Source organism: Cynocephalus volans, chromosome 16 (assembly GCF_027409185.1).
Source record: "Cynocephalus volans isolate mCynVol1 chromosome 16, mCynVol1.pri, whole genome shotgun sequence".
NCBI classification, from domain to species: Eukaryota; Metazoa; Chordata; class Mammalia; order Dermoptera; family Cynocephalidae; genus Cynocephalus; species Cynocephalus volans.
The window spans coordinates 3,052,333-3,331,321 of NC_084475.1; the positions used below are offsets into that span (position 1 = coordinate 3,052,333).

At 39.4% G+C, this 278,989-nt stretch overlaps 6 protein-coding genes, 1 non-coding gene and 2 pseudogenes across 13 annotated transcripts; 3 read left to right on the forward strand and 6 right to left on the reverse strand.

Annotated features, from left to right (window-relative positions):
• The first annotated feature begins 9,587 nt into the window (after positions 1-9,587).
• MILR1 (mast cell immunoglobulin like receptor 1) lies at positions 9,588-22,533 on the forward strand. The gene is made up of 8 exons (XM_063081277.1): positions 9,588-9,612; positions 12,530-12,799; positions 16,665-16,949; positions 18,797-18,907; positions 20,905-20,994; positions 21,816-21,872; positions 21,961-22,029; positions 22,475-22,533. Exons 1-8 carry the CDS (start codon positions 9,588-9,590, stop codon positions 22,531-22,533), a joined length of 966 nt encoding a protein of 321 aa, XP_062937347.1.
• Positions 11,418-11,579, reverse strand: LOC134365327 (small nucleolar RNA SNORA15). The gene has a single exon (XR_010022031.1). It is a non-coding gene; the product is annotated as a small nucleolar RNA SNORA15 (small nucleolar RNA).
• Positions 22,534-38,813: 16,280 nt separating the features above from the next.
• POLG2 (DNA polymerase gamma 2, accessory subunit) lies at positions 38,814-54,063 on the reverse strand. The gene is made up of 8 exons (XM_063081226.1): positions 53,438-54,063; positions 49,853-49,979; positions 49,624-49,729; positions 48,296-48,469; positions 44,316-44,456; positions 42,224-42,304; positions 40,594-40,694; positions 38,814-38,979 (listed from the first exon to the last, which is right to left on the reverse strand). Exons 1-8 carry the CDS (start codon positions 53,997-53,999, stop codon positions 38,814-38,816), a joined length of 1,458 nt encoding a protein of 485 aa, XP_062937296.1. The 5' UTR covers positions 54,000-54,063.
• A 2,641-nt stretch (positions 54,064-56,704) lies between these two features.
• Positions 56,705-64,007, reverse strand: DDX5 (DEAD-box helicase 5). The gene is made up of 14 exons (XM_063080299.1): positions 63,931-64,007; positions 63,443-63,621; positions 62,092-62,257; positions 61,652-61,748; positions 61,300-61,433; positions 60,922-60,987; positions 60,532-60,673; positions 60,291-60,451; positions 60,029-60,201; positions 59,562-59,672; positions 59,258-59,319; positions 59,119-59,178; positions 57,641-57,865; positions 56,705-57,411 (listed from the first exon to the last, which is right to left on the reverse strand). The coding sequence occupies exons 2-14, from the start codon at positions 63,484-63,486 to the stop codon at positions 57,008-57,010; spliced, it is 1,845 nt and encodes a 614-aa protein (XP_062936369.1). The 5' UTR covers positions 63,487-63,621; positions 63,931-64,007; the 3' UTR covers positions 56,705-57,007.
• A 242-nt stretch (positions 64,008-64,249) lies between these two features.
• On the forward strand, positions 64,250-96,195 carry CEP95 (centrosomal protein 95). 5 transcript variants are annotated; one of them, XM_063080293.1, is made up of 20 exons: positions 64,250-64,529; positions 66,077-66,205; positions 67,653-67,760; positions 70,808-70,918; positions 73,689-73,797; positions 75,219-75,334; positions 76,939-77,070; positions 77,920-78,113; positions 79,664-79,776; positions 79,887-80,016; positions 87,583-87,733; positions 88,707-88,846; positions 89,647-89,739; positions 90,559-90,688; positions 91,514-91,683; positions 91,798-91,872; positions 93,202-93,354; positions 95,050-95,196; positions 95,502-95,573; positions 95,857-96,195. In XM_063080293.1, the coding sequence occupies exons 1-20, from the start codon at positions 64,511-64,513 to the stop codon at positions 96,031-96,033; spliced, it is 2,469 nt and encodes an 822-aa protein (XP_062936363.1). In that variant the 5' UTR covers positions 64,250-64,510; the 3' UTR covers positions 96,034-96,195. The 5 variants fall into 5 exon arrangements, with proteins under 5 accessions (XP_062936363.1, XP_062936364.1, XP_062936368.1 ...); XM_063080294.1 differs by having other exon boundaries at positions 73,692-73,797; XM_063080298.1 differs by lacking the exon at positions 90,559-90,688 and having other exon boundaries at positions 89,647-89,743.
• Positions 96,196-102,899: 6,704 nt separating this feature from the next.
• On the reverse strand, positions 102,900-202,701 carry SMURF2 (SMAD specific E3 ubiquitin protein ligase 2). 3 transcript variants are annotated; one of them, XM_063080701.1, is made up of 19 exons: positions 202,159-202,701; positions 152,144-152,182; positions 146,631-146,739; positions 142,663-142,796; positions 139,843-139,908; positions 135,641-135,725; positions 133,725-133,808; positions 131,367-131,569; positions 128,986-129,070; positions 125,680-125,838; positions 117,833-118,028; positions 116,378-116,481; positions 113,911-114,025; positions 111,751-111,929; positions 110,767-110,904; positions 108,096-108,216; positions 105,291-105,492; positions 103,969-104,044; positions 102,900-103,477 (listed from the first exon to the last, which is right to left on the reverse strand). In XM_063080701.1, exons 1-19 carry the CDS (start codon positions 202,208-202,210, stop codon positions 103,378-103,380), a joined length of 2,247 nt encoding a protein of 748 aa, XP_062936771.1. In that variant the 5' UTR covers positions 202,211-202,701; the 3' UTR covers positions 102,900-103,377. The 3 variants fall into 3 exon arrangements, with proteins under 3 accessions (XP_062936771.1, XP_062936773.1, XP_062936774.1); XM_063080703.1 differs by lacking the exon at positions 152,144-152,182; XM_063080704.1 differs by lacking the exons at positions 102,900-103,477; positions 103,969-104,044 and adding an exon at positions 104,653-104,764.
• LOC134365170 (large ribosomal subunit protein eL21-like) lies at positions 136,197-136,678 on the reverse strand (annotated as a pseudogene).
• Positions 202,702-232,966: 30,265 nt separating the features above from the next.
• Positions 232,967-233,405, forward strand: LOC134365092 (small ribosomal subunit protein eS24-like; annotated as a pseudogene).
• A 32,893-nt stretch (positions 233,406-266,298) lies between these two features.
• Positions 266,299-275,103, reverse strand: KPNA2 (karyopherin subunit alpha 2). The gene is made up of 11 exons (XM_063080783.1): positions 274,990-275,103; positions 273,557-273,654; positions 273,222-273,359; positions 271,708-271,796; positions 270,428-270,696; positions 270,084-270,178; positions 269,722-269,985; positions 269,296-269,529; positions 268,865-269,047; positions 267,281-267,430; positions 266,299-266,643 (listed from the first exon to the last, which is right to left on the reverse strand). Exons 2-11 carry the CDS (start codon positions 273,629-273,631, stop codon positions 266,554-266,556), a joined length of 1,587 nt encoding a protein of 528 aa, XP_062936853.1. The 5' UTR covers positions 273,632-273,654; positions 274,990-275,103; the 3' UTR covers positions 266,299-266,553.
• Between the last annotated feature and the right edge of the window lie 3,886 nt (positions 275,104-278,989).

The following is a 278,989-nucleotide window of genomic DNA, read 5'->3' on the forward strand; positions in this document are numbered from 1 at the left end:
ACCGGCCAGCCCGTCTCCTTGCTGCTGCTGGTTACTGGCAATCCTTGGTGTTCCTTGTAGCATCACTCCAGTCTCTGCCTCTGTCATCACATGGCTTTCCTCCTGGGTGTTTATGGTCTCACAGGGCCTTTTTATAAGGACACCAGTCATTGGCTTTAGGGCCCACATTAAGCCGGTATAACTTCATCTTAACTAATTACATCTGCAAAGACCCTATTTCCAAACACGGTCACATTCTGAGGTTCTGGGTGAATATGCAGTTGAGAGGGAGGGGTGCACTATTCAATCAAGTACAGAATCCATGGGAAGGAGTATGAAAGGAAATGAATATGAATTGCAACCCAGAGCACCTGCTATAGTGCACCAATCAGAGCAGCCTGGAACGTCTTTTTATACTGTACAAGAAACAGTACAAAATAAAGTGAATGATTTCTCTTTCCAGAATGAGAAACAATTTGATTATTTCAACAAAAAATATGAATGGCACTCAGAAGTTGTATTGTGAAAAGTTGAAAATGCTAAATATACTTAATCAGAATTGCAATCATGTTCTAGCAAAGCTCATTATTCTAATAAAGAAATTCTATAATCTCAGTGAGAAAAATTATGGAAAGAATACCTTAAATCTGTTTCACACGGGTATTTGAAATAATAAAAATTCTGAAAATTTTAAAATCAAAATCAGATCCATAAAACAAATGAAAATATTCAGAAAATGCTATTAACACAATCTAATATAGGGTTTCAAGTAATTAGAGTTTTTTTAGACATGAAATTAATAGAATTTCAAAAAGGAATTAAAAGGCATGGGTGTATCATTGTGACCTAAATTAATGGTCCTCTTGTTGTAATACATAACTATTGAAATAAGAAAACAATTTTTGGAGGGCTGACTGGTTGGCTCAGTTGGTCAGAGTGCAGTGTTATAACACCAAGGTCAAGGGTTCACGATCCCCGTACTGGCCAGCCGGCAAAAAAATAAAAAGAAAACAAACTTTGGAAAATACATAAATACAGGCAGCAAAATTTTCATCATTATTGCCAAAGCTTCAACTACTTCTGTGACGTGTGTTTAACAATTACTTAGAATGCAAATTCTGAGACTTTGGAAATAGTTTATTGGCTTTTGTTGATCTCTTAAAGGGGAAGAAATGTCTAAACTACTGTATCCAAATTTTATTGTCAGTGCTTGAGAAATATGGTTTTGGTAATCAATGTTTCATGAAAACCTTATTGGATTTTGTGCAGAGAGGAATAGTGAAACAGAATAAAGAGAAAATCTGGAGTTTCAGGCAAAATTTTAGATAGTGTCTGTGCACCCTTTAATTTAGGGATGGGGCAGATGTCCCCCTCCAGGGCAGGTAGAGTGGCTCATCCTCTCTGGAGGACTGCCTTGCCCTGTGCACCCTGCACACCCCTGCACAGGCCCATGATCAGTAGCTAAACGATGAGGATGGGTGTAAAATCCCAGCTGCCCTGCTGCAAGACGAATCAAACTCCGGGCTGCAATTCACACCCCAGCTCTCCCCCTGGCAGAGGGTCAAGTTCAGCTGAAACCCATATCTTTGCTTAGTTCCTTCCCCTGGTCCTGTCCTACTTTCCAGTCCCCTCCCTTCTTAAATCACTCTCTCAATGCATCACATACTCAAGAGCCCCCAAACCCTTGCTCAGGAAACTGGCCTCAGATAGGTGGTGTCTAACTCTCCATAGTCATCTCTGGGTGCTGCAGTTAAAAGATGTGAATCACATCGATCACTTAAGTATTTTCCTGATAAACTTTTTATTTACTGTCTTTCCTCAAATAAACAGATAGAACTAAATAATATATCTTAAGACTTGGGCGTTGGGATAATGAAACTGGAAGGCTACTGGACATTATGGAGAGCTTGTGGGACCGGAGCCGCACAGTTTTGGAAACTATTGTCTTACATGATCACTATAATGAGAATGGTAGAGTCTTTGGAAAATTAAACATTTTAGGGAGCTTTACCCTTAATTAGCGATATTCTAACAGGGATATTAATACTATTAGATTTATGAGATTAGTTTTATGAATGAAGGAGAAGTGGACGATACTATGAAAATGAATATATATACAGCATACCGCTTGTAACGAAACAAAGTATCAATTCCAAGAGAAAAACCATTAAATTTTTAAATAAATTATGATATGAAAATGCATTTGTTGTTTAAGGGCAAAAGTGAAAATAAATGAATTCTAAAGTCATTTAAATTTATTGATTCTTGACACTACACCGAATGGTATTTGTTAAAGTTCTGTGGAAGGATAAATAATATTGAAAGAGTGAATTAAATGAGTTTTGATATTTAGAAATATTCGGTAATAGGGGCTGGCTGGTTAGCTCAGTCGGTTAGAGTGCAGTGTTATAACACCAAGACCAAGAGTTTGGATCCCTGTACTGGCCAGCTGCCAAAAATAAATAAATAAATAAAAGACAAAGAAATATTAGATAATAGAAACATTGGGTATATAAAATTTTCAAACAGCATTATAAGGGCTAGAACATTTTTGAATTTTGTAATTGTTATTGCTCATCAAGGATTGAGGATTTAACACCATGAACACTATTGTTTGTATAAAGAAAAATTCTCTATTTATTGAGACCACACATTACCTAATGGCCACCAATTTCAAGGAATTCACTGGAAAAGTTCAAGACGGTTTCCCCTGTCAGATTATCGCAGACAGAGTGCTGACTCAAAAGACCACGCCAATCATTTGTAAATATTAACAAAACATTGGAAATTATAAGAATAACTCAATTAACAACTTGCACAAAAACTATCATTTGATAAGTGGTTTTGTAACATAGGTTAGTTTATTTAGAGACAAAGTGGGGGTGGGGGTGGAATATATTTTTAAAATTTTGACCCATGTATTGAGTTATATATTACTCTACTGGTTGTTAAATATTTTTTATACTTCTGCACCTCTTGTTAGAAGTTTTGTAAGGATTAAATGAGACAATCAATATAAAAGCTCTTAGCACAACAGAGAGGAATGGACCAACTTTACTGTTTGTATCACTATATTTATTGTTATCTTATCAATATGGTGAATTACTGTGGGCTATGATAATGTAAATTTGGCATGTTTTGGACCCAAGGAATGTGCCAGGTCCTGGATGAACTTTTTCGATTTGAGACTTCACTTCTGATTTATTGTGCCACTTTGACAAATTACTTCCCTTTTCCGGGGCCTCGCTAAAGCGCTCCCAGCAACGGATACAAACAGCTGTCAGCAGTATCTGCTGTGTCGGTTCTGCGGCCAGCAAACTTCGTGCTTACAGCTGTGGGTTCCACACTTGGAAATGCCCCAGACACGTCAGCTTTTCTGAAAGGCCCCTAGTCCTCCCAGGCACAATGGTTCTCAGGGACCTGGCAAAGATGGGGACATGTTGGTGGGAAAAGTGCCAAAGCTGTAGTGCCTGCAAAAACTCCAATTCCCTTTAGCTGAAATTCTAGCATTGGAGGTCATCCCACCAGAGATTAAATGTGTGGGGCTCTTTCCACCCTTCTTCTTAAAAATTTTTTTTTAATTGAAACGTATCGATTGTATATAATTATGGGGTACAGTTATATTTCAATACATGTATGCAACGTGTGCTGATCTGTTTAGGGTCATTAATTAGCACATTCATCATCGAAAACCTTAATCATTTCCTTGTGATGTGCCCATTTGATCTCTTTTCTAGTTGTTTGGTAACATGCAGTAAATCATTGTTGATTACAGATTCCTGGGTCTACGGTACACCCATAGGACTTATTTTTCCTACGTGGCTGTAATTTTGTGTCCATTAACCAGCCTCTCACCATCCCCTTTCCTGCCTCTAGTAATGACAGTTCTCTCCCCTTCTGAAAGTTCAACTTACTGTTGTTATTATTTACTTGGGATTTTTTTTGTTCTTTTTTTTAGCTCCCACATATAAGTGAAAACATGCAGTATTTCTCTTTGAAATAAGCCTGGCTTATTTCACTGAACATAATTTTCTCCAAGGGAGCTAAAAATTAATATATAAATTCACACACACACACACACACACACACACACACACACACAAACCGGGGGGGGGGGGAAGAAGATATAACAACCACAATTATTTGAAGTTGATACAACAAACAAACAGAAAGGACATGGTTGGGGGGGAGGGGGGGAGGGAGAAGGGAGGGAGGTTTTGGTGATGGGGAGCATTAATCAGCTACAATGTATATCGACAAAATAAAATTTAAAAAAAAATAAAAAAATAAAAAAAATAATTTTCTCCAAGCTCATCCGTATTGCTGCGAATGGCAGTATTTCATTCTTTTTTATGGCTGGGTAGTATTCCATTATGTGGATGTACACATTTTCTTTATCCAATCATCTGTTGATGGACATTTAGGTTGGTTCCATATCTTGGCTATTGTGAATGGAGCTGCGATAAACATGGGAACACCCCCCGCCCCTTCTTTAGTGAGAGAAGTTGTCACCAATACAACAGTCTGAAAAGCACTGTGAGTCCTGTGAATCACTGTCAACTTCTTTGGAACAGTAGGTATCCGGGAAGGAACGTTCACTGTCACAGGGAATAAAGGTTTATTGTGATTGAGGGTTAAAGATGATTTGCTTCCAGACAGTGGTGGCCAGGCAGGGAGGAAGAGTAGGGTAAGGGCAGCTGGCCCTGGCTCTGCTCAGACCCTGGGGGTGGCTGGGTGTGGGCGCTGGGATGACTGACCACCACAGGCTGGACCTGGGGAGCCTGACTGAGCAAGGAGAATCTTTCACTGGAGGGGAATGATGTCCTGGAAGAACCTGTCCCTAGACAGGGACCTGGCTTCCCCACAGGAGGACACCTGTCCACAGAAATATGAGGGACCTACAAGGCCAACCCTGCATGGCCCCAAGAATCAGCAACCCAGATGGCCCTGCCCAATCACAGCCCCCTCCACTTGAGAAGCCCCCTGCTGCTTCCCACCCCCCCACTTCAGAATGGTGAGACCGGAATTCATAGCTTTGCTTCTGCAGACACTTCACAGAGCCAGGAGAATTCTGCATCCAGTAGAGTTAAACCACAGTAGTGAACCACAGCCCCTCCAGGTTGTAATTTAGAGACTCTAAGACCTGACTTCAAGAAGGTTCTGATCATGGATGCTGGTCAAACAGAGGCAATGGAGAAGGGTACGGAGCACAGGCTTTGGCTTCAGACAGATCAGGGTTTGAGTCCCAGCTGGGCTGAGTTTCCCCAGATGTAAAATGGGAACAATAAACCTCCAGAGGATTAAAGGAGATCACATGGGAAACGCATTTGGCACAAGGCCTGGTCTAGTCCATAAACAACGGCTGCAACTATTGCTAGTAACAACAATTTATGATACGCCGCCTCTAAGCATGCGTGCTGCTTACGACAAAGGACTCTGTGGAAACTACAGGGGATGGAGAGCTGAAGACATTCCTGGGATCAAGGACAATACGTGGAAATGAGTTATCTTCATGCTTATTGGATATTTTCTTAGTTTAGTGTGTATTTTCAATTTTCGTATCTTACTGGACTCAAAACATATTTTCTCTTAAGGAAGTAGAAACTTATGTGCAATCCTGTGGGTTGCACAAGAGCAGGTCTCAGCCACCCATGGGTCCTCAGAGGAAGGGATTTTGCTTTTACCCTCCACGTAAAATTGACTTTACCCTTCTCAGTAACTCAGTGGTTTTGAGCCCAGGCCTCTGGAGATTGTCTAAGCTCCCACCCTGGCTTAGTCATAAGCAATTTTACCACCAGGCTTAGAGAAAGCTCTTCCTCTCCTACTGAGAACCAAGGAAAAGTGTCAAGGTCTGGAATTATCCCTATTTTTCCCCTTCTGCATAATAAGGAGAATATTAATGCAGAAAAACATAATTCAAAGCAAAGCTAGAATAAGAAAATAAAAATCCCCCATAATTCTACCATCCAGATAGAGCTATTATTATTAACATTTTGAGAAAATATTCTTTCAGACAATTGTTTTCTATGTATATACATTATACCCGCTCTTATTTTAAAAAATGATCATGTTATCACAACTATTTATAACCAGCTTTTCTCTTTCATTGACTATATTTTGATCCTCTTACTGCATCGTGAGATCTTTCCACAACACCATTTAAAAAATCTTTATTAAAAATGTTGAAAAGTCGGCCGACCGTGTGGCGCACTCGGGAGAGTGCAGCGCTGGGAGCGCAGCGGCGCTCCTGCCGCGCAGGTTCGGATCCTACATAGGGATGGCCCGTGCGCTCACTGGCTGAGCCCGGTGCGGGCGACACCAAGCCAAGGGTTGCGATCCCCTTACTGGTCACAAAAAGGACAAAAAAAAAATGTTGAAAAGTATAAAACCATAATTATAAATAAGCAAACACCCAATTTTTAAAAAGCAGTTATTTTCTTTTTCCTTATACAAGTACTAGAAATTCGGATACTGTCACTCACTTTCAGCCACGATACTTCCCTTGATGTCCTTCTCTTAATTTATATGGATACTAAGAAACAACTCTAACAGTGTAACTCAGGTATCACTTGATGGCTCATATTACAGCAGTCTTTCCGAAGTAAAATTAAGACACTTTTTTATGAGTCAATGTTGTAAGTCAATGTTGCACAAACAGACATTTAAAATTAAATGTCATTTAAGATTAAATATCTTCCTTCTCTGGAGTAGTGCTTCTGTGGAACCAGCATCTATACAAAGCCTTCCTTAAAAAAATATACACACACTCACACACACAGACACACACACACGAGGGTGCTTCAAAGAGTTCGTTGAAAGATTCATATTATCTTTTTTTTTTTTTAAAGATGACTGGTAAGGGGATTTTAACCCTTGGCTTGGTGTTGTCAGCCCCGCGCTCTCCCAAGTGAGCTAACCGGCCATCCCTATATGGGATCCCAACCCTTGGCCTTGGTGTTGTCAGCACCACGCTCTCCCAGTGAGTGAACCGGCCATCCCTATATGGGATCCGAACCCACGGCCTTGGTGTTCTCAGCACCACACTCTCCCGAGTGAGCCACGGGCCGGCCGCTAAAAGATTGATATTATCTTAGTTCTATTTTTCTGGGAACTTTTTGGAGTCCCCTTGTATGTGTGTATGCTCTGTTATACTTTATTTCATTTCACTGATCATTTTCTTCCAAATAGAACTAAAAATATCAGTCCACAATGTGTTTTGATAAACCTTGCACTTATACAGATGGTTAGTTATGAGCGAGGGGTACTCAATTTTCTGTTGCCACGGTAGCATTTGTCCCTGATCTGACAATTCCTCCTTCAGATCCATTCTCTATTCAAGTGATCCCAAGTCAATGAGGAGTGATTTGGTTATACCTTCGGGGCCTAAGCCACAGAGGTGAGTGTCCCAGCCTAATGCAGCCCTGCGCATTCAACCTCCAACTTCCTCTCTTGGTGGACCAGTTGACTCTTGCACAGGTTGACCAGCGGTCCCACCCACCTAGTCCCACAGTCTGCTTCTTCCTTATCCCTCTGGTGGTCTCCTCTCTAGCAGGAAGTAGCTCTACACATTATATTTCAAAAGCTGATCGAGGTTCACTCATCCTTCAGTCCTCCTAGCCCTATTTCTTACACACATTCCTCCGCAACACATTCTCCTGGTGCTGGTGGGCTCAGCCTAATAACAGCCCTCAAGGCTCCCCAGATTCAGAAATCACTGAGGCAGCAGGATCATTTAGGGGTCTTTCTCGAACTTGAGTGTGCAAAAGAATCACTGGAGGCCCTTGTTAAAAATCAGAGTTCTAGGGCTGTCCAGTTAGCTCAGGTGGTTAGAGCATGGTGTTATAACACCAAGCTCAAAGGTTTGGATCCCCACACCAGCGAGCCCCCCCCCCCCAAAAAAATTAGAGGAGTCCCAAGTTTCAACCCCCAATAAGTCTGGAGTGGGGCCTGGGCATCAGCATTTAAGAAAAGCAGGTATTTCTGATGCCATATTTGTGTCTGATCGAGACAGTCACCATTCGTTTCCAAAGACTAAACCCAATTTCCATGAAACTCCTTTTGATGCAGAGTCAGTCCAGAGAGAGGTGATCAGGTGGGCTTACCCAGAGACAACACCACAGTCAGGGTGTTCTCTTTTTCTTTCTCCCACTGTCCAAAGTCCCAGCCAGCCCGAGTTAGAGGCAACCTACCAAATCTCTCTTCTTATAAAAACTCATGGAGGAACACAGGACGGTCAAAACCACCAGTCCTATTGGGCAAAGCTCACTCGGTCCTTCTGATCTCCTTAACTGGCTATAGAAAAGGAGGAAGTTCTGTGACTTGTCACGACCCTGCCACTTCCCCTCCTCTGCCCGCCTGTCTCCCTTCATTTGGGAGAATGTGCAGCCCTTTGAAAAAACTGTCCTTTTGGTGCATTTTTCCTTCTGTCCCATGTAAGGCCCCATCGCTCTGAGGCTGGACTCTCCAAACCAAAACGTCATGTGGAACATGGGCTTTCTCGTGTTCTTTTTCCCTCTTTCAGCTCAAAAAGCTGTATCGGATTGTCAGACAATGAGAAAAAATGGTAAGTTTCATTTCCTTCTCTCCTACTAAAACCATTTTTAGTGAAATGATGAGATGGTCAGCTTTAAACATGAGCATTCATTAATAAGTTTTCTATGCTTTTAGATGAACGACCGAAGAACAAAGTCTTTTTAGTTACCTACTGCTTAAAATAGAATGATTTAGGGAGAAAGTGGAAGCATTTTTTTCTGAGACTCGGTGACAAAATACTGTTTTTGCAATGAAATTTTTCTAACATTTTTTGTTGTTATTTTTTAACTAGAAAACCTACACATAATTGTTGTAAAATAATTCAAGCAACACTAGAAATATATAGTGGGAGGCAGTCTGTCAGAGAGTTAGACCGCGTTGCTCCTAACCCTGGTCCTGAGGTTTACCAGCTGGCAGCCTGGGCACATGATGTGACCACCGTAAGCTTTCTTTTGCTTTCTTTCCTTCATCTGTGAAATGGGGATAATAAAAGTGCCTACCTGAGAGGGTGGTCGTGATGATTGAATGAGGCAATCCTCGTTCCTCAGCACAGTGCCTGGCATTTGGTAAACCACCAGTAAATGCCAGCCACGGTTGTTGTTGTCACTACGTGAAATGTGAAAGTTCCGTGACACCTCCTCCAAGCCCCCTCCCCTCTCTTTTTCCAGAAGCAACCATTATCAACAGCCATTTTCTATTCAGTATGATGGTTAAAAAAACAAACAAGCAAAAAAATGCTTCTGTGACTTATCTTTTTTCTTAAAATATCATAGACATTTCTAAGTCGTGGATATAGGTTTATCTCATTTTTTCAACAGCTGCATGGTATTTTATAATACGACTCAGCCATAATTTATTTTACCATCCCTTTATTGTTTCACTTTTTTTTTTTTTTTGGTCATATAAACAATGCTGCAATAGACATCCTTGTACAAAACATTTTTTGTGAACGGGAGAGTTTGAGAACATCTCTGCAGGATGAAATCCTAGGAGTGAAATTGTCAGGTCAAAGGGCATATCCATTTAAATTGTCTCAGGTCCTGTCAAGTTGTCCTCCTGACAGGCTGAACCTATACATGGTCACCAGTAGTGTGGGCGAGCGTGAGTTTCCCACGTCCTCCCTGATGGTCGATACAATCATTTTTTAGAATTTGTGGCAATCTGATGAGTGAAAAATATCTCAGTGTTGTTTTAATTGGAAGTTGTCTTGTCACTTATGAAGTTGAACATCTATTTCATGTTTATTGCTTCATAAATTCCCATATACTGGAAATTTAGAGATGACCATCTTGTTGGAAAGGGAGGTGAGGTCTTGAAGTTGAGCTTACGTAAGTCTGAAAAAGTGATAATTGTACAGATCAAAGAGTGGGAGGGGAGTTGAAGGCATTTTTGAGGGGTCTAAATCTGTCCTCCACCCAAGCCATCCACTGGCCCCAACACTGTTTAGTGGCCACCTGCATTTCCTCTTTTGGGCATTACCTACTCATATTATTTGTCCATTTATTTAATTGTTTGTTTTTTTCTTATTGATTTGCAGGATATAGGTGGGAAGTGTCCCGGCTAGGAACTGACCTGTCACTGTTAGGTCATGGTGTTCTGCTCTTGAACATAATTCAATATCAATTTCTGTAGATAAAAAGAATTCTTTGCTCTTATTTACGTTTTGAGTATTTTATTCTAGACTGTCACTTGACTCTTAATTTTTTCATAGAGAAGTTTTGAGTTTGGGGGTAGTCAATTTTTTCATCCTTTTCTTCATGGCTCCTAATTTTTGTGTCTTACTTGGAAGACCTAATCTTACATCAGATTTTCTGTTAAGGGTTATTTTTTTCCCTTAGCTTTTCTAAATAATAAACAAACAAATAAAAAAGCTGTGAAAGACTATTGGGATGATGTCAAAAGGACTCAAGAGGCAATTTGAAAAGGTTTCCAGTGGTCAAAAAAAATGGGACAATAAAAATAATAACTGCAGTGAATTGAAACACATCAATATATTCAAATCTATGAGTTCATAGTGATTCTTAAAAGAAAAACATCTCATTGTTATAAGATGTTAGGGAACCAGCTCATTTTCTTTTTTTTTTTTTTTTTTCAAAATTGGTCAATAAAGGGAGAGAAGCATTTATCTTGCCTTTTCTATGCAAACTGTACCTCAGTGTCACCAAATGTTGATCAGGGCAAGATTGTCTTTGTAGAATTATTTCAGATAATAAATCAAGGAGGAACAAAAGAATTAGTATGTACAACTTTGCAACCTCTAGTAAATTAATGCTTCTAGGTGATTATTGTCAAAGGCTACTAACAAATGAAAAGAGAAATAATCAGATGTTATGTGCTTCCTAATGAAAGTTCACACTACCTTCTGTGATGCATTCTTGTTAGATAAAAGCTAACCTGAATTTCATCAAATCTGTGACTCTAATTACTGATTTACCAGAAATACAGGAGACAGAGGAACTTGGTAAATTATACCATGGGGATATAAGATCAACAAGAATCCAAACCATGGAAAACATTACAGAACAAACGACTTGCAATCTCAATGAATAAATTCCAAGGGGGAAAAAAAGAGGTGGAAAGGCATATAGAATAAAAAACAAAAACAAACAAAAAAAACCCTTAAGAAAAGGTATCAACCAATTGCAATAGACCATATCTGGATCCCAATTCAAACAAAAAACTGTAAAAAAAAAATCAGATGATTAGAGAAATTTAAACAATAACTAAATATTTGATGATTTTTAAAAAATATTTTCAATTTTTAGATGTGATAATGGTGTCGTTATATTTATAGAAAAAGCTCTTGTCTTCTTAGAGATACAAGCTATTGAGTTCCTCCAGCCAGAGACCACCAGGCACACACACGTAATTGAACAAAGTTGGATTTTTGGTGGGTTTTTTAATGTATTTGTGTTCACCTTTAATAATGACATGCTATGAAAAAAACTTAGCACACCATTGTAGTCATTTTAAAGGGAAGACTATTGCATGGTGTCTGGCTGTGTAAGCTACTGCAAAGTTGGGTTTATTGATGACTTGTTGTGACGAGGGAAAACACACATCACTGCGAACCCTGGGACATCTCAGCAACAGGATATGAACTTGTATTAGGTGATCTGGAAAAGCAATGCTCTAGATTGGATTCTTTCAAGAGGTGGGAGTAATTCTACAATTGGGTAACTTAGCAATTCTTATCTAAGAGGCAAGAAGAGCAGAGTCAGGGTAAAGTGGTGATTAGTGAGGAAGCAGCAGTCTCTTACACTAGCCAGTTTAGGGGGATGCTTGGCCATTTTTGTGGTTTGGACAATGTTCATGTCTTTACGGAGTGGTCTTGTTTTCGTCTCAACCCATCATGGCCATAGAGTGTCCTTGTCTGGTGTCAGTGGTCTATGAAATTATTTTTGTTCAACAGCAGAACACCGAGCCCCAGCCGTGACAGGTCACGTCCTAGCCAGGCCATTTCCCAGCTATCATGCTATCTCCTTCTCATACTGAAATTTACGGATGAAACATGTGGTCTGGGGTTTGTTTTGGGGCAGATGAAATGGAACTGAGATGATAATTGTTGAAGTTGGGTGGATACACGGGGGTATGTTATACTGTCTTCTCTACTATTGTGTTTGAAATTTTCCAAACTAAAAAAATTTAAAGTAAATAATGGACAAAACAAGTCACCAGTTGTAATGTTTGGTCATAGAACTTGGAACTCTTTTCATATTCATAACTGAGCATAGCCAGTCTTAAGAGTCTACTTCAGGTTCTCACTGGCAAGACAGGTGGCAAGCGCAAAAGACTCTGCCTGGTCAAGTCCACCCATCAGTCACTGCGAGGAGCCTCTGTGGGCACTGAGCTTCCCCATGCACTGATCCATCTGTGCAGGCAAGAAATGCCTCCCTTAGGAAAGCTCACCAGGAACAGAGTGTCCCACCCACTCGACCCATCAAAATATGGCTAGGCAACCACTGAGTTATTACCAAGAGATTTTAACAAGGACTTTTTGTGTCATCTTGTTTTCTAGCATTCCTTTCTCCGAGTTTGTACCCAGAAACTAATGTAGTCATGAAGGGTCAAAATGTATCTCTGTTTTGTTCCAACAAGAACAAATCACTGCAGATCACCTATTTGTTGTTTCGGCATGGGATATTCCTGCAATCCCAAGAAGGAAAAGGTGCCCTCACGGTTTTTAACCTAAGCATCTCAGAAGTCCGTGATTTGGGCCCCTACAAATGCAAAGCCCAAATTTCCAACTGTTCAGGATATAGTGGCGAGTTCAACTTCACAGCTGTGGGTAAGTAGAGCTCTTGCTACTTGGAGGCCTGCGATTTGTGAGATTCTTTCCTGTTCTATGAAGGGCTCTCCTTTCCCCTTGTGAACTCTTACTCGAGAGTTTGGAAAGTATGTCACTGATGTCTTTATTCTTAATAATTCCATTTCATTTTCTCTTTCAAAGACTTTTGACTATTTCAGATAATAGCCATATCTTTAGGTAAAATTCTTATGTCTCAACAACAAAATTGCTGAGATCTTTCTGATGCTTTCTTTATTCCATGATTCCCACATACAGGCAAATACTATTTTTTTTCTTAAGACTCAGGTGAGACGTCTTGGACTCAGTGTTGGGCCCTGTGCCTTTCCCACTTTCTTCCCCCTGCACCAGGCGCCCCTTCGGCCAGCACTCTTCCTGCCCAGCCACATCTTATTACATCTAGATTTTTCTCTCCCATCTTCCTACCCCAGGCCTATTGCAGCCTAGCATTAGTGGCCTCATCTGTGAAGGTGAATTGATAATGGGCTCCTGGGAAAGGGAGAGAGGGCTTTCAGGTGATACATGTACGTTGTACCTGGAGTTTTCTAAACATAGGGACCTTGACTTCCTGATCAATTCTGAGTGATACTTTAGGTCTGCACTATCCAGTACAGTAGCCAATAGCAACATGTGGCTATTTAAATTCAAGTTCAAATTAATTAAAATTAGATTAAATAAAAAATTCAGTCCCACGGTCTCGGTTACATTTCAAGTACTCGATAACCACAGGTGGCTGGTTACTGCCATATTGGACAACACAGAGATAGAGCATTTCCATCATTACAGAAAGTTCTACTGGACAACGCTTCTCTAGGTCAATGATTCTTAGCTTTTTAGGTTATGACTGTCATAATAATCTAATGATAGTGACGAATCCTTTCCCCAGAGACATGCTCATAAGACTGCAGATGGAAATTTTTGCATAAGGTTTTAGAGTATCCTATGGGCTCCAGGTTAGAACCAATGATCTTTAGCCATAAATTGAGTACAAGTCACAATTGTAAAAGAAATATGAAGACGAAGGGGGAAAACCTGCAAGCATAGTACTTAACTGATAATATTCTCTAGTGGTCAGACTCGTGCTGGACTGAGCAGTAAATCCATCCATGCATATATTTTCTGTGCACAACTTTCCTGCAATTTGTGAGAATAATTACACTGTCCTGATAGACTGTAAAACTGTGTCAACTTCAATTAAGTTAGATCAACAGTTATCTATCGAGTGCCTATTCTGTGCAAGCAGTTGTGCTAGTAAGATCTCAGTGATGCCCAAGACATCATCTTGTCCCCTGCCCAATAAGGGTTGAAGGTAAGAGCCATAAACACAAATTCTTTAATCATTGATTCACTCATCAAATATGTAATGAGAACCCAGATGCGCCAACCTCTGGATATACATTGGTTCCTTCCCTTGTGGAGCATACAGATTAGTGGGGGAGACACAAAACCCAAGTACCCAAACGAATAAATCACAAACTGTGTTGATTGCTGCAAAGAAACAGAAACAGGCAAAGTGATGGAGAAAAGCAGAGGATAGGGGGACCTACTTAGGTAGGGTAGTTGGGGAAGGCTTTTCAAAGAAAATGGTATTTAGGTAGAGCCCTGAAGGATGAGAAAAAGCTATGTAAAGAGACAGGGGGAACGAGGGCTGTAGTCCAGGGACTGTAGAGTGTGCAGGGGCTCCAGCCTGGGAAAGAACTAGGCTGGTTCGAGGAGGCCAGTAGGACTGAAGGTTCTGATGAGGGGAGTGTGACCCTGATGAGACTGGAGGTGGGAGGGCCAGGTCAGGCAGGGCCTGGAGTCATGGGAGGGATTCAGACTCTATTCCACGTGCAGCGGGCAGGTGGCGGAGGATCAGGACCCAATGCATCAACCTTGACGTTAATTCATTCAGTGCAAGAGCACAGTCGAGGATTGGTTGGGTGGCTCTTGCGGTTATCCAGGAGAGAAACAATGGCGGGGATGGACAGACAGGGATGGATTCAAGAAATATTTTAGAGGACAAACCAAAAGGACTTGCTGACTGATTCAGTTTGGAGTCACAGGTAGCAAAGGTGAGGAAAGCATCAAGAATGGCTTCCAGATGTCTAACTTGATCCGCCGATGCAAGAAGGACAGATTTGTAAATGTGATCCTCTATCTACCTATCGATTGATTCACTGACTAGCAGATGAGCTGGAGGTCGGCTTCAAACGGGTCACATTTGAGGGGGCTGTGAGTCATCCAAGTGGATTGTGTAATAAGGGGTAGTGTAAGTAGCATGCAGATAGGACCAAGTGCCAGAGGGGACAGAGAAGGGGGCACCTCTGCCTGGAGAGTTTAGAAAAGGTCTTCTGGGGAAGGTGTCAGCTGGAGGCGCTTAAAGGACTCCTTGAAATTTAAAAAGTTTAACGGGTTTACTGAAGAGTCGCAACTCACGGCAGCCCCCATTCCCGGATTAGCATGACTCTGCGATGCCCGTGACCAATCCTTCCACCACCTCTGAGGGAAGGCTACCTCTTCGTAGCCACTTTAGATATCAATCCCTGGTGCAGGTCACCTCATCCCATCTCAGAGAGGAGTCCATGCTCTCTGCTTCCTCATGAGTGTTTCACCTCCTTTTTCTTGAAAATTATAGGAGGCAGATTTCCGTTCCATAGGAAGAACATCCTATTAGTGCTATTCTTTTTTTTTTTTAAAGATGACCGGTAAGGGGATCTTAACCCTTGGCTTGGTGTTGTCAGCACCACGCTCTCCCAAGTGAGCCAACCAGCCATCCCCATATGGGATCTGAACCTGTGGCCTTGGTGTTATCAGCACCGCACTCTCCTGAGTGAACCACGGGCCGGCCCTATTAGTGCTATTCTTAAGTGACGTTGCCCTCTGCAGTCACCACCACTGGGTGCCATTCTGTTGAGGATACTGCAAGGGGAGGGATGGGGCAAGGAGATCCTAAATTATTTTCTTTGAATTTACTTATCCTTTGGTACCCATATTTTACTGTTTCTGTGTCAAATTGATATTATTTTTTTTAAAAAAGTGTGACTCTGGAGTTGGTCCTGACTCTGTCATTTACTAGCTATGTGACCTGGGGCCAGTTTCCCAACCAAAGCCCAGTTGGTTCGTCCTTGGAAAGGGCGTGATCCTCGTAGGTCTGTTGAGAAGGTCAAATGTGGTCACGTGGCTTGCCTGCCTGGCACACGCTAGATACTCAGCAACTCTCCGTCCATCCCATAACGCTGTTTTATTAATGAATTATATAATGAATTACATAGCTGGATTCTCGCACAAAGTAGGGTACCTGACAGAGAGAACCAGACCCACCCATTTCCTGTTGAGAGTTTCCTTTGAATCTAGTTAGCAGAGTTACTTCCTTCTTTTGGGAGGAAGTGGAAGATAATTATGCAGCTGAGTTCTATAAATGAAAATACAGTTAGAGAAAATAATATTTTTAGATTTCTTCTTTTTTAAAAAAATAAACCACTATGATCTTTTAAGGATTGAGAATAAAAGCACCTCTCAATTTCATACTTGGAACTGGATCATCAACAAAATTATACTCATTATCAGCAATAAACAGATGGCGAATTCTGTAAAAGGCAAGTTTGCACCCCAGTCCCTCCGAGCAGAGAGGCGTCCCCCATCCTTGGCTTGCTCAGCACACAGCTCATGTCACACTGCGTGGGGCTAGCCACATGTGCACTGTGACCTTTCCTGCTGGGCTGTGAGCTTCTGGACTTCTCAGGAAGGGGGTCATTCACTTTTGATCCACAGCCTGGATTAGATAGAGTAGGGGTTCAATCCATATTTGTGGACTGAGTGAACCCAATATGCTTGTCCCTTTAACATACACTGTCATCCTTCCCAGAGCCGGTGACTGCCCCATTGCTGAACATTACGGTCATTCGAACAGAAACAGGCAGACACATAACACTACGCTGCATCTCCTTCAATGGCTCACTGCCCATCAATTATACTTTCTTTGAAAAAAATGTCATCATATCACCAGCTATTTCTAAGAATGAAAGAGAGCCTGCTGAATTTAACTTAACCAAGAAGAACGCTGAAGAAGAGAAAGAGTATAGGTGTGAAGCTAAAAACAGATTGCCTAACCATGCACTATACAGTCAGCCTGTCACCGTGACCTCACCAGGTAAGACCTCCCTGAGTTCTTCCAGCAGGGTTTGGATGTGCTTCCAGAAACTCAGCTGCTCCTGTGCCCACCTGCTTCCCACTTTGGCCACCTGCTTCCAAATGCAGAGTCCCACTGGTAGGGGCCACACAACCTCTGCTGGGGTTGCTTTCTGCCAAAAGGACCCATAGACAAGCCTAGAAGTGGGGGCAGCAGGGGATTTTCCCAGGATCTAAGCAGCTGTATTAGAATTTGCATCTCTCGTGGAGCTGCCAGGTCACTTGGTTTTCTTTGTTTTTTCATGGTTTTTTTTTTTTTTTTTTGACATCTAATGCCCATGCCCACGTGCTTGGCTGTTTATTGCCCCATTACTAACGTCTGGTGAGTCTAGACTCCCAGCACTGCCCTTGGCTTGGAGCAGGAGAGGCCTCTGTCCCAGCCTTGTGTTTGCAGGGCTCTGCTCTGGTACCTCTGGGCTGTGCACCTTCCCATAGGTTGAGTCATCCAGGGGGCCATGGGGATGTGCCTGCCTGGACCCTATCACCCACTTTTTTATACCACACTCTGGGTTTCTGGACCCAAATTTCCTACCCAATCAGATCAGAACCCCCTTTCAGGGCCTGCATGCATCTCTTCCCAAGCCAGTCTCCCCAAGGGTGGGCCACAGCGAGGGTGTGGGCATCACCGAACCCCAGCCACGGGAGCTGTGTGTGTGTGTGTGTCTGTGTGTGTGTGTGTCTGTGTGTGTGTGTCTGTGTGTGTGTGTGTGTGTGTGTGTGGGTGTGTGGGTGGGTGTGTGTGGGGTGTGTGTGTGTGTGTGTGTGTGGGTGTGTGGGTGTGTGTGTGTGTGGGGGGTGTGTGTGTGTGTGTGTGTGTGTGTGTGTGGGTGTGTGTGTGTGTGGTGTGTGTGTGTGTGTGTGTGTGTGTGTGTGTGTGTGGTGTGTGGGTGTGTGGGTGTGTGTGTGTGTGTGTGTGTGTGTGTGTGTGTGTGTGTGTGTGTGTGTGGGCAGCATTTGGACATGCAGGGTGTGGTTCCATGTGCAGGTAAGGCCCTTCAGGGTGCAGGTGGGGAGGGAGGCAGACCAGGACTGGGGCTGGCTCCCCCTCTGCTGCCAGGTTCTGGTCTAGAACTCTGAAGAGTCTGAGAACCTGAGATTCAAACCCAGCCTTCCAGGTCCCTATGAAGGTAGATTTGTCAAGGTAAGAGCAGTATAGAACAAAACTAGTTTAGCAAAAGCAGAAGCCACACCTTGGACATTGCACACGTCATCCAGCCACATCCCTGGAAGAACAGAGCTCACACCCTGGTTTCAGTAAGTTCTAACAAGTGAGGCAGCCTGCTGGAGCCAGGCATTTGGTTACGAATCACAGCCCTTCCATTTACTAGCTGTGTGACCTTAGGAAAGTCACTTAACCTCTCTGAGCCTTACTTTCCTCATCCATAAGATTGGAGAGGTACCAATGAGGTAAATGAGGCAACACATTCTAATACTCAATAAATGTAGTTGTTTGGGTGACACGAGTCATGTCTGTGTGGTTGAGAGCTTTATGCAATGAACAGCTAGGCCTTTCCGATGCTCACAACCCTAGCAATGTTGTCCTAATTGGTCTGTTCAATGTTGTGTTGCTCTTCTCTGCCTTGTACAACCCCTTCTGGAAGATGTACTTGGTCATGACTTTAAGAACTTCATTGATTAACAAGTTACTCTCAAGAGTTGCGGATGTCTACAGCAGTTTGGGGACCCGGGTACATAACAGGTTGGTCAACTTGGGCAACAGCTGTGGTTGTCCTTTCTAGAACCCTTATCAACTCAATGTCATTGGAAAAGAAAGCTCTGTGGTGACCAGTGAATGCTGTCTCCTTCCAGGCAGAGACAGCTGTCCTTTCTGCCTGCAGCTACTGCTTCCGGTGTTACTAGTGGCGCTAATGATAATAATACTAATTCTGGCTTTTTGGATACCATCAAAGTACAAAGGAAGTAAGTTCTTTAAGTGTTTTACTATTGTCTTCTCGTGGGTTTTGGATAGAGACAGCAGGGCAGAGGGCGAGGAGGAAGGGAAGGGGGGATCAGAAATGGAACGGGAAAGAAATAACTTCCAAACGGTTCACACACAGTATAGTTCTCACATTTTCTGCAAAAGCCTTTTCTGATAGAGATTGCAAGTGGGGCCGCTTCACAGGTGTGCAAGTGACCCACCAAGTGGCCCGTGCTGAAAAGAGCCCCCCGCCCCCGTGCTTGGTTTAATGCTCTGCTGCCAATGCCTTGAAATTCTTCATAATTTTTGTTATCTTTAAAAAAAAATTTTTTTAAGGCAGTAAAATATACAAAACATAAAATTTGCCACTTTAGCCATGTTTAAGTGTACAGGTCAGTGGCGTCAAGCACATTCACGCTGTTGTGCTGCTGTCACCACGGTCCATCTCCGGAACTTTTTACATCTTCCAAACTGAATCTCTGTAGCCATGAAAAGAAAGATAATCAACCACATTGTATATCGACAAAATAAAATTAAAAAAAAAAAAAAATAGCTCCCCATTTCCTCCTCCCCCAGCCCCTGGCAGCCACTGTCCCGTTTTCTGACTCTATGAATTTAACCATCTAAGTACCTCATGTAAGTAGAGTCATGCAGTATTTGTCCTTTTGTGACTGGCTTATTTCACTTCGATTAATGTTCTCAAGTTCATCCATGTTGTGGCGTGGGTCGGAATTTCCTTCGTTTGTAAGGCTGAATAATATTCCATGGTATGTATATATATACCCACACTTTATCCATCCCCTGCATGTCCCTTGGGCTGCTTCCCCCTCTTGGCGACTGTGAGTAGTGCTGCTGTGAACATGGCTGTACCAATCTTCTGTTTTGGGGATGGCTGGTCCAGGGCTGGAACCCTGGCCCTTGGTGTGAACAGAACCACGCTCTAACCAGCTGGGCTAACCAGCCAGCCCCTGCCCTGTTTTTTTATCAAGAGGCCTCACCCCTTCGTTTTGCCCTGGGCCCTGCACATGACATAGCTGGTCCTGGCTGCGAGCTCCTCAAAGGCAAGAGCTTGGCTTTGTGCCACGCGGCGTCCTTACTGGATCCGCCACTCAGACGAAGCTCAGTGAACGAAGACAGACCATTCCTCTCTTCCCCTCCTTAAGTGCTGCATGTGGCAGAGAACTCAGGCACACCCTGAGAAGCCTTAGCTGCTGCTTTTCACCACTCACGTCGCGTGATCACCTCTGGCTAGGATTTCACAGTGGCCTTTTCCTCTGGCACACAAGTGTGGAGGAATATCAAGATTCGCACAGAAGACTGTGTCTCAGTTACTGGCACCCACCAGCAAGCGGAGGAGTGTTGGACAGGCTCCCTCGCCTCCCTGGGCCTCAGTGTTCTAATCTGTAGAATGGGGCCGAGATACTGTCAGAACTGGCAGGAGAGCTAAACGATCAGTGCTAGGCCCCTGTGCCTCTCTCCATCTCTAGAGTCACAGCTCAGAGAAGTCAAGGACTCAGTTGACACAAAACTTGAAAACCGATGTCACAACCTATACATCTCAGACATCTTAGAAACATGTCTCTCCTTCCTACAAAAAGCCCAGGTTGTTGAAAAAGTGTCATTAATAGTCTGGATTACTGGCTAGAGCTAAAAGTAGAACTAACTCAACTGGGTCGTGTACTATCTCTTGAAGATATTACAAAGATCTTACAGACTGTTCTCTTCAGTGAAGGAAAGAAAATGTGCCTGGCCATTTCAAGCACAATCGGATAGGCAAAGCCTGGTCCTCACAGAGCAAGGAAAATGAATCAGAATAGCCCCTGGCTCGGAGACTGGGTGCCTTAGACTTTGCTGAGTTCACGGTTTTCCTTTGACAACAGTTTAGGCCGTTAGAGCAGGTCATCTTTCTTTCAGAACTTTGGGGAATTCTGCTCCTTGGCAGAGGAGAAAAATGTGGCTGAATTGGTTTAACTTAATGATTCTGTATCAATTCATGTAGGAAAAGCTATGAGAGGTGATGTGTCCAAGGACTGCAGAGATATACCCATGGAAGCTGGGATTTATGAAAATGTCTCGAAAAACGCAGCAGGTGAGACAACTTTGTTGGGTATTTTGGTTGGTTTTAGTTTTTTTTTTTTTTTTTCTTTTCTATTTTTTTTTTTTTTTAAAGATGACCGGTAAGGGGATCTTAACCCTTGGCTTGGTGTTGTCAGCACCACGCTCTCCCAAGTGAGCTAACCAGCCATCCCTATATGGGATCCGAACCCGTGGCCTTGGTGTTATCAGCACCACACTCTCCCGAGTGAGCCACGGGCCGGCCCAATTTTTTTTTTTAAGGTTGTACAGACACATGGGTAAAAAAATTGAACAAAAGTAATAGAGTTCAATGTCTCCCTTTCACCCCGATGCCTGGTCCCACCTTCTGGGGCTAACGAACAGTTTTTCAAATCCTTCCACATATATCCTACGTGTGTGCTAAACAGTTGGTAGCAAAGGTGGTATATGCGTTTCTACACCTTGATCTTTTCACTTAACAACACATCTTGGAAAGTTTTTTATATCAGTTTGGAATGATCCACACCGTGTTCCAAAATCTTTCATGGTCACCTCTTTTTTGTTATTGTTTTTTGTGGCTGGCTGGTACAGCAATCCAAACCCTTGACCTTGATGTTATAACACTGTGCTCTAACCAACTGAGCTAACCAGCCAGATCTATGGTCACCTCTTAGAGCAGGCGTTGCACACCGCTTTATGGTAGAGCAGACCTGGGGCTGTGGCTAGCAATGAGAGCAACCTCAGCCAACTCTAACGGAGCCCTGGACATGTTCCATGCACGGTGTTGAATAATTCACCTGCCCTGCGTGACACAAACAGCACTAACTCCCGATTTATGTCATTCCCATTTTACAGATGAAGAATCTGTGCCAGACTTGGAATCAGGGCAAGGTGTTTCCACAGCCCAAGATGGTAAGTGTGCTCTGCAGTGTCCCACTGCCCTCTTATGGTCAGAGACTCAGCTCATTTGCCCAATAACTCCCCCTTGTCTTTTGCACAGGGACCAGGCAGTCCCAGGAGAGCCATTACGCCACCCCCATATTCCAGGAGGGGGCACCAGGAGAGCAAAGTGAGTCACAGCTTGTGGTAAGATGTATTGAAATGAGACAAGTGGTCCCTGTGATGTCACCGTCCTCAGGTGGCGGGGGGGGGGGGGCAGCAGGCACACCCCAGGAAACCAGTAGTAACCAACAGCACAGCTCCTAACCAACCTCCTTAGGAGGTGGAGGGGTGGGGAGCAGGATGTGGTGAGGAACGTCATATAAAAAATCCAGAGAGGAGGATGCAGAATCACTACTCAAACATTTTCTTTATTTAATTTAATTTTATTTTACATATTCAGTTTATCTGGATCAAACATTTTCAAGAATCAATTATCTGACACAGTCCAGGAAGAAGCAGTTAATACTTGGTTCTGTTCGGCCACTCAGCTACTAGAAATAGGTTATTTTTTTTAGAGCCTCCTTGAACACATATCCTAAGTTTACTAAATTATTTTTCCTCTTATATTTCAGAAGTCTGTAATGACAATAAAATTGGATATGTCTACTCTGAACTTGTCTTCAGAAGTTAAAGAAACAAACTACATCTCAGGGTAAGACACTCTTTATGAAGCTGATTTACATGAAGAAAAAGCAAACTTGTTTGACACCTAAAAATGTCTGACTTAGTTACCTAAAATGCATCCCTGTTTTTTCATATTTAAACACTCTTCCTTTGGCTCACTTAGGTGCATCCAGTCCTGTCATCTGACAACAGTTTGGTCAGGTTGGACCCTGCTGGTAATTGATTTGAAATGCTTTTGCTACTTGTAGGCTTGGACCATTCTCCCCAGTCCCACATCATTTCAAAACTAATGATTATTGGGCCACTGTGCTCTTCGTAAGTGCATCCTGGAGGCATTACGACAACTGGCTTTCAGATTTCCCCGTCCCCAACCAAGGGTTCAAAAGCAAAAGCACAAAGCAAAATTCAAGTCTAAGTTCTAAAACAAAAGTGGGAGACCTTAAAAATGTATCTGATGACAACAGTGCCAGTTCTCTCAGTCAGCGTGAGAGAACAGCAAGATCACTCAAGCATGCCTTTAGTACTCATTCGCTTTCAAATTCTGCAAGGCTGCAAAAATATTGATGTGGATTTTCACTCTTTCTCAGTCCTCCGATTTAGCTGACCTCAAAGGTGAGACTTTATACGCTGCGTTTCCCAGCAGCATTCTGTGCAGAGAACTGCCCAGAATTGAGTTGGGGGATGGTGGATTGCATTAGTTTCCTGGGGCCATGGTAACAAATTACCACAAATTGTGGCTTAACACAACAGAGATAGGGCTGGCTGGTTAGCTCAGTTGGTTAGAGTGCGATGTTGATAATATCAGGGTTCAATCCCTGTACAAGCCACCAAAACCAACCAAAAACCCGGAAATATATTTTCTCATAGTTCTAGAGGGCACAAGTCCCGAATCAAGGTGTCAGCAGAGCCACACTCCCTCTGAAAGCTCTAGGGGAGGATCTTTCCTTGACTCTTTCCAGCTTCTGGTGGTTCCAGGCCTTCCTGGCTTGTGGCTTCTTCACTCCAAACCTCTGCCTCTATCTTCACATGGCCTTTTCCTCTTCTCCGTCTCTCTGTCTTTTATAGAGACACTTGTCATTTGATTCATGGGCCAACCGAATATTCCAGGATGACCTCATCTCGAGATCCTTCATTTAATTAAATCTGCAGAGACCCTTTTCCCAAATAAGGTCACGTTCACACGTTCCAGGAGTTGGGACATGGACTTATCTTTTTAGGGCACAACCATTCAACCCATTACATGGACGAAATACTTTCTGGTTTGAATCTCTTGTTCCAAATAAATCTCTCATTCTAAATAAAGTCCAATAAAAGTCAAGAGGCATTTCTAGGATTCCAGACAAACAAAACTACTTGACCAAAATATTTCTGCTCTGTGCTTCTTTTGGGGTTTGCCTGAACCTCAGTCTTAATAGTCCCTAACAGTGAACCTCCAACTAGAAAATTCATAGTTATTGTTAATTAAACACTAATTCTGTGGTTACATTCTACAGGACCAATATTAATTTGCTTTTACAATTAAGGAAACTTAGACTCAGGTGGATTAAGTTGTCTGACAAAGTCACTCGCAGTTTGGTAAATGGTTGAACTGGGAGTTAAATCCTAGCAAAGAACAGCAGAAGCCCTCGTCATGGGAAAACCTCTTCAGGGCAGGAAGGGATACCCAGAAGTCCAGATGCATTTGAGGACTATGTTGCCATAAAGCAGCGTTCAGGAGCATAATTTCCCCCTTTCTCTGTTGATATTTTTATTTGAGGAAATTGGTGTATCACAGAGACTAAGAGTGTGGGGGCTCTGGAGTCAGACAGGTCCAGAATGCAGGCTCAGGGGTGTGCTGTGTGACTCTGGATAAGTTACCTAACCTCTCTGGTCTTCAGTGTCCTCATTTCTGAGAGAGGAAAATAACACGTCATGGAGCTGCCATGTGCATGAACTTCAGGTAAGGAAGGTGACAGGCTTAAACAGAATCAGGTACCTAATAAGAACTCAAAAAAGGCTAGTCCTCAAAGTGTGATGATGCTTACTCTGAGACATACCAGTTGGCTGTACTCTTACAAACCCTTAAGCCTTTGATTTCCCACACTTGGTGACTGCTGCCGTTGGCTTCTTCATCTGTCTTCACCTGAGCTCTCCCCTAAAGCAGAGCCTGAGACAAGGATCTGGCTGCAGGAAGTTTATATGGGAGGTGATCCCAGGGAGCAGGAATGAGGGACAGGAAGAGCGACACCGGGAAGAAGAAAGAGCCAGCACAGGGAATTATCCACTTCATGGCCGTAGGGGTAACTGGGTTTGATTCTGTTAAGACCATCTGAGGTCTTAACATTTATCCATCAGGTGCCACCCTAAGAAGACATATGTGCCAAGATGGCTGGTCCACCAACCACAGTGTCAGAGCAGGGCAGCGAGCTAAAGATGTGCGTTCCACACTCGGGCACGATTCTGCCAAGGTGGCGGGAGTCAAAGCCCCCACAGATCGGTTTCCACAGCGGCGGCTGGAATTAGAGGAGAGACCAAGAGGTGGCACACGAGAGAAGGCTGACGCAACCCCCTACCCACCTGCGCCACTCACACCTCCCATGCCCTCCAGGAAATTGAATCTGCTGGTCGCAATCTCCAGAAGGCCTAACGAGGGAGGGTTAATGGAATCAGCTGCAGTCCCTACTGCTGCAGCTGGTCCTCGGGTCCTCATCTCCCTCTTGCCACCATTCATTCTAGATTTTCTTCACCCTCCGCCCAGCATTTCAGCTGGTCTAGATGGCTGGGGCGACCTAGATCTTCAACCCTGCAGGGTCTGAGCCCCTAGCTGCTGTGCCCTTTTTGGGCCATGGTTGCTGCATCTCCCATTTCCTATTGTCCCCAGACATGGAAGTGTGCAGAGATCCCCCTCCCCAGCGAAGCCCTAGACATATGGCCACTCCATGGCTCCACTGCACAGGCACTGGGATGGCCAAGTAGCTGGTAGTCACCAGACAAGCCATTTTATCCACGGGGTTGGTACGTGCCTCTCCTTCTGTGGATGCTCCCTGGTGAGCACTGACAAGGGACATGAAGATCCTCATGCTTTGTGCCCACTCCCATAGGTTCACCCACATCTTCTTCCCCAGATCTCCTTGTCTCTGGTCTTCTAATCTTGCTCCTTCCAGATTCCCCATCAACTCCACAAGTCATTTGCTACTGTCCAGGAGTCTGAGTATATTCTCACCTCAGATCATCTCTCCCTCCATACAAAACAGATGACCACACGTATCGCTTGAAGTTCTGCCCACTGGGTGGATTCTTCTTTCTCCTCTGCCTTGTAGGGCTGCCCTGATGGGAGCACAGGGTGGCAGCAGTCTGTCTCTGATTCTTACCAAAATACCAAGCCCACTGGCCTGTAAGCCAGGTCTCAGTTTTCCTTCAGCCGGTCGTAGGTATGAGCTAACAGAGAGACATCAGAGCAACAGAGGCAGGTGACAGGAGAGTCTGTGCCATCTGCTCATGGGTCTTATGCTGTGCCCGCTGGACCTGCTCAGGCCCAATGCTGAACATCTCACTTCCACTATGCAATGGATTGTTGGTGTTCCCACCCAACGTTTTGACTTGGTGGAGATGACCATACCTGTCTTAGTCCATTTTGTGTTGCTATAACAGAAATACCTGAGACTGGGTAATTTATAAAGAACAGAGGTTTATTTGGCTTATGATTCTGGGACAGCTGCATCTGGCGCGGGCCTCAGGCTGCTTCTACTCATGGTGGAAAGTGGCAGGCAGCTGGTGGGTACAAGCAGATCACATGGCGAGAGGAAGCAAGAGAGAGAGAGGAGGTGCCAGGGTCTTTTTAAACAACCAGTTCTCGCGGGAACTAATCAAGCGAGATCTCACTCATTAATTCCCCCCTCTCCCAGGGAGAGCATGAATCCATTCATGAGGGATCCGCCCCCGTAACTCAATCAGTTTCCAACACTGCCACACTGGGGATCAAATTTCGACATGAGTTTTGGAGGGGACAATACCCCACTCCTGGTGGGCATCTCTGGTCACATGACCACTTGATGTCCTGTGCTCAGGCACTTGGTGTCTTCTAGGGCTCAGTCATGTGCCAGGAGCTGTTTTCAGATGGTGGGTTATTCTTTGCTGCAGAAGACCCAAGCTTGCTGCAAAACCCAGGACTCTTGCTACATGTCTCCACATTTACTCCTATTTATCACAAATCCCTCCGGCAACACTAGATCTGCCAGATCACATGGGTTGAGTAGCATGGACACAGCCTGCATGTGGGGGCAATTCAAAACTGGCAGCCTCTCAAGTCACCTGCTTCAATGGAACAATACACCGAAGTGTGGTCCCTGCTGCCTGCAAAGTTCAAAGAGTCCCACCAAGTACTGTGCTCCTCAGAGGGCATGTTCTAGAATGCTTCAGATCACTGGACCCCTAAAGAGTTCATTAATGTGGCAGGCACCTGAATTTATATAGAGTTCATCTCCCACCCTGTAGTATGTATATATCTTACCAGGGCATCTTGAGTTCTTGCCACAGGTCTGTACTCTTCCTGTTCACCAGTCCTTTTAGCATGATGCTGTCAGTATAACAGACCAGTGTGATCTTTTGCAGAATTTTAAGACAATCAAGGTCCCTATAGATAATTTCATGACTGAGCAGGAGAGAGAGCTGGGGCTAAACTGTAAATGTGCACTGATGTCCCTTCCATGTGACTTCAAACTACTTTTAGTCTTTTCTTCTGACTGGAATTGAGAAGAACACATTTGCCAGACCAATACCTGTGCACCCTGCGCTAGAGGTTGTGTTGCTATATCTGGCACAGCACCTGCAATTGGACCTACATGTGGTTGTTTATGGCCATTCTCTGTCACCTACCATGATCCATCTGGTGTTTGCTGTGGCCACAGCAGTGGACGGAGAAGAGATGTGATGGAGATCACAACCATCCCCGCATTCTCCAAGGCTTTGGAGATGGTCCTGATCTCTAGAGTTCTACCCAGAATGTAGCATTCCTCCTAATTCACCATCTTGGCTGGGGGCGGGATGAGCAGTTTAAAGAGGTTGGCCCTTGCTATAAAAATGGCCCTCAGTCCACATGCCAGGGAACCAAGGTGAGGATTCTTCCAACTGTATATCCAGCCTAATTGTGCATTCAGGAGTCAGGGAAATGACTGTGAGGTGCCTCTGTGAATTATTGGACCCAACATGAGAAAGGTTTGGACCAGCACTTCATTAATCAATGGGCTTCCATGCACCCCAACTATAAGAGAGCATTTTGGGCCCGCTGGTATCAGTGTCAGCTCAGGCCCTCTGTCGTTGCAACAGCCTCTGAAGGTCCCTCAATGCACTGGTAGTCTCCCTTCTCCAGTGTACAGTCTCTCTGCTGAAGACCTGTAGGAACCTTTAGGAAAGGATTAAGAGAATGTTTATTGTACATATTGCTGTTTTACAGGGTCCTTTCTCAAAGGAACCTGGTATCACCTTCACTTGATGGGTTCTAAGTCTGAAAAGTGGTTCAGATCTGGAAACTGGGCAAGAATTTATGATTTTTCCTGATGCCAGTCTTCCATTCATCAAAAAGGTTTTTGACCTTTTTTGGTTACGTAAACAATATTGTCACTGGCTACCTATCTATCTTACTAGGAACACCTAGGTCTCTTATCCCAGGTCTCATCATAGATCCCAGTCACTCTGGCCTTGCCACCCACCATAGTGATTACATTAACCTTGCCTCCCATAGTTAAGTGTCACCACCTAGCCTCTGCTGTTTTGGAATCCTGTCATTCCCATTGACCCCAGGGCCTAGGTCCAGGTAACATCTTCCACGACCAACTCTGGCGATAGAGGAAAGCCATCACTTAGGTCTTCACCAGTGCCAGTGTCTCCACACCCAGACATTTTAATTGCTTTAGGAAGGGAAGTGTCCTTTAGGCCTCCTGAAGAACACGGTCAGTTAGTAGGTGTTCTGGTCTCCCATAATAAATTCATCTTCACACGCCTCCTTCTCTGAGCCTTATGATTCTTGATATTTTGCTCAGGCCCTTGTGGCATCTCCATCTTTTCCACAGGCCAGCATTGTCCAATAGAAACATAATGTGAGCCCCATAGGCACTTAAACATTTTTCCACAATAGCCACAGTAAAAAACGAAGGTGAAATGAATTGGAATATAGTATTTTATTTAACCCAGTCTATCCACAATCTTACCATGTGGTTGCTGCATTGGACCTCTCAGCTGCAGGCCCCAGTTGGGTCCCGGCTTTAAGGAGGCATTCTGGCAGCATGTTTAGGACCAGCTTCTGGTGTCCTTGACGTGACACTAAACCCTGATTCCTGATCCAGCCTTATATGCTGTACCCTCCAGCTCAGTACCCTCAGGCCCACTCCCCTGTGTGCTCCCCGGCTCCTGGCAGGATGCGTTGGCAGACCCTGCAGTCCTCGGGTAGATGAGCGATTGCTTCCCATGGCAGGGACTGTACGCCCCCAAAACTCAGGCTCTGCTGAGACCTGACCCTAGTTATTGATCTGCAGGAGAGACACGAACGGATCTTAAAGAAGACAAGGGAGATACTGTGAAGCAAACAGAGTGGGGGTTGCCAGGGGCTGGGGGCTGGGGGACTGCAGACTGACTGTCTAACCAGCACAGAGTTTCTGTTTAGAAGGTGAAAAGAATCCTGGAGCTGGATGGGAGTGATGGTTGCACAACATGAATGCCACTGAATTACATACCTAAAATTACTTAAACGGTAAATTGTATGTTATGTATATTTTACCACAATAATAAAAAAACATCGTGAAGCGTCTTCTTCCCATGAGGCCCTCTAATCAGGGGGAAAGGTGCTTCTTTCTGTCCATCCAGAGGGCTCAAGGGAATGAGGATTTTCAAGGTCTCAAACATCCAGGCCCCCCGCCACTCCTCCCTGTCCCCGCCGAGGTCAGCTGAGGATTTGCCAGCTGTCTTGTTCTGTCACCTTCATGCTGGCACCGCCCTTCTGATCATGTCTGGACTTGATTCTCGGCACAGCCTGCCCTTTGGCCAGGGAGAGGAGGGAGGCTTTGAATGCGACCATGGAGGCCCTGGGTTCCACGGCTTGCCCTGAATCCATAGCCCCTCATTTTCTCCTTGCAAAACTTCTCACGCAGGTCATAAAAGCCAACCAACTCCACAACCTGCGTAACTTCCACTGCCCCAAACCTGTCAAGTGCTAGAGCTCTTGCACACCGAGCACCGCACTTTCCCCGCGCCGCCTCCCCCACCGCAGGGGCACAGAGCCTTGGTAACCTCGGGGCTCTGGCGTGCTGGGGGCTCGCGCCACGCCAACCTACCACCGCGATGGAGTCCTTGTCGCCATCCAGGGCGTCACTCCATTCCCCAAGGCTGCTTTCGAGGGCCTTCTGATCCCCCGTCTTATCCCGGGCTAACCCTGAAAGCGAAGCCTGAGATAAGGCCTCTGTGCAAATAATTTACTTGGGAGGTGACCCCAGAGAACAAGCGTGAGGGATGGCAGGAAAAGTCAATACAAGGGTGTTTGTTGAGTTGGGGTCTGCAGTGGGCAACTGGGGCTCGATCCCACTGGAACCTTCTCAAGAGCAAAAGAGCCTCTCTCAGAAGTGAAGTGTCCACTTGAGGATCGATCCATTAGCTTTCCACGCCCGTTGATTGAGGGTCGCCCCAGGAGGTGATCCCTCCCCAACTTCTAGGCTGAGCACGGGCATTCCAAGCAGACTTCCATCCACATCTCTCCCCATGGCACTGGAGAGGCCCCAGGGCAGAGCATGAGTGAGACGTGTGGCACTCCTGAAGCAGGAAGCTGTCAGTACCAAGTGAGTGGAGCCTCAGATGCAGCTGGAATCAGGCCAGGCCCAGAGGATGTGACGCCGGACGCAGAGGTGGCTGATACATCATCTCTCAGCATCTCCTTGTCAACTATAATAACAATAATATCTGATATGGAGCTCATAGCATGTTCTAGGTTCTGTTAAGTGCTTTGTGAACCTGTCCTCGTGTTGTCCCCACAACTCTTTGGGGAAGGTACTCTTATTTTCCCCTTTTCATACAACAAGAAACTGAGGCACAAGGTCACTTGGGTAATGCCTGGTGGAGAAAGGAAAGGAACTCAGGTAGATACCAGAGCCAACACCTCTGACCACCATGACAGCCTTCACTTTCCAAGATGTACACCTGGACATTCAGAGCAGGGCTTCTGGGACCCGGTCACCAGGGGGCTGGTCATAGTCAGAAAGGGTGCAGAGACCTGGAGACCACATGCATGCTCATGGAAGATGGTCGAGGGGAAAAATCAGTGGGAGAAAAGTGGGAGAGAGAGCATCCCAGCAGCCAGAGCCAAGCGTCTGAAAACGTCTCCATCATTTGGGCAGATGGTATGGACAAGGTGGTGGATTGAGTGGACGTTCAGGCAGGCAGGCAGCGTTCATCAGCATGTGAGACCAGTGGAAATCCAGGCGGGCACGCGAACACATACTAGCACACAGCAGATCCTGGTTAGGTGGCAGAATGTTAACTGCTAGGGAGTTCTGACCAAAGACATAAAATATTATAGCCTTGAAAAAATATTTTCCACTTTAAAGGAAAACTTTCTTTATTCACACTTCTGATACCATATGTGTGGGTTTTTTCCACACCAACAACCAATTCTCCAACTCTTTGGACACCCATTGGGTGTCCAGTGATTCAGTTCAATTCAGACCCGGAGTTAGCATCAGACCCCACAGGTTAAAGGCTCATTCCCACAAGACCACCCCCACTTCAGATGCCAACCTCAAGTCCCAGCTCTATGTACTTCTTTTTTTTTTTTTTAACACTTACCCATTTAAAAAAATATTTATTTATTTTTATTGAATCAAAATTGATTATATGTATTTTTGGGGTTCAGCATTGAGATATGTTGATCAAATCGATATTACTAGCAGATGTATTGTTACAAATCATAATTATTCTTTATGCGCCTTGTCCAATCTCTCCCTCTCCCCCCACAACTGATAACCCTAGATTTCTTCTTTCCTTCTGAAAGAGTAACGGCTACTCTGTTGATTTGTTGCCTAGATGATCTGTCCAATGCTGAGAGGTGTGATCAGGTCCCCCAATATTATCATAGATGTGATCAGGTCCCCCAATATTATCATAGAGCAGATGCTTCTTCTGCCACTCTGGAATGGGCTTTGTGGAGAGAGACATCCTCTTCTTTTTCTTTGGTCTCTGCTGGTGACTCTCCTTGGGTCAATACACTCCAGTGGCTGGTGGACCATCTGCACGATGGTTGTGGTGTCTAGCTGCTTTCACGGCAGCCATGGTTATTGTGGTGGCTGTGGTGGGCCACCCACATGGAGGTGATGTTTTTGGAATTCCCCTTGGTGCCTGCAGTGTGCCTGATATGGGGTGAGTCTGGTCCCCAGCTCCATACCTCAGGTCCCTGGGTGGGCCCCGAGGTGCTGGCGCAGTGTTCCTGGTTGGGGGGTGTCTGCTCCCCGGCTCCATATCTCAGTTCCCTGGGTGGGCCCTGAGGCACTGGCATGGTGTGCCTCATTGTGGGTGGGGAGTCCAGTCCCCTTCTCTATGCCTCCCGTCCCTGGGTGGGCCCCGAGGCACTCACACGTTGTGCCTGGTTGTGGGAGGGGAGTCCGGTCCCCTTTTCCATGCCTCAGGTCCCCAGGCAGACCCCAAGGTGCTGGCATGGTATGCTTGGTTGTGGGAAGGAGATGCAGTCCCTGGCTCCATACCCTGGACCCCCGGGCAGGGCCCCAAGGTACTGGCATGGTGTACCTGGATGTGGGAGGGGGATCTGGTCCCTGGCTCCAAGCCTCCAGTTCCCAGGCAGGCCCCAAGATGCTGGTGGTGTGCCTGTCCTTTGCTTACTTCTAAAATGGGGGAACTTCCTGTGGGAACCAGTACTTGAGCTGTGTGGTTGGGGTAAATTGCTGCTTTGCTGCTGGTTCCCTAGGGAAGGCTTTTTGTGCAGCTCAGGGTTTAATGATTGATCTTATAGGTACTTCTGGCTCTCCAGAGACCCAGTGGATCTGGGTAGTGTAGAAACTCTGATCTGGGCCTGAGTTTTTTCATCAAACTGCACCCCATGCAATTCTGCATTCCCAAACAGTCTCCTCTGAGTGGTCCTGCGCTGATTGGGGGGCAGATCGGCTGTCCTTTCTGTGTTCCAGTGTTCTCCCACTGGGCCTGTCTCCCCCACTGCTTGTGTTCCAAACACTTCCCATGGGATGGGCCCTGTGCTGGTCCCTTGTGATGTCTCACCGGCCTCAGAGTGGCTCCCTTTTTTTGGTTGTTCTGTCTCGCTCCTGCGTGGGTCCATGGGAATCCTATTAGTGGTCTTGCTGTCCTGGGGACTGCCAAGGCCCTTTTCTACCCTGCCGCCTCCAAGCAACTCCATCTGAAGGGCACAGCTGCAGCTTCTGCCGGCTCCTGCTCCATGAGCTCAGCAGCTCCAGCCTTAAATCAGCTGCAGCATGAAACCCTCAGAGCAGTTTTTTCTTTCTTTCATCGTGGTTTCTCCCACCTTCATGAACTCTGCAAGTCTCTCCTCCTCTTCCTCTGAGCTCCAGTGGCCCCAGCTTAGCTGATGTTACGTTTTTATAGTTGTAAATTGGTTGATTTTTGAGAGAGTGACACTGGGGGCCAGCTATTCCACCACCTTGACTGGAACTCCCAGCTCTATGTACTTCTAATCAACCAGCTATAAATTGGGGGTTCCTACCATCCCCTTCTTGGGCCCAATAATTTTCTAGAATGGCTCACAGAACTCAGGAAAACAATTTAGTTACTATTACTGGTTTATTGTAACGGATATTATAAAAGATACAGATGAGCAGCCAGGTGGAGAGGTACATAGAACAAGGTCCAGAAGGGTTCCCAGTGCAGGAGCTTCTGTGCCTGTGGAGTTGGGGTGCACCAGTGGCCCTCCTGGCATGTGGATGCAGTCACAGCCTGAGGCTCTCTGAACCCTACAGGGGTTTTTATGGAGGCTTCATTATCTAGGCATGTTGTGTTATTAACGCCATCTCCAGCCCCTCTCTCCTCCCTGGAGGATGGGGGACGAGGCAAAAAGTTTCAAGCTTCTGCTCATGGCTTGGTCTTTCTGGTAATCGGCCATCAGGCATCATGCTCTTTCCCAGCCTCAGGGACATACTGGGTGGCTCTAGCACTGTTTACTGAAAAGACTGTCCTTTCCCCACTAAACTGCAATGTCATCTTTGTCATAAATCAGATGTCCCTTTGCATGCGGGTTCCTTTCTGGGTTTACGCTCTACTTCATCATTCTGCTTCCCTCCCCTGTGTCAATACCAGCATTTAAGTAAATCTTGATAACTGGAAGAGCAAATTTTCCCACTCTGTTCTTCTTAAGAATGTCTTAGCTATTCTTGACCCTTTGTATTTCCATATGAATTTTAGTTAGCTTGTCATTTTCTTTTAAAAACAAACAAACAAAAAAAGCCCTGAACGTAATAGGGATTTTTGACTCATAATGCACTGAATTTATGGATTGATTCGGGGGGAATTAACATTTTTGTTCAATATTGAGTCTTCCAAATGACAAATATGGCATATCTCACCATTTGTTTACGTCTTCTTCACTTCTCTCAATAGTCCTTTACCATTTTCTGCATAAACACCTTGCACATCTTTTGTTAGATTTATTCCTAGGTACTTGATATTTTGATGCTATTGTAAATTGTATTTTTATTTCATGTTGTTGATATATAGAAACACAATTATTTTGGTCGACTTTGTATCTGATGTACTTGCTAAACTCTCTTTTAAATTTTAATATGTTATTTATAGATTTTCTTACAATGTGGAGACTGTCACCCTTCCTCTGCCACACCACCTCACTCACAGACACTGGAGCTCAGAAAGCAGCAGCAGAGCTTTCACACTCGCTTCTCAGCTCTAACCACCTCCATCCACGTCCCAAATGCCGCGCATGCGTATCTGATTAGTGGAAGACAATCACATTCATGATCCTGGCAGCAAGGGAATTGTACATTTTTAGGTATATACATAGAAACACAATTTCTAACACCACCAGATTATCTGGCCCCACCAGATAAGAGGAGGGTTATGATGTGGCTTAAAAGAGCCCATTACAATATGGACCACATTAACCAAAATATCAATCAAGAGTGAGGGTGGAATAAAGACATTTTAAGACAAAAACTGAGTCTTCTCCAGTCACATGTTCTCACTGAAAGAACTACTAATAACTAAAGGATGTACTTGATGAAGAAGGAAATTGAATACAGAGAAAGTGTGTAGGATTCAAGAAGCACATGGTAAACAAAGATGAGAGTTGTTTTGGAAACATTATGAAGTTACCATGACTTAAAAAGTGTGGTATCGGTGTGACTGGGCCGGTAGAACAATGCAACAGGACAGAAGATCCAGGGGCTCCTCTTGCCTGGTCTAAGAAGGGCATTGCTACCTCCCCTGTCCTGGCCATCATTGCATGGGCTATTGTCAGTGTCCCTTAACAGGTCTCTCACTTCCCTTCTGCTCCTCTACATTCCATCTTCCACAGCCATCTTTTCAAGGTAACAGTATATCCCTTAGCTGCTTAAACTGTCCCCTCCTGCCCCAGTGGCCTCCAGACTCCTTACTGTGGCCTCATGGTTCCCAGTGATGTGGGCCCTGACTACCTCTCTGACCCCACCTTCTGTCTCCCACCTGCTCACCCTACTCGGCCCTTCTGGCCTGCGTTCTGTTCCTTGGCCACTCCAAGCCTTTTCCCTCCTAAGGGACTTGGCGCCTGCTTGTCCCTCTGCCCCAGAATGCACCGCCCCAGATCTTCGCATCACTTGGTCTCAGTTTGAACGTCACGTCCTCAGAGGCCTTCCCCAACCACCTGTGTAAAGCGTACTATCCTCTCAGCCGTTTTCCAACACATCATCCTGTTCCATCTCGTTTACATTATCCCCATCTGAAATGATCTTGTTCACGCGCTAACCTGCTTATGGTCTGTTTCCTTCTGCCCTTGCCTGTTTTGTTCACTGCTATATCCCTGGCACCTAGACTTAGGTGCTCAAAAAATCTTTGTGAATGAAAAAATACATAATATGTATAGTAACTGGCCAGTCATTCAGGAGAAGTACAATTATCCCTGGTACTGAAATCTAAGAGACATCTCTCCCATGCTTCCTTACATGAGGACATGGTATAACACAGCAAACAAATATCTTCTGGAGCATTCTTATAGCTAAACCAACAATGAGTTTCATAGGACTGTTCCTAATAATATCTGTCAATATATATTGGTGTGGCATAACTACTATGTCAATAAGAGAAATAAAAATAAATTAATGAAATTTCTTTGTAAATAAATTTTATAAATATTTTTTACAAAATAAAAAAATTATCATAAAAATGTATTTATTAAAAGCAATTGAGTTGGAGAAATGTTCTGTCAAAACAATACAGTCCAGGTACGCAGCTCTCTGGTAATTTTAATAGTGGTTACTACTGATGCAGTCCTAAAAAGGCATGAAAGAACTTTTTGGGGTGATGGAAATTTTCTACATTGTCATTTTGGTGGTGGTTATACATTTTTCAAAACTCATTAATTTGTACATTTACAAAATATTGTATGTATATTATATCTTAATAAAGCTAATTAAAATGCACATACACACCCGAGCCCTCTTAAGTCCTGAATTTGAATTGAAAGTAGTAGCGTGATATTACGATTTTTTTTTTTTTATCTAGGGGAAATATACACCCACCCACACCTATCTGCTGGCTCCGAACACTGAAAAGGTCTAGAAACAAAGACCACCTTCTAACAACGAGCGTCCCTAGTATGAGTATGGCTTCCAAACACTTTTTTCCATTAAAAGGAACGGTGGCTTCTTGGAGAAACATGGAAACATACAGTCTCTATAGTAGATATTAGATAGCCAGGAAACTATCAAAGATTACGAAAGGTGTGTGAAAAAGACCTGAGGACAACTTGAAGAGGCTCCCATTGGCTAAAGATGGGACAATTTGAGCATAAAAAGGAATGGCTACTTTAATGAGGAAGAATCCAGCATTTATCCCACCTTTCCCATATCTCTAGGTAAGTAAATAGCAGGTGAGAAGTTTTTCTTTATAGAAGTACTCTAGCTAACAAATAAAGAAGATAAAATCAGAGTATCACCATTTTGCAACCTTCAATGAACTGACCAATCTAGGCATTCATCCATGGTTGTTAGCAGCCCCAAAAGAGAAACAGACATCATCACCTTCTGATGAAAGAATACAACACATGAAATAATCCTGCCCCCAAATTGAACTTGAAGTTGATCAATTGTCTGGATTCAGCTACCGATCTACAGGAAGTACAGAGGAGAGAGGAAGAGGTCAAACTACAACATGAAGATACACTAAGCAAAATCCAGACAGTGGAAAACCTCATAATAAATAACCAAGCTTCTTGAGAGAGAGAACCTATAGGATAAGAGACTAAAAGATCTAGTAACCAATCCCAATGTATAGAACTTATTTGGGTCCCAATGAAAACAAACAGAACACAATTTTATGAATTTAGGACACAGGTGGAAACTAAGTAGATATTTGATATTTACTTTTTATTATAAAAATTTCAAACATACACAAAAATAGTTCTATGAACCCCCACATGCCCATCACCCAGTTCAACAACTTAGCACTGTCCTTGTTTTATATATCTCCCGCCACTTAAAAATTTTTTTAAAAAACAGAATCTTAAAGCAAGTCTCAAATATCATATAATCTCACCCCAAAATACTTAAGTATGTCTCTAGCAGACAAGGACATTTTATTTTATTTATTTATTTATTTATTTTTTAAAGATTACCGGTAAGGGGATCTCAACCCTTGGCTTGGTGTTGTCAGCACCACGCTCAGCCAGTGAGCGAATCAGCCATCCCTATGTAGGATCCGAACCCGTGGCCTTGGTGTTATCAGCACCACACTCTACCGAGTGAGCCACGGCCGGCCTAGACAAGGACATTTTAAAAAGAAAAATATAACCACTATACCATTATCACATCCAAGAATATTGTCAATAATTCCTTTATATCATCTAGTATTACTTTTTTTTAGGTGTGATAATGGTGTGATGGTTAACAAAAGATCCTTAACTAAAATGTTTACAGATGAAATGATGTCTGTGATCTGCTTTGAAATAATATGGAATGGTGGTATTGGTGGAGGAGGCAGGATTGGCCATAGGTTGATAGTTGTTGATGCTGGGTGATAGGTACATGGGATTAATCATACTATTCTGTATATGTTTGTGTTTGAAATTCTCCATAATAAAAATAAACAAGCAAAAAAAAAAAAATGACAACTGAAAGAGAAAAGAGAAAAACTAACCAAGTAAAGTCAACCAAGTTAGACAAACTTTCAAGATATTTTATGGGAATTATCAGTTGGAATCTTTGCCAAGTTGGTAATAATGGGTTATTTAATGCAAACATAATAAACACATAAACATTCAAAGATTTCTTATAAACATATCAGTTAGAATCAGACATGAAATAAAAACAATAGTTAGATTACATCTAACATTAATTTTAGCTTGGCTTTCAAAAATCAATGTTCTTTTTTTTTCCTTGATGGCTGGCAGGTACAGGAATTGAACCCCGGACTTTGGTGTTACCAGCACCACGTTCTAACCTACTGAAAAAACGCTTTTACTCTCCTAATTTTTTTTTTTTTTTTTGGTCTTTTTCGTGACCGGTACTCAGCCAGTGAGTGCACTGGCCAGTCCTATATAGGATCCGAACCCGCGGCGGGAGCATCGCTGCGCTCCCAGCGCCGCACTCTCCCGAGTGCACCACGGGCTCAGCCCTACTTTCCTAATTTTTAAAGAAGAGTCTTGGCTGCCTAGCCCTTGTCTCTTTTGACTTTTACCTAACAGCAGCCACCTGGGATGATGAGGCAATAAGCATAAAGATAAAAGCCAGCGTGGAAAAGAAAGATGGTGGAACAGAAAGACAGAAAGTGCCTGGGTCCCTAACTGCAGAGTAAACAGCTATACCAGCTTGGAACAGTCTATCTACCTCCTAGATTTCTTGTTATATGAGAAAAACGAACCCCAATTTACTGAATCCAGTGTAGGAGGATTTTATTTCTTGTAGCTGAGCATATTCCTGATAAAATGGAATACATCATAAACATAATAAAAACAACCAAAGAAAGCACCAAAAATACCTTCTTTGTAAGTACAGAGGGGCTAAAAAAAAAAAAAAAAAAAAAAAAAATCTAAATTATCTTAAGACAACCAAATTAGGAGAATATTTATTATAGAAATATGAAAGTCTACACATTCTTAGCTGATGATATATACTTGATTAAAAAGTCTTTTAACTTGGATATATGCATCATTTCCTTCATCGTGGTATCTCTACTTCTCAGATGTATTAAGCCATTCTCCAAAGTAGTTTCGGTTATCAAAACTGTGAAGAGGATACTCATTTCATCATACCTAAGAAACAAGAAGTTAAACAAAATACATGAGCACAATAAAAATTGTAAATTCCCCACATTACCAGCTTTGGTTACTTTAGAGTCCATGCCCCTTTCAAGAGTGACAAAGTCAAAGTCAGGGCTTGAGAGCTGGACCAAAATAAACATAAACACTGGTACCTCAACACAACATTTGGGGTGATATTTTGCATGAACCTCATAATAACCTCAGCCTTTTGTTACTTGGATACAATCCAAGAACAATTACTTTAGACTAAAGTCTCTTATAATAAACAATATTATAATAAAGATCCAATGTATGCAAATTATACCAAAACCATGCTTCATTTATAACTTAGTGTGCTAACTAACAGTTTCTGGTTCAGCGATAACTGAATATGTCCGCACTGGCCTTCTTTCTGATAAGTCACACTATCTCATTACTATTTATTTTCTTTGAAGGACTCCATCAGAAACTATTTTATCTATTTATCTATTTACTATTTTGTCCCATTAGAATATAAGCTTCATAAGACCAGGAAATTTCTGTCTTGTTCACTACTGTATCAAAGTATATAAAACATAGTAGGCATTTAGTAAATATTTGAATAAAAATACCCTTGGACAATAAAACCTTTACCCTATAAAGAACAACTGTAACTTAATGTCCACATGACTCAAAGGATAAGATTTTAGAAACTGAGAGGATGGAAAGTTCAAGTAATGTACCACCCCTTCATTTTACATATGATAAAACCAATAGTTGTTCTATTTCTACATATAGGAAACTATTTTCTGTGGATATCATCTGGAAAGTGTATTTTAACAGAGAACAAAACACACAACTTCACAACTTTTCATCCAAAAGATATGTATTCAACACAAAAAGCTAAAAAAAATAACAAAATAAACCCAAAGGAAGAATGGATTACTTTATTACAAAATGCAAAGTAATGACATACCAAGGGGTAAGACTAGAGACAGGGAGATCCATTAGGAGATTATTTCAAAAATCCAGGCAAGAGATATTGGTGACCTTAACTTGGGTAGTGGCAGCAAAGACAGAGATAAGGATTTGAGATACATTTAAGAGGCAGGCCGACAACATTTGGTGACAAACTGGATGTGGAAAGTAAGGAAGAGAGAGGAATTAAGGATGATGGCCAGTTTCAATCTTCAGCAGTCAGGTGAAGAGAAGTGCCAATCACCATAAGACCAGTTCTCTGTCCTCCAGGATAGAATTCTCTTCCACTGAGTCTCAGAATGAACCACAATGCCAGCAAGGAAAGGCACTACACTCACGTTCCTTCAGTCCTGATTCAACAAGTGCATCCTATATACAGAATTTCATTCCTGATAAACTGACAAACTGAGGTATACATATTTCACGACATTAAGTCTTGAAATTGCACATTGCATGTGCTTAATTAAATATGCCTGCCGAATACTGTTCCCTGCTGTAGCGATTAACGAAGGGCACGTAGTTCTGTAACAGGGAAAGTGAGGAATAATTTAAAATTATATTTTATATATATTCAGAAGAGATTTGTTTCTGTTATCATAAGGTAAAGAAACATATAATTAAATACTCTGAATAAACACATTTTTTAATGACAAGGAAGACAATTCTTACTTTGAATAAAGTTGTTCCAATGAGGATGGTGCAGTTTCCACATAACCTGGCCACACAGAAACTCCATTTTCTAGCAATTCGTTAAACAGCCCTTGACAAACCTGGAGAAAAATACAAGAACTTCAAATATGATAGAAATAAAAGTAGCTAGGGTGATCCTATGCTTGTGAAAGCACAAATCACCTTCTTTGATCTCCAAAATGGGTATAGTTCCTCTAATTATGTGATATTAGTATTTATAATTTACATATTATATACTTTTAAAATTGTACAATTCCTCTGAAAATGAAGAAATTAAGCACTGCAAAGCTGAATACTAAATGCAAAACTTCTGAGACATTTTTATACCGAACAAGAAGTTTTAATCATTATTATTATTCAAAACACAAAGAAAACCAAAATAGATTTAAAAAAACAAAAAAAACAAAAAAAAAGCAGATCCAGTGGGCTATGTCGACTGTACACTCATCTGGGAGGTGAGATCTGAGACCTCGGGTTATACTGCCCTGTCAGGAAGGAAAGGAAGAGCCAGAAAGAAAAACGTATGAGGAAAACGAGGAGAGTGGTGTTCCAGAAGCCAGCAAGAGAAATGTTTCTCGAAGAGGATGGCTAATGTCAGCGGAATGCTGGACAGAAAAGCCCAACTAGAAATATAGAATAATGAGTAAATGACACAGTAAACTTTACTGTTTTCTTACTTAGCAAAGACAGCGAAGCAAAACAAAGACAAATTTAAAGCCCCCTTAACAACCTAGAACACTCTGGAGCAGGATTTCTCAGCCTCGGCACTGCTGACACAGGATGTTTAGCAGCGTCCCGGGCCTCCATTTAGATGCCTGTAGCACCCCCTTTCCCCCGCCAGCTTGTGATAACCAAAACTGGCTCCAGCCATTACCATTGCTCCCGTCAGGGGAAGAGGGTGGTGACAATGGGGGTGACTCAATTACAGCACTGTTTCTCAAACCTAGGAACCTGCTAGGTGCAAGGGTGCTGGGGAAACTGCCACAGCCCTGGGGGAAAAGCAGGAGAGAGCCATGATCTTCCCTTTCCTTGTGTACACAGGGGCCAGGGTCAGAAAGCTGGGTGACTCTGAGAGTCTTTAAATCTTTTCAGTGTCCTCCTTCAGGTCCTGGACGGGTCTGAGTCACCAGACAGAAATGATGACTGCTGAAGGAGTCTCTGGAAAGAAACAAAAATCACCCCTCTGGCTTTTCTCAAGAGCATTTAATAATTAAATCAGATAGATTAGAAAAATCAAAACAAAATTATAGATCTAGAACCTTTGCTTACATTGACAAGTATGGAAAGTTTTAAGTGAAAAGAGAATGAAATAACTATTAGACATCTTTATAAATATTTTAATTACTAAAACTGTATAATCATTTAAAAATGAAATTACCAGTGGGCATGACATTAATAGCAAAGCCCACTGAATTGTATTCAGCATCTTTAATATACTGTATTTCAAATTATCGCTAATTAACCATGGTATTTATCCATAGTTCATTATTTAATTAAAATATTTTAAAAAACAAATGATCAAAGTAAGAGTTTAAAATGGCAAGCTACCAAGTTTACTTGGAGTAATAGTTATGATTAAAATCAGGACACGTAAACTCATTTAACCCACCTGTCTTAGTTCCACGGTTGGGCCTCTTCCCACATCCAAAGCAACCTTAATAGGGGCTAAACAAGGGTGAAGTTTAAGTACCTAAGGTAATTAAAGGGGGTAGGGGGTGGGGGGAAAGGAAAAGAGAACAAAAAGCACATCTTGTTTAAATATAAAACAAGTACTAACATGGAGTTTCTTAAACAGTTAAAATTTTCTGAGTGAAAATGGAAGTTAGCTGAGGTCCTAAAAACACCATGTCATGATGTATTCAGCTGTCTATATCCAGCTGTCCATGGATTTTTCCACTTAGATGTTCTGCAGAAATAAATTAACTTGATAGCCTCCCATTTTCTAACAACTCCCATTGCCCTCTGTCAGAATGCCTCTCCCTGACATCTCTTTTTCCTACCCTGCCCCGCCTGGGCCATGTGGCTTATCATGTGGACTTTTTCTCTCCTGCCAAAACCCACCACTCTTATTCATTCAGCCATTCAACAAACACTTGAATGGCTATGTGATGCCAGAAACAGTTCTAGGTACTGGGGGCAAAAATCTCCATCCGTCGTGGTGGCAAAAAACAGATAATAAACAAAATAAACAAGTAAATAATATATTTGAAGGTAGTTAAGTGCTGGCAAGGGGTAGGTTACAGGAGAGCTGTTTGCGATGTTAAGGTAGTCAGAGAAAGTCCTCTCCCCGAGGTGACATTTGAGCGAAGACTTGAGATGGGGGAATGAGACACGTGGATGACAGAGGAATATTCTAGCAAAGGAGAGAACAAATGACAAGCTGGGAGCCAGGAGCATACCTGGCATGTTCTAGAAATAGTAGCAAGGTCAGTGCTGCTGGAGCAGACTAAGTGAGATGGAGAGTAGGTCAAAAAGGAAAGGGCTTTGGTTTTTCCTCTGAATGAAATGAGGAGCTTACTGGAGCATTTTGAGCAGAGCAGCAACATAACATGTACCTTTTCATAGGGCTGCTCTGCGGGGCAGGGGGCGATGATGGCTTCGATCAGGGTGGAAGCAGTGCAGGGTAAGAGGTGGTCAGATTAAGGATCTATTTTAAAGTTAGAGCCAAACAGGATTTGCTGATGGTTTTAGTTAAGAAAAAAAGCCCTTGTTTATTACTACACACATCCCATAAACCCCAACACCTGGAACTGTACTCTAATCAGACTTCCCTATGGCCATATCAGGCGAAATGAACAATGCATAATAAATCACTTAACTAAGCCGAGTGGTGCTACCAACTCATGATTTCTAATCCCAGGTGACACTCACAACAACACTGCTTGTTAAAACTTTTGATTTGAGGCAGCTTCCTTTTATATTCAAGGGGAATATGATTATTTCACACTCTTGCCACTTAAACCCCTACTCCTCCACATTTAAAACTAATAATCTTGCCTCCTCATTCCCTGAGAAAATAGAGGGTATGAGTAAAACGTCCTTCAAAGGCTAATCAGCCCCAGTAGCCTACCAATATCTACACCATCCTTTCTTTCCTCCCTGTTGTTTCAAATAACTCCTTTTCAAGAGAAATCCCTCCACTTGTGCTCGTGATCCCTGCTACCTCCTCCAGCGTCTTGCTCCATTAGTCATTTCTTTTCTTTCCTGTAACTTCAACCTCTCCTCTCTTTCTTCGAGCCCATAAACATACTCAAATTGTGTGTCCTAAAATAAGCCTTTCCCTGGACCCAGGCTCCTAACTAGCTCCTGTGATCGAGTGACTGGCCACTTGGAGGAAGACCAGAAGTCAGCTCCACAGGTCTCGCTGGTCCTGTCTTTCTCCTGTTTACCAGCACCCTGCACTCTGGTACAAACGGAAGCCATCAATGGAAAGGCTCAGGGGCCAAGAACCACAGCGACAGCTGTCTGCCCATGACCAAACAAAAACGCCTCTGGGATTAACCAATAGGGAGGTCTTGTTCTATTCCATAGGAACCTTATTATTATTCCTGCGGCCAGATTCTAATAAACTGAAAAATACTTAAACTACACACACTAAAAAAAAATTTATTATTCAAAGTTTGTTAGAAACCAAGGATATCAACATAAAAAAAGAAAATATTTTTAGTTTCCCACGTCTATCTCTGAAATATCAAAAGTACCTTTCTATGAAGATTTTTCTTTCTCATAAAGGAGTTCTCTGTGAGCTGGAGAGAATCGTAGAGGTAAGCCAGCATGCCTCGGTCTAGATCCCCATTTACAGACAGTACACAAGGAACCACATTTTTACGTCCATCTCGGCCCTTCACGGAAAAGCAGAACAAAAATAAAATATTTAGCAGAGTTCTTTCTTAAAATTCTGTATTTTAGACTTACACAATCAGAGTACATAATTAAAAATTCATTTTACAAAGCATCCAGTCCGTGCCAGGCCTGTGCTAGGCATTGAGCCCACAAAAATGATGAAGACTTTCTCTACTCTCAGGGAGGTTCAGGGTTTAAATAAGTGGGTCTCAACTGGCTCCCCATTAGTATCAATCACCTGTGAATGAGAAAACATAGTGGTGCTTGGGCTCCACTCCCAGAGATTCTGGATTAACTCAACTGCAGGGGGACCTTGATGTATTTTTTTCAATGCTTCCTAGGTAAGAATTGGTATTTGGAAAAGTAATGCTTAAGTAAAAATTGTTTGAAGATTATTAATAAAGTTCAGAAGAGCCCTGGGGGGAAAAAATAGATGGGTGTGTTTAAGGAAAGGTGTTTAGGGTACAATCTTCTGAAACATAGTTATTTTCATAATAAACATCGTTTTAAAACTTGCTTTTTGGGTTATTTAATGCTATAATTATGAATATAAAATACAACATAATACATGATATAAATCAAGTACTGATAAACAGACTTATTTCCTCTCTTTTAAACTGATGAAGAAAGAATCCTCTCAAATTAAAAAAAAATTTCAATTACAAAAATTTTTAGCTTTTTTTTTTTTTTTTTTGTCTTTTTTGTGACCGGCACTCAGCCAGTGAGTGCACCGGCCATTCCTATATAGGATCCGAACCCGCGGCGGGAGCGTCGCTGCGCTCCCAGCGCCGTACTCTCCCGAGTGCGCCACAGGCTCGGCCCCAAAAATTTTTAGCTTTGCATGTAAACAGTTCCACTTTGATTCTTCTTTTCCTTCTATTATCATTGTTCACCTGGACATTCATGTAGTTTTTTTTAATACTTAACAACTTAAATTCTCAACTTCTATTAATTATCCATGATCAAGCAGTCTTCATTAATACGCATTTGTAGTGACATTTTAAACCTATTTAAATTGCATGATAATTTAAAGATTAATAAGAATTTGCCCTCAAAAGGCAGTAAACTTTCTGATATCTGGGATTCTAACTCTATTAGTCGATGTCTATCACAGTTACAGAACTGATACTTAATAATTCTGAGGCACTGCAAGATTGTGTGGTGCCATCTGAAGTGCCATTTGAATCAAAGAAACACTAAATCATATTTGTCTTAAAAATGCCTTAATGTTTCCTAATTCTTTAAAAATTGGATATTCGTGGATGTCAAGATATCCAAGGGCAACTCTTCTTAGCTAGAGTACCTGATTTCTCACTCCATCCAGAATGAATTTTTTTCTACCCTTGTTTTTCATACTTCACTGATCTGCTTCACTGAAAATAATCCCTCCAAAAATATATTTAGACTACTGTAAAAGCAACTAAAAACAAATATGAAATAGCCTAAGAAACTTTAAAAGAATGCTAAATGGCAGAAATTGTTTTTAATATTTTATAACATGTTTAACTACTGATGAATAATTTTGTGAACTGCAGAAACAGGAGACCAACAATTTCACAGAACGGTAAAAATTCTGTAATAGAAAACTTTTCATTAGTGAAAATTACCCCAATAAAGAAGAAAATGAGACTAATAGCCACAATAGAAAAACCATCTTTAAATCCCTAGTCACAGGCGGAGTTGGTCTTTAACTATGATAATTAACCAAGTTTCATTTGGGAGCTGAATACCCCCCAAAAAGTGTAATGGTGGAGGAGTTACGGGAAAATGTTCACAAATAAGCCTCTTAATTTTTCATTAGTTATCTTATCCATATCTAAAAACTAATCTACTTTCTATTCATAATATATGAACTACTAAGTTTTCATTGTTACATTTTCAAGTTTCAGATACTTTTTCTCATGTAAGACTATATAAGCCACCAAATAGCACACAAAAATTCTACCTGTGCCAGCCAGAAAATCTAAACATTCAAATGTGGAACCACTCAAGAGTGGTTTAGTACAATTCTACCCATCCACATGCATTCTAAAACTTCTAAAGTTCTAGAAGGTACGGTCCCTACTCTAAAGGGATTATAACATCTGCTTGAATTTTCAAAAATTTTCTTTTACTCTATGAAGTAAGTGAAGAACCTTGCTTTTCCTTCTTGCCAGGCTGAGCTTTGGGTCAGCTGACTGCTGCATCCAGCCTCGGAGGTCCAGGGCCAAACTGTTGGCCAGTGTGACTGGTAGGGAACAGGGAGGGACTGTAGGGGAGGGAATGACATCACCGGGATCAAGTACTCAAATGAACCTTTCCTCCTTCTTCTTCGCCTGGGCCAAATATTCAACTACACCACCTGGTGGGGGTTGGGAGACTTGTGTTTCTGGGGCTGATCTTTGCATAAGCGTGGCAGAGAGTTTAATTACATACAGGAAGTGAAAAATAAGTAAATACACTGAAGATACTCAGAGCCAGGTTTCTCATTGTCAAAGAAGAGAATTATAAATTTGGAAAGAGGGAAAGCTAGAATAAATCCTGTGGCCTTAGACTGGAATTTGAAGAATTGGTCTAAACTCCTAGATTTTAGTAGACATAGACAGATATAGAGGTAGATGAATGTGCTATTTATGTATGTAATCATCTACAAATATTTCCTAGTTGTATCCACTGAAAGGACCCAGAAGCAATGATACCCAGTTGTAAGGAGTATACCTCAAGGCAAGATATCAGTTTTTAAATACATTCTCCTCTTATAAGAACCAAGATTCCTTGGAAAAATGGCTGACTTCATAGCTAGGGCAAGAAAATACAAAATGATCCTGGAAAAATTGGTTGCTACATAAAGAAAGGAAGTGCTTGTAAAGAGAATGATAGAGATATGTCAAAAGGACACTGGCCAAGTCTAGGACAATTTGAGCATCAAAATAAATAATGATAGTAATAGATCGTAACCCTCTGAGAATAACAGGAATCTGTGAGTCCATACTAATATAAAAAAAAAAAAAATGAGGGAGAAGGGAAAGCTCTACCCTACAGTATACTGTTGACCAATAAATCTAGGAATAATAAAACAAGTAAACAAAATAATCACCATTTGGCAAACCTCATAGTAATAATTGATTTGGGCAAGGATCATCAAGTGATGCTGCAACTGGTAAATCAAAATTTGGTGACAATAAGGTTATTTAGATTGTCTTTAAGTATCTGCTCACAAAAAGACTTATTAATTACTCATTAATTAATAAGGACAAAGTAAATATTAGCTTTACATTGGAGAAACCTGGTAATAAAAGCTACCCAAGTGATAAAAGTTAACATCACTGGTCACACATTGATACCATATGCCTTCTCATACGATGCACCGAGAAGAGGACAGCACCACTTCTGTGGTATTCTTGGCAAAAATACATAAATCATGAAAAAACATCAGACAATTCCAAACCAAGGGATATTCTGCAAAGTAACTAGTCTGTACTCTTCAAAAATATCAAGGTCACAAAAGACAAGAAAAGATGAAAGGAATAGATCATTTGAAGGGGACTGAAGAGACATGACAGCCACATGAAATACATTATCCTCAATTGGATCCTGAAACTATAAAGGGTTTATGGGGATAACTGGTTAAATTTGAAGGGTTCTGTGGAATGGATGGTAACAGTGGACTACTGTTAATTTCCTCATTTTGATGCTTGTATTGTGGTTACGTAGGTGAGAGGAGTGTCTTTGCACCTGAAAAATACACGATGAAGTTATAAGGGCTCATTGGACACTACATGTGCAACTTGCTCAAATAGTTCAGAAATGATCAAAGAGAATCAGGTAAAGAATCCCTAGGAGCTCAAGGTAAACATACATGTAATTTAGAGACATGTCCAGGATACGCGTGTAAAAGTTCTTGGTCTCCTAGATTCCACAAGGTTTCTATCGGCTCCTTTCCCCAGGGAAAATTGTAGAAAAGTTTGTTTCCTTTTCGGCCCTCTTCATCTTCACAATCACTACTGCTGAAGTTAGATGGACTCACAGCAAACTGAAAAAAAAGTTAAGTTTGTCTTGTTAACTTATTAAAATAAGTGTTAATTTATTACCTCTAATCCCATAACTCAAAGAATTAAAGTTGCCTGAGACTTATCATGCAACAACTGACTGAAACTGGTCAAGTCCCATATAAAAATTATGAAGTAAGAATGACTACAGTGAGCCTTCCATATCCATGGATTCTGCATCCTCAGATTCAACCAAAAGTATCGACTAAATGTATAAGGATTACGTCTGTATTGAACATGTACAGATCTTTTTTTCCTCGTCATTATTCCCTAAACAATACAGTATAACAACTATTTAAAGCATATGGGGAGGATGTGCCCAGGTTATATGCAAATACTACACCATTTTATATCAGCAGCTTGAGCATCCATGGATTTTGGCATTCACAAGGGGTAGGGGTAGGGGTGAAGGGGCATCCTGGAACCAATCCTTCACAGATAGCAAGGGGTGACTGTATACTACTAAAAATACAGTTTTTTAGTTTGAAAGAACTACAGAGAAAAACTATTGATGCTATCTAACCTTTTTGTGGCCAGTTAATGAGAGGAAGTTAACCATGAATTAAATGGAATAAAGAAGAAAGTATCATGTAGTCACCCTTCTTTTCCTTCTGTGAAGTGCTTGATTATTTGATTATTCCATTGGTTTAGGTGAGTGTTTGGGGATTTTTAAGAGCTGGGAAAAGGTAAGGCAATGTGAAGACAAAAATGTTTATTTCATCTTTTTTCTCTTCAGTATATACTAAAACTTGATCATAAATTACAGAACCATTTTGACTAGTATCGAGAGTTCATGGAGGTAGGCAGCAAAAGCTGAAGCCGTAAGAGTAGGCAAAGGTCAAACTCTACACTGGCCAGGAATGTTAGGTAAAGGGTTTGAACTTTGCCTTTATGTTGAAGGTAACAAAAGCATCTGAGCTCAACAAATGCCCTTACCAAAGCAACTTTGTTATCTGGAACAATGAAAATCATTACAAAGAGTTTATTATCTGTATTTGTTGATTTATTATAGCTATCTCTTATAAACATAACATAGCTACATCAAATAAAATTTCATTTATAACACGGAAGCATTACCTTTGATACATTAAGGCAATTTTATATATTAACTATAAATAAAAGGTAATTATGGTAGTACCTTTCTCCACCACAGGAGTCGATGACGTAACCAGAAATCAAGCCACTGGCTTGAGGTTCTTGCAGAGGCAAACCATACCAGTGATGCTTCAGTCCTCTCACCAATTCTTTAGATATCAAAAATATCAGAAAATCAGCTTACTTGAAAATTATATAATCTATCCCAAAGTGGAAATGACTGGTTCTTGACTATTTAAATACAGGGCCAAGTTATTTACCACATTTTGTACCTTTTAACACCATTGGGTATCTGCTTAGCGTCAGAAACAGGATGAAAACATACTCCAATCTGAGCAAGGCCATAAGGTAGCCTCTTGTTTACCAAATCCAGGCAATTAACATAGTGCTCCAAGGCACCTGTCAAAAGATAAATCAATGATTGCATACATCTATTCCATTAACCCCAATCATTTTTGTCAATGTATAGACAAATTAATGGTATAATAATGTTAATGCAGCAGAACAAGTAACATGGTACTTTAAAGACAGATCTTAACTGATTACCACTTAATTTTAAGTAGTTTTCCCCAACTTTTTAGTTTGAAGATTTTCAAACCTACAAGGTAATTGAAAGAATAGTGCAATAAACACCTATAGCCCCTTCCCCTAGATTCATCACTTATCAACATTTTGCCACATTTTTTTTTTTGTTCACTCCCAAACTCTCTGGCATGCATCTCCTAAAAATAAAAATATCCTCTGTATACATTATATCATAAAAAGCTAACCATAATACCATAATAACATTTAATATATGGTTGTTTTTATTTGTCCTAATTGTCACCAAAATATCATTTTTTGCTGTTCTCTTTCTCTCCAACTAGGTTCCTGCACTGCATTTTGATTAGGTCTCTAGAATCTTTCAACCTAGAACATTTCCTCTGACCCCTTCCCCCTTAACTTTGCTTTTAATGACACTGACTTTTGAGTTCAGGCAAGTCACAGATTATCTCGCATTTGGGATTTGTATGATTTTTTTTTTTTAATGATTTAATTTGAGTTCATCATTTTTAGCAGGAATACATAGTTGATGTGTATGTCTTATTGCTTCATAACAAGAGGAACATAATACTAAATTATCCCACTCTTGATAAAACCAAATTTGATTACTTGGTTAAGGCAGTAAATATCTGCTCCTCAATAATATCCTGCTCCCCAACAATCTTCACGTAGTATTTTAAAATCCATTGGTGACTTTTACTTGAATCAATTATACTGGGGATTGCAAAATCATAAAATGGTGATTTTTCTAATCTATCTTTCCTTCAACATTTGCTTTTATACAAACATAAGCGATCTCTACCCCTTCCCCTCAAACCCTGGCCTCAATTTTTTGTTATTAACACTGGACTTTTAGATTTTTTATTTTAGTCAATGGGTTATGATCCACTACCATCAGTATTCATTTTAATGCTCAATTTCCCCCAAATTTAGCCAGTTTTAACCCTCTTCTAGCCTGCGTCTGTGACATGACCCACTAGTCTTCGACATGACCCACTAGTCTTCAAGCAATTCTTTGCTTTCTAGCACCATAAAGTATTGCAAACTCACCTTGTACTTTTCCCCACCCCAGACCTGGAATCAGCCATTTATCCACATAATGGTTCATTTTAGAAACCAAGTTCTAGGCACTAGGTGAGTTCACTGCTACTGAGTGTCATTGCTTCTAAGCCCTTTCAACGAAGTTAGGAAATACGTATTTTTAAAAATCATGAGTTTATGTTGATATTACCAATTCAAATTTAGCATTACAGTTTATCCTTGCTTTCATCTTTTTTCTTTTACAGCAAAAACCCTTGGTTCCTAATAACATTAAACTATTTGCTTTATCCTATAATACACATGAAACAGCTTCAGAATTATGATTCCAACATTTCTACTTAAATCTAAGAAATGTTCAAAATGTCTTTTAGTTCTTTATGCACTTAGACTACATCCCACTAAATGACAATAATGTTCAAAAGTTACTTGATTTTGAGTAGACTAGCTTGTCAATGAGAAAAGTTGGTCAAAAAAAAATTTTTTTTAAATTTGTTTAAAGACATAGGAAAGCTACTAAGGCAGCAAGGAACTTGAGGGTCCAAGATTTGAACAGCAGGGAAGAGAAGAGACGTGAATTCAACATTTAGTTCTAACTTTCCAAATCTCAAGTAGCAGAGCTTCCTGCTATATTATGGGCCTGGGATGTACAAAAATTATAGTTCCTGGCCCACCAAAGAAGAGAGGCCCTAGTAACCACACCAGGTTTTCTTTGAGACACTTATAGGGCTACACTGTAGGAGAATAGAGAGGAAATGAAAACACTGAATTGCAGCCTCTAATTACCTTATTCTCTAATTGTATTAAGATATGTACCCACTCTGGCTGCCTGTAAATCCTCCCAGGAAGAAAAAACCACCACCGAAAGCCTCAATTTATCTCTACAATTTTTTACTCACAAATTACCTAGACTTATCAGGAGAAAATCCAAATGACCAAAAGGCCAGAGAGAAAGATACTAGAAATAAATATATTTGAGTTATTAGACATGGACTTGAAAATATGATTAATGAGTTCAAGAAAGTTGGTGACAAGATGAGGAAAAGGTCTAACGTATATGTAGAAGAGAACAGGGTAGTAACAATATTTGGAGACACAATGGCTGAGAATTTTTAAAAAGCTATTCATAGAGGCTACCACAACAGGTCAGACATGGAATAAAGAGAGCAAGGGCATTAGGAATAGAAAGAGGAGGCAAACTGGGTAACTCTAAGCTAAGAACAGTAGACAAAGGATTTGGCAATTAAGTGGAAATGTCTGGCACATCAATAGATGCTTGAATAAATGGATGATACCTACGAGAGCTAAGTCACATTTTCTAAGTCTCTAGTCTGTGCAACTGGAAGGATGGTGATTTCATTTATCAGAGATAGAGAAGAAAAGATTGATTAGGTTTGGGACATGGTAAATGAACAGTGATTTTACTCCCCCAAAGTAAAGCCATCGTAAAATAATTAAAGTACTACAAATCAAAATGGTCACACTTATCACCAGCTTGTTTTAGTTTGCTTTATTAAGGAAATCTTTAGAAGGCTTCAATATGGGTACTAATTTTCGGAACCACGGACATTTAGGATATTTTAAGTTACTTTATAGTACCAAAATGGCAAAAACAATTTGCAAGACGAGATGCTGTTGGCAGCAAGTCTATCCTGTAAAGAAACTGAATTTTTTTCCCTCAGAATCTATGCAATGGTGTTGTAACTTAGTTTAAAGGCAAACGATGCCCTACAAATTAGTTGAGAATCACTTATAATGCTTGATTATTCTTACTATATGGCAGACTCAAAAATTACCTAAAGGAATATTCAAACAACCGGTTGCAGATGAGCTTTCGTAAGAAAAATTGGGGGAGGGCATTTCCTTCTTCCTCTAGAAAAAAGAGCTCTTGATTAGTCAACTATAAGCAAAACAGAAGAGTAACCGGGGAAGCATTTGTAAACATTTCGGTAGCAATGAACAAATGGCTCAAACGCATGATGAAATTGAAGTCCTAATTTTAGGGCTGCTTAACTGAACTCTAAAATTCTATGGGTTGCCCCGTGAAAATGAGAACATTAGCAGGTCCTTCGGATAGGACAGGTTCTTTGAAGAACAATAATGATTTCACGGACCAATCGTCTTCAGGGCAGAGCACTATTAACATACCCGACTTCTTCAGAAAGATGAGAACCAGTTAGGTTCCTCTGCTTGGGAATCAAGGGCCAGTTACAATCACCCCAATCGAGCCTTTCCACCCCGACACCTGTTCTGAAGCATGAAATCGTGAAGCATACCGTAAAGAAGGTTCTCCCGTAGTTTCCCAGAAGTTTTTAATAAGTTCTCAAGAAACGTTACTAGCTGTTCCTTACTCAGATCTTTGTCTTGCAAGGTTTCGCGTAGACTTTCTGCAGAAACTAACCTGAAGGCACTGTCCGCGGGCAGCGAAGGGCCTGCTTGATGGTGGAGGGAGTGCACCGGGAAGACCTGCTCCCTGAACACCACCACCGAGGACCACCATTCCGCAGCCAGGTTCTTCCGCAACTCTATGCCCAAGGGTCCAAAGCCGGGGTGGCACCCGCTCAGAAGAGAATCTCGGCTAAGCTGCCCCTTGGTTCCACTGAGGAAATGCCTTCGGTGGCAGATCTCTAACAGCTCCTCGCTTCCCTCTCCAGGCTCGGGGGCTTCTGCCCGCTCGCTGCCCCAGGGGAGCCCCGCGTGCGACCTCAGGTGCTCTCCAAGGGAGCTACCGCCTTCCGTCAACCGCTCCGGCTGCGCCCCATCTACTCGACCCCCAAACCCAGACAACAGGCACCTGCAGGCTTTATGGCAGGCCCTGACGACTGCACTAGAGCGCATCTCCCCCAACAGTTAAAGAGCACAACCTCCCATCAGTCGGTTGACCCCCATAAACCGCCACAACCCTACCAGGGCCGGGGAGCCGATGGCGCAGGCGCGACGGAAGTGAGCGTGCACGCTGACGGCGGGCCCCGCCCCGGAACTGCGTCACTGCGTTCCGGCGGCGGCCGACGCGGGCTCGTACTGCCGGCCGGCCAAGAAGAACCTGTCTCTTAATGGCCCTTATTTTCTAACCCGCCGTTCTCCGCGTTAGGCACCTCCAGCCTCGCCTTCCTTCTCCCGTTGCTGAGTTTTGCCCTTCCACGTCAGCACCGATGGTTATTTCTCCCTTTTCACTACCCTACTGTAGCCACTGGTGTGTCAGCTTTACGTTCCCCAATCTGGCAACTCGGGAAGCTATCAAAATATTTGTGTTCACCAAGTCACCATTTAAATACTCCTAGTCAAGTTTCTACGAAGATAAATTTCTTAAAAATGGGATCTAATTTTTTAGTTTTTTACGGTGGTTTGGAGACCCAAGCCTTCCTAACAACTCTGGGCAAATGCAGACGCCAGCGGGCCTACTCTGAGCAGCTGTCCTGAATCAGCCTCTCCTAGGGGTACCGCGGCGCTCTGTGCGGGGGCAGGGGTACAGTGGCTTTGTGTTGTAGCTCCCAAACGGCAGTCCGCTCGGCCAGCACCACTTGGGGACACCTTATAAACAAACTGCTGAGAAAAGGGCCCAGCAACGTTTTAGACAAGCCCTTACGGTGACAGGGAAACCTCTAAAATGTAAATTTATTTCTCCAAAATGTGGTTAACCTCTAAAATAATTTTTTAAATTGTACAGGAACCTTCTACAGGCTCAACCAAGAATGCAGTGAGACCTGACATTTTAATAAAACAGACCCACAATTACCTGGCAGGCTTGTGCTTTTACAAGCTCCGTTTGTTTTAACAGAAAAAGACCTCAAGAAAATTGCCCAATGGAAAAGAGGTATAGTTAGACTGCGAAAAATGGTCGATTCCAAGGTCCACGACTCCTAATAAGCTTCCTTTGAAACGGTTATGGAAACCTTGAAAGACTAATCCAGGAGAAAAGAACAAGCTACACTTCACCGGACAATCAAAAAAGGGCAGTTAATGAAAGGGGTAATAGTTTAGTGAATGAGTTAACATAATACAAAGGATTAAGTTCTTACCACGGGTAAATTGTAGGACAGGTTCAGGAAATAATTCCTTTACCATTTTGTTTAATGATTAAAAAGACAAGCCAGAAAGGGAGAGTGCTACTGGAAAGCAATTAACTTCCAAGCTGGGTACTGTTACCAGGTGTGTTTTCCACGCACAGGAACTCACACCAGGAAAGAGGCCTATAAGCAAATAAATGAGAGAGAGAAAGGGGAGAAAAATCACATTTATTAGATGAGACGACCACAGGCTGGACACAATATACATGCTAAAAAGTGGACTGTCTTTTAAAATTTCGAAGGTAAATAGGTAAATGTTTTCCACAGCCCCACAACCATTTCAATAAGTGCTTACAAAGTAAAAGGTCCACATTAAAGACATTAAACAGTAAAATATGTAAGTGCTCCAACCTACCCAAGAGCTTCTAAAGTTAAAAATTATGAATTTGACTAACCATGCCATTGAAAACCATTCAGATTACTGAAAGCTGAATGTTTTCGACGTATTAGTCCTACAAAGTACCACTCCCCAGCTCAGCCCCCCACCCCAACAAACTAATGTTTTACATTTTAGACATAAGGCATTAATTACAGCCTGTTTAATCATCATAATTTAAATGAAGTCTCAAGATCTCTCTTCCGGCAAAAGCACACGTATCAGACTGAGAAGACATTCAGACCTGCTTCTAGCCATTACTGAAATATTAGAAGTTAGGTTGTCACCAACAGTTAAACCTAAGCTATCCCCTGGATCTTTCTAGCAATAAACCCATTGAGCCTAACATGAAGACTTGGACTGTATTCACTGTGCTTTTGGTTATGTTGCCTCCTGGATTAACCATTAATTCTGATGAAGTTTTTCCCTTGTGTCATTTTAAGTATAGATAGACCTTACAGTTTGAAGACCTCTAAAATTCCCTGAATTTTTGGAAAGACATTCATGACTCCCAGGAAGCCTGTGAAGACTAGAATCTACAAGTACCTACACTAAGGACATTGTGCAAACTCAATCAGACTCAAACTTAAGCTCTTGGCCAACCACTTCAAAGGGCTAAATCAAGTCTTTCAGCTTTGTTCAGCATTTCAGCTAATTCATAATATAGCCAAGAGCAAATATAATCTGTCAAAAGAGCTATTTGGAGCTTTTCAAATCATAAATTTTGCAAAAAGAACAAAGTCATCCATGTTGTTCTCACTATAGTTATTCACCTATTTCACTATTTATCTTGCCATTCTAATGAATAAGAACAGGCTATAATAAATGACTCCCATGATGTTGGGATCTACTGACAAAGCTTTTATGCAATTAGCCTGAATTAGAAGTTTACCTCAATCAATCCCATTTTAACTCTTATAATATGAATAATCATTGTAAGGGCCTTCTGATTCCCCCCCTGCCCTCAACCTCCCAAGTTAAAGAATAAGAAGGAGCAGTCACTTCAGTTTTTACAAACCCTCCCCCAAACCAACCCAGACCTTCTAAGCCAATTTTTACATCACATTATATATGTAAAATAAAGTACAATTTCCACTTAATTCAGTCTTCAAATATTTTTTATTGGAAGGCCATGCATTGCCTTCATTTATTGTATTTCAAATCACTGTACATTTACTTTTGTGAAAACACTGCCTGCATTTTCTAGTACAAAAAAAACCTAAAAATTGTTTCAGGAATGTAGAGAAATATCCAACTTAAATAGCGAAAAAGTGCACCATAATTACTGCTGCACTGCAGTTATTTCTGCATTTTCCATGTTTCTTAAATAACTATCTTGTCTGATAACACACAATATAAAGAGCAATTATGAAAAACAGACATTTACATATACTTCTAAAGTCTTATTGAGAATATCCTGTTGGCATTGGATAACCAATCATAGGTGCAGCTGCGGTAGCAGGATATGCATATGCCTGCTGGTTCATACCATTGTGCATATTTGGAACATTACTTCCATATTGCTGAGTGCTATCATAACCATTCTGGTAAGTCCCTGTTGGATTACCAGTCCTGAAACTGGTCTGTATACCAGCAGACACAAAATTACTTCCAAAGCTCCCATTGGTGTAATTTGCAGCACTGTAAACACCATTCTGAGTTTTTGCCCCAAAATCTCTCTTAAGCAGACTAGAGTAACCTCGGTCATAATTTTCCCTGTCCCTAAAGGTATTAAATCCACCCCTTTTGCCCGCAGAATATCTGTCCCGACGGTCATCCTTCATGCCTCCTCTACCTCTGGAACGACCTGTCAGAAAAAAAAAAAAATTGTAAGTTGACCAATTATGTCTATGGCACAAATCGTTGCTAAACACACAATGAGGTAGCTCTCTTCAATGGTAGCATGACGTGCTTTTACAATTTCTCAGCTTAAGTTTCATAGAGAAGATTTTACTCACCCTCTAATCCCATTTAAGTGGATTTGTAGACAATGATTGGACCCCAAACTACCAACATTTCTTACAGGTTAGTCTTACCTGAACCTCTGTCTTCGACCAACTGAAGCAACTTGGGATTAATTGCTTGATTAGCTTCACGAAGCACAGAGATAAGGTCGCTCACTTGCTTTATGTTATTAGGTGTAAAGAAAGTGTATGCTGTGCCTGTTTTGGTACTGCGAGCAGTTCTTCCAATTCGATGAATATAATCCTCTGAGGAGTTAGGGTAGTCATAATTGATGACAAATTTCACATCTTCCACATCTGTAAGGTGTTGCAGTGTGGCAAAATAGCAACATATGGAGTTTTGCACACCACAACAGCCAGACCAAAAATAAAAAGTTAGACAATTGTATTCCCAAGAAGGTACGGGCTGCAAAAAATACAGTTAAAATGGTTATCCATTCCCTGTAGGAATACCATTGAGGTAGAAAGAGAGGAGAGGAAAAAAAAAAAAAAAAAAAAAAACACAAGTCATCTGTATAGGTCTTCACCCACCCAAGTGATAGAACCTATCAAAAGGAATGTGTGTTTTCTAGCACATTCCCAAATCAGCAAGTCCCCTTACAGATCATCAAGTGACATCTGAATGCTTCTGCGCAGTAGGGCCACTTAAAAGTTTCACAGCAACTTCTTCATGTGCTCATTTTGAGGACCTTTAAACAAAAATGTACAAGGTCCTTTGCATTACACATTCATCAGTTCAAAATTCTGGCCACACTGCTTGTCTTGCCAAGACCTTACAACTGCAGCTGCAAGAAAAACATACCTGTCCCCCAAAAGTTGTTTTTATGCACTGTCTCGTCTAGGCAAGCACTTCCAAGAAGCCAGGATTCACTTGAGAATGTGTCTCTCTCTGGCAGGTCTCGACATGACGACTACTGTGTAGGTGAGGGAGGAACTTTCAAAGCACTTTTTCCCCACTGACTAAGTGTGAGAAGTTGCTCCTGCTCTAAGATCTCATGTGCCAGTACTCACCAATTTGTAAAAGGCTTTAGTACCTTTTAAAGCTGCTCTCTCCATTTCAAACGTGAACAGTAATTTCATTGAACATTGAAGTTTGGAAATATTTCTTCGACATTTCAGCAAACTCACTGAAACTCAAAGACCCACAGATCACAGTAAACAGTCTGAAACAATGCTGTACCATGGCAGTCATGCAAAGCATGGGACGGAAGAAATACCACGGCAGTGAACTGTGAGGTTAACTTCCACTTTTCCCACCAGAGAGAACAGTTTACGGGGCAGAGGTGTTATGTTCTGCCTTTTGAAGATTACTGGCACACTTTCAACTTTTCACCTCTCTAATCGACTGGAAGCAGCCAGCCGATCACTAGTCCTCCATCCCCCTCGAGTCCTCCGATTGTCATGCCTAGGCCTTGCCACAAAGACTGCACCTTTAATATGAAAAAAACTTAGAAAAACGCAGAGGTTAAAGAAAGCAGTAAACTTTCTTTAAAAAAATTTTAAGGAGAATCTTCTGGGAAACGAAGCCACGAATGCGAGTTTGTACTAACCTAGCCCTCTGGAGGCCACATCTGTAGCAATCAGAATAGGGGCTTTTCCATGTTTGAATTCTGCAAAGACAAATGTATGATCACTAACTGAGCAGAATTCTGGGTTAATGAAAAAAAAATCTTCACCTGAAACACTTACCATTTAGAACCCAGTCACGTTCCTGTTGACTCTTGTCACCATGGATACCCATGGCAGGCCACCTAATTTGAAGAAAGATACATGGTAGACTCATTTAAAATGTGACAGACTCTACTGCTGTTTTCAGTCTAGTGACATTTTTGGTCACGGATCTCTTTAACTTCACCCGAAATAATCCATATAGTTTTACCTACACTATCAGATTATTCCCATCCCTGAAACTCAAATCCATTGCTCCTAAGTTTGCCCTTTCCTAAACTCAGCTCCAATGTATCTGCTGTTTCAGTGGAAGAAGCCCACATACCCATCTCTCCTCATTTTTCTGGTAAGCTCATCACACCTTCTTTTGGTTTCAACAAAAACAATGGTTTTATTCTCCTTCTCACTCATGATCTCTTCCATTAGACGAATCAGTCTGGAAAAAAAAAAGTTGTTAATTTAAAAAATAGCTCTACTACAATTATGGCCACACATCCATAATCAGTGAAACATCAAGTTCAATTTACATGGTTACAAGTTAAAGAGTTAACACCTACTTAAACCACTTATCAAGCAACTCTACCCTTGGTCCGTGAGAGAACATGAGTCCTTATTCCTGCAAACATGCTAACCCAAAAGATGCAAGAGACTTTCACAGAAGAACTGGTAGGCTAATCCTAAATGAATATATTCAGATTGCACCAAATGAAAGTCACTTTTAAGATGACCGATAAAACAACCATTCCTCAATTTGCATACCAAAATTGTTCTTAAGAGTGTAGTAAAACTTACTTTTCATCCTTTTCAACATCATGACACACATCCACAATCTGAAGAATGTTATGGTTTGCACTCAGTTCTAACGCACCAATGTTTATATGAATATAGTCTTTCAGGAAATCTTCAGCAAGCTGTCTTACTTCTTTTGGCCAAGTTGCACTCCACATTAAGGTTTGCCTGTCAGGCTAAAGGATTTGGGGAGGAGAAAAAATTAGCACCATATCATAAAAGTGAATTTAGAATTTGAAAAGATAACATGTTTAAGGGCACTTACTCTTATCTGATCCACAATCTTCCTTATTTGGGGTTCGAAGCCCATATCAAGCATTCTATCTGCTTCATCAAGGACAAGGTAGGTTGTTCTTCTCAGATTGGTTTTCCCACACTCTAAAAAGTCAATCAGTCTTCCAGGTGTTGCAATACAGATTTCCACACCTTCAATTAAATACATAAACGTAACTGAAACACCTAGAACTTTTAACAACATCAGTGACAACAAAAGCTTTATTATATACCTCTCTCCAAATCACGTATTTGTGGTCCCTTGGGAGCACCACCATAGATGCAAGTAGACTTCAAGCGACAAGCTCTACAGTATTCAGCAGCTACCTGCTGCACCTGTTGGGCCAGTTCCCGAGTTGGTGCCAGCACCAAGCACTAAGGAAAGAGGAACAGCTTTTAGCACAGGCCTAAATACTAGTTTTAAATTACTAACTTATTAGTTATACTAACAGATCCTTTCTTCAATTGTGCTAACACCCAAAACAACTTCAGCTAGATAGGGTGAGATTACTAATTTGTCAATATAACACCACCACAAATTATTACATCTTTCGCCATCTATTCCACAAATCTCCACATTATACTTCTAGTCAAAAACTAATGAAAAATATGTATGTACTTACAATAGGCCCATCACCTCTCTCTAGGAATGGCTGATGATTGATGTGGACAATGGCAGGCAGCAAATACTATTGGGAAGGGGGAGCAAACAAAAAAAGTTACATTAAAATACTCTAGTTTCAGGCCGGCCAGTGGCCCGTGGCTCACTCGGGAGAGTGTGGTACTGATAACACCAAGGCCACGGGTTCGGATCCCTATATAGGGATGGCTGGTTTGCTCACTGGCTGAGCGTGGTGCTGACAACACCAAGTCAAGGGATCAAGTGTTAAGATCCCCTTACCGGTCATCTTTAAAAAAAACCCCAAAAAACAAAAGAACTCTAGTTTCTTACTATTCCCATTACATATATAGTAGATTAACCCAAGAGCTTCCCCACTTACAGATAATGTTTTCCCAGATCCAGTCTGTGCTACTCCAACCATATCCAACCCACTTAGAGCAACTGGCCATCCCTGAGCTTGAATAGCAGTGGGTTCAGTAAAGTTCTGTCTTGCAATCACATCCATGACATTTGCTGTAATGAGTGAAAACAATTTAGTAAAAATTAGTGATCCCCAAAGAAAAGGAAGAACATAAAAAAAGTGCCTGGCCGGTTAGCTCAGATGGTTTAAGAGTGCAGCCTTATAACACCAACGTCATGAATTTGGATCCCCATACCCGCCTGCTGCCTCCAGCCCCAAAAAGAATATGAAGAAAGTGGGGAGTGAAGCAAAACTCAAAGTTAGCACCTACCTGGAAAGTTTGCTTCATAAAAATTCAGAACTGGCTTTGGACAGTTGTGACCCCTAACTGTAACTTCTTTGCTTCTTCTGTACGTCTCCACCTCTTGCTGCAAATCAAATTATAATGATCTCATAACCTCCCTTAACTAATAAACATACAACTGGCATATCCCTACGTTTATAGTTTATTAACTATTTTAGAGGATCCTTCATTTTTTCAGACCCACATGTGAAAACTCTACATAGCTTAAGAACCAGCTTTTCCATTATACCCAACCGTTTTAAGTAGAATTCAAAGCCACCTGTTTCCAAAAGTGAGTGACACCCTCCTCCTTCCCCAAGTGAGAAAAAGTAAGTCTCTCCAAACAGAATCATTTGAAAGCACTTGTCAGATTTTGACTTAATAAAAGCTATTACTAACTTAAAGCTGACGAAACCACAATTACTCACTGCTGTGCGTCTAGCCAAATCAGGGTGTTCTTGATAAAAATTCTTCTCAAATTTGGGCAGCTCATCAAGATTCCACTTCTTCTTCACTAACTTCTCCCCGGGGTTTCCAAACTTCTTCCCAGATAAGGGCCCTGTCCTACTTCCTCCAAATCGAGGTGCACCAAACCTGAAATTAGAAAGTTATTTACATTTTCAAATTGTTTTATGTGAGTTTCTATACTAATTTATCTACCACCCCTTGGCACACTAAATATCACTGAAAGGCTTCTAGAGGTACCACAAGTAGCGTCATGTGTCTCACTTCGCTTAGGACCAAGTACACACTATTAAGGCCAAGCAAACACAGCCTGGAATTTATCAGGTCGGAAACTCGCTGCCGAAACGCCAGAAGTTCAAATTATGGCAGACAACAGCTCGTGGCTACCGTAGTCTCTGCCACGAGTTTAGGAATTAAGTCTGGAAGAGAGACGATATACGAAGGGAGGAGCTTAACAGCGATGTTATTTATATGGCTGTTTTTAAGCAAAGAAACTTTAGCATTAAGAATAGATAACGGGACAGCACAACAGGCAATGAGAACAGAACCAGGGTGTTCTCGGGGACACTGACGCAAGCGAATTTAGTTGGGGGCATCCCGCGGAAGAGCTCTCGATCAACGTAACGAAATTATATAACGCAAAAAAAAGAAAAGGAGGAGCCGGCGACTACCGGGGGAGGAGTTCCGACTCGGGCGGAGTCGGCCGGGCGGCGTTCCCGCTGGGGCGGCGCTTCCCCCTTTGTCTCGCATTTCTCTCTGCGCCACATTTTCTCGACGCTGCCATTTTGAGCTCCTCCGCCGGGCGGGGTAACAAAGGCGCCGCCGCCATGTCCGAGGCCGGCATTTTGTACCCGCGGCTCAGCCGCATGGCCGATTCCCCTGGCGCCGGCCACCCTCCTACCCCCACCGCAACCATGGCTTCGGAACGGCCTCCTCGCTCCCACACAATTCCCGGCAACCTCTAAAATGCCTCCCGTAAGATTCCATCTGATAGCGACTTCCCCCTGCCTCAAAGCGTCGCACTTTCCTCCCCGGGCAATACGCTCCTCCGAATTCCCCAACAGCTGCCGATCCCCGAGGCCTCGGCGGCGGCTCCCCGCCCCCAACAAAAAGTGAGCTTGAGGACAGTTAACAAGCTACTATGCCCTAACCGCTTTAACGTGAATACCAAAATGGCGTAAACCCTCGATTGCGGAGGCCCAAGAATACGCTGGAAAAGCCAAGCGCCCACCGCGAGCCGCCCGCCCGCCGCCACGCTCACCCGCCCTCCCTTCCCCCACTCGCCGGGCCTGACAGGCCATTTCACACACTCACCCTCGATCCCGGCCGCGGTCTCGGTCACTCGAATAACCCGACATGGCGTCAATGGTTGCGGTTGGCGGGGGCCGAAGCGGAGAGAATCGGGTGCGACGAGTCGCTGGAAATGGCTTCAGCGACAGTGAAGCCTTGCGGGGGCGACAGCGGCGGAGGTACGGCGATGACAAGACCCGGAGCTGCACAACCAGAGACCGGTGGAAATGAATGAGGTGCCGGCCGCGTCCCGGCAGCCGGTTTTATAGTCTGGACCGCCTCCTCCGCCGCAAAGAATGCTGGGAGCTGCTCTACGACCTAATCGCCCCACCCCATGCGCAGAGGCCGCGACACACTCCGGCGTTCCGGAATCCGCCATGTTCTCGCCCCTCCCCCACCGCCCCTCCCTGAGATTCGCCCGTTTCTCGCCCCTTTCATGTCTTGGCCTTCCCGACATTGTGATGCCTCATCCTGCACTCTCTTGACTTCCCCTTTTTCTCGTCTTTCCACACCTCAAGCAAGCCACCTCGCCCTTTTCCAGGTCCAGCCAGGCGACACAATGGCGAGCACTGGCCACCCACTCTCCCACTTGGAGATGTTTACGTCTCCAAAGCGGGCTCACGCCCTTAACAAATGAGACGGGAAGGCGGAGCCTGAACCTGTCACATGACTGCCCCCCGCCGCCCGCCGAGTGAGGGGGTCGAACTACTTCTCCAGTAGGCGTCGGCGGAGGAATACTCATGAAACAGTTCGCCGGAAGTACAGTTCTAGTTCGGGAGCACGGCCTACGCTGCTCGTGACCTGCGCTGTCCCACCCACCGACCTGGGAATTCCTTACGGGGTTGTCGTCCGCCGAGAATGGTTTCTAGTGTCCTCAAACCGCCGCCTAGGCGCGTGCTGTGAAAGGAAGTGCCCCTCTGATGACCAATCAGCGGCGAGAAGTCGTTTTAACGTCCCCTCCTTTCATCCCTCCTTCCCCAGGCTTTGGTTCGTACTCCCGCCTCCCAGCGACGTGTCTGCGCGGTGCGGCCCTTCCAGGACACCGTCGCCGCACACTCGACTCGGGAACCGGCGGCGATCTGCCTCCGCGACATGGCCGGCTCAGAGACTGGTGAGTCTCGGCCTGGATCCCTGGTGTGTGTGGACTAAAGCTTCGGGCCGGCCTCAGCTGGGTCTGGGCTGCCGGCGGGGCTCTTGACTGTCACACACCTTGTCGCAGTCGTGGGTTCTCTGGATAGGGGATCTCATCTTCACTTTCTCTTTGCTTCGAAGCCGTCGAGCGGCGATAGGGGGTGGGAGAGAGAGGGGCCCTGTGGCTGGGCGGGTAGGACACCCGCGTCCTGGCTGCAAAAAGAGCAGTCAGGAGGAGCTTGGTCAGACTTGTATCGCTCTGGGATGTCTAGCACTGTCGACGTGCCCTCCGCCCGTGCACTGGAGAGCGAGGCCGTACCCACGTTTGTGTTGATCTCTTGTAAGACCTGTCAGTGCCGCTGCCGCAGAATAGAGGTGCTTTTTTGTCTCTTCGGTGCCCTCTAGAGTTACCGGTTTTGTGTAGCACCGCTTTTGAAAGTGAACTGATTTGGTCGTTGAGGACGCTTTCATCCTTTCTCCAGGACAGCGTACAAACCAGTTGTCATGGTTTGGTCAGCTGTGAGAGAAACGGGCACGGGGAGAGTGGGATAATGCGCATTGGAGATACACACACGCACACTCATTTGTTTCCAGAACATACTCGTATGTGTCCAGGGTATACAGGAGATGTATCTGATACTGAATAAAAGTGCTTTCCCTTAAATCGCCAGACATTTCAGGAAACGAGTGTTTTCAAGCTTTCTAAATTGTCTTTGATCGAGAAACCCTTAAACTTTGTTAATCCCGGCAATATCTGGGGGAGAGTAGGGGAGGAGGCGGTACACAGGAAACTTCAACAGTATTGCTAATGTGGTGGTTCTGAGCTTAGGAATGTTTTTATGTACTTCCTATGTTTTCTTTCATATTCATCAAATATAATAAAAAAGAAAAACTAACAAATGCGTTAGTGTTGGTGTTGTCATTATTTCAGTTCTTTACAGCCTAAATTATTCTATTTGGACACTAGAGAAATCCTGACTTGCAAAACATAAGATGAAAACATGACCGGTGCTATTGGGAATTTGAAGCAACAATCATTAATTAGTTTCAAATTATTATTAACAAAGTGTCTTGTTTATGACATAATATTTCCACTTACTTGTAAATATGTTTTAACTAAAAACACCTATGTAAGGCTTGTAAAATAAAAACTTCTGGTAAATAACTTGATTTTAGGTTGCAACAGTAAAAATTTGGTTTTGCATTATAATTTTTCTACTATACATTGAAATTACAGCACTCTGAAAATCATCCCAAGAAATTAAATATGAGGGTACTTCAAAAAAATTCGTGGAAAAATATAATTGAAAGATAATACAACTCTTTCCATGAATTTTTTGAAGTACTTTCATACATCTTTTCAAAATTCAGGCCTAGGAGGATGTCTGAAATTCTCTAACAATCAAATTTATCTTCTATAGAGCTCAATATCTGTTTTTGTAGGGGTTGTTTTTTTAAAATATGTGTATGACTTTTTTTAGTGCCAAATATTTAAAAGACTGATCTTTCCCCCTTCTGTCCCAACAGAGTGGGTAACCATTGCCAATAACCTTCTTTTTAAATGTCAAATACACCTGAGGATACACGAACTTGAAGACTGTGATGCTGATGTTTTCATTGCTCTTTATCAATCCATTTTGGGAGAAAAGGTACCAGGTAAGGGTACTAAAAAGTAGGAGTAATTTATCTTAGGCCAGAAGTTTCTAGTACCTTAAGTTAGATCCTTTGGTATTTATAAAATTTTATGTTTTGTATTTGTTTATATCTTATTTTTATCTAAATGTTGTATGCATTATCTTAATAAATACCTTATGGGACACACCCATGATATGAGGGTACTTCAGAAAGTTCATGGGAAGGTTCATATTATCTTCAAATTCTATCTTACCAGGAACTTTTTGAAGTACTCTCATGATAGCCGTAACATATCAGTTTTACAGTTCTTGATTATCATAGTTTAATTTAATCATGCCTAATGTCTTGTGACAATCACATCCTTTCTATAAATGTACCTTCAGAGGTTCTAAAATTGAGTAGAATTTGGAAATTTGTTGATGAGTCCTTTTATTTAATCTGTTTTAGACAGGAGTTGATATTTTTACTTTAAAAACCTAATTTACCAAGAAGACAGTTAATTCATATGTCCTGTCATCTTGTAAGTTCTGACTTGCTTGTTTTTTTCAGAGGTGCCACACCATTTTGCTGTATCTCTGGTTAAATATCTCAGAGTCCTTATCCATAGATTCCTCTACTGCTTCCATTTCTTTATATAGTTTATAACCACTAAGTACTGTAAGATCTGTATAGTCTTTCTTCCTTTCCCATCGTTAGCATGAGTCACTTGCTGGAATAATGGGATGGCCTCTACTGGTATCTTTGATGCTAGTCTCAACCCTCCCTAGGGTTCATCTTCCTCAATACCAGAGTAGAAAAGTACATACTTGACTTGATATTAAAATATTTCCATACCCTGGTCTGTACTGACCTTTCAAACTTTTATAACAATAATTCCCAATAGGCTGTTTTAACCGGACGTATAAGAACCCTCCTGGAACACCTGTTTTTTTCCCCTCGTGAAAAGCAGCCACAGTTATGGTTAAAAGTCTCATCTCATGCCTTGCCTCTCTTATTAGACTATTAGCATCTCCAAGAATTTTGGAACACTTTATCTTCCTTTATGTGGTGTTTGTAGAGCATATTCATATATATGTTAGGTGTAATGAACATTCAATAAGCATTCAATATTGAAAAATAAGATTGACCAATAAATATTCCACATATATTCTACTGCATAGAATTAAGCTCTATTAACTTTACTCTGTAGCCTGTTCTGTTTGGGTGGAGCTTACCCTTTTAGCAGTTGAGCTTGCTCAGAAACCTGGTCAGAGACGGACAAAAACTTGGACCCTCATAGATGCAAAATTACATGAGTTTTGGGCCGAGCCCGTGGCGCACTCGGGAGAGTGCGGCGCTGGGAGCGCGGCAACGCTCCCGCCGCGGGTTTGGATCCTATATAGGAATGGTCGGTGCACTCACTGGCTGAGTGCCGGTCACAAAACAGACTAAAAAAAAAAAAAAAAATTACATGAGTTTTTTCCCACAGACCTCATAGTTATTCCAAGGAGTCAAGAGGATGATGCACACAATGTACAAGCAGTGATTGATTCACTGGCCTTGGATTACCTGCAGGTCAGCTTGTCTCATATAACAGGTTGGTACATACTTAACCATCAGATAATTACGCATTTTAGTAAAATGATTTGTTGGATAGAATCTTAGACGTTCAGTCACTAAATGAGTGAGCTTATGGAATAGAGCAAACTGGAAAGCTGAGCCAAGACAATCAGCTGATGTAATTAAGGCGACCATACATGAGAGCTCTTCATGAGAGTCAAACAGAGTTTGTGATGGATCTCAGTCTGAAATGTAAGTATCCTAGCTGGTAATTTTAAAGCTTGTTTGTAGTAGGTAGAAATTAGGAACACCTAAATGTCCATTAATAGGAACTGGTTAGGGCCCACCCCGTGGCTCACTCGGGAGAGTGCAGCGCTGGGTGCGCAGCAGCGCTCCCGCTGCGGGTTCGGAACCTATATAGGGATGGCCGGTTTGCTCACTGGCTGAGCTCGGTCACAAAAAAGGACAAAAAAAAAAAAAAAATAGGAACTGGTTAAATAAATTATGATAGCTCCATACAGTGAACTACTCTGCAGCTGTAAAAGATGATGGAGGATCGTCTTTGTGTACAGTGTTCCATAGCAGGGGAACAGTCTCCAATGTGAGGAAAATGTAGTGCAGTTAAAATGATAATGTGCAGAGTATGCTATTGTTTGTAAAAACAAAGGTAGGGAGAATATATGCAGTTGATCTCACTTGGAAGGTCTGTCTAGAAGAATATACAAGAAACTTGTGATACTGATTGCTTCCAACAAGGGGAATTTCCCCTTCAAGACAAGGGGACAAGAATTTTCACTATACACCTTTTCACACTTTTTGAATTTTTAGCCATATTATCTATTTAAAACATTTTTTTTTAATGTAAACTGCTTTTTGAAACTTTTTCCAAAATAAAGTGTAATTTGCTGTATTCTAAAACTAAATATACCAGATATATTTATAAATACCAATATTTGTAGATACAGGTTGGGCATCACTAATCTGAAATCCAAAATGCTCCAAAATCCAAAACTTTTTGAATGCCGACATGATGCTCAAAGGAATGCTCATTGGAGCATTTCAAATTTCAGATTTTCAGATTAGAGATGCTCAACTGGTATATATTCTGCAGATATTCCAAAATTGGAAAAAATCTAAAATCTGAAACACTTCTGGTCCCAAGCATTTCAGATAAGGGATATTCTAGTAAATTATTTCAAACTAATGAACAGAGGGAATGTTAGGGACTTGAAACTGTATATCAGTCACAGAAAGAAGTTTTGTACTGTTCATTTATTCTTTGAAAGTAGTTAAAGGAGATAAATGTTAATCAGAATAGGTCCTTATTTACATCTCTTAATTTGATATTGACAAAAAAAATTCTTACAAAGTGAAAATACTCTGTCTCAACTTTTTGAGTGAAGTTCTAGGTGAATAAATGTGGTAGATCAGTTTGGAGATTATTCTTTTTAAATTTTGAATCGCTTTATCTCCGAGTAGGGCAATTTCTGGTATCTGGGCTTTTTAAATATACTGTAGCAAGGTTACAAACATACATATGTTTGTAGAACTTTTCAATGCAGAGCTGCACCCAACAAATCACACCCACCCCATGAAAAATTTCATAACTGCTTACCTCCTCCAGTAAACTGCAAAGCAGCTTTTTACACCTTGTGTTCTGTTTAAAGCAGTTTTTCCTACACCAAGAAGCACTGCATTGTGGCTGGCAATCTTTGTTGCTAGGTTGGCAGAGTATGCTCTGCATCTTGGAAACTGAGAAGTCTTGAGTATACCCTTGGGGTATACCTGTGTATATTAAGCCAGAAAAACACAGGGCTGAAAAGGAAGATTTCTGGTCAGTTGTTTTAAACAGAAAAAAAAAAACAACAACAAAAAACCCGAAACTGTCAAACACTATCTTTATTATTAGTAGTGTAAGACATCACATTTCTAGTTTAGATTTGTTTTGCATCAGAGCTGAAGTTATGAATGGCTAGATTCTCCCAAATATCCCATTTCTGCTCTGCCTCTCCCACACTGGTTTGAACTCATGAGTGTGCCAGGTATGGTCTCTCAAAGTACAACCAGAGTGTTGCAAGAATTAAGTTCCGTTTATACCTGGTGTTGGTTGGAGTCCATTTTAGGTTACATTAAACATGTCGAGTTTCCATGCTTTTGCCAACCCACTTCTATTCAACATTTTTATTTAACATTTATTAAAAATCTATTATGGGCCAGGTACCATGCTAAGGACTGTTTAAAGATTAGCTTCTCAGTATAAAGTGGATGTGGTGGAAAATGAGGCCAGTGAGGTTGAGAATGAGATGAGATTAAAAAGGGATTTATATGCAGGGCTTAGATTTTAGAAAGGGAACCAGGGATGGAGTTTCAATCAGAAAAATGGTATGATCTACACAAAGTGAATAGAAGTTAACAAATGTGGTGGGAAAACTCAGGAATTCCTTCTGAAAGTATTTCAACAAGTTTTTCGTTTTTGTTTTTTTTTTAAATATTACTACTGCCGTTTTATTTTTTTTTTCATTTATTTAGTTTTTTCCCAGTGAGTGCACCGGACAGTCTTATATAGGATCCGAACCCGCGGCGGGAGCGTCGCCGCGCTCCCAGCGCAGCACTCTACCAAGTGCGCCACGGGCTCGGCCCTCGTTTTGTTTTGATATTACTCTGCTGTTACTGTCTTTTGAACAAACCACCATCTAGAATTAGAATCCTACAATCTGAAAGAGTTCTCTCTTGCCATTTTTTTCATCAGCATAATAAAGTTCTACTTAGCTGCTTTATATTTCAGTGTAAATCTTACTAGAGGATATTTTCTTAAGTCCAGTTATTTTGCTTCTTGAAAAAAGTAAGGAATATGCCAGTGAATTATTAAATACAATGTTCAAGGGTACCTCCTTTATTTGTTCGGATATAATCAGGCAGCATGAAATAGATGTTTTTAATGTTTATAGTATTACTGTTTCTCCTGGGTTGATTTATAATCCCTGTATTCTTGAACAGCATTTTCAGTGTTATATCCATTTCAAGGTTATGAGGCTTTCAGATTTCTTGGTCGAATTTTTTAATAGCTCTGTATTCTGTATTTAGGAGAAAATATAGTGAAAGGAGATAAAGAATCTATTAAGAATCTCCTAGAAATATTTGATGGGTTGCTGGAGTATCTTACAGAACACATCAGTGAAACATCTCATGAGAAAAGTAAGTTTCATAATGAAAATTTGGTTTGGTCTACGTTCTTTGTTATGTCCCTTTTGCCTTTTATCTTTTTGCCTGTTTTTTTCATAGGGAGCAAAATCACTACTAATACAGTATACCTGATAAATTTAATTGTAAATTTCCAGTTCTTAACTGTTCCAAGTGGTTGGAAACTCTATCCTAGACTGTCATCATGTCTTTTGTTAACTTGGACGTTGCTTTTAAATTTCTTTAAAGCTAATCTATTTCTATTGAAAGCTAAATTTCTGTCTAAATTATTTATTTTCCTATTATTTTATGAAACTCCTTTCTCCAAAATTTTGACATAAGAACTTTCATTTATATTACAGATTTGGATTTTACTGAGGCATCAGCCAGAAATATTGGTACATTTCTGTCTTCACTCTACACTTATATGTTGTGTTAGCCTGAATATTTTTCATTTTACTCTTTGAGTAACCCAGTTCTCCAAATTGTAACAATTTAATGTGTGAAATTTTGTTTTTCAATTATAATTGTAAAGATCAGTGTTGCCGTATTATTATACAAAATGGTTATTTAGACTCAATCAGAGGTGTGTAAGATCTATTTTTATTTTTATTTTTGTCAGCTGGCTGGTATGGGGGTAAGAGCTATTTATAATCTTTGGTTCAGTAAATCCCATTTCTAGGAATTCATCCTAAGGAAATAATAGAAGAAAGGTAGGTGCTTAAAGGTCTTTATTACATTGTTATTTGTCATTGCAAAAAAAAAATGTGTGTGTGTGTGTGTGTGTGTGTGTGTGCGTGTGTCTCAATTTAAGATTAAGTAAATAATGCTGTTGGTCATAGATGGAATAATATATGACGTGTTCTTACATTGCAGATTTACTTCAAAATAGTTCAGTAGCAACAGCAATTAACATAAATTCTAATACAAATTATGACAAAAAATTTGGATGGGCAATTCTCACATTGTTGATGGTGAGACCTATGCTGTGATTATAACATTTGAAATTAAAGTCTTCAGTTAGAGATACACGTGTACTTCAAAAAGTTCATGGAAAAATAGAATTGAGAGATGATGTGAATCTTTCCATGCACTTTGCAAAGTGCCCTCATAGCTTCATAACTTTAATGCTGCTACAAAGATTTAAAAGCTGGAAGTGAAGATTGAAAAGTACACCACACTGGAAATTTCTTTTGTCTCAAAAATATTTGAGTATTTAATATGTGTTAAATGCCAGTCCCGGTACTCTGGGAGGATTCAAAGCTGCATGTCATGTTTATTGTTTTCAAAGAAACCTGTACTCAAGTGAGGAAGAAAGCCATAAATACGTACAACAAAAACATGAAAGGGGAATTAGGGAGCATATTGAAAGTGAATGACATGTGGAACTCACCTCATTCAAGACTACCAGCAGGTGTTTGGATGTCCTGTGGGCTTTTAGTTTTCTTAGCAGCAAGGTTAAGAGGAGACTACCTCTAAATAAAGATACAGACAAGTTGACATGTTGTAAAGACAGAAGCAGTTTTTGTAGCTCAGCAGTTGATTGCAGGGAGGGGAAGGATGATGGTGCCTGGCCAATGATAGGACGGTGGGATGGCGAGAGGAGGACAGAACTGAGAGATACTTTTATGTGAGTCTGGTGGTAGTGAAAGGCTGAGGGACATTCCCAGAGGCGGTTGGTAGTGTGTGGTGAGCTTAGTGGTGGAACTAGGAGAGAGCTATGCAGATAGGCCTTCCTATATGACAAACCTTAGTCGGACAGCCTTTTCCAAGCTCTGGTTCTCATCTGTGCAGGTCCAAAATATACTTATTTGGGAGTATTACCTAGAGCTGATCAGATTCTTCAAAATGCCACTTAACAATGGTGGGAAATAAGTCTTTGCTATCACCGGTCACGTCAGGTGTGCAGGGCAGTTTCTGCCTGGACCTGAGCTAGCATTATCATTTACCACTGAAGAATGAGGGATTTGAAGGCAGACCATGGGTTCACTGCTAAGTTCTGCCCCTTACTGTATTACTGAAGCTCTCCAAGGCTGTTTTTCTCATGTGAAATTCTTTCATGGTTGTTGTGATTTTAAGTAAGTAACTAGTTCAGCACAGAGTCTAGCTTAGAGGAAATGCACAGTAAATGTTAACTAATGTTATTAAAATGTTGCTTAGTGAATAGAGAAATAGAAAAAAAAATGCAAGTGGATGTTTGAACAGCGAATCTCTAGAAATGGGCAGAAAGGTAAATCTAAATCATAGGAGATTTCAGCCACCTATCTCCTGAAATCACTACCTTAGTGAGTTTCTGCATCTCATGAAAGTGTGTATTCCTTAAGTATACTGGGGTAGAAAAAGGTTGAGGTCTTAAGGACAATATTATTCAAGCCTTGATGTGATCTGACTCTTAGCCTAAGGCATCATTGTCTTGGAGCTTGAAGTAGGTGACACAATCATGTTTTGCTGTCATCATGGCTGATCGCCTCAGACAGCCCTTACAGATGGAGAGTCATAAAGAATAATAAATGAACCTATTACCTAGCTTAAACAATAAAACATTGCTAATACAACTGTAGGCTCTGCTGTTAAAGCAGTGTTCTTGTTTCTTTGTTACTCAAGTAATACATGCTCATTACAGGTGATGATTTATTTCTCTCTAATTTCACTTTGACAAGAGCCCAGTTTACCAAGACAAGTTGGGGTGTCTAACTGTCCTTACCTGTCCCTGCCTCTTGTATAGAAAGAGTATTATTAACTTGGGCTGTTTTTTTGGTATTAATCGTTTTTAATCTGTTCTAAGCAGGTGAAACTGAACAGTGTTTTAAAGAATCCTGTCGAGAAGAACCTTTGGAAGAGCCAGAAAGTACTAAAGAATCTAAGTCATCATGGAAAAGAGTTTCTTTTGAGAGGTAACACTCAATGTCTGTGAATTTAATCAAAATAAGTTATGCTTTTCCTTCTACTAATAATTAAAATGGCACACAATATACCAGAATGGCACCCAAAAAAGCTGATATGAAAATTTTACTAACTACTCATTTTAAACCTTTTTGAGAGTTTTAAGAACCTTGAGCTATGTAAATACTTAATTCTCAGTGTCAACTCCCTACTCATTTTTTCATTTTTCCCTTGATCATCAAAAGTAATTCATCTTCCTTGCAGAAAACTTGTAAAATACAAAGAAACTTTTAAAAAGAAAAAAAAAAGAACATGAAATCTGCCATTCAGAAATAAATAACTGCTGTTAAGTTTTTGTTATATTTTTATCCTTTTTACTGTGTGTTTTCTTTTTGGATTTAGTTATATTATCTATATAATTTTGTTTCCTGCATTTTAAAAATTTAACATGTAGTCTTTTCCCAAGTTGTTAAACTCTTTATAATAGTTTTTAATCACTGTATAACATACCATTCATATGAGTTACTAAACCATTCCTCTAATGTGAAGCCTTGGGGGGTTTTTTTGTTTTTTTTTAATTATAAAAAAAAACATACCTTTGTTTATTCCTCCCCTCTCTCCCCCAATATCTTTAGGCTAGATTCAGAGTAAAAGAGGAGTTATCAATGTTTTAAGGCTATTAATAAAAGTTTCCAAATTGTTTTTCAAAAAGGCCATGAATATTGACACATCCACCAGCAGTATAAAAGTGCTGGGTTCCTGCACCCTCATGAATCAATATAATTGACCAATATCAGAGTTTTAAAATTCATGCTTCTTTCATAGACAACATGTATTGTCGTTACAGCTTTGACTGCACTTCTTGTTGTCTAGAGGTTGAACATGATGCTGTGACTTTTTTTCAAATATACAATTTTCAATTTTTTTTTTTTTTTGATGGTTTTTGTCATGGTTTGAAAAGCACAGGCAATGCCTTCTTTTTTGGCTATAGAAAGTACATTATGAAAAATATGCCTCAAAGGAGACCATTGTAAGGTGAAATTCTTGACTTTATTTTTCATTATTAGATTTTTAAAAAACAGTAGAAAAAGTGCAAAAGTGAAATAATTCAAGGATATTTAGTACACAATTAATGCCTTTCCCAGACTACCCTCTACTTCTTCCCCTAGAATCACCAGTGTTTGCTAGTCTGTGTTCTTCTACACATTTAATCCTTGACATTTCATACCCAGCTGTCTCCACCATCTATATATCAGTCAGAACAAATCAGGTAAGCAACAGGAAGTGATGTACAGCAAAAGGCAGCGTCTTTCCCTTTTTCTGCACCCAGCAGTGAGCAGTCTGAACACCTGCAGGCTGTCTGCTTCAAGCCTTCACAGGAAGGGCCCTCTGTGGTCAGGCCAGGCCCTGAGTGAGGGGGCATCTCTTTCAGGTCCTCCTTGTCATCTGACGTCTTGGGTGCCTCTTGGGATGAAGATGAAGGACAATACACCAGTGAAATAATTAGACTTGGAGACACAGCACACACCTTTTCTCTAAGAAGTAATGGTGAGTGGGTAGTTTAGTGTCAGTTATTGTTATTTAGTATGCAACTATAAAATATAAATAATTATCCTTAGGAGTGTTTAAAATTGAGAAGAATAAGAAGAGCTCTAACTGGACATCAGAATAGAAATTCCAGAATATCACCATTACCCACTAAATATGAACGATTATCTGAAACGACTGCCAAGTGGGAGTCACAGGCACGTGGGCAGATAAGTCCAAGGCAAATAAGTGGATGCAAATCTGTCATGTGATTTGTGGGACCTGACACCCTGGGAATAGAATTCTAGATGCAGCTTTAGAGTCTAGTCACACTTTCAGAATTTTGTTTAATTGCAGTTTACTGAACTGGTTGAATCACTTTTTTCGTCATTTCAACTAACAAGTTCATACGCTCAGTGGCCGTTTTTCTCCCAGGCTTCAGGCCACTTTTCCCACAGTCTACTGCTGATTCACAGTAGACCGAGTATCCTTCAGGCCCCCGTTATGAGCCTCCTACCTTGCCCTACTCCAGCCATCCTGCTCCTGTCCTGCCTGCCTTGCTGCCATGCTCTTCTTTGGCAACATACTGTTCCCATTCCCTCTGCTGGGATGCTCTTCCTTCCTTTTTTTTTTTTTTTTTTTTTTTTTGGTGACTGGCCAATACAGGGATCTTCTAATTTCAAGTGTGAAATTAGAGAATCTGACTAAACTATCTCTGAAGTCCCTTTTAGAATTAATAGTCTGATTCCCAGGAATAGACACTGTGTTCCAAGGAATTATGTTCAAAGAACCTAAGTCTGGAAAGTCAGAAGACCAAAGACATATGCTTGCCATTGGAATAGGCAAAGTGATAGAATGATTAGAGTCAAGTGTAGGTAATACAAGAATGTTTCTTGAAGGAAGAGTATCAGGTGGATTTACAGGAGATGGAGGGGATGGTGATTTTAGAAATGGGTTCTGTGATGTCAAGTACCATGTAAAAAGGTGTGACTAAAAAATGAATTACTTGTTTTCAGAGAATAGGTAGGGAGAGGAATTGTGCTTAAGAGCAATACAATTAACACAAAAGAGAAAAGGTTGAGAGAGAGGCCTGGCAAAGGTGTTTGGGTTTGATGTGATAAAAGGGCTTATGGCATCTTCCTTTTATATTTACAGTTAAAACATCTGATAACTGTCATACACATTCATGGGCTTGTAATTTAGATTTCAATTTCTGGACTGTAGATCTTTGATTGTGATACTAGCAAAGACCCGTAAGTCATATCTCTTCATACCTAGAGATATACCCTCCCCCATGCCAGCCAGCTGCCAAGAGAGAGAGGCCCACATGATAGTCAGCATTTCTACAACTCCAGTACCTATTTTTTCTAAAGCAAAATAATGAAACATTGCATAAAACTTTGCTTTTAAGTTGTGTAAATGATTTTGGGCTACAGAACTGTATCTTGCTATCTGATAGTTATTAAAAATAATTGATATTTTAAGCAATTATACCAACATAGTTCTTTCAACATGTTATTCCTGAAATTTTTATTCCCTGATTATGAAACTCTTGGCTTTTAGTATAATATTTAGCAAACTATTTTGATAGTTTAAAAGTTTACCTTTAATATGTTCTTTCCTAGGTATCCAAAGTCCTAATGAAATGAAGTCTAAAAAAGCCTCAGCCTCACCAAGTTCTAAACCATGTGAAGATGTGTTAAATCCTCCCTCATCCAGTTTTTTGTCCAACAATAGGACATCCTTTGTTGAAGACAGTGAGTTGTAATGGGTTATTAGTTCTTTAGACCACTGCTTAGTTGGGGAACATAGTTCGTGGGATAATTGCTTTCCTATTAGCCTTTTTACTTTTGTTGCTCTAAACTTTATAAAATTCTGTTTGGTTTTACATGATCTTATTTGTTAATGTTTGCTATTAATTATGAGCTCTGATTTCTTCTCAAGGTGGTCTTTGGTTACATATTTTTGCATCCACTATTTTATTATCAAAATCCTCTCAAAGACTTTTTTGTTTTTGTTTTTTTAAGCACAGTAAGAGTCTCTTATACATTCGTGTGCCAGTTGGTCATCTTCAAATTATTAGTGAATGACAAAATATAGTAATTTGAAAAATATTATTGTTCTCTATTGTTATCTCTGGAATTTCCATATGGTAATATTACATAAAATCATTTTTAATGGCTAGTTTTCTAATATGTGGATGAACCATAACTTACATAGCCACTCTTCAAGCCATTTCGGTTACTTCCAATTTTTTATTACTGTTTTTAAATAACTTCTAGGGAACATTTTTATGATAATAACATTAAAATGACATTTATTCTGATTTAAGCAGATCCCCACTTGTTTGCTGAGGATGTGTTTCTGGTTTAATTTTTATTTTCTGTGCTTTATTTTAATCAAGTTTAAAAAGTATTTCTATCTTTTTTTTTGTGGCCGGCCAGTACATGGATCGAACCCTGGACGTTGATGTTATCAGCACCATGCTCTAACTAAAACATATTTCTAATTAATGTGTGTGAACGTGTTTATATAGGCATGTGTGTACATAAAATGATTTACTTCTTAGAATTTTGTCGTCATATCCACTTTATTTGTCTTACTAGTGGAAACCCCTTCTGCGAGTATGATCCCAAGCGCTAGGAAGCTAGGGGAGCCTATCCGAGCAGCTATTCCTTTACATCCACCCTACCACCCTTCAGAGCCTCGAGCACCCTGCCCCATAGGAAAAGAATACTTGCGTACAAGTCATCGCTGTCCTGCTGTGACTTCTACTGGCGAACACACAGCATTTTCTGTGGTAAGTGCAAAAGCTTGCTTTCCATTGGATAGAAGCCCATATTTTTAAAGAGGTCTCTACTAGAATAGTAGTCAAGTATATTGCATTAATCAAAGCATCGTACTTCTTAAAATTTACCTCTGTATACACCTGCATGTTTCTGTTCTAGGAAGATGGGGCAAGATGAATGTATAAAAAGGGAATATATTGAATGTTTATTTTGTGCCAGGCACAGTTCTGGGTGCTTTACAGGTATTGAATAATTTACTCCTCAGAACAACTCCAGAGTGGGTACTATATTTATTTTCTATGGGGAAGCTGATGTAGAGAGGTTAAATATCTTGTCTGAGATTTCACAGCAATTGTAGAGTCAGGATTTGAACTTAATTTAAGCATTCTGGCTTCAGAACCCATGTTGTGTGTCCTTAATTAAATGACTAAAGATTTTAAAAATATCAGAATGTGTGAAAAACAAAATTATTCATCCATATTCCTGTTATCCAGAGTGAACCACTGTTAGTATCTTGGCTTATTTGCCTCTACTCTTTTCTTTGAAAAAAAAAAAATCCCTTTTGTAGAGTCATCCTGTTCCTATCCTCCTAGAAAGATCAGGAAGGTATGTGTAAGGGTGAATTTATAAACAATGATGCATTCTCATTATTAAAAAACTTAAACAATGAGAAAGTACAAAGATGGTAATAAGCATCATTAGCATTAGGTGACCATCTAAACATTCTGTGCATCTATTCAGATAGGAGAGTAGAGAGGTAAAAAGAGAGATAAAAGTGGGGTCATAGGATAATGGTTACCTTTGGGAGAGGCATAGGAGGGGTAATGGGAGGGCTTGTTATTTGTTGGTAACATTCTATTTCTTGACTTGGTGGCAGTTAAATGAAAGTGTTCATTTTGAGATAATTCACTGAGTTGGATTTTATTTACACTTTATTTAAAAAGTTTTTTAAATGTGATTATAGTATAGTTGCTATTTACTAAGAAGAATTAAATTTTACTTTAATAGAAAAAAAGATACTGGAGTGAAGTTGAAGATATCATTAAACATCAAATAAATGTTTCTTCACCACAAGAAGTATTTTCTAAAATATTCCATCTAAGGTTAAAAAATAAATTATTGAAAACATTTAGAGTTTATATTCATATTTTGGGAGTTTTTGTCTTTTTTTTAATTGTTTCAGTTTTGGACAGTCTCTGTTGACCCCTTAATACAAAAGATAGCGACTTAAATACTTTCCACTTGTGATTTGATCATTTTTTCATTGTCTAGGTGTAGCCATAACCCCTGAAATTTTATGTTTGACAGTCCCTCACATGCCTTTATATTTAAATGGCACCGTGAGCCACATTTGTTCTCCGAGCACAAGTTCATGGACATTGCTCCAGTCCTTTGGCATTGGGTGTCAGTAGGGTATTTGACAAATGCATTTAAAGACAAACATGGAGATTGAAGGGACCTAGCTTTGTACCACAGGTCCTTCCTTCCTGACCCCCCAAAAAGTTTTTATGTGTCTTCTTTATAGCTTTTTAAAATCAACTTTTTTTCCTGTTTTTCATAGGAACCAGATGATAGAGTTTTCTTAACTTCCAAGTTGCCTAAAGATAGCAAACAAGAAATGTGTTCAGCTCAGGTCCAAGGCCCTAGGACAAGGAAGCTTCCCAAAGGAAAAAGGTGACATTACTGTAGCCTTCAGTATTTACAATCTGTAAAGCATGTATTACAGTTATTTTGAACTCTGTGTACCTGGCTACTTAAATGTCACAAAGTCACTTTTATTTCAGAAGTGAAAATAGAGCTGCAGCCTCGTCCTGGGATTCAACTTTCTCCCAGAAGCCAAGAAAGAGGTTAACAGAACAAGAATTACATGCAGTATCAGAGAAACTCTCTCAGCGGCTCTCTGAACTAGATCGGGCAAGTCTTGTTTTGTTTTGTTTTTTCTTCATCTATATTGAGATTGCCAGAGGTTAGTGAGCACTTAAGTGATCTCCCAATTGAAGGTGAAAACTAAGCTTAGGTGTTGGAAAATGAGTTGTGTCTTAGTTACTGTGAAAATGTTCCATAAGTCAAGCAGGTAGGACATGAACAGTGATCTTTTAGCCTTCCATGATATCACTAGATTTGGTACAGATTTATTCAAATTTTATTGAATTCTGATGAAAACTGAATCATTTAACGTAAATGATTACATTAAGCCGTTTATTTTTAGATATATCTGTGCAGTTTTTCCTTTGTCACTAAAGACAGATTTGGTATAAAATTTGATGGATCATTGATTCTCACACAAAACAATATTATAGTTTTTGGTATTGAATCCCTATGTGACTTTCTCTAAAAAATTTATTGAAACTAGATAGTCCATAGCACCAATATATACCCTTTAGAAACTAAAATGCATAAGCATCTGAAAACTTGTTATTAGTGACTGTCACAGGAAACTTTTTTTTTTTAAATTTTATTTTGTCAATATACATTGTGGTTGATTATTGTTGCCCCTTACCAAAACCTCTCTTCCTCCTCCCTCCCCCCCAACAATGTCCGTTCTGTTTGCTTGTCGTATCAACTTCAAGATCAACTTCAAGTAATTGTGGTTGTTATATCTTCTCTCCCCCCCCCCCCCGGTTTTGTGTGTGTGTGTGTGTGTGCGTGTGCGTGTGAATTTATATATTAATTTTTAGCTCCCACCAATAAGTGAGAACATGTGGTATTTCTCTTTCTGTGCTTGACTCGTTTCACTTAATATAATTCTCTCAAGGTCCATCCATGTTGTTGCAACTGGCAGTATTTCATTCATTTTTATAGCTGAGTAGTATTCCATTGTGTAGATGTACCACATTTTCCGTATCCACTCATCTGATGATGGGCATTTGGGCTGGTTCCAACTCTTGGCTATTGTAAAGAGTGCTGCGATGAACATTGGGGAACAGGTATACCTTCGACTTGATGATTTCCATTCCTCTGGGTATATTCCCAGCAGTGGGATAGCTGGGTCATATGGTAGATCTATCTGCAATTGTTTGAGGAACCTCCATACCATTTTCCATAGAGGCTGCACCATTTTGCAGTCCCACCAACAATGTATTAGAGTTCCTTTTTCTCCGCAACCTTGCCAGCATTTATCGTTCAGAGTCTTTTGGATTTTAGCCATCCTAACTGGGGTTAGATGGTATCTCTGTGTGGTTTTGATTTGCATTTCCCGGATGCTGAGTGATGTTGAGCATTTTTTCATATGTCTGTTGGCCATTTGTATATCTTCCTTAGAGAAATGCCTACTTAGCTCTTTTGCCCATTTTTTAATTGGGTTGCTTGTTTTCTTCTTGTAAAGTTGTTTGAGTTCCTTATATATTCTGGATATTAATCCTTTGTCAGATGTATATTTTGCAAATATTTTCTCCCACTCTGTTGGTTGTCTTTTAACTCTGTTGTTTCTTTTGCTGTGCAGAAGCTTTTTAGTTTGATATAATCCCATTTGTTTATTTTTCCTTTGGTTGCCCGTGCTTTTTGGTTCAGATTCATGAAGTCTGTGCCCAGTCCTATTTCCTGAAGTGTTTCTCCTACGTTTTCTTTAAGAAGTTTTATTGTTTCAGGGTGTATATTTAAATCCTTAATCCATTTTGAGTTGATTTTAGTATATGGTGAGAGGGATGGGTCTAGTTTCATTCTCCTGCATATGGATATCCAGTTATCCCAGCACCACTTGCTGAAGAGGCAGTCCCTTCCCCAGTGAATAGGCTTGGTGCCTTTGTCAAAGATCAGATGGCAGTAAGTGTGTGGGTTGATTTCTGGATTCTCTATTCTATTCCATTGATCAGTGTGTCTGTTTTTATGCCAGTATCATACTGTTTTGGTTATTATAGCTTTGTAGTATAGCTTAAAGTCAGGTAGTGTTATGCCTCCAGCTTTATTTTTTTTTGCTCAGCATTGCTTTGGCTATGTGTGGTCTTTTATTATTCCATATAAATGTCTGGATTTCCATTTCTGAGAAAAATGTCTTTGGAATTTTGATGGGGATTGCATTGAATTTGTATATCACTTTGGGTAGTATGGACATTTTCACTGTGTTGATTCTTCCAATCCAAGAGCATGGGATATCTTTCCATCTTCTTGTATCCTCTCTAATTTCTCTCAGCAGTGGTTTGTAGTTCTCATTATAGAGATTTTTCACATCCTTGGTTAACTCAGTTCCTAAGTATTTTATTTTTGGGGGGGCTGTTGTAAATGGGCAGGCTTTCTTGATTTCTCATTCTGCATGTTCACTGTTGGAGAAAAGAAATGCTACTGATTTTTGTGTGTTGATTTTGTATCCTGCTACTGTACTGAAATCATTTATCAGTTCCAAGAGGTTTTTGTAGAGATTTTAGGCTGTTCGATATATAGGATCATGTCATCTGCAAACAGGGACAGTTTGACTTCATCTTTTCCAATCTGGATGCCCTTTATTTCCTTCTCTTCTCTGATTGCTCTGGCTAGTACTTCCAACACTATGTTGAATAGGAGTGGTGAGAGTGGGCATCCTTGTCTAGTTCCTGTTCTTAAAGGAAAAGCTTTCAGCTTTTCCCCATTCAGGATGATATTGGCTGTGGGTTTGTCATATATGGCTTTAATTATGTTGAGATACTTTCCCTCTATACCTAACTTATAGAGGGTCTTTGTCATGAATGAGTGCTGAATTTTATCAAATGCTTTTTCAGCATCTATAGAGATGATCATATGGTCCTTGTGTTTGACTTTATTAATATGGTGTATCACATTTATTGATTTGCGTATGTTGAACCAACCTTGCATCCCTGGGATGAATCCCACTTGATTGTGGTGAATAATTTTACGGATGTGTTGCTGTATTCTTTTTGCTAGTACTTTAGTGAGGATTTTTGCATCTATATTCATCAAGGATATCGGCCTGGAGTTTTCTTTTTTGGTTATATCTTTACCTGGTTTTGGTATCAGGATGATGTTTGCTTCATAGAATGAGTTTGGGAGATTTGCGTCTGTTTCAATCTTTTGGAATAGTTTGTAAAGAATCGGTGTCAATTCCTCTTTGAATGTTTGGTAAAATTCTGCTGTGAATCCATCTGGTCCTGGGCTTTTCTTTGTTGGGAGCCTTCTGATAACAGCTTCAATCTCCTTTATGGTTATTGGTCTGTTCAAATTTTCTACGTCTTCATGGTTCAGTTTTGGGAGCTTGTGTGTGTCCAGAAATTTATCCATTTCCTCCAGATTTTCAAATTTGTTGGCGTATAGTTGTTTATAGCAGTCTTGAATGATTCCTTGTATTTCAGATGAATCAGTTGTAATATTGCCTTTTTCATTTCTAATTTTTGTTATTTGAATCTTCTCTCTCCTTTTTTTTGTTAGCCATGCTAATGGTTTGTCAATTTTATTTATCTTTTCAAAAAACCAACTTTTTGATTCATTGATCTTTTGTATTGTTTTTCGGGTTTCAATTTCATTAAGTTCTGCTCTGATCTTAATGATTTCTTTCCGTCTGCTAACTTTAGGTTTGGATTGTTCTTGTTTTTCTAGTTCTTTAAGGTGAAGTGTTAGGTTGTTCACTTGCCATCTTTCCATTCTTCTGAGGTGAGCATTTAATGGAATAAATTTCCCCCTTAATACTGCTTTTGCAGTATCCCATAGGTTTTGGTATGATGTATCATTATTTTCATTAGTTTCAATAAATTTTTTGATTTCCTGCTTGATTTCTTCTTGGACCCATATGTCATTAAGTAGAATGCTGTTTAATTTCCATGTGTTTGTTTAGTTTCCAGAGTTTCGTTTGTTATTAATTTCTAGTTTTAATCCATTGTGGTCTGAGAATATACATGGGATAATTCCAATTTTTTTTAATTTATTGAGACTTGATTTGTGACCTAATATGTGATCTATCCTGGAGAATGATCCATGTGCTGTTGAGAAGAATGAATATTCTGAGGTTGTTGGATGGAATGTTCTGTAGATATCTGCCAATTCCAATTGGTCTAGAGTATTGTTTAGATCTTGTGTTTCTCTACTGATTCTTTGCCTAGATTATCTGTCTAATATTGACAGTGGGGTGTTCAGGTCCCCTGCTATTATGGTATTAGTGTCTTTTTCCTTCTTTAGGTCTAATAGAGTTTGTTTAATAAATCTGGCTGCTCCGGCATTGGGTGCGTACATATTTATGATTGTTATGTCTTCTTGATGCATCAGTCCTTTTATCATTAAGTAGTGTCCCTCATTGTCTCTGTTTATGGTTTTTAGTTTAAAGTCTATTTTGTCCAATATAAGAATAGCTACTCCAGCTCGTTTTTCTTTTCTGTTTGCATGGTAAATCTTTTTCCATCCTTTCATTCTTAGTCTATGTGAATCTTTATGGGTGAGGTGGGTCTCTTGTAGGCAGCATATAGTTGGGTCCTCCTTTTTAATCCAGTCAGCCAGTCTGTGTCTTTTGATTGGGGAATTTAAGCCTTTTACATTAAGAGTTGTTATTGAAAGGTGTTGATTTATTCCTAGCATTTTATTGGTTGTTTGGTTGTCTTAGGTGTCTTTTGTTCCTTGTTTTCTGATTTACTGTTTGTTTTCTGTGTTTGTTGGTTCCTTAGGTTGTAGATAGCATTTTTGTTTGTTTGTTTTCTCTTCATGAATGCCATTTTTATTATACTAGTGGGTTTTGATTTTTCTTGGGTTTTTATGGCAGTGGTAGTTATTTTTCAGGAACCAAACCCAGGACTCCCTTGAGGATTTCTTGTAAGGGTGGTTGTGTGGTAGTGAACTCCCACAGTTTTTGTTTGTCTGAGAAATATACTATTTGCCCTTCATTTCGGAAGTATAGCCTTGCAGGGTAGAGTATTCTTGGCTGGCAATCTTTGTCTTTTAGTATTTTGAATATATCATCCCATTCCTTTCTAGCTTTTAGGGTTTGTGATGAAAAGTCTGATGTTAGCCTGATTGGGGCTCCCTTATAGGTGATTTGATGCTTCTCTCTTGCAGCCTTTAAGATTCTCTCTTTGTCTCTGAGTTTTGCCAATTTGACTATAACATGTCTTGGAGAAGGCCTTTTTGGGTTGAATACGTTTGGAGATCGTTGAGCTTCCTGGATCTGAAGATCTGTGATTTTTCCTATACCTGGGAAGTTTTCTGCCACTATTTTGTTGAATATATTTTCAGTGCAATCTCCTTTTTCCTCCCCTTCTGGAATACCCATGACTCGGATATTGGAGCGCTCAAGGTTGTCTGATATCTCTGTCAGATTTTCTTCAATGCCTTTGATTCTTTTTTCTTTTTTTTTTTTGTCTGCTTGTGTTATTTCAAACAGCCCATCTTCAAGTTCAGAGGTTCTCTCTTCAACTTCGACAAGCCTGCTGGTTAAACTCTCCGTTGTGTTTTTTATTTCGCTGAATAACTTCTTCAGTTTGGCAAGTTCTGCTACATTTTTTTTCAGGACATTGATTTCCTTGTACATTTCCTCTTTCAGGTCCTGTATACTTTTCCTCATTTCATCATGATGTCTAGCTGTGTTTTCTTGTATCTCATTCAGTTTCCTTAGAATTATCACTCGAAATTCCTTGTCAGTCATTTCAAGGGCTTCTTGTTCTATAGGATCTAGAGATTGAGATTTATTAACTTTTGGTGGTGTACTTTCTTGATTTTTTGTATTTCTGGTATCTTTTTTTTGATGTTTATTCATTGTGGCAGGGGGTTTCACACTCCACCGGTTTGAGACTATTGACTAAGATGTTGCTGTGATCGCCAATTTGGTATGGCTACCTCCGTGACTGCTCAGTTGGCCTCTAGTGCCTTGTGTGTGTGGTTGCCTCGGGTCTTGGGCCTCTCCGGGGAGCCACCTCTCTGGTCAGCTTGGACTCTGCTGGGCTGCTGGATCATGGGGCGGTGCTGCAGGGTGTGTGGTCTCTGCTGAGCTTCCACTTCCCGTGCAGGACTTCTCCCTGTTCTGTGTGCTCTGGCCCGGGCTGCTGGATCACGCAGTGGCAGCCCCACAGGCTGTGTGGTTTCTGTTGAGTCTCTGCCTCCCTAGCCGGACATCTCCCCACTCTGTGCGCACTAGGCTGGGCTGGGACGTGTCTTCTGCAACCCTCATCTGTCAGCCGGGCCTTCGAGACCCTGCTCGGCACCGCCTCGCCCAGGAAGTCTACCAGGTTTCTGCTAGGTGCAGACGACCGGTCGCTCTGGGTGCCTTTGTAGCACTGTGTAGATCTTTCTCGGGACTTATCACCTTCCTCCTGGTATCGCGGTTATTTGTGTACTTGTCTTATCTCCCACACCAGAGCGTGAGCTCCTCGGGGGAGGAGCCCGCAGCACATGGTTCACCTTTGAATCCCCCTGGCGCGGACCGAGTCCGGTGCCTGCCCGCAGTCAGCTCTCCGGCAGGTTCAAGCGAACTCAGGAACACTCCGACCACACTATTCCTAACCAGAAATCAGTTAGGTGTTTTTCCAAACTGGTGGCCGCAGAGATGGTATCTGCCCCCCAGTAACAGGAAGTTTACCGGGGGCCGGAGCCCAGGGTGCGGTGGAGTGACAGTCGGCCCAGCCCGTACTTCCTTGCCCTCCTGACACTGGACGGGGACGCCCCATGCCACCAGCCCCGCTAGAGAACCGCAGAGGGAGTGGGAGGGGAGGCCAGCCTGCAGGCCCCAGGAAGCCCTGCACCGGGGCAAGCAAGTGGGAAGGCTCAGTGAGGAGCCGAGCCGGGCGAGGAGGGTAGGCCTGGCCGAGCCGGGCCGGAGCCGCCACCACCTGAGAAAATGGAAGCAGCCCCGGGGCCGGTGAGTGGCCCGGTGGGGCAGGCGGAAGCCGGGTAGGTGTCCGCCCCCTGAGCACAGCTAGGCCGGGGGTCACTCACAGGGCTGTGCCGGGTCGGGTGGCTCCCTCTCTGCCTCCACGTCGTCGCCGTCCCCGTCCTCGGCCGCTGCCACCTCAGGCTGCTCACTTGGTCCCGCGGCAGGGCTCGGGCGCTCCCAGGAATCTTCTTTTATGCCGGCCTGAAACCTCGAATCCTGAATAGGGCAGCTGGCCGCTGCAGCTAAGAAACAGTTCTTTTCCTGCTCCACACTTCAAAGCTGTTGCCTGTAAACGAGGCAACCTCTCCCTGGCAATAGCTTTTCAAGGTGCTCTAGGTCCAAAGAAAAAGGATGCAACTCTGCTTTCCCATAAATAAACTGCCCTCTATCTTGGCAGGGGGAGATGGGTGAGAGGTGAAAATGGTCTCAGCCTGCCTCAGTCTCAGGTATTCCCAGATGGTCCTAGAAATAAATTTCTGGGCAGGCACCAGAATGGAAGGAATGGACTTTTCCCTAGAGCTCCTGGAGGAAGTGTATCTTGCCAACACTTTGATTTCAGACTCTTGTCTTCAGAACAAGAAAGTTGTATGTAGGTTCTTTTGAAGTAGCCACAGGAAACTTTTTAAAGGTTCTATCTATCTACTCCTACCAATTTATATTCTGCTGAAATCAGTGAAAGATGTTGAAAATATTTTTCTCAATAGATGTTAAAAAGTGCCCTGGGTGATCGAATTAAAGAAAAGACTGACCATAAAGAAGATATTGGAAATGAAGAGGCGGAGAATGGAAATGCAGAGACATTGTCTCAACACAGTGACAGCATCGTGGAGTGTGGGCCAAAGAAGCCAAGGCCAGGTACTTATCCCAGAGACACCCACGTAAACTACTTTGGCAGTTCCATCTGCTCTTTTGGGGTTTTTTTTGTTTTTTGTTTTTGGTAGCTGGCCTATCTGGGGATCCGAATCTTTGACTTTGGTGTTATAACAAACACCACACTGTAACCAACTGAACTAACTGCCAGTCCTCTTCTTAGAATTTAAAATGAATTTGAAATATTTGAATTAACAGAGCATGAAAAGAAAAAAAGAAAAGTTGAGGGGAATTTGAATTCTCTGGGAAAATTTATTTATAAATGTATCAAACTACCTTGGCTTTATAGCTATATTGAACTAATTGCTTTTCCCGAAAGGCATGAAGTCCCCCTCTTCACAACTAGCAGATACCCAAGCACATCTATAACCAATGGCACATAAAAAGATTTGTGGAGAGAAGTGATTTGTTGATCTCTTAGGCAGTGTGGAATTAGGAGGGCTAGATTGCTAAGTGTGGAAGGATCAGGATTGCTTAGACGATACTTAACTACCTTAACTTTTGCTTACAAGCATGCTGTTTTATAAGTTATTTATAAAATATGTATTTATAAAATATGTACATATACTTACATCCCACCTCCTCAGACCTAGATGGGAAAAGGATAACACACACACTGCTCAGATAATTTACCTTTGCCCTCTGCCCTTTCTCCCCCCACCACCAAGAGCACTTTCCATAGGCCTTTGTGTGCTGGAGGCATTCCACATGTGGAATTCAATTCAAAGTTGAATTGAATATAGAATCTAAGTACTTCTTTGAGACAGTACCTATTTATGTGCATTTGTCTGTTTACTTGGTGCGACTAAGCATACAAATCACAAATTAATTGTAGGCGAAAGTACACTTAGCACATTCACTCATCACTCTGTTTGGATTTCAGAACCAACTATTTGGTTTACAGCTTGATGTTTCTGGCTGTCAGGAACTAATGGTACATGTCTTTTCTGTGTTGCAGGACTTTCCATGCATAGAAAGTCACTCTACAGATCCCATTCTCTCTCTCCATCTCCAGTCAACAAACACAAACAGCCTCACATGGAGAGAAAATGGCAGCACAAGCCAAAAGAAACAGACGTCTGCCAGTTCCAAGCAAAGGTACTTCCCCGTCCTTTGTCTGCCATCGAATAGCAGGCAGGGCCATCTCCCTCAGCCAAATGCTACAATGAACATGTTATTGATTAAAGGCTTAAAATGTATTTAATATTCTTGAGTCGAGTAGATGGGAGAGATTATGTGACATAGTTTATGTCCCCCTTGGGGAGCATAAAATTACACTCATGAAACTCTCAAGAAAATAACCTGGTCACATGTAGCTTAGTGTTCAGTGGATTAAGAAAGAGGAGATCAGTGTGGGTTGGTGTTTTCAGAGAAAGCTTCAGAGATGAAGGGAATTTGAGGTGGATTAAATGTGATAGGTCACTTGAGTTACAGCGAGGATGAGAAAGTGCCCAACACAGGAGTGAGAGGAGGAGGTTGGGGTTCAGCGAGGAGACCAGTGTGATCGCCAAGGGAGGTGTCCTGCTGGGGGACAGGGGCTTCGAAATGGATTTATAATGGTGAAAAACTGAAACTAACTTAGATGTTTTACAACAGTTACATTCAGTATGTAACTCGGCAGGTAACTTCTACTCAGGGGAATATCAAAATAGTTATAAAAACTGTGAGAATAAGAAAAATGCACTGTCAAATTTCTCTTATGTCCCAATTACATATCTATTAAAATAATGCGTATTTATGATACAGAGCCTGAAAGAAATTTAAAAAAAACAAAAAAACAAAAAACAAGTGAACTTGATATTTCAGGGGTGGCAAGATTGTAGGTGAATTTTTTTCCTTCATTTTCACTTCTATATGTTTTTAGTAGCTATAATATCATATGACCTTTTTCTCTCTAGGCACTAACTGAAGCATTTGAAAGGGAACTAAGAAGAAATAAAGTTCAAGAGAATATTGGACCTCTAGGGATAAATGACGAGGAGGAGGAAACAGTGGGTAAAAGTCTTCAATATAATAAATACCATTTGATCAGATCAGGGGAAAGTACAGAGTTGACCTTTTTAAAAGAAAAAAGGACCAACAGGGCCTTAATCATTAGCTCGTTAGGAAAAGGCAGGATTTCATTTCATGATGTAGAATTTTCTCATTAAGTTGCTAAAATATGGCAAGACATGGTACCAAAGGAAACTAGCATTTTTTTCTTCCTGCCTAAAAGTTCCATCAGTTTTTAAGGGTTTCTATTGCTTAGCAGTTCACCAGGGGTTTAAAAAATAATCTAGGGTGACAAAGTTAAAGGGGATTAAGAGAAGACAGAAAATCCCAGTTGCTCTATACCTGGTTCTAAGAAACCTAAAGCATACATTTTCCTTGCCTTTAAAAATGATGGTTACAGAAACTAAGTGAAAGCATGGGGAAAACGATTATGCTAAAATGTTAATGATCCAAAGATATAAAGTACAATATGGTTACAACTAAGCATACTGCATAGTTGCTTGAGAATTTTTTTTTAATCCACATGGAAAAAGTTCATAAAGAAACAGTACATCAAAACATTAATAGTGGTTGTATTTAGGGTGTGGGACAATGGTGACTGAAACTTGAAAAAGATTCAGTGCTTTTTCAAATTCAAAGGGATGCCAGAGGCCAAATAATGCCTTTTGCCTTGATAATACTAACCAGATTTTGGAAACTTAAAGAGGTTTGGCTGGGGATTAGTTAGCTATTTTTGTCAATATGTAATATTTAAGATGATGTATGAAAGAGTTGTTAGAGCTCTCTCATTTCTATTTTGTTTTATATCTGCTTCTAAGGAAAAAATATACAGAAACGCTGTTTATAAAGGAACTCCAAAACGTAGACAGCCCTGGAAGATTTACTCTAGAAAAACCACAACTCATAGTCCAAGAGGTGGCTTTCCAAAGCCAAATAAAGCAGTTCCAAGTAAGAACCACAAAATTATACTTTATGGAAAACTGGCAGCCTTTGAAAGTGTGTACTACATTCCAAGGACACAGCACTGAAAACTAACATCCACCAGTTAGCTGGAGAAAGTTCTTCCTTTTATCACTGCCATATGGTTGGTTTTCTGTAAAGAGCTAAAACTCTTAAATAAGGAAGCACCTTAGGGAGGCCTATATATTGGCACTAAAGGAATGCAGGGCTACTAACCTACTGCTCCAGCTTTAGCCTCCCTCTGTGTTCCCTCACTCTCATTGCTTTGTTTTGTTTTGTTTTGTTTCTGGGAAGTTGGCAGAACGAAAGGGATGTTTCACGGCAAACAGACAACTTGTTCAGCTTCTGTGTATTGACAGGTGTTGCCAGTGAGTGTTAGAGTTTACTACAAGGAGACAAGGGCATGTGAAGTGCCAGGCTTCCAGCTACACCCTGGAGACTGCTGGCCTTCCAACCACCTCCCATTAGGCAGAGAACGTTTTTTTTCTAAGCACAGGCCTCCCAGGAGGGCTGAGTGTTCAGTCTTGACACACACAGAGCGTCCACGCGCAGGTGCTGAGGCTTCTGAGCAGTTGGGATGGGCTTCTAGGACCAGCACATCGTGAGTCAGAACAACTGAGCTCACGTCCATCTTTACTAGTAGTTGGCTTACTCCAGTGAGGGAAGGGATGCAAAAATAATATGTACATTTAGAATTGTTCTTTTCAGGATCAGAACCACATTACCTAGATAAGCTCTGATCTACCAGGAAGGCGGGATGAGAGTTCTTGCTGGCAAGTCTCTCAGATTAAGAGCATCTTATTTACCTTGCAGTGCAAGTTAACAAACACAGTCTCCTGCCCCATATGCTGGAGCAGTTTCCATTTCTCTCTGTTTCTGGCCCAACACTAAGCAAAATGTGGAAACAGCAAATTGCACAGGTTGAACAGCTCAAAAAAGATGCATACAGAGAAGATCGGTCAAAGAAGAAACTCCAGGATGAAGTAAGTTAACTGTCAGTTTTAAGCATAGAAATATAAACCAGAAAGGGAGGAGCTTATTCTTGAGAACCAGTGAACGGCACATCTAACCTACTTGCCTTTGTGTCCCCCTTAAAGATAGAAGAAGCCCTAAGGAGGCACGACCTCCTTACTGCCCTTGTCAAGAAAGAGTATGAACATAACAAGAGACTGGTATGTCAAGAACAAGTTGGTCTTATAATTTTGAATTTATAAGTTATATTCATTTTTTTTTATTTGTAGCAGCTGGGCAACGGTCCCACAGACTTTTACCTCTAACACTCCTGTGGAAGATCTAAGGCTTTAACCAAAATTGAGGAGTGGGGAGAGAGTTAGCAAGAAATTGGTAAAGGGCCACAAAAAATGATTACATTGTATAATGTTAAATATACTAATTATCCTGATTTGAGCATCACATATTGCACACAGGTATGGATATTCAACGCAGTACCCCACAGTGTTTCAGTTCTGTTTCAATAAATAAATTTTAAAAATCGATGAGGGGGGAGGCGCTGGGTACTTTGTATACACAGTTTCATTTAGATTTTATAGCAAGGCGTTAGAGAAGATGTTTTCTATGAAATGGAAAAGCCGAGGCTCTGAGATGTAAGTAATTACCCTGCAGCTCACCATTATAAGCAAGGGGCAAAGTTGAGATTTTAATCCAATTCTGTCTCTGTGCCTCCACAGCCCCTTCTAGCTGCCAGGTAGTTGTAACTTAGTGCTTTTTGCCCTCTCCTGTCTTTTGCAGGTCCCAAGTAGAGAGCTGAGGTAGTTGACAAGCCTCCATTATAACTTGGACTGGGAATTGCACTTAGAATGACAGTATCCCCTATTGAATATAATGAGGGGAGAAGACAGAGGTCAGGGACAGTCTGCCAATGGAAGAGATTTTAAAACCTTTGGTTGAGTGTGGAGTAAAGATAAGCCATGGGAACTGTACTCCTAAACAATTCCAAAAAGCCACCTCAAGGACAACATATGGTACTTTGGTGTGGGGAGAAACACAAGTATCTGAACACCTAAGTTGAAGGCTTTATGTACATGACCTCATTTCATCCTTACTTCTTTGTTAGTTATTGTCTAATTTCCTTAGTTTTAGCCTAATAGTCTAGGCAACTCAAGCTTTGCTTGCAAGTCCGAGAGTGCCATTTTCCCACTCCTTTTAAGCTAGCATCTGGGGGCGGCTTAGTGAAAACAGGGTGGAAACAGGGAGATGAGATCCCCAAGACCACCAGGAGTGCTCAAAATCATTGCCGCTGCCTGCAGCAGCAAGGGCTCGTCAGGGCTGCGCTTCACATGGAGGTGGTGAAGCTGCCAAGGCTGAAGGGCTTTTTGGAGGGGCTGACGGCCTTTCCCACTTGATGCACAGGCAGTGGGCCACTGGCCCTCCGTACCTGGCTCACTGCCTGAAGACATGATGGTGAAGAATGGCGGGTGAGGACATCGAGTCTGCCTCTACTGGTCCTTATCCCTTTTTCCCTTCACCTTTCCCTTTCTCAGCAAGACTTTAAGGACCGCATTCATAGACAGAGGTTAACCCAGTCAAAGATAAAAGAAAATCGGCAGCAAACTGTTCGTGCCAGAAAATATTATGATGATTATAGAGTTCAGTTGCGTGCCAAAATGATGAGAATGAGGACCCGGGAAGAAATGGTAAATATGGCTTTTCTATCCAGCTCTGTTAAGAAAGTGAATTTTGTCTATTACCTTTCACGGCCACCTTCTTTGTGATCTTGTCCTAATTTGAATCCAAAATCCAAATGTCCTAAAATGCTTGCCACCAGAGTTCATACTTGTCTGTGCTTCATTTTTTCACTCCACTGTGTATTCCTTGTCTATTCTCAGTCTCCAGGACTCCCATCCAAATGTGGAGTCTTAATTCTCTCTGACCTCCTGTACACAGGTACTTCTCTGGTACAACTGCCTTAGGGGTGTAGGAGCGTGTTATAAAAGACAGCAATTTACAGTGTGATTACATGACTTAGAACTCCACATAAAATCAGGAGTAGTGTAAGACAGCTGTGTTGTGTGGTGTTTTCACAAGGTATTTGCTATCTCATCCTAATCAAGCTAAAATGAAATTTATCTAGTTTGGGATCCCAAAAGATTAATCATCTCTAGAGCAGAACGTTATTGTAATTAGAGTTAACTGGACTAAATACTCTGAAATACTTCTAGAGTAAGCTACTACTAAGGCTTTGAGAGGTTAGATAACTGGCCTGAGGTAGTAATAGCTAATGAGTGCATGGCTGCCAGAACCACTTCTATCGAGAATTCTTACTAATAAGGGAAGACAAGTGGGCATATCCAAACCCTTTGGACAGTTTGTTTTGCAGTGGCCTCCCCAAATGGTAACCTCCTATCCTCAGCTGTGCACGTGTAGGAGCAGCACTTGTGTCTGCTCTGGGCTTCTTGCTCTGTCATACGTGGCTGCTCGAGAATTCTTTTCTGAAAGCAGTAAAGAATCTTTGTGATACATGAAAAGATGCTGAACACCATTAGTCATTAGGGAAATATAATCAAAGCCGCAGTGAAATGCCACTCACACCCACTAGGATGGTTAAAATAAAGACAAGTGCAGATGAGGATGTGAGGTTGGAGCCCTCATGCAGGGCTGGGGGGGTTAGTAAAATGGTGCATCTGCTTTGGAGAACAATCTGGCAGTTCCTCAAAAGGTTACCAAAAGGTCATGGAGTTACCATATGACCCCCCCATTTCACTCCTAGATATGAATCCACACAAAAACCTGTACACAGATGTTCATAGCAGCAGCGTTATTTATAATAGCCGAAAAGGGGAAACAGCCCAAATGTTGATAAGCTGATGAGTGGATAAACAATGTATATTCATACAGAATATTATTTGGCAATGAAAAGGAACGAAGTACTGATACTTGCTATGATATAGATGAACCTTAAAAACATTTTTCTAAGTGATTGATAGAAGCCAGGTGTACAAGGCCGCACATATTATATGATTCCATTTATACGAAATGTCCAGATTAGGCAAATCCATTGAGACAGAGAGTAGATTAGTGGTTTTCAGGGGCTAGGGCGAAGGCAGAATGGGGAATGACTGCTAATGGGTATGGGGTTTCTTGCTGGGGTGATGGAAATGTTCTGAAATTAATGGTGATGGTTGCACGACTCTCCATATACTAAAACATACTGAATTTTTATATTTTACAAGGGTGAATTTTATGATATGTGAATAATATCTGAATAAAGCTGTTATTTTAAAAAACTTTGTAAAATTCAATCAGTATATATTTCTAGTTGGGAAAAATGATTGCATTCCTCAATGAAAGTTTAGCATAACTTTATATTTTTATGATTAAATAACTGACAGATATTTAAGAAACTGTTTGAAGAAGGTTTACAAATTCAGAAGCAAAGACTACGAGACCTGAGACACTATGCCAAAGAAAAGCGAGACGAACAAAAGAGACAGCACCAGAATGAATTGGACTCAATGGAGAACTACTATAAGGACAAGGTGGGTTCACTGTCCCTTGCTCACATTATAATGTGCTTAATCCCAACCACCTGTGTCAAAAGTCAGCTGAGTCTGTTGACAGTAAACGTTGAGGTGTTGATTCAGAACTTTACACTATACAGGTTAGACTGACAGATTTTCAAGATTAAAATTTAAGATAAAATAAGCTGTGGCTTGACCACAGTACAGAATACCTATTACCCTATTTCCACTAAAATGAAGACTTTAACCCTATGGACATTAAGTATAAAAATTGTTGCATTTGAACTACAGAGAAGATTTGTTTTTTTCTTCCCTATAAACAGTTTTCATTGCTGGCAGAAGCCATATCACAAGAACGCCAAGAACTCAAAGCCAGAGAGAAATCTCAGGCCCAGGTAATAATTAACAGGATAGAAATAATTTATTTACATTTTTAGGAAATAAAAAACTGTATTATACCTTTTAAGGGAATGGAGAGGATACTGATAAGAAAACTTGTCTATGATCCAAGACATTTATCCTGTGATTTTAAGTTTACCTGTTCAGTTTCTGTAAGAGCTGTTGCTAAGTTTTTAAAAATTACTGGAGGAGTTTGAAGAGCTGGAAGGTAGAGAAGGAATAAAAGTGAGGGCCTGGATAAATGTTGTGAATAGCAGGATGACATGGATTCTTTTTTAGACATTACATAAGGTGAAGAGGGAGCTGAGATCCAAGATGGAGAAGGAAATCCAGCACCTGCAGTACATGATTACACAGAATGACGACGACGTTTTCTTCCGGGAACTGGAAGCCGAGCGCTTCAGACCTCGGCTTCAGCTGGCTTCCTTTCAGTACAGGAAAAGTCCCTTCCCATGACCTCCTAGGTGGTTTCTGAAGGCCTTTGTGAGGACAGAGCTAGAATTGGGCCAGTAAACAGTCGAAACCAGAAAAATCATTTTTAAATGTCTCATCTATGTATTTATTCCAATACTTTTTATGAGGTAATTTTTTAAATAAAAATTGTTTTCTTAAAGCTTACTGCTTTTGACTTTATGCCCTAAAAACCTGAAAAGAGGGAATAAAGGTATACATTCTTCATTGGTTGTACTCAGGCTAAAGCAATTAGCAAAACTTATTTGAGCAGCCATTTCCTGAAATCTATTACTTTAAATCCACAAAAATAGTAAAAATAAAGTAGTTGAAGACACACAAAAAAATCTCTAATTCAGAGAAGAGCCAGAAATATGGTCTAGTCATCAGAGGCGGGCCTTAGGGTTGAACCCAGACAAAGCAGTGTGTGTGTGTGTTTTTCACAACGTAACTGAAAGATGAGAGAATTTGTGCATTATGGCTTCCGTCAGTTGATGCAAGACGGCAGTGAGGCGAGGCCGAGGGCGTAAAGCCAGACCGCACGCGCGTCAAAGCGGCACCAGTGGGTGCGGGTGGGAAGGAGCACACCAACCCCACCTCTGGTATGGGGCAATGTGAGGAAAAAACCCACTTGGGGGTGGTGTCTTCCATGGCAGGAGGGCTTCAGCGAAGGACAGGAACTAGAGGGAAGCGTCAGAGCAGGTGTGGACGTGGGGACTTGGCTGAACAAAGCCAGGGAGTCGCAGAGGATGCCAAGACAGGATTGGGAAAAAGGCTCCCAAAGGGCCTGTAGAGAGTAGCGTGGGGATGAGCGTAGTAAGGATGGGAGAGGCCCAAGGAGGCTGAAGGCCCGACTGGGTGAGAGCTGATTGTCCTAGAGACAAGTGTAGGGAACTAGACTGACTGCCGCGGTCCCAAGTGCTGCCCTTGGAGTGGCAGCTGAAAGAAGGTCGAGCCACCAGGCGGGCAGGGGCTTCCTGGGGAAAAAGGTTGGTGGACTGGCCAGTTTTGGAGCATGATGAGAAGAAACATGGAGACAAGTAATTTGCTACGACAAATTAACAAGGGCAGGTGAATAGAAAGGACGGGGGAATGCACAAGATGAGGCTAGCAGACGGCAGCTAGCACATCAGTTCCAGACAGTGTCATAAAGAGGAAAAATGAAGTAGGTACAGGTATCCACAATACACTCAAGCAAAAGGAGCAAATCGTAGACTAATAAGCGTGATGCTGTTTTATTGAAAGAACTATGATATGAGTTGGTATTATACATAATAATAGCAATAGAATATAGAAAAGGCATAGGAGAATATTCCCCAAACATAACTGTGTGTGACTGAGGGACAGATTAGATACTTTAACGCTTTGCTTACTATATTTGAATACTATTCGAATGAGTTAAAACAAGCCTAACAACGCCCTTACAATTTTTTTTAAATGTAAAAGATTTTAGAAAGACTCTTAGGTTGCTCGTTCTGGTGACTGGGAGGGAGCTGGTGCTCTTTACCATACTAAGGGGTAACTAGGAATAACCAAAAAAGAAGAATCGGGGAGAGAACAGGCCAGCGAAGGGATAGAATTGCTTAGCAAAGGTCAGAAAACAGAAGAGACAAAATAAAAGATGCCAACATATTTTTGAGAAACAGAAAGCAGCTGAAGTGGTGACTCAGCAAGTGGAGGATGTTGGGATTCAAGCGCTGTGGAGGAATCAGTGAAACAAGCCAGTTTGCTCCAAAGAATCCCGGGAAGCCTCGTCATAAGGCACACGTGTGAAGTTATTTAGAACCGTATCGGTGGGGGTGTTAGAGCGAGGGGCTTGGTATGAGAACGACGTCCTCTACCATAGATAGGGAACTAACCAGACTATGTCTAGAATTAATAGAGAGTAGAATTAGCATATTATTTAGGAGTGTGGAGGTAAATACTGATAGAGCTGACAAATCTGAAAGTAGTGGCCTCTGAAAAGCAGGACGGGATGGGGGGAATGGGTGATGACAGTTTTTTAAGCCTCGAGTGTATATGACTTTTTTTAAAAAATTATTTAACTGTGTATAACTATGTTGGGTGAGGCCCTGGAGAATTAGCTGCCTCCCCTCATAAGGATGGGAAGGAAAAGAAAGAGCCAGTGTTGAGGTGAGGCAGCAGAATAAGACCTCTGTGAAGGGGTTAAAGCTGTGAGGGAAGTTTATTTGCAAAGGAAAGAGGCATCACAGTAAACAACAACAATAACGACACGGGGGTGGCTCTACAGGAGCATGAGAAGGCAGGCGGAGGCTGGTGTCAGTCAGAGAAATGAGCAGGACTGGTCTGAGCCAAAGGAAGAATCCAAAATTGGGGCTTCAGTTGCGGTTTATAGAGGGATCTGTTAGATCCCACATTTAGGCATACTGAAAACCTGTTGTGGGAGAAACATTTTAGAAGGGCCCCTCGCCAACCCCACCGACTGCTACAGGTGCCGCTCTACTTCCTCCACTTATGCAATACCATAAGGGAGACGGAAGTGGGGTTTCAGACCCACATTAGAGACTAACTGATACCCTATGTAAGCTCCAGCTCAAATATCCACAAAAGGTATAGTCATCAACAGTGGAGCACATCACCTTGGAAGCTTCCTCTCGCCAAAGAAGGAGTAAGAGGCTGGCAACTGTATGATGAACGCAAACACGCGAGGAAGGAACTACCTGTCCAGAGACTGTGACTGGATCTTACGTGTCACAGGGGTAGGAGTCAGAGACCCCACTGCTCCCAGAGCCAAACCAACTATTTTAAAAACCAAGTCTGGGATTCAGGGCCTTGATGAGGTACTTGATTACGAGCTCCCATCATGACTGATTTCTCTGCTGGACACAGATTAGTTTCTGGGCACCTAGGTTTGAATTTGACCTTCACCGAGACAGGCTAGACGCACTAGTTTGGAAGTTCAGTTTTCTAACAGCCATGCAAAGCTATATGCCTAGTACAGAGCCTGGCACACAGGAGCACAGTAAATATTTGCTGAATGAACACAGGTCACATTTAGGGTAAATATTTTTTAATTAAAATTTAACTTTAAAATCTGGTTTGTCTAGTTTGCTGAGTGTTAACAAAGGAATGTAATGCTTTTTCTGTGTAATTACCTCTGTACTGTTGCTAGGCTCTTGTTCTGTTGTATATATCCTACTGCAAGCATTTGAGATACAAAGTACAAATAAATGCAGTGGGTGACATGACTAAACCTTCATTATAACAAAGGGACAAACTTTTCAGGTTACCACACAGCAGAAAAACTTCCAATCACACATTAGTCAAATCAAACTTTTGGGTAATTTATACACTATTATAATACTAAAAATTACAAATGTATTAAAACTTTACAAATTTTAGATAAAACCTGTAAATGTGGCAATGTGAGACAAAGCCAAAAAATAAATTTCAAAAGAATATAAAAAAGGACAACATGCCTACTCTGAACTTTAACATACTGCATACCGCTACTACTTAACACTGTATTTCCCAGACGCTCCATTCTGTGGTAGCCTGTGCTGTGTAGAGACTTACACAGGTCATATTCTGGATGAAAAAACATGCCATATTCATCCCTTCTCCCACCCATGTGTTTAGCTGGACTTTCATCAATTTATAGATTTGTGAATCATAAATCTTAAAGTCCATCCATGGCTTCTAGAAAAAATATAATTGATTTCTCCTTTTCATTTTTGAGGATTTTACTGCTCAGTACCAAAGTAGGGCTGGCAAATATGATGCCCCTACCATATCTCTGTCCTCCAGATCCTTGACAGACGTGGTTGATTGCAGGACCAAATCTCTTCCCCACTAAGCCTAGAAAGGTCTCAGAAATCCATCCCCACATAGCCCTGTCAGCCACGGCCAACCAGTCAAGTTCCCGTGGCAAGAGAAAACGCACCCCTTCTCTGCTCTGTTTGGAGACAGAAAGAGGGTCCTGAGCTCTCAGAAGCTCTGCAGTGTGACAAAGGGATTAACTAAGGCAGGCATGCATTTTCCTTGAACTCATTTTATGACTAACATGCTGTCACCCTTCATAGAGCCAGTCATAAATTATTTCAAAACAATTCATTACAAACTCAATATTCTTTAAAAACTTTGATGCTGTGACAGTGCAAACAGCATTCATTTTATTGCTCAACTTCGGCATGGGCATATACATAGTTAATTTTTAAAAAACCATTTATACAGATGTTATTGATAAAGCTCATGTAACAACTGAGTGAAAATACAAAGAATATCAAAGCTAAAACACTCTGTAATAAATACAAATACAATGAAAATGATAAAACTTTGTTTTTAAAGTCAGTTTGAGAGAAGGAAGAATATTACATAAAGTGAACTAATTACATCTAGAAATAAAACAACTCAGCATTTGGTACAATCATCATCCTAACATAAGAATGTTAAATACCACAAATGGCATCCGTTGACTGTGTGCTGCAGCTTAAAAACAGAAGCAGAAGGAGCTGCTCTCCCGAACTGTAAAGACGGCTGGAACAATCTCTAACTCCCACCAATGCAATCAGTCCAATGCACTGGAAGTTCAAAGCAGATTTAGTGTTGTAAAATAAAGCAAATTACTTTGTATTTAAAAGAAGAGAAACTTGTGCTCTGGACTGTAAATACAAGAAAGAACAGAAAAAAGACTTGGTAAAAATAAACCCATTCAGGGCAACAAACTATGTGCAAAAGAAAATGTACACTATACACAGCACTATTTAAAAACTCTTTACACCAAGAAATAAGGCCCTGTGAAACAACACTCACCTCTTGTACTGTCTATGAGCTCTACAAAGTAATCACTGTTCATAATTAAGCATTCATGATGGAAAGGCATTAGTATGGGAAGTTGACATCATATATCTGAAATAACACAACTAGGAGAAGGATTAAACAAAACCCAGTTAAGAGGGACATGTGGAAATAAATATTCACATTAAACATGAGGTGCAAGTCCCAGGTTCAATGACACATTGGGGGTTTTTGTTTGTATAGCACCTATTTGGAAGTGATCAGGTAATGTAATTTTGAAACAAATCTAAATCATGTTTTCATATGTCATGTTGGTGACACCACAGACTTATGGGGGGTAATTTCTTTCTTTTAAAGCTCTATTAAGTGATTATTATAAAGTTAAAAAGGCACTCAAAAAGCGATGGCATTTGTCTGCTTTATATTGTACATTAAAACTGATAACAGTATTTCATTATTACTGCATCCCTGGTCAGTTATGATTTCTACGAAGTGTTCATCATGTCTTTACTAAAAGATTTTAAGAGTAGGCACAATTATAAACTGCACTAGTGCTTTAATATAAAAAAGAGCTGGGCCTACAACCAATAAAGTACTATCATGAAAGCTGAAAATTACTGAGAATCAAATACCAAAGAAACCATTTCTGTACATCTGAAGACGTTCCTCAGTACTAAGAATGCAGTAGGAAAAAGAAAGTGTTTGGAAGAAAAAGGTCAGCGTAAGCACAATATCACTGCACAGTTATAACTATGACTAGCTTATCTGCAGCAAATTTGGCCAAATGAAATACATTAAAATACTTAGAAACTACACAAGTAGTTCTCAACCTTTTTTAAGCAGCAAAGTCTCCACTTCTTTTCTCCCACCGTGCCCCCCTCCCCTGCACACCTCGTGAAAGCTTACTTGGAATCCGATATATAAAAGAGAAAACTTAGAGCTGCTCCGGGTAAAGAGGGAGGGGACGGGGAGTCAGAGGCCTCTCTCCTCAGTCACCAGTAAGGCCTCTCCCCTCCCTCTCTCGCGAAACTTCTCCTAAATCATTATTCCTGAGGCACCTCCGAGGAGCCCTTGGCTCCAAGAACATAGACTGAAACTCACTCCATCACAAGAAACAGAACACAAAGGACCTATTCACTGGATAATTAAACTGCAAAATTTAAAAGTTATCTCATCAAAATATGCTATTCTTATTTCACATCAATGTAAAAAAAAAAAAAAATAGTGCATATTTTGAATGGTTACATCAGATTTTTCCAGTCCCTTACCCCGAGTTTTGGTTGCCTCCTGGATCATGCAACATGCCACACACCTTGAAAGCTCAATGCGAACATTTCAAAATCAGATGCGGATCTTTAACGCTGAGGGAACTGAAATTCCCTTACTTCCAAAATTAACTCTTCAGTTTTGAAGTAATTTATACTATAAGAGTTAGAATCACCATTTCTTTAGTAATCACATCCCTATGCACCAACGCCAGTACTACCCCCACTTCATCCTGTTCAGTAAAAGCAGGGTTTTTCTAAGCTTGCTAAATAATCTTTAGAGCAAAACTGTTCCTTTTTCATAATTTGAGCTGATTAAAATTATGAGCAGCTAAACAAAGCTTCAGGATGGTTTACTTGATAGAAACTTATAGTTATTAAAATATAATATAAATTAGGTGCACTTGTCAGAGACTTTGGTTTACAGGAATAGTATATATATTAAAGATAAACTGACCCAGCAAAAGAATGAAAAATACCATCCCATCCACGTGCTCGGAGAAGGTATAAAAATGCAGTATTTTGATTCACAATAAAAAGTAAATCCAAAATACTTGATCATATTGATTCAAGATAAAAAGATCAGGTTTTTAAAAAAATCTCTTAAAAACAGGGAGCCCCTGAACACATCTTATTGTAGCAAATAAACTACCAAGTTTAGAGTAAATGGCTGCATTAGGACTTTGACAACCAAAATTATATAGCTGTATTCCAGGAAATTCATGCTTGAGAAATATAAAATAGACCCACTTAGATTGAAATATATAATGCAAAATATAATGCTCTGTTACAGAAAAACATAATATGCAAATGGCTTAATTTCTTAAAGACAATGATTCTTTTAGCCAATTGTTTACAAAGCTTGAATAATTCAAAATAATTTTATTTTTTTTACAAAGAGCAAGTACAGGAGTTGTTCAAAATCATGTATTCAATCAAAATGAAATGTGACTTGTACCGACTGCTGAAGTTGCTTGATGTTTGAGAGACTTGAAATCTGTGAAGCAATTTGAATAGATTACCGTTTATAAAAATAGTAGTAGTCTTTAAGTGTAGAATACTGCCTAACTCTGGAAATGTAGGAAAAGTCAGCATTCTTTAGGTTCAAGATATTAATTTTAAATAGCAGCTGAATGTGGCCTCATGGCAAAGCATAAAGACCTTTTTTCCTTGAAAAGGAATTTTGAAATTGTCCTTTCCCCTCACAGTGTCCTAAAATTTTTTTTTTTAAGGGGGCGGGGTTTCCTGTATTTCAGCATTCTTTGGAACTGCTGAAAGGAGGCTGTTGGTCAGGGGTATAAATAGAGTCCTGGGTAAATCCTTGAAGTCATTCCACAGCAAACCCACATGTTTCTTCGATGGCTGTTAGCAGCTTTTCATATAGCTTTTCATAGCTTTCATAGGGCGGAATGTCTATTCGATTGAAGCTGTGAATAAGCAAATCAGATTTTACATAGTTATTCAAAATAAGTAAACTGGCCTAGCAAATGTATATTAACATAGCCACATCACTCTCTGTCACGTAGAATATAAAAAGGTTGCATTTCTCTAAAGTAGAGATTACCACTGTGGGGTTTTCAAACCAATCTCTGAATAATCTTAACTTTTTTTTTTTAAAAGATGACCGGTAAGGGGATCTTAACCCTTGACTTGGTGTTGTCAGCACCAAGCTCACTGAGTGAGCTAACCGGCCATCCCTATATTGGATCCGAACCCGTGGCCTTGGTGTTATCAGCACCACAGTCTCCCGAGTGAGCCACAGGCCAGCCCTAATCTTAACTTTTAAATCACTTAAAAGAGCTGTTTAACATTCCTTTTAAAGATCCTCAGTAGTATGAACAATAAATGAAAAGTCAAATCTGTTTGGAACTAGCACCTACGTACACAGATTGAGGAGAAAGCTACAAAAATAACTTACCAAGTGTGGGCTTTTGGCAGGTTGTTAGTGCAGGCATCGATCTGGTGTATGGTGAAGAGTCGAGGGCCCGCAGCACCTGCAGATGAGGGAAATGTGGGTCAGATCACTGCAGGCGCATCTATTAGTCTCCAACATAAACCACAGGGTCTGGGGATAGAGAAATGCTGGCAAATCCACACATACCACCAAAGGGCAGCAGGAAGATAATCTGAGTTTTGAACGCTGGAATTGACCTTGGATAAGGCTGGATTAATAAGCTAGCATTTCAATTTGAGAAAAAACTCAGGATTGAAATCCCTCTGCCAACTCCTATCTTTTAGAGACCATCAATATCCCAAAAGAATAAGAAGAAAAGCAATTGGGCAAGTCCAAGATAAAATACATGCACATTCAAAAAGATGACAACCTAATGAAAATTTAGATTTCATGACTCAAACTTGGCTGACAGCAAAAGATCAGCAGTGTACAGAATAAATTTCAGTTAACACAGACACCCCCTACAAGCAGATGCAGGAGCAATACAACTTCACTTTATGCATCGGGCAGTCTCTCAATAGGGAAGGTGAGCACAGCTCAAAGGAGGCTTTCCTCGTGGACTTGCAGCGTAAGCACTGTGGGCAGCACTCTTGAATTACGGACCGGTCCTGCCTGGTACATCCTCACTCACCACCAGCAGCTTTGAAAATGACGGGCTTAAGAGGTGAAGAGCAACCGCCCCCCAGTGAAGCACCGCAATCATCAGCAATGTTACCAACTCATGCCCAAATTAGACAGCTTATTCCACAGAAAACAACTCCTGAAAATGGAAAATGGTTGTAAATAAATGGTCCAATGCCATGCAATAATTACAGTGCTCTGACCAAACAGATGGGCTCTGTGACTCATGCTGCCTCTATCAAAAGAAAAAATAAAAAGTAGGGGAGGGAGGCACCCCAGGTAGGGAAATGGCTTGCCAGGCTGAGATGTGAATATGGAAGTGGACTTCTCCTGTGGGAATGTGGAACAGAAATAAAAGCAAGATGACCAGAAAATGAAAGGCAGAGCCATTACTACATAGGGTCTCCACCATGCGGCACTCACTCACTGCAATAACAGAGAACCCCCGCAGAAAAGGCTCTTGGGAGGGGAGCAAGAGAAAGGAAGGAGGAGGAGGAATCACTAGGTGAAAAATTACAGATATAAAAAATAGAGTGAAATGAGCATCTGTTTATAAGCACATGGTTTGTGAAATATCTATATAAACCCAACACTGACTTCCCCATCCCTATCCCCGCCCCAGGACAGTTTGATGCCAAGTTGCCACCTGCCACTCAAGCTTTTACCTTGTAATGCTTTGAAGCCCTGCAGAGGCACTCTAGAAGATCCCGTCACAAACTGAAGTAATCGTGCACGGCGCTCTTCATCAAAAAACTCCACAGCTTTCCAGAACCACTTGACAACATTGCTGTCTGGTGTACAGTGTTTTAACCGGGTATTTACCTTCCAGTCATTAACATCTATCTTGCCAAGTCCACAAATAATGAGCTGTCAAAATATTGCACAAGTTATGCGCCAGTGGAAATTAAAGCCATGCCCCAAATTCCTCAAAATAGAACCTTAGATTTTCAGTGTTGGTTCTCCTTTGGTAGTTCTTAATCAAAGGTGCACATCAGATTCATTTGGAAAGCTTTTCAAAATATACACACCAGGTCCTATGCTGAGATTTTAATTCTGCACATCTGGGATGACAGTCAAGATCTGTATTTTTAAAATCTAGAAGTATCTACTCACTGCATGTTCGCTTCCCAGGGTCTGAGAACGACTGTGATGGACTTGACAAGATAAAAGAATTTTGAAAGTTCCACAATTTCATAAGAGAATTCTAAAAAAATTTTTTTAATGGACAGAAACTGAGACCCAAAGAGTAAATACAGTTTATATGTGCCTTCCTTAGACCTGCATCATATTTTACTGGCTACAACACTTATTAGCTTTGTGGTTTGGGGCAATTCAGATCACTTCCCTTGGCCAGCAGTGTCCTCTGCCAAAATATGACAGTAGCATCTATTTCACTACATCCTATGAAAAAAAACCAGTAGTGCACAGCAACTCAAGAGATGTGTTAAAAAGGGATTAATACAATATGCTTAAAAATGTTAAAATTATATTAAAGCACAAAATACACGCATACACTGATATAGAGCTCTGCTTGACATCCTGATGCAGTGTCAGTATAGATGAACTATATCAAAATCATTTTGATACTTCTCCTTGGGGTCCAAGACTAACTCTTTTTTTTTTTTTTTTTCATTTTTTATGATTTTATTTATGTCAAATGTTCAGAATAGGCAAATATAGAGAGACAAAAGTAGGTTAGTGATTGCCTGGGGCTGGAGGGAGGGGCAATGGGAATTGATTGCTAATGGGTAAGCAGTAATAAAATGTTTTAAAATGAAGTAGTGGTGATGGCTGCACAACCCTGGATTATACTAAAAGCCACTGAATTGAGTACTTTATTTATTTATTTATTTATTTATTTATTTATTTTAAATTTTATTTTGTCGATATACATTGTGGCTGATTATTGCTCCCCATCACCGAAACCTCCCTCCCTTCTCCCTCCCCCCTCCCCCCAACAATGTCCTTTCTGTTTGCTTGTCGTATCAACTTCAAGTAATTGTGATTGTTATATCTTCTTCCCCCCCCCCCAGTTTGTGTGTGTGTGTGTGTGTGTGTGTGTGTGTGTGTGTGAATTTATATATTAATGTTTAGCTCCCACCAATAAGTGAGAACATGTGGTATTTCTCTTTCTGTGCCTGACTTGTTTCGAGACTAACTCATTTTGCTAATCTAACACATTTATAACAGTGAAGTATGACAGTGTGTAGTATAAAACAAAATGTAACTTGCAAATCCTAGATAATTCTGTTAATCCAGTTAAACACTAAAATAAATGATATACTTTTTTTTCTAAAAAGTTTAATGATTTCCTTAGCAGTAGAAACTATATAATAAATCCTGACCCTACTGAATAAAATCTCCAACAAAGCTTCTACAGGGTTCTGAAAAGACCCTCAGTCAAAGACGCACTGGACAGGGAAGAGGTGACCCGACAGGATTATGGATGTATTTACAACACAGAAGATACCTCCTAAAGTCTTTTCTTCAGAGAACTGGCAATTCCAAGGCCAAATGCCTCATTCATTGAATAAGCAAATGAAAATGCTTATCTGTCAACTGTGCTGCCATCCCTGCTGCTTCCCTCTGCCTCCTGACTACTTCCCTCTGGCCATTTCACTATGAATAACTCAATCCAAAAGGAATGCGGATAGTAATGAGTCAAGTCAGTCTTTTGAGACTTGTTTGCTAATAGGTCTGTTACAGATTTAGTTGGAAGGACATTGAAGTTAATGAATAAAATCATGTTTTAAATTATTTTTTAGACTTCAAATATTTATGCTATCCCTATCCAGTAAATAATTTTGGAAACTGGTAGAATAAAATGTTATTATTTTTTCAAAGTAGTTCAGTAGAAAATTCAGATGTATTTTGTTAAATGTCTTAATTATAAAAACCAGACCTGAGGTGCCTTGAGCTTTAAAAGGAAACAAAAAACTGCTTCTTGTTTAATAGCGCTATTGTTAGGATACGAATGTTTCCAAAGAGTCTAAGGATGTTTAGATACAGCTTATCCTAAGTATTTTAATTATTTCCTCTATGATCTTGTCTACCAAATGATTTCTTGCAAAATTTAGTATAAACCCAGGCCTTTATCCAAATAAATTTCAATATGGTAGACACCAATAATTAGTGAGGTTTTATTTAACTAAATCAATAACCGCTTAATGAGGGAATAGAAAAAAAAAACACTACAAGAATGTATACATAAGACATAAACCTTTCTGGTTTAAAACCAGAAAGGACAACATGGAAAAAAATTTTTTTAAATGTTCATAAATAGGAGAGATTGCTTACTTGAGAAATTCCAAAGCATGAAAGGCTTTTCCTGTGAATGAGAATTCTCAGGGCACTGAACCGTAAAACTTAGAAAGCACCAGAAACATAACTTTTCTCTAAAACTAAGCAACAAAATAATTCTCAATCTTTCCTTGTTACATTAGATGATGTCATAACATTAATGCACTGACCTCTAACTCCTTTTCATCAAATGTCTTCAGCAGATGCTGTGGAATTACTTCATTAAATCCTTTCTGCAGAGCCAGGAACTGAGCCTCAATACCTCGTAAAAATCTCCAGTTCACATAGAGTCTGTAAACATTGGACAGAGGTTTCATATGATTGTATATTCAGATTTGGTAATTATTATGAATCCCTACTTTAGCAACATTGCACTTTATGAGCTTCTAGCATTAAGAATTGAGTCTAAAAAACCTCACACTGAGGGCCGAGCCAGTGGCGCACTCGGGAGAGTGCGGCGCTGGGAGCGCGGCGACGCTCCCGCCGCGGGTTCGGATCCTATATGGGAATGGCCGGTGCGCTCACTGGTTGAGTGCCGGTCACGAAAAAGACAAAAAAAAAAACAAAAACAAAAAAAAAACCTCACACTGATGATGAATGGATTCTGAACTGTGAGGCAGTTCTATGTAGATAAAAAGTGGTAACTTTCTACTAACAAAAGCAGCATCAATAAAGCAAATCTTCAAATCAGAGAAACTCCTAGTAAACTGGAAGTCTACGGGACCTCAGATGGGTCTGAAGCTAAAAATCCATTATAACGTAATGCCAATAACCAGAATAAAGAGCACACTTATTCAAAAATTACTATTTTTCTAGTTTTACTTGAAAATATAATCTGAATGTTCTGGGTGTTTTGATTATACTTGGAGAAGGTCTATGAGAGAAGAGGAGGCAGAGAATCCTCATATTCAAAATGAGAAGAAATAGTAAAAGCAACAATAATAAGCACTTTTTGATTAAATACCCATCGTTCCCTGAAGGCTATAAAAACTCTGGAAGACATAATTTTACCAAAAAAAAAAAAAATTACACTATATTATATCTACTGCGTAACTTTACTTATGTTTTTTATCAGAACTTATTTATAATTGGATTGTTTTTATTTCTCTCTCTACCCAGGAAAACCTCTCCATCTCACTCATCTCAGAATTACTCATCTGTCAAATTTATCAACATTTCCTTTTCCAAATCCGGTGAAATAGTTTTCTATCTTAAGAAATAAGTTACTTAATGCTATATCCTTTGGAGGACCTCACTTTTGTTTGTCGGCTTATGGGTACAGCAAAACTGCACAACTGTAAAAGTCTTTTTTATCTCACACCTACAGTTGGCAAGGGATTATTACTGTACTCTATAAACATAGACTGAGCCCTGGAGACTGGGATCCAGGAACTGAGTAGAACACACTAGATCCTGGAAGTGACACATTGCTAAGACTCAGAAAATTCCCACTCGTTTATTTATTTATTTTTTAATTAAAAATGTAATATGTGGTGGTTACATATATAAAGAAAAATCAAACATTAACTGTGAAGACAGAGTAAAACCTGAAAGTCCATTCTTTTACCCTCTTTCCCTCCCTATCCCCAGGCTACCACCTCTGCTCCCTCACCTTAGGCATGTACTTTATTTGGTATGTAGCCTTCTAGACCGTCTTCTGTATAATTACAAAACATCACCATAGAATTTGTTCCCTTATAATTCTTCTAAGACTTACTTTTTAAATTTGACAGTTTAAGCAGTCTTTTAAAAAAAAATCCACATAATATTCTGTTGAATGTATGTATTTAATCGTTTTCCTCTAAAAACATTTCAGTACTTTAAATTTTTTACAAGTAATATTTAATTGAACATCCTTATTTATATTTCTTTAATTACGCATGTGTTTCTGTAGAAAATTCCTAAAAATGGAGCTGCTATGGGGATCTGAACCCTTGATCTTGGTGTTACACCACCACACGCTGACCACCTGAGCTAACCAGCCCACCCTCATAGTTTTATGTTTAGAAGACTTTAGTTACCACAGGCCAAACTAACCCAATACTTCAAAAATTCCTCAATTTTTATTTTATAAAACTTGAAGAACATCTTATATTTATCCCTTACACTCACAATGTGCTCTTTTATAAACAAGCTAAGTGGTAGTAATACAGCACAAAAGCACTTCTCAATTGCTACATGTGGTAGCTACTACACATGGCCCCAAAGCCCCGTGTCTCCTGGCATTCACATCTTTGTATAGCCTCTCCTCCACACTGAACCTGTGCTGGCCGACGCGCTTTAACAAACAGAATACAGCACAAGTCATGCTGGGCAGCACCAGGCTTAGGCCTTACAAAGAACTGGCAGCTTCTGCTTTTGTGCTCTGAAAAGTCAGCCAACCCATAAAAAGTGTGGCTATCTTGCTGGGAAGAAGAGAAAGGCCGCAGGGAAAGGAAAAGACCTTTGATACCACATGGGGAGAACCAAAGAACCCAGCCAACAGTGAGAAGTAAGCACCATGCAGTGACCTCAGTCAAGAGCCATTCCAACCAGCCCTCACCACTTGAGCCATCTTTGCCGAGGCATCACATACATGAGTGAAGAGGCTATCCTGGCATTTTGTTCCTAGCTGACACCTTCTGGAATAGTAGTGTGCCATCCCAGCTGTTCATTGCCCAAATTACTGACGCTTGGAATAGTGAGAAATAATAAAATGGTGGTTGTTTTTAAGCTGCTAAATTCTGCAAAAGCCTATTTTGTAGCAATAAAGAATTCTACCTAAATACTTAAATGGTTTTCCATATTGTCATTCTAGAACATTAAAAAAATTCTCATCCTTGAGGACACAGAAATGTTTACCTGACATATTCTTTTTTATTTTCTTCAGTAACAGGGATACTTTTGCCATTTGGTTTAAGTTCATGCTGAATAATTTCACCATATGCATTATGTTCAACACAGAAGGTATGGTCCAAAACACCTGTAATATCGTTCTCACTAGATAGGAAAGAGAGGGAAAGATATGGAACCTGGAAATCTAAAGTACATATCCTATTAATTGGTGAGACAAAACTAAGATAGTTTTATAATATGACACATGTAAGGTCAGATTCTTACTAGTTCTTATGCTAACATATCACCTAGTTCTTGGGTAGCAAAGCCAAAGAGCTTTATAACCTTTATAAACACAGGAAACATTTCACTTCTTGAGTAATGAGAAAGAGCCCTGGTCAAAGCTGGGCTTAGCTAGAACCACCAATAGAGGGAAATGTCAGTTATGTTTGGCATTCAGGTAAGAGGCCCTGCAGAATCTGGGTACTCTCTAGAAACGAAATGTCTGAGTATCCCAGTGAGAAAGCTACTTACTTGCATATTTTGTAAAAATAAATATTGCCAGTGTCTCTTCATAAACTAACAGCCTCTTACAAAACAGAATTAGTTCTTACCTTAAAAAGAATTAGTCTTACTTTAAAAGTATGATTTGAACAATCACCACTTCATTAAAAGCAATGGCAGCTGGAATTTGCTATTCTAACACATTCAAGATTGAAAAAAAACTTGCATCATGTTGAGGAAATCATTATATACAGTACTTTTAAAAATAGAATACACCAGGTTTTTTCGTTTTTAAAGTAATAACACTCGCTAATTTTACATTTGTAATGTACAGAGAAGCAGTAAAAAGGGAAAAAGTCTTATGTGGTCCTGTCACTCAGATAACCACTCAATATTTTCTGTGCATAGCTTTTTAAATTTTAAAAAAAGCACATCAGTTTTGAAACGTATTTTTTTTTGAAGCTCAGATTCTAACTATAATGAATAGATATAAGACTCAATACATACAGTATCCACACTAAACTGTTATGAAGGTCAGGATCAACTAACTCCATATCATCCAAAGTAATTGATTTTCCGAGCAACTGTTTATAAAAAGGCAGCGTGAATCCACCGTCAATATAATGTCCATGAAACACCGCCATTCCCATTATTCGTCCAACAAAGTGGAAATATGATAAATGTTCCTGAAATTGAAAAGAATGTACATAAAAACTCAAGTTAGAAAATATCCAGAGAATTTTTAATAAAAATTAAATATTTAAGCAACATTATTATTTTGATAAGCATAAATTTGTACTCTACAACTATTTAAATGGAATAGATCATATCAAAGCTCAATAATCATTAGGGAGTATTTCTTTAGGGCGTGCTCAAGATTCTCTACCTCACATATTACAGAGTCAATGTCTCTCTCAAAGGATATAATCATTTTGTAAAATTTATCTTTCAGAAATTAAGTCCAAACTACAGTCCCACCACAGTTTCATTAAACCACTTGCAGATCCAGTTATTTTCCTCTCCTCTCACCTCCTGCACTTTTGTCATGGAAAAAAAGCTTTCAACCCTAAATCTCCCTACTTTCTTGACCTAACCAAAAATTAAACTTCAAAATAGATTTGGGGCTGGCCAGTTAGTTATTCACTTGGTTAGTGCACAGTGTTATAACACCAAGGTCAAGGGTTTGGATCTCCGTACTGGCCAGCTGCCAAAAAAGACAAAACAAAAAACAACATAGATTTGGTGTCAGACTTGTATTGTGGGGGTGATTATGCCAGTTACTGGCCATGCATACCTGAGTAAATTAATTAACCCCTGTAGGACTAATTGTCCACATCTGGAAATAAGAGGTTAATAATAGTACATAAAAGGAGTCTCTCTGTGAGGAGTAAATGAGGTGATGAAACCCATGGCACCAGGCCTGGCATATGGTAAGCACTCAACAAATGTGAGCTGTTATTACTAACAGTGGTGGTAGTAGGCTCCCCAAGAAAAGCTTTCACCTAAAAATCTTCCCTTAATAAAGAATTCCCTGCAATGAATCTAACATTTCTATCATCTTTGGATATGTGTGGTCTTTCATCATAGATTGTTTTGTTACTTGGATATTTGTATTTTAAAATTCTTTTACTTCTCTATTTAATAAGTAATATTTAAGCTCATCTTTTAGCCTCCCTTTAATCTTAATCTTAAAAATTTTTTCTTTTTTAAAATACATGTTTACTACAAAATATTTAGATAAAATACAGATAAGCAAAAAAGATAGAAATCACCCATTATATAATACCCAGAAATAACCATCATCATTAGAGTGTAGAACCTTTCAATGTTTAAATATATTCATATTTACCAAAGTTGTATCACTCTATTTTGTAACCTTCTTTTCACTTAACATATCACGAAGACCATCTTTACATGTCATTAAATATTATCCTACATTATCATTTTAGTGGCTGTATAGTATGCCCTTGTATGGAAAGATAATAAAATAGAAAAACAATAAGTTAACAATAACTGCTAACTTACATTGAGTGCTTAACAATGTATAATAGGGTTAATAATGTATAGCACCCTGTTAAATGCATAACGTGCAGGTCCATTTCATTCACACAACTCCTTTCTGAGATTACAAAATATATTTATTATTAATACCAATGATAATGGCCGGCCCGTGGCTCACTTGGGAGAGTGTGGTGCTGATAGCACCAAGGCCACGGGTTCAGATCCCTATATAGGGATGGCCGGTTGGCTCACTTGAGAGAGTGTGGTGCTGACAACGCCAAGTCAAGGGTTAAGATCCCCTTACGAGTCATCTTTATTTAAAAAAAAAAAAAAAAAATAGCAATGATAAAATTGAGGCTTATGTCAGTGAACTTGCCCAAGGTCACAAAACTACTAAGTGATGAGACCAGGCTATGATTCCATGTCTTTCTAATTCCAGAATCTAAGATCTTAACCATTTAACAATGAATATCTCTGTGCCCAAATTACTGCACATATCCATAATCATTTGATTGAGAAAATTTTCTGGAAGAGGAATTGCTGACTCAGAGGCTATGACTAAGACAAGGGCAAGTAATTCCTATGTAATGAACCACATGGACATTTAAAGACAAACAGCATTATACATCACAATTTAATTCATATCATCGTAATTACAAATCATACCGGATTAACTGCAGAATCAGGATTGATCTGCAATGTATAGATATCATCTCTTGAATACTGGAAGAGGCCATAGTATGGATTCAACATTTCATGTGACAAAAGATACAACCATTCCCTAGAAAACAAGGTATGACAAAGGAATTTTTTGTTAATGAACACATTTTTATTAAGATATGCTATCATTTATCACTTTAGCAAAGAATGTTTTAATTAATAAAAGGAAATGAAGCATGAACTGTAGTATATAAGATCACACTGGAAAAAATCTACCATGCCCAAACAGCAAATAAAAACTTTTTGAAAGAAAAAAAAAAATTTTTTTTTTTAATGGTTAGAGCACGGTGTTACAATCCCAAGATCAAAAGTTCAGATCCCCATAGCACCAAAAAAGAAAAAAAAGAAAGAAAGAAAGAAAATATTTTTTTAAAAAACCAACTTTTTTTTATTACATTGAATTCACTTATCACTCAATTTTGGGCAATTTTATTACATTTTAGCATCAGAGAGTATAAAAGTATTATACCACTCATGAGATGCTGCAGCCCAGTGGTCTGTTACTTTTAATTGCCAAATAAATTAGTAATCCATTCTAAATACAAAATGAAGGGAAGACTATGGGTTTTTTTAATTTGTTTTTTGGTTTTTTTGGCGGCTGACTGGTGCAGGGATCCAAACCCTTGACCTTGGAGAGAATACAGTTTTACGCAAGCCTGTGCTCTTCAAGTATGCTCCATATCACTTCTTGATTTCAATGGTCAAATCAATGTTTTAAAGACCTCATAATAAAAGTACTATTACCTCAAACTTATTAAATCCTTTATATTTTTCAAAGATAAAAGATAACTTGTTACTTAACCTGGTGAAACTGAAATAAAATCATTAGTCTAGGACTTAAAAGATGCAGTTTTAGTCTCAATTTTTGTCATTCCTCAGCTAAGGTATGTTATTTAAATGATGTGTTTTCATATTACAAATTAGACTGAATAATATATTTTCAGCAAATGCAATGGAATTAACAACTAGTTAAATAAAAGTTTCAAAATTCTATAATGTGATGGATTCTAAATCAAATTACTACCATTATGTAACACTGAAAAAAACTACTCTAGAGATTAAAAAAGGAAGTGAGTTCTCCATAAGCAGCCTTCCCAACACACATAACATTCATCTCCCATGTCTTACATGTTTTTCATGTGTGGTTTTCGTTTGTTTGGGTTTTTTTGGCAGTTGACCATTACAGGGATTGAATCCTATACCTTGGTGATATCAGCACCACACTCTAACCAACTGAGCTAACTGGCCAGCCCATTGTATGTGTGATTTTTAAAAAGAAAATCCAAATTTTTGTTTTGTTTCACCAAGTATTTAAGAACACACATAAGCGTAGAACTCAACTATTTGGGGGTTCTACTATGGAATAAAGTTCAGAAAAAGCAGTTCACTGCCATATTCTACTTATTTTGTCCAAACCCTGATAGCAGTAGGGTTAAAAAATAAAAAAAACTAACTACTTATTTGATCTATACATATAATTAGAGTACTTATATGCCATCAGCAGATAAGTTTCCCAACAAACATTCAAAATCTAGTGATGAGTAAATAATAAGAATTCCACAGAAACCATCCAGCCCTAAGTATGATGTGCAAGAGACCATTTTTAAAAATTCAAACTAAAGAAACACCCTTTTGCATAAAAAGGTAACAATGAAAACAAGTCTACAGGTGAACACAAGTTGATGCCAAACAACAATTATGGGACTTAGTGGAAACACAATTTAATTTAGGTCAGATTAACATTAGGGGAAGAATAATTATCATGGTGATCCTTAGAATATTTCAATACAAAGCTGTAATGTTTCTCCTACGTTTACATAAGGTGAACTTTCACACCTGGAAAAAAAAATTCTGACAGTGTGTATACTATCAGAAATAAATCAATTTAACGATGTGGCAATGTACGACTGTACTAAAACATTCTGAGGACGATTATGATACACACATGTGTATACACACATGTGCATGCACACGCACACATATACTCATTTAACAAGGTAAAAAGCATGGCAATGAATGCAAAGGGAAACAGTATTTAGTTTAGATAACGTCATTAAAGTCTAAAGATTTTTCCTAATGGCATAAAGCAGAGGAAATAATGTGCTGAAGGAGAGAGATGGAGAAAACACAGGGCCTGCAAGTCCTAGCAACAGTCCATGAAATGTTAGGGCCAGTTTTCAGAGAAAGTCTCATTGGGCTATATGATCCACTGCAGAGTTCTAAAATACTCTTCTGGTGGCAGTACTATCCTAACCTCATTATGAATTAATCTATTAAGATACCCTCTGTATTTCAGACATCAGGGAATATTATACTAGAAAATAAATGTCAATGAGAAAGTTATGTCACAGGAAGTATATTGAATTTGTTAGTATAAAAATCCATTGCTATTAACTGATAAGCAAGTCTTTACCTGGCAACCCCTCCGTAATCAAGGCCTTCTTCTCCACGAAATTTTATCATTAATCGCTTCCAGAGATCTTTTGGTCTCATTTTCATGACCTGTCGATATGATTCCTGAAAGAAATTTTAAGTATATTATTATTATTAGGTACTTTTAAGCTATTATTTAAACTCTCCCTCCCATTAAACATAAGTTTATTTAAATAAGGTGAAATTTTTTCAACAATCACGTCAATGGATGAATTCCAAACGTTTTAAACTTCATGGAATTTTAGGAACAAAATGGATATAGCTTATTCCTATTGAAACTAATTCATTTGATAAACATTATATTGGGCTGGCCCCGGGGCGCACTCGGGAGAGTGCAGCGCTCCCGCCGCGGGTTCGGATCCTATATAGGAATGGCCGGTGTGCTCACTGGCTGAGCGCGGTGTGGGCGACACCAAGCCAAGGGTTGCGATCCCCTTGCCGGTCACAAAAAGACAAAAAAAAACCATTATATTAAATGCCTACCAGGTGCAATATTAAATATTTTAGTTCTATGAACCATAGCAATGGTTCCACTCACATTGAAAACAGAACTTGGTAGAAGAGGGCTTGCCAGTTAGCTCACTTGTTTAAAACGTGGTATTATAACACCAAGGTCAAGGATTTGGGTCCCTGTACTGGCCAACCCTCTCCTTCCCCCCTCCACTCCCCCAAAAAAGAATTTGGTAGAACAACTAAATTTTTAAAAATTGCTTAACATAATTCCAGGTCACAGGCACCACTAGAAAGTAAATGCAAGGAAAACAAAGTTTCAAAAGAACAAAATTACTAATGTGATCTTCATTACACAATTTCATGTCACCTTAAAATACAAATGACTGACCACAAAAAAGGTCAGAATTATTTTGTGAGAAGAAAGTTCATCCTTTCACAAAAGGATTACCAGGCCCCACGTGTCCTGTCCAGGAATCTTCTAATGAGTGGGAACCCCATGCCTCTGACTTCTGCCACCTATTATGCAAGAACTTTGAAACTGGTATTAGGGTTATAATGAAAAGATAAAAGTATGTATCACAAAGGAAGATTTTCAATAAATTAAGGAAATAGTCCAAGAGTAATTAGAAATCTTTTTTTTTTTTTTTAATTTAAGAGTCCCATACCTTTCAGAAGAAGTGGAAAGTAAGGGATGGATAATATTTGTGGTGTTTTAAAATTCATTAACAAATACGTATTTGCAATGCAGAGACCAAACTGATCCAATTGGAACACCTGACACTTTTCGTTCCATTTAAATGCTTATCTTACCTATTAAATCTCTCCAATATTATTGCCTTTATACCCCACAATTAAAAAAAAATTAATGAGAACACTCCCATTCTAAAGAGATATGAGTCCCAAAAAAGAATTCTTGGAAAAGAGAAAGTAAAATGCTAAACTTTAGTATTTCTGTAATTTAAAATAAGACTTCTAAGATTACCTCAAAAATCTCTTCTCTGGAAACCTCAATGCGGCAGTGGCCAGCCTGAGGCTGCTGCTGGGAAAGTTCTTGCCGCAAAATTTTTAGTTTCTGAACCAGGTCTCGCTTGTACCTTGGGACTGTCAGACACTCTGTGTCATCGGGGCATAATGACACCATTTGCTGTTGCTGTTGGTCTTTCAATTGGTTCTGGCGACTAGAAGTAAACAGAAATTTTATGATTGAAGTATTTTAAATTAAAAAGATTACAATTATATATTTAAAATAGCATCACACTGTAAAACAAGTCTAGCTATGTCATTTTCCAAGCCTTAATAGGACATGCTTGGCTTGACATTTTTGGCAACAATAAAGCAACTCCAAAGTTTATTTTTCATAATCCATATGAATTGACAGAAACGGATAATGGAATTTTATCCATAAAGCTTTATACAGCTGCTGAAAGAGAGCAAATTTTTCAAATACAGTTTCTATTTTCCTCCACATAGTTTACCATCACCATTTTAAAATTTGGCATATGCCAAACACTGCTTGTTAACTAGAGTCTGTCTTTCTTCAAGAGCCACAGAGGAGTTTGAAATGGCAGCTTGGAAGGGACCCTTTCTCCTATACCTGCTATAGTCTAGACCACAAGAATGTGGGAGATCACATGTAAGTTACTGGCACAGAGATACAAGCACTTTCCGAATTTAACATTTTAACCATTTTTAAGTGTACACTTCAGTGGTATTAAGTATATTCACATTGTTGTGCTAAGGTAACTTCAAACTGCACATATATAGTCTACCACAAACACATGAAAATAATCTCCCAAGTACATCACAAACATAATAACGATTTTTAAAAGACAAGTTGCCCAGATACATTTTAATTCTCCTAGCATAAAATATTATCTATGAATTTTTTTTACAGAACCCTATGACAGTTAATTCCAATAAGCTGTCAGGAAATAAAGTTAGATAATTCACTATTGATGTCTATGCAGTCGCTGAGTGATAACAGTTGGAGTTTAAAATTTCACGCACAACAGACAAGAGGACAATCTTTTAACCTAAAGGTAAAGGGCAATGGTAACTATGATAAAATATACAAAAATGACTTTCAGTTCTCCAACAGATCACTCAAATTCACTTTACATATAGTGATTCTTATGTAACAGGCCAAATTTTATACCTAAAACATACGACCATACAGAGAAAATATAGCTTTGTTGAAAATGTCAAGTCAATATTAACTACTCTTATAAACATTATAAAGGTGTTTTACACACACACACACAACAGAATATTATACAAATAAAAGTATTCCATAAACAATTGTATACTCCTATTTTTAAAAAATAAATTGGGGTATATATCAGACCAGATACAAAAACTAACTCAAGATGGATTGCAGACCTCAGTGTAAAACCTAAAGCCATAAAACTTCTAAACACAGGAGAAAATTTTTATGACCTGCCTTAGGCAATGATTCCTTAGATAAAACACCAAAAACATAACCTATAAAAGGACAAATGAATAAATCAAATGTCACCAAAATTTTAAAGAATTTCTGCTCTTCAAGAGACACTTAAGAAAATGAAAAGACAAGTCACGGAGGAGGAGAAAATCTTTGGAAAGCATTTATCTGATATCTAAATATCTAAAGAATTGTCAAAACTAGACAACAGAAAAACTAAACAGCTCAATTTGAAAGGGGGAGGACTGGTCGGTTAGCTCACTCAGTAGAGTGTGGGGCTGATAACAAACACCAAGGTCAAGAGTTAGGATCCCCATACCAGCCAGCTACCAAAAAATAAAGACATAATAAAAACGGGGAAGAGGTACAAAAAATTTCACCAGGGAAGACATATCGATGACAAATAACCACATGAAAGACATTCAACATCATTAGTCATTTGAGAAATGCAAATTAAAACCAGAATGAAATACTACTATATTCATATTAGTATGTCTAAAATTAGTAAGATTAACCATACTAAGTGTTAGCAAGCATGTGGAACAACTGGAACTCTCATACATTACTGAAATGGTACAACCACTTTGGAAAACCATCTGGCAATTTCTTTAAAAGTTCAACATAAATCTATCATATGATTCAGCCATTCTACTCCTAGGTATTTAATCACATTTACCCAAGAGAAATGAAAGCCTATGTCCACGCAAAGACTTGTATAAAAATGTGCATAATAGTTTTACGTCACAGCCAAACACTAGAAACAGACCAAATGTCCTCAATAGGTAAATGGATAAATAAATTGCAGTATAGGGAATACTACCGGCAATTTAAAAAAAAAAAAAAAAAAAAAAAGAACTATGCGTGCAACAGGACAAGTCTCAAAATTAGGTTGGGTAAAACAAACCAGACAAAAAAGAGCACATACTGTATGATTCCATTTATCTAAAACTCTAGAACATGCAAACTAATACAGAGTGACAGAAAGCAGATCAGTGGTTGGCTGAGGACTGGACGTGCTGTGAGTTGGATTGTGTCCCTCAGAAAGATATGCTGACGTTCCAACTCCCAGTATCTGTGAATGTGACCTTACATGAAAATAGGGTCTTTGAGATGTAATCAACTTAAGATGAGGTCATACTGTATTAGGGTGGCCCTAAGTCCAATAACTGATGTCCTTATAAGAAGAGAGAAATTTGGATACTGACGTACAAGAAAGAAGGCTGTGGGAAGACTGAAGCCAAAGACTGGAGTGAAATGCCTACAAAGCCAAGGAATGCCAAGGTTTCCAGAAACCACCAGAAGCTAAGAGAGAGGCGTGGAACAGATTCTCCTTCAGAGTCTTCAAAAGGAATCAATTCTGCCTATCCCTTTACTCTGGACTTTTAGCCTCCAGAACTGTGAGAGAATGAATTTCTGTTGTTTTATGCCACCCAGTTCGTGGTGATTTGTTACAGCAGCCCTGGGAAATGAATACTGGATGGAAGCCCCATGGGGAGGGACAGGAGGACAAATTACAAAGGGGCAGGAGGAAACTTTTGGGGGTGATGGGCATGTTCATTATCTTCATTGTGGTGATGGTTTCACAGGTGCATAATATGTCAAAACAAACTGTACACTTTAAATATTCACAATTTATTATATATGAATTATTTCAATAAAATTGATTTTTTTTTTTTAAAGTCCAGAGGAGAAAGCCTTGTGTGAAAACTGTCTAAGACCTGCAAATGGAAAAGAAGGCTTAAAGTTGAAGGACAAAACTGACGCAGCAAAAAATCCTTCTAGGATGAATTCTGCCATCCTGGAACTATTATTTCTGATGCACTCAGGGAAAAAAATCCAACTACCCATTTAAGCAGCCTATCTCTAGGTGCAAGGGACAGTTACATAAGGGCAGATGTCAGCTCTAGCCAGGAAATAGTGGAGGTGCTGGTCTGCTATCCTTTAAGGCCTCTCCAATGTCCAGAAACTTTATCAAGCAATGAAATTATTTTCTTGAAATCAAGTGAAACTGATAAGCAGAGAAAACAGTCAGATTGTAAACCCCTTACCAATATTCTTCATTTTTTAGAAAAGCTTCCTTTAAGGATATAAGGTAGAATATCTCCCTGCAACACCAAAGTAAGGCATTCAAGGGATCAAAACAGGGAGGGGGAAAACCTCCATATGCAGACTGGCTGGGTTCAAACCCCAGCTCCCAGCACTTTTCATCTACCTCTAAGCAAGTCACATAACTGTTTGAGGCTCCATTTTTTTCCACAGATGGCAGGGAGGTATTCCAGGATTGCAATGCAGGTGTCATGAGACAGTACTTAATTAACCAGCACTCAGAGCATGATACACACACAGTAAATGTCAGTCATTATAATTACTACTAACACAGGTATTGGGTTAAAATACATCTGTAAGACACGCTTTTCAAGCAAGGAAAATGAAAAAACTGACTAAAAATAATTTCTTAGAAGAATATATTCCTTGGCAAAGTTATTGAGCCCTATTGACAATATTTTTGCATAGTTTAACAGCATTGTACACTATCATTGTTGAGGCCTCACAGGAACTGCACGATCCTCAGAAAATCAAAAGCGTTGTTCTGTAGTGAATACTGTGAATAATACTGCAGGAGGGATGCACATAAGAGGTAAAGGCTGAGGGAGATCCATGCATCTGCATAAGAAAGGATTTTCTGAAGGCAAGAGGATGTCCTAAAATGGACATTTTATATATAATAGGCCTAGTACATATTTTGAAGAGGTAAGTTCTCTTATTGCTTCCTCCCCCAAATTAATTCCCAATTCTCCTTAGTTTGAATATTGCGTTCCTCTCTAAAACATAATTCACTCCACTTTATTTTTATCTGGCTCAGACAAGCACTCTCTATATGATTATATTGCAATCAGAATTTTTTCATTTCCTAAGTGCTGAAACAGGAAAAAACTAGATAAAAACCAAAGTAACCTAAAATTATCTGTGGTTGTGTAATGATATAATCCATACATTATAGTACCCTAAAATTCAGACCAATTTCATCAATTCAGAATTAGCCTAATGATAACAATAACCTATATACTATTAACAGTTTTTGCCCCCCCCAAAAAAATTCCACAGAGAGCAAACCAATAAAAACCATATTAGCTCTCCCAAAAGGTAACAATATATTTGACAGCTCACAGATTCAAAACTCCTTTAATCCACCTAAAAAAATCCCAAAATTTAAAAATCTTTTAAAATAAAAATAAACATTAATGGAATAAAAAGATTTTTATTCAACATATCCTGATAAATATGGATTAATAAATCAACAGCTAAATTTTAAAATTACTGCCTGAGTATCTTTTTAAAAACAGCAATTCAAGGTTACAATTGTTTCTTATCCCTCAATGTAATGAATTCAGTTTCACATATGAATTAGTTTTTATTCAGATATATAATGTAAAACCTAACTCCCTTATCTCTTTAAATTTATGATAGAAATTTTAATGCTGCAAATAATTTTTATATATTTGTCTAATATAATATGAATATAAACCCCAGGGAAAATTTATCAGGTTAGAGATTTTACTGATGACACTAGCGCTGGAGTTTTGAAATCCCATCCATTTAAAAAAATAACAAAATAAAAATAAAAAATAAATATATATACACACACACACACACACAAATGCTTAAACTTTTTCACAGCACAAGTTGCAAGTCAAAGATATTGAAGAAAGGAACAAAATAATATTTCAATACAAAATTAAATTTTCAAATGAAACCTTTCTACTTTAAATATCCATAAAACTTCCAGATAAGGCAAATATTGACCATGTTAGTGCAAACTGGTAACAGAATTGGAAAACTAATAATCATAATAAAACTAGTCAAGTGTTTTTCAAATTACTTCCTGTCATTTGCTGCAACAGAAATGGCAATGAACATTTCTAATCATCCCACCAGTAGTCCCTCCTTTGGAAAATTAATTTTTATTCAATTATTTAATGCAACTAACTATTCAGTCAACAGACAAAAGGCCTATAATTGTTCTGCTGAAATGTTCCACGGGCAACATCAAAGCAAACTCCTATTACCTAAAGAGATGATCCTGAGAGCAGGAGGTAAATAAAGTACAACCACCTCTTGCAGCTTTCCTGGGCCTTCGAAAGAGCCACTCTGACTCTTGATTATCATGATACATTTGCCAAGTACTTGGGTATATTACATACTAAAGAAGCAAAAATAAATGGGGTATGGGTCCTCTTCTTAAGTAATTCAAAGTCTAGTGGGGGAAGCAGAAAAGTAACAAACAATTATGATACAAAAATAAAACAAAAGCCCTCCTGTAGAGAGCTTCAACATCTCATTTCCCCAAATCCCAATGAAATGCCCCTATAAACCACTTAAAAAATCCATATACAAAAGTAGAGTCCAGATGGTTAAAGATGTTACTGTAAAAAATAAAACTATAAATGGATTAAAAATATTCATCTATAGTTCAAATTTTAAAATATAAGGAATACATTAGAAAAATGGGCAAAGTACATAAACAATTTACATAAGTTGATACAACTGGTCAATAGAGAATGAAAAGCCATTCAATCTCAGTAGATAATCGTCAAGAGACGGGAAGAAGACCTTCACAAAAATCGGAAATCCAAATGGTTAATAAACCTATAAAAAGATGGGCAACCTCACTAGTAACTAGGGAAATTCAAATTAAAGTCACAATGAGGTACCATTAAACATCATCAGACTGGCAAAAAATTTTAAAATCCAACAATACCAAGTACTGGCAAGGTTCTGGAGTAACAGGAACTTACATACTGCTAGTAAAAGACAAACTGGTATAGCTACTCTAGAAAAGCTGCCCTCATATATTAAAGTTGAAGACAAAAATATTCTATGACATAGCAATTCCACCACCAGGCAAGTGCCCTAGAGCAGTGTTACTCAAAGGGTAGATTGTGGACTATACTTCTTTTGCTATGTAGGCTATAGATCCTAATGCACAGACATAATCTAAACTTCTCTGTATGTCTTCAACTGCCTACACATTGTAAGGTTTTCAAGTACTTGTGAACTTCATTTGTAACTAAGATTTTAGAATCTTCTATCCACAGTAAACTAAGCTCTATTGACATAATGAGACTGCCAGGATAATTATATGTATTTCAAAGAAGAAACCAAGGATGTACATTTTAAATGTATTCTCCTGTTATCCTAAACAGATGGTAACCAGTTTTTTTTTTTTTTTTTGCTTTATTTAATCTAGTTCCAAAAAGATGAATGAAACAAGGATTTTTTTTTTTTTTTTTTTTAAAGATGAACAGTAAGGGGATCTAACCCTTGACTTGGCATTGTCAGCACCACGCTCTCCCAAGTGAGCTAACCAGCCATCCCTACACAGGGATCTGAGCCCGTGGCCTTGGTGTTATCAGCACCGCTCTCTCCCAAGTGAGCCACGGGCCGGCCCTGAAACAAGGATATTTTCAAAAGTCATCTTGAATTATACTATTTTTTGTTTTTAAACATTAACATACTTAATAAGAACTTCACAATAAATGAATGAAGAAGGCAGAATAGGTAATATCATTCATTTAGGGAAGCTAAAATGAATTATTTGGGGGTCACAGAGAACTTTGTTCTCCAGATTTTTAGCCCAGAAACCTTATTGCTATACTATTGCCAAAGTGTTTTTGCCAGAATTGTTGAAAAAGACACTTTGCTACTTTGCTTAGTGATGAAGTTTCCTTCTTTCTTCCACAGAAGGCAATGCCAGGAAATAATGGAGTTAGAAAAATCTAGGCAGCTAGAGACAAAAGAAAAGTGAAGGATGGAAATAATACACAAACAATGCTAGGTATAGTAGTTAACAGCAGACTGAAGCCAGAGTGTCTGTCTGGGTTTTAATCCAGACTTGGCCACATACTGCCTGGTGACCTGTGGAAAGTAACCTAACCTCTATGACTCAGTTTCCTCATTTGTAAAAATGGCAGTAACTACCTCAGTTTTTCTGAGGATGGAACTGCTAATCTATGTAAAGAACAACTTGGCACACAAAAAGTGCTACTGAAATATTAGCCATTAATATTAGCTATGTTGCAATGGCAACACAAAATTAGCCTGATCAGCCTCTACTTTTCCCATCAAGCTACTTCCTCTGTAAAAGGCCCTCTTGCATGAGAGCCTTTGAAGCATAATCTTTTCCTAACATTTCAGGAGAGGTTCCTACTTAAGCATAATGGGATTAAAATACTCATATATCAGAGTAAAACTTGTCACACGCTTACATAAAATTTTGCTCAACAGAAGTAAATTATAAGAGAGCATTCTTTCACATTATTATAAAAAGCATGTATCAGTTTCCTCTTGTTCAGACTTGCATTTTAACACGTTTTGTTTCAAAAACTTACTTTAAAACTAAATGCAAGTTAGCAGACAGCCGAGGATCTGTAAATTGTGTTGTTCTGTTGTTATGGTCAACGAAATAAACTCTGCCTGTTGCCGTATTACGAATCTCCCATCCAGGAGGCAATGGACCAAGCTCTTCACAATTGATGTTGCTAAGATCCCTGCAAAAACAAATATAAAATAAAAAATACCTCATTGCTGGTCCTACTGAGCCAAGCAAGTGTAAATGACACAGAACAATTCCATGAAGTCTGACAAAATGTATTGTTTCAGAAACTTGAGATGTTCAGCTGGAATCTTTAATTCCCAATGGTTTAACAATCTCACATATTCAAAACCCAATCCATAAATGGCTCAGAAAAACGTATCACATAGCTTACATTTTTAGTAAGTTCTTGGAATTTAATGCAATACAGATTTTAAATTAATATAAAAGCAATCACAACATTTGCCAATATAAACTGTACTTCAATACTTGTTTGACAGAAAATATTGTCTTACAAGTCAGTGATATAAGGAATTAAATGTTTTCTAAAATTTCCCTTCAATTATTTCTTTCTTTACTAAACCATAAAATTTGTGTAAATAAATGTCCATTCTCTGATTAATTTTAAGCTCTCCAGCAAAGCAAAACTGGAAATGGTGTGAAATTATAATCCCCAAAATAATCACAGCATTTTTTTAAAATAAGAAATGTGTCAGAAGTGACTGCTCTATTTTGAATTTTGAAATCTGTGAAGTTAGTGAATGAAGAACCTGTTCAAGACACCTAAGGGAGAATGCTTTGATGCTTACTGCAACAATAAAAAAGCTAAAAGACTTTTCATGGTCTTCATTGTTATTATATCACATTCTTTAAATACTATTACATACAGACAAGGATTTATAGGACCTTAAAGAATGAGATAAGGAGCTTCCAGGCTGGTAAACACATTGAGGTGCTGGAGGGAGGGATGCCCAGAGAGGGCATGGAAGCCCCCCCCATATCTTGCCCTAGGCATTTCTTCCTTTTGGCCATTCCTGAGTTGTATCCTTTATAACAAATTGGCAATAGAATTGCAAATTTTTATCCTCTGCACTCTTAGAACAATAACTCCCAGAGTGAAGCATCCAAAGTATTGAAGTTGCTGTCATTATCCATGCTGGGAGACTGAAGTCATTGCCATCAGTGACCCCACGGTGGACGCGTGTAAGGATGTACATATGCTAAGGTCATTTCCAGCCCTAAATAAATATTTAGGCTACTGGAGCCATCTGTAAATCTAAAGAAATAACATTGTGAAAGTGACTAAGCAAACTCAAGCATCTACACATTATAACCGTTAGCTTTTGTGGTCCTGTTTTTATTTTTTTTAAAAAGTGAAATAAAAGCAACATGTCTAATGTAAATTTAAACTGCAACAGATAATCATAAATAATGACAAATTTCATTAAAATCACATTTTAAAAGTTAATACTAGAAAAAGATTTTTTCCAAAATAATCTCTTCTTGGTCATAGTGAAACACAATGAAGGGCGCATATGGGCACCCACAGATGTGTTGAAGCAATGATTTTGACTTCTGCTTACAGGTACGCCAAGACACTCTCCTGCTATGGAAATAAAGCTTTAAAAAAAAAACATACTATTTGAGACACTGCTAGTTTCAAAAGAGGCAAGGGAAAGTTTTAAGAATCCTCCTCAAATTATTAAAAAAAAAAAAATGAACTGAACTGGAAGCTGTTACATGCACAGTAGTTAGAGGTCAGGCCAGATGCAATGTTGGGAAAGGAAACCTGGAACTTCCTCAGTAAGCTAAGAACTCAAGGGGAGGGAAGTGTCTAAGAAAACTTCCTAAATTACCACTTTAGGTCCACAGAACTCCCCAACTAATTAAGATCAAAAGTAAACTCACAATCGAACATCACCAAACACTTTAGAAAGAAATGCCACTATGATAGAGTTAGAACAAACAATAAACAACAGAATTAGAGCCTCAAGTACTGTCAGAGACCAAAAAGAGAACATCTATGATATATAATGTTTAAAAAAATAAAAAGGTACGATCACAAGGATGAACTTTGAATGAGAGATTGAATGAGATAACTATGACGAGAGAATGGAACTTTTAGAAATGAAAAACAATTACTGAAATCAAAGAATAAATGATTCTATTGATAAAATGCAGAATTTGATTTTTCTATAATTTTATTTGGAATTTTATAAATCTATAATCATACATGCGAGAGCTCTAAAGCACTGACTTAAAAAGCAGAAAACTGGAAACAATTTTTATGTCCAACTGGGAACTGATTTTAAAGAAATAGAATGTTATACAGACATAAAAAGAAATATAGATCTGTATTTCAGGACTACAGTCTATGCAATATAATTAATCACTGTTTTAAAGAGAAACGCAAAATATGATGAAATGGGGCTTCTCAGATAAATCTAAATTTACTAAATTTAGTACTTTGCATATGTTCATTAGAAAATAACTCAAAATAGCTAAGTAATGTTTGAAAAATGCATTATTTGAAACTAAAGTGTATCAAAAATTATGTTAAATTACTAAATTGATTTGTCATTCCATCTGCTTGAATTTAAAAGATAACTGACATTTTGGTTAGTAAATGCAATGCCTAAAGTTCAAATGTACAAGTTCTGGTATTTAAAAGAAATTGAATTAGGTTGTTTTCTATTCTACATTAAAATGAAACTTTAAGGGCCAGCCCGTGGCTCACTTGGGAGGAGAGTGTGGTGCTGATAACACCAACGCCACGGGTTCGGATCCCTGTATAGGGATGGCCGGTTAGCTCTCTTGGGAGAGCGTGGTGCTGACAACACCAAGTCAAGTGTTAAGATCCCCTCACCAGTCATCTTTAAAAAACAAACAGACAAAAAAAAAAAAATTTTATTACAGAACACATAAAATAACATTAAATATATTTATGTAAGCTTAAAAAATTTTTAAAACTTCTTTTAAAAAGTCTAACCAGAAATAAAAATATCAATCTACTACCCTTTTTTAAAGGGTCTGTTTTGTATGTTTTTCCCTGGTCAATTTTTGAACTCCTAAAAGACCCATGTTTTGCCCCACTTTTTTAAAGGGGTAGCAGGGGAAAGGGGCTGGTGACTGGGAGGCTGGGGTGGGATTGCAGAGAAGTAGATAAGACTTTCTACTAAATGTCAAAATGAAATGACTATTAGAAAGAACCAAACTTTTACATAAGGTATTTTTAGAGGTTAAAAATTTTTTTTTTAATCAAAGAAATCCTAGGTAAAATGGATATTCTGTGGTATGAAGAGTACTTAAAATATGTTCTTACCTAGGCACTCTTGGATCATGCCAAGTGCTCACACCAGTCTGAGTATGTAAGAAATACACCTGGCCTTGTTGCGTTGTCCTCTGCTCTGTAAAATTAAGAAACACTAATAATAAAAACATATTCAGAAGGTCCAAATCAAAAACAGTTATATACACTAGGATGATACAATAATAGGAAAAAAATCTCCAAATTTCCTATCTGTTTTATTAACAAAAAATAGCTTTAGAAATCATTTGTTCTGCCCCCTGGAAACAATCTTATAAATGGTAACGTGGGTCACAGGCTAGCTATATAAAAGCTACCTAAACGTACAATGTGGCTCAAACACTGAACATGTTGCAATGGAAAACAGAAAACAAGATGACCCCAATACCAATAATTAAACAAAACAGAAGATGAAGAAATGATCTTTTATTTGTCTTAAATGTGGAGCCTGAGGAAAACAAAAGAAGGCTCAGAGGAAGAGGCTAACTTTGGGGAAATTTGGAGGGAACTTCCAGAAACTTTTGAAGAGTCTGGAGGTTGATGATGCTTTTTTATTATGCCTAATTTTATACCAAAACCCATATTTTCTCTTTTCTTGAAAGAGGTGTATTCTCACAACAATATCTGGGCTCAAAGAGAAGCAAAACAGATAGGATACAGGAAAGACATCTACAGTCATACACACAGGTAAAGATGGAAAAATAACCAAGTTAGAAAGAAGAGGAGTAAAGAGCAAGTCTGCACACTGGGGAGAATAATGTCTAAGGTGAAATGAACTCACAGCCCATGAGAAGACAGTGGGGAAGTCAGGGCCAAGAGAAAGAATCTGAAAAAGGGTTTCTGCAGTGGTATTTTTTAGTGTTTTGTTTTGCTTTTTTTTTTAAGCAACATAACCTCTTTTCTTTAAACAAAATCTAATGAGAAATTTCAACATATAAAACTATTGCTAATATTTATTAACAAAAACTTAATTTTATAAACCTATAACAAAGTCAATAAATTTAAGCAAAATTTTTAAAAATTATAAACATAAAAATGTTTGAAATAAACTATAGATGCAGCCACAATAATTTCAGCCTTAGTATCCACTTTATTCCTATATGTTTGGTTGTACAAAAATTTTTTTAATCCAAATCACACAAATATTGTAAAAGTGTAACCACCCACACTCCAAACACTTGCCTTATAATTATAATTAGAAAGAAATGGCAGGAGATACTTTATTCTAAGGTCCGAATATTGATAATAACAGCCAACATTTACTACGTGCTTTCTATTCCAGACACTGTGTAAGGCACTTCACATGAGATTTTGTCATTTATTTCTTGCAACAAACCTGCACAGTTGGTACTATTTTTTCCTCCATTTATAGAAGATAAAATTTAGATTCAGAGATTAAATAATGTGCTCAATTTAATGCAGCAAAGCCAGGATATGAACCTAGGTGTGTCTGTCTCCCAAGCTCATATTCTGATCACTATGCTGTAAGTCACTTTGTGAGGCATAGCACAGTTAATATATAAATTTTTTCTGAGCTAAAATGTTTAAAAATAAAATTAGAATCCCATGCACTTGCAGAACAGTTTTAAAAAATATTCTAGAGTAAAAATAAAATACAATTTAGACCAGGCAATTCCCAATGTTGATCATTAGGTGTCACCACTAGCCCAAAATAGTTTATCTACAGTTGGTAACAGGGTAAGAGTGTAAGTAACCTTGGTTTTAGCAAGCAAGGAGAGGACAGTCGAGTTCATACCGTATCCAAGTGTTCACAAGTTGTGATTGAGTAAGTTCTATATTCAACTAGAAGATTCATATGATCTTCCTCACTAAATTTTACAATTCTAGGAAATTATATAAGATTATAATCACTTTATACACAGAAGTGATTAAATCAGTTACAACAATCCAATCACTCAGATAATCCAAAATTATGACAATATGTGTACAAATATGAGTAAAATACATAAATACCATCAGAAATATACCTTTGAAATTATTCCTAAATATGTATGTCTACAAAATGACATTGCAGATCTGACTTCGAATTACCATTATATACCACCTTTCTCTTATATAGTGCCTATTTACAATGTGGTCTCACATCGTTTCACATGCTCCTCACAATACCTTTGTAATAAGTTATGCATCTTGTTTCATTATAAAAGAGCACACAAGCTGAGGGTGAATGACTAGCACAAGGTCAAACTGCTGATTAGATAGTCTTCTACCACTTCACAGACTTTTCAAAGCTAGGAGGGTTTACATTTACTTTTATCTTCATGCAGAACCTCTAACACCAGATTAATAACTTTTTTAAAAATTGATTTTATGATTTTCTTAGCAAACTGAAATTGGTAAACTGCTCTTTATTTTTCCTCTGCTAGTTGTCATACCATAGCCTTCTGGTAGGTCTGGAGGAGTATGTAAATGTGTCCTGCTCATGTAATTTCTATGTCGTTGTGACCTGACTCTCCTCTCTGCCAGTCTGGGATCTGAAGACTGTCCACATGTTGCACCATTTGTTCCACTAATTGGAGTGTTCTCATCAACAAAGCAGCTAAGAGGTCTGCCAGGACTAGAATATTCGGACGCCGGTCTATTGAAAAGTAACAAGGAAAAAAGTTATCAATTTAGATATCAAAAGTAGAATTCTCTAGACAATGTATATACTGCAGTAACAATCACTAATCATATGAGAAAATGGAATGACTAATACAAATATAATGATTTCAAGAACTCTGAGTAAAAGAAGTAAGCCTGAAGTCTCCAAGCACCAAAGAAACTCAAGTTACAAGGTCAAGGGTTCAAATCCCCTTACCAGCCAGCTGCCAAAAAAAAAAAAAAAAAAGAAACTCAAGTGATAAACACATCACCAATTATGTATTTAAATGACTTTATGATTTTATTTTATATAAAATCCACATATATTAGTGGATGTGAGTACTGGCTTACAAAGCACTACTTGATCTAGCTACAGCCTGCCTCTCAAGACTTAATTTCCCAACATTCTCCCTCCAGCTCTGCTTCTCCACACAGATACTCTTCCTGTTCCTTGAACTTGCCAAGGTCATGCTACCTTTAGTCCTTGAGAGCAGTACCTGTTCCTTCCATATGGAATACTCTTTTCTCCTATTTTCCATAGGCCTGGCTCTTTTTTGTCATTTGAATCATAGTTTACACTTAAACACTGCCTCCTAAGAGGTTCTTCTGATCTCCTAATCATCCAATCCTAGTCACCCAGTCATTTGACAGTAAATAAACTTAGTTCCTCAGCACAGCAATTATCTCTCATATTTTTCCTATTCACTTCCACCCCTGTTTTTGTCAATATTCCCCCACTAGAATATTTGACAGAAAGGAGTGTGCCTAGTTTATTACCCACTATAAATATTCCCAGCACCTAGTGCCTGACATATATATATGAGTAGCTCAATAAATGTTTATTGAATGAATAAAGAAAAAGAAGATAGTTTGCGCTTTCAAGGAGCTTATAGTCGAGTTCATTTTTAAACTAACATTTACAATAAGCTTTTTATACATGTGGAAATTAAAGTTAATTTGATCCCTTAAATGAGTTAGAAGGAAATAGGTTTTACTTAAACACTAAAACAGTATACACATTCATTTTATGTTCAAGTATAGTAAAAATTGGTCCTTCAACTTCAATAAAATCCTTCACAGTTTAATACTAGAAATGCAATTCTCAAGTCAGCACTTTAAAAAATGGCAACAAAAAAAAATAAAGAAAGAAAGAAAGAACTTATTTGGCGTCTGTTATAAAAAAAAAAAAAATGGCAACATGAGCTCAGCTTTTACCTGAGAATCATAATGTAACAGAGAAAACTTCGTCATTCAACAATTTAAGCAATTAATTCCCAATAAATAAAAGTAGGTATAGCTAATGAGAAGCATCTGATATTCTACGTCTGGTGCTAGTCCTTCTAAAGAAGGGAAGAAAAGGAAAAACAAAACACTGAACAGAGACGGTAAATAAAATTTGTTCTTACTTAAAAAAAAATGGGGAGGATTCAGCCACTTAGCCTATTTGTTTTCAGTTACTTAAAAAGTATCTCTTGGTAGTTTCCAAAAATTATCTTGGATCCCAATGTCTTTATACATTAACCTCCTTAAGAAAGGGACTATATCGGCTATTTTTCAAGATTTAGTTCAGAGATTCCTCTACTTCAGAGTTTTCCTTTCCACGTTCTACCTTCTCCATCTCCTCACCCTCCACTCTAAGTTCAGCACTCCTCGTATGGTCCCAGAACATGTGGTGATCTTGATCACAGAACTTACTTCGACACAATATAATATAATCATCCCCTTATATAACTGAAAGAACAAAAACCATGTATATATACTTCCACCTAATAACAGACGCAAACACACAAAAAAAGAAAGTTCCCAGAAATAAGATGACTGCTCCCAGGCCCTGTAGCTACGTAACAGGATGAACCTTCAAGCAATCTTTGTTGAAGATTTTTTTTCTTTTAATTTAACTGTACATATTTGTACAGTACAGTGTGTTGCTCCAATACGTGCATATATTATTCAGTGATTCATTTATGGTAGATAGCATATCCATCCCCTGAAGATTACTTTTTAAAAATAATAATGGCACCTGCTATAAGATCTACTGATCTATAGCAGTAAAACCAAGAAAAAAATCTACTAAAGCTGACAAATAAATAGAAAAGGACTTTGGGAGGGTAACCAGCATAGACCATGAGAAAATATTTGTATGTTCTTACCGTGTTGGCCGTTCCCATTGTGTAGTTCTTGTTATATGGTTTAGATACTGGATTCTTCCAGAGGCGGTTCGCCTTTCTTCCCAGCTTAAATAAAAATATTGAGGTATAAGACACTAATAGGTACTAATAGGAAGCTGGGACACAAAATGTTTTCAGTGCAATAACCAAGCCAGGAAGGCATCTGCTGTTACAAATCAGGAATGCCAAATTGAAAGACAACTCAAAGAATATAGAATTTTTTCAACTTATTCTATATTTTATATATTTTATGGAACTCTGAAGCTTCCAAAATATTTATACTGAGATGTGACAAATATTTTCTGTCAGTCAAATTGAGAATTTTTCAATAATGTCAACAACACTCAAATTATACTTTTTCCAAAATTTCTTGAAAAATAGCTATACTATAAATATATGTAGCCAAAATTAAAGGCATAAAACTAATAAGCAGAAGAGTAAGGATTAGAACTCAGGTAATCTGAAAGTAAAAATCACATAATTTTAAAAAAAACTTAAATGTCACTAGAAAAGGATATAAAAGCTTTTTAAAGCATTTAGCCTACCCAAACTAATTTTTTAAAAATCAAGAATGCCACTTTTCCTTTAACTCTTAATTATAATTCATATAATGAAAAATAGACAAATGACTACAGAAACATGGTAATGTTAATATTTCCACTAAAATATTGGCAGAGCTTTGGGGGCATTAAAAAAAACAAAACAAAACAGAATATAAAGAGACACTAGGGTTTTTTTCCCCCTTGTGATTACAATAAGCTTTACATTGCTTATAAAAATGCCACAATCTACCTCACATCCATAAAAGTTAACAGACGTATCAAGAAGCTAAAGTGACCTGTAAACAGAGGTAATTATAGCAATTTGTAACAGTTTAAACAAAACAAGCAAATACCATAGCTTCTATGTAAAATTTCATGTGCTGAGTCAAAACTCAACTAATTATACACTTTAAATGGATACAATTTATTATACGTAAAACATACCTCATTGAAGTTAATTAAAAATACTTTGAAAGTCAAAAATGAAATCAGAAAAATGTCAGAACTAGTATCAAACAAAGATACAGAGCACTGATAAAGATCATGAGCTTTAGAATCAAGATCTGGGGTTATGTTCCAGCTCTGCCATTTACTATGTGGCCTTAAGCCAATAACTTCTCTGAGTCTCAGTTTTTTTAATCTGTAAAATGAATGATGGTAGCAATAGTAGTAGCGATAGAAATCACAGTAGCTAATTCTGTATTAAGCACCTGCTATGTGCTAAAGTGCTATAGATGAATTATTTCATTTAATCTTCTCAATTATTATCAATCATCCTCTTTTGTTAATAAATATAAATTGAAGCTTATTAATTAAGGTCATTAAGCTAGTAAGCATTGGAACCCAGGTGATTTAACTCCAGAATCAAATGCTACATACTACCTTCCAATATGCTATAAGAATTAAATGATATAATGTACATAAAGTGCTTATAACAGTATTTGACACATACAGTCAATAAATGTTATCCTGTTGTTATAATTATCACTACCACAAATCTCTATCCTACCCCTCTAAATAGAACAATATTTCAAATTCCACACTTGTATGCCCTGTTTTGAATAATTGAATCAAGTAAAATTTTTCTTCTAAAATATATTTACAGGACAGTTATATTTGTCAAGAAATGTCATTTGTCTCCTAACTCTTAATAACCAAATTTAACACATCTAATTCATGGCTTATTTTATAAATTTGTTGTGACAAGATCCTTCACTAATTTTCTAAGTTAAAGGAAAACCAACATTCTGTAGCAAATTTCTAAAGTTGAATATACAATAAACACCAACTTATTTCTCATTCTTTTAAGGATATTATCTATATATTTCTCTAATGATTTTAGTGAAGTTTGCTTACCCGTCTGGTAAATCATTATCAAACAAACGACTGCAGTCCACAACTTGTCCTCCTGTGCCTATTCGGTCTCTGGACTGAAGACTTACTATTAAGCAACAGAAACATTACTAAGATTCATAGAACTAGAAAGAACTATGAGAATCTAAAATATCTATCTTTAGAAGACATCTGGCTTAGCTTATTTTAATACTTTAGAATTAACTCTTTGTTTTCTACTAAAATCATAGACTTTCTCCTTTGGAAGTGATATTAGATTTTTCAGGTTTTCTATACGCTTTCATATTCACAGAAGAGAGTCTAATTCTTTTTTTACCACTGTAATGGGGCAATGCAAGGTCATTACTGCACTTGAGAAGAGGCATAACACATTAGGGGTATATTGATGTTAAGAGGAGTTTGAAAAGCTCACATTAATCTGGGTTTAATTCTTTTTTTTTGGACACAATGTTTGCTTTCAATGTTTTTGGAGGGTAGGGGGTACCACACATCTTCTCAATTAAGAGAAAGAGTTTTACTATACAGTGGTCTTGGTCTTTTACTTTTTTTTTTTCACCCATTATGCCATGAATTCATAGGGAATAGATTCCAGCAGCTCAGGCTCCTTGCCATTGGTTCGCACAAAGTGTGCTTCGCTGGGTAGAGCAGGCTGGCACTTCAGTGGAACCCAGGTTCCTTTCTCTTCGGCTTCCTTCTTTTTCCAATCATTTTCCTTCACACATTTCAGGAAACTATCTCAGCTCTTAGAGTGTATTTGCTTAATACATACATTAATTCTCTTGGCAAGAATCTTGCCCGTAACTTGTTTGTTTGCAACAATGCCAACAGCATGCTGGTAACACTGTAGACTCAAACAGTTTTGCCATGGTAACATTAGTGAGGCGTTCCTTTTTGAATAGTACCCATTTCCTTGATGTCCACAATATCACCTTTCTTGTAGACTCGCATGTATGTGGCCAAAGGAACAACTCCATGTTTTCTAAAAGGCCTAGAGAACATGTATTGGGTGCCTCTCCTCCTTCCCTTTGCGTTTGTCATTTTGGCAAATTACTGGAAGATGGCGGTTCCAGCTGAAAGGACTGGGTTTAATTCCTGATAATTTGGACTTCTTTAAAAATATATACTGGATTCTGGCAATAGGGTGAGTTTTAACAGTACATCCTCCTCCAGTGTAGTATAAAACCATCACTACAAACTTGGAAGCAAGAGATGGGAACTCTAGAGCAGGCTCCACCAACTAGTTTAGCACTGTAACCTTCAACAAAAAACACTTAACATACTTAAAAATTTAGATAATCCCAATCTGAATAATGAGGAAGTTAGGTTAACAATACAAGTGAAGTCCTTCCTTGCTGCTCTAATATTCTTTAATTCTATTTTTGGCAACTCTCCCCCAAAATAGAACAGATACAGCCAAACTTGACTGTAACTCAACTTCTTAAAGAATTAATAGGTTAACCACATAAAATATGACATCTAAGAACTCTTCATTCAAGGAAGGGCCTCAAAATTCTGATATCTTATAGGTTTGTAAAAATTCTGAAAAATTGGGCCGAGCCTGTGGCGCACTCGGGAGAGTGCGGCGAATGGCCGGTGCACTCACTGGCTGAGTGCCGGTCACGAAAAAGACAAAAAAAAAAAAAAAAAAATTCTGAAAAATTAAAAGTTCAACATGGAGCCATTTATAGAAGAGAATGAACATTGTAATACACCTCCTCAGTGAATGTAAACAAAACATTATATGAAAAACTATACTACATATCTATATTAATCAGTTTTTATACAGAAAAAAATAAGTAATATGCATACTGAAATACAATCGCAGTAGAAACAGTATATTTTCTCATTGGCATTGTTTAGAATAACATTACGGTGCAAAGCTAAAGAATTTCATGGGCTTCAATTTACATCTCCAGATTGCTGTATTACAAAATACCCAAGCAATTTTTAGGCGTTTTTAAATGGCCTAATTCAAGCAATATATAAAATGAATCTTAGAAACACTATGTTTATCAGAGCACTGTTCATAAAATTAAAATGTCAAAAACAACCTAAATATCCAACAATAAAGAACTGGTTAAATCAATTATACACCCATCACAGACGACCATACATTAAAAATGCTGTAGAAATGTATCCATGGACCAAAAAAAAATGTTCATGACAGATTAAAACATATTATAAAAAAACTTGCATGATATAATCTCATTTTTAAAAAATATATAGGAAAGGTATACAGCAAGATGATAACAATGATATACTACGAATGTTCCTTAGGTATTTTGCCTATATTTGGATTTTATTTTATAACAAAAAACAAAAGAAAAAATTCATAAGGGATGGAAGAAGTAGAATAACAGTTTTAAATGCAAAGGAAAAGGTTTATACTGCTTAAATCAATTGTCTCAATTTGGGAGATTTTTTTCTGAAGGTAACAATTCTAAAAAAAGAATAAAGTATATAAAAATGATTGCAAGTTTCACTGTTGCAGCTAAAAATAACATAAAAATTCAATGATTAAGTTATGACATATCTATATAACTTGTTCTTTAAAAACCATTAATTACAAAGATTACACACAAATACTAAAAGTGATTGTGGTAAGTGAAAGAAAGCAAAATAAAAAGGTTTTCACTATAATTAAAATCAGAAAAATATACACATATATATGTATATACAAATATTAGAAGGGGATTTTTTTTTTTAAGTTAGCATTCTAATGTACTTTTTCTCCATTTTCCAAAGAGATGTTATGTGTATCTATTTACAATTATTTGTATAGGCCTAATTCTGTAAGAACTGGAACTCATTCTGTCTGTAATTGACAGAAGTGCAGGATCATAATGTTTGAGTTCTGCCTGCCTCTCTCTTATTAATGGTCCCATTATGAACAGCAGATTCACACAAGCGCTTTAAGTTAAATACAAGGGGACTTCAAAAAGTTTGTGGAAAAACAGAATTAAAAGATAATACGAATCTATCCCCGAACTTTTAAAAATACCCTTGTATATATTACACACATGCGTATTTAAAAGTAAAATATTTTTTTATATAGTATACTCCAGTAAGTATATTTCCCTACAGATATGTACAATCAACTATGTTCCAATAAAAAAAAAACTTTTTATAAATGTCAATTTCCATCTCATAAAACTTTTGCTACTGCAAAACTTTAGGTGGCGAATACTACATAACAAATCAAATACAGTAAGAACAATAATATGTAAAAGTCTAGTATGCCAGAATTTTTTTCTCCTTCCTTCTCATTCAGATCTATCCAGGGTTTATTTTTGAGGGTTTTTTAAATCCCCTTCTCAATCTAAGAATGACAAGAATTATAAATCGTGCTGTGATACAGATACTCTCTGGGATAACCTCAGTAAGGCTTTGTAATGTTGCTACTCTTGCAGCCCCCTATAAATCTAAAACATTGCCCTGTAAAATGAACTCCTTTAAGTACCTTCGGCAACTAAAACCTCTCTGATAGGTGCATAACTAAACCATATTCTAAATTTTGCTCCATCACGAAGTGGTAAGATTCCAATTGCATTTTTCTTCTTTAAGGACCCTCACAGGTGTCCTCCTCAGTGTCCTACCACACTCTGCATCTTCAACAAATCTCAATCCATTAATTCTTAAGGAATGTCTAAGGAAATTTCACATTAAGCACTTCCCTCTAGGTCAATTCAAGATAGTCTATTAGCCTACAAAGTGCCCAATGAGTAAGACAATTTCTCCCTTTTTCATCAGTGTTACACTACTATTGCTCATTCTATTTTTTTTCAATTAGCACAGATTTTAAAACCGTGAAACTGTTTAAACATTAAAGCATTAAACAAAGAGTTCAACAGAATATTCTTCTCTTACTCAAAAACTAGTTTCAGAATTATCTTCAGAATATTTTAACAAGATCTAGAAAGTCTATCTTGATGCTCTACTATATTTGAATACTTTTGAAGAATTCCTTCCTAAAGGATCAATAACATAGTTCTTCACAATACTAGAAGCTGCTTTATTTTACATTAATTTTTTATTAATTAAGTTAACCTGCATCCTAGATCCACTGTTTGTAACATTTTACATGACCCATATTTAATTCATGCAAAAACAATGAAGCTACAGTTATTATACTTCGATTTAGAAGGTACAAGTATTTAGTCTTTTAGTTTGAATGAGGCCAAAATTCATGTAAATTCCACACTTACCTACTATCTGTCCTCTAATTGTATCGTTGTCATTTGGCCCAAGTTTGCATAGATCCAACCTCTGATCTATTTCAAATCAATAAAAGAAGCAATTAAAAAATTAGATGATATCAGAGATTCTAACATCTATAGAGTGAGAGTAAATTTCCACAATCCATCAAAAATCAGACCTATTATTTTAAAAATTAATCATGTTTTAACTATAAAACAAATACTTGAAATTCTCTCACTACATATACAATTACTATAAACGTCAATAAGTTTTGATACATTCAGATTTCAAAAACCATGAAACACTGGTGTATTACATTGCCAACATGCAGTTACTTTCTCTCCAAAGCTTTCAAACCACTTCAGTCTGCATCTTGGCTTGCCACTAACAGTTGTTGGTCTTAAGCAATTTAATGTGTGAGTCTTGGTTTTCTCACATATGATATTACCTCATATTTTTTAAAGATTAAATCAGATTAATTACGTAAAACTCTCAGCATAGTGCCTGGCATGTAAATGTTCGTTGTAATTATCATAGATTTTTTTTTTAATCTAATCATTTTTTAAAATTTATTTATTTTTTTATCTTTGCCTGGTTTTGGTATTGGGGTAATACTAGCTTCACCAAATGATTTCGGAAGTTCCCTCCCCTGCTATATCCTTGCTGACTTTCTCTGCAGTTGTTCTACTAGTTGTTGAGAGAGGAGTATTGAAATCTTCACCTGTACCTGTGTTTGTATTTTTTCTTTCAGTTCTGTCAGTTTTTGCTTCTCATATTTTGCGATCCTGTTTTGTATGCAGACATTTAGGATTGCTATGTCTCTTGGTGTACTGTTTCTCTTATTATTATGCAATATCCCTGTTTATCTAACCATTTTAAATGACACACACACAAAATAAGTTTTAATAAGAAGCCACGTATAAACTGTAAGATCTGGGTTTGAGTCAGTTCTGCTATTAACTCATTTAGGAACAATTCATTTATTCTCTTAGATGCCTCACCTGTAAAACATACATATATAGCACTGGCTTAGCCCTCAAAGTTAGAGTAAGGAACAATGTCACCCGTAGTACGTTGGTTTTACTTTGATTACAGTACAGCACTTATAGCTGAATTCCTTTACAGCTATATGCCATCTGTCTGCTTAAATAATTGTGAATTTATAAAAGAAGGAAACCATATCTTAGTCTTTGTATTTTCCACTCCAACCTGTTAGAACATCACAAGGTGCTCAATAAATATTTGATAAATTAAATTACTGCACCTCAGAAAGATTAAACAAATTAATGCAATGAAACAATCACAAGCATCAGAAAGAAAAATCTGTGTCCCAAAACGATAGCCCTGGCTATCCAGCCAAAATTACAGATATTTTTCCCTTTGCAAAATACATGGACACTGCTAAACTGGCCATACAGTGGACTTTTGCAGAGCAATCCCTCGTCTCCTATCCAGTCCTTTCAACGTGGCTTGCTCCCTTTTCCAGGAGGCCTTTGCCCTTGCTTCTCAGAGGACAGTATCCATGCCTTTTTCATGTTTATATTGCCAGGGTTTAGAATAGTACCTGGCAAGTTAAGGCTTCAATAAATGTTGAGTAAATTGAACCAGGGATAATGTCAGACATTTGATCTGTAAATTTTCAGTTTGCCTGCTGAGCTGGGTAATAAAACAGTTCATTTTCATATGCAGACCTTTTCCAATCCCCATGTCTTCTCTCTCCTGTTGGTCACCCTGTTAACCCAGAAATATAAGAATTTCTCAGATACCCTTAAATTCCTCTGACTCCCCGTATAGGCCAGCCACCAAAAAAGAAAAAAAAGTTCCTTTGACTCAGAACATCTAGCTCAATTTCCTCTATTTTTCTTTTTAACAGGTCAATATTTATACATCTGGGCTATCGTATCACACTACATTAAAAGAGATCATTTCTTAATATAGCTAACATTCAATGCTAAATTTTCTGGTTTTTGTTTATCAAATTCCTCAGCTAGATTTTGTGAGTTTGTTTAGCATAGGCATCTGGGCTAAAATCTCATGACAATTGCTAACAATATTTTTTACATTGTATAAAAAGGAATTCTGTAGGAAAAAAAAAAACAAACCTTTTGAAAAAGATATTTCCATCTATGTCCCAGTGAAAAGATCCCCCAAAAGACTCTTTGTCACCTGGTTACATGAATTACATATGTGCTAAGTCAACTTGTTGATCAATTATGGAAATCATTTCTAATATCTTCATCTTGGTCTAATCTTCTAAATGCCCAAGTTGGTAATAAACTGAGCTATAGTTAAATAATATAGCTGTCTTACACTCAAAATAATGTCTTACCTTTTAATTTTGTCACAGCAGTTTTAGATATCATATCATTTTTTATCCACTAATAATTCCCCTTAAACAGTCAAATTACCCATATAAAAACTCACCACTTTGCACAAATCCACCAAAACCAGAGAAGGGCATTAATAAAGGCATATCATTTCTTTTCTTTTCTTTTTTTTTGGTGGCTGGCCAGTATGGGGATCCAAACTCTTGACTTTGGTGTTATAACACCATGCTATAACCAGCCGAGGTAACCAGCCAGCCCCATTTCTTAATACTTAAAAATTCACTGGAAGCTAAGCATCAACTCTGATTCAGCTCTAGGTTTCACATACTTAAAGTGTTGGGGTTTTTTTAAGTCCACAAAACAACTTTAAACCAGAATTCTTACCAATGTTTCAGTTTCACATAGGAAGTTAAGTTCTTGGACCCCTTTTATATATCTATATATAGATGTAGGTTTTTGTTTATTTATTTTTTTTTGGAAAAAGCACTACTATCTACTCACAGCCAGTGTCTTTGAGGCGGTTAATGGCATTGGAAAGAAGACGAACACAACCAAGAAATCCAGCACCTTGTTTTTTATGGATCTTCTTGTGATTCCATACACTGATCGTAACTGAATCAGACTTTCCAATATACCTAAAAAACAAAATCCTGCATGACTAACTTGGTAGTTCTAGGTAGGTAGTGTAAAATTTTTCTGTTGTTCTTTTTATATTCTAAAGTCACAAATATGTTTTGAGCATGGGAAGATCATGCAAAATATCTTTTGAGTTCAATAAATCCATGGGATTGAATTTAAATTTCTTAAAATCCTAAAGAGTAAAATCTAGAAAGAATTTTTTATCACATCTGCTACTCAGGCTAGGCAACGTCGATGCTAGCAAAAAAGCTATTTTAGTAGCTAGTGTCTAACTACACTAAGGGAGTTTATAACAATTACTTCTAAGAATAAAAATCCTAAAGTCACCTTTTAAATACATTTCAATGACATGACCTACTACCTCAGAATAGGCTTATTCATTTTCAAGGGGCATTGTCAAGGCTGACAGACCAAAAATCTGACCTACCTGTTATATTTTAAAATGCTGTAGAACAAAAGAGGTGTTTGTAACGCTTTTCACCTGCTTCTTTCCTGTATGCAGGCCTTGAGCGAGCAGGACTCTTGCAGATTTCACTTCACTGCCTGCAGACAAGCAGAGCAGGGAAAAGCGTTACTGTACTTGTCTGTACATATACCTGCAGGTATGTAAAAGCTATAACACAGCCAATTGTTAACATGGCATCAACTCATGTAAAAATATAACAACATAATTATATCAAAAGAACCCTAACTCTATTTCAATGTCTCCAAGAGGTCAAATTTTTGGTCCAGCAACCTTGATCTTAAATGTATCATTCAGTAAAGCAGCAATATTGGAAAAATTCACCTAGTATATAAAAAAGCCCAAATCACTTCACTGAGGACGAAAACTTTTAAATAAGGAACATGGAAGGCCCACTTGAACACCTGGATCCAGCTGTGCCTAAAGCATGCCTACCCCTGGGCTTTTAATTATATAAGTCAGTACATTCCCTTTTTTAAAATTAAGCTAATTTGAATTTGGTCTCTGTAAATGAAAACATCTGGACTAAAATATCATTCAGTATGTATGCACCTAATTTCAAATACACCTACCAGATATATCTTGGCATGTATCTACTGCATGCTACGTCAAAATTCCAGAACCAGAATCAAGTATTAAACAGCTAAATAACCCCAAACATTTTTTTAAAAAAATCACATTAAACCAGTTTCCTAGCTAGTTAACCTCATTTAAAGGTATGCTGAAATATTTATTCCTTTAGGCATCAGGGCAGCCACCACTGGCTTAAGCAACTTCCAACTTCATCTGTTTAGTGCAGTGTGCCATGATATTTTTTATGTGTACATGATATAAAAAGGTTGGGCAGCTCACCACTAAACTATAACAAACATTTGCTAATTACGGACCTTCTGGAAGATAGTCTAACTCTGAATTACTAAAAATTATGAATTATACTTTGTTATTTAAGTGTACATATCACATTCTGTCTAAATATTCCTTGGCCAGAAATTAATCAGCAATATTATCATTTCTTATACCTAGAGAAATATATGCTCTCACTTTAAGGAAACCTCATGTAATATAACACACATGGCAACATAAAAGGAAAAATGAAGACTTTTATAATTGAAAATTAAAGAGAGGGCTTTACTAGGTTCTATTAAAACTTCAACCTCACTAACAAATACATGATTTATAAAGAAGTTGCAAGGATGTTCCATTGTGAGGGACATCTTTATTGGAGGATACAATATTCCAACATAGACAAAAATATGATATATATATTCAGGATTTTTGGCTAAAACTGAACTAGACTATTGTTTGTAGATTTAGCCAATTAAAGGCAAGGGTTTTGCAAAATGACCCAAAGTATTTCCCTCCAACACAGCATTTGGAAACAAATGAGAGAAATCCCTGGGTAGCCAGCTAATATTAACTGCAAAATAAAATCTAACAAGCACATGAGAAAATATTCCTCCTTACTCATTAAGGAAATGCAAATCAAAACCACAATGAGATACCACTTCATACACACTAGGATGGTTATAATTTTTTTAAAAGGAAAATAACAAGTATTAGTAACAGAGGAATAAAAAAAATACCCTGAAATCTTTCAGTGGAAAACAACAACCATGAAAGACCAAAATCAGGATGCCAGCAGCAATACTCTAAATCTGCACTGTCCAAAATGGTAGTCACCAGCTACAAGGACTATCAAGTACTTGAAATGTGGCTAGTGCAAACTGAGGTGAGCTGTAAGGGCAAAATAAACCCCTGAGTTCAAAGACTTAGTAAATATATACACACATTTATGATAAACTAGCTAATATTTCATGTTGATTACATGTTGAAATGAGAATATTTTAGATATACTGAATCAAATAAAATATATTATCATGCTAATTTCTTTTGTTTCTTTTTACTATTTTGGGCACAGGGAGGAAGGGGCAGCTGGCCGGCATGGGGTACCGAACCCTTGACCTAGTTTTTTAAATATGGCTCCTAGAAAATTTTAAATTACAGATGAACTCCCAATTGTGGCTCACATTGTATTTCTCTTTGACAGTGCATGTCTAGATCTAGAAGATAACAGAGAAATGTATTAAAAATTTGGAGGGAAAGTGATATCTCACTTAGGAATCTATACTCAAACTATCAACCGAGTAAGAAGACAAAATATATTTTCAGATAATATCTCTAAAAAATTTTTCCCATCTCTGTACTCTTTCTCAAAATGACAATGAAAGACAGACTTCACCAAAACAGGAGAGTAAGCAAACAAACAAAACACGTAGTCACTGGACCTAGAAAATACAAAGGAAATTCCCAACATAATGATAAAGGCAAATCCCAGGACAAATGTGGAGCAGGTTTTAGAGAACCACCAAACCAGACTGGAGCAAGAGGACAGAGGCTCCAAGAGGGATATCTCCAAGAAAAAAACAAAGCCAATGTAATACCTGATGTGACATGGAGAGGAAATGTTTAGTTCTCTAGGAGAGTTCCGTAGTTAAGTAATGAAATAGAAAACTAAACAAATGGCAAAGATAGTTATTAGCTTCAGGAAAAAAAGTTGTCAAGAAAGGAAATGTAATTCTTGTATACCATGTGACCCAGCTATGAATATTTACTTAATCACAATAATGTAAACACAGAACAATAATTTAACCAAAAAGGTTCATATGAATTATATTGGAGGTCTAGGAGAAAGGAAGTGTTGTGGGATGGGGATGAGAGATTAGTTTTAAAAGCTGAATCATCTTCTAAAGTAGGAAATGTAAAAATACTTAAAACAAAAACAAAAACAAAAAAAAATGAGATGCTATAAAATAAACAAGCTATCTAGGACAGAAGAAAACACTAGAATAAACAGCCAAAGTTATTAAAGCAGTTACCTTAAGAATGAAAATCAGGAATGAGAATGGGGCGAAAAACTGCTATTTTCCATTAAAAGTCTTATAGAATCATTTGCCTTTTTTAAAAGATGCAAATACTACTATGATTCAAATAGAACTTAAAATTAAGAAACCATTCACACAGAAACAAAAAGAATGCCTATAAATGCACCCTGATTCTGATTTCTGGTTTTATACCTATAATTAGCCTAAAATGAATTAATACCATTATTTAATAGAAAAAAGGGGAAGACTGCTGTATCCTGTGAGCCGGTTTCATTTTGTTCTTCATAGGCTTATTAGGGGTACTTCATCTTTCAAAAGCAGCTATCAATAAGCCAAAGCACCTTCCCACTGGGTTTTGCACCTCTACTGTCAAGACCAAATTATACGACAGATCAAACTTAAATCATTTTCCGTGATTCTTTTCAAAGACTATATCAAATAATAATAATTCTATATTTCGTTTCAAATTAATCATTTAAACCTACAGGTCGTAATGCTGATTCCACTTTGGATCAAGTGTATTCTTCACAGTATCTGTAGAATGGCATTGCCCAGATCCATCAACCACCACCTTAGCAAATGGATCAGGAAGCCCTGTGAAAAAAGGAAGAGATTTTTTTTTTTTAATTAAAGAATATTTTGACATGTAATATAGAAGATTATATAAAGATTACCATTTGCTACAAAAGATTATTCTAATCTTTCTTTTTAAAGTTTAATATTTAGCTATAAATGAAAAGTGGTCCATTTTAAAACAAAGATTAAAGCACTCCTACATTAAATACCAAAACTATATTTTCTTCTTGTTCCTGTCTCAAAACATTCTCAGTTTAAACTACCAAAGTCTAGAGGTTACCTCACAATGTGGAAATTTTTATGAATTGCTACCAGCCCTTTGACCCCAGGAAAGTGAATTCTTAAAACATTTCTGGCTCTGTCTTTCCAAATGTCTCCCTAGTAACTCATTTAAAGAAAGAGCTTATTAGAGATTTTCACACAGGAACATGAGCTACAGAGAAATCAAACTAACCAACATAACTACCATGAATGATGAGAGACTGAAACAGAAGAAAGTAATACTCTGCCATAAAAGAGCTTACTATCTAATTGGGGAGATAAAAATAACATACACGACAAAACAAAACAAAAACCTGAGAATAAACAAGTGCTTGGCTGTACTGATTATAATAGTAAACAATACTGTGTCAGGTACTATTCTAAATGCTTTACATATATCCTTAATCCTTACAATAACTCTGTAAGGTAGATAGATACTGTTATTACCCCTGTTTTACTGATGAGGAAGCTGAGGCACAACAGGGTTAATCAACTAGCCCAAGGTCACACAGTAATAAGGGGCAGAGCCAGGCTCTACAGTTTAGATTCTAATGCCATGCCCATGCAGTCTGGCTCTCGACTTCATGCTTTTAATCAATATGCTATATTATACCTCTCATTTACTATGCGCTTCAATAGTGCATACAAATAAGAGCTCTGAAAAACAGGAGAACAGTGTGAATTTGAACAATGAAGAAAGGGCTTTTTGTTGGCGGGGGCACCAAGGGGAGACTAATCTGGGCTTTAAAGGGCAAATAGGAAAAGGAAGATTTTCCTAGCAATAGGAAGAGCACCAAGGAGAGTATGACAACATTTGAAGGGCTTTGGTGAGTCTCACCAAAGCATTTGTGCTAAGGTATAAAAGTAAATACAGTTGGAGAGATAAGACTGATCCAGCAAGAGAGGCTTAAAAGTCAGAGAAAATAGGGCTTGGAATGATTGAGAGAGATAACAGGGAACCAGTATAGATTCTTGAGCATGGCTGTAAATACAGTCATATTTTTCTATCAGTGGTATTCAGGGTAGACTAAGAGAAGGAAAGACTAAAGGCACAGAGACCACCCGTAAAGCTGTTGTAATAATCCAACAGGACAAATAGGAATGTTACATGAAAAAGGAAAGGAAATGACAGTTAAGAGAGCTACTCTGAAAGATCTAATATGAATTAATAATAGTATCAAAGATGACACTACAGTTTTCAGCTCAAAGCAATAATGAAAATAGTGGTCCTTTTGACAAAATAAAGTTAGGAGAAGAAAGTGGAACTAAAAACCCTAAAGAGACAAAAACGACAATTTAGATATTAGACATACTGGGATAGAGTAGATTTCCTGTGGACAGGTGAAAGTACTAGAACAAAATGTTGGCGAGTGCTGATGACTGGAGAAACTTTGCATCTTGATGTCTATGCTAATTTTTTTTTAAGTCAAGACACTAGTTTGCCAAGATTCAAGAACAAACAAATCACCTATCCAGTTCTCCAATTCTATGATTCTGTGATCTGTCACGTTCAAATAAATAAGGGAAGAACAAAATTTAAGTGTTAGGTTTTAACAAAACTTGGTAAGTTAGGGTATCAAATCTATTTAACTATATTGTTCTTGAAGTTTAGTGCTATTGTATTATTTCGGTTACACCTAACTGTTTGTAAATGTGTTTAATGAAAGAGCATTTTTATCTCTACCTTCTTCTCCTGGGAAGAATCCATTCTATCTTGTTCTTTTGATTCTACTATCTAAATAAATAAACATATAAATGTATATTTGTTAGAAAAAAATAAAAATCATATTTCTAGCTCTCCCTCTGGGTGTTATTTAACTAGTTGAAGAATTAAGGACTAAGAAAAATAACTTTTTCCACACTAACTAGATGTGGCTTCCATATCCTTTAAGTAGGAAAGTCTGAATCCCAGCCTATGTTTCGTTTCTGTTAAACAATAAAACAAACCAAAATACAAGCTGTATACCTTAAAAAATACCTAGGTTTCAACCTAACTTGATTATATTATTCTACAAAAATTTAACTTGAGAGCCACGTTACTCTAATGTGATCAAAAGCTATTAAATTTTCTGAAGTTAGTGAGACTTCTAGTTGTAAATATAAAGTGGCTAAAGTATTTTCTCTTTTTTTAAATTTCTCACTTCTCCCCACCATTTCTGAGTCATATAAAATGGCTAAAGCTCAAGAATCTCCTTACTACACAAAGGCACTTACTTGATGAGCTACAAATAACAATGAAACAAAAATTTCAACTTAAAAGTGAGTTACTTTCCAAAGAAAACAAAGCTTTATTTTTGATTGGGCTAAGAGGAAAAAAAAAATTATATATATAAAAAATATATATATTGGTTGAAAAAATATATATGGTTATATAAAATATATAAATATATAAAATATATAAAATATATAACCAACCCATCTCAGTTCTGAGTGACTTTGATTTGGCTCCTAAAAAACACCTTAATACATTATCTTACACACAAAATCTTTTTTTTTAATGCTGCGTAAAAGAGAGAAAAAAATCTGATAATAGTGATAATATTCTTAAAAAAAAACTTAGATAATGGTTAGATATATGATAAAATTAATGGGAGAATCCAGATGGTAGTTGTTCGTTGTAAAATTCTTTTATCTAATGCTTTATATTTGAAAATTTTTCTGCTAAAGTTTTGGGGGAAGAGGGAAATAACTTATTTTTAAAAGCTAACAAGCTTGAAAACAGTTCCCAAATATGAGTTAACAAAATTTTTCTCAACAGGGTAGTGCCCTGGAATAAACAGTATTACCCCACATACAAATTTCTCTATAAAAGACAACACAAGCAGTGGATTATTTCATGTAGTGAAAAACACATGTATCTATTTCATCACCCTATAGTCATGCTCCATATTAAAATTTAGTGTTCTCATTCGACACAATTTAAACCGAATCACAATCAAAAACCTGACTGTGTTTTACTATTAATGAAAACTACACTCTGATCTGTAAACACACGCTTAATTTAATTAAAGAATTTAGGAACTATTATTTTCCTCTGAAATTAATGTGGGCAACCCTCAACTTACAGACAGGTCAAAAATATCCCTAAATACATACTTAAATCTACCACAGCAAGCATTTGGGTCCTTGGCCAATGTGAACCTGGAAGGTACTTCCATCCCTGGCTAGCTCCCTTCTGAAGGCCTAAGGACTGGCTTTCCTGTTTCCGTTCTCAGGCCATTAAGTGTCTCCCATTCTGAGTTTTAAAGATAAGCACGAAGTTCCCCCTAATCTTCTTACCCCTAAAGCAAGCTCACACTCTTAAAATTTTTTTTTTATCAATTTCTACTGCCTACACCAACGAAAAAGGGAAAATATTTCCTTTGTTCTTTCACCTAGAAGTTAAGGACAGATAAAGAGCACATAAGGATAATACTTGGCTTTCAGAGGTTTACAAAGAATTAAAGTAAGATTCCTCTAGATTTCCTAGGAAAACTCTGAGAACACCTAGATATTTTATTTCATTTATTTATTTGGGGGGATGGCTGGCCAGTATGTGGAACCAAACCCTTGACCTTTGTGTTATGAGGCTATGTTCTAACCCAGTGAGCTAACCAGCCAGCCCAAGAATACCTAGATACTTCACAAGCCAGAAGCTGTCTTGGGAGTGTGAAGAAAGGAAAAGAATTTGAAAAGGAAGGCTGGGAGACAAAACTGAAGATTTTATCTTCAAAACCTGAGCAGATATCTTAGAGGGTATTTCAAAAGCAGCTGTAAGAGTGATCTTCTCCCTTTTCTCCTTGTCACCAGACTATCTGATCCTATTTGCCACCTTGCAGTCTCACTAGGAAAAATCCTACCTCAGATCAACCTCAAGGAAGACTAAAAAAAAAAGTACACCTTGGTTAGGAGTTGAGCAGCAGCAGGGAGAGATGGGGAGTTCTGTGGCCACTGGGCTCTCCTACTGTGACATGCTGTAGGATGTAGGGCACACAGTACATAAATTGAAGATTACTTATAATTTTCTTCCTTACTATGTTCCAAATTATCCTATTTAACTGCTTTCCCATATAAATATAAAGATCTCATAAAAATGTACAACTATCTAGCTTTATAAGACTATGTTATTTCATAAACTTTAAGTCAGGTTCTACTCTAGGAAGATTTCAAGTGGAATGAATTAAGTATAATTTTAAAATATATCAAGAGTTTATTATTTCTTTTAATCAAATCCCTGAAAATTATCTAATGTCATATTAAATTAGACAGCACACATAGCCTGTTTTGCTGGCTGGAATTTAAGTACTTGGATTTAAAATGAATTGAATGAATCTTCTCTAACTTCAAATATTTTACATACAAAACTTTGTTAGCTAAAAGTATTTTTTTAACTAAAAATTATATCATTTTTTATGATATCATTCAATAATTTAAAGGTATTTTAAAGTATATTACAGGGTAAAAAAATTTTTTTTTTTTTTTTTTTTTTTTTGCTGGCCTGTATAGCAACCCCGGACTTCAGTGGTTTATCAGGACTGCTCTCTAACTGAGCCAACCAGACAACTAGGATAAACATTTTTTAACATGGGTGAGGGGTACTTCACAATCCTTTCTCACAAAACTTAATCCTAACTAAAGCCACAAAAATTTTCACAACAGATTGGTAAATAGACTGCAAATATGGGAATCAAACTTCTGCTTTGTAGTCTGAGACATAAGGGCATCTATGATCAAATGTGGCAGAGATTTCTTTCCTACACTCTGGAAATTTCAAGCAGGCTCAATGACTCTTCCAATGAATCCTGAATACCTGGGTAAAATTTCCCATAAAATGTTAAAAAGAAAGTGTTTACAAAATAATCTCTTAAACCTTTTCTAGAAATCTAGCAGCATGCACACCTTTAACATATGTTACATGTCTGTATTTATACACCTGCATACACACACTTACATAAATATGTGGGAGGGGTGGATAAAGCAAAAGGAGCTAAGGCTAAAAGCACAAAATCCTCTAAAAAAAAAAAAAAAGTGATGCCAAATGGCTCTGAATCAAAGCATTCATAAAATGACACTGAGTATATTTCTGAATAGAGAAATTCCTAAACCAGACAATTCTGAAAATGCTATCCAAAAAAAACTATAAATAATATACAAGATTTAAATTTAAAATTAATCTACTTACGGAAAAAATCCTTTTTCACCAAGTTTTTTGCACAGAGTACTGTAAAGGAAACAACAAATGGGAACAATTTAAATAAAATGGTAAGACTGCATTATTTCATTTTAAAACACTGAAAACAGCAGTGAATTACTAAATCCTAACTACAGCAAGGTATGAAATATGATCACAAGTTTTCATTAAAGAGTAGAAAACAAAAGACAGCTGAACCGTGGTTGAAACTTTAACAATGATCACCACTAACAGCTGAGGGTAAGAAAGCTTATAAATCTGATATTCTAATAAGGACCCACTTCCTATCTTCCATAAAGATCTGTTCTCAGAGAAACTCAGTGGCAATGAGAAAAATAATTCTAAGGAGGACGAAATAAGTAAATTCAGGCTGTCATATCTATTTTAAGGATGAAATATTTTATACTGAAGTTGATCATAAACAAGATAAATTAAAGCTTTCCTGATATAGATGAGACTTTTAAAAATAACGTTCTGTTCTCCATCTAAATGTCCCAGAAACTTGACAGAAGAGATAAATTACTTTCCCCTCAATCATCAGCTCGATGACAAGTAAGATCTACTATATTTCTTAAAAATTAAAAGTTAATGTATTAAAGCTATACATCCCAAATCCATATTTTATGAGTTACCTTACATTAAATTATTACTTACATGGATGAATGCACAGCGTTGTGAATAAACTAAAAACCACTGAATTGTTTTTATTTTTGGCAGCTGGCCAGTATGGGGATCAAACCCTTAACCTTGGTGTTGGGAAAATATAAGAAAAATAGTCAGGGCCCCTAAGATGTTCAGAATCTTGCCAGCATTTGATGTAAACAGACACATGCGCTCAGGTGTTCTTGGTTATCGTCTAGTGTAATTGCGCATGTGCACCCAGGTGTCCTGGGTTATGGACTTAAGTATAAGGATGAGTGGCTCTGGTCCACAGCGCCTCCCATTCCCAGGATGTCCACCCCCCCATGGGGAGGCCACTACTGCTGCTGGAGGCGGCTGCTGCTGCTGCTAGTGTCCCCGGGACCCTCTGCAAGGCCACTGCCACTGCTGGACCTGTAAGCTGCTGCCGCTGAGGAAGCTGAGGACTGAGCTAATGTCATCTGCCAACTCCTGGAATCTTTCCCAATTACCTAGCATGGACCTGCATGTGAAGGGTCTGGGGACCCAGTCTGTACAATGGGTTTGGAGGGTCTGAGCCCTAGCTCTGACAATATAAATGGAAACTTAGAATAACTAAAATAACATTTTTGCTTTAGTTATGATTTGCCTTACTTTACACCTGCTGTTACCAACACCATGCTCTAAGTGAGCTAACCAGCCAGCCCTGAATTGCACATTTTAAAGGATAACTTTTATAGTATGTGAATAATATGTCAATTTAAAGATTATTGCTTATACAGGATCATAAATTTAAACCTCTTTAATTCAAATTTGATACAAGTAAAGAGAAAATGACAATTTTCATATATTTATAATTTAATTTATAAAATATCTGAATGCAATGTTTTGGTTAATTTCTACCGGCTTTTACTCACAGTTTAAATGGTCTGTTCAATTACTTAGTTATTGGAAGCTTAGTGTAGAAAAGTTCATTTAACTTAAACAGGAATAAGCCTAAATAAGTATAACTAATCACTTTAAAATTTCAATAAAAATCCTTTGAAGACAGACGTCACCAGTAAACGAATAAAATTAAGTAAGCATGAGATACTGATTTACTAGCCAGTCCCTTAGGCCATATCTTAGAAACAGTTTTGTTTTTAAAAACATAAAAACTCAATCATGGAAACTAGGGGCCATCACTAAGAAAACCAAATCACAAACTGTATTTGAAATTCCTCCCCAATCTTTTACCATCATATAAATTGAATAGAATACTCAGAATAATACAAATACAACACACACACAAATCTAAATTATAATCTTCATTATTAATGAGATAATAATTACTTTTTTAAACCACCATCTGATGATTCAAGAAGTGAAACGATTTCACATCTGACTTTAGAGAAATAGAAAATATGAGAATTCCTCCAACTTCTTGTCACCAAACCTACAAACTTACTGTTTTCATACTCTTCTTCCTTCCACTTTCAGTGTCCACTCTCCTGTCTAAAACTCTCCTTCTACCCATGCTCTGAATCTCCTATCCAACCTACCACATTCTCAGGGACCTTAAGTATCATCACACATACCTCCCTCTATCTTGTCTCCTCTTCTGACCACCTCATCAGTATCTAAACATGCTCAAGTCTTACCCAAGCCTCCATCTACCTCTTTTCTTTCATAATGAAACTTCTTCAAAGAACTGTCACACTTTCTGACTCCACTTCTTTACCTCTCATGAATGCTTCAGCCCACTGCAATTTGACTCCCTCCCTCACCATTTCCCCTAAACTTATTCTCCAAAACTCTGGGGATTTAATTACTAAATTCATCCAATAGACACTTTTCATTCCTTACTGCACTTGACCCCTAGAGGCATTTGTCACTATTGACTACTCCCCCTTTTGAAACCCCTTTCTCCTTTTGTTTCTTTCAACACTACATTCAGCTGGTTTTACACAGGGCATAAAACTCATTCCAAGTCTTTTTTTTTTTGCCAGATCTTCTTCCTAATGCTCCATCCATAAAAGTTGATGTTCTTCAGGGTTTTGCCCTAGGTCCTCTTTTACTCTATAACATGAAGGCACAGATGCCCCGTTTTGTAAACCTTGGAATTATATGTAAACTGTTATACGTATGTGTATTTTTCTAGGGAGAGAACCCAGATTTTTCCTGGGAGAAAGTTCATAGTTCAACAGATTAACAAAACTCTTTTTCCCTCCTGAAAAATAAATTTGAAGGGCCACTTTTCAATATATTCTCCCTGGTCTTTACCATTTACTCTATGGTTTTGATGACACCTAAATCTATAAAATCTAACCCTTTGCTCTCTCCTGACCTCCAGGCCCACAAAACTAAATATGTCCCCCAAAATAAAATCTCCATCTCTCTTCTCCCTCCAAACCTGCTCCTCCTCCACTTTACTTTCTTTTGATGAATAGGCTTGTTTTCCGCTCCATTTCCCAAGTCAGAAGCCTCCAAAGCAACCTCCATTATCCCTCTCCCTCCCCACATCCTGGCAATTACCAATTCTCATCAATTCTATCTCTGAAATATCCCTCATCTGTCCACTTCTCTCTATTACCAGTGCCACCACCTTAGAACAGGCCACCTACATCTAGGAAATTACAAAAGCCTCCTAACTAGTCCCCTGCCTCAAGCCTCACCCCCTTTCAGTTCTCCTCACTGGATCCAAAGTGTTCTCTTTTTCTGGTGGTTAGCCGGTATGAGATCTGAACCCTTGACCTTGGTGTTATAACACTGCACTCTAAGCAATTGAACTAACCAGCCCCAAAGTGATCTTTCTAAAAATCTGATTAAGTTCTTCCACCCATTTTTCTTACTCGCACCCTTAAAACATTCCAAAGGTCTTCTGGCCTAAATTTATATTTGCTTCAATGCCCTTTGAGCCCTGCCTCCTGCTTACCTTTCTGATCTCATCTTTCGTCACCACAGCTCCTCCCCATCCCCCCATGTCTAAGATCCAGCCCTACTAAACTTTCACTCTCTCAAATGTACTCCACTCTCACCCACAGCCCTCAACTGCTATGCCCTATGCCTGAAATATTCTTCTCAGGTTTCTTCATCTATTCATCTTTTAGGTCTGAAAAGGAAAGGGGAAGCCTTTTAAAACATGTTTCTCTCAACCCTCCCCTATACACACACACTTGTATTTTCACAGAAGCCCATACGTATCACAGGCATTTATCACACTTTATTATAAGTGTTTAAGTTTAGAATGTTGCTTATAACTATGGAGGTGGTAAACTCCATGCAGCACGAATCATGTCCGCCTTATCTCTTTACATCCCCGGCACTAAGTACACATTACATCTGGCATTTGATGGGCACTCAATAAATTATTTGTTGAATGAATGAAACAGACTCCAAAATAACCTAAAATAATATAATTGAAAAGAGTGCTTTTTATTCTATATAACAGATAAATTACCAATCCTCATAATCAGGATTTTGACTTATGAAATCTTATTTCTATAGTTTCATTTAAAACATACTTATCAGGTCATGTTTAACAAACTTTCTTTTAAAAAATGACAAGATGTTGCTAATGTATGACATTAAATTTCAAAGGACAACTGAAAAATCAAAAGAGCAAAAAACTTTAAAATCGGGTTCAGAGTTTACAAAGAGAAACTGAATTTTAGTAATCAAGAGATTAGGGAAGATAACATCAGGACCCTATTAGAAACAAGATTAATTTAACATAAAGAAATACTGAGATGGTCAGATTGCTATCCTTAATGCTGGATCTCAGCAGCCCCAGCCAGTTGCTTAAATTATTTTATGTCCTAGAAACAAAAACCCCTGTTTCTAATTTTTAAAAGGAACATTGTCAAACATGACCTGAGAACTGACAATTTTATTTATTTTCATATATAAATTATTTTCACACCTTGGTGCCTTTACTGTACTGTTCCCGTTCCTTGGGAATGTACCTTGGGGAATACAACCACAGCCCACTGCTTTTTCCATCCTCAGTACCAATTATAGGAGCTCAGTAAATGCACAAAGAATTCATGAATTTCAATATAACAAACTCCTGATTATGTCACCATAACAAATTCTCAACTAAGGAGGTGTGTATCAGAAATTCCTGAGGAATGTATATATAATATTATAATGTAATTTTAATTTAGAAGAAAATAAATCTATAATTTCTTGTAACAGAAACCATGGAAAGTAGAACTAATATTGGGAACCCTGGGGCTAGGGAGCTGTGGCAGTGTGGAAGAAGTTTCATTTTTGTTTTTTTTTTTTACATGTTTCTTAAAAGAGAGAGGTAAAAATAATGTTGAGAAATTCTGGGCTAAGTTACAGGAACGGAACAGCAGGAAAGAAATCTTGTAAAGTAGATGGGGCCAAACAAAGGCTAAGGAGAATAGATGTTCTCCTAAACAGCTATCAGTAATTCAGTATCTTTAAAATTTAGTAAACTTTCTATTGTGGTAATATGTACAGAAAGACACAGAAATCATAAGTATATAATTCAATGAATTTTCACTAATATTTGTATTAAAACATTATACTGGACTCCAGTTATTTAGTAGTCCTGTCAATTTTGATTAATGCTAACTACAGATGTAGCATTACATCACCACACCACCACCACTACAGAATCCTCTAGGGACAATGTCTCAAACAACCTGTAGATTTGTACTAGATTAAGTTTACTATATTACTTTGATCATGTTCCTGCCCTTCTCAAATTCCGTCAAAGCATTTCTCATTCTCAAATCTACATTTCCAAAACCTAGCTTGTTCCAGCTATTCTACTCACCCCTTCTGCAGAAAGTTGGTTTGAAATGATTAGAGGAAGATGATCAAAATAAGCTGAGGTCAGCCATTTTGGTACACTGAGAACACCTCTCTATTTCACACGAATGCAGGTATGACTATTTTGAGATGCTTAATGAGAAGGAACACTTCCCACATCATTCACTCTTTAATTCAATATTTCCTGAGCATTCTCTTGTGCCAAGTGTTATGACAGATTCTGCAGATACAAAGATAAGTAAGACATGGTCCTTTGCCCTCAGAGCTCACAGGTCAGGTATAATTCAAATATCATGTCATAAATGCCTTTTGTTGCTATTTTCTCAAGAAATGTTTTTAAATTTCACAAAAATCTCTTAGTATATTTCATTTGAGGCAGCAATTGAAGAAAACCATTTGCAGCGTGCAGATGGCAATAAATATTACCATTTCCATTTAAGTCAATTAATTTCTTTTTCTGGTTGGAGAGGTGTTATCTACATACAATGCACCATGTAATAATATCAGAGTAACTGCCAGCTGTAGAAATAGAATACTATGCTGTTCTTACTGAGTTGTATTCATAATGAATGGCTGTCTATGCTTAATCTGAATAAAGCTCCCAACTGCTCTGTATCTCCTTGCCAAAAATTCTCCTTCCTCCTCCAGATTGGAGTTGCATTCCAATTACACTGCTGATTGGAATGAGACTGCTTCAGAGAAGGAAAAAAAAATACTCAGACATCCTGTCTTCATTCGCCCCACTAAAAAAGATTTTATAATACTGTTTCTGGAACTCAAAAGTTGTGTAGACTATTTTGGAACAAAGTAGATTTCTCTGCATGTTCTTTGAACTTATATTATCATTGTAAAATAAAACTGAAGTTCAGGATAACACTCCTATACAAATTCCAGCAAGATAGCCTAGTGCTTTAAAAACGTCTACTAATGTGCACCATTCCTGATCATAGGCACATGACAGCAATTTAGATCTTTCTGCTCCAAGAAACCTCTACCTCAACTCCTAAACATAAAATACAAATGAAATTTAAGTTCTACAGAAAACTTGTATACAATTTTTATATGTATTTCAGTTATTATTGCTTGAAACAGGAACACTTCAAAAAAGATTCACATTCAAGAATGTTATTACAAAATGCTGCAATGAGCAAAAATATCAGATACAATCCTATGTGCATAACAATAATGAAACAGTTAAGAAGATAATGGCAAACAGCATGTTGAAATATTATTACACATGCCATTAAAATTATGTAAATACATTTATTGACAAGAAAATATTTTCTTAATATGCTATAAATAGCAAAAGTCCATTTACAAATAGTACACTTAATAAAATGTAATTTTATTAAGAAATATAAAAATATTCGATAACTTTTATCTAACATTTACTATGTGCAAGTATATATCAACCACACTGTGAAGTTAATAGTACTATTACTTATATTTTAGAGATAAGAAAACTGAGGTTCAGACATAAATACCTACCAAAGATTATACTGTTAGTGCTAGAGTTAAGATTCCAACTCAAGTAGTCTAATTCCTGGACCTACACTTTTAACTACCTTATAGAATGAAACATACTCTCTCTGGTTAGCTCTTCATTTTTAAAGGATCTTAGGTTAAAGCAATTATTGGTGACACAGGTTCACAAAGTGGTTAACTGAAACCCAGGTTGCAGAAGGGCCTTCTCCAAAATATTAGAAATTCCCCTCTTTCAACAGATGTAGTGGTTTACTTCTACAATCATATTAGCCCTCCTTTTAACTAAATATCTTGCTACAGCACCATTTATTCAAGGAATTTTAGGCAATTCATTTCAAGTATGTCACAAACCAAACTGGGCCTCCAATGTATTTAGAACTTGGCAAGTAGTTAATTTACTTAGTATATTAAATGATTTATTAGAAGACATAGGTTCTACCACAATGAAGTAAATATTCTTACTAAAAAAATAATATCAGCATTTTTACATTTCCTCAAAGGCAAAATTTGTTCTCAGTTAACAAATTAAAAATAAACTTTCTAATCCACTCCACATTAAACAACTTTTAAATAAGCATTTTTTTTTTTTTTTTTTGACTGGTAAGGGGTAACCCTCAGCACAGTGTTGTCTGCACCACACTCAGCCAGTGAGCACGCCGGCCATCCCTATATGGGATCCGAACCCGCAGCCTTGGCGCTACCAGAGCAGCACTCTCCCTAGTGAGCCACAGGGCCGGCCCTAAATAACCGCTTTTTAAAAAAATTTCAACAAACATGAAAATTTTGGTCAAAAAAACTTCCCAAGCAAGTGTACTTTTTAAACAATTAAAACTGAAAACAGGATTAGGATATACAAAATAAGCATTTCTAAAATTAAGTGCAAGTTTAACTTTTTCAATACAAAACAGTGATCTACTTTGACATAAATACAGGTATTATTTGTTCTAGCCACAATTACAAATTCTTGCCTTATAGTGATCAGAGGTAATTTTAAGGTAATGCTTCTCTTAACAAGCATAATAATCAAGTTCTGGTATAAGTTCACATGTTAGAAACAAAAAAGGTTTAGCTAAGCCAAGAAGCACATTCAGCATGAGATAAATACAAAGGTATCTGGCACACAGTAGGCCCACTGTGGAAGCTGTGATTTAGGAAACTATCTGGAAGCCCTTCACCTATATATCTTCACCAGTATTTCTGCGAATTCTTTTCTCCAATTCGAGAATGAAAATACATTAAAAAAACTGTCCTCCATTCAAAAATTCATTATGACTTGAGGACCTCCTATGCTGTTTGCAGCCCAAACACTATCCTGTCTATTGCTATTGGAGACTCAGTCATCACCTCTTCTACTAGATACTTTCATTCAAACAGACCAACTCATAACTGATGGCTGTTCAAGAGCTTAATATAGTATATCTAAATGAAACCACACAATAATTTACTTTTTTCATCAAACACCAAGAGAAGGAAACCTTACTGTAAAGTTTAAGTGTATACTTGCAATGAAACCTAACACTATTCTATATGTAGGGAAAGATTTGCATAACTCTCTGGCCACTCCCATCTCACTCCTTTACCTTCTTTTCCTAGAAACACTCATGGAGACAGTATAGTATAGTGTTAAGCTGTAAGCACTATATAATTATAAACATAGAGTCGAAATGCCTAGGTTTGAACCTGGTACTACCACTTATTAACTTGTGACCCTGAAAACTACTTAACATCTCTTTGCTTCAGATACCTGATCTGTAAAAACAAGGATACTAAGAGCCACCTTACAGTATTGTTTTAAAGCTTAAGCAAATTGAAACCCATAAGACACTAAAATAGTACCTGGAACACAGCAAGTGTTTGATAAATATTAACTATTATTATTCCTTCTAGTCTAAAATTTCTGATAAAATTAATCTACCAGGTTGCAAGCACCTTAAGGAAGATCAAGAAAGGGGTCTTATACACTGGCAAGAAGTCTGTCTTAGCTTGGGCTGCCAAAACAAATATCATAGACCAGGTGGCTTAAAGAACAAACATTTCTCAAAGTTCTGGAGGCTGGGAAGTCCAAGATCAAGATGCCAGCAGATTCAATGTCTGGTGAGGGTCCTCTTCCTGGTTTGCACAGAGCAGCCTTCTCACTGTATGCACACATGGCCAAGAGGGGAATCATCTCTCTCATGTCTCTTCTTATAGGGGCACTAATCCTATTCATGAGGGTTCCACCCTCACGGTCTAATTACCTCCCAAAGGCCCCACCTCCAAATACCATCACATTGGGGATTAGGCTTCGCCAAATGAATTTTCGGGGGACACATTCAGTCCATAAGCAAAGCTTATGTACCTAGTAAGCTTTCAGTAAATGATGATTAGTGAGTCCCAATCTGTATGTCTAGCCTCACTCCTCTCCTAAGCTCCAAGCCCACATTTCAACTGCCTACCACACACACCCACTTAGATACCTCACCAGCACTTCAAATTATATTTATTCAAAACTGAATTCATCAGCTTCCCTGGTGAACCAGCTCTTCCTCCTTTTCACCTCCTTAGATCTGTGAATTGCAACACATGTTTCCAATCATCCAGAAAACAAATGTCTTTCTTATCTCTCCCTCTCCCTAAGCACTCCACATCTAAAGCAGCTGCCAGATTATATCAGGTATCACTTATTTCTACCTATTTCCATTTCCAATGTTTACATTTAAATAATATATCTAGAGTATTTTATAATGTGCCAAAAAAGTTCCACACAGAGTATCTTGCTCGAAACCTAAAAGCCTGTGGTATCCACAGAAAAGGAAACTACAAGTAATAGCTGTGGCTTACCCCAACCTGTCACCTAGTAAATGAGCTTAGGTATCTGAGTTCAGGCTCCATCCTCTTTTTTCTATAGATCCTTCACTGAAAACATGTCTGATTCCAGCTTTCTTCCATTAACTCCTCGACTGACAACCTCATCCTCTTTCTTCTCCCAAATAAGCCCAGGACTTTTCTGTCTTTGCCTTTATTCATGATATTCTTCTCACTTCAAATGCTATTATTCCAACCACTGACCCTCAAATCATATCCATTCAATCTTCAACTAACTCCATGTGAAACCTTTTCTGACTGTCCTCCTCCTTCAGTCTGATTTTGATCTCTCCCTTCCTATGAATCCCCAATGACACTTGGATTCCACTTGTTTTGTAGTCCCTTCTAATTTTGTTTGTATTAAAGTTACTCCGGTGATGTCTTACCTTTCCCTTTTTCCCATTAAGCTGTAAAGTTCTTGAAGACAAAGCTTGTGACTTATTTTTTACATCTCTTACAGTTTGTTTTACAATATGTTAAACATAATATGCACTCAAATACTCGCCAAATCAATGAAAATCCTAGGAAAACCACTGACGAGGTATAAGGATGAACAAACTAAAAGGTAAGTGAGTAAAATTCACTCCTTGCTTCCCTTACCTACTAAGTCTTTATGTTCAAATCAGGATGGCTTCCTCAACTGTTTCTAAGTACTTTGCTCCCTGCCCCTTAGGACTCAACTACCTATTGGAGTCGTTTCCTAATAACAGAACTCACTGAGCCTTCTCTCTCATAAACAATGGAAAGGTGTATTGTCACATACTGTTCTCTAATTATATTAGCCTTCTTTCTACAAAAATGTAAACAAGGATAAGCTTCCAGGTCTTCTGCATCATTCCAGACTCTAAAAAGTGTAGTCAGGCTGGCCGGTTAGCTCATTTGGTTAAAGCATGGTGCTGACAAGGTCAAGGGTTGGGATACCCATACAGGTCAGTCACCAAAAAACAAAAACAAAAAAACAAAAACAAAAACTGTAGTCAGTCAAATACCTGATGATATATTAACAGCAAAATACCAAGATATTTAGTTTCCCAAATAGACTCTATTTGTAAACACAGGCCAGAAGAATACAACTATAAAAAGCACTGTAATTTATAATGAGAAAATATTGTTATACTATAGCTACATATTTTTGAAATACGTCCTGGGTTAGTAAGGGATTACTATGTTTAATAATTTTTTTTATTTTTGAATAGTTTAAGGTTTATAGAGAAGTTGTAAAGATAGTACAGTATTCCCATATACCCCATATCCATTTATCCTATAATTAACATTATACATTAGTATGGTACATTTGTCACAAATTAATGAACTGATACTAATACATTATTAACTAAAGTTCATATTTTACTTTGATTTCCTTAGTTTTGACCTAATGTCCTCTATCTGTTCCATCAAGGATACCGTATTACATTTAGTCATGTGTCCTAAGGCTCCTCTTGGCTGTGACAGTTTCTCAGACTTTGTTATTGTTTCTCAGACTTGTTATTCACAACCTTGACAGTTTTAAAGAATAATACTGATCAGGTATTTTGTAGAATGCCCCTTAACTGGGATTTGATTTCTCATGAGTAGACTGGGTTTATGGGTTGTTGGGAAGAAGATCAAAAAGGTAAAGGTACCATTCTCATAACATCATATCAAGGGTATGCACTAGCAACATGACTTATCACTGTTGATATTAACCTTGACCTGGCTAAAGCAGTGTTGCTCAGGTTTCTTCACTATAGAGTTACTCATTCTTCCTCCTTCTCATACTGTGCTCTTTAGAAGGAAGTCACTATGCACAGCCCACACTTAAGGACTAGGGAGTTATATTCCAACTCAAGAGGTGAATATCTACATAAGTTATTTGGAATTCTTCTGCATGGGAGATTTTTCTATCCTCCATTTATCTAACCATTTATTTATATCAGTATAGACTCGTGAATATTTATTTTATACTTTGGGTTAAAATCTAATACTATTTTATTTTATCGTTCAAATTTTTCCACCTTTGGCCACTGAGAACTCTTTCAGTTTGTTCCTGTGTTCCTGTGACATATCCCCACCACAGGGAGAGAGAGAGTGCATTTTCATACTTTCTAACACTAGAAAAAGTTCTAGGCTCATCTTCTATGTTCCCTGCCCCAGCCCTAGAATCAGTCATTTCTACAAGGGGCCCTGGAAATTACCAAATTAAAAAAATCCACATTTTTTAAACATAAGCAGATAAGCCAATGAATCCTTCAGCACCTAAGGTCTTCCCCGACTAGAACATTAAGCTCCATGAGGTCAAGAACTTAATTTTGATCTCCACGGTATCCCCAGAGTCTAGAAAACAGTACACAGAGTAGGCATTCAATAACTACTGTAAACATTGAAGACTTAGCAATTCTGAGGCTCCAGGAGAGGGCTCAGGATTGAGTCACAACATAACTCGAGCTTTCTAATGGAATCTACCTAGATTTGTCATGTTTAGACTCCTGCTCTAACATCATTATGTCTAATTCACTGCATTGTTTTACAGTAAACAAAGGGCTTCCTTTTTCCATTGCTGCTCCCTCTTATTCCACTGTAAGCCAAAAGTTTGAGTATCCCCCAGTAAAATTTCCAGTGCAAGGGAATATGTACCACATTTCCTAGATTCTTTCTATAATGGCATATTGCCATTTACATCACCCTTGTCCAAGTTCCATTCAAGTGACCATTTTAACTTGCTATGTAGGGTTTAAATGAAAGGCATAATGCCAAATCCTTATCAACATTAGCAACAGAAGAAAAATTACTGACAATGAAAGTACCAAAAATCTACTGATACCAATTTGGACATAATGCCCCTGAAACACCCAGTTGGTATGTATGTAAAATAAAGCATCTGAAACTTTTGTAAGCCTATAATATGTAGAAAGGAAAAACTTAAGCTAAACATAGACTGTCTTATTTTTACACAGTTTGATAATTTGAAGACATGTTTATATAGTCCATCCAAACACATGCAAAGATAAGCCAAAATTATAAGGAGGTGGTTCTACTAAAGAACTTTCTATCTATGATATAATTACAATATTCACTAAATAATTTGTGATGATTATTTTTTAGAGAAAGTTACTACAAGGAAAAAGAAAGATACAATGAATAACTCACTACTGACTAAAGAGCAAGTTAGGTAATCCTACAAATATGATCCTATTTTAACTTTCAAAAGGTATCAAAATGCTACAAATTATACTACCTCAATAAAAATACAATCTATAGCTACAGCATAAGTCACAGAAGATAAGAGATCCGTGGCCATATTTGTAGTATGTGATCCTCATCGACTGGATAACGAGAAGCCACAAGATCCAGTAGGAGCCACAAGATCCAGTATGAGCCACAAGATCCAGTATGAGCCACAAGATCCTCTCTCCTGGGAAACTAGCACTAAGAGTCAGAATCGCTAAAGAGAAGGAAGAATATGCACTTAGCAATAAGAGGATTCTAAATGGCTCTAGGGGGCCACTGGGAGTAGCAGTCTCAGTTCCTGAGGCTTTCTAGTTCCTGGATCCTGTCTCTCTTAAATCCAGGATGCACTTTCACCTTTAGGTGCCAAAACTGTATCCTCGCAATAAATTCTCTTTTTGTTTAAGTTAGTCTGAGCGGGTTGTTTTCCAGTTACCTGCAACCAAAAATGCCTTAAGATAAAAGTAATTCACAATGCTTACAAAGCAGTCATAAGCCAAAAGCACACTTAACCAAAAGTACAAATATGTTAACCCCCCCAAATCATTAACATTTTCTAAATCAAAATGTTTTCAAATGTTAGTTCTAACTTTAAATATCAACAGAAACTATATATGTGCTCAAAAAACTGTTATGCAGACAAGAACCCATAAACACGTTTATAACAGAATTTTGTATTCAACAGAGATCTCTATTTTATAATGACACCAGCAAATTAACATTAGTGTAGATCACAGGCCCACATATGTAGAACTGGTATTTACTAGATTATATCTACTCTATCACTTTAAAGTTTATCATGCATTATACCTCCTCCTGAAGGGCCTGAATTTCTAATTCAGTAGTTCTGGAGTAGGGCCCCAAGACTAAGTTCCCAGCTGATGCTAATACTGCTGGTCTCTGCACCACCCTTTGACAACTATGGCCTTAAAGTAATGGTTCTTAACTTCTGGGGAAATGAGGTAGTGGTGGTAAAGGGCCCCTTTGAAAATCTGATGAAAACTAAAACACACACACACACACACACACACACACACACTCTCTCTCTCTCTCTCTCTCTCTCTCTCTCTCTCTCTCTCTCTCTCTCTCTCTCACACACACCCTTCCAAATAATTCTAGGTTTAGAATCTCACTAAAGGATAACAGGGTTATATATATCCATGTTTTTCAAGTACACTTTGGAACTTTTACCTAAGGATTATTTCATACATTCATCTTAATTTTTTTTTTTTTTAAAGCACAGGCTTTTTCTTTCATTTAACTAATTAACATAAAGAAAAGATTGTTTTGAAAACAATCTCACTTTGTCATAAAAAATGACAAAATTTTGTCAACAAAATAGACAAAATTTATATCTAGATTTAACTAAACAGAAAAAGAAAAGCACTTAGAAATAACATTAAACTATCACACAAAAGACATGCATGTATTCCCCTAAAAAAAAAAAAAAACTCTAGATTAAAGCTGATGTACAAATTATTTTCTATGAAGAGTCATTCCAATAAGCAACTTCTCCATTCAATCCTACACATAAAATCCACCGTATCTAGACAAAAAGCTTGAGAAACTCATTCACTAAAAGCTCTCTGGGCCCCTGGGAAAATCCAGAAGCATAAACACTTTTACATAAGTTGTAATATTCAGATCACTTATTCTGTAAGAGCAGAATATTGAGGATTTTTGTTTCAAAAGGTTAGTAGGTGTCTGTATCCTCAAGAGCATCTATGTTAGTAACTAAAATGTGACAGGCACTGTGATAAAAATCTGTAAAAAATGAAGTCTTACTGTTTCATTATTTTTAGTTCATAAACATTTTTTCCACATTTGGAAAATCCCAGAAAATGATGTTTTATTTTTAGTATTCTTTTATGGAAATTAAAATAAATTATTTTAAGGTATCTAATCTTGATATGGTTAGGGAAAAAATGGGTATATTCAACTTTTTCCTTTTTTAAGTATAAAAATAGGTACTTCAATTTGCAAGCATTTCATGAAAATTTTGAGTGTAAATGGCACCATCACCCCCTTTATTATCCTTCATTAATGATAATTTAAAATGGTTTTCCTTTTAAAAAATCAGAAAATGATTTTTTTCAGATTGTATTTTCTGAAAATGGCCACCGCAATATTTCTATTCCTCTGCATTTTTTCAAGCCCTGCCACTCCCCCATTAAAAGGAGAAGTCTATTTCCCCTCTCCTTGAAACTATGCAGTTCTTTGTAACTGCCATTACAAACCGAACATGACAGAAGTGACTCCATATAATTTCCAAGACTAGAACATAAAAACAATGACTTCCACCTGGCTTGCTCTCTCCCTGGGTACTCACCTTGGAACTGACCCAGGCCACATAGAGAAGCCAGTTGTAGGTATTTCAGCTACGAGTCCCAGCTGACAGCCAGCTCAACTGCCAGCAATATTAGTGAATATCCCTTCAGGTAATATAGGCCTCAGTCTCTGAGCCACCCCAACTGACACTGAGTGGAGCAGAGACAAGCTGACTCTTCCAAGTCGGGCACAAATTTGCACGAATTGCAGATTTGCAAGAAAAACAAGTGTTGTTTCAAGCCATTAAGTTTTGGGATAGTTTGTTAAACATTAATAGGTAATTACCAATAGATGAGGTGAGAAACAGATTAAGACCCGTTCAAGCTGGCACTTTTCTCAATATACAGCTACAGAACAACAAGCAGACCTCTCCCTAACACCCACATCTTCGTATGCAAATGACTAGTAAACTCTGATAAACCTTGACCTGGCCACCTCACCTGCTGAAGCCAATGCAGATCTGACTAGGTGACATATTCCCAGCTCAGACATATCTCATACAAAACAGAAACAGCTAGAACTCATAATTTTTTACCACACGTATTCTGCATACCATCTCCAGCTAGTTCCATATTTAACCATCAAACCCAGATATCATCAGCCAATCAAGAACACTCAAAGATTTGGCTTTTCTAATATGAAACTATCTAAAGATAGTTCATGATCTTTTGGCTTTAAAGGACCTGCCCTATTTCTCCATCCCTGAGAGCCTGCTTGGTTTCTGTGCTCAATCAAGTGCCCTGCTTAGCAATAAAGATTTTCACTTAGTGCACAGTCCTTGGTCTCCAATAGCCTTTATCCTTTCTTTAGCAGTTTTGGAGGTCTCACAGAGATCATTGATTGAGCCACCCAGTGAAGCCAACAGATCACTGACACTTTAGAATCTATTGAGCCCTGGTTTCAGACATGGAAAGGAAATTTGGTCTTTTCCTTGAGTGACAGAAAGAGAGAAGATTTTATTCTGTGTATATTCTGTTGTTAGTGTTGTCTAAGAGATTCCTCAGAAACTTATGGTTTAGGCCAGATTCAAGGACTGCAGGTACCAACTACTGGGTCTATTTCAACTACCTAGGTACTCTATGTTTACATTTGTCTATCAAATGGTGAAGGAAATCTCCTTTTTGGTATTTGTTGTGGGGTCTGTCAATTCAAAGAATCAAGTCCTGTTAGAATCCCTGAGTCTTATTCATTATAGTTCAAATTCATGTATCTGTCTAGTATTATGGCAAAAATACACCAAAAATAGTTTATAATTGCAGTGGTCACTTTGTGGAACTTGCAGTTTCAAAAAGAGCTTATACCCTCATGATGCCTTAGAACCAAAAGGAGGTAAAATCCCCAAAGCAAGTTTAACATCTCAAACTGGTACACCAAGACATCTAATGCCTTGATAACTCAAAATTAACTTTCTTGAAAGATTCCCTGGCAAAAGCTGAAGAAACGGGTAGATCTTCCTCTGCCCCTGACTTCCTGCCTTGAAAGCTCAGCCTTTATCCCATCTTCTATAATTCTCATGTTCTCACTCTTCAAATGGAAATCTCACACTTCTCTTACAACTTCTTTATCAACTTCCTACCTTAGATATCATGATCCTATCTCCTCTCTTGTTGCTGAGCACCCACTCAGTGTGGGACAGACAATTCCACAATTTCCATTAAGGACTTACCCACCCTTCAAAAGAAGGCCATGCTGTTGTTTTTAAACTCTAGTCCCAGGTGAATCCCTAAGTCTACTGAGGATATCAAAGGTTTTCTAAAGTGTTTAGATTACTTTTAGATGTCTATACTCGCAGGCTTGCCAGAACTTCAAAAATTATAGACTATTAGTTTCCTTACCAGAAGGAAAAAACCTTAACACAGATCAGATATCATTACTCAGAAGAAAGTTTAAAGAAAGCTTAAAAAAAAAAAAAAGGAAAGTGTCTGCTTCACACCATCCCAGAAGCCTTTCTTACCAAAGCAGAGTGAACCAAAATCCAAAACTGCAAGCAAAATCATTCAGTCAGAAGATTTTTAGGAACTGTTAGGTAATATTTTGGTATAGACCTACAGGGCCTTTCCAGCTCTCTTTGTCAGGTTAAAATCAGAAATACCCAGATTAGTGAGAAGAACGTCAATGGATTGGCAAATAGATTACTTAGATTAATAACAACAGAATATCAAAGAACACTGAAAGAATAAAATAGGAACCCCCCATGTCCCTTCAAATTAAATGACTTACTCAAAGTCTAATATTCTCTCCTATGACAGATAGGGGAAAGAACTGTTCTGGGGAGATGCTGAATCCATAAAGAGTTCAGATGCTAGAAAAGTAACTATCCCTTAAAAATTGAGAAAGGAGTCCAACAAGCCAAGTTAGAGATATAATAATAACATATTGCTGAGCATCTCAATAGCATCCTTTCATATTCTCTGCTCTTATTAGACAAAATAAAAAAGCTTATAAAAAGAGATACAATTGTATCTCTTTTTGCTATGTTGTTCTTAAAATTCTGTTAACATGCTGTTCATCTTAGCCTTTTTTAATGCATCAATTTTTTTTTGTCATTCTCTCTAGGCTTTCTTTCTACTGCAGTGTTACTAAAAAGTCTTCTTCAAGATTTTGTCCTGGGACCTCAGTGTCAGCCTCCAAGATTCTTTCCTAGGACATATGTTGGTTCCTCTGGAAATTTCATCTCTTTACAAACTGTGGCTTACCCTGGTCTGGTTTTCCCTTTAATATATGTATGTATGTACGTAGCTAGCTGATTCAGGGGTCCAAACTCTTGACCTTGATTTGTTTTCCCTTCAATTCCAGTGCAATAGTAATTGCTCTAACTTGCCTTAAGGGTTCTAATACAGAGGATAGGAGAATCAATTATGTTAATAAACAGGTAAATCAACTTCCCACAACCAAAGAAAGCCTATTCAAAAACCACCTACAGGCACAGCCTAGAACATCCACCAAGGAAGACTGCCTTAAGAGAAGAATTTTGATGTGAAGCCTATAAGAAATGAATTTGGTGACCTGTCTGCAAGAAAAATACTTACTCTGAGACATAGACTGCTGGTAGAGAAAGTCAAAGCTTAGGCCTAGGGGAAAACGTAGAGAAAATTTACAAAGACAATAACCCTAATGGTTAGGTTTAGAAGAATGACCTGGGAATCACAAAAGGAAGTAACAAAAGTACCTAAAAGAAGCTATTTAATATTTTAAACAAAGGTCAAGCTAAGAGACATGAAACTACCTATATTTCAATTATAGACAGTTTGAACCTGGAAATGCTCTCACAATATGAAGATTAGCTGTAAACCTGACCTTAGAGGACAGCGTGGTTTTACAAGAGGACAATGAATGACAGACTAGTCACTTGAGGTGACTGGAGGGAATAATCATCTGCTTTCGCCTCTATGTAGTGAAGTATAAAGTTAATACAGATTGAGTGGGTAGCAAAAATCCTAGAGGAACTTTGTTTTTTTATAAGAGGCTTCCAAAGTCTTCATGCCTGCATCAAGTAGAAAACCACTTGATTCGAGAGATTATCAGCAAACAGGGAATTTCTAAAAATATATGATTCTGCTCAAATTAAATGCCACAAAAGGAGCCTGTTACTCTGCAAGTGTGCAGAGAGCTAACTTGCCAAAACACAAGAAATTAATTCCTGCCACCACACCCAAGCTGGTGAAACAGGTTAGGTGTAAGCAGTAAAGCAGAAGAACTGTCTATTAATAATGTCAAACCTAAAAATTTATACATAAAAGCTCTAGGACAACTATGGTGGGGAGGGGAAGGAAACACACAGAGGTGAAACAAATTTAGCACAAATAGGTTTTTTTAAACTGTCCTTAGAATATTATAAGAACTACCTAGAGTTTGCCCCTCATTGCTGAACTGAAAATGGTAAGAACAAGTTGTTTTTACAAGCTCCTTGAAGTCTTTGTAAGACTAGGGAGAACTTAAAACACATCCTCAGGGGCCCTACTTTCACCAGCACTCAAGTGAAAGGCAACTACTAGCCAAATAGTGAAGGTCAAGAAAGGTAAGACAAGAGTCTCTGTTAGTGTTATCACTTGAGCACAAGTATCCTCACCAACAGCAGCAGCTTTGTAAAAGTACTAGGCAAAGACTGAATTAATATATAAGTGAATGTTGGAAACATGGATAGAAACAAGAATAGATGACTCTTTTCTAAGCCAAACCTGAAAAGAAGAAATGCAGGAGTGAAATGGGCTAAAGAAGGACATTTTAAAATGAGAGACACATGTGGATGTTTAAATTCTAAAAGAAGAGGAAAAGGACACTTATAGGACAAAGTTCCAGAGCCCAGATAGGAGAATTAACTTACCTTGACAGATGAGGGCCACATCTTGACTGGTCTTTGAAAACCAGCCCAGCTCCTATGATCTACTTTATCAGAACACAACATGCACTTAACCTCTCCCCTCCCCAAAAAACAAAACAAAACTTGACAAGGTCCTAAACTCTACTTCTGCCCTCATTTTCACATTCTCTTTACTAGATATAAGACATATTTGCACAATAATAACTAACAGTCATTGAGTGTTTACTACATCTCAGGCACTGTGCTAAGTACTTTGTACGGATTAGCTCACTAAATTCTCCAGATTAATATTGTTCCCACTCTACAGACAGAAATTAAAGATTAGAGAAGATCAGCAACAAAAGATCACCCAGTAAAGTTGCACTTTACTATCACATACTACCTCTTATCCTCTATTATTAATCTGTTATTCTAAGTTTCTCTTTTTAAAAAAGGAAAAAAAGGCAAAGTTTGCATCTCCAGAACTTTTGACTGTTGGCATAAAAATCACAAATTTTGCCATTAGCTCAGACGTCTGAGGCTAGACTGGCCAAAGTATTCTGTTTAATCCACACCACATGGTTAATAACTGACCATGCCTCAACATACTCCTAACATCAACCCTCCCAGGGAATCTGTGCCGATTAAACCAAATGAATCTCCAATTGGCTACACTCAGGCAGCTGTGGGAAAGAGCCACGGGCAGAGAAGAAAAAAAAAAAAACTTCTCTTAATGCAAAACACACACATGGCCTATTTGACCTAAACCCTAGTCCTAAAGGAAGTTACAAACATTTTGTCTACCCTTTCTTAGCTGAAGGGAAAAGTAACTGCTCAGGGGGAAAAAAACTAAAAAAAATACACACACACAAAAAAAAACACCACCTGTTCAAACGCCTCCAGACCTCTCTGTCCAGAGACCTAAACAATTTAGTAGAAAGACAGTGTAACAAAGAGCTTAGAGACGGGAGTAAAACACATCTGGGTTCAAATTCCAGCTCCTCCACTCTTAACTAGCTGTGAGCCCTTGGACAAATTACTTAAACTCTCTGAGATCAGTGTTTTCTAATGACAATACAACAGTATTGGTACTGATCTACTTCATAATATTAGTTCAAGGACTAAGTAAGATGTTTTAGGTAAAGATTTCTTACAACTTGGCAAATAGAGATACACGGTATTTTATTATAATAAAAGGCAGAATCTCTAATGACTGATTCCTCTACATCCAGGTATTGGGAGTTGATCAGGGTCCCTTAAAATCAGAGGAAACACAACTTCAAAGAGAAAGCAGAATATAAAAACAGAAGCAGAAAAAGAAAACTCCCTTTTCACACCCTCCCAACACACACCATCCCAGTATCATTCCATCCCAGATGAAACATCTGTATTAGCTCCATAAAAATAATAATAATTACAATTATTTACATAAACACCTTAGCATATACAAGGGTACTTCAAAAAGTTCATGGAAAGATTGGTATCTTTCAATTCTATTTTTCTTCAAACTTTTTTGAAGTGCCCTTGTATTTACCATGCAACATATAAGAATAACCATTTAATGTGTCATATTCACTTTGTGGCAAGTTTAAATTCCAGAATTCAGCTACCTTCATTGGTTTATTGTTCACATAACATGAATAATCTCACAACTTCAATTAGTTAGAGGCATTATGGGTATCAATAACATTCTGATCCCTACAATTCTGAGACTTCTATAAAATGCTTAAAAGACCAAACAGCTCTCAATACTAAACTTATTTACAGGTAACTTGAGAACATAGGCAATTACCAAGAGATTAGCCAAAAGAAGGCTGTGAAGAGTTTTATACTATCCATACAAAGCTACTATAAAAACAAAATGCAAATAAAACACTTCAGTTGATGAAAATTGTCCCCCTCAAAAAACCAACACGACGAGGGGTAAAATCAAAACAAAATACTCCAAGACGAATTAAATATGCTTAAACAAGAGACTGGAGATGCATAAAAACTAAGAACAGAAAGGGGAGAATGAGAAAAGAAAAAAAGGAGGAAAAGAATTAAGAGCGGGGAGGAGGAGGAAGAAAAAGGCAACAATAATTGATGAAACCTAGGAAAGAAGCTGCATATAAAACCATTGCAGAAACAAAAAATAAATTACAAGGTATCCATGGAGAACAGAATCAAATGAAAATCTAATAAAAGTCACTGAAGAAAGGCAGGAAGACAACCAAGAGAATGAAAACAAGATAAAAAATAAAAAGGGTCAAAGTGGTTGAAATGGAAGGGAGGCAAAGAAGGTTAATATACATATAACTGGGAGTCTCTAAAGAAAGACAAAACAATAAAAGAGAACTAATATTTAAAACTATAATCCAAGGAAACTTTTTCGAAAAAAAAAAAGAAAACAAACCTACATATTGAAAGGGCTCATTGTGTACCTGGGAACTGACCAAAACAACAAACACTGAGACATATGCTAGCAAAACTAGACTTTAGAGAGAGGGAAAAAACAAAACAAAACAGGGCTTCTAGGCAAAGAAGATCAAATTACTCATACAAAAATAGGCTGGGGCTGGCCAGTTAGTGCATCTGGTTAGAGCATGGTACAGATAACACCAAAGGTCAGGGGTTTGGATCCCCTTACCGACCAGCCATCCCCCCCACCCCCCAAAAATAGGCTGGTATCAAACATCAAGAACACATATAACACAGCAACTGTACAGAAGCATTTTCAAGGAATTCAAGGAAAGAAAGTGCAAGCCAAGGGTTTTACATCTAGCAAAGCAATCCTTCAAGTATCAGGCTACTGAAAACTGTTTTGTGTGTGCAAGAACCCTTCTTGAGGAGTCTGCTGCAGGATGAGCCTCATCCAAGCAAGAAATAACTGGGGCAAGTTCAAAGAACTAGTGGTGACCACTTACTATATTTAATTGTAGGATCACAAATAAAGGTCTAGCTAGACATGGGTTAAAAAAACAGTGTATGAATTTTACATGTTCTGACATATTTTATATTTATACCCTGATAACAGAATATTAAGCACATATACACATAGTCCCATCATAGAAATTAATCATATTTGGCCCCCTCCAAAAAATATCAGAAGGCTCCACAGAAATAGAAATATTACAAAACTCTGATCACAATGAAATGTGATCAATAAAATAAAATTAAATCCTTTGTTCTTGATTAGAATGTCTCACTCAATAATCATGAAAATATTGTCCCTCTGTTAATTCATTAATTTATGAATTTAACAAAATCCCAATAAAAATACCAGCAGTCTTTTTCTAAATCTAAGAAAATTGATATCTAAATTCATAGGAAAATATCCCAAAAGAATAGCTAGGAAAACAGAAAAGAAAAAGCTATGGGCGGTAGGGGGAACCAGTCCTAGCAGATATCGAAACTACAAAGCCTCTATAATTAACACTAACACATGAATAGATGTGGGCATTGGTGCATTAATAGACTGACGGAATAAAGTAGGAAGATCCAAGAATTGACCCAATTATTTCATTATTCTCCCATAATATATTAGATATACATCCCTTTTACAGCACATATACCAAGGAAATAACATCTGTTTACATATCACCACAGCTATCAACTGATCTTCAGAAGGGGAGAGGACGTCTCATTCACCTTTCCCACAGAGCCATCGGCATAGTCACCTACATAGCCCCAATATCACATACAGGACCTAACTTTAATAAAGCAGGCAGCAGAATGAATAAACAAACATCTACAGGCCAAGCTGGATAATTTATTTCTAAATCAACTGAGAAATAACTGCAAATTCACCAATTACCGGTGAATACCAACATGTGAAAGCTCTTTTGCCAAGGAAGCATGATAGCATTCTAAAGTAACTTTCAGAAACTATTTGCAGCTTGGTCTGTTTGACACTAAAATGACCACCCTCCTAGACACATAAAGACTCACTGATGCTTTATCCCCAAGTTAGGCAAACAACTTTGATGGTATATTAAAAGTAAAACTTCAAACTGTCAAACTCAGTAACAGAAATACATTCAGCACATTTAAATTTTTTAAGAAATTGACCAGGACAACTATCTTGTTGGCTCTGTTTAGTCTACCCTCATCATCCCAGCATACTATCCTTAGCCCCAAGTTCTTACGCCATTGACGACTTTATTTCTTCCTTTCTATCTTTATATATACATTTTTTTCCTTGTCTTATAAGTACTGCCTATGATTTTCAGTACAATGATGAATAAAAGCAGTAACACAGGATTTTCTGCTCTTCTTCCTTATCTTTAACCAAATATTTCTATCATCTGATCATTAAATGGGATTTTTACTATAAGATTTTAGTAGATAATCCATTATCAAGTTAAGGAAGTTTCTCCTAAGCTTAATTTTGCTAAGCATTTCTTTTTTTATTTTTATTTTTTTTTTGTCTTTTTCGTGACCGGCACTCAGCCAGTGAGTGCACTGGCCAGTCCTATATGGGATCCGAACCCGCGGCGGGAGCGTCGCTGCGCTCCCAAGCGCTGCACTCTCCTGAGTGCGCCACGGGGCCGGGCCAAGCATTTCTTTTTTCAAAACATTAGTGGGTGTTAAAATTTGTTCCTGCATCAATTATGATTAACATATGCTTTTTCTATTTTATTCTATTACTACAGTAATTACTTAATTACTGTTTAATTGCCTTACAATCTTGGGATGAACCTTACTTGGTCAAGATGAATTTTTTTATTGTTGTTTTTTAGTTTTAATTTTTTCATATTTTGAGAGGTGTTAAATATTACAAGAAATATTTTACTAATCATTTATTTAGGACACAATTTCCTCCAGAGTACATTCACAGAAAATACGTTCAAAAATGCTGATGGTACTCTAAATTCTACTTGTATATGCTTAGAATTTCTTGTTCAAGTAGCATAATTTCTTTTTTTTTTTTTTCTTTTTAAGGAAAAGGAAAATCAATTTTTAATGGGCAAACCTTGAACAGGAGGCACTTCATAAAATCATGTAACATAATTATGTGCTTATTAAAACATTAGAAGAGAGCCTTCCGCCCAATGTGATAGAAGGTTTCACTTTCCTTTTCTTATTTTTTCACAGAAAATAAACAGGTTTTCTAGGTTTCCATGTCTCAAAAAACGTATCAGTTCTAAAGGAAATCAACTCTGTGTAAAAAAAAATTTTTTTTAAAAACTACACAGATAGGGCCGCCCCGTGGCGCACTCGGGAGAGTGCGGCACTTGGGTGTGCAGCGGTGCTCCCGCCGCGGGTTCGGATCCTATATAGGGATGGCTGGTGCACTCACTGGCTGAGCGCGGTGCGGGCGACACCAAGCCAAGGGTTGCGATCCCCTTACCGGTCACAAAAAAGACAAAAAACAAAAACAAAAAAACCCACACAGATAGAAGCCACTGCCCTTTAAAAAGTTGAATCATTTCAATAGAATCTGACATAATCCAACTATTTAAATTACTGTCCTTATAACTTAAAATTAGGAACAAAAGGAGGCCCGTATGCAACTTTATACTTAGAGGGATGATTTTTAAATGTCCATGTCATAGTAATGGGAAGTAAATAAAATGAAACTATAATCAGTTAAGATTTATCACTAGTGTTCCATTACACAGCAGGGTGACTATAATTAACAATAATACATGGTAAACTTCAAAACAGCAAGAAGAGAGGACTTTGAACGTTCTCACCATTAAGAAATGATAAATATCTGAGGTGATGGACATGCCAATTATCCTAATTTGTGCACATGTACTGTAACATCACAATGCATCCCATAATATGTACAATTATTATGTATCAATTTAAAACAAATTAAATTCTTAAAAATTATCAAACTTTTCTTAAAAAATTAAAATCTAGCATGTGTATTGTAATGTCAATTCTACAACGCCACATTTGATCTTTATCCAACATTAAATTTGAATCGCATTGGAATTAACCATCTAAAAACTTCAGTATGGCAAAAGACTCCATAAACAAAGTTAAAAGAAATGACAAGACAAAATATAGAGTTTAACAAAGGATTAATATCCAGAGTATATGAAGAGCTTCTACAAATAAAAAAAAAATACAAACAGAATAATAGTTAAAACAATAAAATCATGGAATTCACAGTAGAAACGGCATATAAAAATATGAAAATATGATGACCACACTAAGAATCAAAGAAATTAAACTTAAAACAAATATCATGTAACATGTTTAACCCACCAAACTGGCAAAAATAAAATTCAGTATTTCAAGGTTACAAAGAAACAGGGATTTTTTTTATATGCATGGCCATGAATGTAAATTAATACAACTTTTCTGAAGGGTGACTTTGCAGTATCTGACAATATTCAAAATACAACTATCCTATGACTCAGCAATTCTAGTCCTAGGAATATATTCTATAGACATACATAAACTGAAACCAAAAGATACACACACAAGAGTGTTCATTAGGTCACTATAACAGCCAAAAAGACATTCTAAATGTTTAGCAACAGAAGTGGCCTCTATTTTTAATCACTATACAATATTTCATACTATCCATACTATGGTTAAAAAAGAACAACTTCAAGAAAAATAAAGTGAAAAAAGCAAGTCATAGAATGCTTGGTACAGTACTATTCCATTTCCATGTTTTATTAAGAAAAAAATACCGTGTGAGTATGTATAGAACAAAATATAGATTTATAATACTTGCGTAATTAAAAAATAATGAAAATCGAAACTTTTAACATTTACTACTTTCTCAGTTTTTAATTGAGATTTTGAAAATGTGCCATCACAAAATAGCAAATGTATTTGCAGTTTTGAAAAATAAAGCACCAAATCGTTTCTTTTGTTCACTGCCTAGTGTTAAAGCCTCTGAATTGAACACAAATTGCCTAATTTAACTTCAAAAGAAGATTGTATGTGCCATTTTACTTCACATTAAAATTTGTCTGATATAAAACCAGACAAGCATACAATCTAAGTATATTTTTGTCACAGATCCTTATGTATTTTTTATTTATTTTATACATGTATTTATGTTCAAATACTCCCAATTGATTAACAAAATACTATAACATGGAAGGTACTGATTCTTCTTTTGTTTTAAGAAAAAGATTACCAGGCAAAAACAAGGATACAAGAATACACAATATTATTAAAACTCAATTACCATTAGTATAAAAATATAATTCTCAAACATACATACACCTTCAAAAAGAATAATAATATATTAACTATACTAAGACAACCATAAAGGACACATTATGACAAACGGTCAATATAAAAGAAAAAAAAAAACAAGATTTGTCATAAAATTATCAACAGACCCATCAACTTCAGATTTCAAACATTTGAAGAAAAAGACATTTATCACAGAATACTTTCTACAAAACACAACTATTTCAAGTAGGTTATCTTTTAATTATTTGAACAGAAGAATATTAAAATTATAGAAAAGGGCATCATATTGTGTGTCCCAAAACAAGACTACTTAAACCTCTGTTTATTATTATATAACCTAAAACTATAGAAATTCCATGTGTGCTTATTTCTTTTTCATACAAACATGCATGTTTTTAGGATTCTGAGAAACAGGTTTTCAGGTTTTTTTCATAGTATTAAAAAAGTTTTAAGTCCAAATATTTTGTGCTAGACAGGAGCATCTCAACACTATTTTTAAAAAGTAAAAACGTTATGTACACATTGTGCAGGGATCTGGAACCATACATGTGACATACTTCCTGCCCTTGAGAATTTTATAGTCATGTTGGGAAGCCATGACTAGGAAACAAAGCAGATACAAATTAGTGTTAAACAATATTTGCTAAATTGAATTACCAAAATACTTACAGTCAGCACAAAAGATAGTTCAAAATAGGAAAGCTCAATTAGTAGAACAAATATTTATCAAGCACACAACTATGTAAGTGTACTGTGTGTGGAAAATAAACACTATAAATTATATCAACCAGCAAGGCAGTTAAGACAGGCACAACAGAAAGCACTATGTGACAAGTGCTTTAAAGTACAAGCAAAGAGACAAAGACCTCAAATTAGCTTCTAATTATTTGAAGAAGTTGTACAAGGTAGGTATAATTTTAACTGAACTCTGAGGATAGGTATGATTTTTAACCAGCAGAGATGAGACCAGAGAAAGGACAACCCAGGAGTAAGAAAGAAAAAGAAACAAAATTAAAAGATCGAAAGAACAAGACATATGAGAGGGTGAAAGAAAAAATTCCAAGTTTTCTAGAACTTGGGTTAAATAAAGGAAAAAATATAAGGCTTAAAGGGTAGACTGGGGTTAATTTTTGGAGTGTCTTGAATGACAGGCTAAGGATCCTGGATCTAATCCTACCAACAACATGATCAAAATGATACTGTAGGTAAAACAATCTGATAGTGATATACAGAATAGGCTGCAGGACAAAGGATTCCAAGCAGAGAAACCATGTGTTTGTTAACTATGACAACAGTCTCAGTCTGATGTCAAAAGAACTAAATTATGGTAGTGGAATGAGTAAGAATGGAAAAGGAAGGGATGGGTCAAGAGATAATTTAAAGGAGAAAGAGTAGGGCTTGACAATTAATTGGGTTGGGAGGAATGGTGAATCAGTTATAAATCCAGGTTCCTCTGCTCCTTGGAAATGTTATATTAACTCCTTTTGGGGGCGGGGGGTGGCTGATTGGCATGGCGATCCAAACCATTAACCTTGGTATTACAAGGTGGTGCTCTAACCACCTGAGCTAACTGGCCAGCCCTACTAACTCCTGTCTACTGGACTACTGGATAAAATCCAGATCCCTTAGCTTATCACTTAAATCACTGTACAACATGAACTCAGGTGTTCCTTTTCTTCCCCTCCCCACACATAACTTTACACCTTTTATCTCTTAATTTTGCTCATGTTTCTCTTTCAATCTGTAGATTAAAACAGCTTGAGTCTAGAGGGTGGGCTTAGACCACTAGAATTACTTGGACTGAGAGTGGGACAGGAGAGGTTCCCAAAAGGAAAAGTAGGATAAAAGTTACCAGAAGAAGGGGGATGGATAGGCAGGCAAAACCCACAAGCATCCTCTACTTAAGCAGTTGGCAATTTACAAAGTAGGGGAAACTAGTAACTGATTATATCTGGGTAACCACATTAACCAACTAGAGAACAGACAGAAATTAATCTTTTCACGTTAGTCTTAAATTTGCCATGCATACAAATTTAACCTATTCAATTTAAAAATTTTTTTTTAATTATGTACAAAAGACATAAAAACTGGGTAATAACTTGCTTCTTCAAGTCACTTTAAATCAATCACAATATCAGAACAAGTCCCAAGTCTTGTTCTCCATAGTTCAAACCAAATAACACTACCCCAAGGCAACTCTGATCTTTTCCCCCTCGTCGTGAAGAAAAGCCAAAAACTTTTAAATAGGGAAAAAAGGAAAAAAAAATTCCTTGAATGAATATCAATATAAACCTATTTTTAAATAGAAAAAGAAAGTAATTTCCCTACTAAAGCACATTTCTGGGTCACAGACTATTAAAAAAAAGATGTTCCAATATATTCTGAAATGTAAGGTAGTCTCCAGGTTAATTATTTATTTTTCTAGTACTTTATGGTAATTTTCAAAATTTCTAAAATGTATGTGTATTATTTTATCATCAGGTTTTAAAAATGGCATTACAAAACTGAATCATTTCAACCTTTAAAATACATCCTAATGAATTCAAACTCAGGTTTCATTATTTAATAATAAACTTGCATTAAACTCGGTAGTTGCTCAAAGGACATGGCACAGAAAGGTACAGTAGGTCCTCCTAAGCTTTATCTTAAAAATTAACTAAAAGCTTGAGAGTATGTAATGTGTAGTCAACCCAATTTCCTACATTAGTTAAGACTTCAATGCTAAAACGCATTCAAATTGACATTCAAACTGCAATACTTGCAAGATCCTGAAACAGTTAATAAAGATACTAAACCAGTACAGAAAAGGTGATTTACATTTTAGAAAAAATTTTAACACAATAGATAAAACAACCCCAAAGTTGTCCCTAAACACTCATTCTTCAACAATTCCAAAAACAATATAAAATGTGTGTGTGAGAGATGCAGACTTTAACTCTTTAAGAATTTTTTTCCACAATTTTTTTCTTCACAAACAGAAGAGTAATAATTAATAATGTTAAGGACTATCTGAAATGTCTATTTTAGGCTAGTCACATTTTTTAACTTTAAGATGTTTTAGCACTCCATATACGTACAACTACTATGTGTCAACTAAAAATAATTTTTTTAAAAATGACGTTTTAACCTAGTATATCACCCAAGAGAAACTCCTAGCAGTTCTTACATTCATCTTAATTATAATTACACTAATTCAGGACTCTGAAGATAGCATGATATAACAGTGGAATGCACATGAAAATAGGAGTCAGGAGATCACTGTTGAGTAAGTCACTTAACTTCTCTGAGCTTCTTTTTCTGTGATTTGAAGAATGTGGACCCTATGCCAGGGGGGAAAGTGCTCACATATACAATTTTACATACAACTTAGGAGATTCACAGTAACCACCTGGAACCAACCCATAGACTTCCTAAAGGTCTACATACCCCAGAGATTAAGGTGATTGCTTAGATTTCAGCCAGATCTGAAACTTCAGTGTTTCTATAAGCAAGTATTTTAGCAATAAAGTCATAAGGCAATTGAGAAGCACAGAAAAAAGTTCCCAACAGTAATAGCAATCAGCTTCACTAACAAAAGATTTTCAAATTCAAAAATTTTTAAACATACTGTTTCTCTCTCCTACAAAATTGTCAAATACTAAAAAACTTATAACATTCATTGCCAGCAGTGGTTTTGGTCACTTGCAAACTAGAGTCCCAATACAGACCCACTTCCAAGAAAAAAATACACAAGAGGTTGCATAGAATTTTAGGTTTATTATCCGAGGACTTCCCTTTGCCTCTCTCTGTCTTTCCCTCTGTATATAGGAATACCATCACCCTTGTACTCCTCTTTCACAGCATGCTCCCTCAAAAGGTGGGCATATCCCTTCAGTAGCTTCCTAAGAAAGGATAAGTAGGAATAATTTTTTGAGACCTGGCCTCTCCAAAATGCCTTTATTCTGCCTTCACACTTGACTGAGCACTGGAATTGGATTCTAGGCTAGAACTCATCTTCCCTCAGAATTTTGAAGGTAGTGTTCCACCATCTTCTCAGTTCTGGTATTGCTGTTGAGAAGCTGGTGCCATTTCTAATTATTAATGTGAAAGTGCAAAGTCTAACAACTGAGTGGTAAGACTCTCCTTCCGCAACTTGGCAAATGATGGCTTTCACTGAAGAATGTCTGGCAGGGTGCCTGGTTGTTTCACTGGAAGACTCCAAATATCAGTATTTATAAGTGTTTTCTTTGGAGCTGTCTAATTTTTTTTTCCAGAAAAGACTTCTTCATAAGGGATAAAACACAACTGGCTGCTAGTGTTCTTGGATCTGAGCAGTACAGGGGGCTGGGAATTTCACCATTTAAGATGTAGCCTGTCCACTCATTTTCAGGTGGGCATTTCTCCACCACCTTCCACAGCACCAGGTATCCCCAGGTCTGGAGCCAGTTTGGTTAACTCTCTCCACAACATAAATCTTTTTTTTTTTTGTGAGGGTCAGGGAAGAACAGTCACCTGCCTACCCTACCTGGAGGCAGCGTGCATAGAACCTTTCACAGACTTTAAAACATTTCCCACTTTCGGCTTCACATTTCACTTACAGCCTCAGATATCTGGTGCCTCCAATTTCTGAGTCTTTCTAGAGATTTGATATGAATTGGCTAGAATCCTGAAAGGACTTGGCACCCATTCTGCAGATATTTTATATTCCACTTCCTGGCTAAATAACCTGCTCCACCCACCTTCTATCTTCCTGAATTTTTTTTTTTTTTTTTTTGACATCACTTATTTGCCTTCTATTCTTTTTGCTCTTGTAGACTTAATCCTGTTTTTATCCCTTTACTCTCATTGAATGAGGTTTGGGGACAGAGCAAAAATAAACACGTTTGTTCAATTCCCCATGCTTAAAAAGAAGACATAGTTCTTGAATGAATTTTATCTGATGCTAATCATATATCCTGGGGTGCATCCAGGTTTGTGGTACAGCTTGAGGGCCCCACTTTAAGAATAAGAATACAGAATTAGATATGAGAGCAAATATTCAATTTAGAATGAGAAAATAAGTCATAAATTTTAACAAGTTGACAAACATCATAAAAAACAGAAAAACAATATTTTTATTTTTTTTGCCATTTGTTTTATTGAGATAAAAGTCACATAACATGAAATTCTCCATTTTAAACTGCACAATTCAATGTTTTTAGTATATTCACAATGCTGTACAACCATCACCACTATCTAATCCCAAAATATTTCCATCACCCCAAAAAGAAACCCACACCTGTTGGCAGCCACTCCCAATTCTCCCTTCCCCTGTCCCCTGGCAACCACGAATATATTTTCTGTTTCTACGATTTTGCCAAGTGAAATCATACAATATGTGGCCCTTTCTGTCTGGCTTCTTTCAATCAGCATAATGTTTTTGAGGTTCATCCATGCTGTAGCGTACATCAATACAGTACTTCATTCCATTTTATGGTTGAATAATATTCCATTGTACAGATATACCACATTTTATTTATCCATTCATCAGTCAATGGACATTTGGGTTGTTTCCATCAAACTATTTTAGATATTAGGAATAATGCTGCCATGTACAAGTTTTTGTGTGAACGTATGTTTTTAATTCTCTTACATATACAGGAAAGGAACTGCTGAGTCATATGTTTAACTTTTTGAGGAACTGCCAAACTGTTTACCACAGTGCTTGAACCATTTTATAAGTCGTACATTCTCACCAACAATGTCTGAGGGTTCCAATATCTCCACATGCTTGCTAACACTTGTTATTTTCCCATTTTTTATTGTAGCCCTTCTAGTGGGTGTGAAGTGGTATATTACTGTGGCTTTGATTTGCATTTCCTAATGACTCATGATATCAGGCATCTTTTCATGTGCTTATCGGCCACTGATATGTCTTCTTCGGAGAAGTGTCTATTAAAATCTTTTGCCCATTTTTTAATTGGGTTGTTTGGCCTTTTATTGTTGAGTTGTAAGAGTTTTTATTCTGTATACTAGACCCTTATCGGATACATGATTTGCAAATATTTTCTCCCATTCTGTGAATTCTCTTTTCGTTTTCTTGATAGTGTCCTTTGGGGCACAATCGTTTTTAATTTTGAAGAAGTCCAATTTATCTTTTTTTTTTTTTTGGTTGCTTGTGCTTTTGGTGTCATATTTAAGAAATCATTGCCTATCCACGGTCTTGTGGTTCCATCTAAGAGTTCTACGATTTTAACTGTTACAATTAGACTTTAATCCATTTTGAGTTAATTCTTACGTATGATATGAGGTAGGGGTCTGCCTTCATTATTTTGCACGTGGATATCCAGTTGTTCCAACACCATTTGTTGAAAAGACTAATCTTTTCCTATTGAATTGTCTTGGAACCCTTGTCTAGACTCAACTGACCACAGATGTATGAGCTTCTTTCTAGATTCTCAATTCTATTCCATTGATCTATACGTCAATCCTTATGCCAGTACCACACTTTCCCACGAGTTTTATAATGTCATTTCCTACAGAGATAACAGAAAAATAATTCAGTTCTTCCTCTAGCATAGTTGAACATTGTTGTTGTTGTTACTGATGGCTGACAAAAGTTTCTTCTAGCACAGGGCCATTATTGGTAATGTTATATAAACCTTTAGGATTGTGGTCAAACTTGGGAAAACTTAACAAATCTCTTCCATGTGAAGCTGTAAGGTTTGGAAGAATTTTTCACAAGCTGGTTTTTGGCATCAAACCTTATTTTTCTTCTACTAACCACATACTTCGGGTGCCAGATGACATAGGGCACATGTATATCATCATACCATCTTCGGTTCAGCATGTTTTATGTTATGATACCAGGTGAGTTAGCACAACAGGTAGTACTCCTAGAAACCATCCCCATACTGGGATGGCTAGAAATACCTTGACTGCACACAAAGAGACTGTTACCCACACAAACACATCCTGCTAAAACCCAACTAAATGTATACACAAGTCAATCCCCAAAATGCCCACAGCCACCCAACATAGGGAAGTGTGATAGAGGAAAAGTTGGAGTAAAAAGACAGCAATCTTAGGTAAGTGTAGTTAAGATAACTTACATTTGCAAATTCTTCAAAAATATGACCTCATACTGGCAAAGTTCTTTTTCTCGATCTAGGTGCTGATTAGATAGGTGTGTTCAGTTTGTTAAGTCTTAAGCTACACACTTACAACCTTTGCACTTTTTCTATGCATATACTATATAACAATAAAACTTTTTTTGGCAGCTAGCTGGTATGGGGATCCAAACAGTTGACCTTGCTAGGTGTTACAAGGCTGTGCTCTAACCAACTGAGCTAACTGGCCAGCCCCCCAGTTTTTTTTTCAATAAAAGTTTTTTTATAAATGACCATGTGAACACATGGCTAGGGTCCTTCCCAGGCCCTTGGATTGGGTCTCAAAAATTAACCTTCATTAATTTCAAAGTAAATCCACCTCTTAGTATATAGCAAACTGGATGTCATAAGAAACGGTTTCTGGTACCATCTCTAGCCATGGGACTTGGAGAAGACACACATGACCTCCTTAAGCAATTTGGTCACCTAAAATGAAGGATAAGTTATACTACAAACTCTAAGACCTTTGTGTATGGCATTACACTAGGTGAAGGAAAAAAACACACACACACACTCCCTGTCATTACACTAGGTGAAGGACACACACAAACACACACACACATATACACACTCCCTGTCATTACACTAGGTGAAGGACACACACACACACACACACACACACACACACACACACACACACACACTCCCTGTCCTGCAGAAGCTCCCAACCTAGTAAGGATAAAAGACAACGAGCAGCATTAGGTAAAAACTAACCTGAAATCTGAATAAAATATAGATTTTGGTTCAGAATAGTGTATTAATATTGGTCCATTAATTGTGACAAATGTACAATACTAATGTAAGAGTAGTTGGCAATAGTGGAAACCGGGTGTGGGAAATATAGAAACTCTCTGCACTATCTTTGCAATTTTTCCATAAATCTAAAACTATTCTAAAATTAAAAGTTTATTTTTAAAAAAGACAATAAGCAAGTAGACAAATAAATATGAAAATAAACTGTGGTAAGTTCTCTGAAGTTCACAGGACATTATGATGGAGATAATGAGGATAGAGTCTGCTTTAGACAGAGTAGTTAGCAACTCTTTGAGATGATACTTACAAGGAAAAATAAGAAGCAAGAAGAGAAAGAAGATCTCTGCAAAAGAAAGAATATATCTAAAGGCCTTGAGGTGTGAAAGAGATTGGCCTTTTCAAGAAATTAAAAGAAAAGCAATGTAACTAAAGCATAATAGGCAAAGGAAAGTTCAGTCAACAGGGGCCAGATTATATAAGGTCTTGGATAAATCTACTTCATTCTAAGTAAATAGAAAGCCACCAGAGGCTTAAAGCAGAGGTATAAAATCATTCAATTTACTTTTTTAAATTATGAAGCTGCTCTGTGGAGAATGGATTGTAGAAGGGTTAAAGAAAAACAATGCAGATCTCATAGATGGCTCCAACATTCTTTGGTTCTTAACCCTGAACCATAATATTTTTCAAAACAAAAATCATTCTGGAGAATTAAACAATTAAATTCACCTATTTACATAAATTATTTTATTTGGATAGTGTCTACCTTCTTTCTTTTTACCAGTCTGCTTTTCTTTCCATTGAATATCTTTTCCATATTTTACCAAAATAATTTATAGAGTTTTATACTTTAATAACAAACTATCATAACCCTTCTAGAGGCATATATTAGTCTGTTTCTGTTGCTTATAACAGAATACCTGAAACTGGGTAATCTATAAAGAAATAAAATTTATTTCTTACAGTTTGGAGATTGAGAAGTCCAAGGTCCAGGGAACACACCTGGTGAGGACCTTCTTCAGCTCAGGGTGTATCACATGGTAAATGGATGAGTGAGAGAGAGAGCTAATCTCCTCACCTGCTCTCCTTTTAAAGCCATCAGAACCACCCCCACTACCACCCATGAAACAATCACCTTATTACTCCATGAATGAATCAACCCACTCACAAGAGTACAGTCCTCACAATCTAATCACCTCTTTAAGGCCCCACCTTTCAATGACCATAATAGGACTTCCTGCCCTCTTAACACTATTACAATGGAGATTAAGCTTCCAACAAATGAAACTTTGGGAGACACATCCGACCCATACCAAGGCTGTTGAAAATTTTTATGCCATTTGCTAAGTGCTCTGTAATAAAATTCCTGGAAATTTCAAAGGTAGAACATAAAATAACCAAATTGTAAAAGGTGAAAAATGGTTATCTATTAGATTAGCATACCAAAAAAATACAGTCCAACCCCAAAAACAAAAAGTAAGCAGCAGCAGCTGCCACTGCCACCACCTGTGACAATTTAAGAAATGACTGCAGATTCTTTGACACTTCTTCCATCAAGAGATGGAGTCTAGGCTCTCTGCTTCCACCATCTTGCAATGTGATACCCTGTGTCACTGAAGCCACCACAAAGGAAAACCCTCATCAGATGTGTTCCCTGGACTTTGGACTTCCCAGCCTCTGAAACTGTAAGCAATACATATTGTTTCTTTATAAATTAGAGAGAGAGAGAGATGGAATCTATGTTCCCTCCTCTTGAAACTAGAAGGGCTTGTAACTAACTTGCTTCTGACCAACAGAATGCAGCAAGGACTTCACAGGCTAAGTCAGAAAAAGAGATGCAACTTTTGCCTTGTTCCCTGGACAATTCCTGCTGGTGTCCTGAGCCAGTCATGTTAGCAGTGTAACTGCCCTGAATCTATCATAAACTAACCCATGCAGCAGAGAGATCACATAGAGGCTCTGACATGACCAGAAAAGAGGAATGCCCAGCCAGCCCCCGGCTATTCCTTCCAGCTCTAGCCACCATCTGAATAAACACAGGACAGACCCTGAAGCAAAATCATCCAACTGAGCCCATTCCCAAACTCTTGACCCACAGACACCATGAGATAATTAAATTATTGTTTTGTTTTGGTTTTTTTCAGCCTCTAAGTTTTAGAGTTATTTTTTATGCAGCAATACTAACAAGCCTTTATAGCAAATTTATGATGATTTGTTCAAATAACTGGGGGGAGGAGGAGAAGAATTTGTTTGACTAACAATAAGGGTGAATTTTCCAGATAGAGACCAGCTTTCATATATTTAAGAGGTTTTAAAAAGCTATGTAATAACTCACAGAAAGTAAGGTACATTTCTCCTGAAGTCAATACAATTGGCCTTAAAACCTCTACATATTCTTTTCCTGCACCATGATTCTTCTATAGCAAAAGAGAATGGATAAATATACTTACCAGGCCACTGAGCAGCACTTCAGCACACTTCTCACTATAAATAAGAGTGTGCTGGATGTTCTCTATCGGCTCCACCCTTCACTCTAGGAGGATGACCTTTATAGCCTATATAAAACAGGCTCCTTTACCCCTGGCTTCTAATTGGGTTTAGTATATGAGAAGCAACAACAAGGGTCTCTCTAGGTTCCCACAACTACTCTCTCTCTTTGCCCTGCTGGCTCAAACATGATGCAACTTCCTATCACTGCCAGTCCCTACATGCTGCTCTATTCCTTTTTGGATTCCCTTAACCCTTCCCATACTATTACAAGTAGTCTTTTCATTACTCTTTGGCCCACTGTGACAGTGTTAACTGTTTCCTACCAAGACCCTAACTGATAGGGAGGGACACCTAACTCAGCCTGGGGAAGTCTGGGAAGAATTCTCAGCAGATAATGCTTCAGCTGTCTTAAAAGCTGAATAGATTAGGCAGGAAGACCAGTTATTCAATAGGGGGGAGAGGAAGAGGAGGAGGAGAAGAATTTGAAATGCATCTCTTAATGATATGGATGGAGTTTTCTTATTTTCAATGAGATCATATACCTCTGAGTGAAAATTACTTACTGCTGGAATGAGGGTGAAGCATAAATTCTATTCCTACTTTTTATAAATGTTAGTGCTAAGAAAATTTATTCACATAAATAAGTAGATGGGAATGAAAGGAGTTTTGTTACAACAATGCCATTCCACTATTTTAATTCTTTGAGTCACAGAACAAAAAAATCACAAAAATCTACAATTTTTAAAAAACTTTCTGGAAAATAATGGCATTTATTTGACTTTCCTATATTTTACGAAAATTATTTTTAATGATCAGCTAAAAACTTGATAAAGTCCTTTAATTTTGTTGAAAATAAAGAATGTAAACTACCTGACTTGTGAAAAGATGTTACCCAGTGATTGGAGTCATTGCCTTCTCAACAACCTCACCAATATTCTGATTTGTCTCTTTGGCGGCCTGGACTGGAAGGCTTCTCACTACAGGACAATGTACTATTTGGAATAGCTGAGCAATGTACCTTTCTTTTGCAAAGTAGAAGGTAGAAAATATGAAAGACTAATCAATTTTTGAATCTGGAAACTGAGCCCCCTTAAAAATATCCATGGGCTTTCATTCTTTTATTTCACCCTCACTGCATACACCACTAACTGGAGTACTATTTGGTTATTTCATCCATCAAGTCTTGTCTTGCCTGTCTGTTTACACTGCAAGTTCCCTGAAAACAAGATCAGGGCCCTAACTTCTTGAAATCCTAGGGCCTATACCTCAGCGTTAGGTGTATGTAAGACTCTCAGCAATTACCTGTTGAATGAATATGTACATATGAACATATTTCGTCACTATTCCTAGTCATCTTTCTGGCTAGGGAAAACAGACTTAAGAGTTAACCAAAGTGGAAATCAAAAGAAACTTGAAATATCACCACCCCCATTTTAAAGCAATAAAAAGTTGGTTTCCTACCTACCTAAAGTAAAAATAAAAATTCAAAACAACTAGGAAATGGAAAACTAAAAGATGTAACACTTCAAATTATATTACAAAGAATTTTGGTACGTCTATCCTCATTTTTAAAGAATTGAAATGGCCATACCAACTGTTCCCTCAAAAATCTATTACTACTCTCTTGGTAAGATTTAAGGAAAAAAATTTCATCAGATAAAAGATGTTCATTTTACTTTTACTGGTTCAGAATATCTATAAAGACAGAATCTGAACAGGATCTGAACAGTAATTAAATGAGATAATAAATGAAAACACTTCAGAACCTTATAGCTATGAAAAAAATATTAAATTATCTTCCTAATTGACAGACTCCTTATATATGTAAATTTCTTAGGTAATACTCCAGAAACAGATTTTTTTCCAGTGAATATCAGCTTGATCTTTATTTTGTTAAGAAGCAAAATTTGCAGAGTATGGTAAAAGAGGTCTATCCATTAAGTCAAATATTGACAAATGAACACTTTAGTCCTATATCTTCATAGCTTAATGTGGTCAAAATTACTAAAGCATAAATGTCAGTTAATTCAATAATGACATCACAAAGAGAGATCCCATTATTTGTTTCAAATGAGGTCCTTAAGACCATGAAAGTTTTTTTTAATTTCATAATTCTTTAATTCACAAATATTTATTGAGGATGTACTATGTACCAAGTACTGTGTTAGGAGTGGTATTATGAATGTATCAAATGCCATTTTACTTTTCTTAAATTTAAAAAAGATTTTTCCCATTCTTCCTTTACAAAATTCCCAAGGTTCAGTTTTTAAAAAGCTCTATCAACCTCATATGTGGTATTAGATTGATATGATTCTGAATAATCCAACCAATCAATCAGTAAGTTCTCTTCTTTACTGGAGGAAGAAAGTTAAAGCCTGATGACATAAGATCATATGAAAATAAAAGCAGAACTAATTAACTACTGTTTGCAATTCTAATATAACAAGTAAAAACTTTGTATCTGGTCCTACAACATGTAGCACTTAAAGAGTTTACATAAGAAAGCTTGTACTAAAGTATGGATTTTCATTAGAAGCTGGAGTCACCTTTCACAGTTTCTAATTCTTCCACTCCGTTTATTCCAAGTACACTCATTCAGACTTTGGGTTTCAGTTTTACAGGCCTGTACTCACCCTTGACAGCTACCTGTACAGAAATATCCCCATCTACTGGCAAGAGGTGAAATTACAAGCTAGTTTTGAAAGTGCCAGCCTGCTGCAGGGCGATGTGCAATGTCATGGAGACTTGATCCAAACAGCTCCCCCTTCCTAAACTCCCATGCCCCCCAAATCCTGAGCCATCCAAACTATTCTCCAAAGCTCTTTTACTTCTTACCAAAATTTGGGGGAAGGAAAGAACACAGAAATACAGTTTGTTGAATTACTTCAAGATAATTTTAACACAGTAGCTAATTATATTTTATTCCTGATATGAACATTTTATGATTCACTGGCATTCTATGAGATACAATAGATTCATGCCTATTTAAAAAGACATATCATTTAAATCAATATCTATGTTAGTCACTGTTAATGCTGTACCTGCTCCTACAAAATGTAACATATAATTGCCTTTGACTAACTTATTTAAAACACAATCTTTGGTCAAAAATGACCATATATTTAAGTAAAACTTTACAGCTTGAGTAGTATTTTTCACATAATTTCTTACCCAGCAGATTCCTAAAATAAATAATACTGTCATTTAAATCATGCATTTATAACTAAAGGCACTGGCACAGAGAAAATAAATGATTTGCTTAAAGGCACAAACTTTATAAGTGGCATAACTAGGATCTGAACACAAATTTTATGCCTCCAAGTTCTATACTCTTTCCACAATATTCTGACTGCCTCCTACAAAATAATCAAGTATATCTTATACAGAAAATAAGATCTGCCTTATGGAATTCTGCTTTGTTCCCAGGAATGTACTATAGCAAAAAAAAAAAAAAGTCTGCTTAGATTTCAATAAAATTAAGTTTCTTCCTTTTTTTTTTTTTTTTTTTTGGACCGGTAAGAGGATCGCAACCCTCGGCATGGTGTGGTCTGCACCATGCTCAGCCAGTGAGCGCACTGGCCATCCCTATATAGGATCCGAACCCACAGCCTCGGCACTACCAGCGCCACAGTCTCCCGAGTGAGCCACGGGGTCGGCCCAAGTTTCTTCCCTTCTTTTAGTAAAAACTACATGCTCATAATATAATACAAGCAAAAATAAATACTCATAATCCAACCCACACTTAACAACAATTATATATATCCTCTGTTTTCTATGATCACATTTTAGATATGTTTACTCTTTATATCACACCTTTATCCAAAAATGATTTGATGGGGCTGATAACTGGTTAATGGGCAAACTTAAGTTGTGCTTACTGCAATCCACCTTCATCAGTAAGAGATGAAAATATAAAAATAATTTTGAAATTTAAAGTCCATAATATAAATTTTGAAAATAAAAATGTAGAGCCCAATCTAGGCTTATTCTGATTTCTTATATCTCCATTCATGGTACTACATAATAAAAACTATCTATGTCTGGCACAGGTCAAAAATGATAAACATTTGTTGACTGAATAAATGAAATAGAGTCCAAAGCATTATGAGATTCTAAATCAAAGACTCAATTACACTTATTAGTGTTCTTATCAAAATGCTTATGAAAAGCTTTTTATCAATGTTTGAAACCAGAAGACTCATTTTAAAGCTACAGTAATCAAAACAGTGTGGTATTATAAAGGGTAACGTTATAAAGGATAGAATTATAGAGAAAAGAAACAAAACAAGGTTCAGAAATGGCAAACATACATTGTCAATTGTTTTTAAACCAAGATGCCAAGACAATTCAACAGAGGAAACAAAAGTATTTCCACCAAATAGTGCTGGGAAAATTGAATATCCACATGAAAAAAAGACAACCTTGACCTTTACTTCTCACGCCAGATTAAAAAATTAACTTGAAAAGGATTATAGATTTAAATATAAAAGCTAAGATTATAAATAACGCAGAAGAAAACATAGAAAACCTTCAGAACTGTGGGTTAGAAAAATATTTCTCAGATAGCAAACAACAATTATGAAGTATAAAAGAAAAAATTGATAAAGAGAGCTTCATCGACATCCAAAACTACTTCTCTTTGAAACACCATTGGGAGAATAAAAAAAGAAGCCACAGACTAGGAGAAAATACTTGCAACATTTTCATAAAAGACTTGTATTCAGAATACATAAAGAATTCTCAAAACTCAATGATAAGAAAACAACCCAAGTTAAAACTATGAGCAAAAGACTTGAACAGATATCCACACGAACAACAAATAAGCCCATGAAAAGATGCTTAACACTCTGGGTCATTAAGGAAGTGAAAATTAAAGTACAATGAAACATCTGTACATACCAGTTAGAATGGCTAAAATAAAAGACTGACAAAATCAAATATTGGCTAGGACAGGGACTAAGCGGAACCCTCATACATACCTGGTGGAAATACAAAATGGTACAAGTTTGAAAAAGTTAAGCAGATTTTTAAAAAGTTAAAATACCTATTCAGTGCATGACCCAATGATCCCACTCATTTATCCAAGAGAAAGAAAAACATGTTCACAAAGAGCCATGTACTTAAATGATCAGAGCAGCTTTATTTGTAATGGACAAAAAGTGGAAACAACAAAGGTCTGTGGATATTTGTGAATGGATAAGCATACTGAGGTATACTCATATTGGTACAATACAATATTACTCAGGAATAAAAAAGAACAAAGTACTGATGCACAACATTGATGGATCTTAAAAGCTTGCTAAGTCATAGAAGCCTGACTCAGAAGACTACAGACTATATGATTCCATTTATACAAAATTCTAGAAAAGGCAAAAGTATAGTGACAGAAAGCAGATGATTCTGGTCTGGAGACAGGAGAAGGAGACTGGCTATGAAGGGACAAGAGAAAACATTTGCGAAAAAAAGAACTGGCATTTGTGCAATCATCTATGTAGTAATTCCTACCTAAAAATGAACTATTAAGACTTATTTTAAAATTTAAGCTTTATGTCTGTTGTCAATTTTTAGTACAAAACCAAACCAAACTGCCAATCAAACTTAGGATAATGTCTTGACAGTTTTTAATATATCAAGTGTGGTTTTTTTAAAAGTAGATAATGCATTCAGAAACTATTCTAAAACAAAATTCCTCCCTTTGCTCAACTATTTATACATTAGTGGGAAAATCCAAGGAAAAAGAAAATTTTTAAATGTTAACATTCAACTGCAAAATGTGCCACATAGTGATACCTAGAAAACCAAACTCAGGTGAAATACTAATAGGCTTAGTGTTCAGCAAAACTGTTCTAATCAAGCAAAAATACATATAACTGCATTCCTAAATACAAGCAATAACTAAGATTAGAAAAAACAATGTAAATGCCTGTCTTAGTCCATTTCAGTTGCTTATAACAAAAACACTCAAAACTGGGTGATTTATAAAGAAAACAAAATTTATTGCTTACAGTTTCTTTTTTTTTTTTCTTTTTCGTGACCGGCACGCAGCCAGTGAGTGTACCGGCCATTCCTATATAGGATCCGAACCCGCGGCCGCTGGGAGCGTCGCCGCGCTCCCAGCGCAGCACCCTCCCGAGTGCGCCACAGGCTCGGCCCTGCTTACAGTTTCTGAAGCTGGGAAGTCCAAAGTCCATCTGATGGTGGTGACAGTGACCCAGGGGTCTCACATTGCAAGATGGTGAAAGCATAGAGAGCAGAGAGAAAGACTCTCCTCTTCCTTTAAAGCCCTCAGAACCACACCCCTGAACACAATTTTTAATCCATTCACTACTGCAAGGTCCTATAATCCAGTCACCTCTTCAAGGATCCACCTTTCAATTACCATAATAGGATTTCCCACCCTCTCAACAGTCACAGTGGGGACTAAGTTTCTAATACATAAATCTTGGGGAACACAATTCAAGCTTCGGGGAGTTCTGGAGGGATATAGTTCAATCTACTACAATGCCACAAATATAAATTAGCTGAAATTAAGTTAAAACATAGGAAGAAAATTATAAAACTATACTGAGCAATATGGTCCAAACCTTAAATAAATGTAAAAACACAGCATGCTCATAAATGAGAAACCTAAATACGTAAATGCCTCCTTTTCACAAAGTAATGCAATTCTCATCATAATCCCAATGGAATTTCTTTTTAAACTTAACAAGTTCATATTAACATAGAAGAGCAAATAAGTAAAAATAGCAAAAAAAAAAAAAAAAAAATTGGCCCAATGAGAATATCAAACTAAATTATAAAGTTATGTAATAAGGACAGTATGGCACTGAACAAGACATGGATCTGACTATTATAACCAATTTAACATAACTGAAAAGATATCATGTCACTGTGGATAGGAAGAATTCACTAATAAATAATGAGACAGCTAAACAGCAATTTGAGGGGAAATAGTTTCTTAAGCCATTTTTTTAAACACTAAAATAATATGTACTTAAATATTTACCTAGCTTCTTGAAGAAAAAGGCCTTCCTAGGTATAGAAGTAACAAGAAAAACAAAAGAAAAGCTTGGCAGATTTGACTCCTAAAATAACAACTTTCTGCATGTACAAAAATGGTCAAAATTAAAAGACATAAATAAACCATGGAAATGTTTGTAGCAGATATGACAACAGATTAATAATATTTTTAAGTCTCAGGCAGATCAATAAGAAAAATACTAAGGCCCTAACAGATAACTAGGACAAGGCTAAACAAGTCAACAAAGAGAAATATAGTAAAAAGACAGGGAAATATTCAACTTCACAATTAGATGTTTAAATATTACCTGCCATAAAATTAGCAAAGAATTTTAAAAACAAGAGCCAATACTTGTAATAAAATAGTAAAAAAAAAAGCACACTTATTCATTCATTGCTGCTCTGAACGGGTGCAACTCTTTTAGGAAGCAGTCTAAGGAATTTAATCAAAAACCTTAAAATGATCCACACACTTGAACTCAATAACACTATTTCTATAGAAATATCCTAAGAAAATAATACTAAAAAAAAATTTTTTTTAAAAAGCTACCTACACCAAGATGTTTACAATTATTTGTAATAACAAAATTTGGAAATAAATATTAAAACAAGAAAAAAATCTGAACAATGGTTACTGAATAACACTCTAAATTAGTTATATCCTAAAACCAGCTTTCACATCTTCTATTCCAGTCCATCCCCCACACTTCCCTACTCCTCCCAGGCTGTTTCTTTTGGGGGATGTTGTGGGGAGGGTGCAGCAGGCCAGTACAGGGATCCAAACGCATGACCTCAGTGTTGTAAGGCTGTGTTCTAACCAACTTAGCTAACCAGCAAGCACAGTTTTATTTGTTGTTTTACTGTGGTTTTTTGTGGGGTTTTTTTTTTTTTTTGCCCCCAGATTGTTTCTAAACAGCAAATGTATCAAACTTAAAATCCTTCAATGATTCCCACGGCCTTTTAAAAAAAGAAAAAAAAAAAAGATCAAACTTCTTGGCAAACTATAACAAGGTCCTAAATGGGTTGGTCCTTGTTTAGAGCCTCATTCAAACTCAGTGTGTTAGCTATAAAGAACACATGTAGGATTATACAGAAATACTTACAGCTCTCCAGCACTCATTAAATAGAATGACAAAAAAGCTCTTAACCCATGCTGACACAAAGATCCTGCCTTCATGGAGCTTACAGCATAGAAACAATAAAGGTCCATCAGTGAGTTAGGTATGATACTAGAGGAAGAACCCCTTGGAGTCACAGAGGAGAGGTCAACTCAGGTCAGGAAAAGTTCTAGGGAGTTTAGGGTAATCCTTGAGTTGAGACTTAAAAGATGAGCAAGAATTGCAAGGGGCAAGGATAATCCCAAATGAATGATATATACTTAGTTTTCCACACAAATTCTAAATAGTCTTTATAGACGACTTGGGTTCTGACATGTACTTAACCTCTCCCAGTCTCAGTTTCTCCTACCTCAGAAGTAAAAGTGGTAACAGATGTAAACTTAACACTGTCTGGCACTTATAAGCATTCAATACATATCGGTCATACAGAAACATATAACAATACTGGCTACAACAGTATATTTCAAGAGTCCAGCATTCTAAGACAGTTACAGTAAACAAAAATGAGGGCAAAGAGAGAAAAGCCAGTAAGAACAAGGCTAAACAATCTATCACCATTTAGCCAGGGTCAAAATAGTTCTCTCTACAAACCATGATGATATCCTCACACTATATATTACAACACCACAATAATTTACATTCATAATGATACTGAATCACAAATAAAACATTAAGTTCTGTTAAGTGTGGTCTATTTGAAAAGCGTAAAACATACTACATCTTTAAAAGATTCTCATCAAAAATGACGAAACAAGGGCTAGCTGGTTAGCTCAGTTGGTTAGAGAGTGGTGCTAACACCACCGAGGTCCAGGGTTTGATCTGATCCCTGTACTGGCCAGCTGCCAAACAAACAAACAAACAAAAAACACTAAAACAAAAATCTGTGTAGCCTAAGTGTGACCCTCCATTTACTTTGAAAATTGAGTTATATGCTAAATATGCAAAACTATATGCTAAAAAAATGAGATGTTAGTATGTTGTGATAATAATAGCTCAACCAACAGGAAAAAAGTAGAAGTCATGATTAAAACACATACACACACACTTTATTCACCATGAAAACCAAACTACATAAAGCTCCTAAGCATGTTCTACTGTCTATCTGAAAAGGGTTAGACTAGAAGAGAGAACCTAAGAATAAGAAAGGAGCCACATTGGCTTCCTCCTCAGAAACCAAGAAAATAAAATTAATTGGGGACATTCAGATCACTAATACCCCTAGAATAAGTCATCATGGTGTACAGGCACATTCATACTTAGAAACCTGTGAGAAACAATGAAGTTGTAATTTTAAGGCCTTGAGTCAATAAAATAGTCAGTAAAACAATATTAAGATACTAGCATATCAAAAGTGAGATTTTTAAAGTTAATTTTCCTTAAGTTATAGTCAAGGTCAACCCCCTTACTGCCAACAGTTTCATAAATTAATAACATGAGGAGCAACATATAAAAACATTGAATTTACAAAAAGGACTGAAATAAATGTTCTGGAGAAGTAATCTGTTATTTCTCCATACCTAAGAATTTAAAATATTAGAAATTATGCTAAACTGCTATTTCCAGCCTTTGGTTTTCAAAAACAATAATGGTATACAAAATTACCCCAAATTTTATTTCTATAACCAAATGTAAAGAATATTTTCTATCCAAACCGTTGCAAGAAAAGCCTTATATAAGATATTCATACAAGTATAATGCTATATAAAAATTTTACATTTTATAATCAATTTGCTTTGGAAGTACTGGTTGACATTCACAGCATTACCATACAACCCATTTAAATGATCAAGTGTCAATGCATTATAGAGAACAAGAGAAGTAGCTTGATGGACCAAATCAGATTTTAACCACCAATGGCCTGAGGAATCTCAAATTTGCAACTAAATTAGCCCTGCTTTCCCAGCATCAAATACCAATTGATGATGATTTTAGGACTATGCGAAAAAGAGTAAAAAAAGACCAAAATCTTTTGTGGGCAGAGATCTCATGGCTCAAATATTTCCTCGTGTGTGTGTGTGTGTGTGTGTGTGTGTGTGTGTGTGTGTGTGTGTGTGTGTGTCGCGCGCGCAAGAATTGTTTTCGTGTGTGTGTGTGTGCGTGTGTGTGTGTGTGTGTGTGTGTGTGTGTCGCGCGCGCAAGAATTGTTTACACCTTCCAGTAAAGGGGCAATTCTACATTAAGGATATAATTGAATAACTACAGTTCATAATGCACCTTGGAATCATAGGCACTCTATAAATTTAAAATACTATCATGGTATTAATCTAAATAAAGCAAAGAACAATAATTTAAAAATATCTTATAGGTCCAGTGTATTGTAAACCAAATAAAAATTCACTGTGGGACTTGCCCCTCCCCCCCTTTTTAGGTGATTTTTTTCTCTATTAGAGAATACAGACCTAGATGAACTGTTAAACACTTAGTCTAAAGGTATGCCAAACATTTCTTAAGGTCTTAACAAAGAATCAACTTTTTTTCTAAACAAAATGAGGCCTAGGTTAAATATTTTATTTGGCTTCTCAAGATGGACTGAGAAGTTGGGCACCAGCTCCAGACCAGTTCCTGGACGCACATCAAACACTGCCCTGTCATTTATCCAGTCAGTCAAAACAATCTTTTCCATCTAACCCTTTAATATTTATGTCCTAAAAAGTTGCTAATTGAATCCAGCTCTTGAGATCTATTTGTTAAAATCTATACCATCTAATTTGTAAACGATGAAAAAATGAAAAAATATATGTTAACTTTACTGGCAAAACAAGAGACTCCACCATATGTAACGTAAGGAGGGAGGACAATGGTTTTAATATTTGTCAAATTTTAAGAGAAAACTATTCTAAGACAAATTCCCAATGGTTTTTAAGAAATTGAGAGTATTTCAAACTGTTTTTACAATTAAGGGATGCAGAGTACTTTAAATTCCTCAGAAAAATCTGTTTGTACAAAATCACTCTAAATTTAATCCAATCCCACCAAAAACTAAGTGTAATCTTTTCTCCTAACAAACTCTACTCATAAATTTTTACAATGTATCACATGCAGTAAGGAAACATAAATACTTTAAGATCTATTGAGTCACACTAAAAACCTCAAAATGCATTTTATCTGCTGAAAATCAAAATCCCTGTTTTCACTCTCATTTTCTGTTTATGTATATAGCCTAGAGGGAAGTAAATGGCAACATCCTATTTCTGGTGCTTTTTGCACACCCGGGATCACAGGTTCTTTCCATGATCACTGACTGACACAGGACTGACTCCAGACAAGAAAGACAATAAACTGTAAAGCAACAAAGATTCCTTATAAAGGTTTCCATTGACCACCCAAAAATAAGGAAACTGAATGGGGGATAGAGGGAAGCCAAGCATCCCCCAATCCAGATTTTCCATTAAGAACCACTCAGTTAATAATTCTTTGCAATTTTCCCTAAGGAAAGCAAAGCTGTCATGAAAGTAATATATTTTTAAAATTGCAGCCAACATACATTCAAGCTAAATTCTTAAATGCCAAATTCACTGCAAGTTTTTATCTAGAAAGTTCAGCCAGTGGACTGGGATGTGACACTCAAGCATTCAACTACAAAATTAGTCCATATAAATCTCAAAGTCTAGTGTGGGCAAACATAATTACAGTTTACTCTTGTGCACACACACACACACACACACACACACACACACACACACACCCTCTAAGGAAAACGATCTTTCTCGACACATCCAAATATAAACGTGGACAATTTATTAATGGTAAATGGTGAAACTAGAATAATGACACTGATTTCAATTACACTTTTCAAACCAAATACAACTTTGCCTAAGATGAGGATGACATGTCGATGTAAGAATACCAAAAACGTAAAGGAAAACGTACCTGTAATGTTAAAGATTCCATGCACCTATAATCATAAACACTTCATAAGAGTAGTCGGCTATCTAGCAACCCCTCCGGACATTCTTTTTCATTTAAAAAGGGAAGGGGGGAGGGTGGGCAGAGCGAGAGAAAGTTCGCCTTCAAATTTGTATGAGCACATACTTAGCACGACCCCCCACGATCCCCCCCCCAAAGGGTGCTTTTAAAGCAGGTCTAGAGTTGGAGGTAAGACACAAGTTCTGCGGCCTAGAAGGAACAACCCAAAACATGCTACCCTGCAATCAAACACTTCCAAAACACAGCGTGTACAATGAGCCCGAGTCGTCGGATCCGGCAGACTCACCGGAAAAGTCAACCTCAGTCTTCTTCCCTCCCACAGACGTGCGTTTAAGGTGTGTGGCACCGGCCGCTGTGGCTGGCAGCAGGGAGTGAAGGTTTTGCACGCGGGCATAAGTGGGTGTACAAGTTAACAACCCGGGAACACACACACACACCCTCCCGTTAAGCGCTCCATCTTTTAAGGCGTGTTGACTGCGTGCAGTCAGCGACCGGATTCAATAATCGCCGCCACCGGGGCTCTTCACCCCCTCCACGACCCCACCTGGGCAGCGGCCCAGGGGCTGCTCCCCCAGGCTCGTTCCTGGGCCAAGACTTTCTGACCTCAAATCCGCCTGCGATTCGAACCGGCGTACCCCTCCCTTCCACAAAAGAACCCCAAGTCACCCTTGGCTTTTTAAAGAATTTCCAAACCGCAGAGAGTGGTTTTCCAATTACTCTCCCAGAACCAGGCCTTCCCACGCCCCCGACCCCTAACTCACCATTGATCGCGACCCTGGCCCTTCCCAAGGCCACAGGCACCCCCCGCCGGCTCGCCCACCCCGCGGCTGCCCCGGCCGGGGCCTGCCCGCCCCCCCTCACCTGTCAGGCGCAGCTTGACGGGCCCGTTCCTCCGGCCTCCGGGGTTAGACATGTCCCCGGCGGCGGGGACGGCGGGGGCGGCAGGGCTCCGGGCCGGCGGGCGGGCGGGGCGGGGGCGACGGTGAGGCGAGGCGCGGCGGAGTCACCACAGCGGCCGGGGCTGGGGCCCGAGCAGCCGGCGCCGCGGCCGCCACGGCCGGAGGGTCCCGGATGTGCCAAGCGTCGTCGCCATGAGCCGCGGAGGGAGCGGGACGCCGAGCTCCCCCCTCCTCCCGCTTCTCCTTCCTCCGCCCGGGCCGCACAACAAAGCGGCAGCCGCGGTCGGCCGCGCCGCCTTCGCCCGCGCCCCCGCCGCCTCCTCGCAGCCGCCGCGGCCTCTCCCTCTTCTCGGCTCGGTGAGGCCCAGGAGCCGACGGGGCTGGTCGGCTGAGGCGGGCGGTGCTCGGCGGCGCCGGAGCAGGGCTCAGGGCTCGGCCGCTTCCTCCTCCACCCGCCCTCTTGTCTGAGGGAACCGGGTCCTGGGGCCGCCGCCGCCACTCGTCGGCTCCGGGGGGCGGGGCGGAGACGGGGGCGGGGCGTGGGCGGGGCCGGCGGGGCGGGCGGGTGCACGCGGGGTGCCCGGGGCGCGGGGAGGGAGGCCGGGCTCGGTCTGGGCGCCGGCGGCGAGGGAGGGTGTGTGCCGCGGCCGGGGCTCCCACGCGGAGCTTGAGGAGGGAGTGGGCAAAGGAACAAAGTGGGGGCGGCGGTGGCGGCGCTGTGACATGTGCAGGGGGCTTAGTGTCCAGCCCACCTAAGTACAAGCTTTTGTCTGTGCAGGGCAGACTGCATTTATTAGACGCCCACTGCGTGCGGCGCGCTCTGAGAGGCTGGAGCGAGTAAGGTTAGAACCGAGTCCGCTGTCCTACGGGAATTTAGCGTCTTTCAGGGAAGGGAAGAGACACTGTCCCCACGCCGAGCGTTCCAGGAAGTCTCTAGGAGTGCTTTGCTCCTCTATTGTAGTTGCCACCTTCATCCAGGACTCACCTGGTGGACGGGGTCGGGTTACCTGCCTGCTCCGGCTCTTTTTCCGGTTGCAGCGCGAGGACAGGGAGATGATACTAATGCCTTAAAGGGGTTGTTAACAAAATAAATCTTGGAGAGCAATGTATGAAAAGTTTTCCATATAGTACTGTATTTCGTTATCTGAGGAGGAAAAAATAGAAAAAGAAAAAAGTAGACCTTACCCTATAATTGCACTGCTAGAAACATTCTTGACAAGTAACAACAGAAAAGATGTTCTTTGCAAAGTTTGGTTAATGACAAAAGATGGATAAGGGAACAGCCTAATGGCGAATTATGTTACATCAACCCCATTGATTTTCATGCGGCCATTTAATCGAGTTTATATATAATGCAAAGTTTAAAAGCAGAATAAAAATTGTATGTATACAAGCAGCACAATGAAAAACTACTAAAGATAACAGCGTAAGGGATGTTTTGTGTGCTTTGTTAGTTTTGCTTGTAGCTATTATAACAATACAATTTTAAATGTTTAGAAAAGTCCAGTGCCTGTCATATAGTAAGTACTCAATAAATGTTAGTTCATGTGTTAGTTTACAGCAATTATATTGAAGGGGATGAACAAGGTTGGTCACAACACAGGCCAGAAAAATTCCATGGTGTTGGGGATGTCAGGCCACTGCTGCTTCCTCCCGCAAGGCAGGAAGAGTGTCTGTAGGTAGTTCCATTTCCCACCAAGGCCTTTGGGTAGGTGCCCTCTGGGGATAGTTCAAGAAGGAAAAGGAAAGGAGACTGAGAATCACCTAATTAACAAGTTGGGTTTTCTTTTCTCTTCCCTATCCCCTTAATTTCTAAAGTTCGGACTTTACCCTAAAGCTGTTGTCATGCAATAAAACGATTGCTCAAAAACAACGTAATATCTTATTCCTCTTCCCCGTTCCCAGCCTTTTCATGACTACAGAAACAAATTTCTTTAAATAACAACAAAATTTAATCACCATAGCCTGAAATAAACCAATTTGCATGTAAAAATATAAGTAAATGTTTAATAAATGTCTAATATATATATTAAACCTAATTCAGTATCAGTCGTTGCTTTTAATTCATTGGTGAGACACTATTCTCCACATGAAGTTACCTCCATGAGCATTTCATCAGTCTGGATACAGCCCTACAATTAAAAGTGATCCAAAAATTATATGAAGTCAGACTAAAAATACAAGGGACAGTGCTAGAAATTCATTCAACAAATACCAAATGCCTACTACGTGCAAAGCAGTGAACAAGATCCTTTAGAAATGCTTCTTTGTACTACAGAAGATCAGAAGATACATGAATCAATTTGAACAATATCTGCTATCACAATTTAAAGAGGCTGGATAGTGGCAATAAATTTAGCAAACTGATGAATGCATACACATTTGCTATATTCTTAGGGCACACACTTTGTTCCTTCCCACCCACTAACATAATTTGTAGCTTTGTATTAGGTAATAGAAGTTAGGATTTCAGAACTGATGGGGGGCCTGGGGGGAGACTGCTTGTTGTGAAGTTTAAAGCAGTACACTCAGATATGTAAGTGACAGGGAAGAAAAGTGTATACAGGCATCATGTGCAGAGGATGACTGTTTAGGCTTGCCTGTGTGTAAGTTTAAACCTTATTGTCTAAAACAAAGATTCAAATAAGAATGATATTTTAAGTCCATTCAATATACTGGTAATGATCTTTTTCTGAAGCTGGTTACATGGATATTCGTTTTATTATTATAGTTTTCCTTACCATGTTAAATGTTATTTGACATTAGCTTCAAATATTTAATAAAAAGTAAAATTAAGTAACTAAAGGTTTAAAATGAAGTAAAATAAATGATAAAATAAGACGGACTAGTACTAATAGGAAAGTCATTTCGAATCCATCTCTTAGTTCAGTGTTCTCAACCAGCCCAAGACGAGACTATAGAAATGATTGGGTCAGAAGTCTTTTTTAAAAAGAAAAAATAAATAAACAATTATATTTTCTCCCCATCTAGGATATGTTTAAAGTGTACGTTATAATGAAAATATGCAGGGAACTACCAAAATGATAGCTGGAACTTGGGAAGAATAAATAAGAAAATTAACTGAGGGTTGGGAACCTTATATAATACCAATTATATGCATCCAGGTGTAACAGTCCTTGAGAAAAGGATAATAGCACTGGACTTGAAGATAGGGCCATTCTCTAACTACACAGCAAAATATTACTATGAGATTCACTCATTCAGCTAATATTTACGGAGCTCTTGTACTTGGCTTTGAAGGTACTGAGATGGAAAAAATAATTAAAGGTCAGTCTAGTGGAAGAGAATTTTTGGAAAGGAGGAAGGAAGGAAGTGATAACCAAAAAATCTGCTCTGACCAGGTCAGCTAAATTATAGTGCCTGGGGAGGTCTGGGATAAGTCAGTAGTCTCGTCTACCTGTCCTGAAACATGTTATCATAAGATCATTTTTACCTAGAAACAGACTTAATGGCACCAGAAAGCCATAAAATAACCTAAAATGCTTCTTGTAACCCTTATATAAACTAGTAACAATCCCAAATCTATACATCATGTACAACCAATAGAAAGCCTGATGAAGTAATTAGGCAGGGCTGTCTCTCTCTCTCTCTCTCCTTTGACCCTTACCCCTTCTTGTGATTATAAAATGCTTAGCTCTCCTGGCCCTCTTTGGAACACACTTCTCAGGGCGACCTATGTGTCTCCCTGGTTGCAATCGTCATCTTGGCTCAGTAGGTCCTTGCTCTATGTATTTGGCCTCAGTTTCTTTTTTAGGTCAACAGTAGGAGGGAAGGAAAGAAGGAAAGGAGGGCAGGCTCTTATTAACCTAGCTTGCATGTAATTAATGGCGTTTTTTCACCAATGGCTCTCACACCTAGGTCATCTGGGATTGAAAATAAAGGTTCCTAGCACCATCCAAGACCTATTGAATCAGAGTTTCCTGCAGCCAGGCTGAGGAGTATTTGTAAAACTGCACACAGGACACTGTGACACACAACCGAGTTTGGGAACTTTTATCCCAGTGGTTCTCAAACTTCAGCGTGAATCAGAATCACCTAGAGAGATTGTTAAACACAGATTGCCGCCTCCCACCCCTGGAGCTTCTGATTGGGTCAGTCTAGGGTGGGGCTTGAGTGTTTGCATTTCTAGGTGATGCAGATGCAGTTCCATCAGCGGACCACATTTTAAGAACTGCACTATTCTAAATTACACTGTTAAGGAAAGCTCAACTTTCATTAGATTAAATTTCAGCATTAGATGCACTGAATTGCTTCATTATAGCAACACTTTTAGATTTTTTTTTAGAGTTAAAAAAAAGGGAGGAATAACAATTCTTAGGAAATTCATCCTTTGCTTTCTTACTAAAATAGAAATTCACTTCCAACGCAAATGTGCCTTCTCATACAGGTATGAGAATTGGGGGAAATCTTTTCAAAGGCTTTTTATTCCCTTATGACTTCTGGAATTGTACACCTTTTATTGAACCATTGTTTTAGGCATCTGTCTCAAGTATACTGACATCACCTATTTCATACCAATAAAATCAGTCTTTTTCCATAAATGCCACTTAGTAGAACCTTCTGATGAAAATGCTATAACAGCAACTTATTACATAGCATTTTTGAGCAAAAGTTTTAAACTTTTTCATTAACACATTTTACTAATCACATAAAGTAATACTCTTTATCGTAGACCATAGGTGAAAATCTACACACGGTTATAATAATATTTTAAACTTTTTGTTTAAAACATGTTTCGTTTTTCCAGGGCTAATGTCAAATTTGATGTGACTTTGCAAGAAAATGCTTACCATCTGTGGTTGGCATTTTTCTTCTGCTCCAGCCATTAGTATATTTTTTACATAGAAGAGTTGTCTCCAGTAATAAAAAAATCAGAGGTAAGGTTATGTTAGTAATGTTACTCCTGCAAAGCTATTTTTGTAGTGTAAACTTTAAATTTAATACAGTTTATGCACCATGGAAAAAAGCAAACATCAGGTGCTCAGCAGTTGATACCACTGCTTAAAAGTCAACTTTTTCATTCTTAAAATATCATGAATTTAACTTAATTTAACATTAGGTCTAACTTCCTCCAAATCAGATTATAACTGATAAAGCAGCCACACACAGGCCCCCATGTCCTTGCTGCTGTCAACCGGACCCTCCCTCCCCCATCGCCTCCTCTGCCTATGCCTGTCCCAGCTCCTCAAAGTTAGGTTGACTAAAAACCCCTCATGGACAGTCCTATCCTGACAGGGTTTAGGATTAAGTCACATTCCGAGAAGTTCCCTATAACCCCTTCTCCAACTGCCTGTCGGCAGACCTGGTCCCCAGTGATGGAAGCGGGGGTCATATCCCTAACCTGTGTCTCTCCGGGTCTGGGCTCCCCATGCCACTTGCCTTTTGCTCTCTGTCTTGGTGTACTAAGATGGTAGTCCCTGCACACATCCCCTCCTGAGGAAGTCTGCCCCCACCTATTGCTCTAACACAGTGTCCTGGGCCCCATCCCAGGACATACTGACTCAATCAGTGGGGGTGGCGCCCCTGAATTTGCATTTCTAAGACTGCTGGTGTAGAGAAGCCACTTTGAGAACCAATGCCATACATGAGGGATGAGCCTGGGTAGCCATGTTTGTAGCAGGTGAGCTTGGCCTCAGCTGATTGAGCCAAAGGTGGATGGCTGACCGAGAAGCCAGTCAGATTTTCTCTCCTTGGAAAATAACATAGGTACACGGGGAGATTAAACTAGCCATGAGGAGCTGAGTTGAGAGATCACAGAGTTAGCAGCTTCGGAAGCCGTTTTAAAGCCATAGTGAGGTCTTTTCAAGTAGATAAGCAAAAGAGGAAATACGTCTGTAGAAAGACTGACAAAGCAGACAGAGAGAAGCTGAGATAAGAGGCTTCCTAACCCTAAAGAGGGAGACAAAGAGGGTGACTGACAGATTCCCTGCCAGTCCTCCAGGCCCAGGTGGACTTCCTATGTTTCGTTTCCAAGGGATTTCACTGCAGGATAACCACCCCTGCCCCTTGCTTAAGCAAGTTTCAGTGGGCCCCTGTTCCTTTCATTCACTTCGTCTGCACTTAGAACCCCTTTTCCTCTTCAGGACTGTCCTAAGCATTTCCCCAAAGACCCTTGATTGTCTCTCTCTCTCTCTCTTTTTTTTTTTTTTTTGTCTTTTTGTGACCGGTAAGGGGATCACAACCCTTGGCTTGGTGTCGTCCGCACCGCGCTCAGTGAGCGCACCGGCCATCCCTATATAGGATCCGAACCTGCAGCGGGAGCGCCTCTGCGCACCCAAGCGCTGCACTCTCCCGAGTGCGCCACGGGGCTGGCCCATACTGTGCTTTTTTAAACAACAGAAACTCATGTAAATCTAGGCCATTTTTATGTATCCATTTTCAAATGTCTTAAGTATACAAACTAGCCTGTTATGTTGTGAATTTTGAGTTAGAAGAGAATGTAATTTGAAGAGATTGCATATTTTCCAAAGCCAATTTGGTGATTTAAGCATGGAAGTATTACAATGAAATGTTTGAAAAGTTATCTGTGCATGTTTTGCTGTAAGCTGATAGCATGAAGCAACACATCTTTTTGGGATGAGGTAGCAGCCTCAGCCCCGGGGGAAAGGGAGCGGGGGTCAGCACCCGACTACAACTACTTTGGACAACTGAGCAACATGAGCAATTTCGAAAAAAAGTCATATCCAATCATCTTCAAAATACAAGCTGTAGTAGCTACAACACGATTCTCTAAGGGTGGGATGGGAGGAGATGTGGAAATATTTGTACGATGCAGTCTTTATGGGTAATGCAGAGAACATGGGCCAGGATGAGATCAGCTTGACTCGTAAGCCCATGGGTCCATGTCAAACCGTGGTTTAAAACCCTTCAATGGCTGCTCATTGCCTGTAGGATCCATTGCCAGGCCTCTGCCCACCTCTTCAACCTCATTTCCTCCTTCTCCTCTGCTCTGCCTGTGCCAAAGAACTCAAGGCTCTCATCTTTCAGGTTCCCGTTGCCCCAGCAGGGTTAGTTTCTCTTCTTACCTTCAGACACCCAGGAGGTACCTGCTTTCTGGTCTGTCTGCCCTATAAGAACAGGAAAACGTATCATGAATCTTTTATGTAATGTAATTGACTACTTGATTGATTAACAAATTGTATTTTAGTGTGAATGTGTCTGCTAATATATTACTTAGAGTTGTGTCATTTTGATGAATTACAGGTCATCGAATGGAAGAACCACTAGAGATCATCTACCGTGTTCTCCCTCTCGATGAAGAAAATTAGGCTATTTTCTGACATCTTAAAAGACAGTCATATGCCTTTTATAGTGTGTATACTTCTGATCATCACAGACTCTGACAATAAAGTCAATTATCTGGATACATCCTTTACATTATTAGGATCTTTCAGGTAGCACCCCCAAAATGAAAGACCAAAACGTGAGGCCTCTCCTCGAGGTAGGGCTGGACTACGTCAAGGCCTCTATTATGGGAGGCCTAATCCCAATAAGATCTATGGCATGATCTATCATATGAGGAACTAAAGAGAAGGCAAGTGCTCTGTAGGCAACTGGATTCCAAGAGAAACTGTGAACTCCACGGTGGGGTCAGTTGTTCCAACTTTCCAAAGCATGACTGAGTTAAAGGGGAGTGAGAGGTCAAGAGTATTCCATTAACTGATACCCTCCACATGTAAGAAGACACCAAGGGGTGAATAAGAAGCAAACTCCCTGTGCTATTCATTAACAGCAGAGTCAATGAAGTTCAAGGTCATTATAAAGCAATGCCATTTTGTATTTTCCAAATGATGACGGAGGAAAATGTTTAAATGTACTCATTTGGGGGGCAGGCTGTGGAGATATTTATGGAGCAAGATGAGTTATTTAAGTCTAGAGATGCATAGACACAATAGAACTGGAATTTCTAAGTAATTGTTCTGGTATTAGACTCTCAGTGGCCATTCCTTTCTTATAGCTTGTTATTGTGGGTTTAAAATCCTACACACTGAATTGGTTTCGATCTTCTTGGAAAGGAATTTACAGATATATATCAAAACACATGTTATACCCTATAATTCTGTTCCTAGGAATCTGTTCTAAGGAAATAATCAGAGGTATGCTTAAAGACATATACAAGGTTATTCACCCCAATACTATATACAAGAACAACAAATTGAAAGCAATTTAATGTACAAAAGGAAGTTGATTTAAAAATATGGGGTATATTCATATGATAAACTATTATGCAACCACTGAAAATCATGTTTCCAAAGACTTTACTTTTTTCTTCAGATAGTTTTATATTAAAAAAATGAAAAATTCCTCTTCCTCCCTCTCTCCCTAGAGGAAATAACCATTGTGAATTTGGCATGTATACTTTTGGCACAGGTTTTCATAGTTTGTTTATTTAGTGACATAAGAGAATGTTCAGAATATGAATACATAAACTTTTAAAAATCAGAAAACCAAAATATATGTGAGGAATGATCCCAATCCCAATTCTTAAATAACTATACTTATACATACATTCATTCATAATGATATTTACTAAGACCATACTAGGTGCTGAGTGCTGTTTCTAGAGCTTGTAATCTAGTGGAGGAAGACATATAACCAACAAGGAAAGAATATATATAAAATACAAAGAGTAAGAAGGGAACTCTCCATTACTCTCTAGAGTGAATTTTCAGTGCCGAGGTCATCAATCACAGTGATTCTCCAAAGTTTTACTGATAACATCGAGACAAAGATTTTACCTCTTTTCCACCGGACAAGCCCTGCTGGGCCATATCGTTGCCCTCAATGGCAGACACTGTCTGAGATCAGAGTCAACACAGAGGAAGAAGATCCAAGAGGTGAAAAGAGTGAAATCTGATCTTGATTATCCCATGTGAGGCCCTGTATCCAGCCATTTCTGAAGTCACCACCTAGTTTAGGTCAGGTTTTCAGTCACTCACTCACAAGAGTCCTAACTAATAGATTCAGGGAAGCAGAATTTCTGGGGTGGAAGTTGCAATCTGCATTGCTAACTAGGTCCCTATGTGAATCTTCACTGAGGATGTAAAGAATTTGCTCCAGAACACAGGCTAGTAAAGTTTTTTGTAAAGGGCCAGATAATACTTCAGGTTTTCTGGGCCACAGGGTCTCCATTACAACTACTGGACTCTGGTGTTGTAATGTAAAAGCAGCCATACATAAATGGGTGTGGCTGTGTTCTAATAAAACTTTATTTACAAAAGTAGGCAGTGGGCCCTGTGCTAGAGCTAGAGCCATACGTAGAGAGAAAAATACTAAACTCAGGAGGGTCAGTAGGATTCAGTAAAGTATTTTTCCAAGATCTGTGAAATCTGAAACCATTTAGTAATTAAAGGAAAGAAGCCAATATTATTATAAGAAGAGCTAATATTTATTGAGGGCTATGTGCTAGCTGCTATGCTAAGGGATGTATCATTTAGGATGCTTTTTGGTTAGCAAGGAACAGAAAACCTGATTCAAACAGGCATAATAATAAAGAAGATTTATCGTATCATCTAACAAGTCATTTTGAGATAGGGTTGATTTCAAGGTTGGAGTTTTAGTGGTTTAGTGATTTATTCAAGGAGCCAGGTTCTTCCCATCTAATGCCAATGCCTTCCTCAGAGTTTTGGCTTTGCCCGCAGGAAACTCCCTCCATGACCACAAGATGGCGGCTGCAGTTCCAAGCCTCACATCCGGACCAAACAGGATAGCTCCAAAGCTTGCCTCAAAACCAAGTAAAATTGAGCCAGTTATGAAACCTGGGATGTCACTAGGACTCCCTAGCAGGGTGTACCACTTAGCTTTTGCTGAGTAACAACCAACCCAATAATTCCGTGAATAAAAACACAATAATTTATTTTGCTCCCAGTTGTATGGGTCAGCAATTTGGGGCTGGGCTTCTGGTCTCAGCTGCACTCACTCATGCATCTTTGGTCAGATGGCAGGTTACTTGGGGACTGGCTGGTCAAAGATGGCCCCAGGTAGGATGAGTTGCCTTTGCTCCGCATGGTCCCTCTGCTTCCAGCCGGCTAGCTAAGGCTTGCTCACATGGAGGCTGGGCAGGGTGCCTAGAGGGAGAGTAGAAATACACAAGGCCTCTGACGCCTAGCTGGGATCTAGGAAGAATTACTTTTTGAATAGGGACTGAGCTGAAAAAGGATTTTCTTTTCTCATTTCACAGAAAGACTGATGTTCAACACTTCTGTGCAACAGCATTCAATGTCCCATTCTCATGTTTGCATTTCAAGGGGTGTTCAGTAGTTTGGCCTGTCTCATGGCCAACTCACCTAGGCTTCTTGAGGACAAGGTCTCTTAACAAGAGCTGGCAGATGAGGCCTGGAAGTAGGACGTGGATTCAGTATGGAAAGTTAGAAAAGCAGATGCATGGTCAATGGATTGAGGCTGGGATAAAGCCACATGAGGAGAGCATCTGAAAACCAAATATTTAAACCCAAAGGCAAAATTCCACACAGTCTATTTGTATCCCCCTCACCCCCCAAAACATATTCCATATGGCAATCAAGAAACCACAGCCATATTTCCTACTATTCTGGTAAAGTAAACGTAAGTTATACATTCATTCAACAAATATTTATTGTGCCGAACCACATCAAACTTGAAATGAATAAAGTTCTTTCTTAATTTTCAAGTTGCTGTCTTTAAAAAAAATCCTTCAGAATGTCTTATAGGGGCTGAGGGGGTTTCTCTCAATATCAGAATTCCTTTACTTACAAATTTATTAAAACATTATGATCTAATCTATCTGAAAAGATTGTTATGTATTTTTTTCTGAATTCATCTGAACTCATTCACTGCTATCATTAACAGTTTAAATCTATGACCACATGAAGGCATTTAAAACATTCTAGAGTTAATTTCTAAGGAAAGACAAAGAGCACAAGTAAGTTGTATTTCACCTTACGAACCATTCAGAAATTCACAGCATGAGGCTTGGCCCACAGCATTTCTGCAAGTGGAATTTGGCTTGTGTAAATTCTTATAACAAAAGAGGGATTGCCAAAACAAGCAACTTTCTCTAAATACAGGTGAAATAATATTCTTACAGAGTAAATCCTCACAATGTGAAAATACACAGAGTCAGTTCACTAAACGTTCTCTAAAACAGTTTTCCATCGAACTGAAGCCATGAAAAATGATTCAGCCTGTCAAGACTGTGGAGGGAATCTCTGTCCTGCGTAACTGTGCCGGAGACCCGAGGGAACTCGGAGCAAGGGAGGTGAATCTACCCACCCTGGGGCACAGCAGCCTGGAAGGAGGGGGTCCTGTCGCTGAAGTTATCTCAGCTTCCTCTTGGGAAGAAGATGAACAGAGAAAAATGTTCACAGATATGAATACTCACATAGAAAATATATAGAATATAGAAATAATAGAAAATAGGGCTGGCCGGTTAATTCAGTTGGTTAGAACGAGGTGTTGTAACACCAAGGTCAAGGGTTCAGTTCCCCTTACCCCAGCTGCCCCCTAAAAAAACATATATATATATATATATATATAAAATAAAAACAAGAGTTATCTGTTGCATTGTTATGTTCATTGTGAATTTCCTTGTTGAAAACAGCAATTTCCAATGTGCCATTTGTGATTATGTTATAGAATGCCACATGGCCATTAAAAATACCAAGTAGGTAAACTATATTAATACATTGAAATGTATATTTGTAATAAATTTAAGTTTAGAAAAATGTTAAGGACATTGAGTTAGGCATCATCAAGTGGTGCCTATTAAAAAAGAGGCTAAGAACACATGACTGAGTGGAGTGATTGTTTAAAAGAAAAAGTAGTTTGTATTCCAACGGTAAATTTTAAGTTATCTTAATATCTAGAGGATCAGTTAAACAGATTATAGTACATTCATACTATGGAATGCATGCAGCCATTAAAGTAATACTGTAGAAATATATTTATTAAATATATACATATATATAATTATTAAATATTTTTATTTATATTTCTCAACATGGGAAATATGCTTTCAACATGCCATCAGGTGAAAAAAAAACTTTAATAATATAGCATTGCGTATAAATTCATTTTTTAACAGAAAAATATCCTCTATAATGCACATTTAAACATCTTAAAGGAAACATATCAAAATGTAACTAGAGGCATTGTTTCTACTTTTTCTTTTTGGTGTCTGGCCAGTATAGGGATCCAGCCCTGGACCTTGGTGTTATCAGCACCACATTCTAATCAACTGAGCTAACTGTCCAGCCCCTGAGAGGTTGTTTCTAGATAATGGGACCATGGGGATTTCTATTTCTTGTTTTGGCCATATTCATATTTTCCACTTTTTCCTGTAATAAACATCTATTGTTCATGGAATAAGACAGTTGAAATTGTGACTTTTACCAAGGGAAAATATGCAAATAAAAAAGAAATAAAGGAAATATGCCAAATGTCAACAGTGGTTTCCACTGGATGATGGCAGAATAGGGGATTTCATTTTCTTCCTTAACTTTGATGTTTTCTGAATTTTCCACAAAGAGCACATATTACAATCATATTTACATATATTAGTAATGTCAGATATTACTAACATATTATTTCAGCCCATATTGGATGAATGGGCAGAGGAAGAAGTGGTTACAGTTAGAAAAGTCACTTCAATAAACTGAAAATAAAAACTTCTGCATTATCATCCGCCGTTATAGATTCTTTCTTCAGAAACGTCTGATTGTCAATAGCAGGATTCCTAAACAAAGCAGATAAAGGGATCATTTGCATATTTTGGACACCTTCATATTAATTCAAATGGTGGAGGAATTCTTAACTCAACGCCCCCCCTTTCTGTGGTCACAGTGCCTCTCTGTGTCAGGACAGCCCCTTGCCAAATTCAAGTGAGAAAACTGGAGCTTAACGGGTCCTTTGGATTACTTGGGTCCAAAAGAGTCAACTGCTCAAGCAGAAGTAGAGGGACATATGGGTCAACAACAGTCCCTGTGCAAATGCCTTCAGGCTTTTAGTTGACAAATGGGCTTAGTATGAGTCATTTGAGTGACATGGGCTCTTAGCTAAAACCATAGCCAAATTCCATCAAGAATGAGGGACATGTTGGTCCCCTCTACTAGCAGCCCATCAGTGCACACTTCAAGTGGTGCTTTCAGTCCTGGGTGCTATACTGTAAAAGGGACAAGGGAGAAAGGAATCAAAATGTGGAGAGGCCTCAGTCATAGTCCCATGAGAAGTGTCTGGAGAAGCTGAGAAAGAAAACTCAGGAGAACATAAGAGCTGCCTTAAAATACCTGATAAGCTGTCAAGTTCAGATGAATTAAACTTGGGGTTCTGTAGGGAGGAGCCAGAACCAATATGGTGGGTCTGGCACTGGAATTTATTGAGACAGACTTTGAGATGGGAGGGAGGGTTTTTGAGTTGTTTGAATTGGCAGAAGGTACGCTGGACTTGAACCTGCTCCTCAAAGTGTGGTGCAGAACCACAGTATGGACTTTAGGGGAAGCCCGTTAGAGAAGGGCTGGATCTCAGGCCCCAGTCCAGACCTACTGAATTCCCAGGCAGGGAAACTACTCTGCATGACACTACAGTGTATAATGGTGAACACATGTTATTATACATTTGTCCAAACCCATAGAATATTCGACACCCAGAATGAAGCCTAATGTAAACTATGGACCTTGTGTGATAATGCAGCGTCAGAGTAGGTTCATCATTTGGAATAAATGTACCAGTCTGGTGGGGGATGTTGGTAATGGGGGAGGCTGCCCATGCGTGGGAGCACGAGGTACATGGGAAATTTCTGTACCTGCTGCTCAATTTTGCTGTGAAACTAAAACTGCTCTAAAAAAATTGTCGTTTTAGAAAAAGGAAAAGAGATGACAGGTGATTCATATGCACATTCACGCTGGAGGGGCACTGGCCTAGGCTGACTGCCTCCCTGGAGGTGTTCAAGGGGCACTTCAAAAAGTTCATAGGAAGATTCATATTATCTTTGAATTCTAGTTTTCCACAAACTTTTTGAAGTACACTTGTAAATGTCCTATTGCTCTAGAGAGAAATCCAAGGCCGGACTACGTTCATTCAGGACACGGTACAGACTTCAAATATTGGAGGACTCTCACAAAGTTTTGTAAGTAAGAACATTCATTGAAGCAGAGTTTGAATTTGAAAAATAAAAAAAAAATCTAAATATGATAAAAACTTTAAGAAAATATCATGCAGTCATTAAAAATGATATTTTAGATGAATATTTAATGATATAAAAAGTGATCATAATATATTAAGGGAAAATAAATTACAAAATAATATGCACAATGTGATAGCACATATACATAACATTTACTTTAAAATAATTATGAAAAAAATTAAAATATACTTAAAATGTTATCTTCCCTGTGGAGACTGATCCGTTTTTATATTTTTTATTATAAAAGTAATAATTGCTCATTATAAAATTTGGAAAATTTTATAAATTCTATAAAGGAGAAAATAAAAATAATTTATTAGGTACTACCCAAAGATAACCATTTTTATTATTTAGGTATATTTCCTTTTTTCCTTAAGCTATGCAAATTTATGTATTTTAAGTAATTTTTTCTCATTATAAAAGCAATACATGTTCAATGTAGGAAATTTTAAAAATCAGAAAAGTACAAAGAAGACTTAAAATATTCAGATATAATCACTATTAATGTTATGATTTCTATCCAGCTTGTGCTTTTTATGCCTAAACGTTAAAAAAATTTTTTTAACCAAGTTGGTATTGTATTGTAAAATCAGTTTTATATCCACATTTTTCACTTACCACAAAACTATTTCCATATCATTAAATATTTGAACACAAATTAGTAGCTGTATTGTATCTCATTTTGTAAATATACATTATTTATTGCCCATTCCCATACTAATGAATATTTAGGTTGTTTTAAATTTTTCACTAGTACACATCCTTAATGAGTATTCTTTCTCATAAATCCCTGGTTATTTTATTAAAATGAGTTCTAGAACTGGGATTACCTGAGGTCAAAGGGTGTGAACTCTTTCTAGGTATAACCTATTGTCAGGAAGGTGAGACCCTCTCTCTCACTGCATAGCTAACAGCCTTCCTGGTCCTGAAAGCTTACAATACAGACTAGCAAATTCTCTGGACTCAGAGATTTTTCTTTGAGTTAATATTTTAAATGAAATGTTCAATTTCTTTCATACCTGTTTGCTCATTCTGACACACTGCTTTTTCATGGATCAATTTTGGTAATTTTTATTTTCCCAGAAAATTTTCCTCTTATCAAGACTTGCAGAATTACTAGAAGAGAGTTGTACATTACATGCTGTTAATTTTTTAAGAGGTTTCTCTCCATCTGATATATTCCCTTTCTCATTTCTAATTCTGACTATCTGTTGAGGTTTTCCTCTCTGTCTTTTTTTTTTTTTTTTCTTACTTAAATCACCAGATTATTTTAGTATTTTAAAGAATCAGCTCTTCAATTCATTTAGCAATTCAACCTTGCTTCTGACTTCTTCTTTATTTTTTCCTTATTATTTCCTTCAGAGACTAATGTCCAAAGCCTAGAAAAAATAAGAGATTATAAAGAGAAAAAATATGCATTTAACTATACAAAATTATTTTTTAAACTTCTGCATATGCAAGAAAGAATAATACAAAAGAGAAACAAACTACATTCTGTTCCTAATTGTAATTAGGAAAGTTTTAATATTTTTATGTTGTAGAGAATTTAGACAAATTCATAAGAAAAAAACCCCATCAACCCAAAAGATTAATGGGCAAAGTATTTGCACATATAGTTCATCAAAAAATTTTAATTCCAACCAATCAAAAAATTATTCAAATATTAATTGAATCAGAAAAATATAGCAATAAATAAAAACCTCATATTGGCCAGGGTTTCGTAGAACTCATTGCCTTTTTTATAAAAAAAAAAAGCTTTATTGAGATATAAAAGTTAAAAAATGGGTAAAGGAGCTGAATAGACATTTCTCAAAGGAAGACATACAAATGGCCAACAGGTATATGAAAAAATGCTCAGCATCACTAGTCATCAGGGAAATGCAAATCAAAACCACTCTGAGATATCACCTCACCCCAATTAGACTGACTATTATAAAAAAGACAGAGAATAATAAATGCTGGCTAGGATGTGGAGACAGAGGTACCCTCCTGCACTGTTGGTGGGACTGTAAATTAGTGCAGCCATTGAGGAGAACACTTAAACGACTACAGATAGAACTTCCACATGATCCAGCAATCCCACTATTGGGGATATATCCAGAGGATTGGAAAACATCAGGTCGAAGGCATACCTGCACTCCCGTTTATTGCAGCTCTATTTACAATAGCTAGGCGATGGAACCAACCTAAATGTCCACCGATGGATGACTGGATAAGGAAATTGTGGTATATATACACAATGGAATACTACTCAGCCATAAAAAAGAATGAAATACTACCATTTGCAACAACATGGATGAGCCCGGAGAAAATTATCCTAAGTGAAACAACAGAGGTACAGAAAGAGAAATATTGCATGTTCTCACTCATAACTGGGAGCTGAATCCATAAGTAAACAAATGAAAAATAAGGAGAGACAGAGAGAAAGAAAGAAAGAAACAACAATCACAGTAATACATTGAACTTTTAGAAAACTAGAGGTGGAAAAGGGGAGGGGAGGGGGCGGGAGGGGGGCTAATGAGGAATCGGTCAACAGACACAAAGAATGATTGTGTATTGTAATGATAAATAAGCTAACTATCCTGATCTAACCACCACACGTTCTACACAATTATGGAAAATCAATGTTGTACCCCACACGTACCTATAAAAAAAAATTAAATTTTAATTTAAAAAATAGCTTTATTGAGATATAATTCACGTACTATACAATTCATTTTTTTGAAGTGTACAATTCAGTGATTGTTAGCATATTCATAGTTGTACAATCATACCACTAGCTAATTTTAGAATATTTTCATCACCCTGGAAAGAAATGCCATGCCCCTTAGCAGTCACACCCCACCCCTCTCTCCCGCAGCTGTAGACAACCACCCATCTACTTTCTGTGTCTATGGATTTGCTTACTCAGGACATTTCATATAAATGAGACCATACAATATGTGGTCTTCAGTGTCTGACTTTTTTCATTTAACATAATGTTTTCAAGGATCATCTATGTTGTAGCACATATCAGTACTTCAATCCTTCTTAGTGTCAAATAATATTCCATTGTATATTCTATTGTATATTTTTGTTTATCCATTCATCAGTTGATGGATATTTGCGATGTTTCCACTTTTTGGCTATTATGAATAATGCCACTATGAATATTTGTGTACAAGTTTTCATGAGGAAGAACTCATTGTCTTTTATGTGACTGGAAATACATAAATGTGATACAACCCTTTGACAAAGTTATACATAAAATATCCACACTTCTTAATTCCATAATCCCACTTCTCAAAATCTGTCTCAAATAAATAAATAACACACAGTGTGGGGAAGTACCAAGTACAAAGTTGCTGATCATGATTTTATTTAAGCATAAATGATTTTTCCTGCTTCTCCAGCAAAAGGTACAAAAATAAGGGCCCATCTTCTTAATAATTGAAATGACTTTGGGGACACCTGGCTGTCTTTCTTTTATTCCAAGAGGCTTTTCAAAGAGAAAATTGGTCAGTCTCCAAAGGGGCCCATCTGGGCAATGATTGCTGTGTGGCTCTCTTGCAGGGTCACTGTTGGCAGGTGGCTGTCGACACTTGAGCACAGGCTGGCATCCCTGCTCATTTCCCCGTGAGGAAATAAGCCTCAGCCACTCCCAGACCACCCTGGTGAGTCTTACGTCCAGACCCCCATGTCCTTCAGATGACCTCAGTAGAGATCAGCTCAGTTCCACCAGGGAGACTCTAATACCATTAAGCCTCATACAGGCAGATTTTCCCACCCCCTCCCCAACAACTTTTGAGCTCTATCTTCCCAGGAGTATGGGTGGGGTGGCCTCACACTCTTTTCCCAAAGCATGTGGTACGTCTTGTCTTACATCTACTTAACCACAAGGAGCCACTCAAGGGGATCTCCCTAAAGATCAGTCCCACTGCTGGCAGCTTCTATTTTTAATTTTCAAACTGTTAATATTATTTACTTTTCCATGAATAGGCAATAAATTTCACTAAAAAATCAAAAATTACAAAGGTGTATACAGTGAAAAGTCATGCTCCCACCCCTGTCCCAGCTACCTGCTTAGAGAAAATATTGGAGACTAGCCAATATTACTATGTGGAAATTGATCATACATGATCTTTTTTGCACGTTGCTTTCATTCACATATCATTCCATTTCAGTGTACAATGAGCTTCTGCATATTGTTTGGATATATCATAAAATATAATTAGCCAATCCCTGATTAGGTTGTTTCCAATCTTTTGCTAATTGATCAATAATGCAACAACCCTCAACAGGTGCATCACTGCACATGACAAACTGAATTAAATGTAGTATACTTTTTTATTTTATTTTATTTTTAGGTGGCTGGTCGGTACAGGGATGTGAACCTTTGACCTTGGTGTTATAACACCATGTTCTAGCCAAGTGAGCTAACAGGCCAGTCCTTAATGTAGTATACTTTAAATTTGGTTAGATATCATCAGTTTGGTTTCCATAGAGATTTAGTAAACTAACCAAACTTAAGGGAGTGGAGCTAGGATTCAAACCCAGGTCCTATAGGTCAGAGTTCAGGTTCTTAACCACTAAACTAAACTGCCTTTTTGACTTTTGCCAATCTGAGATATAAAGACTGGTACTGTCCAGTAGTTTTCATCTGAATTTTTCTTACTACAAAGAGGGTGAACATTTTTACATTTGTTCAAGAACGGTTTGTGTCCTTTTCTGTGAATTGCCTGTGCATAGTCTTTGCCCATTTTTACATTAGGCTTGTTTCCTTACCAATCTGTAGGAACTCCTTATATATCAGGGAGATTGGTCCTTTCTATATTTAGAATTGAAAATACTTTTCCCAGTTTGTCTTTTGACTTCATTTGTAGTGATTTCTGCCATGAAGAAATTAGATTTTTACATAACCATATTTACCCATTTTTTATTTCATGGACTCTGGACATTGTTTCATAATTGGACAAGATTTTCATTTATAAAATAATAAAAAATAATCCAATGGATTTTTCAAGCATTTTTATTGTTTTTCTTTCTTCCTGTCTTTTTTTTTTTTTTTTGACATCTCAATATTTGATGTATTTGGAATTTATCCCAGTGAAAGATATGGATCCAAATTCCACCCCCCCATGACTACTCAGTTGTCCCAACACTATTTTTTTAAATTCCCATTAATTTATACCACCCTTATCAGATAGTAAATTCAGATGATATCTTCTTTAAAAAAAGAAAAGCATACTGGGCATAGTCACTCTACGGCATTCCCTTTCTTTACCACATTTATGAATCCAAACCAGGAACACCTTAATGTTTGATTACAGAGACCAGCAATAGGAATCTGGCCTAAGTGCAGTCTTGTAAATCTCTCTGATGGAATATCAGACAACCTTTAAAGCAATGATTATAAAGATCATGTCAAAATGTGGGAGAAATAATACTGGTGATAATGTCAAGTGAAAAAGGAAGAATATAAACTCTACGCAAACCAAGAGTATGACCCATTCTGAAAACATGCACAGAAATGAATCACATGAGCAATACACCAGAAGGATGACAGTGATTTTGTTGGGATGTGGAAGGAGAGATTCCTCCCTGTTTTCCCCCTAAATTTTCTGTAAAGTGATTATCAGCATAATTTTCAAATTTTCACTTTTTAATAAAGGCATTTTGTCCATATGTGTTTTTCTCCTCTGTCTTGAAAGACTTCACAAAAAATGGCATTAGAGAAATAAAAAGATTGCAAACCCACAAGGACCAAAAAAAAAAAAGAAGAAGAAAAAGACCTCATGGTTGGAAAATTCCAACATGTTTTCCGGAGAGAGCAAGCTGATGGAAGAGTGGTAACAGACACCACAGAGCTGTGAAGGAAGCGACCAGAAGGCGCTGGGTGGGGTGGTGATTAAAGTTAAACATGTCACTTGTGGACAGGACTCCAGACTCCCTTCTGGGAGACATCGCTGACTCACTGTGTGTACCCTTGGGCCAAGACACTGAGAAGGGCTCCTGCCTCTTTTCTCCCAGCTGAACAAGGGACACTGTGTTCAACATCTCTAGCTGCCACTGGGAGCCGCAGGGAGAGTTAATTACTGTTTGAGAAGGTATGTAAGCTGGTGGGATAAAAGACCCAACAGGCAGGAGGAGGGTTATTACCGGTCAAGTAACCCTTTAAACCCTGAGATCCTCTCATGCACCCAGGAGACCAGCACTCAGGTATAGAGTTGGGCAGCTGCAGGTGCCGCCTGATATAGGCCTTGACGAAATGCCCATGTCCCTGTAAAAATGGGACAGTGATGCCAGCTGTGAAGACATGAATGGGTGTGAGACTCCCCCCAAGACACCAGCCCAGGCACTTCTTGAGCAGCTACTTCCCCTAGAGCTGTGACATGTCCTCCTTGGTCTCCACCTAGTCACCCTGTTCCTCTCCAGATTGGGAACCCTGTCTTAGGCTGTCATCTAGTGTTCCTCACTGCTCCTTCTTCTCAAGGCAAGTCCGGCCTCCACACGCTGGAACCTATGAAGCCCTGCAGCTGCTGCTCAGAATAAACAGTCCTGCCAACATGTAAAACTATGGTATAATTTGGTGATCTTCCAATAATTGATAGCGCTGGCAGATATATCTACTCAGGAGGGACACACACACACACACACACACACACACACACACACACACACACACTCATACACCATGACCTGGTTATCAAGAACTTGGTGGTGGGCTTGGATCCAGTCTCCTTTCTATGGCTGGAAAACCAGATGGGGCTAAAAATATTCATTCATTCAATCAATTGTTTTCATTCTTTGACAGAATAAATTTCTAAGCCCAGAAATGTATGTAGCTTTCAAGACCACAATAATCATTTATTGAAAACCCACTGTATAGGTCAGTTTCTGTCCTAGACCCTATGAAAATACAAAGAAATACAACCCCTAACTCAGAGCTAATCAGACTATTTATACTCCTTTTATTTATTTTTATTTTTATTTTTATTTTTTTATTTTTTTTAATAAAAGATGACCGGTAAGGGGATCTTAACCCTTGACTTGGTGTTGTCAGCACCACGCTCACCCAGTGAGCGAACCGGCCATCCGTATATGGGATCCGAACCCGGGGCCTTGGTGTTATCAGCACCGCACTCTCCCGAGTGAGCCACGGGCCGGCCCTATACTCCTTTTAAAGACCTAAACATTCATTTCTCCATGAAAGCAGAAAACATTTTTGTCTTATTTACTGCCATATATTTTATTAATTCATCCGGGATATATTTAGTGAGCTCTACTATGTGGAACTTAGATTCTAATAAGAGAGACAGACAATAAATAAACAAACACATAAATCTATAATATATGAAGTGCTGGTAAATGTTTAAGAAAAATACAGAGGGGCCCTTCTGCCACGTGAAGACGCAAGAAGGAGCCACCTATGAAGCAGAGAGAAGCCCTCACCAGACACTGAAATCAGCTGGTGCCTTGATTTTGGACTTCCCAGCCTCCAGAACTGTGAGCAATAAATTTCTGTTGTTTATAAATTTCAAAAAAAATAAGTAAAGAAGAGTAAGATAACAAATGGCACAGGATGTTATTTCACGTAGGTTAGTAAGGAGAAACTTTTCTGACAAGGGGAAATTCAAGAAAAGCCTTGAATTAGGCGAGGGAGCAGGCTGTGTGGATACCTGGGAGAAGATGGAGCTCTAAGTGCAAAAGCCTCAGGGGAGAAACAACCAACAGGGTATGGTGGAGAACAGCAATGAGAAAAGGGTTGCAGAGTGGAGTGAGCAAAATTGGGGTGCATTCAGAAACGGAGGTTGGGGAGAGGGGGTGCATTATCATGGAGGGCTTTTAGATAAGGACTAAGTGTAAGCTTTTTATGGAAATATAACATACATAAAGAGAGGTATGCAAATTCTGAGAGTACAACACAATGAATTTTCACCAACTGGACCCACCCATTTAAACCACCACCCAGACCAAGCTACAGAACATCACCAGCAACTCTGAAGCCTCCCTCATGCCTCCTCCGTCATAACCCCTCCACCCACCTGAGGATAACCACAATTTCAACTTCTATCACCATAGATTAATTTTACGTGTTTTGAATTTGCTGCAAATAGAATCCCATGTCTCCAAGGCCTACTTGACAACTCCATGTGGATGTCTAATGGGCATCTCAAACTTTCTACGGCCAAAAGCTCCCAATATTCTGCCCTAGGTCAGTTCATCCTACATGGTTTCCCATCTTAATTAACAGCAGCTCCATTCTTCCGTTCCCCTGGACTGGAAGTGTTTTTTTAATCATTGTTTCTTTGTCCTTGTATTTCCTCACACCCTACACCTGATCTATCAGAAGATCCTGTGAACTCTGTCTTCAGAATATTCTGGAATCGTTGCTCACCACTCCCCTGCCACTACCTGTCCGGGCCATCATTATCTCTCCTCTAGACTGTTGCAGTCCTCTCCTAAGTGGTCTCCTTGCTTCCACGTCCTGCCCTCACTCTCTTCAGGCTGTTCTCGGTGCAGCTTCTCAGGAGATCCCATTAAAACATAAATCAGATGCTGTCAATTCTCTATCAAAACCCTCCAGTGGCTTCCTGTATCATGCAGGGTGAAAAACAAAGTCTATACTACCACTCACAAGCTGGAGCAAGATACTGCTCCTTTCAACCTGACTTTAACTCTGTCATCCTCCCCGCCTCCTTTCCAGCCACACTGGCCTTCCTCCTGTTCATCAAGCTGTCCAGGCACACTCCCAACCTCAGGACCTTTGCACTTGCTCTTCCCTCTGCCTACAATGCTCTTGCCTCCTCCCCAGGTAAGGGCCAGCTCACTCCCTCCCCTCCTTCAAATCTTTACTTAAAAATTCCCTTTCCAGCGAGGAATTCCCCAGTCACCTTGTTTAATATTTCAACCTTCCCCCATACCTGACATTTCATATTGCTTCCCCAGCTTTGTTTTCTCTGCTTAGCGTTTATCACTATCTTACATGCTATAATTTTTTTATATTTTTTATCTTATCATCTGTCCATCCCAGTAGAATGTAATTGCTATGAGGACATTGATTTCTGTGTTTTGTTTACCATCACAGCCCAGCATCTAGAACAGGGCTTGCCACATAGTAAGCACTCAATAAATATTTATTCAGTGAATGAATGAATGGATCCTTGCCCTAGATCCTTTCCTGACTACCTGTGCCTGAGAAGCTGCTGACAAATCAGCAATAGTTTCTAAGCACCTCCAAGAAATTGGAATTGCCAATAGAAACCTGCTCCTTCTGTACTCTCCCCTCCTGGCGTGCAGGGACCTGGGAAAAGCGGAGATGCTGATCCATATCTCTGACTGGGAAGGAAGATGGGATTAAGTACTAGAAATAAGAGGAAGGATGTCTCCGCCCGTCTGCTGGAGGCTGCAATCTGCCTGGCGCGCCGCCTGCTCCCAGAAACAGGATGTGTCCAGAGAGGAAGTGACTGCAGGCGTGGAACAAGGGAAAATGCCCCGTGCCTGAGACAGAACACTCTAGGCTAGTCATTCTGGAGCCTTCCAAGGGTCCATTCCTGGGGGATGAGTAAAATCCGCTCCACAGTGCTGCGGTGACTCATTCTGTAAGGCGGGGAATCTGCAGCTCGGCCCTAAGTCAGGGTGAACAGGTGCTTCCTCCCCTGGGGTTCCCAGCTTGGGGGACTGGATGCTGAAGGGGAGAGGATGCCCATGCCAGCCCACAGCCAGCGGGAGGGGTGGTGTGATTAACCTGCTTCTGTGCCAGCATCTACCCAGGGATGTAGGGGCAAGAAAGTGTGCCCTTGGCAAAGCAGCAGGTGTTGGTGCCCCAGCAGGGGTGCTGGAGCGAGAAAGGAGAGTCTGTGTTTAAGGCTCTGCAGGAACCGTCAAAGGGAGGAGCTTTGTAGCAAGTCATTTTACTAATCTTGTCTTCCTCGATCTGAGGTTAGAGGTAGACAGTCTAGAGGACCATTGCCCAGAAGTTTCTTAGGTAACCTGCATTCTGCACCTTTTCCCGGAGTGTGCAAAGTAGCAAGCTTGGCCTGACTAAGCCCTGGGACCTCACGTTCTGGTGTCTCTCAGCTTTTCTGAGGCGGTCCAGCCTCAAGACCAAGAAGGCTGTGGCTTTAAGTCTTATTTTGCAGCCCAAAGAGCGAAAAACAGCTTATACAGACGCTCCACAGTAGCTCTGCCTTGGTGGGCTCTAAAATTTGCATTCTGCTTATTGGTCAAAGGACATTAATGTCATAAAATCCATGCCAGGAAACTTGAGATGAAGAAAAGCTTGGCTGTTTAAGAAAAGACCCACAAATGCAGTGCTCAGCATGGAAATGGGCAGAGGCACTGATTCAAGTTTCCAGAGGAGCAGAAAAAGCTAGAAAACTCCCAACACTCTGGGTAACCACAGCGGTCTCCAGACAAGCTCTGAGCCTTATGTTTATGGTGAAATACAGTGAGCAGCTCAAATCTTGGAAAATTATGATAATAAAGCTGCGGTATTTTTCTTCTTCCTCTCTGAAAACCAAAACAAACATCTCTATACTTGCCTTTGATAAGAGGTTAATGATAGCAGGAGGTGTCACGCTGGCATGCTGTTTTTAACTTATTTAGTTACAGAAAAGAGCTGATATGGTAATAATTGCAAAGCATTCTACAACCTGTTTTTTTCTGTTTTTTGTTTTTTTTTTTTTTGCTCAAGCAATTGATTGTGAGCATCTTTTTATGTCAGTATGTATACGTTTACACCCTTCTATGTGCTTCCTGTAAACTAAGAATCTAAGGGAACTTCCTCAATTGAAGAGATGGAGCCATCTTAGGAAATGGCCTGGAGGTGGGCATGGCTGTAAATACCCCTGGGCCCCAAAGCAGGCATCCATTCTTCCTCCAAGCTCTGCTAAACTTTCCCTCCACGAGGAGCTCACCCCTGCAGCCCTGTCTCATATTCAGCAGAAACTGGTCCACCTTACGTCCAAGCTCCCTTTTCTGTGTGACAGCCAGAAAGGTAGTGGGCGGATGCCATCTCTTGGCTGTATGGAGGTTCCCTCACCCCTGTAATTTCTCCTCACCTCATGTTTTCCTCTCTAGAAGCTGGTGATGAAAGCAAAGCAACCATTCTCCCTGGGAGAGTCACCAACCATCCCAGTTTGCCTGGAACTAGGGGATTTCCCAGGACATAGGACTTTGAGTTTTAAAGCCAGGGAAGCCCCAGGAAAACCAGGACAGTCAGTCACCTTATTCCCAGAATTGGGAGCATGGTCAACCCTGACTACGTTGCTGGAGATTCCCTTTTCACAGTTCCACCAAGGTCAGGTTGGAAGTTTCTGAAAAGGCACACTTACAGAGATTCTCATTGACTCAGCCTGCTTAGGTCTCATGCCTACCCCAGAGACAGTTGCCACGGCAGGCAATGGATGCTGGGGAGGCAGGCAAGGACTGTCCACTAGGAAGTGACCACGTCCCACTCTGCAAAGCCTTCATCTGCCTGAAACCGGCCTCAACCTCGCCCCAGTTTCTCCAATTTGTCCTCAAATGAAGGGGTTCCCAGGTCCCCTACCCATCCGTGGGGTCAGGGAGGGGATCACCCTGGGAATAGACCAAAGGCTTTGGCTCCCATCTGAGTATCAGTATCCTCAGAGGAGCCAACCTGGGGACAAGACGGCTGCCCTGAGGGGCTGTGGCTGATGGGCAGGCCTGGGAGGGCAAGACTCCACTCCATTGCAGGGAGACACCATGCGGCAGCCACAGAGTCAGGCAAGCTGGATAAATTCATGTGTTAGCAACTTGCCGGCAACATTTTCAAACAATCGCCTCCACCTGTTTTGATTCAGTCTCCCAACACCTTGACAAGTGAAATGCCTCTACATTTGAACCAATGGGTCTAATGATTAATCTGGAAAATGCACAATAAGTACACTATTTTCCCTGTGTTTCTAGATTTCTGGACATTCTTTGGCACATTTATGGTACATTTTTTCAGTTTAATAATTGGGCCCATTAATTTCAATGGAAAGGTACTCCACCTAAAAACGTCATGAGCATATATTATTTGGAAATGTCAGTGACATACACTTTAAAAAATAAATGATTGAATAAATAAATAAGTGGGGGACAAAAGACAAATCTCCCACACAGAATTCTAAATGATTTCTGTAGATACTCCACTCCCAAGGAGGTTGATTACAACTCTCCACTCCTTAAGTGTAGGTTGTATGTAGTGACTTCCATCCAAAGAGTACAGTTGGGAAAGGGGAAAGAAATGGATGACTTTACAGTGGAGAAACCTGACAAACACTACCTCAGCCAGGTAATTTTTAATAAAGAGAGAGAGACAGAGAGAGTTTGTCCTATTTCCCAACTTTGTTGACACCCTACAGCACTGTTGGGAGGCAGTCTGTTGAAGCAGAAAGATCTCGGCTCTAGAGTCAACCAGCTCTGAGTTCCAGTCCTACCTCCGTGTGCTCTTGGGGCAGCCCCTTAACCTCCTTAAGCCTCAGTTTCCTCATCTGTAAGTGAGAAGAGGATTGGAATGCAGGGATATATGTCTGGCCCTTACCAATAGCAGGTGCTGGAGAAATCTCTGGTTACAATTGAAGGGCACTCCGAGATGCTGGAGAGGAGTGCAGGGGTGGCTCAGCACAAGTGTCCTGCTGTCCTTCCTCTTCACCTGGCCAATTCCCCACATCCTCCTTGGTCCCTCCAGCTGTTCATTTATTCTCTGCTAAAAACAGCGAGATCAAGGGCCTTTCAGACCCTCTTGGACAGTTTGGTTAGGGGGTGTTGTGCACAAAGCTTTGCCTGTTAACTTTATGGGACCCAGAGTGCACACTTTAGAGAACACAATGTTCATACCAGCGTCTCTAACCACATACCCAAGAGTCTGACTCTTGAGACACTCAGGAAGTCTAAAGGGTTCTCTCATCTTCAGAGGCCCAGCCCAGCTCACGGGAATGGCATGCATCAAAAGGCAGGAAGTCCCCCGACAAGTCTGTCCCATCAAGCCACCAGACACTGGTTACCTTTATGTGGCTACACAAGAGGTCGAGTTCTCAGGGTGGGGGCGAGGTGGTCTGGAGCTCACAGCCGGAGGTCGGGTGGAAGGCACGCCTGAGAAGCGAGGCCCCAGCTCCCACCACAGGAAGCCCTGCTCCCCGCTGCCAAAAGAGGGACTCAGAGTGTGGGCCTCAGCTCCCTCGTGGGATAAGTGGCATTTGGGTTCCTGTTTCCTTCCCTCTCTGATTCTTTTTTTTTTTTTTTTTTTTTTATAGATTCTCCAAGGAAATAGTAAACAGGTATTGTGACTCCTAGGAACCAGCTCACAAAGAAACATGGAGAAGAGGGGGTGGCCTTCCTCCAAGATCCAATTTATCAAAGATCTGGGACAGTCCTGATCCATCGACTCTCCTCCTGCTGGCTGTGCCCCACCACTGGCTCAGTGGCCCAGGGGGTCAGCTCCCTGTCCTAGGCCCCCCAGGGGAAGGGAGAGGCAGAGGAAGAGAGAGAGGGGATGGCCGCATTGAAGAGACAGCCTGGCAGGTCACAAAGTCTGACTCAGTCACGGTTGCCTGTGGGGATTTTCCTGTGGCCGATGACCCCATGGAAGAGAAAAGGAGAGAAGATCTGACAAGCTGGAGGTGCATCTTTGTGAAAGAAGGGAGAACACACAAGGGGTTGGCCACAGAGGCCTGCTGGCCTCCTGAAGGCAGCTATATGTTAAACACACCTCTGGTCATAGGAGTCCACCTTAAGTCAGAAGCAAATCAGAAAGTGAAAGAAAGAACAGGACAGGAAGAGCTGAAGGGGGAGGAAAGCAAGGCAGAGAGGGAGACAAGGGGCAGCCCTCCGAGGGACAGAGGACAGTGACATGCCAGCTCCTGTTTATTAAAGCCCTGCTCGGGGCCACTAACAGCGCCAGGAGACGTAGCCATGAGAGCTCCTTGCACTCTCACAGCTTTTTCCAGATAATGAAACCATAGCCTGCGATTACAGCTAGGGATTAGCTAAACTGAGCCCTGCACCCAGGGCTACCTGACTCCAACGTCCAAGTGCAACTCTATACTTTATCAGCAATGGCCTCAGGCTTTTATCAGCAATGACTGCAGGCTTCCTGCCTTGGACCCACACTTGAGCCACGGCTGCTTTACTTTGCTTGCAATTTTCAAAATAATCATCATGTAAAAGAAAATTTTAAATAATAAAGTTGAATCACTATATACTAACATGGTGCATTAAATAGGAAATAGATTTGGCTGCTAAACAGAGAACCAACATAAAGGAGGTGTACACAAGCTGAGTTCCTGTCTCTCTGTTAGCAGTCCTCAGCTGCTGGGGCTCAGACTCTTCCTGTTTTATTGCTCACCCGTCCAAGCTATGGTTGAAGATGGCTTACCCTACCATGGTCACATTCCAGATAGCAGAAAGTAGATAAAAAGGAGGACAAAGCATGCCTTTCCTTTAAGGGCACAGCCTGGGAGTTGAACACATTTCTCCTCGCATTTAACAGACTAGAACGTAGTCATAATAGCCACATCTAAGAGCAAAGGGGTTATAGGCGAGCCTGAGGGGGTGGGTGCCCTTCTGGCAGCCAGATCGTCATCTCAGCAGGTCATGCAGAAGGATCAGAAGGATGACTTTCTCTACATGCATCATGCTGTGCAAAAGCTGAGTTCCACTGACTTGCAAGGTCACACACACACACACACACACACACACACGTATATATATATATATCTCCTAGAGATCTGGGAAAAGAATAGGAAAACATTCTCATGGTATTACGTGTGGGGAGAAATGAGTATCCAAGGACAAGAGTGTTGGGACGAACTCTATTCGCTTTTACAAAAAGAAGTATCCTCAATACGAGGGCATTTCTCCCCAAACTAATTACAGCACAGGAAACCCTTCCTTTAGTTGGCTAGAAAATTAAGAACAGAGATTTTAAAATCCTAAACAATATATATGTAAAATGAATTCATTAGGGAATAAAAAATAAATTAAAATGAACATGTAAGATTTATCTCAGAAATTCAAGGATTGTTAAACATCAAAAACGATGACGGTGATGATGATACTAATAATGGCTTCACTGGACATCTTCCATCCTCCACATTCACTCTTCTGTACTCCCCATTCTGCTCTATGCTTTACGGGCCGCGTCAATGGGCCTCCTTGCCCTGGCTTCTGATAGGTTCTGCCAATGGGGTCACCAAGAGAAGACAGGAGGGAGGGAGGAGCAGGTGGTTAGCATGCTGATTCCTCCAGCTGCCCGTCCAAGAGCTTGGCACTGGGCAGTGTCTCCCTTGGCCGAGGTCACAGCTCCTATCAGGCTGCCCTCTCCATCTCTGGGTTTTAGTAACCACGCCCACCCTGTCCTTTCAGGCCCAAGCATGGCGAAGCATTCCACTATTTCTAATGTTGGGGGACTGAGCTATTCCTCGTTGTCTTCCTCACCTTCCTTTATGAAACTCGACTCAAATTACCCAGTTTGAGTGGGTCACTTGTTTTCTGCTAGTAATAGGCAGGAGGGGTGGCCCAATACCAAGGGCATCCCCTCAAAACAGAATCCTGGGAAGGAAGTAGTAGACGTGGAATGGGTCATGTGGGACCAATGGCATTTGGTGGCATTATAATCACTCAAAATTTCAGCGGTGGCATGAGATAAAGGGTAGGTGGAAGATAAAGCGCTGGGATTTGGAGCGGCTTGCACACTTAGATGCCATATCGTCAACAGTATCTAAGTGTGCAAGCCGCTCCAAATCCCAGTGCCTTATTTTTGGACAGCCCTGGAGAGATTACACAGGGTAAAGGAATCGAAAGCTGTGAATGTCGAACTGAGATGCAGTGAGATTTGGCATCCCTTGACAGAACTGAGAATGCAGAAGACAGTGAGAAAGGCTTAGTGGCAGCCTTGAGGGAGCCCCCATCTCCTGTACTTGCAGGGTGGACATGACTGAAGACTGAGCCCAGGACCTCCTTGTACATGTAGGAGCCCCAATTAAACGCATAGGAAATGACATGGTGCAAATGTAGGAGGACCCTGAGACTTAGAATGGGAGCATCTGAGTGGAAACAGACAAGACTGACAATTTTGAAATTTTGAATTCTCAAATCCCCCTCATCATTCAGGTAGTCTCTCCCCTACTGGGGTAATCAACTGCCTAGGGACTCTTCAGTGACTGAACCTAGGACAGTTGCTTCACAGAAGGGATGCCAAATCTTTTACCCATTACTCCAGGATTAAAAGGAGAGTTGGATCCTAAAACAGCCCATGTGGGGAAGTACAAGGCCTGCTCCAGAAGGAGACAGCCTGTATACTGAAAGAGTGACAGGACCTTGCCAGTTCAAATCCGCAAGAGTCTTAGGAACATATGGGGTGGATTCTAAGCACGTTAGCCCGAAGATGGGAAATACAAGGCTTAATTGGGCTGAATTCATTAACATACTTACCCAGGTTTGGGCACTGCGGGTTAGCATGAATAGTCTCCTATAATGGCTAATTCAGAGTAGATTCAATAGTGACCTTGGGGGTCCTTCTGGGGGCGTTGATATGATTGGCCGGCAGAGAGTGGCCCTCTTTTCTTCCCTGGCTGCCTGAGGATCGACCGCCATAACGAATGACACAATAACTATCCAAACCAGGAAGGTTATGACCAACTGACTACTTCAAAGGAGATAAATGGTCATCGACGTCCTTCACCCTGGGAAGGCAACGGTACCTAAGACAAGAATTTGGGAAAAGCTAGCCAAAATGTACAAGACCACACCGGTCATCTTTATATTTGGATTCAGAACCCATTTTGGTGATGGCCAGACAACTGGCTTTGGCATGACTTACGATTCCTTGGATTATGCAAAGAAAAATGAACCCAAACAGAGACTTGGAAGATATGGTCTGCATGAGAAGAAAAAGACATCAAGAAAACAGTGAAAGAAACACAAGAACAGAATGAAGAAAGTCAGGGGGACTGCAAAGGCCAGAGCGTGGTGCTGGCAAAAAGCAGAAGGAGCAAAGATCCTGCAATGGCTTTATTTGTGGTGATTGTGTGGATTTTTCATGAGAGGATTAATAAACTGTAAAACCTGAAAAAAAAAAAAAAAAGAAAAAGTGACATCAAATTAACGAGGTTGAGATACCAACAAGTCCCTGGCCCACTTAGTGTAGAGGAAGGAAACTGAAAGCTCAAAGAAATAGGAATGTTTACATGAGTCAATTATATGAGATCTCTCAGTCCCCCCTTACCACATCTCCCTTCCTCTACCCCAAGGCCTGGAGACATTTCCTTCACTAGGTCTTTAAGAAGTACACTGTGATGAGGGCAGCAGTATTCTTCAAGAGCTTGTGGTGACTGTCACTGTGGGCTGGAGTTGAGGTCAGGGAGGCTGCAAAGAAATTGGAATCCTTGACCTCAGTGAGAATCTCCAAATTCCAGAAGGGTAGAGGCTAGGTGGGTGCTTGTTATACACCATATGGCACAATTTCTTAATAAACAACAGAGAAGAGTGGTAATCAGATCCTTCTGACTTACAGGGATCTGTGGGGAAAGCCAGTTGATCACAGCATTCCTAGAACTGAATAGAGAGGCTTACTAAAATGTGGCTTGACATGGAAGGAAAAATTCCAGGTCTAGTGGATAGAAATCTAACTTGAGTTACCATGACAGGGATTCATGGCCTCCTACACAGTTCCCAGACTTGCCAGTTCACAGACACAGCTCCCATTGACTGAGGGGGAGGCCAACAGCCCTTGGGGAGGGCTTTGCAATGCAGTCATAGGTATACACTGTGAAATCTTTCCTCAGACCCTCTGCAGAGGGACTCAGACCTGAGTGGAGTCCCACTGGGGAAAAAGAAATACCCAGACTTTCTAGGGGTTGTTAGATGTTACCTCTGAACTGATGTTTCTGGAGACCCAAAACACCACAGTGCTCTACTGCTCAGAATTAGAGTTTATAGAGACAAGGTGCAAATGGAATCTTAATGAAATCAAGTCTCCTGTGGTTATTTCCCGAGTCCCTGAATGCATACAAGGAAGACATAAGAGTATATTTAGTGTGGTAGGCAGAATAATGGTTACCCCCAAAGGTGTCTACATCCTAGTCCTCAGAACCTGTGAATATGTTACCTTCCATGGCAAAGGGGGATTAAGGTTGCAGATGGAATTGAATTTGCTAATCAGATTACCTCAAAATAGGGAGATCATTCTGGATAATGTTGTCGCAGTGTAATCACAAGTGTCCTTAAATGTGGAAGAGAGAGGCAAGAGAGCCAGTGTCAGACCCACTCGGAGAAACACTTGGCCAGGCATTGCTGAATTTGGAGATGGAAGAAGGGGCCACAAGCCAAGGATTACGTGCAACCCTAAGAGCTGGAAAAGGCAAGAAAACATATTATCACCCAGAGCCTCCAGAAAGGGATGCAACTCTGTGAACGCCTTCATTTTAGCTCATTGAGACCCATTTCAGACTTCTGACCTTATTCACTGCAAGATAATAAATATGTGTTGTTTTAAGCCACTAAGTTTTCAGCAATTTGTTGTAGCAGCCATAGAATATTAGTTCACTTAGTAAGGGTCAGAATCCCCACACTGGTGCCCTGACCCTTGGAGTGAGGATATGATGGCAGAAACCGCCAAGGAGAAGCCATGAAACTTTCCCCATCCCCCAGGCCCCACCAAGACAGCAAACCAAAAACAGCACCAAACCCATCACTGTCAAACACCTGAAAGATGCAGGGACAGCTATTCTCTGCCCTTGCACGTATAACATGGCTGCTTGAGTGATCTAAGCCCCAAGAGGTTATAGAGAATGTCGGGAGATTGCCCCGACTTAATCAACGGTCAGCTGTGCTAATGACAGCTGCAATTCTAGGTGTTAACATACAGCTACTCACCAGAAAAACGCTTTTTGTCCCGAAAACAGAAGTAGAGGTCAGTACAGACTATTTTTGCTGTTTTGTCTTAGGTATCTCTCAACTCTTCTTTCTCCCTCATAATCTAATCCAGAAGGCTTTGATCATCTTGATAACCCACAGAACACTGCTCTGGTCCATTATATTGATGAGCCGTAAACAGTAGTCATATCTTAGCAAGCCACATGTATTCTAGAAAGTAGGAAATAAACCCCATAGACTTTCAAAGATGTCCATGTGGCAAAGTCTAGGGCACATCAGAACATTCTTTCTAAAGTACGAGACCAATTTTTGTACCTTGCACTGCCCACCTTGAAGAAGAACGTGCAACCCTCATCAACTCCTGAATTTTGGAGATGACGTATCACATTTGGGCATGCTACTCCAGGTGACCTGCAAGGCTGCCAGTGTCGATGGGGCCTGGAGTAAGAAAGGGCTCTGTCACAGTCCAGGCAACCATGCAGGCTGCCCTGACATTGGGCCTGACAGCTCAGCACACCCAATGGAACCAGAAGTGTCTCTGGCCTAAAGGGAGGCTCAATGGAGCACTGACAACCCCATCAAGAGAAAGATCAATTGGAGAAAATTCATGCTTTCTTCTACCGATAACTATTCTTCATTTGAAAAGCAGCCCCTGGTTTGTTACCGGGCTCAGGTAGAGTATGAACACCTGATCATGGGACACCAAGTGACATGCACAGTAGATTTCATTATAAAATGCAGTTGGTATGTCAGGCCTGCGAGGATCTAGAAAGCACAAGTAAACCATGTGAGCAGGTGACAAAGAGCTCCTGTTGCTTCAGCATCCCTCCTTCAACTCCTACATATGGTGCTGCAGGCTGATTGAATTGTGTCCCTAAAGTCCATATATTAGAAGCTTAATCCTCACTGTAAGTCTTGAGAATAGCAGATCCTATTATGGAATTGAAAGGTGGGGCCTTGAAGAGGTGATTAGATTGTAGGACCATTAGGTTGTGAATGGACTAATAATGGTCAGGGACGTGGTTCCAAGGGCTTTAAAAGGAGAGCACATGAGAGTCTGTCTCTCTCTGCTCCCCCATTTTCTGCTATGTGAGACCCCTGCATTGCTGGAATAACCAATTAGAAAAAAAAAAATCCCCTTTACAATAGCAATAAAAGTTATAAGATGCCTAACAATAAATCTAACAAAATATATGTACAAAACCCCTATGGAGAAAATCATCAAACATTATTGAAGGACATAAAAGAAGACCTACATGCAGTAAACAGAGAAATACAATCTGTTAAGAGATGGGAAGGCTCAACATTGTAAAGATGTCATTTCTCCCCAAAATAATCTAAAATTTATCATCTATAATACGACTTCAGTAAAAATCCAGATGGGTTTTCCTGTGGAACTTGATAAAGAAACACAAAGACTAAGAGAGCTCTGAAGAGGAACAATGCATGAAGGGACTTCAAAAAGTTCATGGAAAAATAGAATTAAGGGCCGAGCCCGTGGCGCACTCGGGAGAGTGCAGTGCTGGGAGCGCAGCGACGCTCCCGCCACCGGTTCGGATCCTATATAGGAATGGCCGGTGCACTCACTGGCTGAGTACCGGTCACGAAAAAGACAAAAAAAAAAAAAAAAAGAAAAATAGAATTAAAAGATAGTACAAATCCTTTCCTGAACTTTTTGAAGACCTCTCGTATAGGGACTTACCCTTCCAAATGCTGTAATGATATTATAATTGAGACAGTGTGGTATTTGTGTGGGAAGAAACACAGAGACCAGCAGAACCGAACAGAGGCCAGAAAATGACCCATGCCATATGAAAACAATATGCACAGAGAAGACATTACAAATCAGTGAAAAGAAGATGGCTGGACTATTTAAAAGGTGGTGCTGGCACATCTAGCTATCCAAATGGAAGGAAATAGTTAGATCCTTACTTCATGGCATACACAAAAATAAATTCTAGGTGAATTGATTTCTAAATGTGGAAGCAAAACTTTAAAACATTTAGAAAAAATATATAGGGGATTTTCTTTATGCTCTTGGGTAGAAAACAATTTCTCGAATAGGACACAAAAAGGATAAACTATAAAAACAAAACAAAACAAAGCTTCTGTACGAAAAGAAGGAAAGAAAGGAAAATAAAAGATCATCACCACAGTGAAAATAAAACCACAGATGTTGTTAGGATTAGTTTTCAGAAAGTATAAAGAACTCCTATAAAATCAAGAAGAAAATAACAAACAATCCAAGTGGAAAATGGGCAAAGGATATTAACAGGAAACTTACAGAACGGTCAAAGGCATGTGAGAAGAGCCTCTAAATTCATTAATAGGGAAAGAAAAATTAAAACAATCCTGAAAGTCCACTTTATATCCTTCAGGTTGGCAAGAATTTAAAGGACTGACAATGTCAAGTGTTGGCAAGGATGTGCAGAAATGGAAACTCACACACACTGCTGGTGAGAGTGTAAATTGGTACAATCAGTTTGAAGAACAATTTGGCCGTAGCTAGAAAATCAATGGTGAACAAATCCTTCAATCCAGAAATTCCACTTCTGGGTAACACCGTAAGCAAGCTCTTCACACACTGGCCTGAAGTGGAATAAAAAACAATGCCCACTGCAACTCTGTCTGTAATAGCCAAAAACTGCAAACAACTCAAACGTCCATCAACAGAAGACGATGAATAAATGTGTAGCGTTGTGCTATGGAATACTGTGCAGGAGCTTTAAAAAGACGACAACTAGAGCTACACATATCTCCATAAATAAATTCTAAAAACATAAATGTGAATGCATGTTGAAGTATAATACACACATGATACAATTTAAATAAAGTTAGTAGGTAGCCCAAACAACAATTCTACGTACTGTCGGTCCCCCGATTTATGATGCTTCAACTTGGGATTTTTCAACTCTACGATGGTGCGAAAAGGACACGCATCCGGTGGAAACCATACTTGAAATTTTGAATTTTAATTTTTTCCGGAAGTAGTGACAAGCCCAACATCATACTCTGTCGCGCTGCTGGGCAGCAGCAGTAAGCTACAGTTTCTAGTCAGCCACGCGATCGTGAGGGTAAACAACCAGTATTCTACAGTGTGCTGTGTTGCCAAGTGATTTTGCACAACTAATGTAAGCGTACTCATGTAGGCTAATGTTAGTGTTCTGAGCACGTTTTATGTAGACTAGGCTAAGCTATGATGTTTGGTAGGATGGGTGTGTTAAATGCATTTTTGACATACTATATTTTCAATTTACAATGGGTTTATTGGGATGTAACCCCATCACAAGTCGAAGAGAATCTGTATTATTTGTGTATACTACATATGTTGTAAAACTATGAAGACATGCAAGAAATTCAGGAGGGGACAGGACAGGATCAGTGAGGGTTACACAGCAGGGGTAATGGTAGTGAACTCTATCTGCAATGCATCATTTCCTTAAAAATAAAGAAAAAATCTGAAGCAACTATGGCCAAATAGTAAAAGTTTCTCAGACAGATGTGCAGAGGGAACTACTAATATTGAACTCTGAACTTCCGTCTGAAATATTTTATGATTTTAAAAAATGGAACCCTTTTTTGCAGAAATTGACAACCTGACCCCAACATTCATATAGAAATGCAAGGGACCCAGAATAACCAAAATAACCTTTAAAAAACAGAACAAAATTGGAGAACTCGCATTTCCCGATTTCAAAACTTAATCAAGGCAGTGCACTACTGGCATGACGATGCACATATATATCAATTGAATAGATTGAGAGTCCAGAAATAATTCCTTACACTTATATTCAATTGATTTTTGGTACAGGTGTCAAGGCAATTAAATGTGGAAAGATTAATCTTTTCAGTAACTGCTGTTGAGACAATTGATATCTACATGCAAAAGAATGAAGTTGGACCCCTATCTCACACCATATACAAAAAGTAACTCAAAAATGGGTTAAAAACCTAAATGTAAGAGCTAAAACTGTAAACCTCTTAGGAGAAAACATAAACATGTTGTGACTTTGGGTTAGACAATGATTCCTTAGATATGACACCAGAGGCACAAGCAACAAAAGAAAAATTAGGTAAATTGGACTTCATCATCATTTAAAACTTTTGTTCTTCAGAGGACACTATCAAGAAAGTTAAAAGAAAACTCACAGAATGGGAAAAAATATTTGCAAATCATATATCTGATAAGAACCCGGTATTGAGAATATATAAAGAACTATTATGGGCCGAGCCCGTGGTGCACTCGGGAGAGTGCAGCGCTGGGAGCTCAGCGACGCTCCTGCCGTGGGTTCGGATCCTATATAGGAATGGCCGTGCACTCACTGGCTGAGCGCCAGTCACGAAAAAGACAAAAAAAAAAAAAAAAGAAGTATTACAATTGAACAATAAAATTACAATACAATTTTAAAATGGGCAAAAGATCTGAATGGACATTTCTCCAAAAATATATGTAAATGTACAATAGGCACATGAAAAGATGCTCAATATCAATAGTCATTAGGGAAATGCAAATTGAAACCACAGTGAGATACTGCTTAACACCAACTAGGATGGCTGTAACTCAAAAGATGGATAGTAAGAAGCCTTGGTAAGGATGTCAAAAAACTAGAACCCTCATACATTGCTGGTGGGAATGTAAAATAGTGCAGCTACTCTGGAAAATAATTAACACTTTCTCAAATGCTTAAACAGAGTTGTCCTGTAATGCCGTAGGACCCAGCAATCCCACTTTTCACAATACAGCCAACAGCATGCGAAACATATGTCCACACAAAAATTTGTACACAAATGTTCATAGCAGCATTATTTATAATAGCCAAAAAGTGGATATAACCCAAATGCCATCAATTGATAAATGGATAAACAAAATGTGACATCTCCATACAATGGAGTATTATTTGGCAATAAAGAGGAATGAAGTGCTAATACATGCTACAACACGGATGAACCTTGAAAACATGCTAAATGAAATAAGCCAGACACAAAGCACCACATATTGTATGTTTCCATTTATATGAAATATGCAGATCAGGCAAATCCATAGACACTGACGGTAGCGGGGTGGTTGCCCGGGGCTGTTGGGGAGGGGTTAAGTGGGAGGGGCTGCTGATGGATACAGTTTCTTTCGGGGGTGATAAAATGTTCTGAAATTAGTGGTGGTGGTTGCATGACTCTGTGAATATACTAAATGTACTGAATTGTACACTTACAAGGGTCAATTTTATGGTTTATCAATTATACCTCAATCAAAAAACAGACAAATTGAAGTTTGGGGGCAGCCCTGCCCGTCCCCTCCCCACCCCCACCATTTGCCCACAGGAGGAGGGTCAGGACAGCATCATGTCAGTGTGACTTGGAAGTTCAAGAAGACCTCCTGCAAAGACCCTGAGGAAATAAAGCTGGAGCTCAGGATCGAAAATCCGGTTTCATGGCCGGCAGCGTGGTCATCCAGAGTGTTTGTCACTTTTTCCTACAGCTGAGCAGAACACATGTTGAACTGCAGGAAACAATTGAGCTCTGGGGTGAATGCAATGGTTTAAAATGTTACTCTATATTTTAGACCTGCATTGTTACCTTGAATTTACAAATAAGACTACTATGGTCATATCACAAAATCGTGGCCATCTCTTGATGAGCAGTCACTTTCATTCATTTTGCAAGCAGATCTGAATACAGTTGTATTTCAAGTGTCTAAAAAATTTGTAAATAAAAATGTGTGTATTTTGTGCGTGTGCACATTCATTCACTTATCCACCCATCTAACCAATACATGCACCTAACCATTGAACCTCTCCTACTTACCACGCACTGTTCTAGGCACTGGGTAGATGAGAGGAACAAAGTAGAAAAAGTCTTTACTCCAGTGCAGAATCAGGGAGACCAAAATGGACATATATCAGATGAGGGCAAGTGATGATAAATACTATATTGACAGAGAAAGTGGGATGAGAGAATCAGGTATCTGGACAGCAAACAGGACATTCACAGTAGGCTTCTCTGAGAAGGTGTCACTGGGGCAGAGATCTGAATGAGGGGAGGGAAGAGCTATAACCAGCTTTGCATACACCAGAAAGCACGAACAGCCAAAGACGGGAACAAGTTGGTCAGTCTGAAAAACAGCAAGAAATCTTGTGTGACTGGAACAGAGTGGATGAGAGAGGAGGCAGAGGTGCTGTTGGGGAAGAGGCTGGGGACCAGCCACGCCTACTGTCCAGGCTTGGTGTTAATACAAGGTGAGATGGGAGGTCCATGGAAGGTTCCAGGCAGGGGAGCAATATCTTCTGCTTTGTATTAGGAGGCCCACTGTGGCTCTGTGCAGAGCATGGAGTGTAAGGTGGCAGGACTGGAGGCAGGGAGGAACAGCCATCCACATACAGCACACAAAAAGTTCCCATAGATACATAGCCCACTCTCAGTGGAGTGACCTCGGAGTCACTTTTAACTTTATATTCTTCTGTACGGTTTGGATTGGCTATAGTGGGTATGCATTCATTTTGAACGTAGAATAAAGATGTTTTAAAAGATAACCACTCATTTGGAAACTTGTGCATCACTGGTGAGAATGTAAAATGGTGCAGCCACTGTAGAAAGTAGCATAGCGGCTCGTCAAAAAGTTACGCATAGAATTACCATATGATCCAGCAATTCCACTGCTAGGTATCTACCCAAAAGAATTGAAAGCAGGGGCTGAAACACATATTTGTATACCAGTTTTCACAGCAGCATTATTCACAATAGCCAAAAGGTGGAAACAACCCAAGTGTCCATCAATAGATGAATAAACAAAATGTGGTATATACATACAATGGAATATTATTCACCCATTAAAAAATGAAATTCTTTTTTTTTATTATTAAGATAATACTTTTTTTTGATTATACATATTTTGGTGTTTCAACATTGAGATATGTTGATCAAATCAATATTACTAGCATATATATTGCTACAAATTGTAATTATTCTTTATGCCCCTTGTCCAATCCCTTCCCATCCCTCTTCCTCTCCCCCTCCCCCCTCTAATCACCCTAGATTTCTTCTCTCCCTCTGAAAGCATAATGGTTACTGTGTTGATTTGCTGCCCAAATGGTCTGTCCAATGCTGAGAGGCATGATCAGGTCCCCCAATACAGCAGATGTCTCTTCTGTCACTGTGAAATGGGCTCTGTGGAGAGAGACATCCTCCTCCTTTCTTTATCCCTGCTGGTGACTCTCCTAGTGTCAACTCACTCCAGTGGCTGGTGGACCATCTGTCCAGTGGTTGTGGCATCTAGCCACCTTCACGGCAGCCATGGTTATCATGGTGGCTGTGGTGAGCCACCCACATGGAGGAGATGTTTTTGGCCTGCTCTGTGGTGCTGGCAGTGTGCCTGGTGGTTGTGGAAAGTGTCTGATCCCCAGTTCCATGCCCCAGGTCCCCGAGTGGGTCCTGAGGTGCTGGCACGGTGTGCCTGGTTGTGGGAGGGGGTCCAGTCCCCTTCTCCATGCCCCAGATCCCCGGGTGGGCCCCAAGGCCCTAGCATGTGCTACGACATGGATGAACTCAGAAAGCATTATGCTAAGTGAAATAAGCCAGACGCAAAAGGGCAAATATTGCATGATTCCTCTTACATGAGGCACCTAGAATAGCAAATTCATAGAGACAGAAGGTAGAATTGCCAGGGACTGAGGCAGGGGAAAGGGGACTTACTGTTTCATGGATGCAAAGTTTCTGTTTGGGATGACGAAAGAGTTCTAGAAATGGATAGTAGTGGTAGTTGCACAACATTGTGAATGCTCTTAATGCCACTGAACTGGACACTTAAAAATGGTTAAAATACTTACTGTTCTGTGTATTTTACCACGATTTTTTAAAATCTAAAATAAAGAAGATAACCACTCAGGAACAATTAGGAGACAAACCTCTTTTCCCAAAAATTATCAGCAACCTCTAAAGAGAGTGGGGAGAAATCTGGATGGACACTGTCCATAAGCAGACCCTTGGGATGAATATGCTTTTCCAAGATAATGCAATCATATGCCTGAAACCCTTCTCTATTAAAAAAAAAAGGATGCCCATGATATAGTCTAGAGCAGCACTGTCTGATGCAAATATAATGTGAGAGACATGCAATTTTATGTTTCTAGTAGTCACATTTATTTTTATTTATTTATTTATTATTGTTATTATTATACATTCTAAGATGTTGTTGCAGAGCAGTTGGGGTGAAGCGGGGAGAGGGGACAGGGGAGGGGAACAGGGTGGTGGGATGTGGAAGGGAAGGGGGCGCGGCCAAGGCCTGTGGCACCCCCTTCATCTGGCAGAGGAGCCCGGGGACTTCTGGCAGCAGCTCAGTTGAGGCTGGGCTGGATGCGGACGTCAGTGGGGCGCGGCGGAGGCCCTCGGTCCTCTCCCCACTCTGGCTTGGGAGCCCGGGGGGCTTCCAGTCCTTCTAGGTTTTGTAGGTGCTCTTTGGTGTTGTTAGACCTTTTCTGGTTAATATCAGAACTGTGATCAGTGGGTTTTTTGTTTTTTCTTTCAGTTCTGTGTTGAATTATTCTTTATTCCCACCACTTAAACTCTGTACTGAAACTAATTTGTTGTCCTTTGGTTACTTCTAAAATGGGGGAACTTCCTGAGGGGACCAGCACTTGAGCGCTGTGGTTGAGCTAAATTGCTGCTTTGCTGCTGATTCCCTGGGGAAGGCTTTTTGTGCAGCTCAGGTTTTAATGGTTGACCTTTTAAGCACTTCAGGGACTTGTGAAGTCCATTACACCCGGGCTGTGTGAAAACTCTGGTCTGGGCCTGAGGCTTTTCAGCAAACTGCATCCCCTGCTGTTCTATATTCTTGACCAGTCTGCAGAGAGTGGTCCTGTGCTGAAAGGAGAGCAGATCAGCTGTCCACGCTGTGTCCCAGTGTTCCCCCGGTGGGCCCATCTCCCGCCCTGAAACACTGCCCGGGGGACGGGCTGTGCACCGGTCCCTTGTGCTGACTCACTGGCCTCTGAATGGCTCCTTTTTTCAGTTGTCTGTGGCTTCTCGCTCCTGTGTGGGTCCACGGGAGCCCTGTCAGTGGCCTTGCGGTCCTGGGGCCACCAAGGCCCTCTTCTCCTCTGCCACCTCCAAGCTACTTCATATGAAGGGCACAGCAGTGGCTTTTGCCAGCTCTTGTTCCATGTGCTCACCAGGGCCAGCCTGGAAATGGCCAGGGCTTGAAATGGCAGGAGCAGTTCTTTCTTTCTCTCATCATGGCTTCTCCTGCCTTCATGTACTCTGTAGGTCTCTCCTCCTCTTCCCCTGAGCTCTAGCAGCCCCATCTTGTCTGTCATCACTTTCTAACAGTTGTAAATTGGTTGATTATGGGAGAGGGTGACACTAGGGACCATGTATTCCACCATTTTGATTGGAAGTCCTCTAGTAGTCACATTTTTAAAAAAAGACAGACAGGACTCATTTTTATAAGATATTTTATTTAACCCAACAGATCTAAAATATCATTTTATCATGTAAACAATTTTAAAAATCATTAATAAAGCTGGCTGGTTAGCTCAGTTGATTAGAGCATCATGTCAATAACACCAATAAAGAAAGAAAGAAAGAAAAGAAAAATTCGCTAATGAGATATTCTACATACACAATTACCCTTTTCATACCAATGGTAATTCAAAATCTAATGTGTATTTTGCACCTGCAGCACATCTCAGTTTGGACTAACCACCTCTCACGTGCTCAATAGCCACATGTGGCTAGTGGCTTCTGCACTGGAGAGCTCCAGACTTTAGTAAGGGGCAAGGCACTGAACCAGCACTCAGTCCCCTGGCTTTCAGCCCCAGCTCAACCACTTACAGCCATGGGAACTTTGGAAAGTACCTTAATAGTTCCTAATAAATTCCTAATAAAATGAAGTTAACAGCTCACCCGCCTATACCATTTGATTATTGGGAGAGTTAGGTGAGATAATGTAAAAGTACATAGGTCCATACCACTGTGATGTCTATTCGAATCTATTTATCAATACCAGAATGTAATATGTTAAAAAGTATAGTGTTAGGGCCGGCCCGTGGCTCACTCGGAAGAGTGCGGTGTTGAGAACACCATGGCCCCGGGTTCGGATCCCATATAGGGATGGCCGGTTCGCTCGCTGGCTGAGCGTGGTGCTGACAACACCAAGTCAAGGGTTAAGATCCCCTTACCGGTCATCTTTTTTTTAAAAAAAAAAAAGTATAGTGTTAGACAGTAATAACCATAGGCAAGATAAAAAATACTTTTGTACATGCTCACTTGGGGAGAAGGGTGCAGGGAAAGTGGGAAGGTTAAGGCCATGGTATTAAGCACTGCATCAGTAAACAGCTCCACAGTAGTCTTCTCCAGGAAGAGAAGTTGTAGAGCCACTTGCCTCTGACACATAGGGGGGTGGAGCCTGAGCAACACACGATCATAATTACTCTGCAAATAGATTTTATTCCAGGCTATAAGATGCTATTTCTCAAAGGAAGGAGCTTGGAGCTTCCTTGTTTATGAATGCATTTTTCAGGGGTGGAGTGATTTAAAGAGCCTGAGCCGTTTCCTGATGGTGCACACTGAGCCGGCCTGGAAGCCTCAGGCCCCAGCCAGGCTGACCATGAGCCAGACCTGGAGTAAGCTTCGTCCCACGCTTCCTGTCGGGTCCAGGCAGCCTGAGTTTCCTGGTGACCCTTCCCTGCACCCAGCTGATTCAAAGGCCTGGCAAGACCTGGTGCCAGCCAAGAAAATCTGAGGCGGCCAGGTTTGTTACTTCAAATCTCTAAACCTGCAGACCTCTGTGCTTGGCTTATATATGTGAAAGTTAAAACAAGGATGTGTGTGAGAGCCGGGATTAGAATACAAGCCGTGATTACAATACAACCAGTCTTCAAAATGTCAGCCCATTTGGCAGTTAACTAATTTAACTAACATAATAATGTAAAAGTGATGAGCACTGGGAATGTAAAATGGTAGTCATTCTAGGAAACATTTTGTCAGTTTCCTATAAAGTTAAACATCATAAGACCCAGCAATCACACTCCCAGGTATTTTTCCCAGAGACATGAAAATTTATGTTCAGACAAAATCTTGTACGCAAATGTTTCTATGAGTTTATTTATAATAGTCATGTATTAAAGTCCTCCAAAGACAGAAATCCAATAGGAGACAGATAGACAGATGGTGATAGTAGGGCGTGGTGGGGACTAGTGGAATGAAGTACCCGTGGCACAGCGAAAGCGGTTGTCATCACTCAGCCCTGTCATGCGGGAATGTGGGCCATGTATTGCCACATTTGGTTTTTCAAGAGAAGCCCAAATCCAGACATTTATGATGAGCTACTGATTTTTTCCTATTATGAACTAATATTAAACTTTCTTAATTAAGTGACGGCCGAACGAAATACATATGCTGCGTGAATACTGCCCAGAGGACATGGTTTGGAACACCTACTTTGAAACTTAAGGATGTTCCAGAGTTTCTGATGAAGCGATCATGATTTCGCTGATAATTGCTAGGCAAAGAGGTCAACCGCTGGCAAAGGAAAAGCAGTGCTCCTTACATCCATTAGCCAATTCCATTTGGATGCCCTCCACTGTAGGCATCCCACTGGAAGAGGTCCAAAGAGCAATTAGGAACTCTGGAGACTGGGGGTGGGGGAAGGGTATAGATGGCCTGTGACTGCTGGCTGGTTTAGTCATAGGATTCTTGCATAACTTGAACCCTCAGGAAAAATGCATCTTTTTAGAATTATCAGATTATTTTCAACCAGGTGCTAGAGGCACAAAGACCAGACAATCCCATCTAATGGACAGAAGATAGTCTTGCCAGATCTATTTGAAGAGAAGCCTGCATTGCACCACTGGCCACAGACAGAAGGAATTTAAAACAAGGCTGGACAGGGCCCTGGGGAAGAGGTCACAGTGGGTGAATCAGTCCTGGCTGAATACCAGAGGCCTTTTGTCATCTCTGTCCCTAGCCAGTTCTTCTCAAACTAAGAAAAAGGGCACCAAGCTCTGAATGGCCCAGGTTCAAATCCTCCCTCTACCATTTGCTGGCTGTGTGACTTCAGGCAGGTGACAGCTCTGGAATTCCAGTCTCTCCATCTTTAAAATGTGACTGATATGTGTTGATATTGCACACCCCTTGATATGATATCACAAGGGCACATCACCTCTTTGGTATTCTTCTCAAAAATCTACATCCCCATGAGAGACATGAGGGAAGACTGAGAAACTGTCACCAATCAGAGGAGACTAAGGAGATCTGACTTCTCAATGCGATATGATATCCTAGATTAGGTACCGAAATGGAAAAAGGCCATCAGTAGAACAACTGGTGAGACCTGTAAAGTCCACTTGAAAAATCGTGGGACTAGTAGCTCTTCTTCATGTCCCTTCCCCTCCTCTGCTTTTCCTGAACAATTCAGTCCTATGGCTTCAGTGGGATGGGGCAAGGCAGGCATTCACAGGGGAAGGGGGTGGGGAACCCACACGGTGGGGACAAGGGGGGCGGTGTGACGTTAGGAGCGAGAGCCCAAGCAGGTGAGAAGAGTGTCCACGCAGGACGACATGTCCTGGAATGCGGAGTCAGAGCCCGAGTACGGAGGGGGAGGCATCACTGCCAGAGAAGAGAGTTACAAACATGGAAACAGAGAAGACCAGAACGAACCCTGTGCTGTTGGATGGGAACTGGACACTTTGGTGTGAAACTGTGGATAGATATAAAAGTAAATATAGAGATTATTGCTTCATAGGTACAGAGTTTCAGGTTATCAATATGAAGAATTCTGTGGCTGGACGGTGAGGATGGTTGCACTACAATGTCAATGTACTTAATGCCACTGAACTGTTCATTTCAAAATTGTTAGGATGATACATTTTACGTTACATGTATTTACCACAATTTTTAAAAATAATAAATATACAACTACAGATGTGGGCGATCGTGTGTGTGTGTGTGTGTGTGCGCACATCTGCGTTCCCTGCTCTGTTCACCGGGAGCAATAGGGCGCAGCCTCACCCTGGAAGCACTAAGCACTCTTAGCATCCAGATCTTGACTTCTAAATACCATTTTCACTAAAAAGAGGCAGGGTCCTTGGAGAACGGTCTGATTCCAGGGCCGGGACAGAAGAAGTATAGATGAGCCTGGAATAGCTTGTCGTAGAAAGCCAAAAGAATGCTGGGTTATGGGAAAGGGCAGAGCAGCTAGCTTGAAAGCTTCCCAGTGGCCAAAGTGGGAACAATTCCATTATTAAAATAAATAGTGAGCGTCATGGACTAGAATCCATGAAATTCATGAGTCCATGCAGACATAAACAAACTACTTGCCCAAGATCACAGGGAATAAGGTAGCACTGGGGATGAAGGACACCCATTTTCCTTTTCCTTTTTTTTGTTCAAATACTGTGAATGCAACGAACATAACACATAGAGCAAGCTAGAGGTCCAGAAACTTCCTAGAGAGGCTGTCCAGGACATATGGGCTTTTGAGATCCATCCAGTTGTCATTTCCTGCTTCCAGTCGTGCTGGGGGTAGAAAAAATGCAGGGGTGCCAGTGAGGAATGGGCCATAGGGGTGAGGGAAGCAAAAGAGAGGGGAGGAGGTGGCTCCCGACGACCCCCCTCTCCAGGCTCTAGGGGTGGGGTGGGGGGCGAGGGGCCTCCTGGAGAGCGAGGTACCCCACATCTGGTTCACATCGCAGGGTAAAAACAAATGGGCTTCAGAGCTGGCAGAAGCCCAGCAGACTTGGCTGAGCCGTGCTGCTCGGACACTAGGGCAGCATCACCTCTTGCACGGGTCACTGGGCCTGGCCGGCTCCCAAGGGCCCGCAGAGGGGATGTGGTTGGAAGGAGGCCGTCTTCCCTACTTAGAACCACAGTGTCTGGGCCCGGCTCCGCCTAATGCACAAAACAGCCTCCTCATGTGTCCAGAGAGGTGGGTTCTTTGACTTGCAGATGACTCATTTCAGGCCCGGAGCGAGCTGGGGCTGTGCACACCGAATGTAACCACGTCCAGCCACATCCACAGGCCTTGTTTGTGCTGCGTGCAGCACCTCTCTTGGCTGGGAAGAAACAACTGCTTCCTGTGGAATCTCGAGCAGCTCTCTTAACTTCTCTGAGCCCCATGTCCCCAGTTGTAAAATGGGAACAACGGTTCCTTCTTCTCGGGGCCATGGTTGGCCTGCTAGAGCTACTGAGCATAAGTTGCAGCCACAACGCCAGAAAGCTCTCCCATGATGTCCACCGTGCTATTGGGCATCTGGATACCAGTCTCAGCTCTTCTAGTGGGTGTTATAAGTCTTGTCCTCGGGAAAAATCCAAAGCAAAAACAAAACCCCTTTCTTCCAGGAATTAGGCCCATCTCTGGCAGTATGAGGCAAGAGGCGGACAGACTCTAGTTCACTTTCCAGTTTTGCTATTTGGTGGCCGTGTGACTAGGGAGATTCCGTCACCTCTCTGAGCCCCTACCTACTAGTGGTAATGGGGTAAAATGCATACGAGGCAATGGCATGATGTGTGGTGATGCTATTTTCCTTCCCAGACTGGTATTAAAGGCCCAAAGGCCAGTTGTTGGGTTGAAGGGAAGCACATCAGGGAAGTGACTCTTAAAGCCATCTGGCTTTAACCCTTTCTCTGCCCGGCATTAGTTCTTTCCTCTTCAATAAGTTGGCAGCAGCCAGAAGAGAGCTGATTCATTCTGGGGACAGCCCTGAGGCCCAGCATCCTGGCCAGCGCCCCTCAGAGGTCTCAGCTGTCCTCAGATTTACAGAGAGGACATCGCCCCTTTGCCAGATGCAACCAGCTTGCTCTTCTCTGGTGCCCTTCAGGGTATTCGTGGTGAACCTGCTTCCATGGGCAGGCTTGTCCACTGCCAAAAGCCCTAGGCCAGGAGTCCCTGCAAAGCAAGAGTGCAAGGCACCACTTCCCTTGGTCCTTCGGAGAAGAAGGTGACATTAGAGAAGCTGGTTACACCTTGGCAAGCCATTTGACCTCACTGTGCCTCAGTTTTCTCATCTGTAAAGAGGGCTTATAGATACTACTCACAGTGTCATGACGAGGCTTTCCTGAGAGGTCTGAGTCTATAAGGGGCATACTTAGTGCAGTGCCTGGCACACAGTAAGTGCTCAGTACATGTGTGCTGAGGATTATTAGCTATTAGGATTATTAGCTGCCATTTGGACTCTTTCCATCCCTAAGTAATCCCTGCTACGCAGTTTGGAAGTTGCCAGGGTTCGAGCTCAAGTCTGTTTTCTTAGGGCAACTGGGGGACAGAGGCAGTCTCTCATTTGGTTTCTCTCAACTCCTTTCATAAATAAGGACTCTGATATTCCATCAGCATCTAATCTACTCCTACAAGCCAGCCAGACAACCCCCTCTGTAGAACTATAATCCAATCGGGTGATTAAACCTAAATTCTTCCCATCTGATCACCGGGATCCCAACACACCCAGTTAACCCCTCTCCTCCTCCAGAAATTTTATCGATCTCCTAAACACCTCCAATCACCCATTTAACCACCAGCCAGGAGCTAACTGCTCCCCGACCCCCCAGCTTGGACGCTCAGTGTGACCAACACACAAAATTGAAAGCTTTTGCTTTAAGTTTTTTCTCTGAAACCTTGAACAAGAAGAAGAGTCAAAAGAAGCAGCCCTCCCCATCTCTGTGAAACTGTTAAGTAAAGCCCAAAATAGAAAACCAAAGTAAATTGTAAATATAATTATAATATATAGTAATATATTATCTTACATAATGTAATGGTTACATATTATATTAAGCATATCAGGTGTATATATGTATTAGGTATTATAAATATCTGCATCTATATTTCTTTCTGTCGATCTATCTATCATGTATCTGTCTCTACCAAAATGCTAAGAGAAAGCTGGTCACACTCGAGAGTGCAATGGAACGAATTATGCATCCTTTACATGACAAGAAAGAGCTAAAAGAATAACGTGGAGCATCACGGTGTCTCAGAAGCAGCTGTTGAAATCTGCTTTCTGACTAGAATAACACGTGAGTGTAGGTAGAGGGTGGGGGAAAGGCTGTTTGAACAACTGCTTAGAGATTTTTGGATTAAACCAGTTTGTACAGCCTGAAAAATACTGTGCTCTCAAAAAAATCTTTCTCTCTCTCTCTCTTTCTCTCTGAAATGTGTTGCCCCCTTAAACTCGTGCTTTTTAAACCAACACTAATTTGAGAGTTTTCTTCTCGGGCTGGGTATCTCACTCACCCTTAAAACATCCCTAGGAGTTAGGTACTACTTTCACCCCCATTTTGCTGAGTTGAAAAGTAAGGCACAGAGCAGTTAAGCAACTTGCTGGAGGTCACACAGCTATTGGGCGTCAGAGCCTGAACTGAAATTCACTCAGATCTATCTGATTCCAGAGCCGACACTATTAACCACTAAGCTCTACTGCCTCCCTGTGGTGGTTTTTCCAGTCAGAAGAGAACCTTCAGCTTTCAATACCTCCCTTCCAGATAACACATAGAACTCAGTATTCCCCACGTTGTTTTTCATTGCAAACCCCACGCCCTGTGTTCACATTTTCAACATGCATAAAATATTGAACCACGATGAGAGAAAATATATACTTTCTTGGCTTTTTTTAAAAAAAAAACCAATAACTTGAACTTCCTGCCTGTAGTGAGAAAACATTTTTTTCTCACCTTCCTATGTAAACCCCAAAGAATTCACTCTCTGTCCACTCAGCACATGCTGGAAGCCATTTAGAAGCCCTGGGGGTTGAGTCTGGCGAGGGGAATCTGATGGTGCAAGGCCCAGTTTGCAGAGAATTTGTTTTGACAGTTAGATCTGGAATGCTGTTACATTTCTGAAGTATTAGAAAAATCACTGTTCTTCTTATCAGTGTTTTAGATAGGGGAGGCATGTTAATTTTTTTTTTCCCATTACAACTTTCAAAGTTTTTTTTTTTTTTTTTTAAGTGACCAGTAAGGGGATCTTAACCCTTGACTTGGTGTTGTCAGCACCACGCTCAGCCAGTGAGCGAACCGGCCATCCCTACATGGGATCCGAACCCGTGGCCTTGGTGTTATCAGCATCACACTCTCCCGAGTGAGCCACGGGCTGGCCCTACAACTTTCAAAGTTTAAAGTGAATGTTTTTGGCCTTTTGTTGGTTTCATTGTGTGGTGGGTGAGGCATAGGGCCTGTGTCACGACAGCAGCCAAGGGACAGGGGAGGAGGGCCCTGGTGGAGGAGATAGGTTTGATCTGTCTAATGGGATTAGGAGTGAATGTGCCCCCTGTAATTAGATTAGAGCAGAGCTGATGGCATCTGGGTGGGATAAATTGAATGTTTAATTGGGCATTTGGTTCCTTACCATTTACCAGGTAATATAGAAGATGACAAAAACAGCCCCAAACAAGGAAAAGGAGAGAGCAGAGGGGTGATCCACCCAGAACAAGTGTTAGGAGATATGAACTTGTGATTAAAAAAAAATTTTAAATACAGAGGACAAATGACAGGAGTACTGTGTTCCCTTTAGCTTTTCCAAATGTCTCTGCCTCTGAATCAAGGCTTTCAGTGTGAAGTTGGCTGAGGATTTGTTGAAGTCCTGAAGGCAGAGACCACAGCCAGCAATGATAAGAGCTGATTTTGACTGAGCACTTGTGGGGTGCCAGGCGCTGTTCCAATCATTTTACCTGTGGTCAGCCATTTCACCCTCACGACAGCCCCATGGGTGGGGCATATTTTCCACATTTACTGATGCAGAAACTGAGTTACAAAGAGGTTAAGTCACTTACCCAACATCACAGCAAGTAGGTGGCCAAGCTGGGGCCCCACGCTGACACTCCCAGCCACGACACCAGACACCCCAATGCAAGGATGTCAATGTTGGGAATTTCTCCTCCAAAGGAGACTGAAAACCAGGGTCCAGTCCCGGTTATGCATCCGGTTAGTGGTGGAACCTTGGACATATTTCCCTTCTCTTTGCCTCAGTTTATCCATTTTAGAAGTAGGGTGTAGAATTAGATGGTCTCTAATGTTTCTTCCAACTCTGACTTCATGACTAATACGCTCCTTGAATTGACAAAATTGGCTGTCCCAGGTTTCTGAGTTCTCATTAGTACCATCATGAAGGCACATCGTGCCCATCTATTGAGACTGCATGTATGTGCGTGGCATGTGAATGATTATTTGTGCATATCATGTGCCTCGCCCTGTTTCAGGTACTATGGTGAGTACAAACAAACAAGGAAAAACCTGTATAAGCAAATAGCCATGTTCTCCTCGCCTTCACTAAACTACATTTCCCAGCCTTCTGGGAAGTTAGATGGGGCCGTGGAACTGAGTTCTGGCCAATAAAATGTAGGCAGAAGTGATGTATGTGACTTCCAGCCCCCTCTGGCAGAGGGGCTGGGGAGTGTGGGTGTTGGGGGGTGGTAATTGACTGGAGAGAGGCCTGAAAGAAGGAACTTTCTGGGGTCTTGGGAGTGTTCCATATCTTGATCCAGACAGTGGTTATCTGGGTGTGTAAAGGCAAAAACGCATCGAGCTGCACACGCGATCAGAGCACGTTACACTCAATACTGCATGTGGGTTGTATCTCAGTGAGATAAAGGCAGTGGAAAGGGAAGAATCTAGGACAGGACGTTGCTGCAGGGATGAGCAAGGTTCCTTAAAAAACAAAGCACTGTGGTTGCTGTGTGGACTGGAGGGGGACAGACAGGAAGAGGAGTTGCTGTCCAAGTGTCATTATCCACTAGGTGGAGAGGGACAAGCAAAGGAGCCACGCCCCTTTCTTGTCATCAGCTCCACCTTTGACTTTTTTTTTTTTTTTGTCTTTTTGGGACCGGCTGCACCGCGCTCAGCCAGTGAGCGCACCGCACCGGCCGTCCTTATATAGGATCCGAACCCGCGGTGGGAGCACTGCCGAGCTCCCAGCGCCGCACTCTCCCGAGTGCACCACGGGGTCAGCCCCACCTTTGACTTTTAAAAGTAAATTGGAGACTTCTGGTCAAGGTGGCAGAATAGACAGTCTCCAGCGTCACTCTCTCTCACAAATCAACCAATTTACAACTATAAAAAAGCAACAACAGCCAAGCCAGGGCTGCTGGGGCTCAGGGGAAGAGGAGAGACCTACGGAGTGCATGAAGGCGGGAGAAGCCACGATGAGAGAAAGAAAAAACCACTCCGACTGTTTAGAGCACTGGCCACTTCCAGGCTGGAGCTGCTGAGCGCACAGAACAGGAGCTGGCAAAAGCCGCAGCTGTGCCCTTTGGATGGAGTTGCCTGGAGGCAGCAGGGGTGAAGAGGGCCTTGGTGGCCCCCAGGCCAGCAAGATCACTAATAGGGTTCCTGTGGGCCCACACAGGAGCGAAGAGCCACAACAACTGAAAAAAAGGAGCCACTCAGAGGCCAGTGAGTCATTGCAAGGGACTGGAACACAGCCTGTCCCATGGGAAGTGTTTGGAACACGGGCAGTGGGGGAGACAGGCCCACTGGGAGAACAACTGGGACACAGCAAGGACAGCTGATCTGCCCCCCAATCAGTGCAGGCTCACTCAGTGGAGACTGGTCAGGAATATAGAATTGCATGGGGTGCAGTTTGATGAAAAAACTCGGGCCCAAACCAGAGTTTCTACACAACCCAGGTGCACTGGATTTCTCTAGACCCAGAAGTACCTATAAAGTCAACTATTAAAACCTGAGCTGTGCAGAAAACCTTCCCTAGGGAACCAGCAGCAAAGCAGCAATTTAGCTCAACCACAGGGTTCAAGTACTGGTCCCCACAGGAAGTTCCCCCATTTTAGAAGTAAGCAAAGGACAACAAATTAGCTCCAGCACAGAGTTTAAGTGGTGGGAACAACAAATAATCCAACACAGAACTGAAAAAAAAACCCAAACTACCCACAACCAGAGACAAAGTTTGATATTAACTAGTAAAGATCTCATTTCACAAAGAACACCTATAACACCTAGAAGGACTGGAAGTCCCCTGGGCTACCAAGCCAGGAATGGGGGAGGGCCGAGGGCCTGAGCAATGCCTCCTGACATCCACAACCAGTCCTAAGGGGGGAGCCAAGGGCCTTGGCCACGCCACCCCCAACACCCGCAGCCAGCCCAGAGATGACCACTGAGCTGCAGCAAGAAGGGCCCTAGGTTCCTGAGCTGGTGTGGTGAGGGGCGAGGGCTTTTGCCACACCCCCGACATCTGCACCCAGCCCGGCAATGACCAAGCCCCCGCTGGAAGCCCCCTGGTCTCCACTGTGGGAATGAGGGGGGTGCTACAGGCGTCAGTCCCACCCCTCCACCTTCCTCCTTCTTCCATCCATTTCCTTCCCCTTTTCCCTCTCTCCCTCCCTCTCAACTGCTCCACAATAGCATCCTAAAATGTAAAAAAAATATATTAATAAAATTAAAAAGTAATTTTAAAAAAAAGGTAAATTGGTTTCACATTCTTCTTTCTCCCAGGCGCACCTCAGGCTCACTGCCTCTACTTTCCGCATCCTGGTCCATACCTGTCCCCCAACCCCTCCATGCTGCATCCTGGACTGCAGTGTCATTGATCCAGGGAGCCAGGCCAGGACAGGTGACTGGAGCAACCCAGGCTCCACCTCAGTTGGGAGTGTGCCAGGAAGGCTGAGCCCCAGACACGGCCCTGCCAGTTGTGGGGAGGGAGAGGACACAAGGGAACTGAAGGAGACTTCGTAGCTTCTAGAAGCTTCCCCTAGGGAAGAAACCATGCCTGACACTTGGGCTCCCCCAAAGCTTTCTTGCAAATAAGCACTCCTGAACCGACCTGTGCGTCTACCCACTGACAGTGACCATTTGTGATTCCCGGAGCCTCTTGGCTCAGATTACAGAATGAATGAAGCCCGCAGGCACTAGCCCAGGAAGGCTGCCCGAAGAGCTAAGGGCACTCAGCCAGCCTCCAATGGCCCACTGCCCTTAGGAAGAGGCCTGCCCCTCTTCATAGAGGGTTTGCTGGATGTGCTGAGCATGTCACTGTCACCTGGAGGTAGGTGGGGGGTGTCACACTGACCCAGTGGAATGCCCGAAACACCACAGCATGGGGAGTCGGTCCTGACGGGTCAGGAACCCAGGCTGTGGAAGATTCCCAGTGCATGTGCCTCGGCCTTCAACAAGGCCAGGCCATGGAAGGACCTGCCTGATTCCAGCCTGGCCGACCTCAGAGCTGTGACTACCCACAGGCACTCCGTCAAGGCTTTGCAGTGACATAGCAAAGCCCAGCAGGACAGGAATTCTTCACTTTCAGAAGCAAACAGATGAGCTTCCCGGTTGAGTACTAATGTTCTCTTCTTAAATTCTACCTGCAAAGAGCGGGGAAAGAAAGGACCTAACTCCCATAAAGAATGTCGACTACACAGCTCTCGTGCTGGTTTTTAAAAAGTTAATCTTGAACTAATTTTAAACTGAAAAGAATAATACAAAGAACATTTTGCAACATCGGTTCCTTGGCTTTTCTCTCTCTCTCTCTCTCTCTCTCTCTCTCTCTCTCTCTCTCTCTCTCTATATATATATATACACACACACACACACATATTTTTAATTTAATTTTTACCAAACTATGAATGTAAGTCCCATATCCCTTTATTCCTAAACACTTGCATATTATCTCCTAAGGGCAAGAAGATTTTTCTGTGTAACTACAGTATCATTTCCATATTCAAGAAATTTAACATTGATACAGTATTATCTATTATAGAGTTCATATGTAAATTTTGCTAATAGCTCCAGTGACCTCTTAACGTGATTTTTTTTTCCGATTAAGAATCCAGTCCTGAATAATGGATTGCATTTAGTTATTGTCCACCCCCAAAAAGATATGTTGTAGCCCTAACCTCCAGTACTTCAGAATGTGACCATAATTGAAAATAGGGTCTTTATGGAGGTAATCAAGTTAAAATGGAGTCATTAGGAGCCAGCTCGTGGCTGACTCAGGAGAGTGTGGGGCTGATGACACCAAGGTCACAGGCTCAGGTCCCACATAGGGATGGCCAGATCAAGAGTTACGATCCTCTCACTGGTCATCTTTTAAGAAAAATAAAAAATTAAGCAAAATGGAGTCATTAGAGTGGACTCTAATCCCATGACTGGTATCCTTATAAAGAAGGGGAATTTGGCTGGCAGGCTAGCTCAGCTGATTAGGGTGTGGTGTTAATAACACTAAGGTCAAGGATTAGGATCTCTTTACTAGCCAGCTACCAAAAAAAAAAAGAAAAAAAGGGAAATTTTGACACAGATACAGAGGGAAGACAATGTGAAAAGACACAGAGAGAAAAACAACCAGGAGAGCAGCCTGGAGCAGATCCTTCCCTCACAGGCCGCAGAAGGAACCAACCTGCCGACATCTCAGTGTCAGACTTGCAGCCTCCAGAACTGGGAGACGTACATTTCTATTGTTTGATCCACGCAGTTTGTGGTCCTTTGTTATAGCAGCTCTAGCAACCGAATACAGTTGTCGTGTCACTGGCCCTGGAGTCGCAGGACAGCCACCCAGGAAAGAGTTCCCTCTCCCGGGAACCGCAGACCAGCTGGCTTTCAGAGCAAGTTCTAGGCATCCAAAGCACTGACTAGGTGGGATCCGGGTGGATTTTCCCCTTTAAACGCCCACCAGCAGCATGGGCCCTCGGTGAACCCAGAGGGCACCAAGACATGGACCCAAAAAGGGGAGCAGAGAAGAGGAAGGGACCGCGTGGGGGTGTCCAGGAGGCTCCCTGGGTGTGGTGATGTTGTCCTGGATTTTCTAGAGTAGACAGGTTTCAAGTTTGCAGAAGGAATGGTTGAAATGAAATTCCCTGGCACCTTTCTATTGGCCAAATGTCCCTGTGGCTGCCTCTTGCTGAAGCCTGGGGTATCCCTGGCAGTTGGGCCTTGAGGAGGGAGGAAATAAATAGCTGCTCTCTGAATAGGCTCTGTCAGAGAAACGTGAATACCCGGCTCCATTCACTGCAGGAAGACCAGGACCTCAAAGCTCCAGGCCCCAACCAGGAACTATGCAAGTGGTTCCTTTTCCAGAAAGGCCACTCGCAAGACACACAAGGCATCCGAGTCCCAGGAACACATGGTGTGGTGAGAGGCTTGTTCATCACGCCGGGGCTTAGGAGAAGGGCATCGCCCACAAAGGCATCGACAGTAGGACTGAGCGCAGGAACCACGAGAGGCTCAGGGTGCTACTATGAGCTTCGATCCTAGATCTGAATGGGCTAAAATGTCAAAAATGTAAGATTTGGGGCTAGGAGAGGGGACACGAGCCAACACTGAATCACTTTGAACCTTTAAACCAAGGTGTTTCAACCCCCACACTACTGGCATTTGGGATTAGATAATTCTTTATTGTGGGGGCTGCTCTGTGCATTATGGGATGTTTAGCAGCATCCGTGATCTCTACCCACTAGCTAACAGTAGCTTCCCCTCCCCCAGATGTGACAATCCAGAATGTCTCTAGACTTGGTCAAATGCCCCGTTGGGGGGCAAAATCTCCCTCAAAGGAGAACCACCACTTTAGATACAAGTAAAATCTGAGACTCATTCATTTTTTTGCCATTACCTGAAATTTTACACAAAGGCCTAAATGACCCAGTTAAAATTCCAGGATCTGAGCCCCACTGTTAGGCTGAAGCGAACCAAGGAGGCAATTAATTGCGTGTTGCCTGACTTGCTTCTTCTTAGGCAGTCAGCTTGCCTTTCTCTCCACTGTTTGAATTGTTGCTGTGCAGGGCAGAAACAGCGGCTGCTCTACCTCAGAGCTGGCTGCCTTTCAAAAACGGCTGGGAGGACTCTCAAGGGGTTTTCCAAGCTTAATTAGCTCATGTTTGTAAAGTTCCTTAGGAAGCCCAGGCCAGGATACTATGGGAAGTCCAAGTTACCAGGATTCTCCCACACTCTGAAAAAGAACATTCCCGCATCAAAAGGCTGGTAGAGCCAGAAAAGAGCTCACAGGAGAGTGTATGTAAATAGCAAAGGGTCCTTGTGAGCTGCGTTTGAAACCATCAAGAAAGAGAGAAATACTTTCCAACTTTCTGGCCCTCCTATTCTCTAGAGCAGGAAATTATTTAAAGCATTTCCTGAACAGCTGAAGTATGTTAGAAACCTGCTAGCATTCTCTACATTAGCTCCAGGAAATGGACGCCGAAGAATTTCTTTGCAACAAGAAACTATTCGAGCTCTGCTGCCCATTTCTACCTGAATGGGCTGGATACTTTCACTCCGGGAACTGGAGAATACAGTCTTCTTAGATCATCTTGAGGTCCAACTCGGTGTTGTAAAGAACACACCCTGGAAGAGAATTCTTGTTATGTACATATATATGAAGAATTCTCTTCTAATAAATGTATATATACATTAACATATACAAGCGTACTTCAAAAAGTTCATGGAAAGATTTGTATTATCTTTTAATTCTATTTTTCCACAAACTTTTTGAAGTACCCTCAAAAAGTTTTTTTGAAGTACGTATAAATACAAACACACATATGGAAAAAAGAGAGAGGGAAACATAAAGAGAGGCAGAAACCGAGAAAGAATTATGTTCTTTGCAAGGTAATTTAGCAACGTCAGTGAGAGCTGCGTAATTATCTAGTTATTCTCGCTTGATCTCAGGGTGGGGTAGAATGAGGTCAGCCTCTTCTGTTTCAGGCAGAATTCTAGAACATGCAACAGAAGGAAACTGCTTGGCCCCACCCCACCTCTACAGATTTGTTCTCTCCAAGGCCTGTGCATAAATCTCCCAGGGTGGGGGTCCCTGCAAGCCAAGTGTGAACCTCCCAAGCAAATCCGTGTGGGGATGCTGAGGGGTCATGGGAGTGGAGCCATCTGGAAGGCAGCTGTGACTTGGGCTGGCAAATTCCTCAGGTCTCCTGTGAGAAGGGCACGTATGATTCCAACAGCAGAAACAACAGAGCAAAATGGCGACTGTTACCTCCAGAGCAGAGAGCAAAGCCTAGAAAGGGTCCTGTTGCTGAGGACAAGGACAGATCTGATCATGCTGGCAAAGGTCTTGCAGAGTCCGGGCCTCCTACCCACAGGAACCAGCCGTTCCTCCTGCGGCGCTGAGCTCCGATCCGACACTTGGGAAGTGTGGGCCTTACCTCTCAGACCTGGCTGTCAGTGGGAGGACGAAAGCCAAGCATGTCACGTTGTTCTGCCCACCCTCGGGGGCCTTCAGGGAAAACGGACTCGAGGACGGAGAGAAACACGAGCACAAACCCCTGCCGTCTTCTCTTTCTGGGGACAGATTTTCAGTGTGTTTCATCATACTTTTTGGAACGAGCGTCAGCCACATGCCATCTTTCAGGGACAGTGGTTCCTGTTCAGCTAGAGTTCTTTAGTCAAATTACAGCTAAATTCATTGGTGGAAAGTCTTAACCTACCACATGAAGCCAACTCAAATGGTGACATTAAAAAAAAATCATATTACAAATATGTAGAAAGTAAAAGGATCTACACCTGAAGCTTGTAATATTTTGAAGGTAGCTCTACCTTTGAGGACCTAATTTTCTTCGGGCTATGTATGAGCCACTTTCTTAGAAGAGCACAGGAGCGTATTTAACAGTAAACTTTGTATACAATTTCAGAGGTTCAGAGGCCCCATAACCTATCCTGGATCTCAGGTTACTCAGGTTAAGAATTCCTATCTCGGGCCGGCCCGTGGCTCACTCGGGAGAGTGCGGTGCTAATAACACCAAGGCCCCGGGTTCGGATCCCATATACGGATGGCCGGTTCGCTCACTGGGTGAGCGTGGTGCTGACAACACCAAGTCAAGGGTTAAGATCCCCTTACCGGTCACCTTTTAAAAAAAAAAAAGAATTCCTATCTCTATTAGTTTCTGTTGCTTATAACAGAATACCTGACACTGGGTAATTTATAAAGAAATGAAATTTATTTCTTATAATTTGGAGGCTGGGAAGTCCAAGGTGCAGGGAACACAACTGGTAAGGGCCTTCTTCTACAAGGACACAGGGGGTCTCATGGCAAGAATGGGCTGAGTAAGAGAGAGCTCACCTGCTCACTTGCTCTCCTGTTAAAGCCATCAGAACCATGCCCCGTTACCACTCATTAAACCATCAATGGATTAATCCATTCATGAGGGTACAGTCCTCACAATCTAATCACCACTTAAAGGCCCCACCTTTCAATTATCATAATAGGATTTCCCACCCTCTTAACACTGTTAAAATAAAGATTAAGTTTCCAATACTTGAACTTTTTGTTTTAAAAGATGACCAGTAAGGGGATCTTAACCCGTGGCCTTGGTGTTGTCAGCACCGCGCTCTCCCAAGTGAGCTAACCGGCCATCCCTATATAGGATCCGAACCCGTGGCCTTGGTGTTATCAGCACCGCACTCTCCCAAGTGAGCCACAGACCGGCCCTCCAATACTTGAACTTTTGAGGGACACTTTTTAACCCATAGCACTATCCATGCCAAAATGTACAATTCAATGATGGGATTTTAGGGTTTTTGTTATTTTGTTTGGGGTTTTTTTGGTGGCTGGCCAGTACACAGATCAAACCCTAAACCTTGATGTTATCAGCACCATGTTCTAACCAACTGTTAGGTTATTTTAATCTTTGTGATATTGTGTTTTTCAAATTTTCTAAAATTAATATTACTTCTGTAACTAAGAAAAGTTATTTTTGAAAGCTGCAAGAAAGGAAGGAAGGAAAGAAGGAAGGAAAAAAGGAGGAATAAGCTTCCTGTTCACTAAGTTAAGGATCACAGTGACTGCCGTTAGTTGAGAGGTTGGGCAAGAATAAAGTGGGGTTACAGTCATTGGTCACCTAAAACTTTGGTCTAAGCCAAAAGGATAAAAAAGGTGTTCTCATTTCTACATGTTTTTCTACATTTCTCCTATATTCCAACAGTTTTGCTAAAAAGTAATATGTATTTTTTGCTTCTACCATCAGGAGCTGCCTTCTGTGCATTATACCTTTTCAGCTAATCCTTCCTCATATTCCCTTGTTTTCATGGATAAGTTTCCAATATTTCTGCCTAAACCTGTTTGAGCTCTAAACATAAAAGCTTCTTAAGAGTAGAAGATACAACTTTGTTGCTGTCCTTTTTTTTTGGCAGCTGGCTAGTACAGGGATCTGAACCTATGACTTTGGTGTTGTCAGGCTGTGCTCTAACCAACTGAGCTAACTGACCAGCCCTGTTATTGTCTTAACAGTCGAGCATTTGTTCATTCAAGGAGCTTTGTAACACTAATAAATAAGGGTCTATCAGTTGTTTATACTGACAAGCTTCTAAGCAAATCATCGCCAAGTTGGACTTGGGTGGCTCAGATGACTGTTCTCATGGCCAGTAAGAAGGTAGATGAGGAAATGCTCTAATTATTCTGTCCAACAGATTTAAGAGAAAGGGAAACAGCGGCCGCAGGAAGCGAACACTCTCACTGGGACAGCTGCTCCACAAACGTCACGGTAGGCCTTCCTTAGGCCAGTGCTGCTGCTCAGAAAGCTTTGTCAAGCCCCTAAAAGCCCTAAAAGGCTGACAAAACATCCCACTTTTAGGTAGAATCCTATCATTGAGAATGGAAACAATCTAGTGTGGTGATCTCATGTTAATTTTCATGTGTGATTGATAAGAAAAAAAAAAGGAAGAGTAATAAACTTAGCCTAGTCGATAATGTGTATTAAAACAGGGGTTTATGGAAGAACTAAAAGACATCTTTGTTGTTAAAAGGTAGGGAATAGCTGTAATACTTACCTGGGATATTTGTATTAGGTAGTAATAAGTATCAGTGTCTGTACTTTCTTTCACGCCAGGGACTATGCTGCTTTAACTTGAACTCAGGCAGATCTGGCTCCTAAATACTAGCCCATTCCACTGCGCCACACCATCTCCCAGAACTACAATTTATGATTGTAAAAAGCCTTGGAAGAATGCATGAACTGATCAGTTTAAGAGGGTTTGGTGCATGCAACTCCCACACAGTGTTATGAAACTGTCCCAAGCATTTAGGAGAAACTGGGCGTTTAGAGACACCAGAATTATGCTTTCAAACTATGCCAACAACATGCCATTCAACATACAAATGCTCAAAATGTAATTGCACTTCTGCCCTCAAAAAACCCTACTTGATAGCTTGGGTGTTTTTCATCATCTTTATTAGCTGGGGTTATGAAACTTAAGTCCTTAATGTTGGTAAAACACTTTTCACTAACACTTTCCCTTGGGGGTGGGGGTACTACATGATTTGGCCAGGATTTGTTCATCACAAATTAGGTCAACAGCCCAATCTCAAAAGAAAACACCATTAATGACATGTTTCAAGGGTTTCCAAATCAGTCTGCTGGGTTTTGGCAAGCTTCAGCAAGAGGAGGGAAGTAAGAAGCCAGCTACACTTCCCTAATGGCCTTCTGAACTTGGGTCCTGTGTCAAGGTTTCCAACTGCCCGTACTAACAAAACTGAAGATTTTGCTTTCACTGCTACTGACAGCATGGAAAGGAACACACCTCTCTGGTGAACACAATTTTAGTTTTAATTGACCTGGTTCTGACAAGCTTTAAAAAAATAAAAAGGAGCAATTAAAGAGGCCAAATGCTGAAGCAAAAATCTTATTTAACAATGAGGATTTACAATAACCAGAAATTATCCCAAGTTCTTAATCTTTCAGTGATGAAGCAGAAAGGTTGAGGGGAAAAAAATGAAACAACCTTAAAATATAGAATGTTTATTTCACTTTGCTCAAAAATAGTCAAGTAGCTTGATACAACTAAAGCCAAGATACAATGTAGCAATTTAAAAAATCAATACACTGATGTTCAATCATTTACTGATAGTGTTACCTTCTAAAGATCAGTGCAACAAGCAAAATAGGTTAGCAGTTTTTACTTTGATGATTGCCTCGTGAAATTAGAAATGTTACCTTCCCACCCTCACTTACCTACCACAACAAATATAAATATGAAACAGGTACAGGCTAAGATGAATAATTTATTAGTCTTAAATGAGTCAAATGAGATTTAAGACTGCTGGGAAGCTAAAAATTTTGGTGCATTAATAAATTACTAGCCACACCGGCCCGTGCCAAAAAAGCAAAATAAAATCACCAGCAATTTAGACATTATCACTTTATGAAAGAGGGAAAAGTTGGTGGCCATATAGTGTTTTTATCATGACTTTTTAAAATCAAGCTAGTTATCGCTCTACTGGCCAGCACTCAAAAAAGTAAAAATACAAATAAAAATAATAAAATCCAACTGGTTATTAAAAGTCATCCTCAAAGTCACAAAATTTTGGGCCAAACCCGTGGCGCACTCGGGAGAGTGCGGCACTGGGAGCGCAGCGACGCTCCCGCCGCAGGTTCGGATCCTATATAGGAATGGCTGGTGCACTCACTGGCTGAGTGCTGGTCACGAAAAAGACAAAAAAAAAAAAAAAAGTCACAAAATTTTACCCACAGATAAGTTAAATAAAAACATCCAAATACCTGTATGGATTCTAACAACTCCAAGAAAACTAGCACGCTAGTAAGAATTTTATCTAAAATATGAAAAATGTATTTTTGGAAATCAGCTATCTCCTGTCCATTACCTCACTATTGGGTCATGCCTTTAACAAGTCCAGACCTCACACTTTTTATCAACATGTCTATTACACTAGTCCCTCTGAAGCCATTAAGCTCCCCCTATCTTAAAGCAAAAAACTAGGGTGTCAAGTTTTACTTCTATATTATCTTTTCTCAAACTGAAGACTTCTGGATCTGGTATCCAAAAGGGACTCAAGCCAGGGAAAGGAAGAGAGGAGCAAGAAGTAGGTGGGAGAGGGCAGTCTGTAGAACCACAGTTTTGTTACTTCTCTTCCACCTCCCTTTTATAGGAGCCTTTGTACAAAAACAGCTGAGAAAATGACCAAGGTCTCCATGCAAAATACCCTATATTTGTAAGAATCACGAGGTTTAGTGTTCCCCACATTAGCTGTGGGAAGTGCTTCAACTAAGCATGAGCCAGTGTTCTCTAGTTCTGCACCCAACAAGATAAGCACTAAACACTCTGTTCCATGATGGGAACTTTAAAATCCTGTTATCTGCAACAGGCAAACTGCATTTTATGTGCACGTTGTTGAACTGAGGGAAGAAAATCCTTACGTTTGTAGCCAAGAGAACATAAATGCATTGTACTACTGCCTTGAAAAAATGTCTTATTTTATGGGATACAGTAGCTCTTAAAAATGTCATAAATTACTTTCAACTTTACCCTTACCCCCACACATCCCCACCTCTACCACCATAGCTTTTTATCTTCTATGCGGAAAAAAAGCAATCAAAGCTGTCAGATTTCCAAAGTCAGATTTGAGTGGTGGAGGCTTGGCTTGTTACTTTCCCACTAATCAAATGAGCAGAACTGGTGGTAGTCCTTTAAAGTTAAGATCCATTTTATTTTTCCTAATATGTACAAGGTACTATAGTTAACACTTTGTGGTTTCTTTTTAGAATCCATTTCCTGTTCCCGCTAAGAACAGAATTCTTATTCCTGTTCTTAAGAACAGCTATTCCTTAGAGCAGTGGCTATCAGGCCACACTGCACAAGAGCACCCAGGAATTACATTTAGAAAAGAAGATGTAACACTTGGACCTCCACCTCTCACCAATTAAACAGAACTTCTGGGTAAACTTTTGTAGGTGATGCTGACACGCAGTCAGGTTTCACCTTGGAACCACTTTCAGCCTTGAAGTTTAGGAGGAATGAATTCCACTTGTAGCTCCAGAAGATTTGTAATTAAATTTAAGATTTGCATCCAATCTCCCTGGCCAGTGAGACTTGAGAATGGCTGAAGGTTTCTGGGAAATTTTATTCATTCTATGAAAACTTCTGAAATGTTTTCTGGCTGGTGTAAGAGATGTTAAGTCTCTAAGTGCCAACAGCCACTATCATCAAGAGGAGAAGCAGCCTAGACCAAAGCCAGGAGAACTCAGAATCAGGCAGGAAAAATGTTATCACCCCTGTATCCTTGATTATATCACAAACGTTACATCAAATAATATCTGCAATCAGGACTACCACTGGTTAGTCCCATCTGTTTGGTTGGATTACCCTTCATTTGCAACACTAATGAGCCCCAAATTAGAAAGTAACACATAGGCATGGTGAAGTAAAGGATGGAATTTAATCTTTATTTACAGGACACTACAAGATATGAAATTCCACACAGAAATAGGAAACCATTCGGAGGCCAAGCTTCATACAGTATGTACAGTCTGGAACTGTTCAAGTCAAGTATAGTTTCATTGTAAAAAGTGCTACAACAACAAACCACATTTAAAAAGAGTTCTTAGAGAAACAGTAAAGACAAACTTATACTAAACATAGTACACAACAAACTTTATGCCTCAGCTGTGCAATCTAAAAGTTAAAGGTCCCAGGAGTCCCATCCTGAACTTGGAAGGTATAGCCTTCAGAGGTAGTTTCTGGCACATTTTGATCTTCCTCTTCCTAAAAATATTTAAAAATAATAATATAATTCCATAAATATGGCGCATTTCTAAAAGCAGCCTGCCTAGAAGTCTATATTTACTCTTAAGGTCTTCATTTGTATATTTCATCTTTAATCTTATACCATATTCTACTATTTGACATAGGGGAGGGAGGGCTGCTGAAACTTGGCGAGTTCATGAATGCCTGAATTAAGGAATGCTACTACAGTAACAGAAAAATAAGTTGAGATTTTTCTTCTACATCTATTACTTTTCAGTTGGCAAAGGAAAAGACTGTTTACTAAGCCCAGAGTTTGGTCGTGGGGTTGCCCACCTCTCCATCAACTCCTACAATGACATCCATAGACTTATTCAAGATACTCTAAGATTCACAAGGCTGTTCATTTGAAAGTAAACTGGTGACTTTTAAAATCGCAGGTTAAAAAGATGTGTATTATCATCAAGCCACACATTAGAGCAACAAATAAGTACATCATGTCCTATGTACACTGACATTTTGCTATAGTTTAACAAGGGTACAGGGCCCATTTTTTAAAATATGAGGGGGAAAAAAAAAGGACAGAAAAAAACCTTTTGGATTTGACCTTACGTGTGTGTTTTCCAAGTTGCTGTTAATATCACCATCCATTACTCACCTCTACAGAGAAATACTTCTCAATCAAGTTTAATGAAGCCTTGTATACAGACTCATTTTCATGGTTTTGTAGAGCTTCAATTTTGTCCAAGCCTCCACATTCTTCAATCATTATACTAAGTTTCTCAGTTTCACCTAGTTTCTCAGCAGCCTAAAAAAAAATTCCAAGTTTACTAGCCTACACTCTGAATGTTCTATTTTAATGAAGAAAATATATCCATAATATGAGTATTAATATGTATCAGACAGAAATAAGCACGTAGTTCCACTTTACATTTTTTTTGAAACTCAAAGTGATCAGATCTATTACCTCCTCTTAGCAACTACTCTTCATCTATAGCTTTCAGCCACAGAGATCTTCGAATAGCTCTCAACTTTTTCTGTGCATCAAAATCACCTGAGCAACTTTTAAAATAACACTACATTCAGGTTCAATTTGTCTGCTATGGGAACAGGGAATTATAATCTTGTAAAAGCATCTTAGATAATCCCAAAGTGTAGGCAAGGTAGAGAACCATTGTCTAAGGGTAAAGATGGCCTACGAGGTGCTAAAAACAAATTTCCCTGACTGGGATATTTGTTAATGTTATTAAATATTTATTAGGTATAAGAATGGTATGCAGTGTTAAAACACCAAGGTCAAAGGCTTAGATCCCTATACTCGCCAGCCAACCCCCCACCACTCCCCCCCAAAAGAATGCTATGTATGGAGGTTAGATTTTTTTTTTTTAACGCCCTCAACTTTTAGGAGATACATAAATATTTACACATGAAATAACTGATTTGCTTCAAAATAACTTATGGGATTAGGTGAGAAATAGGAAAATTGGCCACACAGTGACAATTTACACATGGTAATAGAAACACCAGTGTTCATTAACCCAGACTCAACTTCTTTATGTAAAAGTTTCCAGAATCAGAAGTTTAAAAGTTGATGAGTAGGGCTTATCTATCATCGATCACTATGACAAAATGCCATATGCTGGCAAGCTTGGATCAACCAAGGATGGAACCACAAGAAAAATTAGATAGCTCATTCAAATTTCATTTCACCAGGGGCTAGCAGTTAGCTTAGGTGATTAGAACGCAGTTTTGTAAAACCAAGGTCAAGGGTTCAGATCCCCATACTGGCCAGCCACAAAAAAACAAACAAAACAAATTTCACCAGAATTCAGTATGAACTTGAGGTATTAAAAGATCACTGACAATGGGTCGAGCCCATGGCACACTTGGGAGAGTGCAGCACTGGGAGTGCAGCGACGCTCCCGCTGTGGGTTCGGATCCTATATAGGAATGGCTGGTGCACTCACTGGCTGAGTGCCGGTCACGAAAAAGACAAAAAAAAAAAAAAAAAAAATCACTGACAAAATAAATAGGTATGAATAGTCACCACATAAGGACTTGACTTTGATTCAGGTCATGTCATCCACTTAATTCCTTTATCTCTCTTATAATCCCTGTCACATCTTTATCAAGAGCGTGGCCCATGTAAACAGGCTTTCTGATTCTGTGGCCTACTAATGACTAAATAGTAAACTGATTATCAAGCCCATATTCAAACAAATGCCACCCTGTTAGGACTTACCTGAAAGATATTTAAAATGGCATCCAGAATAACCAGAATAATTTTGATATCTTTCGCAGTTAAGAGGTTCATCAACGGTTCTATTATGCCACAATGAACGAGGTATACAATCTGTTCAACTGTTCCACCACTTGTATAGTTGGTCACAGCCCATACGGCTTCCTTTTGTGTCTTAAAGTCTGCCTAATTAACATAAGGAAATGGTTTTATTTCAGAACAGTTGTATGAATAAGATTCCAAAAGTGCTGACTTACAAAACAACGACTAAAACCGGCAACTGGTTCTATCCAACCTTAAGTGAAACGGGTTACAAGCTACTACTGAGCAAAGGACTTTAAGTAGAAGCCAATATTGTACGTTAAGAATCTTATCAAGCACAGCTTGTCTATAAATACTAACAATCACTTGATTAAATCCTAAGACTTCATTACCTTGGAGAGGACACTGACAAGGAATGGGACTAATCCATGATTCACAACTTGCTGTATCTGGTCCTGACGGCCAGCTGTGATGTTTGACATTGTCCACGTAGCTTCCTTTTGAATATTAGTTTTAGGGTTAGTTAGCAGGCTGGGAAAGATGGCAAGTGCTCCTGCATCTATCACAACCTGAGTCTGTTCATCGGTTCCAGTAACAATATTCCCTATGGCTCTTAGTGCAGGAGTCTGAAAAAGAAAAAAAATATTGATGTTGGCAGCTACCTCTTTTTCTCCAGCACTGCTCAAAAATTCTATACCCTAAAAGTTTATAAAAATTTTATACCCTCTTACCTAAAAGTAAGAGAGGCCCATCATGGCCTGAAATAATTGATTATACTCCTTGTACTTTATATTCTAATCAAAAATTTAACAGCTTACCACAATTGGCAACTCAGTAGCTCCTAGAAGCTTCACAAGTTGGGGCACAACTCCTGTTTTCACAACCATCTCAATCCGTTCATTTGGGCCATCGGTAAGGTAAGAAATAGCCCAGCATGTATCTGCTAATACTTCTGGATCATCATGATGCAGGAGACGAACTAGAGTAGGAAGAATCTGCTCAACAGCATCTAATGGTGGTGCAGGATTCTTGTTGCGACAAAGGTTTGAAAGAGTCCAGGTAAGATTACGTAGGTAACCACACTGGGGGACAAGAAAAAACCAATGATGTGAGGTCCTGTCTTCTGAGGAGGTGGGGAAAATTAGAATCAAGAAGTGAATAACTTAAGTTAGTAACTTACTGCTAAAGATGACATATCAGGAACTGCAAGAAGAGCCAACAGTGGGTCGACTGCACCATACTTGATAACCAAGTCTCGGAAAACTGAGCCATCACCTAAAAAAAAGCAAGATTAATCCTATCTATTTGTCCAGCACCATCAATGTTCAGTGACTGAATGCACCAGCAGAAATTCCCTAACTTACTTAGATGCCTCTGGTGCCTTTTTTAGATTCCACTTTCATCCCTAACAAGGGCCTGAAGCAAGCTCAAAAAAAAGTGAAACACAAAGGTCACCATTAACAAGGCCCTTGTCCCAACCTTGCTACAATTTGATTGATATTTAATCAAAAGAACTGTAAGTACCTGCAATGTTTCCTAGAGCCCATACAGCTTGTTCACTGATGTGAGCATGGGGAGATGCCAACAGGGAAATGAATGCTGGGATAGCACCTCCATCCACCACAGCCTTGGTCTGTTCTGATGTCCCAGAAGCAATGTTAGTGAGCGCCCATGCCGATTCAAACTGAATGGGACTACAATCCGTTCTGCCCAAGAAGGACACAAATTTTGGAATCAAACCAGCCCGGATAATATTGTCAATGGGGGGCTGTTTCTCCCTAGAAAGCAGTTTCCTAAGTGGAAACAAAAAGAGAAAGAAAAGTCGGTGATTAACAAAGAAATCTGTGTGAAAAGCAATATAAAATGCAATTAAGAGTTTAGACCTTTAGACAACCTCTTAAGTTAAGCACTAAATGCGGAGACAATCCTGGAACTTAAAAGAAGCTGAACCGATTGCTTGCATGGTGCTATATATGTGGTATGATTAACTATTTTTTTCTGAAAATTGAAGTATTACCAGCAATGTAGACAGCCCTCCTCTCTCCATCCCTGCAGAAACCTACTATAGATCTTGTCACTTTTCTGTTGCTGTTGTGATTGCTGTTTCTGTTTGTTTTTTGGTGGCTGGCTGGTGCGGGATCTGAATCTTTTTACCTTGGTGTTGTTATAACACCATGCTCTAACCAAATGAGCCAACCCAACTGGCCAGCCTCTTGTCACATTTTTAAAAACTTCTGACCTGACAGGCTTATGCGCTCATTGTTAATTTGTATTTCCCTGGCTGCTGATGAGGTTAAACATCTTTTCCACGATCATTTGCAATTTGGATTTTTTTTTTTTGCACACTGTCAAGCTATAGAAATTATTAATCCTTCCTGTTATGGATATCATAAATATTTACAAATGGTGGGAGGTAAACATCTAAATATATATATTTTCTAAATAGACCTACCAACTCTACTAATTGAGTATTTCCCTGCCAGTGAAGTGAAATGCCTTTTTGACAAAAACTTTATTATTTTTCTTAAAAAAATACACCAAAAGGTAAACAGTGATTATCACTGGGGTTGGGGTTTTAGGCGATTATAAAAAATATAGTTAAAGTTTCATCTAAGGGGAGATTTTAATGAAAACAGGCCTATGAAAAAGAAAAAAAATGTTTTTTAATTAAAAAAAAGAAAATAGGCCTATGGCTGCCTTAACCTGTACACGCCTTACTTAACCTTTACACTTTACTCGCACCATCTGTCTGTCCCCTTCCTTCTGAAAAAATCTAAAAAGGCAAATTAGCAGACAAGACTTACCTAGCAGCTTGAGTAGCTTGGAGCTGGTTTTCCAAATTGTTGCTATTTATGCCTTTGACAATGTCCTCAACAGACCAATTTACAGTGCCCTAAAAGGAAAATTATCCTTTTTAAGATTAAATACAAACAATAAGTTCCATGCTTGTCACTGTAAAGACATTTTTTAGGTTTACAGTCAGTTACTAAAAGGTTAACCCAATATTTAATTTTGCCTGTTAAATATTCAATGTTTTATAAGTAGAACAGTTTCCAAATTTGGTGTCATGACTCACTGGAGTCTCAAGTTATGGAGTATTCAAGAATTTATCACTAAAAAAGGTAGCTGTGAACCATTTAAAAAATGAACAGAAAAAAAAATAAAAATAAAAAATAAAAAATAAAAAATGAACAGAGCACTTTGAAGGTTATTCCTACATCACTCTCAATCACTTGCACTCAGATATACTTTAGGGGAGAAAGAGAGTTATAGGCAGTGTGCTAGGGATTTTCATACCTAAGGTTGTAAGTCTATGCATTTCCATGGTAGAGTGCTGCAAACATAAATACTGTATGTTGTGAATCACAGTAGAAAGGAGGTTTGGGAACCAGTCTTACCTTAATTCAAAAGGTGTCCCTTTCTCACTAGGAGCTTACAACCTAACAGAAAATTTGACAAGCACATAAATGCCATATAACAAATGGCATATATGTGCAGTGTTATACAACATTTACTATCCATTTTTGGTGCAGAACTAGGGACCTACAGAATCCTGAGAAGGGAGTGTCTTTCCTGCTAGGCAGACCAAAGAGTGCTATAAGAAGAAGACTTGAAAATTATTACTCTATAAAGAGCACATACACAGCGTTAAATGGGAAAAAAAAAAAAAAGGTAAATGTGGAGTGGTAAATATAGGAAAGCAAAATGTGGGAAAAACAAGATGTAGGAAAGTGCCCAGTATCTTTGAAAGATGAAAGAGATAAATGTGAAAATCTCAGATGGGTCTAATTTATGGAAGGCCTTCATGGAGTATGGATGTTAAGCAGAGAAAGAATATGTCTGAAGCTGTACTTTAGGGAAAATTTTAGGAAAATTATGTGCATATTAGGAATATAGTATATGGCACAGAATGAAGGGAAAGATAAATTAGGAGGCTACTGTAAATATTTCAGGAGGAAAAAGACCTGAACAAAGCTAGTAACAAAAACAAAAAATAGACATCACCAAAAAAAAGGCAGAAATAGCCAGGAAGTGGTTGGTTCTGGACACATTAACTTTCAGTTAACATTGGACTGGTCAGATCAAGGTACGCAGCTAGTGTAGAAATGCAGAGAAACCTAAAAAGACGTTGGAGTCAGCTTCAGTAGATTATGGAAGGTGGGCAGAAAAGAACACAACCCATCAGAATTACTGAGAGTAGAAGATCGTCACAGATTTGATAGTTAAAATCATAAGACCAAGAATATTTTAAATTTCTAAGAAAAGCACATATTGATTTTCCAGGTTTACCATAATTCATAAACTAACTTATATTTACCTGGTTGTTGCGGTTTTCCTGCAGTGGAGATGTAGCATCGTCAGGAAACGAGCTTACATTTCTCCTTTTTAGCATCTGGTCATCCTTCTTAGCTTTCCTCAGCTCTACATTAACTTCTATTCGGCGCCGCCTCATTTCCTTGAGAGAAGATAAATTGTTTCACCTATCCCATCAGTTTTTGTTGCCAAGTGAGGACATTTAAAAAAAAAAAAATCCCTCAAAAATTTTGCCCTTACTTAAATATCTTCCCATTTTAAAAAACACCACGGGACCGTACGAGCCAGCCACCAAAAAGAAAAAAAAAATACCACAGGGAAGCAACAGAAGGTACTCACTGTACTGTCTTTTCCCTTGTTCTTGAATCTGTTAAGACGGGCAGCTGGTGAATTAGCATTCTCGTTGGTGGACATGGTTATGAGACAAAGGAAGAAAGCTGGGGGGGGGGGAGAAAAAAAAGTCCCTGTTGTCATTCTCCTTTGTCAACAACAAGAGCACTAAATAAGAATAGAATTATGAAGAATATATTGAATCTGCACCTCTATACATTAGAAGAGGCACACTTCGCTATGAAATACTTTCGGCCAAAGGATCATTGTCCCCTCCCCTCTGAAGTGCTGAGACTTCCTGAAGCAGCACTGTCATCAGAAATACAAAGCAAGCCATACAAACTTAAATGTTCCAATAGCCACATTAAAAATAAAAGGCCACAAAGAAGCAAGCAAAATTAATTTTAATAATGTATCTCATTTAACCCAATATATCCAAAATAGTACCATTTCAACATCAATGTGAACAAAGTAGTGAGACATTTTACATTCTTTTTTCATGTCCTTGAAATCAAGTGTGTACTTTGAGTTTACAGCATACCTCAATTCGGTCTAGCCACTTTTTAAATGCGTCTGGCGACCACCGTATCGAACAGTGTACAACTGTGGGCTCTGGAGTCCACAATAGTTACTGAAGACAAAGTAGCGGAACCCAGTTAACTTGCAGTTTACACTTATGGCCCAGGGCAGTAAATTCAGATCCTCTGGGGTCTGTCCCTACTTTACTGCCTTCAAGTGGCCAAAATAACTTCCTTCTGTACACTTGACAGTTAAATAAAAATTTGGTTCATCGTTACATTACGGAGCCCCCCGTTAATATTCCTCATCAACCCTGAAAACTTGCTACGCGGTTCAGCAACTTCAGCTTCTGACACACATTTTCACATCCAGAGACTTCGATTAGAATGACATCAGCTGTGCATCATTCAGACCCAGTGAGTAAGAGCGATCTCCGAAACGTGACGAAAGCCGAAGCCCTCCTTACAATTTGCTATCTTTAATTCCCATTATGCTCGTCTACGACAACGTGACACAACCAGCCCAGGGCCTACGTGGTACTGAGAGATCGTTCTCCCAACTGCCACTTTCAGCTCCAGCCCCATCACCTGCTCCCCGCCCGGGGAAGATGCGGCGGGGAACAGGTGAAGGAGGCCAGAGCCCCGGCAGCCCGTCCCAGGACATTCACCCTCGGGCGTGTCCGGGCCGCGACGCGCTAATGCTTTCACTACAGATCACAGAGCCTCGGCGCCCTACAGCCCCAGCCCCCGCACCGCGAAACTAAGCCGCCTAGTCAACGAACGACGCCCCGAGGCCTCGTCAACGAGGAAGGCCCAAGCCAGGCCCAGCGTGTACCCGGGGCCTCCGCTCCCGTCATCCACAAGCCAAGCGCGGCCCGTGGACCAGCCGTTACCGCTCGGCCGGGCTTCGATGTGAGTCCGTACCCGCACAGCAGGCTCAGGTTTCCACAGGAGGCGGTGCGGGGCCCCCAGACGGCGGGACAGCTGCGCTCCAAACGACCACCACAGCTCAGCTGGAAGACCGTGTGCCTCGTGCAGCTGGCCGGCGCGATTTAAATTTCCCGGTGACTCCGCAATCCGATTGGCTGGTTCGAGCCTAAGCTGTGCGTTCATTGGTGGATTTGAAAAACCCGTTAAAAAAAAAAAAACCCGTTAGTGAGGGAGGGTGTCAGAGGGCTAGACGAAGGAAAAGATAGCATCGCGAGAAGAGGGAGGGGCCTGGCAATCCCAGAGTGCCTTGCGGGTCGGAGTAGGAAGACTCCAGATCCCGGCATGCAGCGCGAAGGGGCGGTTCCCGCCTGGCCCGAGCCCTGGGCTTCTCCGCGTTCCTGCAGCATTAGGACGCGTGTCTTCCCTGGTCCTTTTCCTGCGCGGCTACCTTAAGCAACTACCACAGAATAATTCTCGAAATTATTATTTTAAAAAAAAACTTTATGTAAAAACGTAGTGTTTTACATTTTTTTCTGGTAGGACACTTGGCAGGGGTTTCTGACCCCTGTGGAGGGAAAGGTAAAGCAGAGGCGTGTTGAGTTTTTTAGTTTCTTTTTTTTATTGTCGTAAAAGACTAGAGAATCCGCAAATATAGCAACAAGAGGTTTATTATGCCTGTTTCTCCAGACTTTTCTTTAAACTTTTAATTTTTAAGTAATTGTAAATATTGGAAGAATTGCAAATCTACCCAGATTTGGCAAATGGGGCCACTCAGCTCCTGGCTGACCTCCCGAAATGGATACGAAACTCACAGGTCGGGCTGCCTGCCCCCAGCCCAAAGCAAACCACCCGAAAGTCAAATATTGGTGAACACGGAAGTCAGCTTTTATTCAGGAATACCGGTGACCTGAGGAGAGATGTGAGGCTAACCCATCTCTCCAGTAAACCTGAAGGACAATGGGCAGGCTACAGCCATCTCCAAGACTCAGATTGACTGAGGAGTTTTTAAAGAGGGGGCTGAGGGAATGGAACGTGGGGAATGAAAAGCAGGAGGGAGGGGCACGTGAGCAGCGAGGGCTTCATGCAAGGTCTCAGGTGCAAGGTGTGGCCAAGACGCCGTCTGGTTTCTACTCCAGCCCTTATGTCAGGGTCTGGATAGTAGGTGCAAGTCTATAGCTTCAGGCAGGCCGGAAAATGTAAATAATGTCATCTTGCCCCGTAACCAGGGTTCAAAATAGCAAATAACCATAGGAAAAGAGGAACTCAGAGAAATGCGTGCCAAGGAAAAAACCTCTTTTTAAAATTTGCCTTACAGCCTAGGCAGTTTTCGGCCCAACATGGCTTCAGTCCTGCTCACTCCAACAATTTTGCCACATTTGCTATTTCTCTATCTATGCATGTGTGTGCACATTTATACATGTGTGCACTTACATCACTTTTTGAACCATTTGACTGTTTCAGAAATCGTGTCTCCTTACCCTTAATCATTTTCAGGGTGTATCTCCTAAGAAAAAAAGACCTTCAGATATAACCACACAGCAGTCATCAAATTCAGAAAAATTGAACTTTCATGATGTTAGTTAATACATAGTCCGTTTTCAAGTTTTGCCAATTGTTCCGGTAATGTTCTATGCTATCTTTTATACATTTCTAAATAAAATGTTTGCTTTTTTTTTTTTTTTTGCCATTTTTTAAAAAATCAAGGATGGTTATCACAGCATTAGGATTATTGGCCATGCTTGTTTCTGCAATTTTTCTGTACACTAAAAAGGGTATTTTTTAGAAAAGTTGTATTGGTTTATGTTTTACTATAGATAAGCAGTGAACTTTGTCCATTCTTGCAGGTGTTAGTGCCAGCCTCACTCTCTGTGTAGCAGCCACGGAGTTCCTAGGAGGTTGCTCCTACTCTCAGTCAGCATAATCCCCTCCCACTAAGTGCAAGAATGTGGAAGGAATTCACCCCTAAACCAATCACTGCAGGGCATGCTTTTAGCTACTGTGAATGGGTCAGGAGTGGGCACGTGACCTAAATTCATCCATTTGGGCAGCCTATGCCTTTTGTTTAATGATTGGAGATAGGCAAGCAGGCTCTGTTCTTCTGAACAAAGGCATGTGAGTCCTAGAAATTTGAATAAGAGAATTGTAGGGAAAACTGGAGAGCTTTGATCAACAGTTTGCCCTATCTCTGAAGGTTGCAATTACACTTGTGAAGGTTTGCAATTATGTGATACAATACTTTTTTTTTTGTATTGTTAAATTGGGTTTTATTTTGCTTGCAAATATTGAGTACAATCTGCCCAGAAGTATTCTACATATACCAATATATTTAATCTTCACAACTGTGTGAGGTAGTACTAATTCCTGTTCAATTTCACAGAAGAGAAGATTGAATCATGACTGCTTAAGTAAGTTGTCCAGGGTTACACAGTCGGTAAATGACAAAGACAGGATTCAGACCTAGGCAATCTGGTTCCAGGATTCATACTATCAACCACTATTCTGTTCTTGCACCTGAAAACAACCTGGAACAGAAGAATAATGTCAAAAGTTGTCTTTGAAGGATACGATGTTGTCCCTGGGAACCATACATCCCCCACTCTTAGCCTTTCGATCCGGATACAAGAAGGGCCTTGTCTGGCCTAGGCATTCCATCCCCCAGACACAGGGACTGGTTTGGTGACAAAGATGTAACATAATGCAATAAAATATTTACTGAGGACTTCAAAATATCCCCTCTCTTCCCCTGGACTGTGTCTTGTGATGATATGAGCCTGCTCCTGAGAAACAAACACAAAAGGTGGATCCTGGTGATGCTCTTTGACTTAGTTCAAGCCCAAAGCTAGTTCTACTCATAGACTCTTTGATTAGATCTCAATGAATTCTCTTCTTCCCTAAAAAAATTGGAATTGAGTGTTTTGTCACCTGCATTGGAAAGATTCTTTAACTAGGATTCTTAAATGCCCCACTGGAATGTAAGCTCAATGAGGGCATGGGTTTTTCTCTATTTTGTTCATTACTGAATTGCCAACACCCAGAACAGTGTCTGGAATGTTGTAGGTACACGATAAAAATTTGTTAGATGAGCAAATGATACGGGTGCTTCTGAAACTTCAGTTGAGTACAAATTTACCAATATAGGCCTGAATCTCTAAGATAGTATCAGGAAATTTAAATTTGAGAATAGACAGCTGCTATTGGTCAAATGTGTCCCCCAAAAGTTCATGTATTGGAAACTTAATCCCCACTGAAACAGTGTTAAGAGGGTGGGAAATCCTATTTTTGTAATTGAAAGGTGGGGCCTTTAAGAAGTGATTAGATTGTGAGGGCTGTACCCTCCTGAATGGATTAATCTATTCATGGTCATGGGCGTGGTTATATGGCTTTATAAGGAGAGCAAGTGAGAAGCTCTTGCTCAGCCCATTCTCGCCATGTGACACCCTGCATCACTGTAGAGTCACCACCAAGAAAATGGCTCTCACTGGATGTGTTCCTTGGACCTTGGACTTTCCAGCCTCCAAATGTAAGAAATAAATTTCATTCCTTTATAAATCACCCAGTTTCAGTTATTCTGTTACAAGCAACAAAAACAGACTAATACAACAGCAAAGTCTCTGAAGCCAGGAGATTGGATAAATTATCCAGCAGAGAGTAGATATAAGTATGTTCAGAAAAAGGCCATTGAGCCAACCCATAAACCAGTGAATTGGACTGATTATATGAATGATAAGACATGTGGCTGATGATATTCAACACTAAGCCCCTGGAGCCGGTATATACTTATAATTCCCACTTAGTAAGCCAAGAAATTCTTTATTTGTATGTATGTTTCACTTAAACTAGCTTAAGTTTTCTGCCCCAAGGGAAAGATTTCTTTTTCTTGACTTTTCTTTTCTTTTTTTTTTTTGGCAGCTGGTCAGTGTGGGGATCCAAACCCTTGACCTTGGTATTATCAGCACCACACTCTAATCAACTTAGCTAAATGGTCAGCCCTCCA

What these genes read in the sequence shown, in the direction of transcription:
- POLG2 (XM_063081226.1), bottom strand. Translation starts at nt 53,999, where the DNA reads ATGCGCTCTAGTGCAGTCGTCAGGGCCTGCCATAAAGCCTGCAGGTGC. An exon ending in GACTCCTGTGGTGGAGAAAG is followed by an intron (nt 48,470 to 49,623) that starts GTACTACCATAA and finishes CTTTTTTTTCAG; the next exon opens with TTTGCTGTGAGTCCATCTAA. An exon ending in CAACCGTGGAACTAAGACAG is followed by an intron (nt 40,695 to 42,223) that starts GTGGGTTAAATG and finishes ATTTTTCTCCAG; the next exon opens with GTTTGTCAAGGGCTGTTTAA.
- DDX5 (XM_063080299.1), bottom strand. Translation starts at nt 63,486, where the DNA reads ATGTCGGGTTATTCGAGTGACCGAGACCGCGGCCGGGATCGAGG. An exon ending in AGAGAGGTGATGGGCCTATT is followed by an intron (nt 60,674 to 60,921) that starts GTAAGTACATAC and finishes CTCTTTCCTTAG; the next exon opens with TGCTTGGTGCTGGCACCAAC. An exon ending in TGTGGCCTCCAGAGGGCTAG is followed by an intron (nt 57,866 to 59,118) that starts GTTAGTACAAAC and finishes AACACCTTACAG; the next exon opens with ATGTGGAAGATGTGAAATTT.
- KPNA2 (XM_063080783.1), bottom strand. Translation starts at nt 273,631, where the DNA reads ATGTCCACCAACGAGAATGCTAATTCACCAGCTGCCCGTCTTAACAGA. An exon ending in ACAAGGGAAAAGACAGTACA is followed by an intron (nt 273,360 to 273,556) that starts GTGAGTACCTTC and finishes TCTTCTCTCAAG; the next exon opens with GAAATGAGGCGGCGCCGAAT. An exon ending in CCATTTTAAATATCTTTCAG is followed by an intron (nt 267,431 to 268,864) that starts GTAAGTCCTAAC and finishes ATTTTTTTTTAG; the next exon opens with GCTGCTGAGAAACTAGGTGA.
- CEP95 (XM_063080293.1), top strand. An exon ending in AAGCTTCCCAAAGGAAAAAG is followed by an intron (nt 79,777 to 79,886) that starts GTGACATTACTG and finishes CTTTTATTTCAG; the next exon opens with AAGTGAAAATAGAGCTGCAG. An exon ending in GAGAGAAATCTCAGGCCCAG is followed by an intron (nt 95,574 to 95,856) that starts GTAATAATTAAC and finishes ATTCTTTTTTAG; the next exon opens with ACATTACATAAGGTGAAGAG.
- MILR1 (XM_063081277.1), top strand. Translation starts at nt 9,588, where the DNA reads ATGGTCACCAGTAGTGTGGGCGAGC. An exon ending in ACCATCAAAGTACAAAGGAA is followed by an intron (nt 18,908 to 20,904) that starts GTAAGTTCTTTA and finishes CAATTCATGTAG; the next exon opens with GAAAAGCTATGAGAGGTGAT. An exon ending in TGTCTCGAAAAACGCAGCAG is followed by an intron (nt 20,995 to 21,815) that starts GTGAGACAACTT and finishes CCCATTTTACAG; the next exon opens with ATGAAGAATCTGTGCCAGAC.
- SMURF2 (XM_063080701.1), bottom strand. Translation starts at nt 202,210, where the DNA reads ATGTCTAACCCCGGAGGCCGGAGGAACGGGCCCGTCAAGCTGCGCCTG. An exon ending in CCGCCTCAAAGACACTGGCT is followed by an intron (nt 139,909 to 142,662) that starts GTGAGTAGATAG and finishes GATTTGAAATAG; the next exon opens with ATCAGAGGTTGGATCTATGC. An exon ending in AACTTGCATTTAGTTTTAAA is followed by an intron (nt 118,029 to 125,679) that starts GTAAGTTTTTGA and finishes GTTTACTTCTAG; the next exon opens with TCGCCAGAACCAATTGAAAG.